The 275097-nt window shown below is 43.7% G+C and overlaps 4 protein-coding genes across 11 annotated transcripts; 2 read left to right on the top strand and 2 right to left on the bottom strand.

Annotated features, from left to right (window-relative positions):
* The first annotated feature begins 36794 nt into the window (after positions 1 to 36794).
* ADAM17 (ADAM metallopeptidase domain 17) lies at positions 36795 to 166997 on the top strand. 2 transcript variants are annotated; one of them, XM_077488764.1, is made up of 20 exons: positions 36795 to 36952; positions 45262 to 45564; positions 57240 to 57372; positions 59378 to 59511; positions 63741 to 63829; positions 66679 to 66841; positions 85139 to 85275; positions 90063 to 90149; positions 102279 to 102392; positions 103596 to 103740; positions 105362 to 105450; positions 110350 to 110502; positions 122945 to 123144; positions 130160 to 130263; positions 135015 to 135149; positions 135301 to 135431; positions 144250 to 144328; positions 147479 to 147567; positions 149594 to 149650; positions 160844 to 166997. In XM_077488764.1, exons 2-20 carry the CDS (start codon positions 45429 to 45431, stop codon positions 161117 to 161119), a joined length of 2451 nt encoding a protein of 816 aa, XP_077344890.1. In that variant the 5' UTR covers positions 36795 to 36952; positions 45262 to 45428; the 3' UTR covers positions 161120 to 166997. The 2 variants fall into 2 exon arrangements, with proteins under 2 accessions (XP_077344890.1, XP_077344889.1); XM_077488763.1 differs by having other exon boundaries at positions 160775 to 166997.
* Positions 166998 to 175997: 9000 nt separating this feature from the next.
* IAH1 (isoamyl acetate hydrolyzing esterase 1 (putative)) lies at positions 175998 to 197498 on the bottom strand. 3 transcript variants are annotated; one of them, XM_077488759.1, is made up of 7 exons: positions 197407 to 197498; positions 191607 to 191675; positions 188920 to 188972; positions 186598 to 186743; positions 182030 to 182191; positions 179935 to 180056; positions 175998 to 176637 (listed from the first exon to the last, which is right to left on the bottom strand). In XM_077488759.1, exons 1-7 carry the CDS (start codon positions 197470 to 197472, stop codon positions 176437 to 176439), a joined length of 819 nt encoding a protein of 272 aa, XP_077344885.1. In that variant the 5' UTR covers positions 197473 to 197498; the 3' UTR covers positions 175998 to 176436. The 3 variants fall into 3 exon arrangements, with proteins under 3 accessions (XP_077344885.1, XP_077344886.1, XP_077344887.1); XM_077488760.1 differs by having other exon boundaries at positions 197416 to 197434; XM_077488761.1 differs by lacking the exon at positions 197407 to 197498 and adding an exon at positions 193911 to 193929.
* A 9975-nt stretch (positions 197499 to 207473) lies between these two features.
* On the bottom strand, positions 207474 to 248652 carry CPSF3 (cleavage and polyadenylation specific factor 3). Its single transcript, XM_077488753.1, has 18 exons — positions 248491 to 248652; positions 241641 to 241704; positions 235789 to 235886; positions 234210 to 234338; positions 233204 to 233381; positions 232411 to 232500; positions 231931 to 232081; positions 229779 to 229954; positions 228748 to 228906; positions 225696 to 225842; positions 225210 to 225362; positions 222947 to 223055; positions 220118 to 220216; positions 214109 to 214203; positions 213686 to 213773; positions 212715 to 212784; positions 210763 to 210859; positions 207474 to 208826 (listed from the first exon to the last, which is right to left on the bottom strand). Exons 1-18 carry the CDS (start codon positions 248559 to 248561, stop codon positions 208722 to 208724), a joined length of 2079 nt encoding a protein of 692 aa, XP_077344879.1. The 5' UTR covers positions 248562 to 248652; the 3' UTR covers positions 207474 to 208721.
* Positions 248646 to 274753, top strand: ITGB1BP1 (integrin subunit beta 1 binding protein 1). Of its 5 annotated transcripts, none has more exons than XM_077488754.1 (7): positions 248646 to 248715; positions 251896 to 251995; positions 254450 to 254528; positions 262767 to 262903; positions 263649 to 263741; positions 264482 to 264631; positions 272612 to 274753. In XM_077488754.1, the coding sequence occupies exons 2-7, from the start codon at positions 251924 to 251926 to the stop codon at positions 272693 to 272695; spliced, it is 615 nt and encodes a 204-aa protein (XP_077344880.1). In that variant the 5' UTR covers positions 248646 to 248715; positions 251896 to 251923; the 3' UTR covers positions 272696 to 274753. The 5 variants fall into 5 exon arrangements, with proteins under 5 accessions (XP_077344880.1, XP_077344884.1, XP_077344881.1 ...); XM_077488758.1 differs by having other exon boundaries at positions 248646 to 248719; positions 251896 to 251990; XM_077488755.1 differs by having other exon boundaries at positions 248646 to 248719.
* Positions 274754 to 275097: the final 344 nt, after the last annotated feature.

The following is a 275097-nucleotide window of genomic DNA, read 5'->3' as shown; positions in this document are numbered from 1 at the left end:
CTCCTGAGCCGTACCAGGCCGCGTGCCCTCAACATGGGGGGTGCCTTGGGGAAGGGGGGGCCGCGCGGCCCCCCCACCCCAAAGCACCTTGTCCCCATGTTGATGAGGACAAGGGCCTCTTCCCGACAACCCTGGCCGTTGGTTGTCGGGGTCTGCGGGCGGGGGGCTTATCGGAATCCGGGAGCCCCCTTTAATAAGGGGGCCCCCGGATACCGGCCCCCCACCCTATGTGAATGAGTATGGGGTACAATGTACCCCTACCCATTCACCTGTAAAATAAAAGTACCCAAAAAAAAACACAACACACGAGATAAAATATTTTATTGCACAGCTCCGGGGGTCTTCCGTCTTCGGGGGTCTTCTCGCCGGACTCCTCCGCTATCTTCTTATAGCTCTTTTGCTAGCGGAGGAGCCCGGCTTTCTTCCTCCCCGCCGCCGGCCTCTTCTCCCGACTTCGGGGGTCTTGTCCCCCTCTTCGGTTCTTCTGCCGGGCCACCGCGCCTTCTTATAGCTCTTTTGCAGGCGGTGGCCCGGTCTTCTGTCGCCGCCGCCTTCCGTTCTTCTTCTTCTTCTTGTTCTTCTCCAGGAGATGTTGACACGTCGCTCTCTCCGGCCGGAATGCCAGAGCCGCGCTGTGCGGCCACTTATATAGTGACAATGGGGCGGTGTCACATGGTATATGTCACATGGGTTGGTCACATGGGTTGATGTCACATGGGGACTATGACATCGTAAGGGGGCGGGGTCACCATGTGACCTACCCATGTGACATATACCATGTGACACCGCCCCATTGTCACTATATAAGTGGCCGCTCAGCGCGGCTCTGGCATTCCGGCCGGAGAGAGCGACGTGTCAACATCTCCTGGAGAAGAACAAGAAGAAGAAGAACGGAAGGCGGCGGCGACAGAAGACCGGGCCACCGCCTGCAACACCTGAGTCCAGAAAATATCACATCATTACCACTAGATGGAGATGAAAATCATAGAAAAATAAACATACTAGGAAAAATACTGGATTTTTCTTGATAACTAAGCTAATACTCAAGAAATTTGCACAGCATTATAAAAACTGACATTGCAACAGATGTGGAAAGGTATTTTGTCTGCTACAAAAAAGGTATATTGAAGATAATTGACAGTCATATACAGAACAAACACATGGCAATGTATCAAGTGACACAGTCCCATCCAGAGAATGCACCCATACATGAAAACAACAAAAAGTAAGTCCATGGAAACCAGCAATAATAATATGAGGCATATGGGGCAGTATGGATGATCAACATCAGGGGTGTCCAACTTGCATCCCAAGATGGTTATGATTGTGGCCCAACACAAAATCGTAAACTTACTTAAAAATGTTTATTTTTAAAATATTTTTTGTAAAAATGTGTTAACACTTAGCGAACACGTACGCCTAAGGAAAAATTTGATGGTGTCTCTTTACTGGACTTTTATACCTTTTATCTTCCCAAAGAAAAATATCCTACTCTTCACAATCATGCTATCAGTTTTTGGCAGCACCTATATTTGTGAGCAACTATTTTTAACCACTTTCAGACCCGACCATTTTGCTGGTAAATGACCAGAGGTCTTTTTACACTTTAGCACTGCGCTGCTTTAACTGGTAATTGCGCGGTCATGCAATGTTGTACATAAACGAAATTTGCGTCCTTTTCTTCCCACAAATAGAGCTTTCTTTTAAAGGTATTTGACTGACTGCGATTTTTATTTTTTGCGATATAAATGTAAAAAGACCGCAAATTTTGAAAAAAAATGATATTTTCTACTTTTTGTTATTAGAAAAATCCAATAAACTCAATTTTAGTCATACATTTAGGCCAAAATGTATTCAGCCACATGTCTTTGGTAAAAAAAAAAGTAAATAACTGTATATTTATTGGTTTGCGCAAAAGTTGTCACATCTACAAACTAAGGTACGTTTTCTGGAATTTACGCAGCTTTTAGTTTACGACTACCTATCTCATTTCTTGAGGTGCTAAAATGGCAGGGCAGTACAAAACCCCCCCAAATGACCCCATTTTGGAAAGTAGACTCCCTAAGGAAATTGATAAGTGGCATGTTGAGCCCATTGAATATTTTATTTTTTTGCCTCAAGCGATTGAATAATGACAAAAACATTTTTTTTTTTTTTTTTTTTACACAAAGTTGTCATTAAATGATATATTGCTCACACATGCTATGGGCATATGTGAAATGACACCCCAAAATAAATTCTGCTGCTTCTCCTGAGTACGGGGATACCACATATGTGGTACTTTTTGGGAGCCTAGCCGCGTACGGGGCCCCGAAAACCAAGCACCGCCTTCAGGCTTTCTAAGGGCGTAAATTTTTGATTTCATTTCTCACTACCTATTACAGTTTTGAAGGCCATAAAATGCCAAGATGGCACAAAACCCCCACAAATGACCCCATTTTAGAAAGTAGACACCGCAAGCTATTTGCTGAGAGGCATGTTGAGTCCATGGAATATTTTATATTTTGCCACAAGTTGCGGGAAAATTACAAACTTTTTTTTTTTTTTTTTTTTTTTACACAAAGTTGTCACTAAATGATATATTGCTCACACATGCTATGGGCATATGTGAAATGACACCCCAAAATAAATTCTGCTGCTTCTCCTGAGTACGGGGATACCACATATGTGGGACTTTTTGGGAGCTTAGCCGCGTACGGGGCCCCGAAAACCAAGCACCGCCATCAGGCTTTCTAAGGGCGTAAATTTTTGATTTCACTTCTCACTACCTATTACAGTTTTGAAGGCCATAAAATGCCAAGATGGCACAAAACCCCCACAAATGACCCCATTTTAGAAAGTAGACACCCCAAGCTATTTGCTGAGAGGCATGTTGAGTCCATGGAATATTTTATATTTTGCCACAAGTTGCGGGAAAATTACAAACTTTTTTTTTTTTTTACACAAAGTTGTCACTAAATGATATATTGCTCACGCATGCCATGGGTATATGTGAAATGACACCCCAAAATAAATTCTGCTGCTTCTCCTGAGTATGGGGATACCACATATGTGGGACTTTTTGGGAGCCTAGCCGCGTACGGGGCCCCGAGAACCAAGCACCGCCTTCAGGCTTTCTAAGGGCGTTACAGTTTTGAAGGCCATAAAATGCCAAGATGGCACAAACCCCCCCCAAATGACCCCATTTTGGAAAGTAGACACCCCTAAATTTATGGGTACACTAGTGAGACTAGGTAATAAATGGCGGGTGCCCTGAAACTATAAAAAAATAACTAACCAACCAGCGTCACCTGTAACAGTTATATGGTGATCACTGGTGAAAGGGTTAACTAGGGGGCAATCGGGGCTTTATGCGGTAGTATATGGGGGTCCCTGGCGCTATAAAAAGCTGCGGCGAACCTAAATACCTACCTGCCTAACTAGCATCACCTGTGACACTAATACAGCGATCAGAAAAATGATCGCTTATTAGGCTGGGTTCACACTGGAGCGATGCGGGAACGCCACGAATCCGCGGCGGGTTCCCGCATCGCATGCCTCCCGGCGGCAGTTCACACTGCCCTATGCGAACTGCTGGGAGTGTCAGTGAAATGTTAATGACACCCCCAGATCAGTTCGCATATCGTAGTGCGATCTGCAAACTCGGATCGCATGGTGTGAACACCCATGCGATCCGATTCTGCTGCGGACCAAAAAAAGGGTCCCGTGCGAGTTTGCGGCGGGTGCAACGCGAATTCAGCCATACTATCTGTATGGCTGAACTCGAATCGCACAGAGATCGGATGTGATTTGCACTGCAGTGCGGTGCGAATCACATCCGTTCTCATAAACCGCTGCAATGTGAACCCAGCCTTAGTGACACTGGCGACAGGGGGTGATCACGGGGTTAAACCTTTATTGGGGGGGTTAGGGGGGTACCTTAGAACTAAAGGGGGCTAACCCTAACTGCCCTAAAAGTTATTACAGTCACAAATGACACCCGCCGTGTGATCAGGGGGTTAAACCTTTATTAGGTAATAAATGGCGGGTGCCCTGAAACTATAAAAAAATAACTAACCAACCAGCGTCACCTGTAACAGTTATATGGTGATCACTGGTGAAAGGGTTAACTAGGGGGCAATCAGGGGGCTTTATGCGGTAGTATATGGGGGTCCCTGGCGCTATAAAAAGCTGCGGCGAACCTAAATACCTACCTGCCTAACTAGCGTCACCTATGACACTAATACAGCGATCAGAAAAATGATCGCTTATTAGGCTGGGTTCACACTGGAGTGATGCGGGAACGGCACGAATCCGCGGCGGGTTCCCGCATCGCATGCCTCCCGGCGGCAGTTCACACTGCCCTATGCGAACTGCTAGGAGTGTCAGTGAAATGTTAATGACACCCCCAGATCAGTTCGCATATCGCAGTGCGATCTGCAAACTCGGATCGCATGGTTTGAACACCCATGCGATCCGATTCTGCTGGGGACCAAAAAAAGGGTCCCGTGCGAATTTGCGGCGGGTGAACTCGAATCGCAGAGATCGGATGTGATTTGCACTGCAGTGCGGTGCGAATCACATCCGTTCTCATAAACCGCTGCAATGTGAACCCAGCCTTAGTGACACTGGCGACGGGGGGTGATCACGGGGTTAAACCTTTATTGGGGGGGTTAGGGGGGTACATTAGAACTAAAGGGGGCTAACCCTAACTGCCCTAACAGTTATTACAGTCACAAATGACACCAATGCAAAAAAAAAAAATGCATTGGTGTCACTGTGACTGGGGGGGCAGGGGTAATTGGGGGGGTGATCGGGGGGTAAAGGGGGGGTGTGAGTGTGCCTGGCATGTTCTACTGTGTAGTGTAGTGCTTGTGCAACTCACCGATCCTCTCTCCTCGGTGCCGGAACGAAAAATACCAACACGGAGGAGAGATTACATCACTTCCTCTCCTGTGTTTACATTACAGGAGAGGAAGTGATGCAATGCTTCACTCCCATTCGTCAGGAGCGATTGCGAGGGGGTGGCCATGAATGAATGGCCGCCCCCTCATCACCGATCACTCCTGCACGGATACCGACCGCCGCTGGCACCGGGCGGGGGCCCGATCGGGCCCCCGACCCGCGGGAAGGCAGGGACGTACATGTACGCCCATATGCCTGCCCGTGCCATGCTGTTGACGTACATCGTCGTGCGGCGGTCGGGAAGTGGTTAAGGATGAAGCACGCGAACGGCAAAATTAGAACCAAAATATCTGATGAGCACCTTGAGACTTCATTAAGAATTGCTTCTACATCCATTGAACCAGATGCTGACGAGTTAGTATATTGCACTAGTTTTATGTTGTCCTCTTTTACTTTTATAATAAAAAAAATTACAAAAGATGATGTTTTATTACTCAGGTCCATTATATCAGTGATCGTTAACTTGTGATCTGCCAAACTTTTCATCAGCTATCCCTACTGTTAGTGTATTTTATGTGTGACCCAAGACAATTCCTCTTCTTTCAATGCGGCCCAGGAAGGTCAAAAGGTCAGACACTCCTGATCAAAGATATAGTGCTGCATACTGAAGTGATCATGTGATATTGCTTCATAAACTTATAGATGAAAGGCAGACTAAGCATGCCCTGCATAGATGCAGCCAGTATGTGAGTAAATCCAGAGTACAAAGATGGAAAAGAGAGAGAGAAGGGGGGAGGGGCAGTTGTGGGGTCATGCTCTTCTGGCAAAGATCTACCCTTGGCAGCGTTCTCCTCATCTGGTCCAGTTTTTGACCTTTGCAACTCAGGACCACCTGAAGAACAGACAGTCCCCTGCCCACCCTCTCAGTTAAGCCTCGTATACACGATCGGATTTTCCGCAGACAGAGCACCAGACTCTTGTCCGAAGGACGTGTGCCAGGAACTTCTCTTGCATACAAACGGTACACAATTTTCGGCCAAAAAAAACACGAGCGTAGTGACATACTACGTGGAATTTCAGCTCTTGAGCGCCACCCTTTGGGCACCTTCTGCTAATGTTATGTTTGGTGAGCATTGATTCCGAGCATGCGTGTTTGTACTTTGGACTTTTTTGTGACAGACTTTTGTACAGACGATAGGAAAATCTGACAACAGACCATTGTCCGCAGAAAATTCACTATCCTGCTATCCCAACATTTGTTGGCGGAAAGTTGGCCAACAATTGTCTGATGGAGCATACAAACGATTGGATTTTAGGCAAACTGTCTGTCATCGCACAATTCCCAGAAAAATCTATTTATTGGGGACTTTTGAGGGACGCAGCTCTCATCCATCTGTCAAAAAATCATCTAGGATATCCCCGCTAAAACATATAAATTACGAATTTATAGCAGCTGCTTAAAGAATTGTGATAAATATATGAAGCAGTGCTAAAAAAATTCAACTCAATATTGTGAAAACACAAAAATGAATCAATATAATGACATCAAATTTATTAGGTGAAAAACATGTACAATTTTTCTGTTTTTCAGTGTCCAAAACTCCCTCCAGTGTAACCAGATTAACCTGAATTCCTTTGTCCCCCAAGAAATACATTTCATTGTAAGTGCAAAAATCCTATTTTATCTTTTGCAAATATTTCCCAGTAAATGACAATTAGAGATCTATTTCCTATTTATTTTTTTGCTAAATTTTAGATGAGCATCTTTTTTTTTTAAATGTTTAGGTTAGTATAGGACGCAGGATCTATTTATAAAACATTTGTTGCCAAAATGTCATTAGCATTGACACACCCTGAACAAAATGTGACTGTAATTTTTGTAAGAGATTAATGCCTGTATCTTGAGCTCCATCTAGTGATCAAAATGTAGTAAAGTTTTCTCAGTGAGGTGTTTCAGAAAACTATACCACGCTTTGGTCACTAGATGGAGCTGAAGATACAAGTTTACTTTTTACAAAATATTAAATGCACATACTTTATTTTTGCAGATAAAGAAATGTGATTAAAAAAAAAAAAAAATTCTCAGGAGCCTGCAGAGCATAGGAACTGCATACCTCCCAACATTTTGAGATGGGAATGAGGGACACCCACTAGCAAATGTATGTAGGCATAGGACACGCCCCTGCCACACCCCCTTAACCACCTCAATACAGTGCACTTACACCCCCTTCCTGCCCAGACCAATTTTCAGCTTTCAGCGCTCTCACAGTTTGAATGACAATTACTCATGCAACACTGTACCCATATGAAACTTGAGTCCCTTTTTCACACAAATAGAGCTTTCTTTTGATGGTATTTAATCAGTAGTGTTTGTTTTTTATTTTTTGTGCTATAAATAAAAAAAATAACTTACATTTTGTGAAAAAAATGCCCTTTTTCTTTATTTCTGTCATAACATTTTGCTAATTAGTCATTTTTCTTCATAAATTTTGGCCAAAAATTACTGCTACATATCTTTGGTAAAAAATAACCCAGATTAGTGTATATTATTTGGTCTTTGTGAAAGTTATAGAGTCTACAAACTATGGTGCCAATCACTGAAAATTGATCAGGTGTATCCCATTTCTTGAGACACTAACAAGTCAGGAAAATACAAATACCCCCCAAATGACCCCTTTTTAGAATGTAGACATTCCAAGGTATTAAGTAAGTAGCATGGTGAGTTTTTTTTAAGTTGCCATTTTTTCCCACAATTTTTTGCAAAATTACAATTTTCATTTTTATTTTTACAAAATTGTCATTTTATCAGGTTTTCTCACACACAGCATATACATACAACAAATTACACCCCAAAATACATTCTGCTTCTCTTCCCAAGTATAGCGATACCACCTGTGTGAGACTTTTACACAGCCTGGCCACATACAGAGGATCTTCAGGCGTTCTACGAGCATAAATGACATATCTCATTTTTCAACCACCTTACACTTTTGAAGGCCCTGTAGCACCAGGACAATGGAATTGCCCTAAAAATGTGACAGGTACTCGGGTACTCAGGTGTACTGTGACAGGTACTCAGGTACTCTGATGGACTGTGACAGGTACTTGGGTACTCAGATGGTCTGTGACAGGTACTCAGGTTCTCAAATGGACTGTGACAGGTACTTGGGTACTTATATGGACTGTGACAGGTACTTGGGTACTTATATGGACTGTGACAGGTACTCAGGTTCTCAGATGAACTGTGACAGGTACTCATATTGACTGTGACAGGTACTAGGGTACTCAGGTGTACTGTGACAGGTACTCTGATGGACTGTGACAGGTACTCGGGTACTTATATGGAATGTGACAGGTACTCGGGTACTCAGATGGACTGTGATGCCCTGTACACATGGTCGGACATTCCGACGATAAAATACATCTGATTTTTTCTAACGGATTTTGACCCAAACTTGTCTTGCATACACACGGTCGCACAAAGTTGTCGGAAAATCCGATCATTCAGAACGTGGTGACGTAGAACGCGTACAACGGGACCATAAAGAAGGCAGTAGCCAATAGCTTTTGTCTCAAAATTAATTCTGAGCATGCATGGCACTTTGTCTGAATTGTCTACACACGATCGAAATTTAAACAATTGGATTTTGTTGTGGGAAAATTTTAGGTCCAGCTCTCAAACTTTGTGTGTCGGAAATTCAGACGGAAAAAGTCAGATGAAGCCCACACACAATCGGATTTTCCGACAGCAAGATCCAATCGCACATTTTCCGTCGGAAAGTCCGACCGTGCTCGGGTACTCAGATGGTCTGTGATAGGTACTCAGATGAACTGTGAGTGACAGGTACTTTGATGGGTGATGACAGTTCCTCTTCATTGGGGGGCAATCAGTGTGTGTTAGTGTGTACTGTGAGCTATGGAACTGTGATCAGTGTCAGTTTCCTGCAGACTCCCTCTAACTTTATGTGTTTACCTCCATATGGGCTTTCAGTTACAAAGCTGGTGGAAGAGTGAATGGACTCCAAGGGTGCTCATCAGCTTCCTCGCAGTCCATTGAGAACTACAAGCTGTCAGCCATGGTAACAGATGGGACTTGTAGCTTCTTCATTCACAGATTCTCAAAATGAGGCTGCATCTCATTTGATGCAGCCACTGTTTAGAAGACAATTTTCTGATTGAAGGATATTGGGCAGGGGGCTTCGACAGAGAACCGGATAATATTCACAGTTATTGGCAGCTTTAGGAGATGTGTATCTGGGGGCGTGTATATATCAGTAAGAATTAAAGTGGTTGTAAACCCTTCCATATACCCAGCGAAGTGACTTGTCTCAGGTGATACACAGAGATGAAACAAATCCTCCTGCATAAGTTGTACCAGTTTATCTGCATTTTTCTCCTCTACAGCTGTTAAAAGTCCGGAACTTATAAAGCTTGTCTGAGCTGTCAGAAAAAAGGTAGCGGTCAGCTGAAATCACACACTGCAGAGCTAAGTGAGAAGAGCTGATTGGAGGGAAGGGACATACCCCCCTTCACACAGCACATAGGAACAAAGCTGATGCTGTCAATCAGCTGGAGCTCTCTCCCCTATCACCATATTTCTCTTGGTGTCAGGAAAACTATCATGCTGATTGCAAAGGAACTAAGCAGCAGATAGAAATTACACTAATGCCGCGTACACACGGGCGGACTGTATGGCGTACTTAGTCCGTCGAAACACATTTCAGCGGACAGTCCGCTCGTGTGTGGGCTTCAGCGGACTTTTTCAGCGTGCAGTCTGGCGTACTAAGTATTTCGGAATTTTCGAAATTCTGTCCGTAGTACTTTGGTTTCAGCGGACAATCCGCTCGTCAGTAGGCTAGTTCGACGGACTAAGAATGGCGCATGCCCAGAAAGGATTTACACGGCAGAAGGGTGCTTTGCTGTGTATTGGACTTCCTATTTCTAGTCCCGTCGTACGTGCTGTACACATCATCGCGCAAGCTTTCGACGGACTGTTTGGGTATCCGTGTGTGGTCAAGTCCGTTCAGTCGAAAGTATGATGGACTGTCCGTCGGATTGTACGACGGACTAAGTACGCCATACAGTCCGCCCGTGTGTACGCAGCATTAGTGGTCTTAATTGAGACAAGTACACACTATAGAGGTGCATGTTTTGTTCATATTTCATGTCTGGGGTTTATAAGGGGCGGGGTCACCGTGTGACATCACCCGGGGACCACACAGCATACCTATAGAAGTCGCCTTGCATATCGCAAAAGCCATTGCAGCGGAAGAGAGCGTCGTGTCAACATCGGAAGAAGAGAGAAGGATGGAGGAGACCAGGCTCCTCCGCTAGGAGGAGTGGGGGTTCCCCTTAAAATCCATACCAGACCTAAGGGCCTGGTATGCTCCTGGAGGGGGAACCCATGCCGGTTTTTTATTTAAAATTTGGCGTGGAGTTCCCCCTCGAGAGCTGATTATTTTGCGAGAGAGGAGACATTGTCACTTCAATATAGATGGAGATCCGACTTGGAGGGGACTTCCATTGAAATCAATGGGTACAAGTATCCTAGAAGTCGGATTGAAGTAGTACAGGAACCTTTTTTTTAAGTCGGAGCGACTGCTGTAGTGTACATTACGATGGCTCCATTAACTAACATTGATTTCCTCAACAGTGCGACTTGGGGCAACCTGAAGTTGGATCCCGAGTTGCCCCTGTGTAAACGGGCTCTAAGGGATAAATTTGGGTAATGGATATACTGTAGCTTTTAGATATTGAATGCACATATTGCACCTGTAAGCTCGATCAATGTTGAAAAAAGTGGCTTGGCTTTTGGTTCTAACATTGGTTCTAAAGGCATAAAGTTTTTTTTACCTTAATGCATTCACTGCAGGTAAAAAAAACCTTCTGCATACACTTTCCACCCCCTCAAATACTTACCTGAACCTGATCTCGATCCCGCGAAGTACAGGGGAGTAGCCTCTTTTGGCTCCCTTTATTCCTCCTTGGCTGAAACATAGCGGTAGCCAATAGTTCCAGCTGCAGTCAATCACTGCCAGTGAGAAGGGAGCAGGAGGCAGGACCGAGCCCTGCTCTGGGTGTCTTATGGACACAGAGCGGGGCTCAGGAGCAATTTCGTTCAAGTGCCCCCATAGCAAGTGACTTGCTATGGTGGGTACTCGACAAAGGGAGGGCCACAAGCAGGGGACCCCAGAAGAGGAGGATCGGGCTGCTTTGTGCAAAACCATTGCACAGAGCACGTATGTATGACATGTTCACTTGTATAAAAATAGCAGTGAAAACCCAACAGGGATTCTAATTAGGGCTGCAACTAATGATTATTTTCATAATCGATTAGTTGACCAAATAACATTTTGATTAATTGGATAAAGAAACAAAAAAAAGTGTGGTGTATAATTAACTTCATATGTAAAGTTTAAAAAAAAAAAAAGACAATGTATCCTTGAATATCTCTATGCAGTGGTAAATATTAATAACCAGCTATATGGCTAGGTAACAAAATATCTAATCCATTCTGAGAATGATAGACAGAAGAGATATACATACTGTTAGCCCTTGTACACAAGGTCTGATCGGACCATGTTGTCGGATAATCCGACCGTGTGTGGGCTCCTTTAGTGTGTACAATAAAACACACATTTTGATTTACGCTGACTCAGAACTAATTAAGGAAATTCGTCTCACAATCATAAGTTTGTCTTATCAACGATATATATACATATATATATATATATATATATATATATATATATATATATATATATATACATATACACACACACACACACATATATATATAAAGACACTTTTTACATTGGCTCAGACAGTCAATCATACGTCGAAAGTTTTTTTTTCAACTTCCTTCCTTTGATCAGAGGGGAAAGAAGTGATGAACAGAAATTAACTCCACAAAGATTGAAAAGAACCTAGAGGAAATTATGATATTGATGATTGTGAAAGACCGGAGAATTTCAGATATACAGAAGTCTTGACAGACGTTTGAATTCGAGTCCAGCGGGAAAACTGAAAAGTTTTATATTTGGTGAGTGGAAAATTAATATGGAATTTGTAGATGTTTTAGCTGATGAAAGTACATTGGAATTTAAAGGTTTATCGAAAACAGATCTCTGATGCTGTTTTATGGAAATCAATGTATAATCAATGCTTTTAGGCAAATACTGACATTGAGAAGGACAGATTCTCATTAGTTAAAATAAAGAAAAAAGTACGTAATGTAATGAAGCTAGTTAAAGTTTTTAATACTATGGTGTTTGATGAGCCAGAAAAACAAATGATTTGTGTAGTGAATCAGGCAGCAATGCAAAGTGTAACAGAAATTGCACAAACGCAGGAGAAGTTATATATTGAACAATTATTGATTGAAAGTTGAATTGGAACATAAAATGAATGCATTATTGCAATCGTTTAAAGAAAAAGAAAGTCAAATAGTTTTTTTGACTCAGGAAAAGATTAAACATGAGAATAGTATAAGTTTAAAAAACAATTACTGCAAGCTCAGTCTCCTGCACATGCTCAGTGCTCAAAAATGGAGGCTCTTGAACATGTGACAAAGTCGGATGTGAGAGTTAATGATGTTGACTCAGGAATTGAAACAACGGAGTCTTCTGATGAGTCAATTGTTAGTAATTCATCAGACAATGAAAGTGGGAAGTCAATTGACTTCAATAATATTAAACAGAAATGTAAATTTCCATCGCCATATGCTCAGAGAAAAGTTTAAGTAAAAAGAGCAACTCTTAAATGTTTTGTTTGCAAACGAGAAGGTCACATAGCCAGGTTTTGTTTGTTGGCTAATAATAATAATAATGATATACAAAAGAGGTTGTATTATCTGAAAACCATGCCAAGGCATTATGAAGTATATTCTGTACGCTGGTGTAGTAATTTGAAGTATAGAGGTTATAATAATCAAACTTATATCCCTTCTAAGACCCAAATGCAAAGATTGCAAACTGAAAATAGTCCATTAAGACAGGAAAGGTATCATTATGTAGCATATAACACTGTAAAAAACAATGTTAGCAGTCCTTAACCACTTAAGGACCAGGCCTCTTTTTCAGACTTGGTGTTTACATGTTTAAAACATTTTTTTTTGCTAGAAAATAACTTAGAGCCCCCAAACATTTTATATTGTTTTTTTTCTAACACCCTAGAGAATAAAATGGCGGTCATTGAAATACTTTTTTTCACACCGTATTTGCGCAGCGGTCTTACAAGCGCACTTTTTTTGGAAAAAATTAACCTTTTTGAATAAAAAAATAAGACAACAGTAAAATTAGCCCAATTTTTTTATATTGTGAAAGATAATGGTATGCCGAGTAAATTGATACCCAACATGTCACACTTCAAAATTGCGCCCGCTCGTGGAATGGCGTCAAACTTTTAGCCTCAAAAATCTCCAAAAGCGACATTTAAAAAATTCTACAGGTTGCATTTTTTGCGTTACAGAGGAGGTCTAGGGCTAGAATTATTGCTCTCGCTCTACCGATCGAGGTGATACCTCACATGTGTGGTTTGACCACTGTTTTCATATGCGGGCGCTACTCACGTATGCGCTCGCTTTTGTGCGCAAGCTTGTCGTGACGGGGTGTTTTTAAAAAAAAAAAATTTTCTTATTTATTTTAATTGATTTTATTTATTTTTACATTGTTTTAAAAAAAAAAATGGATCACTTTTATTCCTATTACAAGGAATGTAAACATCCCTTGTAATAGAAAAAAGCATGACAGGTCCTCTTAAATATGAGACCTGGGGTCAAAAAGTCCTCAGATCTCATATTTGGGCTAAAATGCAAAAAAAAAAAAAAAAAAGAAAAAAAAAAAGAAAATCTGACATTTAAAAAAAATATACCTTTAAGAGGTATGGGCGGAAGTGACGTTTTGACGTCGCTTCCGCCCTCCTATGGTATAGAGACGAGTGAGGGCCATCTTAGCCTCACTTGTCTCTATGCCCAGCAGATGAAAGGACCCGATCGCCTCCGCCGCTACCGACGGCTCCGGTAAGTGGCGGAAGGTGCTGGAGGACGGCTGGAGGGGGGGGTGGCACCTCTCCCGCCGCCGATAGCGGTGATCTCGCGGCGAACCCGCCGCGGAGACCACCGTTATCGTACAGCCGACCGCCACCTGAAGAGATGGATATCCCGGTTGTGGCAGCAGCTGCTGCCGTTACCGAGATATCCCTCTTCAAAAATAGGACGTACATCGTCGTGCGGCGGTCGGCAAGTGGTTAAATGAACTGCATGGATGGTAAGAATTTTCTGGTTGATATTTACTTGCTATGAATAAGGTTATGATTTGAGCCTCAGAGATTTGGTTTTGACTTTTGGAATATTATTGAGGACTTTTATATATTTTTAATATTTTCAAGGATAATCCTTTGGATTATTATTTTTTATTAATTTTTCCTTGTTATGATTATTATGTTTTTTATTTTTTGTTTTGTTCAGGCTGAACATTGAAAGGTTTAGTTCACCTGAAAAGGAGGGTAAAGAACGGCTTTGTATTCAATTAGTAACTGAATAAATTTTCAGCTTGGTACTCAATTAGAAACTGAATACCTTATGTTTAAGACAACAGAGAGTTAGCTGTAGGCAGTAGAACTACAGACACATTCAATGAGCTAAGAAAACAGATTTGTATGGAGAATTAGTGATTTCATCCTGAATGGTTAAAATTCATGTTGTGAAGAAAATAGACACACAGATTTCTTAATTTGTAGAGAAACGTGAAGGGGTGATTTCTTTGCGTTTTTCTCTGGTTGGCACATCATCATTTTTTGGGTCAGTAGACCATGATCTTGTGTCATGACTAAAAGGGTTTTTGTGTTTCATATACCACAACACCTACAGGTGAGATTCACTAATGATGATGCTTTAACAATTGTTGAGATGTTGATTAATCATGTTTTTTGAGTTTGGGTATAACTGTTTCATTCAATTTAATGGGTGTAAGAAAGTATTCTCCTTTTGAGCTTAAAATAGGAAGGAAAATGGCGTTTGTGTTTCCCCGTGAATTTTTTTGTTTTCACCTCAAAGAGAGACAACAGAGAAGTCAAAATGGTTGCAGATGTTATGCGAAAAAAAATGGTCCCTCTACACATTTCCAGTTGAGAAAGGAAGTTAATTCATGATAAAAAGTGTCATTGTGTTAGCTAAAAATATAAGTCTTTTATATTACAATATTTCTTGATTAGGAGATTAAGAAATAATTTGTATATATACTGATATGTAGTATTTGTTTTTAAGGTAAAAAGGATTGTATATGTTTAAAATGTTTTTTATACATAGTATTCATAGGCCTACCCTTAGGAATTTTAGAATGAGTAACGCCCATTGTTTTAGAAAGGTGGGAGGGAAATTGCTCATTCTGTGGAACTGTATAGCCCAGAAGAACTTTTAAGCTAGTCTTAAAAAGGAAAAAGGTGGGGGCTGGTGTTTTAGGAGTAGAAACTTGTAACAGGAGAGGAGAGGTCAATTAATGGAGGGCACACATTCCAGAGAGATTTTCACTCTAGTACACATACAGCATGAATTGTTACATCCACATACATATCGGATTTAATCTTCATTGTAAGAATAATCTATTTTTGATATTCTACAATTGATATTGTTCTTGTAACATTTTGTTATTTTGTTATTAAACCAAAATTATCTTTTGTACAAGATAAGCGGTCTATCAAGTTGACCAGGAATGGAAAGGTTTATTTAAAACAAAATTAGATGTTGTTAGCACAAGTCTAAGACAGAAGGAAATGGTGATTAAAGAATTGTCACATGTAAGGTCACATCCAGATATGGTGAGATGCACGTCATAGGCGGAGCTAAAGTTTCAGGAGTTGGAACATGGAAAAGTAATAGGGAAGGTCCATTTGACATTTTGGATGTTCAAGGAGTACAAATACCTTCTCAGTTCAGTGAAAAATGTATGTAGAAATAAAAATGTGGGTATAACAAATTGTATATGCTGAGATAATGATGCTGCATTCCTTTTTTCAGGAATGAATTATAAAAATCTAATCTGGAGGAATCATGGATCCAAAAAAGATGAAAAGATGTCAGCTCAAGAAAAGAAAAGTTTTAAAGAGAGAAAATGTATCATCATCACAGGATTCATCTTTTCCCTAGTGACAATTTTATCTGTGGTAAAATATATCATGAACTGTTCCAATTATGCAGAGGTTAACAGGATTGAAGAATTACACGACAAAGATCACATATTATTCAGAAATAAGAGAGATGTAGACAGTGATATCAATGCAGATGAACTAAAAAATAAGAACATTGATATCATTACAAAGGACAAAAATGATAGAGTTATTGATATTAATGCATATGACAAAAATCATAATTTTAGAGATGTTGATATTAATACAGCAGAAGATTTGTATGGATTTGTATGTGTAGGACAGGGATATGATTTCTGTTTGCAATTGTATTTCATTCACAGCAATAATATTGAAATCAAAGTTAAAATAGAATCCAAAACAAATTTTGTTAAAATGCAGGGATATTATAGACTAAATAACAAAATCTGAACTTTTGAATGTAACATATTGTTGAGTTTCTGGTCTATATATTTAAAAGGTAATGATTCAACAATGTGGTCTGGAGATGTTACTTATACTATGTCAAGATCTGGGAAAATACTTTATCCCTTTTATCAATTTTATTACCTTTTTCAAAGTTTCGTGAAGATATTAAATCCAAAACATTTAAATATAATTGGAGATGAAAAGGGGACGTTGTAAGAGCATGGGATTTTAAAGTAACAAGAAAATTTACTTAAATAAGGGTCAAAATTGATATTATTATAGTTGATAGGATTGTTCCAGAAATTAATATTTTCCCACAATCTTTGAAAATTGTGGAAGATAAAGATAATTTGCATGTAATACAAAAACATCTTTACCTCAAAGTTCATTGTTAACTTGGAAAAGGAATGATGAATTTTTGGGTAGTTTTCTTTACAGTTCTACTATCATAATTCATAAAGGAATTTTTGGTAGTGTTGTTAAGGAATCTAATGTACATAATGATAATCAGAAAATGTCTATTCGCTTATGTGTATACATGTTCCTATGCTCCTTACTTATTATGTAATATACAGATTGACTTTCCGTTCGGAGTTAAGATGGCGTCTATACCCTACATCCCCCGCGTTAGAAGAATGCATTTGAGATAAGGGAACCAGCGTCAACCAAACTTCAAGCATCAAGTTTCTTCATTTCTCTTGTATTGTAACCAATGAGATGTACCTATTAGACTGACATAGCAATGACGTATCTTTCTGTATAAAATATTAACACCGCCCACCAATAAATCAGAAGTTAGAAGTAGCCTGAGCTGAACGTGTCTCAGAGAGTGTTTACTTCTAATGTGCATGCACATTTATACTTTTTAATTAGAAATAGCAGCAGATAACCAAGAACTAATTTGTAGTTCTTATTCATTTCAGTGTGAATTGGATCAATGATACATTTGTTTATCAACAAATGAGAGTATCTTTGAATGATACTGGTATATATGAAAGTTTCATATCAGTAGGAAATTATCCAGTGAAATGTGCTAAGGCAAGAGTTATTGTTATGTCTCCAAGGAAAACTCAATGTGTCAATAAGAAAAGTTTCTCTGCGAGTCCTTTTCAGATTAACCATTTCCAATCCAGGACTCTTTTGAGAGATGGAAAGTTTGTCATTATTTTGTGGAACTTTAATGTTTCAGAATGGAACATTTCTACAAGGTTTCACAATGTCAAGGACATTTGGTTAATATGGAATTGCGTATTGAGAGATGGTTTGGAATTAATAATAGGAATTATAACAGAAATAAGCGTGGTATTGTTGAAGGTATTTTAGGAGGGATTGGCACAATCGGGAGTATAACAAATAGTATGGATATTAATACTTTAAAGTCTGATCTAGAAACCGCTGGTTTAGTGGGAAGTAATGGTATTAAAATACAAAGACATTTAAATCAGATTTTAGAAAATATGGTTATTAAAACTGCTAATATAATGGGTCCATATTTTACATCTTCAAAATATTACTCTTGATTTGATGATAAGTGAACAACATTCTCATATAGCCAGAGCATGCTTAGAGATTCAAACTGAATATTCCACTAATTTTAAAATAATTGTGCAAGCATTTCAGAGTGGAATAACTCCTCTTGGCATTTTATAATAGTTACCCAAAGAATATGCATATGCTATAAATCATACAGATTTATGGGTAAATAAATGGATAGGATGCAAACAGGACATATGTTATAGTTCTTCTATGATTCCAATAGCCGTAAAAGAACAAATTTTGGTTCCAATCACTGTTTTGGGATTACCTGTGAGCAATACACAATTATTATACTATAAATTACAGTATACAGATTTTGTATTTAACAATGAAAATTTTGAATTAGAACAATTAGATCTGTCATCATGTTTACAATTCCAGTCTAAAGTTATCTGTATACCTAATCAAGATAAAATTATATTTCATTCTTGTTATCATAATCACACATTATGTTCAGCAAGAATAGAAAAAGTTAAAACAATTTCTGAATTAATTACTCGTGTAGATAAAAAGAAGGTTTGTTTTCAGATTATGTCAGATACAGAAAGGGTTAAAACTTTTTTCTCTTATTATGTTATTTCTTATATTCCAGTTATGTTTGATGTTTAGAATGAAAAAATTATATTATCGAATTAGAAGTGAAATTAACCACTTCCCACCCGGCCAATGTACATATACGGCCAGGTGGGAGCTCTCTACTTCTGAGAGGACGTTCAAGAACGTCCTTCAGAAGGAGGGGGATCGCATGCGCGCGTGTCCGCGCAGCGGCGCAATCCCGATGTGCTTGTGTCACCCGGACACGGCGCATCTCGGATCGGCAGGAGGGCTCTGTGATTGGCCCTCCTGATCACATGACGGCCGTGTCCAATCACGGCCGTCATGTGATGTAAACAGCCAGTTGCTAGGCAATCGGCTCCTCCTCTCCTCACACAGAAGTCATCGCTGAGGAGAGGAGAGCAGATTGCTGCAGCCGGCTGGTGATCAGTGAGTATGAGCTGTTTTTACAGCTTTTTACTAACTGATCACCAGTCTAGTGTAAACACACAACACCACACAGTGTAAACACACATGTCACCACAATACACAGGTCACCACACATGTCCCCAAAACACACATGTTCCCAAATAATAAAAAGACATGTCCCCAAATAAAAAAACACATGTCCCCCACATATGTCCCACTAAAATCACATGTTCCAATGATTATCTGCACACATATGTACGTGATCACCTGCACACATATGTACATGATCATTTGCGTACATATGTCCGTGATCACACAAACCAATTATTATACACTTCACTGAATTTTTTTTACCAATAACATGTAGCAGAATACATTTTGGCTTAAATTTATGACAAAATTAGATTTTATTGGATTTCTTTTAAAATAGAAAAAAGAAAATATTGTTTTTTTTCCAAATTTCCGCTTTTTTGCGCTTATATCGCAAAAAATAAAAAACGGAGTCGTGAATAAATACCACCAAAATAAAGCTCTATTTGTGCAAACAAAATGATAAAAATTTCATTTGGGTACAGTGTAGCATGACCACGCAATTGTCGTTGAAAGTGCAAGAGCGCTGAACGCTGAAAATTGGGCTGGGAAGGAAGGGGGCGAAAGTGCCCTGTATTGTAGTGGTTAAGAAAGGAGATGATTTACTGCAAAACAAGCTTAAAAGGAAAATGGATTTTGGAGTTACGGATTCAGTTACACATGACAGAACATTTGGAGTTATTGGATCAGAGTCTAGGTGATTGTGGCATGTATGTTTTGAATGGATTTATATCTGAAAAATATGATTAGTATTCATATTTCAGAGGGGAATGTTATATTCTTAATATCTAAAATTTAATTTGGCTTTATTATACTTTATTTAGAATATGAATTCTCCATAATTGTGTGTATGATAACTTCAGATTAATATCTCCAGATGATGACATGCTGAAACTGAAAAAGTAAACATTTAAAACTTGTCAGGATTTTGATGAATATTGTAAATCTTATATATGCTTTTAAAGACATATTCCTATGTAACTGATATTTTGTTTAAAGTCTAAGATTTTCCTTCCCCCCTCTACCTGTAATTAGGAGAAAGTCTATTTGTCTGAATGATACCAGATGTTGAAATAGCTACGGTAACCACTCCTTAGCCCACACCCTTGTGAGGGAGTGTTAATTAGAAGGAGGATTTATTCTTTTGGCGCGAATACATACATCTCAGCACACAGACTTTCTTCAGCTACTCTTCAGCATACAAAGGGTTATTCGGCCATTTTAGATTCCATGAGCACATGGTTTAATGTTAAGAATTCCTCTATCTTTGAAACGAATGAACAATACTAGAATTTTATCATTGTACTATTTTTGTAAGTATTATTTTTCTACTTTAGTGTGTACAATAAAACACACATTTTGATTTACGCTGACTCAGAACTAATTAAGGAAATTCGTCTCACAATCATAAGTTTGCCTTATCAACGATATATATATATATATATATAGACACTTTTTACAGTCCCGTTGCAACGACCGAACGTCATCACGTTCCGAACGATCAGAACTTTGTCCGGCCGTGTGTATGCAACACCACTTTCGGACAAAATGCGTCAGCAAAATCCGACGGATTTTGTTGTCGGAATGTCCGACCGTGTGTACACGGTCTTAGAGGTTGAATCTGGAACAGATCATCAGACTCAAAGATCCCATTTTTATTTAACCACTTCCATACCAGGCTTTTTCCCCCCTTCCTGCCCAGGACAATTTTTAGCTTTTAGCACTGTCACACTTTGAATGAAAATTGTGTGGTCATGCAACACTGTACCCAAACTAAATTTTATAATTTTCTTCCCACAAATAGAGCTTTCTTTTGGTGGTATTTGATCACCTCTATGGTTTAAAATTTTTGCGCTATAAACGAAAAAAGACCAACAATTAAAAAAAATAAATGATGGGCACTGTTGGCGGCACTGATGGGTACTAACAGGTGCCACTGGATAGGCAGCACTGATGTGGAGTTACTGACAGGCATTACTGATGGGGCACTGATCGGCACTGTTAGGGGGCACTGACAGGTATTTATTATGGGGACAGGCAGGCAGGTGTTGGGCACCTTTTGATAGGGGCTGCGCTGATAATCAATGTGCCGATTATCAGCACAGACCCCCCCCCCTGACAGGGAGACCCGCCGATCGGCTCTCCCTGTCATCGTGAAGCCATCTACCGGCACTTCCTGGTTCACGCGATAATCAGCTGTGATTGATCACAGCTGATCACGTGGTAAGAAGCTTTGATTGACAAACATCACCTCCAATCGCCACGCTGCGCGCCCAAGGGTGCGCGCGCTGGCTATGTTATCATGGGCACGTCAAATGACATCCGGTCAAAATATCACAACCACTTTGCCGCTGTTATTCTGCTATATGGCGGGCGGCAAGTGGTTAAGGAAATTTTTTTTTAAAAAGACCTAAAACGCTGCTTTGCAGATTTTCAGACCAGATTGTACACAATACATAAACAAATTTTTCCTTTTAAGAATGTTTGGTCGATTTTTTAATTGTTATCGGGGTCAAATCAACATTTGTTTTTAACTACGTTGACAAGAAAATTCAAGATGCAGAATAGAAAGGAGCAGCTCGTTATAAGTGAAATAAAATATAAAGGAAATAAATAAAATATTTCACTTTTATTTTATTTTATTTCACTTATAGCAAGCTGCTCCTATCTTGTTGTTTTTTTCATTAGTCTTAATTGACACCATTTGCGCAGGTCAAGTGTGTTTTCACTCTTAATTTTGCAGAATAGAAAGCTTTTCTCAATCAAACAAATTTTTCGGACAATATGTGATTTTCGTTCAGAAATTACATTCATTTTAAAATTTAATGTTAAAAGCAAGTGAAACTTTCGAACAAACTTTTATTCATGAAAAAAAGAAAAGAAAATAATTTTCGTACGAATATTCTTGCAAATATTCTCGTACAAAAATCTATGGCCAGCGTAAAACATTTTGTAGCAGCAGCCTGTTTTTTTATAATTACTTGTCATGATAGGATCAACAAAAAAATTAGCCCTTTACAGTACAAAAACAAAAAGATAATCAGTCCTATAAGGGGTTAACCAAGTTACACACCCACTGGGATTGTGTGTGAGCCTGCATTTACAGCTGAGTGTTTTCAGCTCATAAAATGCTTGTAAAACGCCCGAGAAAAAAAGCCTGAAAAACGCCAACAAGCAAAATCCCATTAATATCAATGGCACCTGTTCACATCTGAGTGTTTTGTCACCTGAAGCAAAACACCTGAAAAACGCCCTAAGCTCAAAAAAGAACATGAGCTTCTTTGGGGCAGATTACAGGCGTTTTTCTGCCCTTTATATCGGTGACCTGAACAAAAGAAAAGAATGCGGCCAAAATGCCATAAAAACACGCAACTTTGAAACGCTCAGGTGTAAATGCAGCCTAAATCTGTCAAGTAGACCAAACATGTGAAAATCTGAAAAGCAGCCCAGATGTAGTCCTGGGATGGTAACAGCCCCAGCCCAGGACTACATGTCCCATGAGGCATTGCTCCTCACATATTCACAAATTCTCAGGCACTTACTGACACGTATGGACACTGTGCTGACCTGTATGTGTGCTGCACTGTATTTTCTGATATGTAAAGAAGTAATTCATACTGTATGCATGCCAACTAATCGATTATGAAAATAGTTGACAATATGTTGATTAGTTGTTCTAATTCTAATCTTTCCCCACCAAGGGTAAGGCAACAAAGGCAGAGATAGAAAATGAAAGCAGAATAGTTGCTTACAGAGACAGTCTGTCAATCTTGGAGGTTTCAATATCACATGTGGGTTTACTTGGAGCCAAAAAAGGGGTTCATGGCCAAAAATTAAAATATCTTTTTAGCTTCATTTTATTTTGTAGCAGATAAAAATCAATTGATTTTATTATGAAAACTGTGTTGGGCACCAGTGTTACTAAACCCACAACAGTAAAATCTGTCTGTATATGCAGAATTGTTATACTCACTGTGGAACTTAAGGGGTTAAACCTCTGTATTATGTAAAAAATACTCTTTGATCCTGTATGCATAGAGCCTCACCCTCCTGCAGGGTCTCAGTTGGCAAGGCCAGATAAGACACAGTAAGGGTAGTACGGCTGCACATGCTCAGTTGGGTCTCTATTGCTGGAGAGAATATTTGCTGTTTGAGCTGAGCTTTTCAGGTCACATGGTATTGACATCACACATGTGGGTGTGTAAACAGATCCTAAATGACAGCCCAGTCACTCCCTCCCTCCTCTATGCCCAGTAACTAAAAAAAAAAAACACAGTGGGTGGGATGTCACATCTTGATTGATGGATGATCCACCTCCCATAACAGCATGAGGACACCCCAGGCTGTAGTGGAAATCTCCTATTGGAATACTCAGCACTCAGGCAGACCCTGTAGTTTATCACATGACCATGGTAAACAGATCAGCCAAAAAAGGTATATAGTGGCAGTATTTTATTGAAAAAGAAGATTTATAAGCAGTGGGGGGTGGGACGCAGATGAACTATTTTCATATTCCTGGGTTTATGTTCACACATCATGTAGCGGGAACAAGCATTCTCTCTACCTGATTTTCAAAGCATGATTATCACGAGATTCTGTGTGTTGCATAGGGCCAGTCCATTCATTTGAATGGGCTGCCCTTTGTGCAGTTCTCACCTGAAAAGAAGCTCCTGCTCTTTTTCGGGCATGACAATTCACGCTATTTTTAAAGTAGCAGTTCGCACGAAGTGCACTCGACAATTGCGGCAGAACTGCATCGTGTTTGTGGTGCCATTGAAGAATAATGGCACCCAAAAGCTGATTAAGGAGCCAGGAAGAAGTCTTTAGGCTAAAATAGACAGAGCAGGTAGATTCTGCTCCACCTACATTAAGGCAATGGAATTGGGGTGAAGCATATTTCCTTTCTTAAATTGGATGTAAACCCGAAATGTATTTATTTATTTTTTGTCTGGCACAATATAGAGTATGGGATTTCAGAACAGCTGTGCCCAGTCTTGCAACAAAGTGTTAATCTAGTTCTGAGCAATCCTCATATCATTTTTCAGTGAAAGTCATGCTGTGAGTGACAGGTGATTTACATATCTTGTGCACTAGCCTAAGGCCGCGTACACACGCGGGGACTGTTCGCTGAAACTGTCCGCTGAAACCAAGTTTCAGCGGACAGTCCGCTCGTGTGTGGGCTTTCAGCGGACAGTTTCAGCGAACAGTCCGCTGAACAAGGTTTTTCGGAAATTCCGAAAAACTGTCCGCTGAAACCTTGTTTCAGCGGACAGTCCCCGCGTGTGTAGGCTTGTTCGTCAAACAAAGTTGCGCGCATGCTCAGAAAGGATTTTCACGCCGAAAGTTATAATGCAGTGTATAGGACGTCGTATTTTTCGTCCCGTCGTACGTGCCGTTCACGTCATCACGCACGGTTTCAGCAAACTGTTTGTCCGTCGTGTGTGGCCATGTCCATCCATGCTAATTTTGAGCGGACTGTTTGCCGAAACTGTTTGACGGACAAAGTTGGGCGAACAGTCCCCGCGTGTGTACGCGGCCTAAGACTTACATTATTTTTTAATTCCCACCCCTTCTCCTTTCTTCAGCAGCTCTGCAAGGATTGGCTGTTCCACACCTCAGCATGATTGGGTATGCTGAAGTCATGTGGAAACTTTTCTGGATTTTCACTGGATATTAGTGATCATAGCAGAAGTTCAGTGTAAGAAATACACAGGAGAAAATGCATGTTGATAAGGGGAGTGTAGAGGTGGGTGGGGAGTCTACTGACATCACGACTCCACCCATTGAAACCTGGAAAACAGACACACCCACAAAATCTGCAGTTTTTTCGGGTCTCATAGCAGACAGAGGAGAGAGATTTGATAAATAAGTATACATGCAGAAGGCATCTATATCCTTCTAGATAACCAATATTGCAGTCGTTTAGAAAGGATGAGAGTGGGTTTATATCCACTTTAAGGCTAATTCACATCTGTGCGGTACAATTTTTGGTGCACTGCAATGTAGGCGTATTTTATATGCCGAGTTGAGTTGAGTTGAGTTACTATTGAACTGAATAAAACGTGTTTTGATGAAAGTGCATTAAAGTTGTACTATGCGGGCCTTTTTCAATGCACTGCACCAAAAATGCATATAAATTGCACAGGCGAGAACAGGGCAGAAAAGACACAAAATGTGTCAAGTTGAAGTCCAAGTTCAGCCTTTCAGACTTTCTTTGAGAACACTGAGGGCCAGTTCACACCACATGCAGTCCAGTGCATTTTTTTCTGCATCCAAAATGCATGGAAAGTAGGTTATATTGTTTTCAAAGGCATTGTTCACACCAGTGCTTGCAGTTCCAGTGTGTTCCAGTTCCAGAGAAAAAAGTAGAACATGCTGCATTTTCTCTGCACTGGACTGTACTGGAACACTGTAAAATGCATAAAAAATGCACTGGAACGCACCTAAATGCACCAAACATGCACTGCAACACACATGTCCTTATTAAGCACTTGTGAGATGCGAGAACCGGTGCGATTACATTGCCAGTTCCTGCATCGCATCTCTCCTGCTGGCAGTTCACACTGCCCTCTGCGAACCGCTGTGGGTGTCAATACATTGTTAATCGGTTCACAGATTGCAGTGTGGAAAAAGTCCCTGAACATTTTTTTCTGCAAATCTAATGCACATTCAGCCATACAACTGTATATGTGAACTCGCATCGCATGTGATCGGCACCTACAGTGCGGGTGCGAGTCACATGCAATGTCTGAGATTGCATGTGTGTGAACCTAGGCTTAAAGTTAAGAAAAAAGATGGGGTAAAAATGCACTGGACTGCATCAAAAACACACTGGAATGCGCCAAAAAACGCGCATTCAGAAAAGCATCTGGAATGCATCCGGACTGCGTTTTTATGTGAACTGGCCCTAATACTTTTAAGATTTGGTGCTGTCTGGAAAGGAAAACTGGCAAAACACTACTAGAGAAACTAGTACAGAAAATTGTCAAGTTGACCCATATACCTCTTGCATACACTCCAAAATGTAGGATGCATGCTAAAAGTTATCCAAATGGCAAAAGGCGCCAGACAAGCTAGCCAGCATGTACTCTTCGGCTACCATGGAATGCTGGAAAGGATGTGATCAGAGAGGTACTTTATAACATCTAATGTGGCATTGGCCAGACATAAAACCTCTCTGGATGGAAAGTATGGACTTAAAGTGGAGGGCCACCCTGAAAAAAAATATATATTAAAAATTAGAAAAAAATCTGAAAAAAAAAATGAAAATATATATATATTTTTTAACTTGCCAGAAATGCCTGTTGCTAGACACATCGTCCTAATCTGCCTCTTCCTCCTCCGCGGAGATCTTCTATCTTCTCTCCTCCGTGCGGCGTCTTCTGGGTAATGAATCACGCTGTGTTCTGGGAACTGTGTGTCCCAGAACACAGCGCGGCCCATTCACAAAGCGCTGCGCGACTCGCGCATGCGCAGTAGGAAAAGGGCAGTGAAGCCGCAAGGCTCCACTGCCTGTTTCCCTTAGCCAAAATGGCGGCGCCGAGTGACAGGTCAGCCTCGGGCGGCCGACATCGCGGGCGCCCTGGACAGGTAAGTCTGCTTATTAAAAGTCAGCAGCTACAGTGTTTGCAGCTGATGACTTTAAAATTATTTTTTTTTAAACCCTCCTCTTTAATTGAGAAAGCTACTCAACAAAAGCTATCAGACGATCCACTAATAGTCCATGTTACTACCACATCTCTTGGTGCTTAAAAGTCTTTACTTATACCACATTCACCAAATGCTGAGAAGGGCTTGATCCCCTGTTAGGAAGTCACAGCAGGGGAATGGATACTAAAATTATAGACGCAGAGGATTTACAAAATGAAAGGCAAGTATGATCACTTTTACAGAATTCTGATAAATTACATTGCCTTGGAACCATACAAGCAAAAAAAGTGTAAAGAAGAATTCCAAGTATAGATATTTTTTCATACAGTAGATACATTGGTCCAGCTTGAACCAATGTAACTAGGCATATACCATACCTGTGGGATCCCTGTAAAAGCTGAAAATCACTGTAGTACTCACTGTTCCTACCCTGTTTCCCCGAAAATAAGACCTAGCGTGACTGTCGGTAATGGATGCAATATAAGCCCTACCCCCCCAAATAAGCCCTAGTTAAAGTCCTTGTAGGTCTTATTTTTAGGGTAGGGATTCTTTTCGGGGAAACAGGGTAGGGCTTATATTGCAGCCATCACCGACAATCAGTCTAGGTCTTATTTTGGGGGAAACAGGGTAGCAGTGATCTCCACTAGGTTCCGGTTTCGTGTTAAATGGCTGTCCTCCTGCATTGTGAGCATAGGAGATCAGCGGCTGGGTGCAGGCTTCACTAAGAGAATGCTTTGCATTTCTCAATGAATGTAAAGCATTCTTTGATTGGACAAGGTGGATAGCTCATGTCGCCCCCTTGCCTATTCATCTCCTCCCAACTGACCTTCTGTGTTCAGAATGCAGAAGGGAAACCCAGGACCTGCAAGCAAGTGGAGATCACTGGAGTAGCAATGATTTCCAGCTTCTACAGGGATCCCATAGATATGGTACTGTCAGCGTTGGTCATCTTACTTTAAAAAAAGTAATTCGTTAAGTTACAAATTACTTCTCTCAAAAAGTAAATGTGTTAGTAACTCGGTTACTACATTGGAAAAGTAATTAGTTACTCAGCAAAGTAACTATGACTTTTTTTAAAATATTCTATAGACGGGACTAGCGAAGGAAGTCGATGTCGCTGCCTCCATCGGCGAGATTGATATCTCGCGAGCCCCGTCTCCTGGTATGGATTTAAAGGGGAACCCCTACGCCGGAAAAATGGCGTGGGGGTCCGCCCAAAGTCCATAGCAGACCCTTATCCAAGCACGCAGCCTGGCCAGTCAGAAAAGGGGGTGGGGACGATCAAGCACCCCCCCTGAACAGTACCAGGCCACGTGCCCTCAACATGAGGGGGTGCTTTGGGGAAGAGGGGGCCCTGCGGCCCCCCAGCCCAAAGCACCTTGTCCCCATGTTGAGGAGGACAAGGGCCTCTTCCCGACAACCCTGGCTGTTGGTTGTCAGGGTCTGCGGGCGGGGGGCTTATCAGAATCTGGGAGCCCCCTTATCTTCTGCTCTTTTGCTAGCTCTTTTACTAGCGGAGAAGCCCGGATTTCTCCTTGGTCGCCGCCGCCGCCATCCGGGGGTCTTCTTCCCACTTCGGGGGTCTTGTCCCGCTCTTCTGCCGGGCCTCCGCTATCTAATTACAGCTTTTACTAGCGGTGACCCGGTCCTGTCGCTGCCGCCTTCTTCTTCTTCTACTACTTGAGGACTGTGACATCATAAGGGAGAATAAATGGAAAGAGAAACAAGAGGAAGGAGAAGGAGCAGAGCCAAGGGGGATAGGGGCTGGGGCTCATCGGGTGCGTCGGTCATAGGCATCCCTCACTAGTTGGAGAGAGAGTAGGGAAGGCATACACCAACCAAGGTTCCCAAAATTTGACCGCTTGCTTTTGTTATCGTGGGTGGATGTTATATGACGTCCTCCCAAAACGGACCTCAGGGGCGATCTGTCACTGGCTGTGTCCATCGGATCAGTGTACTGGCACACTGCCAGTACCATGTGATCGCTGTGATCAATCACAGCAGATCACATGACAATTGTAAACAACGAATGGCTTTGATTCATGGCATTTATTGTTACAATTGTGTACAGCTGTGATTGGTCATAGTGATCACATGGTATAGACAGTGCCAATAACAGCCCATCTGTACCATGTGATTAGCTGTGGCCAATCACAGCTAATCACAACAAAACAAAATCGATGAATTAATTCATTCAGTAAAATGCTTGCTTATAGCAATGCAATTCATTGCTATAAGCAGTCAGTAAAAAATAAAAAAAAAATCCTGATCACTTCCCCAGAGTATTACAATGTTACTATCATAGAATTATATTGCTCTGGTCAAAGAGGAGTTTATTTACTAAAACGAAAGCAAAATCAGGCTCACTTCTGCATATAAATCAGATTCTAACCTCAGCTTGTACAATTAAAGCGGTTCTTCACCCTAAAGGGGAAGTTCCGCTAATCTGATCCCTCCCCCCCTCCGGTGCCACAATCGGCACCTTTCAGGGGGGAGGGGGGTGCAGTTACCTGGATAATCCAGGTATCTGCACCCACTTCCGGGCAGACCGCCGCAGACGCCCCGCCCCCCCCCCCCCATTGTGTTCTGGGAAACACACAGTTCCCAGGACACAGCAGGGGAACAGAAGAGACGCGCAGCGCGACTCGCGCATGCGCAGTAGGGAACCGAGCAGTGAAGCCGCAATGCTTCACTTCCCTGACAGAGGATGGCGGCGGGGGCAGCAGAGAGACGAGCGATCGCTCGTCATCTGCCGCCAACATCGCTGGACCCTGGGACAGGTAAGTGTGATTTTATTAAAAGTCAGCAGCTGCAATATTAGTAGCTGCTGGCTTTTAATATTTTTTTTTTTTTAGGTGCAGAACCACTTTAAGCTTTGGTAATAAAACCTGGAAGCTGATTGGTTTCTATGCAGAAGTGAGCCTGATTTTTCACTCTCCAGCTTTAGTAAATAATCTCCAGTGTGTTAAAAATAATTATGATTGGAATCGTCATCAAATAACTAAACTATGGCCAAGATTGGAACAAGCTCAAAGTAAAAATGTACTTACTAGAGCGCCTTGGTGTAATCTATCAAAGCTAGAGGACATAAAGAACCATCTGATAATTGGACTGACAGTGCGAATATGTGCATTGCTATTTAATAAGTACCCTCTTATATCAACATACTCCTCTTTGTTTCCGATATTAGGGAACCCTGCATTCCTACCAGGAACTCAGGATCTAGTATTTAAATCATTGAGGCAAAAGGGTTGTTTTCCGGCCGTCCAATTGACTTAATTTTTCCGCTCATTACCCCCACCAGACAGTTTCAGTCAAAGCCTTAGGGCCGGTTCACACAGGGGGCGACACGAGGCGACACGACTTGCCGTGCCGCGACCTGACAAGTCGCCCCCATTCTGTACTACGGAACCGTTCTAAGAGGAGCGACTCGAGTCGCTCCGACTTAGAAAAAAGGTTCCTGTACTACCTTTGGGCAACCTCGGGGCGACTTGCATTGACTTCTATACAGAAGTCATTTGCAAGTCGCCGCTGAGGTCGCGGCAGGTCGCGGCGCGGCAAGTCGTGTCGCCTCGCCTCGCATCGCCCCCTGTGTGAACCGAGCCTTACCAGGTACGAGACATATTGTACAGAGGAGGGCCCCTTCTCCCATGCCTTGTCAGCTACATATCAGTTACTGACTAAACCAGCTGAGGACTATCAGCTCCCATGCCTCTGTGCATTGGAGACAGATATAGGATATAAGTTTACAGCATGTCAATGGCAAAACATTCTTAAGTTTACACAGGGATCTTCTATATGCACAAAGACACAGGAGACAAATTATAAAGTGCTCACTAGATGGTATCAAACTCCAGTAAAACTGCAAAAAATATATCCCTCTTTATCGGATCGATGCTGGAGATGTCAAGAAGACAGGGGAACAATCCTCCATGTCTTCTTTTCAAAATTAGAAGACTATTGGAAGATGATCCATCAAATAACTCAAAAATTTGTGGAGAGCAGAATTCCTAAAGACCTGGCTTTTTTCCTGCTTCATGCATCTAATATCCCTAATAAAATCTATAAAAAATCAGTGCTTTGATATCTTCTCGAAAATTTGAGATATAGGAATATTGTTGGCAACCGGTTATAATATGACGGAACAGATACTGAAGTATAGAGAAATAATGCGGGAAGCTATGTTGTCCGTTAAGGCTGCTTTCACACTGGGGCGGTATTCAGGCGTTACAGCGCTAAAAATAGCGCCTGTGTAGCGACTGAAAAAAACCTGCCCCTTTAACTCCAGTGTGAAAGCCGGAGGGCTTTCACACTGGGGCGGTGCGCTGGCAGGACAGTGAAAAAAGTCCTGCTAGCCGCATCTTTGCAGCGGTGAAGGAGCGGTGTATTCACCGCTCCTAAACCGCTCCTACCCATTGAAATCAATGGGACACCGCGGCAATACCGCCGGCAAAGCGCCGCTGCAGCGGCGCTTTGCGGGCGGGTTTAACCCTTTTTCGCCCGCTAGCGGGGGTTAAAACCACCCCGCTAGCGCCCGCAGACCGCCGCTAAAACGACGGTAAAGCGCCGCTAAAAATAGCGGCACTTTACGGCCGACGCTGCTCCCGCCCCAGTGTGAAAGCAGCCTAAGAGGGGTAGAAATGGCAACTATGTAATATATATCATGATATTTCAAAGGTTATGATTAAGATGAATGATGTTACTTTGAAGTATCTGAATTGTTGTTAGAAGATGCGTGTGTGTTCTTTTTTTACCTTCTTTTTTCTTTTCTTTTTTTTCTGTGTTTCTTGAAATAAATAAAAGATTTAAAAAAAAAATAAAAAATCATGAAACCAGTCAGTGTCCCTTGATCACTGCCCCACCAGTTATATGATGACGCTGTACTGCACTGGTGACAGACAGTATGTAACAAAAAAAAAATGGTGAAACATTTTTTTTTAATTCTTCATTTTCTAAAAAAAATGACAACTTAAAAAAAAAAAACTCGCTGTGCCTCTTAATAAATACCTTGGACTGTCTGTAGGCTGTCAGTACATCAGGATTGATACATTTTCAGATATATACCATAGTTTGTGGATTCTATAACTTTCAGACTAAGACCCCTTTTACACTGAGGGCATTTTGCAGGCGCTATAGCGTTAAAAATAGCGCCTGCAAAACGCCCTAAAACAGCTGCTCCATGCACTCCAGTGTGAAAGCCAGAGGGGGAGCAGTGCGCTGGCAGGTCATCAGAAAAAGTCCTGCCAGTAGCTTCTTTGGAGTGGTGAAGGAGCGGTGAACTCACCGCTCCTCCCCATTGAAATCAATGGGGCAGCGCTGCGATACTGCAGGCAAAACACCGATACGGGTGCGTTTTACGGGTGGATTTAACCCCCTTTCGGCCACTAGCTGGGGATTAAAAACGTCCCGCTAGTGGCCGAATAGCGCTGCTAAAACGACGGTAAAGCGGCGCTAAAAATAGCGCTGATTTACCGCTGACGCGCTAGGTGGGCAGTGTGAAAGGGGCCTAAATAATATACACTTATTTGAGTAATATTCGCCAAAAAAAGTAACAGAATACATTTTGACCTAAATTTATGAAAAACAATCATTTATTTGCAAAATATTATAACAGAAACTAAGAGAAACTTTTTATTTCAACATTTCTTTTCTTTTTTTAACATTTTTGGTTTATTTTTTCAACATTTTTGTTTTTTTTCCCGTTTATTTAGCAAAACAAAAACCCAGTGGTGATAAAATACCATTAACCCCGGACCATTTTCCAGCTAAAGGACCAAGCCCCTTTTTGCGATTCAGCACTGCGTCGCTTTAACTGACAATTGCGCGGTGGTTCCAAAACAAAATTTACATCCTTTTTTCCCCACAAATAGAGCTTTCTTTTGGTGGTATTTGATCACCCCTGCGATTTTTATTTTTTGTGCTATAAACAAAAAAGAGCAACAATTTTTAAAAAAAAACATTTTGTTTACATTTTGCTATAATAAATAGTCGGACAATTTTGACACATTTTTGGGACCATTGACATTAATACAGCAATCAGTGCAATTAAAAATGCACTAATTACTGTAAAAATGTCACTGGCAGTGAAGGAGTTAACCACTAGGGGGTAGTGTAGGGGTTAAGTGTGTGTGTGTTTTTTTTAACTGTAGGGGGGTGTGGCTTGGCGTCTGACGTCACTGATCTTCTTTCCCTATAACAGGGAACAGACGATCAGTGGCAGCCTCAGTTGGAAGCACGAGGAGAGGTTTGTTTACACAGACCTCTCCTCGTTCTTCAGCTCTGTGACCCGATCACGGGACACCAGCGGCGATTGGGTCCGCGGGTCCCGCGGCCACGGTCACAGAGCTCAGGACCGGGTTGCGAGTGTGCCTCACAACCCACGTCTGGGCACTTAAAGGGCAATGTACCTGTATGTGCTTGTGCCCAGCCGTGCCATTCTGCCGACGTACATCGACGTGAGGAGGTCCTTAAAGCGGGAATCCGCGTTTTTTTTTTCTTTAAAAGCCAGCAGCTACAAATACTGCAGCTGCTGACTTTTAAAATAGTGACACTTACCTGTCCAGCGCGCCCGCGATGTCGGCACCCGAAGCCGATTTCTCGATCGTCTCTCGGGTGCCATCTTGGGTATGGGAATCAGGAAGTGGAGCCTTTCGGCTTCATTTCCCGGTTCCCTACTGCGCATGCGCGAGTCACGCTGCGCAATAAGGACGGTCCCCGCTGCCTCTGGGATCTGTGTGTTTCCCAGCAGGCAGCAGGGGACTTTCGGAAAGGGGCGTAATCTACGCCCCTTTCCGCAGAGAGCTATCCCGGAAGTGGGTGCAGATACCTGTACTGTACAGGTACCTGCACCCCCTCCCCCCTGAAAGGTGCCAATTGTGGCGCCGGAGGGGGGGAGGGTTCCGATGAGCAGAAGGTCCACTTTAGGGTGGACCTCCGCTTTAAGCGGTTAAAAGAAAGCTCTAGTTGTGTGAACAAAGATGCTGCTAGCAGGAGTTTTTTTAACTGTCCTGCTAGCGCACCGCTCCAGTGTGAAAGGCGCTTTTACATTGGAGTGAAAGGAGCCGCTTTTTACAGGCGCTATACAGGTGCTATTTTTAGAGCTGTATCGCCTGAAAAACGCAACTTCCTAAATCTCCAGTCAGGCCATGAGGTATATAAATGGCCTTCACCTATATCTTTGGTAAGAGCTGCACAGTTTGTTTCTCCCTATAGACGTCCCTTATGTGAACAGGCAGTTTTTTAGTAAATGTGAGCTAACCCTTTAACCACTTTAGGTCAGCCCTATAGCAATTTTCCTGCTAAAGGGCGCCAGCTGTGCGTCAGATCATATACTGTATGTATGTTATCCGGATAGGGATGTGCATGTTGGCGGGTGCATGCTACCCTATGTAATGTGGTACCCACCGATCGTCAGCCAGAGGGACAGAACTGCTGCATTTACGGCACAGGACTCTGAGCCTCCATTCACACCTTGGCGTTCCATTTTGCTGGCAGAATTGCCACAATTGAAAATGCCGCAAAACATGGGACGCCTTTGCAATCTCCACTGTTTTGAATGGCACCAAATCGTGGCACGATATTACCCCCAATGGATTGCGGTAAAGACGCGCAAGCAGATTCGTGGAACGCCCGACGCCCAAAAGAAGTACAAGAAGGATTCCTCCAGAAAAACGGAATGCCAAGGTGTGAATGGAGCTTGAAAGACCAGACTGGGGGGGTCATTCCTGTGATGTCACTGGCTGCATGTACAGTAAGATATTTGCACAACCTATAGGTAAGCCTTATTATAGACTTACCGATAGGTACGAGTCAGTGATGGAAGTTTACTCCCACTATAAGGCCCCTTTCACACTTGTGCGACCTGAGAGTCACGTGATTTTTTTGCCGTCATTTTGATGCGACTTGAAACAATGCCTGTGTAAACTTGAGGTCTATGGACACATCAAGCAGCATCAAAGTCGGACCAAAGTAGTGCAGGGACTAGAGCTGCACGATTAATCGTCAAAAATCGTTATCGCAATTTTTTTCCCCCGTTGCAATCTTGACAAAAGTGTTTCACAATTCTTTTTATGCAAAGAATTCTCTCTGCTCTTCTGAAGCCACAGCCTTCAAAAGAAAGGGAGAAAAAAAAAAAAAAACGGGCAGTCTGCCAACAATCATAACATTCTTTATCAGTGGAACTAAGTTTAAACATTGTACCAATTTGTCAAAGGAATAGACTTGTGTGTAAATGGGGAAAGTTTAACCATTTAAACACTAAACCTTTTTCTGACATTTGTTGGTTTTAAGTTAAAATCTTTTTTTTTTGCTAGAAAATTACTTAAAAAACCCAAACCTTATATATATATATATATATTTTTTTTTTTTTTTTTTTTTTTTTTAGTAGAGACCCTAGAGCAGTGATGGCGAACCTTGGCACTCCAGATGTTTTGGAACTACATTTCCCATGATGCTCTTGCACACTTTAGTGTGGTTGAGCATCATGGGAAATGTAGTTCCAAAACATCTGGGGTGCCAAGGTTCGCCATCACTGCCCTAGAGATGGTGGTTGTTGCAATATTTTGTCACACTGTATTTGTGCAGCGGTCTTTCAAATGCAGTTTTTTTGGAAAAAAATACTTTAATTAATAAAAATAAAAAAATAAAAAACGAACCAGTAAAGTTAGCCCAATTTTTTTTGTATAATGTGAAACATTTTACGTTGCGAGAATCGTGAGAGAATTGTGATCTCTTTATGCTAAGCAAAAAAATCGTGATTCATTCACTCATTTTGGCCAGAATCATGCAGATCTAGCAGGGACTACTTTGAAGTCACACAGATATGAATGGTACCCATTGGAAATCATGGGGTATGACTTGTTAATGCGACTTTGTCATGGCAGGACAAGTTGCACAAGTGTGAAAGGGGCCTTACTTGCCCCTGATGTTAACCCCTTCCCAGCCAGTGTCATTAATACAGTGACAGTGCATATCTTTTTATCACTTTATTGGTGTCATTGATTCCCACAAAGTGTCAGTTAGTGTCAGAATGTCTGCCACAATATCGCAGTCTCGTTATAAGTCGCTTATCACTGCCATTACTAGTAAAAAAATAAAATAAAAATAAATAAGTATATCCCATATTTTGTAGATGCTATATATATTGCGCAAAACAATCAATGTGCGCTTGGGCCCCTTTCACACCGAGGGAGTTTTCAGGCGCTTTAGCTCTAGAAATAGCACCTGAAAACTGCCTCTCACCACCCGAATGTGAAAGCCCGAGTGTTTTCACACTGGGGCGGTGTGCTTGCGGGATGTGAGGAAAAGTCTTGCAAGCAGCATCTTTGGGGCAGTTTGGGAGCGCCGTATACACCACTCCTGCCCATCTAAATGAATGGGCAGCGCTTCGGAAGCACCTGAAAATCGCTTTGGAAGTACTGCAAGACGGGCGCTTTTAACTCCTTCTTTGACTGCTAGTAGGGGTCAAAAGTACCCTGCTATCAGCTCGTTTTAGCAGCGCTTTAGTGCCAACGCTTGGGCGGCCCCCAGTGTGAAAGTAGCTTTATTGGGATTTTTTACCAAAAAAAGTAGCAGAATACATTTTCACCTATTGGATATGTTTTATAACAGGAAGTAAAATATATATATATATATTTTTTTTCTAAATTGTCGCTCTTTTTTTGTTTATAGCACAAAAAATAAAAAACGCAGAGGTGCTCAAATACCACCAAATGAAAGCTCTATTTGTGGGGAAAAAATGGATATCAATTTTATTTGGGTACAGTGTCGCACGTCCACGCAAGTAACAGTGTGCCATAACGCAAAAAATGGCCTGGTCAGGAAGGGGGGTAAATTTTGCAGAGGTGAAGGAGGTGGTTAAACGTGTAAAAAAAAAAAAGGTCTGGCAGCAACGGGGTTAGCAGTGGTTTATTTTTGTGTACTTGGTTGGGGGATACGTCGTGACATCCCTATGAGACACAGGCGGTGAGTGAGTTCCCTCCATTACATACAACAGCTGGACTCTCAGACACCGCCCGCCTAGCACCAGTGTGACTGGAGGAAGTTCAGGCGTCACAAGCATGTTCTGGTCACATGACTAGTCATCCCGCATGAGGCGGATCACCTGCTGTGCGGCGTGTTTCTATGAGCGGAAGGATCTGAGGAATGAATGTAGTCCCGGCACTGTGTGTAGGTAGAGACTTGTTGCATGCTCTTGTTTCATTGTAGCGGAGTTCGATGTGCCTCCGCCTGAGGCTTGCCTGAAACCAGCAGCAGGGACATCCGGGTACACGATGATCAGGTAAGTGTCCTGGTAGGTGAGTGTTGTCACCACCCTCCTGTGTGTCAGTAGGCTGCCTTCTATCATTCTTATTTATGTCAGGGAGATGTGTCCTGTGTTTACTGTCTGCTGTAAGGGGGGCGGGGGGATGATTCACAGCTCCAGTGGTCACCTATGGAGGAGGTATTGGCAGCACTCGGATTACTGGCCAGTAATGAGATTCCTGAACTGTGTTTAAAATGAGTCTTTTTCACTAAAGCTCTCCATACACTATACAATCTGATTGGACAATCTCATTTTAGATGTACATTGATTGGATTGTTTAACCCAAGTCCCTTTTAAAAGATTCTAAATGCTTGTTGGGGGGCGAAAAAAAAGAATTAGTGACCCCTGTGATTGGCTGTCACGGTGGTTTCGCGATCGGGAGTTGCTCCCGCTGGATATTGATCGTTAGTTCGGACCAATCGCTGGCTTTGACAGGTCAGTGTCTGCGTTGGGAGCGTGCAATGAGGGCGCACGCAGCACAGAAACATCAGTTGCCAAGCGACACCTATCTGTGTTGTGTGGGCATTAACCACTTCAATACCGGGCACTTTTACCCCCTTCCTGACCAGTCCAATTTTCAGAACTGTTGCACTTTGTCGAATGACAATTGCGCAGTTATGCAACACTGTGCCCAAATACTTTTTTTTTTTTATTTTTTTTACACAAATGGTTTTATTTTGGTGGTATCACCACTGCATTTACATTTTTTTGCTAAATTATTATATAATTTCCCAATTATATTATCTTTCTTCATAAATTGAGGCCAAACTGTATTCTCCTTATCTTATATATTATTAGGAAAGATATATACATTCCACAAACTATGGGATATATCTGAAAATTGATCAATACTGATGGAAATCTCATTTCTGGAGGCCTGGAAATGCCAGGACAAATACCCCTTCTTTTGTAAAAAAAGTGGACAGTCCAAGGTATTTGGTAAAAAGCGTGGTGAATTTTCTGAAGTTGAGAATTTTTTATTTTTTTGGAAAATGAAGATATTTGTAAAAACTGTTTTTTTATTTCGTTTTTTTCTTACGTACTGTCTCCTGTGTAGTACAGAGTCATCATATAACCAGTGTGGTGGTTATCAGGGACACTGACTGATGACAGTATGTAAAAATAATTTTTGTATGTGTGTGTATATATATATATATATATATATATATATATATATATATATATATATATATATATATATATATATATATATATATATATATATATAATAATTTTTTTTTTTTTTTTTTTTTTTTTACATTGTGGTGTTGGGTGTTTTTTTTTTTTTTTTTTTTTTTTTTTTTTTTTACAAACACAATGTACTAGAAAGGGAATATATATATATATATATATATATATATATATATATATATATATTTATTTCTAGTACATTGTGTTTGTTAAAAAAAAAAAAAAAAAAAAAAAAAATGTACTAGAAAGGGAATATATATATATATATATATATATATATATATATATATATATATATATTTATTTCTAGTACATTGTGTTTGTAAAAAAAAAAAAAAAACCCAACACCACAATGTAAAAAGAGGGAAAAAAAAAAATTATATATAATTATTTTTTATTTTTTTTTTCCAATGTTTCTTTTTAAACATACTGTGGCCAGAGCAATACGGTGTTACCATAGTTATTACACGTCATGATAGCTTATACCAGTGGATTTCACTGGTATAAGCAACCGTTTTTACTGAATGAAATTGATTCATTCTGTGTGTATTGTTGTGATTGGCCCTGTCTGTACAATGTGATCCCTGTGACCAATCACAGCTAGCCAACACAATTGTACACAATGAATGGCATTATTAACCACTTGCCGCCCGCCATATAGTAGAGTGACGGCGGCAAAGTGGTTGTGATATCCTGACCGGACGTCATATGATGTGATCTAGATAACACAGCTGGCGCGCAGTGCGGCAATTGAAGGTTGTGTGTGTCAGCCTGACACACCACATCTCTGGTCGTGGTGACAGAGGCTTCTTGCCACGTGATCGTCTGTGACCAATTTCAACTGATCATCGTGTGAACCAGGAAGTGCCGTAAACGACTTTCCTCGGTTCACGCTGACAGGGATAGCCGATCAGTGACTCTCCCTGTCAGTGGGGCCTGTGCTGATAATCAGCAAATTGATTATCAGCACAGGCCCAATCAAAAGGTGCCCATCAGCTGTCAATCGTTGCCAAACACCTGCCAACATTGCCAAACACCTGTCAACATTGCTGATCAGTGCCCAAAAAAGTGCCAATCAGTGCCCCATCAAAGTGCTAATCAGTGCCACTCCGTAATGCCTGTCAGAAGCTCCTCATTAGTGCCCATCAGTGTTTTTTTTTTTTTTTTAATGGTCTTTTTTTCATTTATAGAGCAAAAATTAAAAACCTGCAAAGATGATCAAATACCGCCATAAGAAAGCTCTATATGTGGAAAGAAAATAATAAAAATTTTAATTTGGGTACAGTGTTGCATGACTGCGCAATTGTCATTCAAAGTGCGACAGCCCTGAAAGCTAAAAATTGTCCTGGGCAGGAAGGGGGCAAAGTGCCTGGTATTGAAGTGGTTAAAGGTTCAGTTTAAAAAAAAAAAAAAAAAAAACTCATACTTAACTCCTCTATGCAGTTAGTTTTGCACAGAGTGGCCCCGATCCTCCTCCTGGGGTCCCTCAGTGGCGCTCTTGGCTCCTCCTCTTCTCGAGTCCCAGGTTGGAGAGCTTCACTCCCTCAGGGCACTCATGCGGGTGCGCTCCCATGTCGTCCTGCTGCTGCAGCATTCATTGACAAAGACAGCAGGACTCGGCCCCGCCCTGGCCCCCATGTCATTGGATTTGATTGACAGCACCGGGAGCCAATGGCTGCGCTACTGTCAATTTATCCAATCAGGACCGAGACACCGGCTGGAGCTGGTGTGCTCGCCCCTGTCCCTGGAAAGACTGGGTTCAGGTAAGTAAAAAAGGGGGGGGGCTAGAATGCATTAAGGTGAAAAAATCTTGGGTGTTTACAACCCTTTTAACCACTTCGCGCCCGCTCTATAGCCAAAAGACGGCTACAGAGCGGATGCTAACTACCGGGAGGGCGTCCCTGGACGTCCTCCTGTTTACTTCCCTAATGCGCGCCGCCGTGGGTGCGCATCGTGGAAGTTCTGTGTTGGCCGTATCCCTCAAACACAGCCAATCACAGATCGTGCTAAATGGCCAATCACAGCGGCCATTTAGCACTCGATCGGGCTATCCAATGAGAGGTGATCTCATATGTAAACATATGAGATCATCTCTCATCGCCGGCACCCCTCCTCACACAGAGACAGCATGCGAGGAGGGAGAGCTTCTGTGCTGCAGCGTCTGTGAGTACACACACACACATGCCCATCTGTCCCCTGTGCCACCTATCATTGCCATCTGTCCCTAGTGCCATGTATCCCCAGTGCCACCTGTCAGTGTCACATGTCATCGGTGCCACGTATCAGTGACAACTGTCAGTGCCACCTGTCATCGGTGCCACGTATTAGTGCCATCTGTCATAGTGCCACATCAGTGTCACGTGTCATCAGTGCCACAGATTAATTCCATCTGTCATCGGTGTCAAGTGTCATTAGTGCCATCTGTCGTCAGTGTCACATCAGTGTCACGTGCCATGTATCAGTGCCATCTGCCATCAGTGCCATGTCAGTGTCGCGTGTCATTGTCCTGGTGCTCCAGGGCCTTCAAAAGTGTAATAGGTAGTCAACAAGTTAGATGTGTAATTTATGCTCCTAGAACACGTGACGGCGCTCCCTGCATGTTGGGCCTCTCTATGTGGCCAGGCATGTGGTATCATAATACTCAGGAGGAGGAGCAGAATTTAATTTGGGGTGTCATTTATGGTATACACGTGCCATGTGAGAGAAATAACCTATTACAATGACAATTTTGTGGGAAAAAAATTAAAAACAAAAAAATCGTAATTTTGCAAAGAATTGTGGGAAAAAATGACAACACCAAAAACCTCACCATGCATCTTACTAAATACCTTGGAATGTCTACTTTCCAAAAAGAGGTCATTTGGGGGGTATTTGTACTTTCCTGACTTGTTCAGGTCATAAGAAATGAGATCGGCCACCAGTACATCAGATGTGATCAATTTTGTATGATTCGCACCACAGCTTGTAGACTCTCTAACTTTCACAAAGACCAAATAATATCCACTAATTTGGGTTATTTTTACCAAAGAGATGTAGCAGTATAAATTATGGCCAAAATTTATGAAGAAAAATTAATAATTTGCAAAATTTTATCACAGAAACAAAGAAAAATGTTTTTTTTTTTTTCAAAATTTTCAGTCTTTTTTCATTTATAGCGCAAAAAAAAAAAAAAAACCCCAGAGGTGATCAAATACCACCAAAAGAAAGCTCTATTTGTGGCAAAAAAAGGACAAAAAATTCATTTGGGTACAGTGCTGCATGACTGAGTAATTGTCATTCAAAGTGTTAGAGCACCGAAAGCTGAAAATTGGTCTGGGCAGGAAGGGTGTTTAAGTGCCCAGTGCCCAGTAGGCAAGTGGTTAGAAGCTATTCATTGTTTACAATTGCTGCTGTGATTGGTCACAGCGATCACATGGTGACTATACACTGATCAGTCATTGGCTGTGTCCGGGACACAGCTGGTGATCAGTCACCTGCAAGGTGCGTTCTGGGAGGATGTCATGTAATGCCCACCCGGATAGACGAATGTCTCACCCAGTCATCATTTGACAATAGGCTGGGTGGGAAGTGGTTAAGCTTTCTATCCTTTATTTTCTTTCACAATATTTTTGGTAAAGTTTTTGAGAGGAAATAGTTGGTAAAAGACAAAGTACAGTAATGGATCGCTGTGGTGAACAACAAGACCATAATGTCTGTCTATTTGGTAAAGTATAACTAGAAGTGGAACTCGGATACACAGGAACAGATCCCTCCGCTAGGAAAACAGTAGATGCTGCAATCCGGTGCCGTTCACACCTAGCCTATTGGAATTGCAGGATTCTGCCTACGATTTCTGAATCGCAACAAATAGCATGACAAACTAACAGGGCCATTATTTTTTATTTGCATTCCAAACACAATGTTATTTTAGTGTGACAAAATGCACAAAAATTGTGGCACCACACAAAAAACGTCTGGATCAGTGCCAAAAATTGATACATGAGCTTTTTTGGAGCAGAGGGAGGGAGGCCTATTCAGAATGGGGAAAAAAAATGACATTGGCAGTGTCACTCATGTGAACAGGGCCTTTGAGGTACATGGCAGTTTTTTTTTCCTTTTATGTTCACCTGGTGATCTCGTCGGTAAGTTTGTTGTTTTTTCAGAAGAATAAGCTCTCTTACAGTTGTAGCAGTTTGAGGGTTGAGATGAGCTGTTTACCACTGACAGGGGTGCTTACAGTAAGCATCTTTTATTTATGTAAAACCTATATCCCAAAAGGAAGTAAAACTGTTTACCATAGAAGTATGGGCAAAACTCTTATGGTCATACTTCTCTTGTGAGTCACACACAGGAATTCACCTACTTTTTACCCTCCTGTGACCCAGAATCAGCTGACAGCAGACTAAGGCTCCGTTCACACTTGCATGACTTATCATGCGACTTTGAACACATAGGGGTTGATTTACTGAAGCCGGAGCGTGCAAAATCTAACTTCAATTAAAGCAGGGCTCCACTGCCTCAGACGTTTTTAAATGTCACAAAAAAAATAAAATAAAAATAAATTAGCGTGAACATTTTTTTACTTGCATGTTCCGTTTTTTGAAGTTTTCCCATTGCTTTTTGTCAAGCAAAGAACGCTTTATAAAAATGATATCGATAATTGTCATCTTGCCTGTGGGCATGTGAGGCCCACAGGCATTCTCTTCCTGGATTCTGTGACGTGCATCTCCCAGAATGCAACACCCGTTCTATCGTAGATCTCACGCATGTGCAGTAATGTTTGTATAGGAGCGCCGTCAACAGCTTCGGTTCTAAATCGCACGATAACTCACGCCAGGCCGCCGCACAGACTCATGGGAACAAGAAAAAAGGATCCCAGGAGACGGTGCGACACAAAGGAAGCGTCGACCTAGCCGCAGCAACCCTGCCCATATCCGCGATCCCCGAACACGGAAATGGCCAGTAACTTAAGGATAACGTAGGTAAATGAAAATTAAATGTCCTCATTATATATAACAGAGAAAAATAATATTCGGGAGCTATTTTTTATAAATCGGGAGATCCGCTTTAATCTTTGACAATAAGCTCTGGTTCACACTGCAGTGTTTTGGCATGGGATTTGACATGTCAATTCGCATTCCAAATCGCCGACAATGGCACCGTCCAAATCGGTACTACTTATGGCGACTTCGGGGTGCAATTTCATTAGATGTCTGTGTAGAAACCTGAAGTTGGGAATGAAAGCATGCGAGTTGAGGTGAACTCCCACGATTTTATTCCCGCTGTCAATGTGAACCTAAGCTACAACCTGGAAGCTGATTGGTTTTTGTGCACGGCTGCACCAGATTTTGAACTCTCCAGTTTTGGTAAATCAACCCTATTAAGTCGCATGACAAGTCGTAGCCCATTGATTTCAAGGAACCTGTTCAAATCTATGTGACTTAACATTTCGGCGACTTTGAAAAGGTTCGTTCACTACTTTTGATGCGACTTGAGTGCCAGAGAGTGTAAAAGTTGCATCAAGTTGCACTTGAAATTGCAAATTTGGAGTTGCTCAAGTGGGAATGGAGCCTAAAGCCCACTGTCAGCTGACATCACAGACCCGATCCAGGCTCTGCAAGGATCCTGACCTAAAATTGTTGGACTCTATCCAGCTGACCAATCACCACTCTCTGCACGCTACTGAGAGCTTTAGCCTGCAGTGCCCACTCCCTCTTCTGCCCGGTGCTCCAGTGAGCACTGGAGGGGCAGAGTGGAGAGCGGTGACTGAACAGACAGAACTTTTAATTTGGGACACTTTGCAGCACACACGTTAAAATGCAACAGTGTAAATGGGCCCTAAGCACAGGCTTGTGGTTGTGGCATGGTAATTCAACACAAAATCTCACATGGGATCAGAAAAAAAAACATGCATTCATTTTTATTTTTTTTATTTTAGTTTTGGCTAGAGAATGAAGGAGTTAGAATCCCGTTCCAAGGTGACAACTTTGTGTGCAGACGTTTTGAAATGTATACATTGTTGTCACCCTTTGCTGAGCATTGCCTTCTCAGAACTAAAAGTGATTTAACAAGAGAATTTGACTTTGTGTTTTACTGAAAGGGGAAATAAAAAAAAAAAGACTAAACCTACAGTGTACAGAACATGGAAATTCAACTATTTTAGTAAATAAAAACTGCTAAATACATTTTCTCTTCAGCAGTATATAGCAGTCTTGTGACTTCTACCAGTGTCCGGTTAAAGATTGTAGGAAGAGTTTTCATTCTTCTCTGACTGTCCTATGAGGCTGCAGGACCCCTGACCTGCTGATTGGCCCTGTGCTGATCAAATGCACTCTCCCAAGAAAAGAAAAACTTTAGCAATACACACCAAACTGAGCATGTGCAGAATGACTCCAAGGCTCTGTTCTATCGGGAGTTTGATTGGGGTCTGTGGAAGAAGGGGAGGATCAGAGAAGACATGATCAAACAGTCATTTTACACAATGCAGATGATTAACCCCTTAGGTTCCACAGGGAGTATAACAAGCATGCTTTACTGCATATACAGACTGATTTTACTGTTGTGGGTTTAGTAACACTTTTAAAAGTAAAAAAAAATGCACTCATTAAATAATAAAAAATGTGCAGTTATTATTTGCTTACATTGCCGTTGCAATACTTTGCAGGCTTCAGTCAGTGGGTTGATGGCAGGTGCAGGACACTATTCCTCCAGCCCAGGTCTGTATAGCGTTATGGACCTTTTCAGTTATGGGGCTGGAGGAAATATCAGGGGACTACAGATGTGGGGACATGACCACACGTGTGCTCCATTGATCTCTACCAGTCCTTCTCACATAGATGACGGGAGGTCACATCCTGGGCTTCTCAGAACCGGGGTCTTTGAAGAGCTAGAAAGTCTTGACACATGTATGAGAGATCTGAGAGAAGTTGATCCAGTGTAAGTTGGGCACATACATGTCTGGCTTTCAGAAGCACTATACAGACATTAGTCCTAGGAACACTTTATATATACTTCTAACCTACAGTCTAAAAAATGTGTCTTCAGCCAATCACAAGGCCTTCCAGTTGTTTCCTGCATGCTGTGCTAACATCTTTTTTTTTTTTATGGTCTTACAGGTGACCTTTCCCTGGTGGATGCAACACATATTTACCGAGATGACTATAAACATCTGTAAAGGATTTCAGGCGTTATGTGGAATAAATGCACACCCCTGCTAACCGGAGTCTAATTCCAGCCTTAAGTTTACACAGAAGTCTAGATAATCTTCTTGTATAGCAACAAGATGACTCCTTGGTGGTCTTTCAATTGCATTGGTCTGAACTCGGTACTCATTCTGCAGCTTTTGTTGTTCCCGGAAATACTGACAGGAGAACGCGTGCCTGAAGGATATGCACGAGACGGTGCCGGAAAACATCATAGTAAGACCAGTTCTCCTATGTTTACCATACATAGTATGTAACGCACAGCTGCCATGGGCCCTCCTTGTCTGTGTGCATGAAAGTAGAACTTCAGTCACATACTATCAATGCTTAAACCTGCTCCCAACCAATTCTAGGCCCTACTCTAAATACCCTGTAAAGGAAGCATGTGTATACTTTAAAGTGGTTGTAAACCGCAGACATGAAATATATGAACAAAGCATATCCCTCTATAGCAGTGTTTCTCAACCTTTTTACCTGGGAGGAACCCCTGGCAAAAAGTTTGCGATCTCGAGGAACCCCTGAAATGTTCACTTCTACAGCTCACGGAACATTAGTATGATCAGCGAGCTGTTTATAACAAAAATTATTTGTAGAAATGGCATTAAATAAAAGAACACATATTAAAATGTACCTATTAATGTGAAACCTTGTGCTTTCTTTTCCTGCAGAGCTGATCCATTCAGATGACATTACATGGGGCAGAGCATGGGACGGGGCACATTAAATGGGACAGGGCACATTACATGGGGCAGAGCATGGGACAGGGGAAATTACATGGGACGGGGCACATTACATGGGGCAGAGCACATGACAGGACATTCCATGGGACAAGGGACATGGCACGTTACATGGAGTAGAGGACAGACTCTTGGGCACATTGTGTGAGGACACAGCGGGGCACACTTCAGTACTTGCTTCTGCTGGCTTCAGAGCTTGTTTGATATCTTCTCCAGTGGAGCACTGTTCCCCCTCGGCCCCTCCTCCTCCTATGCTGTCAACTCCAGATGATGTTACTAACAAGCACTCAGGAAGGACAGGAGAGAAGGAGGAGGGGCCGAGGGGGAACAGCGCACTAAAGCCATTAGGGTGTCAGCCGCTTCCCTGCCTATCTCTGCCTGTGTCTGCGATCCTTCTGTCAGCTGCCTGCAACTCCCCGGTTGAGAAACACTGCTCTATAGTGTGCACTTGTCCTAATCAAGAGCAATAAGCGTCACTTTTGTCTGCTGATTTATTCTTCTGCTATCAGCATGAGTCACTTCTGACAAGTTTTCCTGACGCCAAGAAAAAAAAGGTGATGGGATCTCCAGCTGATTGGCAGACTCGGCTCTCTTGCTGTGTGGAGGAGGAGGGGGGTGTCCCATCCTGTTCAGTCCCTCCAATCATCTCTCAGAGTTCTCCTCAGTGTGCTCTGCAGAGTGTAACTTTTTAGCTCTCCACCCTTTTTTTTTTTTTTTTTTCCTGAATGCTCAGACAGGTTGATAAATTCTGGACTTTGAACGGACCTAGAAAAGCTAAGACTGCAGATAAACAGGTATCATTTATGTAGGGGGATTTGTTTCATCTCTGTGTGTCGTCCGAGGATAGTCACTTCACTGGGTATACTTAATGCCGCGTACACACGATCGGACTATCCGGCGGACTTAGTCTGGCGGACAAACCGCCGGACTTTGAAGTGGAGGTCCACCGGACTTTCCGACTGAGTGTACCTGTCCACACACGACCGGCTTTTCCAAACCACCGGACTATGGCGGGAGTCCGACGGACTTTTGAAATCAACGGACTTGCCCACACACGGAGGAAAGTCCATTCATTTTGAACGCGGCTCCAGGTAGCCGGGACTAGCGAAGGAGGTCAATGTCGCCGCCTCCATCGGCGAGATTAACACCTCGCTGGCACCGTCACCTGGTATGGACTTAAGGGGAAGCCTTACGCCAAAAAAATGGTGTGGGGGTCCCCCCCAAAGTCCATTACAGATCCTTATCCGAGCACGCAATCTGGCCGGTCAGGAAAGGGGGTGGGGACGAGCGAACAACCCCCCCCCCCCTCCTGAGCCATACCAGGCTATGTGCCCTCAACATAGGGGGGTGCTTTGGGGAAAGGCACCCCAAAGCACCTTGTCCCCATGTTGATGAGGGCAAGGGCCTCTTCCCGACAACCCTGGCCGTTGGTTGTCAGGGTCTGCGGGCGGGGGGCTTATCGGAATCCGGGAACCCCTTTTAATAAGGGGGGGCCCCCAGATCCCGGCCCCCCACCCTATGTGAATGAGTATTGGGGTATGTACCCCTACCCATTCACCTGGTGAAAAAAAGTGTAAAGAAAAAAACATGTTTTTAAAATAATTTTATTCCACAGCTCCGGTGGTCTTCCGTCTTGGGGGGGGGGGGGGGGGGGGTCTTCTCGTCAGACTCCTCCGCTATCTATCTTCTCTCTACACGATAGTTGGAATAGGGCTTAGAATGGGAGTGGGAGCAGGTTTAAGCTTCTACTTTGTCAGAATTGTCTATTTTCATCATTCGTATACAACCCTTCCCTAAATGGATTTTGTTTATTTTTGCTTCAAAATAAAAGGAATAATCATGATTGGATAGTATACAGGCAGCGCAGTTATGTTGTGTATGCCAGAATAAATAAGGTCTTTGCTCTTCTTCCATGTGTTGTGTTGTGTTTGTGGTCATTTGGTTTTAATATTAAAGCTGAACTCCAGCCTTGCGTCTTGCACAGTTGTACAGGCTCCACTTCTGTACTGAAATTGCTTTGCGCACACTGTGAGCTTCTTTCAATGTGAATTAAAAGCTATTTCCTAGCTGGAGAAAGTCCATCATCATCATCTAGCCCTTTCCTCCCCAAGCTGACTGTCCTTGGCCCGTCCCTTTCATTCATTGGATTTCAGCTCTTTCACTGTGGGCTAAGCAACAAATGCGAGAAGACTGCATAAGGATGGCCACTTCTCCAGACTTGCATTTGCCTATCAAAATGTTTTGATATGTACATAACTCCCAGGAGCCAGCTTGATGCTTGCATCAGAGCTGGGGGCGCTTAAAGCGGAGTTCCACTCAAAAGTTGAACTTCGGTGCGGTGCGCTTGCAGGACAGGAAAAAAAGTCCTGCACGCAGCCCATTGAAATGAATAGGTAGCGCTGCCAAAGCGCTTCAGCAGCGCAGCAACACTGGCACTATTAACCCTTTCTTCGGCAACTATCGAAGGTTAAAAGCGCTGCTAAAACTAGCGCTGCTAAAATTAGCGGCGCTTTACCGCGAACGCCCGCACCACCCCAGTGTGAAAGGGATCTAAGAGGAGTACAGAGGCAGGGTGATGAGATGTTTTCAGAAAGATATGTACAGCACCCTGCTGGCCCCTCCCACCAACCACGATCTGCCTGCATTGCATAGGCGAGCACAGAAATCCAGTAATGACATTGCTGGGTCTAAAATAAAGTAGTTAATGTAAACGGAAACTTTTTACTGGGAAATGTCATAACCAGGTTGATGGCTGCAGGGACAGGGGGGAGAATAACATGTTAGATTATTTTCAAAAGTTCTTTTCATTTTAAAGCAGGACTCCACTCCAGACAACAATAAATAGCCTGTTAAATTCTAAAATGGCAAGACCAGCTTTTTTTTTTGCAATTAACCTTCAATCCAGAGATTTCCCATACAATATTTTTTTTATTGCCATTAGATGTACTCTGTGAAGGCCAGCTTTATTTGAACCCAGGTCCTGGACTGGCCCCAGCCTTTGACTGAACAGTGAAAGGAGAAGCAGCACAGTGATGAGAGTTGATCTTTGTCACTCTGCTTTCTCCTCCTTCCACTGGTATGCATTTTGTCAGCACATGTACTGCTTCTGTTTTAAAATGATTTCAGTATTGCTTTTTATATTGGGTATGTGGTAGGCTGACAGCTTATATTGTTGTTGTATATGATTGCTGTTTACATGCTGGCTAATGACTGTCTATATGCCCTGACTGTTTTGAGGGAGCCTTTTTTAGTGTCTGTACATGTTTGTTTACAGTGATGGGATCAGGAAATAAAAGCATGGCACCCTGAACAAGTAAATGATTTTATGTCGCGTACACACGACCGTTTTTTCTGTCAGAATAAACTCTGGCAGTTGTTCTGCTCAAATGGACTTTCCTGCACATGATCACAGCAAAGTCCGATCGTTTAGAATGCAGTGACGTACAACACGTATGACGGGACTAGAAAAAGGAAGTTCAATAACCAGTAGCCAATAGCTGCCCTTGTGTCGTTTTTGATCCAGTGGAACAGCATACAGATGAATGGTTTTCCCCGATAGGAATTGATTTCCGTCGGACAGATTTGAAACATGTTCTATTTCTAGGTTCGGCTGAAGCCCACACACGATCGGAATATCCAATGAAATTATTCAGTCTGACTTTTTCTGCCGGAAAGTCCGACCGTGTGTACACGGGATAAGTTTTGTTGCTTTATAATGTCAGATCAGCGAAAGAAGGCAGTTCTAAAGAAGATGGTACTTCTCTGACTAAGCCTGTGGATGGGTGAAATGCGTCAGTAGGGAGCAGTTTGGGAGGAGACACGCTGAAGACAATTTCTCATATATGACAATTAAGCTGATAGCTGGTTTGCGGCTCCTTATTCTTACAGCTAGTTCTGGTAGACTGGGCAAGCCTTGTTGGATGCTGGCACCCGGTATTATTGGAGTCACTGGAGGGTGGTTGCATGGCTGAACTTAGAATGGTGCTCTTCACTCTTTCTTGGGTCAAAGGCCGTTCCATTATTTAAATGGTGTTGTGATTAGCTTGGAGTGAGGGAAGTAATTCATCTGTCAGGGCCAGAAATGTTCTGAGGATTTGGCTTTGGAGAGGCCTTTTAGCGGGATGAGCGAGAGTCGTAATTCTCAGTTCAGGAAGTTCCAACGTCTTCCCGCTGACAGGCTGAATGGGAATGTTGGCACCCGTTCTGTGGCATGTGATACGATGGATTGGTCTCTGTATATTTACAAAGTATTGGCTCAGCATTAAAGAAAAATATTGTACGGTTATGCAAAGCAATGTACACAAACCGGGACAGCTTCTTACAATTTATGAGTCACTGACCATGAATGAAGATTTCCTTGTATAATGGGATCACTTACAGCATTTCACTATAGCTGCTTGTTTCCTAAAGTAAAGCTGTGTGTGTGTGTGTGTGTGTGTGTGTGTGTGTATGTGTATGTGTGTATCCATGTGTTTTTATGAGGAATTGTGTAACACGGGAATGTTATATGAAGGGACTTCACAACATTTAGCAAGAATATGATAAACCCCTTAGTCAACAAATACAATTCCTGGGTCCCCTGAGTTCTGCTTTGTGGATATCGGGACACTGGAGGGGTTGTAAACTTCTGACTGTGACTGGCTGCTCGCCCTCCTGGGATTGGTTCACCCCTACAAGAAGCAGCCTCCAGCCACTGTTTATCCTTTTGATATTGGGTAGATTGTCAGCTTATGTGCGTCAGTGGTTGTCAGGGGACTGCTGTTCCCCCTATATAGGGGATGTTAGGAAGACATGGGGTGAATCGGTAGAGGACGCTCCAGGAGAGGAGAAGAGATCTGTCTAATGACCTGTTCTAGTCTTGGGACAAGGTTTATCGCCTTATCTGGCAAAAGGTTGACTGCTGCTAGAACACTGTCTAGGTACCAGGACTGCCATGTGTTGGGGGGAACTGATTGTGGAGTTGGCCAGGGACTGACCTTTTAGGTTAGTGGTTTGGATGAGCAGATGTTTTACTTGTTTCAGTGCTCGTTCACAACAGATGCAGTCCAATGCGTTATTTGCTTGCATGAAAAATGCATGCACAGCGTTTTGCATGTATTCCTAATTCACACCAGTGCAGTCAGTTTCTGATGCAGGAAAAGAAAAGTAGAACATGCTGCATTTTGTCTGCACAGAATTGTATGGAACACAGCAAAATGTATCAAAAATGCACCGGAACTGCGTGTGGTGTGATCTGTAAGCAAAAACTCATCTGGAACGTATCCGGAGTGCATTTTTGTGGTGTGAACTGACCCTTATGCTATGGACTTGCTGTACAAAGTCCTCATGCATGGAACTGTTTTTCTATGTTGTTGAAAAAAGGTACAAAACAAACCTGCTTGGACTGTTCTGAGTGTTCCTGTCTCATGCGTGGTTTACTGCTGACAATACCAGTAAAGGAGTGCAGTGTCACCATGGGGCCACTGAATTACTTTGAAAGTATGTAAAAAATAAATAAATAAGTATGTAAATAATCCAGTCATATGATGTTGTGTACCCATTGCACTTTTTTGTGTGTGCATAATTTTTGGCACCAGGTGAAGTTTTTGAGTGCGTTTTCACACGCCATGGTCTTTCAAAATAAATAAACACTGTACTGGACTGGTGGTATGTAAAAAAATGAAACACAAAAAATATTTTTTTTATCTAATTTTTCTTTTTCAAAAAAATAAAACTTCAGAAAGCTTGCCATGCCTCTTGCTAAAAACCTCAGACTGCCTACCTTCCAAAAATAAGTAATTTGGGGGGAGGGTGGGGGGATAAAAAAAAAAACATGTAAGACAAAGGCATAATGAGCAAGTATGCATCTTGGGCTGCAACTAACAATTATTTTCATAATTGATCAGTTAGCCGATTATTGTTTCGATTAATCGGATAACCTTTCACACTGGGGTGCATGTAATGCGGCCTGCCCCCTATGTAATGTGGCTTGCCTCCATGTAAAAGTTTACTTTAAATGTTATTGTACTGCCTTCTATTACCTCCAGTCTATCAGCTTCCACCTTCTCTGGGTTCAGATGCTGATTTTCCCTGCACAGTCTTTTAACTAATTTTATACTTACCTGCTCTGTGCAATGATTTTGCACAGAGCAGTCCCAATTCTTCTCTTCTGGGGTCTCCCACCGATGCTTCTGGCTCCTCCTGCCTTCAGAGTGCCCCAATAGCAAGCTGCAAATGATAGTATAGTGTGTCCCTACAGCACGGTGTAAAAACTTTTATCTTTAGACCCACTCACTTCCTGCCCAGGACTACATGTCCCATGATGCATTGCTCCTCACACATTCACAAGTTCTCAGGCACTTACTGACATTTATGTATGGTGTACTGAGCTGTCTGTGTGCTGCACTGTATTTCCTGATATGTAAACAAATAATCCTGTATGCAGGCCAACTAATCAGCTGGCCCATTAATCGTTTATGAAAATAGTTGACAACTATTTTCATAATCGATTAGTTGTTTCAGCCCTATATGCATCCCATACTAACTCATTATGAAATGCTTACCTTAGAACGAAGCCCTTCAGTTTCACCTGCACACCGCTGAGACAGCTGACCTCTTCCTTCAGTGTTTCTTCCAGGTTTGCAGGCCCTGTCGCTGTGATTGGCCGGAGCCGCTACACATGGCCCTAAAGAAACGGCATGAGCGGCCATTTCTTCAGAGCGCATGCGCCAATGAGGTCAGTAAATCTATAGTAAATATCTCCTAAATGGTGCAAGTTTAGGATCTATTTACAGTACCTACAGGTAAGCCTTATTATAGGCTTACCTGTGGGTACAATTAAATAGGAAGATTTTACTTCCTCTTTTTAACCACTTGCCTACCAGGCCAATTCTGCCATTTCTCTCCTACATGCAAAAATCATCATCCTTTTCCCTTTTTTTTTTTTTTTTTTTTTTTTTTTAAGCAAAGACCCTAGAAAATACAGTGGCGGTCATTGCAACTTTTTATCTCGCACGGTATTTGCACAGCAATTTTACAAATGCATTTTTTTGGGGGAAAAAAAAAAACGTTTTGTGCTTTAAAAACAAAACCGTAAAGTTATCCCAATGTTTTTGCATAGTGTGGAAGTTGAAGTTACGCCAAGTAAATAGATACCTAATGTGTCACGCTTCAAAATTGCGCACGCTGGTGGAATGGCGCCAAACTTCGCTACTTAAAAATCCCCATAGGCGATGCTTTACATTTTTTTTTACTAGTTACATGTTTTGCATTACAGAGGAGCTCTAGGACCAAAATTATTGCTCTCGCTCTAATGTTCACGGCGATACCTCACATGTGTGGTTTGAACACCGTTTTCATATGTTGGCGGGACTTACGTATGCGCCTGCTTCTGCGTGTGAGCTCATGGGGATGGGGCTCTTAAATAAAATTACCAACAAATTTTTTTTTTTTTAAACACTCCCCCCACAAAAAAATTTTTTTGATCACTTTTATTCCTATTATAAGGAATGTAAACGTCCCTTGTAATAGGAATATGGCATTACAGGTCCTCTTTACAGTGAGATATGGGGGTCAATAAGACCCCACATCTCACCTCTAGGCTGGGAAGCCTGAAATAAATAAAAAAACAAAAAACGAACTCCGCTTCCCAGCTGAATCGGCACCATTTGTTTGAATGCTGAGGCCGGGCGTGACGTCATAACATTTCGCCCGACCTCCGACGATCATAGAGACTCCAGCGACTATCTGGTCCACCGGAAATCTCTATGATGAACATCCAGGGTCGGCGGAGCCTGTGTCAGACTCGCCGATCGTAGCGGTGAGTCGGTAGAAGCACCAGAGGACAGCAGGAGGGGGGACATCCCCTCTAGCCTCACGTAAGAACGATCAATCGGTGGGACAGCCACTTTGATCATTCTTATGGTGTACAGAATCGCCGGTTCTAAAAGACGACATCTGAATGATGCCTGTAGCTACAGGCATCATTCAGATTATCCCCCCTCAAAGCTGAGGACGTCATTTGGCGTACAGTGGGAGGGAATCGGTTAAAGAGTAACTGCAGTCTGCTCACATAATTTTGTAATAAAAACATCTTTGCCATTCTGAAGCTTCCCTCCAACCACTTTGCATATTATTATTATACAGGAGTTATATAGCGCCGACAGTTTGCGTAGTGCTTTACAACAGTAGGGCAGACCGTACAATTTCAATACAGGAGGAATCGGTGGGACCTGCTCATTAGAGCTTACAGTCTTATTTTATATATACTGTGATTCTGTACTTGCCAATTTATGCTGTAGAAATCTCCCTCCTACTAAATCCTGCTGCAAGCATTATAACTGTGGCAGAAAAAAAAAATGTTTTACTATCCAAAGTTAAAACAACAAGGGCAGACTATTTAACCACTTGAGACCCGCAATACGTCTATTGACGTCATGGGGTTTCGCTGGTTATATCTAAATGATGCCTGAGGCCACAGACATCATTCAGATATTGCCGTTTTCAGCCGGCGATTCCCTACATCATAAGAACGATCATAGTGGCTGTTCCGCCGCTTGATCGTTCTTACGGGGGGCGGGAGGGGACGCCCCCCCCTCCCACCGCCCTCCGGTGCTTCTACCGACTCAACGTTTCCATCGGTGAGTCGGTCACAGGATCTACCGGCCCCAGCATGTGATCATAGAGATTTCCGGCGGACTAGATTGTCCCCGGAGTCTCTATGATCGTTCGGAGGCCGGGCGCGATGTTATGACGTCACGCTCGGCCTCGGTATTCAAATTAACGGCGCCGATCTGGCTAGGAAGCCATGATCTTCTTCTTTTTTTTTTTTTTTTTATTCTTTCCAGCCTAGAGGTGAGATATGGGGTCTTATTGACCCCATATTTCACTGTAAATAGGTCCGATCGTGCCATATTCCTTTTACAAGGGATGTTTACATTCCTTGTAATAGGAATAAAAGTCATCAATTTTATTTATTTTTATATTTTTTTTTAAGTGTAAAACTAAAAAAATAAAAATAAAATTAACAATAAAAAAAAAATTTTTTTTTTTTTTTAAGCGCCCCTGTCCCCGTGAGCTCGCACACAGAAGCGAACGCATACGTAAGTCCCGCCCACATATGAAAACGGTGTTCAAACCACACATGTGAGGTATCGCCGCGAACGTTAGAGCGAGAGCAATAATTCTAGCCCTAGACCTCCTCTGTAACCCAAAACATGTAACCAGTAAAAAATTTTAAAGTGTCGCCTATGGGGATTTTTAAATACCAAAGTTTGGCGCCATTCCACGAGCGCATGCAATTTTGAAGCGTGACATGTTGGGTATCTATTTACTCGGCGTATCCTCCTCTTTCACATTATGCAAAAAAATTGGGCTAACTTTACTGTTTTTTTTTTTTTTTCTGAAAAAAACGCGTTCGAAAAATTGCTGCGCAAATACCGTGCGAGATAAAAAGTTGCAATGACCGCCATTGTATTCTCTATGGTCTTGGCTAAAAAAAACATATATAATGTTTGGGGGTTCTATGTAATTTTCTAGCAAAAAAATTAGGAATTTTACATGTAGGAGAGAAATGTCAGAATTGTCCTGGGTCTGAAGTGGTTAATAGATGGAATGATGAAAAAAAAATGAAGGTCCACTTTAAGAAATGAGCCAGGCTTTCAGTACATCATTGATCAAATATATGCACCACCATAGTTTGTAGATGCTATAGCTTTCACACAAACCATTTAATACACACTTATTGGGATTTATTTTTTCTATCTTTATCTCCCCTATGAAAGTAGATATTTTACAGTAGTGGCGCCCATTCCCGTTCCTCAGTGTATGTGCAGAAACCCCAGTCCTGTCCTTAGCCAATGTGCATCGTCTCCTCAGTGCTGAGTTCTCAGGCATGTATGGTAACCTCTCAGTACCCAGATTATTTAGGTCACTCCCTTAGCATCCAGTACCCAATGTATATGCTTTAATCTCTTGTGTGCATTCATCTCTCAGCTGCCAGTGCCCAAGGCATGTGTACTCATTCACTGAGCAGCAGGTCTTTGGCGCATATGTAATAACCCCCTTGTGGCTCGATGTCCCTCTGCATCCAGTCTCCAGTGCATGTGCAATAATCTTCACATTTTGTTCAGTGCACCACGCCAAATATTCGTCTCCCCTCCATTGGGAATCTCAGCTTTTCTGACCTGATTCCTATTTAAGCAATCCTGGACAACAGGCCTCCCCCATCTCCCACATCCCCTGCACCACCTCCAGTGTTCTGTGCTCCATGATACACTCCCTGTTTCCTCTCTGTCTAAGCTTTCTATGTCATTTTTTTTTTTGAAGGAAGACCTTTTGTATGGCCGGCATATGATACATTACAGTTCTGTCTGAAAATCAGCAAAACAGTCTTCAAATTTTTTTATTTAAAGGGGAAAAAAAATTAAATAAATATCAATATAAATTCAACCTCTGACAGTATATACAGTATATCTCTTCTGTCTGTTATTCTCAGAGTGGATTCGAGATTTTGCTATCTTACTATATAGTTGGTCATTTTATATTTACTACATCATTTACATATTTAGGAATAAATTGCCTTTTTTTTTTTTTTAAGGTTATTATCCAATTAATCTAAACAATAATAGGCCAACTAATCGATTATGAAAATAATCATTAGTTGCAGCCCTAATTGATACATGTTCATTCTTGTGTAATTAAAAAAAAAAATTCTTGTGAATTACATTAAAATTTGTTCTACGCTAAAAGCTGCCTCTGGACGTAGCAACACTCTGTGCTATGGCCAATAACTGTGACTAGTTTGTGTGCAGCTAGAAATGCCACCCCCGGACACACACTGTCTGCAAACCAGGGTCAATTGGAGATTTTGCATGGAACCTCTCAGATGAGTGATTGCATGCAAACTGCATTGACTTGTATGGAGTTCAAATGTGACAGCTGAGTGCATGTTGTGTTTAGATCCATTGGCAGTGATTTTCGCCAGCGTCCACCCCCGACTGCCTGTGTGACTGTAGCCTAACATCTCAAGCTGTTGCTATTGTTTTCTATGATTTCATATGGCTAATGGCTAGTTTATATTTGTATAGCGGAAACTCTTTCTATGCATCGCTCCAGATAAATTCTAAAATGCTATTTTGTGCAAGTCTAACTTTACCTTAATTTATTTTTTCACAGCAAACCTGGACTCCATACTGTCAGATTATGATGTCATCTCGCTGTCCAGCATCCAACAGCATTCTGTGCGAAAACGGGACTTGGAGACACAGTCTCAGGTGGAGAGGATGTTAGACTTCACAGCCCTACAACGGTAATGTCCCTCTAAGGCCCCCTGTACATACAAATTCTCCATCCTGATACTGAAGGAGCTGGTAAATCATCTGGCTGTTCTGACAGCATTCCCAACACAACCGTGCCCTGCAATTGAAAAAAAAATATATATATATTATTTATTGGGCAGCTTTACTCCTCCTTCTTCCTTCCCTCTCTTTGTGTGTGCTGTAAAAAAAAAAAAAAGAGGGGAGGAAGAAGGAGGAGTAAAGCTGCCCAATAAATAATATATATATATATTTTTTTTACAGCACACACAAACGCAGCGTGTTGGTGTAATCTGAAACAATTGCATGGTGGAACTGTATTGGGCAACATATTATGCAGTATTTTGATAATGATTATACTATATACATTTATTATTGGTGCAGTATTTTGATGCACTACCCACATATAATTAATGGGTAGTATATTGGTTTGCAATTCGACTATGCTGCTTCTATTTCAGGGATATTGAATTCAAATTCATGGAGGCCCAGTAAGTAAAATTTTCTTCTAGTAGGGGTCTCTGAATCAATAGTTGATTTCTTATTTGCGCCTGTGCGCGATGGCAAATACATGTTTTTGTGAGAGCCAAACCGCATTGTGCCACAGCAATTGCGGAACGGGCAATTTAAAAATACTTCTTTCTCTGCGCTTCTGCCTATAAGGCAGCCCATTGAAATGAATAGGCTGCAAGGAGTATCAATGTGAACCTAGCCTCAGATCCTTCACATAACAATCCTGTTATTACATCAGTATTCTCAGTCCCACCTGCACATCACAACCCCATTTCTTTATAGCACAGTCCCTAAATTCACATCAGTCCTCCTTCACAGCAGTGTCCTCACCCCCCCCCCCTTTCACAATACAGTTCTCAGCCCCCTTTTTATATCGTCCTCGCCCCTTTTTTAGCACCCCCCTTTACATTGCAGTTCCCAGCGCCCCTTCATATCACCCCCTCACTCGAACTCAGGTCTTCATCCCCTTTATAGCACTCCCTTAATATTTCAGTCCCCAGCCCCCGTTTTTTCATAGCATCGACACCCTACGTTACACAGGGCAGAGAGCACAGCAGGTTTAGAGCGGACATAGAGAAGCAGCCCACCTGTGTTTGTTCACTGTGGCTTGTTAATATATGAAGAATATTATTATTATTATTATTATTATTATTATTATTATTAATTTTTTTTTTTTTTTTTTTTTTTTTTTTTTTTAAAGAGCAACAAACGGAGTGCAGATTTTTTTATTTTTATTTATTTATTTATTTTTTTTGTTTATTTATTTTATTTTTATATTTATTTTTCCCTACTCTCCCCCTAGATCCTCTCTTCTAATGATGTCTGCTTAACTTAAAGGGTAACTCCATTTTTATGGGAAAAAATAGCAAATCGTAAAATAATAATATAGCAGATACAAATCATATTGTAATTGAATGTTATTAGGAATATGCAGCACTGTAATTTTCAGTAAAATGCTGAGTGATATGACACTATGGAGGCATTCTGTACACAGATGGTGTATGGAATGCCCACCAGATATGTAATTTCCTGCTTGTGTGATTGCCTTACTGATCTTCCCGAAAGTCTGCACTAAGATACAAATCCGGATTTTGAGCATTCCCTGCAAACAAAAATGTAATTTGTGATGAGATAAATCCCAAAGGTAAATCGCGTCTAAAAGGATGCAGCTCCTGCCACTTTCCTCATTTGAACCCTGCAAGTGCATCAGCTGATTGATAAATGATCAATTTATTATTCCCATTAGATTCCCTTAGCACATGAACGCAGAGAAGCACACAACTGTTTCTTCAGAGTAACAAAAAGTAGAAATCTGCAACAAAGTTGGTTAAAATCTGTACATAGATCACCCAGAGTGGATTTTTTTTTTTCTCAACAAAAGTGGAATTACACTTTAACTTTTTTGCTCTGTTTGTAATGTGAAATCCAGACTTTTGTTTCTGTCCACATTTGACCTTTCTGTTACACCTCTTGAATTCTTCACAGGCATTTTCAGCTCTACCTTACAGCTGATGCAGATCATCTCTCAGAAAACTTGAAAGCAGTGGTGCTGGATGGTAATGGCAAAGGGAAGGAATATCCTGTAAAGCGATCAGACTTCTTCACTGGCCATGTCATTGGTTAGTATCTTTCAGCCATCAGAACTGTAAAATAGACACTGAGTGCAGTCTAATAAGGGCTTCAGGTGACCCATATTGTAGTATTGTAAAGCTTTCCAGCTTGATGCATATCTAATGAAGTGATAGATGCTGCATCTCCACTCTTCAGCTGTGGCAGGAAGAAAATACAACCAACCATCACACTCCTATCTCTGAGAGGTAAAGCATACCTTTTATAAAAGTTTAAAGGTATGAAAAAAAACATTCCTACTTGCCTAGGTGTATGCAGCATCAATCCCATGCTGCATTTGTACCCCACTGCCCCTACACAGAGAACTGAGCGATCAAAGACTGCTGATAACTCAGTTGTCGGGTCTGCTCTGAGCACAGAGTGGTGACTGTCAGCCACCGGCTGTGTTCTCTAACCCTCCAGAGCTCGCTGGACTGTGGAGGGGCAGGAGCAGCTGGCTCAGGCTCTCAGCAGTGCGCTGAGAGGCTGAGCCAACTGCTGGTCCAGGCATCTGGGTGGATCTTGACGTTAAAGTCAGAGTCTGTACTGGCTAAGTGACGTCAGCCGACAACTGATATTAGCCCACTGCTCAGTTGAATAAGGGTCACAGGAATGCAGAACCAAGTGCACTTCTGTGATACCCAGGAAAAGTAGGGCCAAAAGAGCTTTAGGCCTAAATACTTACATGAGTCCTATATCGATCCAGTGCTGTGCCTGTCTGCAAGTCTTCTCTCCCCTCTCACAGGCTTTCACAAGCTTGGCTGAGATTAGCGGGAGCTATTGGCTCCTGCTGCTTTCAGTCAAATTCTGTGAGGAGGGGGCGGAGATGAGCTGTGCTCTGTGTTTATGGATGCACAAAGTTTGGCTCAGAAGTGCTTCCACATGTGCCCCCCCCCCCATACTAAGCTGCTTCCTATAGTGGCACACAGAAAAGAGCAGAGAACCCTGGGGGGGGGGGCCCAGAAAGTAAGGTTTAGGACTGCTCTCTGTGCAATACCATTGCACAGAGTAGGTAAATATTGTTGTTTTAATTAAAAAAAAATATGACTTTAAACCTCTTTAAGTATACCTTGACTCAATGTCAGGATTAATACAGAATACAGTGAATGCAACCACTTTGTCTGGTATTTACATCCAGTGCTATGCTTCTCTCTTATGCAAAGAGAGCTGCTGTGTCCAGGAGGAGATGCTGAACATTTTCCTTTTGCCATGCCAAGTATAGACACAGAAGTGACTGCAAAATACATTATGTATGTAAAACGCAGTCATCAGCCTACAAAGACACAGGACTCTTCTCTGTCTAAAAATGAAACCATGGCATGAAATGGAAATGAACAGGTGCATAAGTATTTTATGAGCCCCCCCCCCCCCCCCCCCCCTCCAACCATATCTGTTGCACTGGTTTTTAAGATGGCGTTCTGCAATATCCAGAAGGCTTATTGACATGAGAGTAGTGATCCAGAAATATCTGATATGGAAAATGTTGCTCCTGTGCTCCTGTTTGAGAAGGTGGGAGATAAAGCACTTCCGTGAAAGCAGATCAGAAGCCAAGGAGGGTTTTGTCTCTTCCATACATATGCCTGTTATGAGATCAAATACACCCATGATAATTTCTCTACTAACTACTGCCACCTCATCGTCTCTCTCTACCTATATCCTGTACAATATCTTTATATAGCTTAACCAGAGCCCCTTTTGTCAAGAGGAACATTACCAGCTTGAGGGATCTGTCAGGGCCTGTTCACATTGCGCGGGGCATTCCTACCTTACTATTTACCACGTATTGCAGAGAACCACAATGTACGACAACTGTGTGTCGGAGGTTTTAATGCACTGTTACAAAAAGTAGTATATGCCCCTTTTTTGGTGAGTTTGGCAGCCCATTCCAATGAATGGGCAGATTTATAAGTTGCAAATTATGCTTGTGCTAGAGCAGCGCAATGATGTTCACGCGGTAGTAAAGGCCATTAAAAAAAAAAAAAATCTTCCTCCTGCAAGTTTAGAGCATAATGTGCTAGTATGCCCCACATACTAGCACATTATGAAAGACTTGCCTTACACCCCTTTCACACCACACCGCCCATTGCGTCGGCGGTAAAACACCACTATTTTTATTATTTTTTTACCGCTGGATTTGTGGCCGATTTGCGGCGCATTTCGGATGCTATCGGGACGCTTTTACCCTCCCCGCTATTGCGGCGTTTTGCCGGCGGTATTACAGTGCCGCCCCATTGATTTCAATGGGGAGCAGCGGTGGAGGAGCGGTAAACACACAGCTCCTTTACCGCTCCAAAGAAGCTGCTGGCAGGACTTTTTTCTGACGTCCTGCCAGCGCACCACTGTAATGTGAAAGCCCTCGGGGCTTTCACACTACAGACAATGGTGCAGCTTCTTTAGGGCGGATTGCAGGCACTATTTCTAACGCTGTAGCGCCTGCAAAACGCCCTGGTGTGAAAGGGGTCTAAAAGTGGATGTAAACTCGAAAAAATTTTTTTAATTAACACTTGTACCTCGTAGAGTAGAGGCATTCATGTCATCTGTACCCAGTCTTGCCACAAATTTTTAATCCAGCTCTGGTCAAATCTTCTTATTTATTTTCAGTAAGATAAAAACAGGTAGACAGAGAAATAGGTGTCTGTTCTTCCCCCTTGCTGTGAGTAGCAGGTAATGTACGTATCTCACAAACAAGCATTCAGAGCTTCACATCTCCCCTCTCTCAGCGACTCAGAGCAGTGCTAGCTATACTGAAAACACCTCCCCGCTACAGCCTGTGTGGCACATGGGCAGGAGTCACAGGGGGGCTGTGAGCGCGCTCTGCTTCTGCCCAGAATGTGCTCTGTTTCCCCTGTGCATGCACTTCTAGTATAACAAGCATGAGATTCATACTCGCGCCACTGCCAGCAGAAGAGGAGTGTAGAGATGGGCGGGAGCCTAGTGACATCATGGCTCCGCCCACAGAGCACCACAGCATAGACCCGCGCATGGATTCTGGAGTTTTGTGGGGCTCAGTGTAGGAAAGATGGTGAGTTGTGGAAGGTAGGATTATAATTAGAAGCCATGTACAGCTACATACTTTATCATCCTGGCAACAGTGTTTATTCATGTGGTGTGAGTTTACATCCACTTTAAAACAAAGCCACCCAGCGGCGTGCTGTCACCGCTGACAAGGCTTCCATCTTCATCCAACTTTCCTTCCAGGTTCTTGTGTTCCAGCCCTTTGAATAGCAGAGCCGCGATGACGTCATTCCCATGCATCACTATGGCCATTTTTGAGCAGTGATGTCAGCCAGTATCGCTACCCCTTAATTTTATTTTCATCTGCTGGCCAGAAAATCTGGCTTGCAACTAAATGGGACTCAAGTTGTTAGGCAGTCTCAATCAGAAACTCTCACAGGTAGGATTTTCATGACAGAAGAACCCCTATTGACCTCTTCCATCATAAACTCTTCTCCCTGCCTGTCAGGGTTTATGTACACTGGAAAAAGCATTCACAGCTCAGCATACATTTACAGCAATCCCCTGTGCCATGTTGTTACTCCTGTGCCCATGCGTGGGAGTGATGTTATTGTGGCCTGGCCAAGCAGACAAATCTGAACCCACGAGGAAAACTGGTAGAAGATGGCAATGTGTGTGGCCTACAGGAGCACTGACAGCGCTCGCCAGGTAAGTTTGCCACAATGTGCTAATATGCTGTGCATACTAAAATTTACCAGGGACCAATTTAAACGTATTTTTTTTTTTTTTTTTTTAAGCGTTTGTAAAGTCAGAAGGTTTCTTTATCTTATCTTAATGCATTTTATTTATTCATTCTGTGTGCAGCAGCCCCTCTAATACTTACCTGAGCCACATCTAGCTCCAGCGATGTCCACGTGTGAATTGGCAGTCCGGGACTCTTCATCTTGATTGGCTGAGACACAGCAGCAAGGTCAATAGCAACCACTGTGGTCAATTAAACTCAGCCAATCAGGAGAGAAAGGGGGTGGGACCAAACCGCAGCTAGACGGACCTGCAGCTCTGCTCGGGTGCCCCCATAGCAAGCTGCTTGCTGCTCAAATATTCCTGCAGTTTTTTGTTTTGTTTTTCCTCTTTTTGCATCAAAGCCTTTTCTTGTGCTAAGCTGGTGATTGTATTTAGGCCCGTTTTTCTGTTTGAAAACAGTTTTCTGTACCTTGCACACATCTTCGTGCTCCTTGGGATAGTTGCGATAATCACTCAATCCCTTTTTATTTCTCCCCTGCAGGGGAACACAATTCAAAGGTTTTAGCACACATAGGAGATGGTGATTTTACAGCACGGATCACAGCAGATGGGGAAGAATATAATATAGAGGTAAGCTATGCATGTGTTTGTCCTTTTGTTGGAGAAGTTATGTCTTTCTTGACAGAGCTCTCCGGTTCATGTTATAGTTTAGGAACTTGCTCATGTCTAAGTATTTCTTCTGTGTGTTTTCCTACATAAAAATGTTTTTTAAAGTGTATGTTCAGCAGAGGGAAAAACAAACACACACACTCAAATCGAAAACCTGCATATATACAATCCTACACCACCATTTGATCCAGAAGAAGGATGGGAAAAAAAACCCCCAATAAACCATGATCCAATTTGCCCCAGCAGGGTAAATAAATTGCATCCTGAGCCCCCCAACAGGCATTTGAATATTCCCTGGATCAACTTTACCTATAACTTATATTATGTACATGTAGGAAAGAACCCAGGGCTTTTTTTTTTTAATCCAATGAGCTGGGGTGAACCACCACTGGAGGGAGTCTATTGCACATTATCGCAGCTCTTAGGCTGGGTTCACACTTGTGTGATCACAGACATTGCATGTGATTTGCACCGCATTGCTGGGCAGATCACATGCAATGTCTGTGCGATACAAATTCAGCCATACAAACTGTAGGGGTGAAATTGCATCGCATTCACACCAAAATTATGCAGGACTCCTCCTCCTTCTTTTTTTTTTTTTTTTTTTTTTTTTTTTTATGGTCTGCACTGGAATCTGATTGCATGGGTGTTCACACCTTTTGCGATCCAATTTCCTGCTCCATTTCACAGTTCGCACTGCGAAACAATCTGGGAGTGTCATTAACTTTGCATTGACACCTGTAGTGGTTCACAGTTGTCATTGTGAACCGCCGAGTGACATGCGATGTGGGAACCTGCATTGGAATCTCGCTGGTTCCTACATCGCATGTGTGTGAACTGGATTTGCTGTGAAGCCTTTCTGTGTTTGCAGATGAAATCTCTTTTCTTCCAGACATGAACAGTGCCCCATTGTCCTCCTGTGATTACCTAAAAGTGAATAACTCAACACCAAGTTCACTATATGGCCCTTATGTATTTATACACGATGATCAGATTCCCCCCCCCCCCCCCCCTTAGACTCCTTTCACACTGGGGCCACCTGTGCGTTAGCGGTAAAGCGCCGCTCATTTTAGCGGCACTTTACCACTGTGTTTTTTAGCGGTTCTTTTCGGCTGCTAGCTGGGAGCTTTTAACCCCAAAGAACGGGTTAAAACCACCCACGTTGCGGCGCTTCCTAATTGCTTTTCAGGTACTTTGGAAGCACTACCCATTCATTGCAATGGGCAGGGGTGTTTTGGGAGCGCTGTATACATGTGCTTGCAGGACTTTTTCTAACGTCCCACAAGTGCACCGTCCCAGTGTGAAAGCACTTGGGCTTTCACACTCGGGCGGCATGGGAGGCAGTTTTCAGGCGCTTTACAGGCACTATTTCTAGCACTAAAATGCCTAAAAACTGACTCGGTGGGAAAGGGGTCTTAATCTTTTTCCCTTTTTGTTTGTGTTTCTAGGACATAGTGAGGGGAATTCGACCTTAGCGCATAAAAGATAAACATTTTTGCTGTATCCTAAAAGTGATTGTAAGAGCTGGTTCACACAGGGGCAACACGACTTCCAACGCGACTTTTGGAGGCAACTTGAACACGACTTGTCAACACGACTTGGGGCGACTTACAACACGACCTCAGGTCGCCCCAGGCCAGGCGACTTTCACCGTGGCCAATCAGAGAATGAGCTCTCAAGGGGGACCTCCACACCAAATTGAAACAAAAACGGCGTGGAAGTAGTACAGGAACCTTTTCTGAAGTCGGAGCGACTTCAGTAGTGTGCCTTAAGACTGCTCTCATTCACTTACATTGATTTTTACATGTAACATGACTAGGGGCGACCTGAAGTCGGATCTGAGTTGCCCCTGTGTGAATCGGCTCTAAAGCCTTGTGTTGTTTATTTTTTATAGAAAAAAAAAAACATGTTATACTTGCCTTCTCTGCATTGGATTTGCACAGAGCAGCCTAAATCCTCCTCTTCGCAGGTCCCTATTCGGCTCTCCTAGCCACTCCCTCCTGTCAAGTGTACCCCCACAGCATGCTATGGGGGCATTCAAGCCGAGTCACAGCTACCTGTGTCCATTCAGACACAGAGCCGCAGCCCGCCCCACCTCCTCTCTCTTCTGATTGGCTAGTTCACTTTGACAGCAGTAGGAGCCAATGGCGCAACTGCTGTGTCTCAGCCAATCAGGAGGGAGCGTCTCAGACACTTATAGACATCGCATTAAGATAAAAATCCTTCTGACTTTACAGCCCCTATAACCTTTTTGCTGCTAGGCCTGGCATTCTAGTAATCCTCAGGAGGCCTGTTTTGCAGTATTACATTTTTTTTTTTTTTTTTTTTTCATATAAAGCTTTCAGAAATTGGGAAGAGATTCCCCACCCCAACCTATATTTTTTTCTGAATGCATAGTTTTAAAGAGATGAGATGTGTGGAGGGTGTTCTGTAGTCCTAACACATTTTCTGTCCTAGGTGACAATAATGCCCTTTCATAGATTCTGCATAGTGGCAATTATTCATCAAAACTAGAGCAGACAGAATCTGGAGCAGTTATGCATGCCAACCTGACTAAATAAAAGATGGAAGCTGATTGGTTGTCATGCACAGATTCTGGCTGATCCATTTTTTGATGAATTTCCCTCAGTCAGTTAGCACTGCCATACTAGGTCAGGAAGTGTGTTACTGGTGTGGTTATCAGGTGCAAATAAAGGCAAAAATACTGAGAAAAACGAATGCAGCCACCACATATACAGACTGTAAGCCTGAAAATATTACATTTTTTATACTATTAGAAGTAGTGCACTAGATTTTTTTTTTTCCATTAGCCCCTATGGAGGTATACAGAGAATACATCAAAGGATAACCTATTAGTGTACAGATCAGAAGACATCAGAGAAGTCTCTCGTCTACAGTCCTCTAAAGTGTGTGGTTACATTAAGCCAGAACAAGATCTTTTCAGGAATCAGCCTGACCCCTCGGATACTCATGGTAAGTGCTGCATGTTTACCAATGTTCAGACAAGCACAACTGATGTGAAAGACCTTTTAGAGATATTATTTAATACTATTGTGCATGGCAATGTAATGCATCAATTCCACCAGCCCCTTAATAGCAAATCGGAATCCGCTTTTCTTTTTTTGGAATTTTTGTTTTTTTTATTTTGCACAAGAAGAATAATCCATACAAAACATTGGATAGGTATTACATCCGCCAATATGAGCAGTAGATGCACATCAGTTCAAATAACAGTACAAATATCAAACTCCCCTAACTGAACCATTCAGATTTCCGTCCCTATCCTTTAGTGCAGTGTAGTAGTTTACTGTTGTTGTTTGTTTTTTTTTTTTGTTTTTTTTAAACAACCACCGATTTCAAAAAGATTAAAACCAACTAATAGGGGAGGATAAGACTTCCCTCCTGCCCCCCAGGAGAGAAAAGCAACCATGCCTCTCTACTCCAAAGGGGCGACATTCAAGTGCTTTTGAGCAATAGTACTGGGAAAACCGAACCAATCCTCATTTGAGTAGTGTGTTCATTACCTCCCCTCTTGGCTGGAAACCGTGCAGCCTAAAAAGAAAACACTCTTAGTCATATCCAATAGTCTATGACCCTTCTTCCTCCAGTCTGTTCTTAGTCTACCCACCTATACCATACCTTCCTAAACCTTTTGGGAGCCTCTCTAGCTTCCTAGGTCATCCTATACAACACGTCAGCATTTACTGTTTTTATCCACATCCCAAGTGTCAGCTGTTCGTCATTAATCCAGTGCCTAGCAGTGAGTTTCCTAACTCCGAAAAACAGGTTCCTAAGAAACAATTTATTGTATACGTTTATGTCCTGATCAAAAATCCCCAGGAGGCAACGTAGTGGAAACGGATAATAGGCAGGCCAAATTTATCCGAGATAGATTCAGTTACCTGCGACCATAATGGTCTCACCTTTTGGCATTCCCGCACATGTATAAAGGTGCCCTCTGCTCCCATACGTTTATGGCAGAATCCCTCCTGCACATTCGGTAAAGTCTACCTGGCATATTATACTGCTGGTGAGGTAACAAAATTGGATAATTTTATCTGTAGACGACCTAAAAGATACCAAATACGTGTCCAGAACCTCCTGCCATAATTCTTCCGACAACTCTGGGACAGTCGTCACCCACCGATCCCTGGCCCTAGAGGTTAAACCCATTACTCCGGGACCAACTACCCCATAGTATCTAGAGATTCTCTTAGATGGATCCAGATCAATCCGAACCTTCTCCATTTCCGTATTTTGTATGTCTTTTCTCCAGGTCCTAGATATTCTAAATTGGTCCCATAATTGGGAGAAAGTACAGAGACGATCATCCTGACAGATGTGGTGTTAAGTACTTTATGCCATATTTAGCCCACGTCTTCTGCCCGTCAGGTAGTTTAAAAAAACTCTCCCAAAGTTTTATTGCACCATAAGGGACTATTTGGAGATACCAACAAGGGCTCATCTCTCTGCCGTTGGGAGCAGAGATTAAATATTTTCCCAGGAAGCGCCATCACTGATCCCACCTTCCTCCCCGGAATCCCTTTCCTGTACACCATATTTTGCAGGGTTTTTTGTGAGGTGGCAACTTTTGTCTCCAACAAGGTTGTGGCATTGGGTGTCTGGGGAAAAGTCGCCAGTGCAAAAAGTGTAGTTGTGAGGCCAAAAAAGGAACGCAAATTGGGAAAGGCCACCCCCCCCATTGTAACCGGCAACTTTAAGACCGTTAGAGAGACCCTGGGGGCTCGTGAACCCCACAGAAATCCCACAATAATGGAGTCAACGTGCCTGAAGATCCGTAGTGTCACAAAAAATGGGGAATTCAAGAAGATATAGAGAAACTTAGGGAGAAAAAGCATCTTAAAGAGATTTATTTGTCCCATCAAAGTAATCGGTAAATTCTGCCATCTCTGCACCTTCTCCCAAAAATTCCCAATAATCTGTAAAAAATTGGTCTCCAGAAACCTTGAGATAGGAAGCTGACCCTCGATCCCTAAATATTTGAAAGAGGTGGACAAAGGAATGTGGCAGTCTGATGGAATTACCACTGCGTCGTCAATAGGGAAGAGGGACGATTTCGTCCAATTTATCCAAAATCCTGAGTAAAATCAGCTTTTCTTAAAGTGAACCTGAACTTTGCCTTTATGGAGCAAAGCAACAAATGTACTTTAACCATTGATACCATTATAAAGGATTCTACCAGTGGTAAGCACACCCGTCTTTCCCAGTAGAAGCCTAAGGCACAGACTGCAAAATCTTCTCCCTCTTTATTTGTTAGGAAACGTCTCTTTTGTTTCTCCACTCCTGTGCCTGCCATGTTGAGATTGGGCAGGTTTTTCTTCAGGTACAAAGATCCTTAAGAATAAGTAGTGGATGCTCTGGTGGCTCCACAGTACACAGTGCTGCTGAAAGGGGGGTAGCACTTGCTCTCCTGTATGGGGCCCAGGCCACATATGTTCAAGAGGGGGCCCCAGAGCAGCAGCAGTGGGCGCAATTACAGGAACCAATCCCCCTGTACCCTTCCCTGTGTTTCAGTTTGTGAATGAACAGGTTGCCTCTGTACAGATCGCTTCCTGTTCATTTACTCTGCAGCTGAGGTGGGCGCATTCTCATAGGAATTCTGGTTGAATGAATAAATGGTTTGTTCATTCAGCAGGAGCCACATGTTAGGCTTGGTTCACTGTTCCTGTCAGCTTGGCTGTATGGAGGTCCCATGATTTCTAACAGCAGCCCTGTCAATACCACCTAAGCTTTTTGAGATGATGGGCATTCTGATGTTTCCCATTGCTTTTCACTGGCCGAGGCAGATTTTGCACCCTGACTTTGTAGAGCTTCTGGTGGACACTCTGGGCTCTGCCAGATTGTCTGTATCTTCTGTGTGGAGGACTGATGTTCCATCCTGCTTTACGGCTGCTGGTTTTAACAGCAAGGTTGTTTGAAGACCATGATTTAAGAGAAGGGAGCATCTTTGAATTTGTGATTGCTACGATTCTAAAAGCAACAAAGTCTATTTTCCGCAACCTCTACCATCAGACATGGAAGGCATACTTCACTCAGTGTATGTCTCAGGGCCTTGACCGCAGAAGTTTCTCCAGGGGACAAATTCTCTCATCCTATAGCTGGATCTTGAGCAGTGTTTGGCTCTCAGCACTAGTAAAGGTCAGGTTTCAGCTCTGTCTATCTTGTTTAAGAAGGCTCTTCACCTCCTCACTTCTTAATTAGGCCACTCACAAAATTCTTACGCTCACATTTAGACCTGGAAGTGGCACCTTAGCTTTATGCTCCCATTTAGGGTCTAAATGCAAGCATAAGAATTTTTACATGTGAGTGTAATACAGGAACAATATTTTTTTAAATAACATTTACTACACTATGGCAGCCTTTTCCTCCTTATTGACCCTTCGTGGGTAGAGTGTGTGTGTGTGGCATGTCTTTCGTTCCCATGGTTGTACAACAAAAGAGCTGTTTTTACTCTTTGGAAGTGCCGCTATCTTCTTCTTTTCTACCTGCATATATGGGGTTTGCAGACCCAGGTAGGCACCCAGGGTTTTTGACAGCTGAAGATCTCATAGGAAATCCTTTGGAACAGTGCTTACCTCAATTGCTTTTTCCAGGCTTTTCCCCCTTCTTTTCTTATAATAAGAAAACAGGAGTGCGGTATCCTCATTAGCATAACAATAATTATTAAAAGAAAATAACACACTTGTAGTTAAAATTCTCGGAAATCGGCATAGGTGGTAAGTCTCCCCAAAGGTGGAGACAAAGCGAGGCTGTATACAGGAAACGGCAACTCCAGATCCCTTGTGCAGATCCCTGTGATGCAGGCCAGGGGATCTGGAGTTCCCGTTTCCTGCATACGGCCTTGCTATGTCTCCGCCTTTGGGGAGACTTACCACCTATGCTGATTTTCCAAGAATTTTAACTGTAAGCATGCTATTATTTTCTTTATTATTATGCTAATGTGGACCCCAAACTCCTGTTTTCTTGTTTGAGTTGCTTTGGATCATCCTGGATCTCTTCTGGAAGCTGCAGAACCTGTCGTATTTCCTGACTGGATTAGGATTCCAATTATCACATTGATATTTCTGCCATTCGACATTGGAAGCTGGGAGTGTAATGACTTGTAGTGAGCTTTGCTGGTTTGTGGATTTACTTTCATTCTTTGCTCTCCTTTTCTTATAATTGCCTGAGTGCTGAGTTTCAAATATACTGAGTGGTACTGATACATGTGGGAAGCAAGGAAGGGTCCAGGAGTCCAAAGGAGATCCTGGTAGGGAAAATATCCAAAAGCTTGGCTGCCTCTTATGCTGGTAGGTCACGGATTGCACTGGGGACAAGGTGGATTTATTTATTTTTGCACCTTATTGATGGATTTGTTTCGTGCACAGTTTATGCACTGAGAATGTGTATAATGAGGCACTGAGAGACTTTATTGTATCACATCCGATGATATAGTTACCTTTACCATTTTGTTATTTTATGGTTTAGCACATAAGTAGGTTTAAAAATTGAGCTAGCTCTGTGAAAGGGTGTTCTTCACCGGTTAAGGTTGCTTGCAATGTCTGTTTCTCTGTGTTTCACAGCAGTAATGATTATCTTAGTAGAAGGTGAAAAGCTAAATCTTGAAATTAACATTAATGATGCTTCCCTCCTTCTCCTTTCTTTGCTGCCCACTCACTTGTAATAAAGAACAGCCTCTGCGTGGGAGAATCTTGCACCAGACTTTCGGCTTGTGAACAGCAGGGGAGCCTCTTCGCTGTGTGGGATAATAGGCAATTATGTGTATTGCTGCACTACAAGCAGGCAGTATTAATGTCTCTACAGGGCAGGTCACTAGTGCAAGTCAGAAGATGATATAAGAGCTCTAGCCAATTAAGAGCGACATCATGTTGAGGCTTCAGGTGACATTTAGTACAGAGCTGTGACTTTTTTTTTATTTTATTTTTTTTAACGTAATCATTTTCTTTTTCAACGGCACTGGCCAAAAAATGTATTGGGACTTTAAAGGAGCACCCAGAGGTGTCTCCATCCTGGTTAATGAATATAGACTAAAAAGAAGTTGGGACTTTAGATGAAGCACTTGAATAGTGGAGGTGAGTTGCAATGTAAAATGTTTATTAAATAACATTGATCTAAAGACATTAAACCATTGCTGATTTCAGAAATAATTACACAGGGCCTGTACATGATGAATAGAAAGATACATCATAACACGTATTCCAAGAGGTAGATGTGTAGATAAATATGCCCTGCTAATGCCACTGGCAACATTTTTATATATATATTCCATAGAAAGGTCTGTTGCATTCGCTCCTGATGAATGGGAATTACCCATGAAACGCGTCAAGCTTTACTTGATGCCACAGCAACACTTTATACGGACCTATTTTTACTTTATTACCATTAGACTCTGACATCGTTTACATAGCATTTGGTGGATGCATATTTACCATTTGGGTGCATGTTCCAGCACCAGGCATGTTGCCAGTGGCATTAGTAGGCCATATTTATCTACCTCTTGGAACACGTGTTTTGCATGTATCTTTCTATTCATCATGTTCAGGCCCTGTGTACACTCTGTGTATATATAGGAATAATCAACAATGGTTTAATGTCTTTTTAGATCAATGTTATTTAATAAACATTTTATATTGTAACTCACCTCCACTATTCAGGTGCTTAATCTAAAGTCCCAACTTCCTTTTCGTTTGGCCAAAAAATTATACAACAGCACACTTTGCTTTGTACCCGCATACATGTGCAATGTGGTAAAATGTGTAATTGTAAGAAATTATGCTATGAACATTGATAACTACTGTTGGCCTCCACGTGAAACTTGTTTTCCTCCAGTCATCTCTCAAGACTGTATGTGAGACCGTGGCTCCTCCCACCAGAAAATGTGTCACCAGGTCAAAGATTGACAGGAAGTCCTTCAATCGTCCTCAGTTATTGTATTTTGTTCATCCAGGGGACACGTGTTGCTGGATCGTAGGTGGCAATGTCTGCTGGCCTGCCATTTCCTTCAACTGTAATGTTAAAGATGGTTATCAGTAGTTTTCCTACCTATTGTTTACCCCTCCCCAGATCCCTCCTTTGTACAGGTAAGAGAAGACCTGGTTCCCCTTCCTCCTCCTATGCCTGGTCAAAGCCATGAACTAATACCCCATACACACGATTGTACGGAAAATACCGCTTTCTAAGCGATCGTACGATAATCGGATTGTTAGTACAGAGCTTTTCGAGAGCTGATCATGACAGTTCATCCGATATTATTCTATCAGACGTACGATTCCAGTTCCTACGATTTTCATTTAATCAGTACAGCTATCGTTCGAAAATGCAATACAAATCACGACCTCACATCCGAATTTTTTTTTTCTGTTTATACAGGAATTTCCGTAACTTTAGTAAACTCATCAGATTCAATCTGAGATTAGCATGCAACAAAAAAAAGCGGATGATCATTCATCCGATAATCTCATCGTGTGTACAGGGCTTTACTGACTTGATGCCTGCCTCGTTTGACAGTTGTGGGTGGCTGTGGAGTCTGAGGGGACTATGCATAGCTAGGAATTCGTTTTTTTTTTTTTTTTAGCTTTCTCAATTAAAACTTTCACTTTGACACAGACATGCCTAGAGAACAGATTCTTTACTCTTTTTCGCCATGCTTTTTAGAGATGTAGGGTTTATTACTCTGTTGCACTAGTTAATTTTGTCCAGACATGCTTAATGTAGTTCTAAAGGCTCAGGGTTCTTCACCTTTATCACAGCAAACATGCACTCCTGTGCAATGGTGTGATAGTCAGTCACTCAAAGGATAGTTGCTATGGCCTTGCTGCCCTCCAGGATAGGGGATATCCTAGTAGTCACAGAACAAGAAAGAAAAGGGTAACAGTACAGTACCGATATGCCACATCATGCGGCTATTTTATCTTTATATGTTTATACCCTAAAATGTACAATGCGGACAGGATGATGGTTTTTATTAGTTATGATTGTGCTGATCTCTCTGGATGTTGAACCCTCCCCTCAGTGGGCGGGGAACCTAGGCTCCTGTCTAATTATTGCACATGCATCTGTAAAAATAAAAAAAATGAAGCTGAAGGGATCACTGTTGCTAGGCTTTGAAGAAGCTGTGACTTCAAAACGCGTCAACAAGCAGCAGCACTGATGTCTTTTCCATAGTTATCTGGAAACCAATGGTCCTGGACTGATCACCACGATCAGGTGGCTACACTAAGCACTTAAAGTGGTTGTAAACCCTTATAAAGGGTTTAAGATTAAGGCTTACCTGTAGGTCCAAGAAATATCTCCTAAACCTACACGGTTTAGACACGTAGACAGCGTTGCGCAGGTGCACTGAGCATGCTGCTGCTAACGGCGATATGCCGTTAGTGGCGGCTTCCATGCGCATGCGCGACCGAAGAAGGGCGCTTCATGCTACAGGGGACAGTGGTGACATCGCTGGCTCCTGTGTCAGGTTAGTGACACATAATGGGCTACTGTGCGATGCAGAGTAGCCCATTATGCTTTACCTTTGCAGGGAGACAAAGAGGAAGTAAACCCATCAAGGTTTACTTCCTCTTAATCACCATATGCTTGTGAGTGGTATTTTATTCTGGTTTTATTAATCCATTTGCTTGAGATTATGCACAAGGCTGGTGCGCTCGCCTTTTCTTTCTAGTTCTCCACCTTTATGCATTCCATGCATGAAGGTAAAAAACCTTCTCTGTGCAGCAGTGCCCCCGCTGCTGGCAATTAGACAGTGAGGCAATGAGAGGAGGCGGGGCCAAGCTGCGGCTCTGTCTGAATGGGCACGCAAAGCAGCGGTTGGGAGCAAGCCTTCTTGGGTGCCCCTGCAGGAAGCGTGGGGGCACTTGGTAAGAGGAAAGGGGCTGCTCTGTGCAAAACCACTGCCCAGAGCAAGTACAGTCATAGCCAAAAATATTGGCACCCCTGCATTTCTGTCTGATAATGCACTATTTCGCCAAGAAAATTGTTGCAATTACAAATGTTTAGGCTTTCTCGTGTTTATTTTCTTTGTATTGCAATGACACGAAAAATTGGAGAAACAAAAAGCCAAATCTGACACGGTCCATGCAAAACTCTACAAATGGATTGGTCAAAATTATTGGCACCTTTATAAAATTGTAAGAAATAATTGCATTCCAAGTTTTGCTTGTGTAATTTTGGAATTAAACTCAGCTGTATCAGTTCATAGGTGCTGACAATATAGAAAGCACATCAGCAACCAGTTAAAATGGTGAAAAATGTACTCAACTTTTCTGTTGTGTGTGTCTGTGTGCCTCACACAGCATGGAGAAGACAAAGAGCAGCAAAGCATTGACTGAGGGTTTGAGAACAAAAATTGTGGTAAAGCATGTGCAATCTTAAGGTTACAAGTCCATCTCCAGATATCTTGATCATGTGTCCACTGTGCACAACATTGTCAAGAAGTGTACAGGCCATGGCATTGTAGCTAATCTCCCTGGACATGGGCAAAGAGAAAAATTTATCAGAGTTTGCAAAAATCCTTTTGAGAGAATGTGCTGTGGACAGATGAAACAAAATTACTGCTTTTTGGTAAAGTCCATCATTCTGCTGTTTTCTTTAAAGGCCTCGGTTCTTTTTCTGAAACTAATACAGTCCCTACAATCAAACATTGTGTAGGTTCACTCATACTTTTGGGGTTGCTTTGCTGCTTCAGGCACTGGATGTCTTGACCGTGTGCATGGCATTATGAAATCTGAAGCCTACCAAAGAATTCGGGGGTACAATGTAGGGCCCAGTGTCGGAAAGTTGGGTCTCCATCAGAGGTCATGGGTCTTACAGTAGGACAATGACCCAAAGCACATGCCAAAAAGCACCTACAAATGGTATAAGACAAAGCACTGGAGGGTACTGAGCTGGCCAGCAATGAGTACAGATCTAAATCCCATAGAGCACCTGTGGAGGTATCTCAAAACGGCATTTTGGAAAAAAAGGAACCCTTTTAATCAGAGCGAGACCTGGAGCAGTTGGCAAGAGAAGAGTGGTCCAAAATTTCAGTGGAGAGTTGTAAGAACCTCATTGCTGGTTACAGGTAGCCATTGATTTCAGATATTTTTCTAAGGGGTGTGCTACCAAATATTAAAGTGAGGATGCCAAAAACTTTCTCCAGTCCATTTTTGGAGTTTTGCATGGAATTTGTCAGTTTTGGCTTTTTCTTTCTCCGCTTTTTTGTGTCGCAGTAATACAAACAAAAGGAATAAACATGAGAATGCCCAAACAATTGTAATTTTCTGGGCAAAGTGGTACATTCTCTGACAGATGCAGGATGCCAAGATTTTTGGCCATGACTGTATGATATGTTTGTTATTTTATTTTTTGTCTTTAATATCACTTTATGCTGGCCATACATGGATTGAAATTCAGCCAGTTGAGCAGGCACCATCCGAATTTCAGTCCACGTTTGTGCACCCTGGTTGTACACGCATCTATAGCCAGCAACACTAATCATTGTATTTGCACTGTTGGGATTTTCCCAGCAACACTGAATCAAGCTATTTTCTTTCCTTCCAACTGTGGTGGAAGAAACAAAAATTACATAATCTATGGCCTGCCTTAGACATGGGATCTGGCATCCAATCTGCAGCTGTTCAATCAGTCATCTTCCAATAATCTTCTCTTGGGCTCGGAGTTGGAGATAATGCTTGACCCTTGGTGGGAGAAAGGTTGAAGAATCTTTGCACAGTGGAAGAAGGAAACCTCCCAACTAATTAATTTTGGGGCCTGTAGAAAAGGATACCTGCTAGAGATTGCAAGCCCCCTTCCTCTAGGATTCCTAATTTCAACTGGGTGTACCTGGGAGTTAATGGGCTGTTTTCGGTTATAGAATGTGTTGCACAAACACTGAAAAAGAATTCAATAGAGTGGGAGGTCACAATAAACATTCTTCACACCTGGGGAACTGAAAATGTTTAAAAGATCGAACTCAACAGCCTGCCAACTGCTTACCGCATTCTACTCGTTCTGCTATGTTATCATGTTTATCTTCACATTGTCCAGCACATACCTCTCAAGGGGATTATCATCCCCGAGGCCAGATTCTTATCCTTGATTTACTCTGCTTCCCACATGTGCTACAGGAAGCCTTAGCTGTGCTTAACAGGAAACTATAATATTACATTTTCAGTGAGTAGGTATTTGAGCTATTATTATTGCAAAACGATTGCACAGAGCAGGTAAGTATAACACGTTTGTCAGTGCAGTGCCGGTGGGGGACAGATGCAGCATCAGTTCGATGATGCATCCACCTAGGGTAAGTATGATTATGGGAGGAAAAAAAATCCCATACTTCTCTTTTAACATGCATTAACCCATTCCTTTATCGGACAGGACACAGGGCATATTAAAGTGGTTGTAAACCCTTACAACACACTTTGACCTACAGGCAAGCCTAGATTAAGGCTTACCTGTAGGTCCAAGAAATATCTCCTAAACCTACACGGTTTAGGAGATATTTGCCGAAAGACAGGCACCGCTGTCTACGGCGCAGGCACACTGAGCGCGACGCGGTCAACGGCGATATGCCGCGAGTGGCGGCTCCCGTGATGTCATCGTGGCTTCTCCGAATGACAACGGTGGAGCAGCGAGACCCACCGAGAAGATGGATGCGCCGGACTACAGGGGACAACGGGGACTTCGCTGGCTCCTGTGTCAGGTAAGTGACACTTAATGGACTACTATGTGATGCATAGTAGTCCATTATGATTTACCTTTGCAGGGAATGAAAGAGGAACTAAACCCATCAGGGTTTACTTCCTCTTTAATGCTTACAAAACAGGGTTATGCTGTTGCCTACAGGTGATTGGACACTGGCAAAAAAAAGAGGAGGGTCCCTCCTGGGCATAACTCCTCCCTGGTAGACAGGACTTCAGTTTTCTTGCCAGTGACTGTCACTGCTGTGCAGCTCTCATGATTTCCATCTGTTTCAAAAGGGATCAGGAGACGGGTTCTCTCCAAATCCATTCCTACAGCTATCATAAAAAAAAAATGGTACCCAGAACCCACACCGGATGAGGAGGAGAACGGGGAATGGTCTATAATGTTTGCTGATTGGCACTGGACCCTGTGTTTACAGAACCCTGCATAATGATATATAGGTAAGGTGCTTTTCAGGTCCAGGGCAGTGAACCCCAGTCCCTGAAGGCCTTGTGGATGAAGCCCACTGTGATGGGTGAAGTTTGGACCCCTCCTAAAAAGGGGTTCTGCAGCTGGGCTGGTGAGTGCTCAATGGTAGCTCTGGTGGTATTACCATGTTTAGCCTTGTGTCCCCCTTAGGCCAGGTTCTAGTGCTTTGGAACACCCCTATTTTGTAAAGATTAAGAAGATGTTCTGTGTCCCTTGATGTATGATGAATAAAATGGGATTTTGTCTTACCTGCAAAAAATATTTCTTGGAGTACATCATGGTACACAGAGATCCCTTCCTCTCTGTCTTGTGGTTCATGTCTTGCTGCAAAGCTGAAGTCCTGCCTACCAGGGAGGGGGTATGTCTAGAAGAGGACTTCTTTTTTGCTAAAGCCGTCACCTGTAGGTGGGAACACAAGCGTGTTCATATAGATTAAGGTGATGTTTTGAGAAATGAATGTTAGAGATGTTAGAAATCAAAAAGCCAGTTTTTGCCACACACTACTGTGCATAGACGTGAATGGGCCATTAAAGGAAACTTGCGTGGAGAGAAATACGGGGATTGCCTGTGCTAACATGCTTATGAAAATGCTTTTCAGTACTTTGAGTTTACTTAAGTAGAACATGCATTCAGCAAGTGAAGTCAAAACGTGGTCGGGCCCTTTTTATTTTTTAAATACTTGTCCTTATTCAATGATATTTTTTTTTTAAACCAGTAAATCACATTGGCGGCCAGGGAACTAGCATTTTTTTATAGGTAGAGGGAAGCGAAGCCATCCTTCCTCCTATATTTTTATTTTAAAACATCATACACGTTTCTGCAGCTCTGCATGTAGAATATGTTGCTAGGAATTTTCTTGTGAATGGCATCATTTTATGTTGCGATATGAGAAAGGTGTTGATGCGTATTAGCGCTTTCTTCAGGTAAGACGCAGCAGGAGGCATTCTCAGAGGCATGTTCGTTTTAAATTTTTGATGCTTTTTTGCCTAGCGTTCCTTTGCACAGCATTTCAACAGAATACCTGTTTTTCCATAAAGACATTTTGTTCTATTGCTTTCTACAGCATCTCTCCAATCTCTCTCCCTTTTAACTCCCTTTTCTCATTTGTCTTTTTCAAAAAAAAAATAAATCTGTAGTAGTAATAAATGGGAGTGACAACCATGTGAACTAGCTTTTTTTTTTTTTTTTTTTTTTTTTTTTGTTCCCCTGCCATGCAGGATTGTTTGATTGTGTTCCAGATTCTCAAGAGGAAATGTAAAAGCAAATCAAAAATAACTTCAATACTTTTTGTTTATTTTTGAATGACTAACTTAGTTTTCCATTTCCTGTTATAGTAGAATATTTGTAATGCACTCTGAAAATAGCACTTCCCTTCTTATTTTAATGGAGAATTTATTTAAAAAAAAAAAAAAAAAGTGGACATTAAAGGGGTTGTAAAGGTTCAGGGTTTTTATAAAAAAAAAAAAAACATGTCATACTTACCTCTGCTGTGCAGTTGGTTTTGCACAGATTGGCCCTGATCCTCTTCTTCTAAGGCCCCTCAGTGGCACTCCTGGCTCCTCCTCTTCTCAAGTGCCCTATCGGACCAGCGCTCTCCTTCGGGACACAGAAAGCAGTACTCAGCCCCACCCCCCAATGCTCGCCACTTTACTTAGTTTACCTCTGTGAACAACAAAATGCTACCCATGAGATGAGGAGAGGGGGAAGTTGTTTGTTTTATAACCACTTGGAAGATATACCCTCCCTTCATGACCAGGCCCTATTTTGCCATACGTCACTGCATTACTTTAACTGAAAATTGCACGATCTGTGTCCTCTTCCTTCCTTTTTTTTTTTTTCTCCACAAATAGAGCTTTCTTTTGGTGGTATTTATTGACCTCTGCGTTTATTTTTTTGTTTTGTTTTTGTGCTATGAACAAAAAATAAATAAAAATACCAGTATATATCCCATAATTCATAGACGCTATAACTTTTGGTGCATCAATATATGCTTATTGTTTTGTTTTGTTTTTACCCGTGATATGTAGCTGAATACATATTGGCCTAAATTTTATAAAGAAGTTAGAATTTTTATTTTTTACATATTTTTTTTTTTTTTTTTTTTTTAAATTGGATGTGTTTTATAGCAAAAAGTAAAAAATCTAAAGTATATATTTTTTTTCACAATGGTCTGTGTTTTTTTTATTTATACAAGTAATGGCGGTGATAAGCGACTTTTATCGGGACATGCGATGTGGCAGTCATTCTGACACTTTTGACACTTTGTGGGAACCAGTGACACTAATACATTGATCAGTGTTAAAAATATGCACTGTCACTGTACTAATGACGCTGGCTTAGATTGGATTAAACAGCTATGGTGATCAAAGGGTTATCTGCGTGCCTAACAAGTGTTTTTGTGTACAGTGTGCTGCTTTCAATAAGGGATGTGATGGATTTTCTTTCCCTGCTTTGCATTGTTTACATATACAGAGCTCCATCCAGCCTCTCTCCCCGACTATCGGCGTCTGCTGGTGGACATCCATTCGCCAACACCTGGTGATCTGCTTCTGCTGTGACTAATCGCAGCAGAAGCGGTGCATGCGCACCCCCTATGCAGAAGTGCAGAATTGCGTATATATACATAATTCTGCACAGAACAGCCACCCTGTAGCAGTAAATCTGCTATGGGGCATTCAGCAAGTGGTTAAAGTGATTCTAAAGGGTTTTTCGTTTGTTTGTAAATAACAAACCTATTATATTTACCTGCTCTGTGCAATGGTTTTACAGGCAATGCTAGGAAAAGGCTAGCAAATGTGATTTAAACATTGCTATGAGCTGCAGAGGTGCACTCTTAGGCCCCTTTCACACATGCGGACCGTATGTCCGTATTTCATCCATCCGTTTGCGGAAGAAATGCGGACATACATGCATTCCTATGGGATAGCGGGTGTCTGCGGATAAACATCCACAGACACTCGCTATCGTCCGCCTCTGCTACTGTCCGATTCTGCAGACGGGGGAAAATCCTATTTTTCTATCCGTCTGCAGAGCGGATTGGATTAACACGGACAGACGGTCCGTGCTCGTCCGATTCCCCCATAGAGGAAAATGGAGAGCTGTCAGGGCAATCCCTGCACAGTGTGCAGAGACCGTCCTGTCCGCCGCCGGCTCAGCAGGGACAACAGAGCGATCCCCGCTGAGCAAGCGGATCATTACTGATCCGTCCTGTGTGAAAGGGGCCTTAAAAGCATGGGACTTTGAATGGGAGGGTGGGCTAGTTCTGTTCAAAGGGGCAACGCAAATGTGTGAAAAAACTGTCTGAAGGGTAAGAGGAAAAATAGTATATTATTGTTACTCTGTCTTCTATACAGCCAGCAGGTGCAGTCCTAGTGCCATTTTTCATGTTATTGGTATGATTACTTTTCAGCAGTTCTTAAAGAAGCCATCTCTTTCTGGGGTTCTCGACGTATCGACTCCTTTATTACGATTTAATTGAACAAATGGAGCCAGAAAGCAAACTACCCTGCTGTAGTGTCTTTTTAGATAACCCATAGTGCTCTTGAAACCTAATGTCATATGTTAAATTTTTTGTAAAAACAATTTAAATGTATATAACAAATGGGTAAAATGTTTTAGGACTTACAATATATTGGTTAGCTAATTTTGGTTTCTTCTCTAGTTGGCCCTGGCATAGTCTTCTTCACCTCTGCTAGTGTAGTGGACCAGTATATTTTAATACTATGGAGAGGAAATGGGAGGATGACTCAATTTTATATTTACATTGTGAATCACCAGTTCATAGGGGTACATTGTGAATCACCAGTTCATACGGGAGGATAGTATCACAGCAACAGTTATTAGGATTATTTCTTTTACTCTGCCAGCTCTTCCTGGTCCTCTGTGTATGAGGACTTGGCTCTTTCTGCACACTACAGGAGAGCTGTAAACTAATATCAGCTATCGGAGAAACATGCTTCAGTTGTCATAATGGTCTGTGCAATGTCTGGCTGACTCTTGTGTAACTCGGTGTTTTCTGATGAAAGCTCTTATGTATCTGCTTCCTGTGCTTCATATCGATGCATGTAGCTTGGCACTGATCGCTGTCTGTTGAGTTGTGCAACGATGTATACTGTGGTATACATTAGGTGGCACCATAATGGGTAAATGTATTTGTCTTATGTTGGCTAAGGCTGTGACTAGCCGTTTCATTCCTTCTTTTTACAATACAGTTTTGATGCAGCAAACATATCACCTGTGTTCTCCGCATACCCAGCAAAAATACGTTTTACTGCAAAAATGTTTGTGTTTAAGAGGGTTTTCAATCAGTTTCTAAGGAAACATCTTGGGTTAAAGCATTAGTTGGTCCCAAAAGAAAACGAAGTTAAAGTGGTTGTAAACCCTTACAAACCACTTTGACCTACAGGTAAGCCTAGATTAAGGCTTACCTGTAGGTCCAAGAAATATTTATTTGCCCGAAACAGGAAAAAACAGGCATGTGTCGTAGACAGCGGCGCGCAGGCGCACTGAGCGCGGCATTCTCAACGACGGAGCTGCCGCGCGTGTCGGCTCCCGTGCGCATGCGTGGGAGTGACGTCATCGCGGCTTCGCCGAATGACAGCGGCAGAGCTGCGAGACCCCACCAAGAAGATGGATGCGGTGGACTACAGGGGACAGCGGTGACTTTGCTGGCTCCTGTGTCAGGTAAGTGACACATAATGGACTACTATGCGATGCATAGTAGTCCATTATGCTTTGCAGGGAATGAAAGAGGAAGTAAACTCATCAGGGTTTACTTCCTCTTTAAGTAACGTAAATAATATTGAGTATCTTGTTAGAATGTTATTTTTGGGTTGTTCCTGACATCTATGTATTGAAAGCAGAAAAGCTGGGCATTGCAGTTTGTTGTGTATGGGGATGCGTAGCTGCAGACCGGTCAGGGTGCCTATGCCATTGTGCTATACCTGTGTCCACAGCCAAATTCGCCCATATTGGGCACATGAGAATTATAACTGAACCACAGAGCAATGGAAGAAAGTGGCCTGGTCTGGTTAACCACATTTTCTATTACATCATGTGGATGGCCGGGTGCATGTGCAGTGCTCTCCTGGGGAAGAAGTTGAAACCAGGTTGCAGTATGGGAAGAAGAAAAGGCAGTGGAGGCAGTGTGATGCTTTGGGCAATGTTCTGCTGGGAAACCTTGGGTCCTGCCATTTATTTGGATGTTACTTTGACATGTACCACCTACCTAAATATTGGTGACCAAGTACACCCCTTCATGGAAATGGTATTCCTTGATGGGAGTGGCCTCTTTCAGCAGGATAATGTGTCCTTCCCGACTGCAAAAATGGTTCAAGAAGGAACACAACAGTGAGTTTGAGGTGTTGACTTTGCAATTAAATGCTCCAGATCTCAATCTGATCGAGCAACTGTGAATGTGCTGGTAAAACAAGTCCGATCCATGGAGGGGCCCCCACCTTGCAACTTACAGGACTTAAAGGATCTGTTAGCCCGGGTTTACACTGGAGCATTCTGACATGCAATTTGACATGTCAAATCGACAGCAATTGCTGTCAATAGCACTGTCCTAATTGGTGCAACGCCACATCTTCAGAGCTGCGCCTATTTGAAAAAGTAGTTTCTGTACTACGTGTTTTTTTTTTTTTTTTTTTTTTCACAGATGTCTCTGAGATTGCGGCCAAAATAGAGACTGACATGCGGGAGTGAAATCATGCAAGTTCAAGTGAACTCACATGGCTTCATTCCCGCAGCTCAGTGTGAACCTAGGCTTACTGACGGTTTGATGCCAGATATCACAGCACTTTCAGAGGTCTAGTGACATCCATGCCTCAACAGGTCAGGGCTAAATAGGTTATATTCAGACAGTTTAGCTGCATTTAGAGAAAATAGAATTTTGTGCGTCCAGGATCCGATCGTATACTCTAAACGCAGATAAACCTGCTTTATAGTAGAAACATCTAAACAAAGGAAAAGTTAAATGCAGGAGTGCCCAAGAAGGTCGCTGAGATTATGGAGGCAGAGGACTGGATAGCGACTTGCAAGCGTACACATTCTGTACTATTTGGGCAGCTTGGTGGGACTATACTACTGACTCGCACTCTGTCCCATCAAGCCTAGCTGTCGCCCTATTGGCACTAGCAATAGAGGGGGCTTTTGGGACTTTGAATGAGAGGCACGGTAATTTGCATCTCCATCCCTATTCATGGATACATGATTTGTTATATTATGTGCCATTATTTCATGTATTGTCTGCCATGTAACTACTCAATCATGGCAAACAAATACTTGTTTGTTTTACTTTGACTCCTTTGATTAGCTACAATATAGACACCTCATTTAAAGTCCCGACCCTTTTTCTCTATGTATTATCACTAGCAAACCCCTCGATCAACTTACTCACGTAGCACCATAGAGGCCCAAAACTCACTAGAGTAGGCAGCTGTTTTACTCATTATTTGTCCAGTGGTTGGCGCTGGTGTGAGCTGTGTTGAAAGTGTCCAATCTGGTGGGGAATTATTTACTTGGTTGTATGCATTACTTAGTTGTGTGCATTCCTTACCTTCCTCCCTTTATTTATTTTTTCTGTCTGTGATGTATTTGTTCATGGGGTCCTACAATAGTTAACTGTATTCTATAAATTGTTTTGTTTTTTGGTAAACACCTGGCACTCAATGAGTTTGGCCAGGGGCCTTAGAGCCCACCTATCTACTGTCGTCTTGGCTCATAAGAAGCAGGTTACCTTTTCGACTGATGGGGCTTATTTTATACGGCTAGTCTAGACGTGTCTACCTCTGTTCATGATATATTGGATCCCTTATCAATACTTGCACATATTTTGTAGGTTATCTATGTGTCTTTCCTTTGTACAATCTAGTGGTTATACGCAGTGCCTGTTTCAGTTATTTGTTGTACTGTGCCGCAAATTGTCCATTGCATATGGTCACCTCATGTAGGCTATTTAGATGTTCAAATAAAGATTATATATAAAAACAATGCAGGCGTGCCGGTAGGAAGGGGGCTCAACGGAAGCAGAGTAAATTTGGCTATTTTTACTTGTACTTATTTATTAGTAAATAATGTATTTGTATTCTTTGATAGAGCATTTCCACCGAGAGAAGAGACAGAGGGCAGGTCCTGATCCAAATAAGAACACTTGCAAAATGCTGGTAGTGGCTGATCATCGATTCTTCAGCTTCATGGGACGGAATGAGGAGAGTACCACCATAAACTATCTGGTGAGAAAAAACTCTGATTTTGTTTAAACTTTGAGACCTACTATGGTATGGAATGGAAGAGCTATGGTAATGGCTGTATTGAGTTTATATACAACACTATTAGCTTTTTGTTTTTATTTTGTCCTCCATATAAGTCGGGAGTGTTTATAAGTAGACAGATCTATTGCAGAAACAAGGTAAACCACTGGTGCCTACACTTACGCAAGGAAAATAGTACTAAAGTCTTGAATGTATGGGCTTGAATATATTTATATATCAGCTTAGGAACATGAATCCTTTATTAAACAAAGGTCCAGAAACTCTCATGTTGTATGTTCACTACCGTAGTCTCTGGGGTCCTGTCCACCACCTCCTTGGCTGAGGGACTCTCCTAGCTGCCTATATATCAAGAATAATGTACAAGTGAATGAGAGAGATGACATCACTAAGGGAGCTAGGGAGGAGGTGGAATCCTTATGGGTAGAGCTCCAAAGGGATGAAGCTAAGGGAAAAATATTACTGGGGGTATGCTATAGGCCCCCTAACCTGATGGAGGAAGGGGAGACTGATCTGCTATCACAATTTGGATTAGCAGCAAGGATGGGAAGTGTTATCATAATGGGGGGATTTTAATTATCCGGACATAGACTGGGCAGAGGGAACAGCTCGCCAGTTCCTAAATGTCTTGCAGGACAATTTTATGGGTCAGATGGTAGACGCACCGACTAGAAATAAAGTGTTACTGGATCTACTGATTACCAACAACACAGACCTGATCACGGATGTGGAAATACGGGACAATTTAGGGAACAGCGACCACAGGTCAATTGGCTTCTGTATAAATCACACAAATATGAAACACAAAGGGAATACAAAGACGCTGAATTTCAAAAGAGCCAACTTCCTTAACCCCTTCCCGCCGAGCGTACGCAGATCTGTGTACTCGGCTTCCGGGGGGTATACCGGGATGATGCCCGCACCTGCAGGCATCATCCCGGTACCGTTTTTTACAGCGGGCGATTGGCTTTCCAGCCATAACAACCGATGCGGCTAAAAGCCGCTCGGCTGTTATGCCGGAGGAGCGGGAGGGGACGTCCCCCCCCTCCCGCCGCCTCTCGCCGCTGTTACCGGTGCTCCCGCTCGATCGGGAGCACCGATTAGCGATCCGTCAGCTCTGGCTGCTGGGGAGGAACTGGAACGAAGCCGTAATCGGCTTCGTTCCAGTCTCCTCATCGTAAACACGGAAGCGACGTCATGACGTCACTTCCCGTTTACTCGGCTGCCAATGGCGCCGGTTTTAAAAAAATATCCGGTATTCAGAATCGCCGTTTTCGGCGATCTGAATACATTGAAGTGTAAAGGAGGGGTGGGGGGTCTTTTAGACCCCCGATCCCTCCATAAAGAGTACCTGTCACCACCTATTACTGTCACAAGGGATGTTTACATTCCTTGTGACCGCAATAAAAGTGATCATTTTTTTTTTTTTTTTTTTTTTAAACAATTTAGTCATTTTAAAATAAATAAAAAAAATAAAAAAATAAAAAAAAATTTTTCAAAGCGCCCGCCGTCCCCGCGAGCTCGCGAAGCAAAGAAAACGCATACGGAAGTCGCGCCCGCGTATGTAAACGGTGTTCAAATCACACATGTGAGGTATCGCCGCGATCGTCAGAGTGAGAGCAATAATTCTAGCAGTAGACCTCCTCTGTAACGCTAACCTGGTAACCGTAAAAAATTTTTAAAGCGTCGCCTATTGAGATTTTTAGGTACCGTACTTTGTCGTCAATCTACAAGTGCGCGCAATTATAAAGTGTGACATGTTTGGTATCTATTTACTCGGCGTAACATTATCTTTCACATTACGCAAAAAAATTGGGCTAATTTTACTGTTTTGTTTTTTTTTTTAATTCATGAAAGTGTCCCTTTTCCCAAAAAGTTGCGTTTAAAACACCACTGCGCAAATACCGTGTGACATAAAATATTGCAACAATCGCCGTTTTATTCTCTAGAGCCTCTGCTAAAAAATATATATATATATAATGTTTGGGGGTTCCAAGTAATTTTCTAGCAAAAAATATGTATTTTAACTTGTAAACACCAAATTCCAAAAATAGGCTTAGTCATGAAAGGGTTAAACTACGAACCTTACTAGAAGGCATAAATTGGGATAGAATCTTAGGAACAAAGAATGCGGAGGAGAGATGGGTTTGCTTTAAGTGCATATTAAATAAGGGCATTAGCCAAAACTCCCATTGGGTAATAAATTTAAAAGAGCGAACAAAGGTCCTGAATGGCTTAACTCCAATATAAAAAGGAAAGGAGAAGGCCTTCAAAAAATACAAGGTTGAGGGATCATCATCAGCATTCAGACTTTATAAAGACTGCAACAAGAAATGTAAGGGTGTACATTTGTAAGGACATCTGGTTACAAAGGATGAGGAGATGGCGAAGGTATTGAATTTATTCTTCTCCTCAGTCTTCACGAGGGAATTGGGGGGGGCGTCAGTAACCAAAACTGCAGTGTTTATCCTCAAGGTATGTCACAGGAAGCACCTTCATGGTTAATAGAGGACAGAATTAAAATTAGACTTAGGAAACTTAAAGAGGAAGTAAACCTGGATGGGTTTTACTTCCTCTTTGTTTCCCTGCAAAGGTAAAACATAATGGGCTACTATGCATCGCATAGTAGCCCATTATGTGTCACTTACCTGACACAGGAGCCGGTGTCCCCTCTTCCACGAAGCGTACATCTTCCTTCCGGGTATCGTGGCTCTGGTGCTGTGATTGGCTGGAGCCGCGATGACGTCACTCTCGCGCATGCGAGCAGGAGCTGCCACTAATGGCATGGTCGCCGATAGCAGCGGCATGCTCAGTGCGCCTGCACGACGCTGTCTTTGGCAAATATCTAAATGTGTAGGTTTAGGAGCTATTTCTTGCACCTACAGGTAAGCCCTAATCTAGGCTTACCTGTAGGTAAAAGTGGTCTGTAAGAGTTTACAACCACTTTAACATTAATAAATCACTGGGACCGGATGGCTTGCACCTGAGGGTACTTGGGGAACTCAGTCAAGTAATTGCCAGACCATTGTTCCCAATTTTTACTGACAGTCTACTGACTGGAATGGTACCAGCTGATTGGAGAAAAACCAATGTAGCACCAATATTTAAAAATTGCCCAAAATGCATCCCTGGGAATTGCAGATCAGTTAGCCTAACATCAATAGTATGTAAACTCTTGGAGGGGATGATAAGGGACTATATACAGGATTTTAGTAATGAGAACGGTATCATTCGCAGTAATCGACATGCATTCATGAAGAATCATTCTTGCCAAACCAATCTTCTAACCTTCTATGAGGAGGTGAGTTGCCAGCTAGATGAAGGAAGGCCCGTAGACGTGTTGTATCTGGATTTTGCAAAAGCATTTGACACCGTTCCCCCCATAAACGTTTACTTTACAAAATAAGGTCCATTGGCATGGACCATAGGGCGAGTACATGGATTGAAAACTGGCTACAAGGGCGAGTACAGAGGGTGGTGACAAATGGGGAGTACTCAGAATGGTCAGGGGTGGGTAGTGGAGTCCCCCAGGGTTCTGTGCTGGGACCAAGCCTATTTAATTTGTTCATAAACGACCTGGAGGATGGGGTAAACTGTTCAATCTCTGTATTTGCGGACGATACTTGGCTAAGCGGGGCAATAACTTCTCCGCTGGATGTAGAAACCTTGCAAAAAGATCTGAACAAATTAATGGGGTGTGCAACTACATGGAAAATGAGGTTCAATGTAGAAAAATGTAAAATAATGCATTTGGGTGGCAAAAATAGTAATACAATCTATACACTGGGGGGAGAACCTCTGGGGGATTCTAGGATGGAAAAGGACCTGGGGGTCCTAGTAGATGATAGGTTCAGCAATGGCATGCAATGCCAAGCTACTGCTAACAAAGCAATCAGAATATTGGCATGCATTAAAAAGGGGATCAACTGCAGAGATAAAACGATAATTCTCCCGCTCTACAAGACTCTGGTCCGGCCTGGAATATGCTGTCCAGTTCTGGGCACCAGTCCTCAGGAAGGATGTACTGGAAATGGAGCGAGTACAAAAAAAGGGTAACAAAGCTGATAAAGGGTCTGGAGGATATTAGTTATGAGGAAAGGTTGCGAGCACTGAACTTATTCTTTCTGGAGAAGAGACGCTTCAGAGGGGATATGATTTCAATTTACAAATACCATACTGGTGACCCCACAATATGGATAAAACTTTTTTGCAGAAGGGCGTTTAACAAGACTCGTGGCCACGCATTAAAATTAGAAGAAAAGAAGTTTAACCTTAAACTACGTAGAGGGTTCATTACTGTAAGAGCGGCAAGGATGTGGAATTCCCTTCCACAGGCGGTGCTCTCAGCGAGGAACATTGATAGTTTCAAGAAAATTTTAGATAAGCACCTGAACGACCGCAAACTACAGGGATATACAATGTAATACTTCCATATCACACACATAGGTTGGACTTGTGTCTTTTTTCAACCTCACCTACTATGTAACTATATAATCTGATCTGTGAGAAAACTTTCCCATTTTTTACTTTGTACTTTTTGTTGGCCTTTGAAGAACTGAACCGATATGCAGCCCTATACATGTATCTCTTTTAGACCCGACACAGAGCAGAGAAACCATTTATTAAAATTGTGATTGATGACTTTAGCTGTCTTTCTTTCAGCATTTGAATAGCACTTAGAGTGGATTACGCATGACTACCTTTTTTGATCTAAATTTTATAGAAATATTAAGTGAAACTTGTTGTTTCAGATTGAGCTGATTGACAGAGTGGATGACATATACAGGAATACCTCGTGGGATGCCCAGTGGAAAGGATATGGAGTACAGATCGAACAGGTATAATTCTGCATTCTTTTTTGTACCTATGTATGTAGCATCTCTAGACATAATCATTAAGGTGGACCTCCTAAATAAAATACATTTTTCAGATGGATTCATTAAATATGCTTTAAAATCAATCTGAGATAATGCTGACCTTAAAGTGTTTGTGGAGGCTGAAGTTTTTGTACCTTTGTGTATTCTATTCATGAAGTTAAAGTAACCTTCTCTAATACTTACCTGAGCCCGATCTTCCTCCAGTGATTTGCACAAGAGCCTTGGCTCTCTGGGGACTCTCCTTCCTCATTGACTAAGACAACGGCAAGAGCCAGTGGCTCCCGCTGTTGTCATTCAAAGCCTGTGAGCCAATGAGGAGAGAGGGGGTGGGGCCGAGCCGCTGCTCTGTGTGTAAATAGACACGCAAAGCCGTGGCTCGGGAGCTCCTATTGCAAGCTGCTTTCTCTGGGGGCACTTAGCAGGAGGGGAGGGGCCAGGAGGGTCTGCGGGGGACCATAGAAGAGGAAGGTCAGGGCTGCTCCGTGCAAAACAGAGCATCAAAGTACGACATGTTTGTTATTTTTTTTTAAAAAAAGCATTACTTGATTATCACTTTAAAGCATTATAGTTTCTTTTTAATGATGTTTAAAAGAAAATGACTTTGGTTTATTGTTTTATGTGAGGTTTAACCAATGAATATAGAATGAAAGCAAGCTTTTATAGTTATATATACCTCTGAATGACAACCATGGGGTCTGATGTAAGAACAGTGGAATGGTAGTGAGGCTGTAGGGCATGGCAATGAAATTCCTTCTTTAATTTGAAAATTATAGGTTACAGCTACACTCCTTATCTGGTTTATAAATCAGCAGTTCATTTTTCAGCTCTAATTTTTCTGCTTTAGGCATTGTTAAAGCAGAACGAATCTGTATCTGAGCACCACAAACTTAAACTTAAAATGCTATTTCATTTCTTTTCATTATTCAAAGACAAATCACCAGTCCACCTATGGTGTCCATGCTTTATTTTGTTGAGAAATCACTTTGGAAAAAAAAAACCTCCAGCATTTCTAGCTGTGACGACCATCTTTACTTTTTTTACTTCCTAGAATTGTTATACAACAGTTTATGAAGCAAAATCCATCTTCCCTTAGCTCAGGCATACAGGTAGGAGGGTGTGCCCATGAAGACTCATGGGATGTATGACATAATTTTGGCCAGAAACCAGGATGTAACTGAAAAAATGTTAATTAAAAAAAAAGGTTAGAACAATAACGTGCAACATTCCTTCCTTTCTATTCACCAATGCCAGCAGCATAAGGATTAAAAATAGTTCATGAGAAATTAGAGAGTTTAGTTCCACTTTAACCACTTGCTGCCCGCCATATAGCAAAATGACTGTGGCAAAGTGGTTGTAATATCCTGACCAGAAGTCATATGACGTGATCAGGATATTAAGCCTCTGCGCACCCCCGGGGGCGCGCATCGAGGCGATCGTTGTTGTGGTGTGTCAGTCTGACACCCCGCAACTACGATCTCGGTAAAGAGTCTCTGACGGAGACTCTTTACCATGTGATCAGCCGTGTCCAATCACGGCTGATCACAGTGTAAATAGGAAGAGCCGGTGATCGGCTTTTCCTCACTCGCGTCTGTCAGACGCGAGTAGAGGAGAGCCGATCGGCTGCTCCTCTGATGGGGGGGGTCTGTGCTGATCGATTATCAGCACAGCCCCCCGAGGATGCCCTCACTGGACCACCAGGGACGCCACCATACCACCAGGGATGCCCAGCAACAGGTATGCCCCCCTAGACCACCAGGGATGCCAGTCAGTGCCCACAATGGATGCCAATCAGTTCCCACAATGGGCATCACTGATTGGCATGCGTTATTGTTTGGCACTGGCATCCATCCCTATACAATACTGTATACTACAATGCCCATCCGTGCCGCCTATCAGTGCCCATCCATGCCGCCTATCAGTGCCACTCCGTGCTGCCTATCAGTGCCACTCCGTGCCACCCAACCATGCCACTCCGTGCCACCCATCCATGCCATTCCGTGCCACCCATCCATGCCAATTTGTGCCACCTATCAGTGTCCATCTGTGTCGTATATCAGTGCCAACTATCAGTACCGCCTATCAGTGCCACTTCATTGATGCCACATCATTGGTGCCCATCAGTGCCGCCTTATCAGTGCCAGTCACTGTGGCCCCATCAGTGCCCATCAGTGAAGGAGAAAACGTACTTATTTGCAAAGTTTTGTAACTGAAACAAAAAAAGTTTTTTTCTAAATTTTCGGCCTTTTTTTATTTAGCAGAAAATAAAAATCCCAGAGGTGATCAAATACCACCAAAAGAAAGCTTTATTTGTGGGAACAAAATGATAAACATTTAGCTTGGGTACAGTGTAGCATGACCGCGCAATTGTCATTCAAAGTGTGACAGCGCTGAAAGCTCAAAATTCGTCTGGGCAGGACGGTGTATAAGTGCCCGGTATATAGTTTCATAGTTAGTAAGGTTGAATAAAGACACCAGTCCATCCAGTTCAACCTGAGTGAGTGTCTACTCCCATCCCTGTACACTCACATTGGTTCCTACCCTCAAGGAGCCCACAATCCAAAGTCCCCATTAATTTACTAGGGCCAATTTTGGACAGAAGCCAATTAACCTACCTGCATGTCTTTGGAGTGTGGGAGGAAACCGGAGTACCCGGAGGAAACCCACGCAGGCACAGGGAGAACATGCAAACTCCAAGCAGGTAGTGTCATGGTTGGGATTCGAACCAGTGACCCTTTTTACTGCTAGGTGAGAGTGCTAACCACTACACCACTGTGCCGCCACAATATTCCGGTATTGAAGTGGTTAAACCATAGATCAGGAGTCTCAAACTGGCGGCCCTCCAGCTGTTGCAAAACTACAAGTCCCATCATGCCTCTGCCTGTGGGAGCCATGCGTGTAACGGTCAGCCTTGCAATGCATCATGGGACTTGTAGTTTAGCAACAGTTGGAGGGCCGTCAGTTTGAGACCCCTGCCATAGAGAGTTATGTGGGTAATTTTATGACCATGATCTGCATGTTTTCAATGGGCAGCACGGTGGTTAGTACTTTTACCTAGCAGCACTAGGGTCATTGTTTTTGAATCTCAACCATGGCACTGTCTGCACGGAGTTTGCATGTTCTCCCTGTGCCTTCATGGGTTTCCTCCGGGTACTCTGGTTTCCTCCCACACTCCCAAGACATGCTGGTAGGTTAATTGGCTCCTGTCTAAATTGGCACTAGTATGTATATGAATGTGAGTTAGGGATCCTTAAAGTGAAAGGACTGATGTCAATGTTGAACATCCCTTGTGATAGCAAGTTCAATAAAAAACAAAAAACAAAACAAAAACAAATTCTGGAGTAAAAAAAAAATTCTTAAAAAAATGTTTAAAGTGACCCAGTGCTTATGTGCAAATGCGAACAAACACTTGTTCCACATTCATATATAAATGGTGATCGCATCACACATGAGGTATCCTTTCAACTTCGGCGTGAGCACAATGATGTGCCATGCCACAGGCATAAAGTGTGACATGTGACTCAGCATAACATCATCTTTAATATTTTACCAAAATTGGGTATTGTATTTTGTCTGTGTGCACTAAAATTAATTTAATGCTCCATGCACACTAGCTGAAAAAAGCGCTGCTAGCAGCGTTTAAAAAAAAATCTGGTTCTAGAAGCAAATGGTGTTATCCTTTGTGTCCATTTAAAAAATCGTTTTTTTTTTTTTTTTTTTTTTTTTTTTTAAAGCTTCGGCTTATAGAAGGAAAAACAAATAACTAACATCAGATAGTTGTTAGTACAGCGGCTCCTTCTGATCTCTTCACTTTTTTTTTTCATTCTGCCAGCTGGGTTGAACAAAAAAGTGTATATTTCTCTATCGTTCATTGATGGACACAGCAGCTCCTCTTGACCTTGGGGTTATATCGCCCCTTCAGGAGAGGACTAGGCAGAAAGTGTTAAAAACAGCAACACTTGCACAGTACCGCCCAGGGGGCAGTCCTACTGGCTATAACCCCTCACACTGCATCCAGCAGCTCAATTTTTTTCTGCCTAGTGTAGAAGGACCTGGCTCCCGGTGGAACCATTGGTCCTGGGAATTTTTTATTTTTTCTGCATTTTTGATTCCTGTGATCTACAATCAACAGCCGGGCTGGGTGATAGGCTGGATAATGGATCCTTGTAGTCTCCCCAGCCTGGCCATCGAGCGTGAGCAGGCCCTAGCTATGCGCTGGGTCGGCCACGACATGTCCCGTCTAATCCAGTTGCGACCGGTGAGCGATATGCTCCGGGGCACACATATGACCGGGCTACTGCTGTCTGTGTCACAGTGTGCTGTGGCCGGCAGCCACCCTGTACCTGCTCAGGTGATGGGTCTGTGTAATGCATCCAGCAGTCCCTGCAGGAGGAGTAAGTATGGTTCCATCTGTCTTGGCAGCATGCAGCAGCTGGGCATTCCCTGGGAGGTCGACTAGGGGTCTCTCGTGCTCCCTTTCTTCTCTCCCTGTCCCTTCCCTCCCCCCCATGCTATGGGCCACTGTTTGACTGGGCACATGGGGGGTGCGGTGCATGTACCGGGGGGGGGGAGGCTCTGGGTCCTGGCAGGGGGCTGTGTTGGGGGTCCGCTCGTCCCATTCCCTATTTCTGGGCCATGGTGGGTTGTATATGCTGTGTGAGCATATTCCATTTTCCTGGGGCCATGGCAATTTTTTGTAGCCAGAGGCAGTTTTTTTTCCTTTCAGCCATTTTCTAGTAGTTCAGCAGCCATTTTCTTTGTGCCCTCAGGCGGTTTTGCTGAGGTGGCCGGCGGCCATTTTCTAGTAGTCTCAGGTAGTTTTGCCTCTAGCATTGGGTGCTTCTTTCCTTCTAGAGCAGCGCGCTTTCCACACAGACACCTCGTGGATGACACGGGAGAGTGGACAGCAGCAGCACAGAGCATTACCTGGGTCAGGGTGGAGAGTCCTGCGGGGGGGCCCCTCAGTCTGTGGCAGCTAGGAGGGTGGACTTTTTGTGTGATTTGCCTTAGATCCCTAAGTGGGGACAGGCAAGTGTTGTTCAGCATGGCGTCAGAAGCTGGCGCTTCTTCCCCAGACATCCCTGTTATTGCAACTGGTTCCCCTGCACCTATGGATGCTCTGTCGGCGGTCCTGGAGGCCTTTGTTGCCAGGGTGGAAGCGGCATGCGGGCACAAGGGGGTGAAAAACGCCCCTCCATCGTCTTCTGGGGAAAGCTCTGGTTCAGACTCGGGGCCTCGCTGTGACAGGCGGCCCCTGTTCTGACGTGTCAGAAGATGCGGACCAGGACCGTTCGGACAGTGAGAATGACTCCATGTCTGTGTCAGCGCAGGAAAAGGCGCTTGTAGGAGCACTTATTACAGTGGTTCGGGATACCCTAAACATGGAGGATATGGCGGGGACATCTACAGAGGTGTCGGTCCCTTTCGGGTCCCACAAGGCGGCCCGCACAGCTAAGGTGTTTGCTTACCCAACTTATTTTTATAAGTTTACTTACAAGGAGTGGGAAAAACTGCAGTGGGCCTTTTCAGTCCCGGAACGCATGGCGATGCTTTACCCCTTTGAGGAGAGTTTCCTGAAGAAATGGACATCTCCGATTGTTGACCCACCGGTATCCAGGTTAAATAAGGTAACCACGATTCCAGTGGAAGGGACTCCTGCTTTCAAGGACCCTGCCGACAGAAAGGCAGAGGTGGTTGCCCTGGTGTCACACTTACTGAACGGGCAAGATTATTGCACCGTGAGTTGGAGAAGCAACAGGCTTCCCCGGTCTGTGTGGAGTTGGCAGACCAGTTGGTGCAGGGCCTTAAGTATGTCTGTGATGCGGCCTTAGATATGGCCCCCTTGCACTAGAGCCTCAGTATCAGCAGTAGTGCTATGTCGCCTGATTTGGCTGAAATGCTGGTCTGCGGACCCAGGCATCTAAGAAAGCACTGGCGGACTTGCCCTTCCAGGGAGAGAGGCTATTTGGAGCTTCGCTGGATGACATTATTAAGAATGTTACTGGGGGTAAGAGTACGTCGCTCCCACAGTCCAGAAAAGGTAAGGAGCCACGCCGTAGGCAAGGGCCCTCCTTTTCCTCTCAGAAGCGGCTTTTTTGTCCTCCTGGGTCGACAGGTAAGCATTCTCAGTCTGACAAGGTGCCTTCTGAGGGAAGCATCCTTGGTTTCACAAGCCTGCGAGCAAATCTGTTACCGCATGAAGATTTGCCCCCACCCGACTCTCGGGTAGGGGGTCGCCTTTGGGAGTTTGCAACCTAGTGGACCTCCCTGCTTTCCAACCAGTGGTTCTTGCGAACTGGTTTCATCGGGATACGGATTTCTTGTCCGCCAAACAGATTTTTTTCCCTCCAACCTTCATCATCTTCTGGCTCGTCAGGAAGCCCTGTTCGGGGCAGTACAGGACCTGCTGTAGTGCAGGGTGATAGTGCCTGTACCGACGCCGGAAAGATTTAAGGGATTCTACGCCAATCTGTAGTCCCAAAGAAGGAAGGGATCCGTCTGGTCCTGGACCTCAAGGTCCTCAACAGCTTTGTGAAAGTACAAAGGCTCAGGATGAAATCGGTTCGCTCAGTTGGTCACTGCACTCCATCATGGGGATTATCTGGCATCCCTGGACATCAAGGACGCATACTTGCATGTCCCCATATGCATTAAGCATCAGAAGTTTCTGCGATTTGCAGTCAGGGACGAGCACTACCAATTTGAAGCTCTCCCTTTTGGCCTGGCGTCAGCACCGAGGGTCTTCACCAAGGTGCTAGCCCCAATTTTGGCTTTGTTAAGGCAGCGAGGGTTACCTGGACAACCTCCTTCTGAGGGCAGCATGCACCTCAGAATTAAGGGAGGATGTGGCAATCGCCACGCAAACTCTTCGGGAGTTTGGTTGGGTACTGAACCTATAGAAGTCTGTGTTGGTGCCGACTCAACGCCTGGAGTACCTGGACCTGCTTCTGGACTTCCCGGAGGCGAGTGTCTTTCTCCCTACTGACAAGCTGCAGACTCTACCAGCTGCAGTGAAGTTTTTGGTGTCCTGCAGGTGGTGCGTTTTTTGCATGAGAGTCCTGGGTCTCATGGTAGCCAATTTCGGGGCGGTACCGTATGCTCAATTCCACACTCCAGTCTTGCAAAAGGAGATCCTGTCCCAATGGGACAAATCTTCGTTGTCCCTGGATTGTCAAATTGGGGTGAGCCAGCTAGTCATGGATTCCCTGCTCTGGTGGCGGAGGTCGCTGGCCCTTCGGTCCGGGAAGTCGTTCCTTCCTCTTCATTGGACGGTAATGACAACGGCGGACCCCAGCCTGACCGGTTGGGGGGGGGAGTCTGGGAGTCTTTCTAGTGGCCAGGAGGGTTTCGGAGTTGGCCGCCTTGTCTTGCAAGTCTCCCTACTTGATCCTCCACAATGATAAAGCGGTGCTGCGTCCACAGCCTTTGTTTGTGCCAAAGGTTGTTCCGGCCTTTTCATTTAAATTAGTATATTGTGCTTCCGTCCTTATGTCCTCGGCCGTCACACCCCAAAGAGGTGGCTTTGCATTCCTTGGACCTGGTCCGGGCTCTGTGGGTGTATCTGTCTGCTACAGTCTGACCTTTTCAGAGATCGGACTTTCTATTTGTATCGGTGGCTGGTCCGAAGAAGGGACTGGCGGTCTCGTCGGCCACCATTTCTCAGTGGATCAGACAGATTGTGGTTCAGGCTTATGCCATAAGGGGGCGGGCGCCTCCCTTTCCTGTCACGGCACATTCTACCAGGGCAATTGGTGCCTCTTGGGCTTTCTGACATCAAGCGTCTGTTTCTCAGGTGTGTAAGGCGGTAACCTGGTCGTCCGTTCACACTTTCACCAAGTTTTACAAGGTTGATGCGAGCGCATCTTCGGTTGCTTGCTTCAAAGTTTTGCTGTTTAAGGTTGCAACTCCTCCGTTGAGGAGCTCTGGTTGTTATTAGTGGAATTATTTTCTTGCTGTTCCCACCTCTTTTGTTTTTTTGGCACAGCTTGGGGACGTCCCTAAGGTCAAGATGAAGATGCTGTGTCCATCAATGAGCAAAAGAGAAAATAGGATTTTTGTACTGAAGTTCACTGTTTTTGTTCTCTGAAGTTCATTGACAAACACAGCACCCACCCCTCCTATTTATGAGTGTGCTGCTTTTGATGAACTGAGCTGCTGGATGTAGTGTCAGGGGTTATAGCCAGTAGGACCGCCCCCCCGGGCGGTCCTGTGCAAGTGTTGCTGGTTTTAACACGTTCTGCCTGTCTGCCTAGTCCTTTCCTAAAGGGTCGATATAACCCTAAGGTCAAGATGAAGATGCTGTGTCCGTCAATGAACTTCAGAGAAAAGGATTTTACGGTGGGTACAAAAATCCTATTTTTCTTCATCGCAGAAACGGGTAGGACTTTGCAACAAAGTGTGTTAAAATCCCTGCAATGTACATTGATTGCCCAGAGGGGATATTTATTTTTCAACAAAAGTGGAGATACTCTTAAGGCCCATACACACGATCAGACTTTTTGACAACAAACATGCAAATTAGCTGTTTTGGAGCAACATCCGACCGTGTGTACGCTCCATCGGACAAACTTTTTTGGTTTTCATCTGACTTTTGTTGGCTGTGCGAACGGACAAACTTTCTGGCAACAAAAGTCCGATGGAGCAAAGTCTGATCGTGTGTACAGAAAACCATAGGACTTTTGTACAAAGTATGAACAGGCATGCTCAGAACCAATGCAAAAGATCAGACAACAATACAGAAGTTGACCAAAGGTGGCGGTAAAGAGCAGAAAAACCACGTGATTTGGTGAAAGTTGGCTGAAAAAGTCCTGCTGTGTGTATGCAATACAAGTTCAGGGCCGACGCCCTTTGTACAAAAATCCAAGGGGAAAGTTTGTACAAAGTCCTATCGTGTGTATGAGGCTTTAGGCTGGATTCACACAGGCACGGTGCGAACTTCAGCTCCATTTTCTCTGTGAAGAGAAAAAGCAGCTGTTCAGCGATTTACTCTCCATTGCATCTGTGGATCAGCTGAGCAAAGGTGGGGGTGTAGTGAGGAGGGGGAGAGAATTCCTGTTCAGAACGTAACACATCTGAGAATCAGATGTGTTCCAATAGAGGATAATGTGCCTGCAATTCGAACCGCAATGCCTAGAAAACGCACACTGTTTTGGGCAGTGCGGATGCAACGCACATGTGTGAACCAGACACGTTGAAAAGAACAGATTATAAAATGTTCTGTGAATTGGATGTGGTGTAAGCCGCATCCAATTCGCATAGGTGTGAACCCAGCCTTAAGCTGAAATGGGTGAAATGGCTGGCAGAAAGAAATGAGATGGAGAACAGGAGGCTGCAGCATAAGGTGACTGAGCGACACTTCTCAAAGGAAGCAGACACTGAGATGGAGGAGGAAGAGAGCAGGAATACAAACAATCTGGCATATGCAGAGCCTTGAGATATCGTAGAAGCAACAGAAGTGTGCACAAATGGGAGTATGTACCTGTCTTGGAACTACAAGTGGCATCAAATGCTGCTTACAAAGGGTTGTAGGTTTCCTAAATAAAAATCACTTCCTAGTTCTTCTCCGACTGCTGAATTCTTCATCACATTACCCATGTTAAAATAATTTGATATGACAAGTTTTTGGCAGCTAGAAGCACACATACCGTATATACTCGAGTATAAGCCGAGATTTTCAGCCTCTTTTTTGAGGCTGAAAGTGCCCCCTCGGCTTATACTCGAGTCGCCGCTGTCTGACTGCTCGATCAGCGTATCGAGCAGACAGACGGCGGACATTAATTTTCAAAAGCCGCGCCTCCTTCTCCGCCTCCGCCTGTGATAGGCGGAACACTGAATTTCCCAGCAGTCAGTGTTCCGCCTATCACGGACATCCGCTCATTCTCATACTACGGACGAGTATGAGAGGATGTCTGTGATAGGCGGAACACAGGCTGCTGGGAAATTGAGTGTTCCGCCTATCACAGGCGGAGGCGGAATTTTGAATTGTAGAATGGCCGCCGAGAAGAGCGGCGATCCATCGGCACGGGACGGAGGAGGCACGGCACGGCACGGGACGGAGGAGACACGGGACGGAGGAGGCACGGCACGGGGGAGGCACGGCACGGGACGGAGGAGGCACGGCACGGGACGGAGGAGGCTCGGGACGACGGCGGCTCGGGACGGAGGCTTGGGACACAGGTAGGCTGGACACACACACAAGGCTGCACGGACACACACACACACACACACACACACACACACACACACACACACACACACACACACACACACACACACACACACACACACACACACACACACACACACATGGATACACACACACACACACATGGATACACACACACACACACACACAGGGATGGATGGATGGATGGATACACACACACACACACACACACAGGGATGGATGGATGGATGGATGGATACACACACACACACACACACACACACACACAGGGATGGATGGATGGATGGATACACACACAGGGATGGATGGATGGATGGACACACACACACAGGGATGGATGGACGGACACACACACAGGGATGGACGGACACACAGGGATGGACAGCCATGTCTCACCCTCGGCTTATACACGAGTCAATAAGTTTTCCAGTTTTTTGGGGGTAAATTGGGGGCCTCGGCTTAGACTCGGGTCGGCCTATACTCGAGTATATACGGTATGTATTAAATCGCCTGCAAAGTATCTGAAATCATGGTGACTTTATGACACATAGCAGCTAGCTATGACATTTCTTTTTTGCAGGTGCACTTTGGGCTGCTTTTAAAAACGACTGCTGTAGACTTTTGCGCAGGCCACAGAGCAAACGCACCTTTTTGGTTGCTTTTGGCAACGTTATTTTTTATTTTTTTCTCAGCTAGTATGACAAATCTGCTGATGTAAATATTGCAATTTAAAGATTTATTCACTTTAAACTGATTTTTTTTTTTTTTTTTTTTACATAATCACAGACCTTTAATCTTATAAAGAAACATTTGGGGGAATTCTTTATTTTTTTTTTATACTTGCCAGAAACGCCCTGTTGCTAGGGCTCCTAATCTGCCACTTCCTGGTCCGGGGCGCTCCTCATCACTTCCTCCCTCGCCTGTGCTCCTGGAAAATGTGAGTCATCACTTCCCAGGCGTCTGTGGGCAGTACTGTGATCAAAAATCCTGTTATTTCTCTAAAGGAAATTACACGATTTAAGGCGGTTGCCTTAACAGGGCAGGACCTTCCTCTGTCGTCGCTCCTTGTTATGGCAATTTTTGAAAAAAACGGCGCTACGGCCGCCGGTGAATCACAGATGCGCAATATCGAGAGGTGCTTGCTGGTTACCCAGCATACACCTTGCCATCGCTAATCCTAGAAGAGGTATCAATTGGGCTTCACATGCCCACAATCATCGTGGCAATGGCCAGAAGAGGATTTAATAAGTTGAGTATAAAATAAATATATTAGCAACATCCACTAGCAAACATGTAAAATGGTATTTATGCTAATAATGCATTTATGCTCAGATACCTGAAAAAAAAAATGTGGCTGGAACTCCGCTTTAACATTAATTTAGTTTTAAACCGTGACCGAAATGAAAGTGGGGGATCTCGGATCAAAGTATTATGTGGTGCATTTGAGAAAACGAGTTGCATGTGTGCATTACATGCATTTCAATGCCACTGCGCACAAAAAACAGCAAATTATATCCTGCACTCAACACACATATGAAAACCACTGGTTAAAAATGCAAGACTGACCCATATCACTGTTTGCCACTCATGCACATAATAAAAATGGTTTTGTAAATTGGAGCAGACGTGGGTGCTAAGAGCAATGTTTCCCGAGTTCATTTATTCCATATATTTCTTTTACCCTGCCAAGGATTTTCTTTCAGATAGTGTCATGCGTGTTTTCGGAATTCGAGCATGTCACATTGACTTTTATGAGTGAGATCATGAAATAAAGAAACCATCTTGGTGGACTACATTCTATAATATGTTGGTTACTTTTAATTATTAGACCAAGATGTTTATTACAGTGCAGTTAGAACAAAATTGTTACCTGTTACATGCTTACTATATATTACATTTGAATGCAGATCATTGTTCACAAGGAGCCAGAGAATGTGTCCAATTCCAGGATACACTACAACATGGCCAGAAATCATCCGTATCAGAACAAGGATGCCTGGGATGTAAAGCAGCTGCTGGAGGTGAGAGGGTATGCGTGTTACACCAGCTGCTAATATAGTTTTAACAGCCATATTGATGTTTATTTACTGCTTTAATTATTGGTGTTAATTTCATGGTCTGGTGATCTGATGACTGGAGGGTGGTAGTGATCAAGCAGCAGCAGGGGAGGTGAAGGAAGCATAGATGCAGAGAATATGTGAATTAGAAGCAGAGAGATACATGGATGTATTTCAGTTCTTTAGGTACAGCTTCCTCTTCAGCAAGGATATTGATGTCCCCAACTCTTGTGAAACTAGCAATCAGGCGCATAGTGCCTGAGATCAGGGCTCAAAATGTCAAATCCTGAGCTACTAGCCAGGCCTTGTTGCTCGCCACCAGTTTCCCCACTCAACCCCTACCCTGCCCCACCCCACCCTTAATTCCGTCCTTATACACATCCTTGTATATTATGTTATGAAATTACACTGTTAAATGTTTTATGCAGAATTAAAGTGTTTACCCTAAATAAATAAAAAAATAGGTTAAAGCATGTTATACATCAGTGCTTGTGATGTGTAATTTGGCCCCTTGTATAACCTAAAATATCTGTCTGATCCTGCCCAGTTCTGCCCTCCTCCCTGTAAACTGACCGCGGTTTATCATGGCTGCTGAGCCCTGACACCGTGGTCAGTTTACGTGCCTCTGTCATCCACTGTATCTCCTTTCTCCCCTCTCCTGCCTGCCTGTCGGCTCCAGACCCCCCCCCCCCCCCCTCATCTAGCTATTTGCCTACTCATGCTGTATGCCAGGCCCTGCTAGAATGACGGGGGTGGATTCTGTGAAGAGAATAGACTCCTGTTCAACCCCTCCATCAGCCGGTGGCACCCACCCACCTCCCCCCTACCTCCAATGTGGCTCCACACTCATCCTCCGCTTATTTCCACTCGCTTAATGCAAGCAGGTGAGTGGAAATTTTGAGGGCTCCCTTACACAGCACACTGCATGTATACACCTATGAGACTCATGGCAAAAAGAGTGCAAATGGCACAGGAAGTTCACTGCTGTTTTTTCAGGCAGTATTCAAGGAAAAGAGTGCATTTTTAAGAGTACAGCTTTTGCACAATTACTATCTTCGCTTTTTAAGTTTAGGTCCTCTTTGAATCACAGACCTTATCTGCAAATGTTTTTTCAGTCCCTTGAATTAATCTAATCATCACTCTTTTTTTTTCTTTTCTCTTCTACAGCAATTCAGCTATGATATATCAGAAAAGGCATCTGGGGTCTGTCTGGCCCATCTCTTCACCTATCAGGACTTTGACATGGGAACTCTAGGATTGGCTTACGTAGGATCCCACAAGCAAAACACCCATGGAGGGATCTGCCCTAAAGGTTGGTCTTTGTTTAATATCTTAGGGCCCATGCACACTGGCTTAAAAGAACGTTTATTCTAGAGGAGTTTAGTGTTTTACCTGCAGAAGTAGCTAATGTTATCCTATGTGTACATGCACATTAGGACATTAAGAGGCATATTTTTAAGTTTTTAGCTTTAGGCTGGGTTCACACTGAAGCGATGCGGGAACGCCGCGAATCCGCGGCGGGTTCCCACATCGCATGCCTCCCGCCGGCAGTTCACACTGCCCTATGCGGACTGCTGGGAGTGTCAGTGAAACCTTAATGACACCCCCAGATCAGTTTGCATATCGCAGTGCGATCTGTAAACTCGGACAGGAATCGGATCGCATGGTGTGAACACCCAAAAAAAGGGTCCTGTGCGAGTTTGGAGCGGGTGCGATGCGAATTCAGCCATACTATCTGTATGGCTCAACTCGCATCGCACAGAGATCGGATGTGATTTGCACTGCAGTGCGGTGCGAATCACATCCGGGTCTCCTAACCGCAGCAGTGTAAACCCAGCCTAAAGAGACAGAAAAAAACCCTTTTTATCTTGTGTTTTTGAGAGCAGATTTCTGGCAGAAAGAAAACACTAAATGCCTTTCCAGAAGCGCTCCTATATGAGACTGTTTGAATCTCGGCCAGTTCTGCTGCAAGAATTGGTGTTTTTAAGTCCAGTGTGCTTGGACCCTATATGTATTCTGGAAACCCATTAAGGCTAGGTATAGGCAATGCTTTAAATGGCATCTGCATCATGCTGCGCTTGTAAGTTTTGCTGAACAATGTGCAAAAGATCTAAACACTATACAGTTTTGTTAAGTTATTCTCGCACTATACTTGACAATATAACCAAGTTTAGACACACGGACACACTGTTTTAGGGTTAATGACCTAAAAACAGCAGGCAGGGGCACTCCAGCTTTAATCAGCACAACCAATGGAGGCTACGGCCACCTGCACCTTCCTTAAGCCTGTCCATAGACTGTTTGAATCTCAGCCAGTTCAGCAGGAACCATACGAGATTGGAACCATGTATAGGCCGGTTGAATGTACCAAGTTGATGGATTGATCAACTTTAGTTGACAGCCCCTCCCCCCGGGAGAAGACAATGGCTTGGCAGGGGGGATTTCTGCATCAACACTATCTTTTGCAGGAAACAAATTTGCTCTGTGTATGGCCTGCCTATAAGCCTACCTGGGGCCAGTAACAAAGAATAGCATGTAGCATCACTTGTCATAGTGTGCAAACGATCCCGTGGATTAGCCCCTCTGTGCCTTCATTTATTTTCACCAAGCTTGTAAAGGACTGTGGTAGTGGTGGTGGTAGTAGTAGTAGTAGATTTCCTAGTTCTAGATAAAGCTGTCATTGGGAGTGTTTTACATAGTGTGTGTCTCTTGAATTTTTTGTGCCTGTTTAAGGTGTCTTTGCCCTATTCATTGAATGTAGGTGTCTGTTTTGTCACTTCACTTTTACTGTGCAGTCCTGTTCCTCATTCTTTGCTGTCACAGGAGATTTTGTTTCATGGTTTCACAGTCTGAGGAGTAGTCTGTGACTTCTGTTTTTCCATTATTCTGAAATGTCACATTTGACATGACTTCATCTCTCTCTCTCCTGACAGCTTATAAAAGTGAATCATCCCAGAAGCCTATTTATTTAAACACCGGTTTAACAAGTACAAAAAATTATGGGAAAACCATTCTAACAAAGGTATGAGCAAGAAGGCCTGTACTCCCTTTTATTGTAGATGACCTGATTTTTGTGTATTCTGTGTGATTCCTAACAATGATGTATTTAATTATCTGCAAAATTGTAAAAGACTGTCAGTTGGAAGTCCTCCCTTGTAACACGGGGGAGGGGTCATTTACTCTTTGCTCTTACAGGTCATCTGTATCACCACCTAATGTTTAAAATATGGTATTGCAGTGCTGTCTTAAAATAACTGCTGTTTTGTGGTTCCTTCCACCAGCACTTGATTATTTGTTTCTAATGCTGAATGTCGTCATCTGGGGAGCTTTCTGCTCACTACCAACTGCGTGACACCAGTCAGACCGGAAGTAGGGAGATGTTTCTTCTATTCCTGTTTTGTCTAGTGGAACATAAACCTCCCAAATGGGGTACTAGGGATTTGACAGATGTTCTTACCCTTCCTCCCTATATTCATACTAATTCTAAGCTGGTTGGAGTTTAGCGTTTAATGTCTTTTTTTAATATTGAATATCGACAAAAAAAGTGACTTGACCAGGGTAATAAGTGATTAAAAGGTGAAAAGTGATATGTTAGTATATTGCTGCCAGTAAAGAGGAATTTTCACTTGCCTGTAACTTCCATATCTATGAGTGCAGTACAGGACACAGGCAAAGTATCCATAGACCTTGGGTTATAGGCTTGTGCTTTTCAGGTGATTGGACACTGGAAAAGCTTTTGAGGACATGCCCTCTAGGTGCCTCCCCTATAACCCTATATCACTCCGGGAGTCCTCAGTTTTTTTTCTACTGCCTAAGTTGATTGACCTCTTCTCCCTTGAAGAGAAATCACACTTAAGCCTCATACACACGATCAGACTTCCATCTGACTTTTCCGTGGATTTAGATCTGAAGGGTGTTGGCCGTGAACTTGTTCTGCATACACACGGCAGAACATTTTGAGCCAACTTTCACCGAATCGCCTGCTTTTTCAGCTCTTTACCGCCACCCTTTGGGCAACTTCTGTTATTGTTGTCTGATCTTTAGCATTGGTTTCCAGCATGCGTGTTTGTACTTTGGACTTTAGTCCACACCATCGGATTAGCCTCCATTGGACATTTGTTGCTGGAAAGTTTGAGAGCATGCACAGCGAACATTTGTCGGTTGAAAAACCGAAAACTATTGTCCAATGGAGCATAAACACTAGAGCCGCAAAATTAATCATTAAAAAATCGTGATCTCGATTCACCCCCTCTGACATCTCTCCTGCAGAGGTTGCTGATTCTTTCATATAAACAAGTGGAGAAACGATCTGCTCACTCAGCTGTCAACAGAAAACAAGGGCAGTCTGCAAAGTTTTTTTTTTTTTTTTTTTTTTAACTTGCAACATTGTAACTAAGCTTCATTCTTATATCAAAGGGATAGAACTTCTGTGTTAATAAATAATATGGGCAGAGTGTAAATGCAGGAAGTTTAACCACTTAAAGTCTAAATCTATTTCTGACATTTCTTTCTTAAGTTTAAAATCAATATTTTTTGCTAGAAAATTATTTGGAACCCCCATACATTATATATATTTTAGCAGAGACCCTAGGAAATAAAATGGCATTTGCTGCAATATTTTATGCCACACTGTATTTGCCCAGCGGTCTTTCAAATGCAATTTTTTTGTGAAAACATTCACTTCAATGAATAAAAAAGAAAAACAAAACAGTAAAGTTAGCCCAATTTTTTTTGTTTTAATGTGAAAGATGATGTTACACCACGAAAATCGTGAGAGAATCATGATCTATCTTCTAAGCAAAAAAAAATTGTGATTCTGATTTTAGCCAGAATCGTGCAGCTCTAATGCACACAGTCGGATTGTCCATTTAAAACAGGTCCATCGGACCGTTATCAAAAAGTCTGATCGTGTGTATGGGCCTTTAGCTTAACTAGTTTATCATTTTATCTTCTGACTCAGTCTTAAACTCCCAATTATATCCTTCTCGGCCTTCTAATTTCACAAATATAAGCAGCGCATCCTGAAATGGTGCAACCTCTGTAGAACATTCAGACTTGTACCTGGACCCCACTCTGTGGGAACAGCCTGTAATATTGCTTGGGGCACAGGATCCTATATGGTTGTTCACCTTGGTACTTGGTACAACACTTGTAGTCAGCCGCAGGGTGCTATACCAAGGCCACGGTCCATTACTGTGGAACCCAGACCCTGAAGACCCCTTAGAGGGTATGCCCACTGTGATGAGCAAAGCCTGGACACATGTATTAGCCATTTTCTCTCCCCTGTGTCATGTGACTCATTAGTATTTCATACTCTCATACTGGTCACAGGTAGTTCAACATGGCACCTCATGGCAAAGAACTCTCTGAGGATCTGAAAAAAGAATTGTTGCTCTACATAAAGGTGGCCTAGGCTATAAGAAGATTGCCAAGACCCTGAAACTGAGCTCCATGATGGTGGCCAAGACCATACAGCGGTTTAACAGGACAGGTTCCAATCAGAACAGGCCGCGCCATGGTCGACCAAAGAAGTTGAGTGCACGTGCTCACCGTCATATCCAGAGGTTGTCTTTGGGAAATAGACATATGAGTGCTGCCAGCATTGCTGCAGAGTTTGAAAAGGTGGAGGTCAGCCTGTCAGTGGTCAGACCATACGCTGCACTCTGCATCAAATTGGTCTGCATGACTGTCGTCCCAGAAGGAAGCCTCTTCTAAAGATGATGCACAAGAAAGGCAGCAAACAGTTTGCCAAGCAGACTTTTTTGACAAGCAGACTAAGGCACTGGGGAGCTACAAGTCATTGAGGGAACCAAGAATGCCAACATGTACTGTGACATACTGAAGCAGAATATGATCCCCTCCCTTCGGAGACTGGGCCGCAGGGCAGTATTCCAACATAACGACTCCAAACACACCTCCAAAATGACCACTGCCTTGCTAAAGAAGCTGAAGGTAAAGGTGATGGACTGGCCAAGTAAATCTCCAGACCTAAACCCTATTAAGCCTCTGGGGCATCCTCAAATGAAAAGCAGAGGAGCGCAAGGTCTCTAACATCCACCAGCTCCGTGATGTTGTCATGGAGGAGTGGAAGAGGACTCTAGTGGCAACTTGTGAAGCTCTAGTGACCTCCATGCCCAAGAGGGAAAAGGCAGTGCTGGAAAATAATGGTGGCCACACTTTGGGCCCAATTTGAAAATTTTCACTTAGGGGTGTACTCACTTTTGTTGCCAGCGGTTTCGCCATTAATGGCTGTGTTGAGTTATTTTGAGAGGACAGCAAATTTACACTGTTCTACAAGCTGTACACTCACTACTTTGTAGCAAAGTGTAATTTCTTCAATTTTGTCACCATGAAGATTTACCCAAATATGAGGGGTGTACTCCCTCTTGTGGGACACAGTGTGTGTGTGTGTGTGTGTGTGTGTGTGTATAATATATATATTATTATCACCAGGGTATGTAAACTTTTTGATCAGGGTCATTTGAGTAGTTTCTGTTGTGATTATGATTTAAAAAGAGTAAACACAGTTGATTGATAATAAATGGCTTCAGCCAAACACTAACCCATGAGTGAAAGAAAAGTGTTTGTGTTATCATTCATATTCTGTGAAAAATGCCCAAGAAACCATAAATTCTACTGGGGTATGTAAACTTATGAGCACAGCTGTGTGTGTCATATATATTATATTATATAATATAATATATATAATATTGCAGTGTTGTGGACAGATAAGAAAAGGTCACCTCTGACCATTACCACAAAAAGCAGGGCTTTGTTTGGAATGTGTTGACTTTACAGTGTAAACTTGGTGTTAAAATTAAATCACTTAGTTACATCACACCACTGGTTGCCTACTTTTACCACTACTTCCTCCTAGAGCCCTTATTAGGTACTCAGGCGCTTCCTCCCACCCTTTCGCCTCAAGGATTCGTTACAGGACAATCTACACCTAGGTTCCTGCATACTTCTTCTGGACATGCTTATCCTATATTCCACACCCTACTCTGTGAGTAACCCAATGGGGGAAACCAGACGAATATTCACCATGGTGAACATTTGCTCTGATTGCCCACACAGCACTTAAAGCAGAATGCTTTTGCTCCTCTTTTCTTCACAGGCCACCTTCCCATCTTTGCTTACGCTGCATTACTTACTACAAAACTGAGGCCTCATGGGGTTGGGTTATAGAGAATCTACTCAGAGAGCATGTCCTTGTGAAGATGCAGCTTATAACCCAGGGTCTCTGAATACTTTAGTAAACAGAAAAAAAGGGGGAAAAAAACTGCGCTACGGAAAGTTCAAGATAAAAAATGGTCGGAAGCTGCAATTCTAATGTATACCAAAAATACACAGATAAACATAAGAAAAAAAAGGGGGAACTGCGCTTATCCTCAAACTCCCAGAGTGAACAGGATGTGTGTATATGTGAAAAAAAATCTAAATATTGTACCTATAGAGTCACCTCCACGTATGACACGTATTTGTGCATCCATGTACAACACTACTCCCCTCAAGTGAAATACAGTAACATAGTATTAATGTAAAAAAGAAAGAAAAAACGCCAATAAAAAAGGCCCAATAAAACAAAAAACATAAGAATTTTTTTTTGAATTAAAAAAATAATCCAAAAATGAAATATGTGCCTAATATTATAAATACATAATAATAAAGCAATAATTTGAACACCAAGAATTTAAACAGTATTGACACTGGATAACGTCCATGTGATCATATATCCTACTACATATATCTGAATACTTTGCCTGTGTCCTGTACTGCACTATTAGATATTGAATTTACAGGTAAATCAAATTTTTTTGGCTGCAGTATTTGACTCAAACTATCAAAAATCACAGGTGTCCTTTAACTTGGACTGTGCATTTGTCTTTTTTGTGGTCTAACTTGTGTAATTTCCGGACAGGAAGCTGACCTGGTCACTACTCATGAGTTAGGCCATAACTTTGGGTCTGAACACGATCCAGACAGCATGGAGCTGTGTGCACCCAGTGAGGATCGAGGTGGGAAATATGTGATGTACCCTATAGCTGTGAGTGGAGACCACCAGAACAATAAGGTACCGTACACTGCTTTGTTTTACACAGCTTGTGTTTTTTGTTAATGTAGCCATGTGCAATAATTTTCATTATCGCCTACATAGGATTATTTATACCTTTTTGTCCAACTATTGTTTCAGCAAATGACTGTTCCTTTTCTGTGACACTAGAAAAGTACAGTGCTTATAGCTGCTGCCCTTCTCATACAACATTACACATACTGGGATATGTGTATTTTGGATGGTTTGAAAATGTTTTGTCAGATGAAGTGCTGCAGGCATCTAGTGCGGGTGAATGTATGAAGGCTGACTTAAGAAGCCTTGGGGAAGGCTCACAAATGTAGGGGCAGTAGTCTTATCTTCCACACGGCCAGGGAGAACTTTAGAGTCAATAGGAAAAAGTTTGAGTCAATAGCAAGGCAATGTCTGAGCTTCACACTCAGCCTCCTCATGATTCCCACAAGAATAGAAGTTGGATAAATTGTGTTTTTGTCCTGTCCCTTGAGGGGACATAGGAGGTTTTTAACCTTCAGGTTATACTGCCATGTACAGGAAGATTGGACAATGGTTAACTACCAGCATGCCTCCATTTTTTTCTAGTGTGCTGGAAGGAGGGTCTTTCTTAATTCTGTTGTGGTAAGATTAACCTATTTTTTTGCTAGTACTTTTTTTTTATTCAATTTTTTTTTTCTTCTTTCGCAGCTAAATCTTGTCTCTTCGATGGCAGCTATCCGACATGGTCATCCTTAGCCTGACCTCTGGATTACCATGTCCAAACCCTGCTAAACTGAATGTTGCAGGGCTAAGCTGATAGTGACCTTTGGGAACTATATTCCATGTAGAGCACTGAGCGTTTTCCAGGTCCAGAGCCACTGGCATTGCCTCAGTGCTTGCCCTATCTCTGAAGACCTACTTAGTAAATCTTAGTTAAAACCTACTTGGCAAGGCTCTGAGAGACAGTCAGGCCAAGCACTGGGAGCCTACCCCATTGAGGTAGGTCCTCGATGTGACTAAGCGCTGATTTCATCCACTGGGTGGAGTGTCACACATGCATACTCGGAGCTCTCTGTAAGCCCTTGTACACATGGTCGGACATCCCGACAACAAAATCCGTTGGATTTTGTCCGAAACTGGTGTTGCATACACACGGTCGGACAAAGTTGTCGGAAAATCCGATCGTACATAACGTGATGACGTTATTTCATTACTACGTTCAGGCTAGTAGCCAATAGCTTTGGTCTAGGAATTCAATCTGAGCATGCGTGGCACTTAGTCCGATCGTTTGTAGAGAATTCCGATCGGACAAAGTCCGATCAGATCATGTTGTTGGAAAATTTTATAGCCCAGCTCTAAAACTTTGTCGGTCGGATATTCCGACGGAAACAGTCCGATGGAGCCCACACACGGTCGTTTAATCCAACAACACGGTCCGATCGGACATTTTCCATCGGAATGTCCGACTGTGTGTACAAGGGCTAAGATTATATAAATTTACCCAGGGCTTTTTTTCTCAGGGAATAGGTGCAGCAACTCAACCATGCCCTCCCCTGCCGGACCACATTAAACAGTGTGGCCAAATTGCACAGTGGGAGGATAACAAAGGTAAATACCAGAAGTGCAGTATTTGCAGAGTTCAGGGGTGCCCTTTGCACAAAGTGTAGTGGTCAGGGGTGTGCTATGTACCAAGTTCAGGGTTCATGGTGCAGAGTGCAGTTTTAGGGGTGCCCTACAGTGGTGAAAATAATTATTTTATCCCCTGTGGATTTTGTAAATTTGCCCACTTATAAAGAAATGAAGGGTCTATAATTGTTATCATATGTGTGTTTTAAGTGATAGAGACAGAATATCAATCAAAAATGCAGAAAAAACACATGATACAAAAGTTATAAATTGAGTAAAGTATTTGATCCCCAAGCAAAACATGACTTAGTACTTGGTGGAGAAACCCTTGTTGACAAGCACAGAGGTAAGACGTTTCTTGTAGTTACCAGGTTTGCACACATCTCAGGGGGGATTTTGGTCAACTTCTTTACAGATCTTCTCTAAATCCTTATAGATTCTTGGCTGTTGCTTGGCCACTGGAAGTTTCAGCTCTCCCCATAAATTTTCTATAGGCTTAAGGTCTAGACTGGCTAGACCACTCCATAACCTTTAAAGTGGTTGTTAAGCCGCTAACATCTTTATACTATCAACACTGTCTCGTAATCCTCTGTCCCCGTGTGTGATTTATAAAAAAAAAAACACTATATACCTGATTTCATAACGTCGCTCACGTGTTCAGCTGGCTCTCTCCTCTCCCCATCTGACAGCTGCAGTGGGCGGGTCCGAGATTCCCCCGCTGACGTTAGTCGGGATGGAAGGAGGGAGAGGAGGAGTGGGCCGGCCGGTCACATGAGTGCTGAGCGGTGCTCTGAAATGAGGCATATACTGGGGGGGGGCAGGCACTGTCACTAGCTGACAGGGAGGGGAGGATGGAGAGGAGGACAGGATAGCTGTGGATGATGGAGGCACGTAAACTGAACAGTGTCAGGGCTCAGCAGCCATGATATACCATGGTCCGTTTACAGAGGGGAGGGCATAGCCAGACAGGATCAGCCAGCAATTTAAGGTGATAAGGGGGGCCAAATTACACAGCACAAGCATTGTGCTGTGCAACCTGCTTAAAAGAAGCAGGATACGTTTTTTTTTTTTTTGGGTTTCTTAGGTTAAGAAACGCTTTATTGTGCTTCTTTTTGAGCCACTCCATTTTTGTCCTAGCGGTATGTTTTGGGTCAATGTCATGCTGGAAGATTCATCCATGGCCCATCTTCAGTGTTCTGGCTGAGGGAAGAAGGTTCTCGTCCAAGATTTTACAATACATGGCCCTGTCCACTGGCCCCTCAATGCAGCAAAGTCGGCCTGTAACTTTAGCAGAGAAACCGCTTCAAAACATGATGTTTCCACGTCCGTGCTTGACTGTAGGAATGGTGCTCTTGGGGTCATAGTCAGTCAGCATTTTTCTTTGTCCAAACACGGCGAGTCGAGTTAGTGCCAAAGAGCTCAATTTTGGTCCCCTCTGACCACAGCACTTTCTCCCAATCCTTCTCTGAATCGTTTAGATCATGATCATAAACCCTGTCCGAGCCCACTAACAGGCCAGGTTTGCAAGATAGAGAAAGAGACGGCGCCCTCTAAGTGCAGCAATAAAGTTGCTAAAATTTATTAAAAATGGTTAAAAAACACTCACATTAAATTACCGTATATACTCGAGTATAAGCCGAGATTTTCAGCCTCTTTTTTGAGGCTGAAAGTGCCCCCCTCGGCTTATACTCGAGTCATCGCTGTCTGCCTGCTCGATCAGCGTGTCGAGCAGACAGACAGCGGCCATTCTATCCTTCAAACGCCGCGCCTCCGCCTCCGCCTTCGCCTGTGATAGGCGGAAAACTGAATTTCCCAGCAGCCTGTGTTCCGCCTATCACGGACATCGTCTCATCCTCGTACTACGGACGAGGATGAGACGATGTCCGTGATAGGCGGAACACAGGCTGCTGGGAAATTCAGTGTTCCGCCTATCACAGGCGAAGGCGGAGGCGCGGCGTTTGAAGGATAGAATGGCCGCCGAGGCGCCGACGAAGAGCGGCGATCCTGGCAAGGCACGGGACGGAGGCAAGGCACGACACGGGACGGAGGCAAGGCACGACACGGGACGGAGGCACGGCACGGCACGGGACGGAGGCAAGGAGGCAAGGCACGGGACGGAGGCAAGGAGGCAAGGCACGGGCTCGGGACACAGGTAGGCTGGACACACACACACACACACACACACACACACACACACGGACACACACACACACACACACACACACACACACACACACATGGACACACACACACAGGGATGGATGGATGGAGACACACACACACAGGGATGGATGGATGGAGACACACACAGGGATGGATGGATGGATGGAGACACACACAGGGATGGATGGATGGATGGACACACACACACACACACAGGGATGGATGGATGGATGGACACACACACACACAGGGATGGATGGATGGATGGACACACACACACACAGGGATGGATGGATGGATGGACACACACACACACACGCAGGGATGGATGGACGGACACACAGGGATGGACGGACACACAGGGATGGACGGACACACAGGGATGGACGGACACACACACAGGGATGGACAGGCATGTCTCACCCTCGGCTTATACACGAGTCAATAAGTTTGCCAGTTTTTTTGGGGGTAAATTGGGGGCCTCGGCTTATATTCGGGTCGGCCTATACTCGAGTATATACGGTAGTGGTGTACAGGCACATCAGGGATGTAATGTTTCATCCGTATGTCCATGGGGGCGACTCACAGGGCTGTAAGGCAGGGTTTCAGGCATCTGACTTTATGACCTGATGAAGGAGCATGCATGCTCCGAAGCGCCGCTTTGCCCAGCCCGTCTCCTGAGGACACCGACTCCTTGAACATCGGACTAAAGGCACTACAGCTACCAGCACTACCCTGTCTGCTCTGACCATTCCGAGGAACACAAGGAATAGACCAAAACACCAACCATCGGTCATAAAGTCAGATGCCTGAAACCCTGCCTTACAGCCCTGCGAGTCGCCCCCATGGACATACGGATGAAACATTACATCCCTGATGTGCCTGTACACCACTAATTTAATGTGAGTGTTTTTTAACCATTTTTAATAAAATTTTAGCAACTTTATTGCTGCACTTAGAGGGGGCCGTCTCTTTCTCTATTCCATTGTTTCCTAGAGCTACTTCTTGCTTTAAGACTGGCAGCCCTTTAAGGTACAGCCTATACTGCTGATCCTCCTTATGGACCACTTTGATGATCTACAAAGACCCTGAACTTCTCTTCGAGGATACTGGTGTGTGGATATACCCAAAACTCACACAAAAATCGATATACTTTGGCTATATAAAGACGACCAATACATACAATCTTTATATTAACATTTTGTGATCATATTACAATATATTTTTTGGGATCCCCAGCGAGCGCCATAATACCCTCCTCTGCCAGGTTTGCAAGATAACTGAGATGCATCACAGGTGATATAATTTGCTGCTCAGTGATTGCAGTATTCTAGTCTGCATCTCCCCAAGGTAATACATAAAATCTGGCCAGTTAGTGGGCCCCGAGGACGGGGTTGATAACCACGCTTTAGATCATTTAAACTTCAGTTGGGCCTTCTTGAGGAGGGGGACCTTGCAGGTGCTGCAGGATTTCAATTCATGGTGGCGTACAGTTACCAATGGCTTGTTTGGGGACTGTGGTGCCGAAAGCCTTTTTGAGATCATTCACAAGCTCCTCCCTTGTAGTTCTGGGCTGATGCCTTTTTGTTTCTTACGATCATCCTTACCCCATGAGGTGAAATCTGGCATAGAAACTCCAGACTGTTGGCGATTGATGGTTATTTTGTATTTCTTCCATTTGCAAATAATCGCTCCAACGGTTGTCTCCTTCTCACCAATCTTGTTACTTATGGTCTTGTAGCCCATTGCAGCCTGTGCAGGTCTGCAATCTTGTCCCTGACATCCTTTTACAGCTCTTTGGTTTTGCCCATGATGGTGAGGTTTGAATGCAAGACAGAATGTGGACAGGTGTCCTTTATACACATAACGAGTTGCCGTTAAGAGCACCCTCTTAAATTGACTAGACTGATCCGTGTACCGCACGAGCACATACTTTAGCCATTCTGTGGGAGCCAAAATTATTGTTGGTTGGTAGGGAATCAAATACTTATTTTACTCACTGAACTGCAGCTCAATTTATAACATTTGTATCATGTGTTGATATTCTGTCTCTATCATTTAAAATACACCTATGATAAAAATTATAGACTCTTCTTTTCATTGTAAGTGGGCAGACTTGCAAAATCTGCAGGGGATCAAATATTTTCGCCACTGTAAGGCACCCCTAAAAATGCACTTTGTATATACTGCACCCTGGTCCCTGCACTTGGTACATAGTGCACCCCTGACAACTGCACTTTGTGCAAAGGGCACCCCTGGACTCTGCACATAATGCACTCTTGGTATTCACCTTCGTTATCCTCCCGCTGTTAGTACAATTTGGCCACACTGTTTAATGTGGTTCAGCAGGGGAGGGCATGGTTGAGTTGCTGCACCTATTCTCTGAGAAAAAAGCCTGGGTAAATTTTATATAGTCTTACAGATCTAACCAGCCCTTTGAGGGCAACCATAATGCTGATGTGACCCGCAATGAAATTGAGTTAGACACCTCTGAGTAGAACTTTGATTTTCCAGCCATTCTACTACCCACCTGCGGTGACTGTGGTCACCTACAGTAATCTGGCCTGCACCTGCTACCAGTTGACAGGGTTTCAAGAGTGCTTGAGGCCTTGACTCTTACCCAGAGCCTTAGCACCACGCAAATGTGTTGACTTACCACCACGCAAGCGCAACATGTGATTCAAGCTCTTTTGAGTGCCCCCAGCTCATAATCTACTAACAGCTCTGGGGCTGCTTGTAGTATGCCCAATAATGGTGCCGATAAATCCAGTCATGTTGTCCTCTGCTTCCAGACTAACCAGTACTCCAGGTCCTCTTAAAGTGTTTGTAACCCTAAAATCCCTTTCATTGCCTGCCCCTCTCCCTTATCCCGCTATAACGGACAGTGTAAGTTTATTGAAATCGATGCCTGTAAATAAATACTTTTTAAAATTTTTTATTTATTTTTATAGATGTTCAGGCCGGTCACGTGACTCCCGATCACTCTCCCACTCCGATCCAGGGCTACAGCAGGAGGGACCGGGATATCCCCTCTGACATCAGCTTAGAGAGATCACGTGACTGCCATGCTGGCCGCTCAGCACCTCCTGCTGACCGGCCAAAATGCATTATCCATGCATTATCGCTGGATAAAGGAGAAGGGGCAGGCAGTGACATTTTTTAAGGTTTTATGAACTACCAATAGCAGCCGGGGGGATGGGGGTGGAGATAGCTCACACAGACACATGCAGCTGGCAGTGAGGGAGGGGGGAAAGGAGGACAGAAAAGAGCTGTGAATGACGGAGGCATGTAAACTGACCAGGGTGTCAGGGCCCAGCAGCCATGATACACCATGGTCAGTTTACAGTGGGGAGGGCAGAAACAGGCAGGATCAGCCAGGTGTTTTACAGCTTAGAGTCGGGCATGTTAGACAGCACAAGCACTGTGCTGCTTAACCTGCTATAAGGGAACAGGAGCACTTTTTTTTTTTTTTGGGTTACAACCACTTTAATCTTCATTGGGTGTGGTTGCATCCTCTGTACTTTTGGCCTAAGATTTTACCACAGTCATGCTAGACTTTATGGCCCAAATCACCCAGTTATATGCCGACTTTGACTGCAGATTCCACAAGCACCTTCTCCTGCACATTCTATCTGATTTGCCTGTGATTTTTACCTTCCTCTGAACCATCAGCCTTAGAGACTTTGATTTTGACTCACTCCCGTCTCTGACTAATGAGCTTACACCTAATGAGTTTCCGGCTTTCACTATTACGCCTAAATTAAAGGAGGAAGTTGGAGCTCTTTTTAATGCAGTGTGCATCATTCTGAAACTAGAGGTTCAGCTTGTTGCTTTCACCAGTGCTATTTTCAGTCTTGGGTCATTTAAAACTCCTAAGGCCACAAGGACATATGCTTTGCACACTTTTCCAACTTTCTCTAAGGAGAGTGAAAGCATCTTCAACAACTGTACCGCTAATCGCTTTTTAGCCCCTTACCCGTCTGGCACAGAAATGGTCTATTCCCGCTCTGGATCTGGCAATGTCCTCCGGCTTAACGAGGCCCTTAGTAGCAGACGTTCTTGTTTTTAAAGTGCTTCTAAAGTTCAGGTAAAAAAAATGTTTTATCATTTGCTGTGCTAATCCCCTCCCACCCTTCCAAACACTTCCTAGAGTCATGTATCAATGATTCAGTGCTGTGCCCAGCTACATCTCTTCTCTCCCTGCTCTTACAGGCTTTACTAAAAGCAGTGGAAGCCATTGGCTCCTGCTACTGTCAGTCAAACCCTGTGAGGGTGGAGTGGGGTGGGGCCAAGTTGCGCTGTCTGTCTATAGACTGACATGGGTTTTACTCTAGTCTGTTTACCACTCTCAAAACCCAAGTGGGCAGCTGCTTTGGATCTCAGAGCTGTGGATGTCTTAATTTGAGCTTAGGAATTCTTTCTGGATTCCACCAAATCGGTCCTCTTTTCCCTTCCCCAGGGAGACCACCTGGCTTCTGAGAATATCAAGGTTTGCATACCCATATGTCCCTATCTATACAGCACGTTGTTTCCTCCATTTTGCTGTGTGGTCGTTATGCTACCAATTTGTGGCCCTGCTCTTCAGCCTCTGGCATGCACATTGGGTGTTCACCAACTTTCTAGCCCAAGTATTAGCCATGCTGCGCTCTCATGGCTTTTTCATTATGGGATATTAGAATGGCCTCCTGTTGAGGGAACAGGGCTTGCTTGTTAATGTGGCCTTGACTTTCCAAATTTTACAGCCGTTTGGGTGGGTTTTGAACTTTCAGGAATCGTTGCTGGAACAGACTCATTGTTTAGTGTTGGGGTTTAGTCCTTTAAACAGCTCAGGTGAAACTTCACACTTTCTGGTTTCAGATTTAAGCTCTCCAGTTCAACAGGTGTAGGACTTTATGCATTTGTATGAGTGTCCAGGGGATTGAATTTAGCATGCTTTGAAGCAGTTCCATTTTCCAAGGTTTCTGGCTTTTATATCCTGTTTCAGAGTTTGCCTTTCACTCCTTGATTCAGGCCTTAGTACAGGGGGTCTCTCCCCATACGTTCCTCTGTGGGATCGGAATTTGGTTCTTGTGCTTCAGAAATCGCTGTTTAGCCATTAGAGACAGTCTTTTCTCTAGTCTTATCCACAAGGTGAAATTCCTTGTAGCCATCATCTCTGTGATGTGAGTGTCTAAATTGGTAGCTTTATTCTGGAAAGAACCCTTTATGGTTTTGCATAGCTAAAATGTGGTGTTCAGACCCCCTTTCTATGAGAAACTGTTGTCAACATCAAGAAACCCACCTTGAGACATTCAGTGTAGCCCTCCTCGAGTTAATGTATGACAAAGTGGCTGCATAAAGGCTACAGGAAATCAGCAGTACTATGATGCAACAAAATGGGGAAAAATATGAAAGCAAATATTTAACTAAATATGACAAATTTTTGATACACAGTGCTAAATCAATGTTGCTCAAAAAAGAAAAGTAATTTGGGCAATTTTGTTCATGTATATTTCACACCCACTGGAGCTTTAGATCCCTTTCACACTGAGGGCATTTTGCAGGCGCTATAGCGTTAAAAATAGCGCCTGCAGTCTGCCCTCAAACAGCTGCTCCATTGTCTCCAGTGTGAAAGCCAGAGGGCTTTCACACTGGAGCGTTGCGCTGGCAGGACATCTGGAAAAGACCTGTCGGCAGCTTCTTTAGTGCGGTGAAGGAGTGGTGTGTTTACCGCTCCTCCACCGCTCCTGCCTATTGAAATCAATGGGGCAGCATGGCTATACCGCCAGCAAAACGCCGCTATTGCAGTGCACTGCGGGCGGTTTTAACCCTTTCTCGGCTGCTAGCGGGGGTTAAAAGCTCCCCACCAGAGGCCGAAATGCACCACAAAGCCGACTGTAAAACGCAGCTAAAAATAGCAGCATTTTACCGCCGCTGCTATGGGTGGCACAGTGTGAAAGGGGTCTTATAGGGGTTGTGAACATCATTTAGAAAATGATTTGCCTGTTCTGTGCAATGGTTTTGCACAGAGCAGGTCCGATTCTCCTCTTCTGGGGTCCATTGCTGACGCTCCAGGCCCCTCCTCATCATCGGGTTCCCCCACAGAAGGCCACTTTCCATGGGTGCTTCCAAGTCCCGCTCCTGCATCCATTGACATGGACGGCGGAACACAGCCCTGCCTCCCACTCCCATGTGACAGCTTTTGATTGAGAGCAGCCAATGGGACAGCCTCTAATGAGGAGAGCGACAGCGGCTGGAGCCGATGCACACGTGCACATCGCTGGATCGGACTAAAGGTAAGAAAAAGAATGCATTAGGTGAAAAACCTTATTGTGTTGCTATTATTTTATTTATATATATATATATATATATATATATATATATATATATATATATATATATATATATATATATATATATATATATATATATACATATATATATATATACATATATATATATATACATATACATATACATATACATATACATATACATATACATATACATACACCTACACACACACAGTGCCTTGCGGAAGTATTCGGCCCCCTTGAACTTTTCAACCTTTTGCCACATTTCAGGCTTCAAACATAAAGATATAAAATTTTTATTTTTTGTGAAGAATCACCAATAAGTGGGACACAATTGTGAAGTGGAACGAAATCTATTGGATATTTTAAACTTTTTTTTAGCAAATAAAAAACTGAAAAGTGGTGCATGCAAAATTATTCGGCCCCTTTACTTTCAGTGCAGCAAACTCACTCCAGAAGTTCAGCGAGGATCTCTGAATGATCCAATGTTGTCCTAAATGACTGATGGTGATAAATAGAATCCACCTGTGTGTAATCAAGTCTCTGTATAAATGCACCTGCTCTGTGATAGTCTCAGGGTTCTGTTGAAGGAGCAGAGACCATCATGAAGACCAAGGAACACACCAGGCAGGTCCGTAATACTGTTGTGGAGAAGTTTAAAGCCGGATTTGGATACAAAAAGATTTCCCAAGCTTTAAACATCCCAAGGAGCACTGTGCAAGCGATCATTTTGAAATGGAAGGAGTATCAGACCACTGCAAATCTACCAAGACCTGGCCGTCCCTCTAAACTTTCAGCTCAGACAAGGAGAAGACTGATCAGAGATGCAGCCAAGAGGCCCATGATCACTCTGGATGAACTGCAGAGAACTACAGCTGAGGTGGGAGAGTCTGTCCATAGGACAACAATCAGTCGTACACTGCACAAATCTGGCCTTTATGGAAGAGTGGCAAGAAGAAAGCCATTTCTCAAAGATATCCATAAAAAGTCTCGTCTAAAGTTTGCCACAAGCCACCTGGGAGACACACCAAACATGTGGAAGATGGTGCTCTGGTCAGATGAAACCAAAATCGAACTTTTTTCCCACAATGAAAAACGATATGTTTGGCGTAAAAGCAACACAGCTCATCACCCTCAACACACCATCCCCACTGTCAAACATGGTGGTGGCAGCATCATGGTTTGGGCCTGCTTTTCTTCAGCAGGGACAGGGAAGATGGTTAAAATTGAGGGGAAGATGGATGCAGCCAAATACAGGACCATTCTGGATGAAAACCTGTTGGAGTCTGCAAAAGACCTGAAACTGGGACGGAGATTTATCTTCCAACAAGACAAGGATCCCAAACATACAGCAAAATCTACAAAGGAATGGTTCACAAATAAACGTATCCAGGTGTTAGAATGGCCAAGTCAAAGTCCAGACCTGAATCCAATCGAGAATCTGTGGAAAGAGCTGAAAACTGCTGTTCACAAACACTCTCCATCCAACCTCACTGAGCTCAAGCTGTTTTGCAAGGAAGAATGGGCAAGAATTTCAGTCTCTCGATGTGCAAAACTGATAGTGACATACTCCAAGCGACTTGCAGCTGTAATCGCAGCAAAAGGTGGCTCTACAAAGTATTGACGCAAGGGGGCCGAATAATTTTGCACGCCCCACTTTTCATTTTTTTTATTAGTTAAAAAAGTTTCAAAAATCCAATAGATTTCGTTCCACTTCACAATTGTGTCCCACTTGTTGGTGATTCTTCACAAAAAATAAAATTTTTATATCTTTGTTTGAAGCCTGAAATGTGGCAAAAGGTTGAAAAGTTCAAGGGGGCCGAATACTTTCGCAGGGCACTGTGTATATATACATATATATAATATAAACAAAAGAACACGTTATACTTGCTCTGTGCAGTGGTATTGCACAGAGTGGCCCTGATCCTCCTATTCTGGGGTCCCTGGCGTCGATTTTGGTTCGTTCCTTCTTTTTAGGACAACCATAGCCAGCCGCTTGCTGTGTGGAGAGCGTAGTCTTTGCGCTCCCAACCTGTGTGTCAATGGCGCTCTATAGACTTGCACAGTGGGACATAGGCCCTCCCCCCCATTTCATCTTCACTGCTTCTGATTGACAGCGTAAAGAGGAAAAGAGGGGAGAATAGATGCAGCCATACACAGCGCTGATCTCTTCTCCCCTCTTCCCCTTCACACAGGGAAGGGGGGCACAGAGAAACAGTAACACTTAAAGTGGTTGTAAAGCCTTAATCTTCTAGTTATCACAGGTGTTTTATATAGCTCTGACATATTACACAGCATTTTACATATATTGTAACTTCTAGTCTGTATTTCTTGGAGAGCGGCAGTGACATGCATACGGTGAATAAACTCATGTTTCCATCTCTCAGATGTTCTCTAGCTGCAGCAGAGAATCTATCCTGCGCACACTGATGAGCAAGGCATCCATCTGCTTTAAGGAACGCAACAACAAAGTGTGTGGAAACTCGAGAGTGGATGAGGGGGAGGACTGTGACCCAGGCCTGCTACGTCAGCACAACGATCTCTGTTGTACCTCCGACTGCAAATTCAGGGAGAACGCAATATGTAGGTCAGTATAGTGGCAAGGACAAATGAGATGTCAGCACTATTAGGAATGGGTGTCTGGCTGTGACCATTTCAAGGACTCTCTCCTTGGTAGCCTTGAGCTGTGCATTTTGTCCAATCAATACAAATCATGATACTGCTGGTAATGCTCTATTCACAATTTTGTCCTTGATAAAGGAATCCTTGTAGAAACTCAAAATTGCTAGCAAATGGTGTGGAAAATACCATGCATTTTGATGTTGGAACAGTAATTTAAATGCACATACCTGAGTGTGAAGACAAACGGTGGCGTTCTCATTTGTGAAGGTGAGTGGTTTGATTAAATGGCCTGGAAGAAGATGACAGATGATCAAAATAGCAACTTCAGAAGGAGACAGTTGTCATCATAAAACTGTCCCCATTTATGATTGGCTTTTATTTTTTGATGGCAGCTCAAAATTTTTGAGTTTTCCTTACCTTTGGTCCCGGTGACAGTGGTCACCAGGAGAAGGAGAGACTAAATCTCTCAGATGGAGACCTAGACAGCAGTAAAACCCTGATAAGGGTTCTAACTCCTCACCATTCACAACTTTGAATTCAATTTTTTAATGTGAAGATAAATGGATAAATTTAATGGAGTATCTGTTGGGGACAGCAGAAAAAGTAGTGTTGTAAAATAACCTTTCCTATGATAAACTAGGGCTTTCAGCAGTTAAAATTGCCATTTTTTGTAAGAAAATTATGATCGTGCTTCTGTGAAAGAAGAAAATAACCATGAGATAAAATAAATGACAATTGAATCTCTTTAATTAGCGAATTGCGCCTAATGAAACGGAGGATCCTGCGAGCAAAGCTTGTAATTGAATGCTTAAAATTAAACCTTAAAAACGTAAAATTCCTTTAAATAACATGTCGGGGGGATGCTCTCAACCTGCTTGTGAAGTGGTGCATCTGTACGATGTATACAACCTATCCAGGGCCGTCTTTAATATTGATTGGACCCTGGGCAAAGATTTTTATTGGCCCAACTCAGGGTTATACCTCTCAAGTCTTAATAAGCTTGTAATTGGTATCCACAAGGATGCGGCTGGTCACCATTCCAAAGCTGTCACAAATGCTTCACACAATGACGTCAGTGGAGTCTCAGGGGATGTGTAACGAGGTTTGAAGGGAAAAGGGGTGGTCATCAAATAGCCACGTGTTCATACGTTGAAAACCATTTTAAAGAGAACACTACATAGTATAATATTGTTAAGGGATATTTATTTACTCATAAACATAGATTAAAAACACTGTGTAGTTTGAAAAAGGCTTGTCAAGATCATTAAAAGTAGCGTAATGCTGTTTGTATAGTCCACCCGACGCGTGTCATCCTCATAGATGTCACATGGGGTATGACGCCCCAGAAAGGGGTATTAAGGGTTAAAAAGGAAGGCAGTCATCTTTCAGAGTGTCTGGAACTCTGCAAGACATGTAAGGAAAAAACGGGGAGGGGGAGGCACCGACCTGTGTAGTATTAAAATGATGACTTTAATAGGATGACATTAAAAAAAAACTACAAGATGATAGAAGATGCATGCTCGTCAAAGTAAAGTGCAGTCCTGGCTTTCCACATGGCTCTGTGGGTCCTACCACTGTTGCGGATATCTGGAAAGGATTGAGCAGCTGGCTGGAATGGATCACAGTCTTTCTTCAGGAGCAAAGAAACCAAGCAGCTCTACACTGACCAGCATGGACCGTGGAACAGGAAGTGATGTCACTGGTGTCTGGACCTATGCAGGGCTGGACTCTTGTCAATCAGGACTGCAGTGGTGAAAGGCTATGCGCTCGGAGTTGGCTGCTCCTTCCATTGGCCTGACATCTCTTCCTGTTCCACGTGCATGCTGGTCAGTGTGGAGCTGCTTGGTTCCTTTGCGCCTGGAGAAACACTGTGTTCCATTCCAGCCAACTGCTCAATCCTTTCCAGCTATCCGGAACAGCGGTGGGACCCACAGAGCCATGTGGAATGCCAGGACTGCACTTTACTTTAACCAGCATGCATCTTCTATCATCAAGTGTTTTTAATCTTATCCTATTAAAGTCATCATTTTAATACTACACTCAGGTTGGCGCCTCATCCTCCATTTTTTCCTTATAGATTTACTATGGGGCTTCCATTGTGGGATGCCTACCCAGTAAAGGGCCACTGACAGTATAGCATCGGACCAGACTGGAAGAGCTGCAGAACAGTTAAATATAGTGGTTTCGCTTTAGACTAGATAAATTAGGATTCAAATGTGGCAGAGAAAAGGTTTTGAGTTAGGTTTTGACTGAAATTCCACTTTAAATTGCCAGCAATTGCCAGCTTCAGTCACTTATCTCTGTTTGTAATCAAAGTGGCTGGAAATCAGACCCTTATCTGAGCAAGCAGGCTAGGAAATGGGGAAATGAGCATCAAGCCCCCTTCCTCCTGAACCATACCAGGCCACATCCCTCAACATACGGGATCGGACTGTTCATACCTACCCTACAGGGTGATAATGAGTGTTTCCAGGCATTGAAGCATCATTGCTTACATCAGGGGTGCCCAACCAGTGGCCCGGGGGCCACATGTGGCCCGCGGAGCCCTCTGATGTGGCCCGCAACCTCCTTCTATGGGATGACAGATTGACAAACCCAGATCATGAGTTGCCAACCCGCCATTCTAGAGCATCTGTGTTGTTAATGAAGCCGGCAAAGCAAGCAGCTTTGGAGCAGAGCTGTGATACCAAATGCACTCTGCACTCTGCCTGGGACAGTAACAGCAGGCAATACCTGAATGGAAGACTGTTATTAAAGGTCAGTTTATTACTAAAATTGCAGTGTATATATGGGCATATCTGCGCAGTGGTTACTGGGCTGCTTTCAAACTGATCCGCAGGTGCAGTGCACCTTCAGGTTACCTGTACCGAGGCATAGACTTCTGTTATTACCTGTGGGTTTGGTGAGCTTTCAGAAAGTGCACCACACCTGCAGGATATAATAGAAGTCTATGGCAAAGTGTAGCTAACCTGCAGGAAAGACACAGGTACACTGCACTGCATTAGTGTGAAAGGCTCCTTTCACACAATTGGTCCAACCCAATCGGACCCTCCGTTTCATAGAGGTGAATGGCAGATGTAAACAAATTTGTGTCCATTTACACCTGCCTACCACCAATCTGAAAAAAAAAACAGAAGGGATCAATCCCCTTCCGTCTGGGTGGGTCAGATCAGAGGACCCATAGAGTAGAGTGGACTGTGTCCATGCCCGCTCTGCACGGACCTATCATCCGCCTGCTCTTTCATTGTGGCCCGCGACCGGTTACCAAGTCGCTTAAGTGGCCCTCTCTCTTCAAAACGTTGGGCACCCCTGGCTTACATCTTCTTGCTTTTAAAATATGCACCTATGTTGATTAGGACAAGGGTCTCTTCCGCACAACCCTGGTCCAGTGGTTACATGGGTATGTGGGCGAGGGGCTTGTCCGAATCTGGAAGGCCCCTTTAATAACAAGGGAGCCCCAAAATATACCCCTGCCCCTATTGTGAGTATTCCAACTCATACATAAAAAAAGTAAATTGAAAATAAAAAGTTTTATGTTCTTTTATTAAAAAAAAAAAAAAAAGCCCAAGAATGTCCAGTAATATCCTGATGAACGAGAACCCATAGAGAGGAGAGAAAAAGTGATGGGGTCCCCTGGGTGATGTCATTGAAAAAATATAGACAATACCACATTTGGCCAATGACGTTATGGGGATTTCTGTGAAAGCATTGATCAAATATCCCTTTTGTAGGATTGCGCACAGTACTTTAGGAATCTGGAATCTAGGGATCACTGGTGCAATGCTTTGCAGGCTACTGTGGGAAAAATTCTAAATGCATAGGTTTTTCTGAAAAAAATATGTGCATTAATTTTTTTTCCAAAAGGTAAACTTTAAAAGAGAAGTATGGGTTTCTTCCTTTTTTTTTTTTTTATTAATTCATTCATTCATTCATTCATTCATTCATTTAATCTTCATCCTTACAAGCTGCTAGTACCTACACATCTTTCCAGCCCTCTGAGAAGTGCATCCTTTCTGTTAAAATAATTAATTACGTGTGGGAGGGGCTGCAGTCTTTTCTGGAGTGTAATGCCGACAATCTGCTCGGGATCCACCCTCTTCTTTCTCCTCTGTTTGATTGTGGGGTCTGGGCTCTCTGCTCACTCCTGAAAATTCCGACAACACACACATCTTGCACTCTTCCTACCTTATCCAGGCAGAACGATCTCACACACACAGCCTTCCGTTAAAGCAGCAGCTCTGCAATGTATTAAACATAGTAAATGCTCTCAATACAGTGTTCTATGTTCGTTTACAAAACAAACAGATGTTTACCATGTCTTCCCTTCTGAATGAACACAGTGCGATATGTAGAGAACATTTCCTGTGTTCGTCCAGGGGATCGCTGAGCATGGGTTGAAAAATAATAAATATAAATTTCAGTTCAAACTCAGACTAAAGAACATCAGTTAGGTGTTAAACTTTATATTCACTTTGATCAATCCTTTAAGTTTTTAGTCTCATTAGCTCAAGCAGAGGTCCACAGCTTTAGAACTTCCCAGACATGCCTTTTAGCGTGGCTATAAACAGTTCAGTCTTGATGTGATGTCTGATACAAGACCAAGACAGGGATCAGACTCTTCAGGCCTGCCCTAGAGGGTGATAATGAGTATTTCTAGGCATTATAATGTATCATTGCTTCCATATTCTTGCCTTTTAAAATCTGCATTTTTCCTCTTGCATTTTAATAAAGGAAAAGAAGTACTCAGTCCTATTCTGTTTGATTTAATTGCATGATTCACACAGAACATTTAGTAGGTCTGTTACGCAGGATAGGATAATTCTCTCTACCCCTTGTGCTAGATCTGTTTATCTAGGCATAGCTTTAAAGCATGGCTGATAATGCTGCATGCAAAATTGGTTTTCTTTTAGGCTGGGTTCACATATGTGTGGCTGTGGGTTCGTGCCTGGGGTCCGGTGCTTGTCTGTTCACCGATACAGGGCTGAATTTTTGTCTGAATTTGCACCCGAACCGGACCCAAACACACACCAGGCCCTTCTTCAATCTGGACCATGGCCATCCTGGACATGCATGAACCGGCTCCTTTGAGAGCCGGTCACACTTGCCTGTCATGCGAATTGGATGCAAAGAAACCCACATCCGATTCACATATGTGTGAACCCGGCCTTAGGTGGATGGGATCTTTATCTAGCCACATCCTTCCCCTAGCATATGCATATAATTAAATGCAGGATTTGACTTGTAGATGGACTTGGCACAGCATGCAGATTAGGAGCTTTTCCACTACCTGGTGCATCTTGAGAAAATCTACAGGAAAACATTATGGGGCTGATCCTTAACCATGTAAGGACCTTGGACATTTAGACTCCTTTCGGTCAGTTCCTTCTGGGTGCATTACTGTGGGTGTAAATGTTGAGTCCTGTCATTACTTTGAGAGCCAATGTCTTAGTGGCTAGTCTGTCATTGAACTGACAGCTCTTTCTGTGCTGATTACTGTAATTACACTGTCAAGGTTTTCTACATTTGATTATTCCTTTGTTGTCCTTAAAGGGGTTGTAAAGATTTGTTTTTTATTTTCTAAATAGGTTCCTGGAAGCTAGTGCGTTGTTGGTTCACTTACCTTTTCCTTTGATTTCCCTTCTAAATGTTTTTTTTCTTTGTCTGAATTTCTCACTTCCTGTTCCTCCTTAGTAAGCTGTTCTAGCTGACTAAACACCGCTCGGATGATGGTGTGAAGTTTACTGAGGAGAAACAGGAAGTGAGAAATTCAGACAAAGAAAAAAAAAACATTTAGAAGGGAAATCGAAGGAAAAGGTATGTGAACCAACAATGCACTAGCTTAAAGGAACCCATTTAGAAAATAAAAAAACAAAGCTTTACAACCCCTTTAACTAATGAATTCCATCCTCTCCCTTCTCTCTTTTTAGTCTTTTTTTTATTTTATGTTTTTCTTTAATTGGTTTGATTTTTATTATAAAGTAGTTAGTTGTAAACTGAAAAAAAGGCCCCTGCATGATAATGTCATAATGTGCTAGTGTGCATCACACTGAGAGCATAGTATGCATGTGCCGCTGACATCACCAGCTGCTACTAAAGTAAATATCCCTTTAAACGTTGCATGCTTAGGAGATATTTGCTGTACCTACAGGTAAGCCTTATTATAGGCTTACCTGTAGGTATAAGTCAAAAACTGGACTACCAATTTGTATCTATAGTAACACTAGTTGTTTTGAAGCTGGATACAAGGGTTTTTTTTTCCATTTTGTTTCTTATTTATATATTGTTTTAAGTTTTGCCTGTAAAGTATATTGAATATTAAACAGGAACCCACAAATATCAATGATTGTGTCATCTTGGTATCAGATATTGCAGAATTATAGGCCAATATCTGAAATTTAAAAATTGCTCTGTATCTTAGCTGGTTACATTGAAATAGTGTTTGGCTTAATAGAATTGTTTTCTAGAATACGACAGTGTCTATTTTAACACTGGGTGGAGTAAATATACCTTAAAGGAAGCCTATATTGGGAGGAGTATTAATGCTGCTGTTGCTGACCTAGAAGTGCCAGTTGCCACACTGTCATGCTGACCTAAGGTCTTCAATGCTTACCGTTACTGCCCAAAACATCAATACATTTCAGAAGTTCTGGCTTCATATCTCCTCCAAGTCAGTGACATCAAGGACTAAAACCAGAGACAGCCAGATAGATAGCATTTTCAGAAACTGGTAAGCACTTGAGAGTTTGCATATTTTTTCTAGCACAGGTTTCTTTTAACCAGTAACAAAAGATGGCAGCAGTGTACCTTTTTTGATGCTATGTAATACAGTTGAACTGTGGAAAGGTGAGATCAGATTTGCTGTTGTGTGTTTCATCAGCTTAGTGACACTGAATGAACCACAATTTTTTAGCTAGCCGTGTTATTGAACTCCAGTGTCTTTCTGATTGCCTTTATATAAATGTATATTTTACATATTTCAGTGATCGCAACAGTCCATGCTGTAAGAATTGCCAGTTTGAAACTGCTCAGAAGAAATGCCAAGAAGCCATTAATGCCACTTGTAAAGGAGAGTCCTTCTGTACAGGTAAATGGCAACAAAACATAGTTTCAGTACAGCAGGTGACAGTCATGGGGGTCTATTGGCATAAAGGGCAGTATACTGCCAGGCTACAAAATGTTTCACACAAGCAGCAATAGCATTTGTATGATATAATGTACAAAATGCTACATGATCTCTGGTTTATTCCTATGAAAGCAATCATTCTAATTCCATGACGGTTTCTGCTCCCCATAGAACAGACAGATAGAAGTCCCTATAATGATTTTTATTAACCACTTCCCACCCGGCCAATGCATATATACGGCCGGGTGGGAGCCGTCTACTTCTGATAGGACGTTCAGGAACGTCCTTCAGAAGTAGCGGGATCGCGCGTGTGCGTGCCCGCGCAGCGGCGCGATCCCGATGTGCTCGTGTCACCCGGACATGGCACATCTCAGATCGGCAGGAGGGCTCTGTGATTGGCCCTCCTGATCACATGACGGCTGTGTCTAATCACGGCCGTCATGTGATGTAAACAAACAGCCGGTTGCTAGGCAATCGGCTCTCCTCTCCTCACACGGAAGTCATTGCTGAGGAGAGGAGAGCAGAACACTGCAGCCGGCTGATGATCAGTGAGTATGAGCTGTTTTTTACAGCTTTTTACTCACTGATCATCAGTCTAGTGTAAACACACAACACAGTGTAAACACAGTCCCCACACATGTCCCCAAAACACACATGTCCCCAAAACATACATGTCCCCAAATAATAAAAACACATGTCCCTAATAATAAAACATGTCCCACTAAAATCACATGTCCCAATGATTATCTGCACACATATGTACGTGATCACCTGCACACATATGTACATGATCATTTGCGTACATATGTCTGCGATCACACAAACCAATTATTATACACTTAACGGAATTTTTTTTACCAAAAACATGTAGCAGAATACATTTTGGCTTAAATTTATGACAAAATTTGATTTTATTGGATTTCTTTTAAAATAGAAAAAAGAAAATATTGCTTTTTTTCCCAAATTTCCACTTTTTTTGCGCTTATATCGCAAAAAATTTATAACGAAGTCGTGAATAAATAACACCAAAATAAAGCTTTATTTGTGCGAACAAAATAACAATTTCATTTGGGTACAGTGTAGCATGACTGCGCAATTGTCACTGAAAGCGCTAGAGGGATGAAAGCTGAAAATTGGGCTGGGAAGGAAGGGGGCGAAAGTGCCCTGTATTGTAGTGGTTAAGGATCCTTGTCCTATATAATTACATACCTGTTTTTCTGCCTATAAAGGACCTATGGGGCTGTGTTTTTTTAATAAGCTAGCTATAGATATTACAGAGCAGCAGGCGTAATCCAGCCTTTGAATAAGCTCTCATCCCTCCCCCAACTAGTTGTTATATGTATTAATGCATATGTACATATTGATCAAGTATATTTATGGTAACTTCTTAAGCTAGAATTATAGTTGGTGAGTATTGTTTTAAACCTGCAGTTCCATAACTAGGTGTAACCCTAAGGTAAAACCTAATGTTTTTTTCCTACTAAGTGGGGAAAAAAAACTGGCACCATCTTATCAGAGGGGAAAACATAGACTTCTAACCTAATTGTTTCCATAGAAGGCAGTCAGCTGGTGGGTGTCTGCAGGTCTCCATAGACATGGGATATCCTAAGCTGATCCAGCTGAAGATGACCAAGTTTACCATGTAGATTGTGCCATTGCTGACTTTAAAGACACAAGATCCAGGGTTGTCATTCTCATCCTTAAGTCACTAAATTTAAAAATAATGACCTGGAAAACAAAATCTCATACTTTCTCTGAGTTTGTGCCTCACTAAATAGTAAAGCATTGATGAGGCCTAAAAGCCTGAACCATTAAAACGTGTCAGCATTGACAACTTCCATGCTTCTGTCATGGAAGATTATCATTCATCAATAAGATAACCTTATCGCAGCACTTGTTCTCTCTCAAAAAAAGATGTGCACAAGCTGTAATTCTTGATTGTTCATCACAGGACACAGGTTGTGTCCTTATTATGACTGCGTTGTGCTGCCACCTTACGTTGAAAGGACCCTGGCCAAAAAAAGGCAGTGATGGCTTTAGTTGGTGTTTGCCAATCTGTCAAGATTTGGAAAAGGGTTATGATTTGTTCCAGAGAATTTGATTCAGGGTATCCTGCCATTTGACAATACCTGGAGGATTTTCAGAGGGCTTTGAATTTCTCAGTTTGAGGACTCTGTATAGCAGCTTTCAGGGTTGGGCACCATATCCGTTCATATAAGGAGGATCCTGTGGCTCAAGTGCTGTGCAGAGGAACTTCCCTGGATGAAGCAATTTGAGAGGCTGCCTTTTAAGGGTGAGCCTTTGTTTAAGCTTTCCTTGGATGCTTGCCTTCAGAAGGAAATTGTGGGTAAAAGCACACTCTTACACCTGAAGAAGGCAAAAACGGGTCACAAACCATTCTAGCCTTGTGACTCCAAAAAGCATTCCCTTCATAAGCAATAGGCCTCTATCTCCAAGCAGAAGCTTACCACCAAATTCTGTAAGAAGAACTGGACCCCCAAGTACTCCAGGTCAGGAGACATGTTTACTTCTCGTTAAAGAGGCACCTCCACTCCTGCGGCGGGGGCATATTTATTGGACTCGCAGTAGTCTGAACTCACAAAGTTGCAGTCAAATGGGTTAGCAGCCTGTTGTCCAGCAGTTACAAACTGAAGTATCACTGCTTTCCCCTTCCACGCTTTATATGCTCAAAGGTCCCGTTGGAGCCTCCAAAAGAGAACAGTTTTCCTTGCAGGTCTGGAAAGACTGCTGTTTTGAGAAGTCAACATGCCAGTGTCAAATGCAAAGTGGTCTCTCCGCTTCTGTTCCAACTTGTTTACAGTTCTCAAGTCAAATGGAGACTTTTGGCCCTCCAGTATCTCAACAAATTTCAGCGGGCACAGAATTTCAGGATAGAGTCTACGCAATTGGTGATTTTGTTTTGTTTCATCAGGTGGACTTCCTGGCGGCAGTGGATATCAAAGATGCCTATCTGCACATCTCCATTTTCCTCCTCATCATCTGTTTCTGCAGTTTTCAGTAGAGGGCCGCATTTACCAGTTTTGTGCCATTGCTGTTTGAGCTTTTCATAGTTCCCAGAGTACTTACTAAGGTGTTGGCTCCTGGTTTCTGGGATTGTTGAGGACCGAGGGTATCCCCATAATTGGATATTTGGATGATGTGCTACTCCATTGTCCCAGAGCTCCCTGAGGTCTCTGAAGAGTCCCTTGATTTTTGTCTACTAAAGGAGGTTACTGGGAAAGATAGTAGCTGCCTTTGATGTGGTTCTGGATGCCAAGTTTAACTGCAGGACATTACAACTCTATATCCTGTCAGTGTGGGACAAACCTCGACAGTCTTTGAATGTACCCGACTCCCAAGACCAGGTCGACTCTGGAATGGTTCCACGCAGATGCTGAATGACAGAAAATCTTCCAATGATTTGGAAGCTTTTTTAATTACTGCTTGGTGCTATTCCTTAACATTTGCCAACTTGAAATCTGGGGAGGTGTTCTACCCTGTCTGTTTGGCCTGCCGATTTAAGGAACAGTGGTTGAAGCAACAGAAGAATTTCTTCAATGGCCTGGAACTTTGGGCAGTTTTGTTCCCTCTTCAACATTGGACTGCCTGGTTCCCCCATCAGGGTGCAGTCTGATAATTTCTCAGTTATGACATACAGCAACCATCAAGGAGGGACAAGAAGTTATGCCATTCAGGAGGAAGTGGACTTGATCTTGTCTTGGGTAGAACCTCATGTTTCTGCTCTCTCTGTAGTACACATTCCTGGTGTGGAAAACCGCTAAATCCAGGGAAGCCGACCCTTCATCCTGAGGTATTTTGAAGCAATTTTTATGGTGAGGGATGTGGGATGTCAATCTGTCTAGACTTAACAACAAGATGGACAGATTTATATACCAGACCAACCTCAAGTGTTTGTGGTGGATGCAGGGCCGATGCAAGGATTTTTGTCTACTCTGGCGAAGGCGACCCTTTGCAAAATTTCAGTAAAAAATGCAATAAAGTAAATTTCTGGGTGCGTAAATGCAATTTATTACCTTTTTTGGTAAAATATAGACGATGTGATTGTGCCAAGTAAATAGATACCCATGTCGAACCTTAAAATTGCTTGCGCCTGCATCACTTTAAAAGCTCCTACATGTCATCCAGTGTATAGTTATACAGGAACACTGGTGCTAAAATTATTGCTCTCACTCTGGCGTGCGCACTGATGTATAACTTGTAGGACAATCACCGTTTTCATACATAGATGTCCAGCGCGCACATTTTGTTTGGTGTGTGTGTGTGTGTGTGTGTGTGTAGACATTTTTTTTTTTTTTTATGTCTCCTCTATATGCTTAAAATATGTTTGGACCAGCAGCAGTGTCCTTTTCAGATATTACTTATTTGAATTTACGGTTTATCTTTAAAGTAATTTTCTGACACCTTGGCAAAATTAATTACACAAATGATTATATGAAAAATGAGAGGAGGTGTGTTGGTGGCAGAATATCAAAATTCCCAGCATAAAATTGTACACCTAAAGTCAAAAAAGCTTCACATAATTCAGTGTGTATTTCCCACATAACCCATGTACAAACTCTACATATAACCCTGTGATTTCTCATAGCACCCACAATGTGTTCATAATTGTGTGTATATTAAAATATAAATCCTACAGGTTTCCTTTCAGTGGTGCGTGTCTCACACTCCACTCTGTACTTTCCTCGTTGTAGGTAACAGCAGTGAGTGCCCTGCACCTGGCAGTGCAGCCAATGACACGGAGTGTGTGGATTCAGGGAAATGTATTGGTGGAGAGTGCCGGCCTTTCTGCGAGATTGAAAAGAATCTCAAGTCATGTGCCTGCAATGGTAAGAGTGATGCTGAAGAAATTGAGGAAAGTTTTTTTTTTTTTTTTTTTTTTTTTTTCCTGTTTTCATGAGAGCAATCCTAGAATATAACAATATGTGGCCTTTTTCATGTTGTGGTTGTTTGTAAGTAATCAGGTCTGTGTTTTTTCAGAAACTGAACAATCCTGTAAAGTGTGCTGCCGGGATCAAAATGGAATCTGCAGTCCGTACATGAGCGAAAAGAAGCAGTACCTTTTCCTGCGTAAAGGAAAGCCGTGCACCGTGGGCTTCTGTGATGGCAATGTAAGCTGCCTTTGAATTCCTAAATTTGTCAGAATGAGAACTGCCAAGGTTTCCACTGCCTTCACAAAGGGAAAGATGGTCTTTGTGGCTTCAAGTAATATCTATATAGGCCTTATGATTGGACAATGACAGTGAATGCATTCAGGCCCACTGCCTGTGTTGTCGCATCGGAACCCACAGCTTTTGTACAAATATTTGTTCGCATCAGATTGAGTACACATGCAACAATGTATGCAATCTGAAACATATCTAAATTGTAAGCCCAAAACATTATATAATATAGCATATTATTCTTCAGATGCGGGCACTGCATTTGTTTTTGTTTTTTAAGCTCCCCCCCCCCTTTTTTTTTTTTTTTTTTTTTTTTTTATTGGCACTAGTGATTCTGCTAGTAACACACCTGTCCCAGCAAGATGACATTTATTTACTGTACAACAGAAAAAAGACATGGCTGTGGAGTCCAACCCCCTCTCCTATTCTGCATAATATAGAGGGGCTTGGTTCTGTAGTCTGGCAAGATCAACCGGTATTTTTTTAAACTTCTCAAACAGATCTAACAAAACCCTTTCAATGGTATATTCAACAGACCAAAAGGTCCAAATATTAATATTATGTTTTTGGGTTTAGAAATACTTTAGCGCATGTTGTCCTAAATTTTCAAAGCATTCTGTTTTATATAATGTCCCCATTCAGTAAAAATAAAAATGTGCCATATTTTTCAAATGTAAGCTCCCTTAATGCTTTTGTAGGGGTCAGCCCCTAGGATTACTGAACTATATTGCACTGTGTTCCATCTATAATATATACAGCCTGCTATTTCCAGTTTAGCCACAAGATGTCACTGTTGCTGCCGACCCTTCAGAGGAGAGGAAACAGGAAGTGGCAGTGAGAGAGAACTGTGAGGAGTGTGTGGGCAGCTGAGGAATTCCTGTGCGGAGCTGAGGAAAAGTCAAGTCTGCCCTGAGGAGAGGGAGACTTTGTGTGGATAAAGAGTCGCAGTATCCAGCTAAAGATCGGGCACCTCGGGCAGAGAGAGAGAGCTGTGGTGATTTTGGGCCGCATCTGTGTTCATCCATCCGTCCCAGACGGGCAAGCTGCAGCACTAGGAACTGGACTTCACCTGCCTCATGAAGGAGGCCAAGACAAGGGACCCTCCAGCTGTCTAACGAACTGTGAGTGAGCACCGGTGCTGGATTGTGATAGGGAATAGTACAGTCCCTACTGAGATAGTACGTTGTAGAAACGTGTCCCGATAAGCGGGAATTAGGCAGGACATATTAGAAGAGGGTAGCCTGTATCACTGTGCATGTGTTGGCGGGAAAGCCAGTTTGTGTACCACATTCCAGTTAGCCTTACTGTAAACTACTGTGAATTGTTAATACTGTTATCCTCCTCCTCCGGCCATTATATCTTACTGTTTAATAAAGCCGGTTTTTGTTTCAGCCTCCTTGTCTGCTGTCCCGTACTTGAAACCTGCATTGCGGTCTCCTATACCTCTGACCGCTACAAGTGGCGCTGCGAGCAGGGTACGGTTACAGAGATGGAGGCGGCTGAAGGCAACGTACCTGATGTTGATGTGAATGCCTTAGGTAATGGTGGAACCCCTACAAGGACCCTCCCTATGGGCATGCTTTTTAACTTGTTGCCAAAATTTGATGGCCAGAACATGTCACTGTCAGACTGGGTGACGAGATTACAGAGCGTTGCTAGAATTTACAATGTCAGCCCAGAGCTACAGGTGGAAATTGCTTTGGCTGCCCTGGAGGGTGAAGCGCGGAAAACTGTTTGCTTACAACCGGAAGCTACGCGCAGTACCTTGAAAGAGATTGTGCGCTTTCTAGAAGAAATATACGGTGAAACAGCTAGTGCGGGCCACCTCCGGGCAAAGTTCTTCTACCGGGTACAGCAGGAAAATGAAGGGGTCTCACAATATGCAACGGCTCTACAGGAAGTACTGGCTGAGATACAGAAAAAAGAGGCAGACGGGATAACCGCCATGGGATCCGCAGACCGGATACTGAGGGAACAATTGATCCTGGGACTCTACAGCTCTCACCTGAGACAAGCCCTACGGGAACGAGTCAGAGTGGACCCTACACTGAATTTTCGGCAAATATTGGCTGAGGCCGTGGAGCGAAGTAAAGAAGAAATTTATGCCTCTGGAGTGATACGGACCCAGACCGCCTCCCTCGGGGTTGCGAAGAATGAAGAGGTCCTGGTTAGAGTGGTGCAGGACCTACAAAGCTCCCTGGGTCTCATGCATGAGAAGTTGACGCAAATAGAGAGACGGATGGATTTGAGCTACCCCCCTGAGGTTGCATATCTGGGGCAACAACAACCTTATCAGACTGCCTCGATGGTTCCTGCACCAGAGCATCCTTACCCACGTATTCCCACCTACCGAGTCCCTCAATATCCTCCAGTGAGCTCGGCCAGTCCAGGCCTACGGGCGCCTCCCGCACACAGACAGAGAGAACAACGCAGAGAGGCTCAGTGCTGGCGGTGTGGAGAAAAAGGACACTTCGCTAGAGAATGCCGGAGGGACCTGCCTAGACGCCCAGAGCCGGCGTTAAACTTCAGGCCCCCGCAGTAATGAGGCACACTGCGGGGGAAGTAGAGTGTCAGGCCACTCAGCACAGCTCCGAACACCTGGTTGCAGGATGTCCCACCATAAGAGCCGAGTTTGAAGGCATTCCAGTCAACTGTTTAGTGGACACCGGATCACAGGTAACGACCATGCCTGAGTCATATTTCAACCGTTACTTTCAAGCACTGGCCAAGCCAGAACAGGGGACATTGATCCGGGTCACAGCAGCTAACCAGCAACAAATCCCTGTCACAGGTGTCGTATGGATGAATGTACGTCTGTGTGGACAGGAAGTTGGAAAAAAAGGTATCCTGCTGGTCCCTGAAACCTTCAAAGAAGATGTACCGGTGATAATGGGCATGAATATCCTGCGAGAGTTGGATCAAATTATGTTCACTAAAAGGGGGCCGGGCTATTGGAAGAATGCCACTCCACACAAACCAACGCAAAAGGCATTTCAACGGTTAATCCGGTTTTGTGGGACACAGAAGAGTGTCCCAGTACATCAGTCTGTAGGAAATATTCGAGTGCCGGGAAGGGCTACCCTTACCCTCCCTCCTGATCGGGAGACTATACTGACTTTGCCCGTGGGAACCTCCCGCAACCTTGAAGGTATGGAGGTGATCATTGAGCCTGCAGGCCTGGGAGAGTTAGGTCAGGATGTCCTAGTGGCCCGGACACTGGCAGTAGTCCAAAATGGACGAGTACCCATAAGAGCTGTAAACGTTGGACAACGGGAAGTCTCTCTGGTGCCAGGAGTGGAACTGGCTCGCGTGTACCTACATCGGGGAGAAGTGCTGAGTCAGGGAGAAGTGACTCTAGCTCCGATAGGCAATTCTGCTTGGACCTTGGCAGTTACTGCAAAGCCTGCAGAGGCACCGACCCCAGAATGGAATGGGACAGTCATCTTGGAACAAATGGAGATAGATGTGAAAGCTCTAAGTCCGGATCATTTACGAGCAGTTGAAACCATGCTGTGGGAGAATCAAGCTGCGTTTGCCCGCAATGCCAATGACTTTGGTTGCACAGATGCTATCACACATGAGATACCGACGGGGGACACTCCCCCAAGCCGAGAGAGATATCGACAGATTCCACCCAAGTTGTATCAAGAGGTGAAGACATTGCTGAAACAGATGATCGATTCAGGAGTGGTTCGGGGTAGTCAAAGTCCCTGGGCAGCCCCAGTGGTGCTTGTCAAGAAGAAGGATGGCACCATTCGATTTTGTGTGGATTACCGGAGATTGAATGCGTGCACAGTGCGGGACTCATATCCTCTGCCTCGCATCGAAGAGTCCCTAACAGCCCTAGGGCGGGCTAAATACTTCTCCACCTTGGATTTAGCAAGTGGATACTGGCAGGTACCGGTGGCTGAACAAGACAAGGAAAAGACAGCATTCATACTTCCCATGGGTCTGTTTGAATTTAATAGGATGCCATTTGGGCTGTCTAATGCCCCAGGAACCTTTCAGAGGCTGATGGAAAAATGTCTGGGAGATCTAAATTTTGAAGCTACCCTGATATACTTGGATGATATTATAGTGTACTCTGCTACTTTTGAAGAACACTTGGCCCGATTAGGACAGGTACTTGAGCGACTGCGGGCCCATGGCCTGAAGATAAAGCCAAAGAAGTGTCATCTCTTCAAGAAGGAGATCGAGTACTTAGGCCATACGGTGTCCAAAGACGGGGTGCTGCCATCCCAAAATAAAGTGGCTGCCATTCAACAATGGCCGGAGCCTAGAACGCTGCGTGAGTTGAAGGCCTTCCTTGGTCTGACTGGTTACTACCGGCGGTTCATCAAAGACTATGCAAAGATAGCGGGCCCTCTGAATGAGATTTTGAGAGGAACTGCTGGGCAATCCAAGAGTCAAAGTGTTCCCTGGGGACAGAAGCAAGAGGAGGCCTTCCTGACCTTGAAAGAGGCTCTGACATCGGCCCCCATCTTGGCTTATGCTGATTTTGACAAACCATTCTTCTTATCTACTGACGGTAGTCTCTACGGACTCGGGGCAGTGTTGTCACAGATACAGGACGGACACGAAAGAGTGATTGCCTATGCCAGTAGGTCCCTGCGGGATACGGAGCGAAACCCTCATAACTATAGTTCCTTCCGGCTAGAGCTCCTTGCCCTGGTGTGGGCCATGACAGAGAAGTTTGCCGGTTACCTTACAGGGGCTAAAATCTTTGTACGGACTGATAACAATCCCCTGGCCCATCTGGATACTGCTAGACTGGGAGCCCTGGAGCAACGTTGGGCAGCTCGCCTTGCAAAGTATGACTTCTCAATTCGCTATCGCTCTGCTACAGAGAATACCAATGCTGATGGTCTGTCGAGGGTTACTTTTGAAACTCCATTGGGAGAGCTTGATGAACAAAAGGAAGAGGATGAAATTCCAGACTTCCGCAAGTTTACACCTCCAGCAGTCGCAGCACAGACAAGCGGGGAGGCCCGGTCCCTGCCTAAGGCATTAGCAAGAACTAATGAGGAATGGGGGCGAATACAAGATGAAGACATTGGACTGCGACAGATAAAAGGTTGGGTGGCTCGGCAAAGAAAACCAGACAGAGAGGAAAGGGCTGATCTTGATGCTGAGATGAAGTCAATTTTACATCAATGGGACAGACTAGAGGTTCATGGAGCTGTTCTATACCGCAAGTGGCAGCAGCCTGCCGATCTGGAGGCAAGATGGCAGGTTGTCATACCAAGGAGTCTGGCACTAGAGATAGCCAGGGAAGCTCATGAATTTGGAGCTCATTTCGGGCCAGTCAAAACTTACCAGTGGCTGCAGCGTTATGTGTATTGTCCACGACTGGAGGTCGTAGTTGAAGAAGTCTGCCGACAGTGTAGAGTGTGTGAGCTTACTAAAAGCACAGAGCAGAGGGCACCCATACAGCCCATACAGACCAAGGAACCGCTGGAGGTATTGCTGATAGATTATCTCCTCGTGGGACAGTCAGCCAGAGGCCCACAATACTGCCTGGTCATGATTGACCACTTCTCCAAGTTTGCAGTGGTCACTCCAACTCGGGACCAGACGGCTGAGTCTGCAGCTCGGGCCATCTGTCAAGATTTCATCCGGGTCTATGGATGCCCGAAACGGATTCACTCAGATCAAGGAGCATGCTTTCAAGGGAAAGTGATGGAGGAGTTACACCGACTGTATGGCATTGGAAAATCCAGGACAACTCCATATCATCCCCAAGGGAATGGGGCCTGTGAGCGCTTTAATCGGACTCTGCTTCAGATGCTGAGGACCTTAGAGGAGGACAAAAAGACACACTGGCCAGACTATCTGCCTGAATTAGTCTGGGCCTACAATAATCGTGTCCACACTACCACCGGCTATACCCCATACATGCTACTGTTCGGTAGAGCCGGACGAGAAATTGTCGAATTGAATTTGGAACAGCCAGAAGATGTGATAGAGCGATCAACCACCTCATGGGTGAAAGAACACCGCAAGCGACTCCAGACCATCTGCCGGTTAGTAGGCCAGAGATTGCAAGAAAAGACTTATACTGACCGTCCTCCCATCCAAGAGATTCCGTTGCAACCTGGAGACCGGGTGCTGGTTCGAGAGAAACGGCCCAGAGGCAAGTTGAGTGAGCGTTGGGAGGTACAGCCGTACAAAGTGATCAAGAGAGTGTATCCCAATGGTCCAGTTTACGAAGTTCGTGTTGAGAATGGGGAGTCGGCTTCAAGGGTTCTACATAGGAATATGCTACGGCCATGTCGGTCAGAAGATCGGATACCTGCACAGAGGACACCACTCCCTGCCCCTTCCTCAGAATTTGTCATTTCCGATGGGAATAATATTGAAGACTGGTGGATTGTTCCTGACTCTGCACGTGATGAAGCCCCTGTTATAGAACCAGTACCAGCTCCAAGGGAGGAAGGACAAGTCCTAACAGAAAGACAAGACCTTCGGAGATCTAGTAGGTCTACTGCAGGGGTTCCACCAAACAGGTACAATGCTGATCAGTTTATTTGGTCTAACTGTATGTATTATGAACAATGTTGTGCTGCCGTTAAAGATTGATTTAACCCTTTTCTTCCCCATGGACTATATAGCAAGGCCGAGGACGGCCACCTTTAAGCGGGGAGGCATGTAGGGGTCAGCCCCTAGGATTACTGAACTATATTGCACTGTGTTCCATCTATAATATATACAGCCTGCTATTTCCAGTTTAGCCACAAGATGTCACTGTTGCTGCCGACCCTTCAGAGGAGAGGAAACAGGAAGTGGCAGTGAGAGAGAACTGTGAGGAGTGTGTGGGCAGCTGAGGAATTCCTGTGCGGAGCTGAGGAAAAGTCAAGTCTGCCCTGAGGAGAGGGAGACTTTGTGTGGATAAAGAGTCGCAGTATCCAGCTAAAGATCGGGCACCTCGGGCAGAGAGAGAGAGCTGTGGTGATTTTGGGCCGCATCTGTGTTCATCCATCCGTCCCAGACGGGCAAGCTGCAGCACTAGGAACTGGACTTCACCTGCCTCATGAAGGAGGCCAAGACAAGGGACCCTCCAGCTGTCTAACGAACTGTGAGTGAGCACCGGTGCTGGATTGTGATAGGGAATAGTACAGTCCCTACTGAGATAGTACGTTGTAGAAACGTGTCCCGATAAGCGGGAATTAGGCAGGACATATTAGAAGAGGGTAGCCTGTATCACTGTGCATGTGTTGGCGGGAAAGCCAGTTTGTGTACCACATTCCAGTTAGCCTTACTGTAAACTACTGTGAATTGTTAATACTGTTATCCTCCTCCTCCGGCCATTATATCTTACTGTTTAATAAAGCCGGTTTTTGTTTCAGCCTCCTTGTCTGCTGTCCCGTACTTGAAACCTGCATTGCGGTCTCCTATACCTCTGACCGCTACACTTTCATGAAAACAAGACCCTCTGGCTACATGACTGGGACTTTTTCAGCCCCCTTCTCCTTCCAGACAGGGTGTTACCTTTACCATTAATCTATTAGTACTTTATTTTAAACTGCTAGTAGTAATAAAAAGCAATCCCATGACTAAGCTCTGGGGGGGGGGGGCAGAGCTAAACGCATTGGTGGCGTGGCCTGGTCAGAGTCCAGGCTGAGGTTGCCACTCCACTCATCTCTGTAGGACACCATAGATGTGTGGCATTCAGGGGTCACCCTTATTCCCTCTAATAATTAAAAAGCAAGCGCTTGTTTTGGCATTATATTTTGTGTACATGTCTTGTCGTGGGAACACTATGCCAAGTTTAAGGCTATTGCCCCCTGCATCCCAGGATAAAGAAGAACAAGGGAAAATCTTCCAATGGGAACACCTGTACTTTAATTTGAGAGATTTCCTGTAACTACCTTACTTTGCGAAATGAACTAAATAGCTCCCCAAATGTTACACAGAGAGAAAAAACACACCTACAATTTACAAACCCAGGTCAGTGGATGCAATAATAACTACCAGCATTGGTGTGGGATGCAATAGTAACCCCCAGCATTAGTGTCAATGGATCCAATAATAACCCTTAGCAATTAGTATCAGGGTAAGCAATAATAACCCCAAGCATTGGTATTGGTGTTCGCAGTAATAACCCCCAGCACTGGTATCCGTCTCTCTTTCAGTGCTGGCGCTGGAACATATAGTTTCAGTGCTCGGCACCCCACTGGCACTCAGGTTTTCTACATGATGCCCACAGGCTACATGATGGGCACCAGGGCTCTAAAGCATTGTCGCTTTGTTCTTATTTCATGTCATTTATATCCCAAACTATATCTGATTGTTATTTGAACCTGCTCACATTAAGGCCGCCTATGACTACCTAAAGGCACAGAGTACAAACAAGCTCATGCTCAAAACATTCTGAAAAATAAACCATCTGTATTGCAAATGGCATGTGTCTAAATTCAGTTGATGGAAAAACCTGATTTGAAGATGGACGGATTGTATGAACCAGGTAGTCAAAGCTGGCACACCTCTTCCACGAGTTCTGGCCCTTGTTAGTGGAAGTTCATGTCACTAGGCTATAAGATTGGACCTACCGTCTTTAAATAGAGACAATACTAATAGCGGGTTCTCTGTTGCTGTGAGTCATGAGATGCCGTGTGATTTAAGATGTGTTAAATAATATATTCTTAGTAATGCATCAGTATGCTATGTGGCTTGTTGTGTTACGTGTACGCAGATTGTACACCTTCATCCATAGCTATAAGTAACTAATCCTGTACAAATGTCTCTCTTCTGTGCTTCTCTCATACAGGGAAAGTGTGAGAAACAGGTCCAGGATGTGATTGAGAGGATCTGGGATTTTATTGACAAGCTTAGTATCAACATGTTGGGCAAGTCTTTTTATACTTTTTTTTTATTTATTTTTTTGTTATGTAAAAGCAAACCTGGGAAACGGGACGTGTGTGTATATACTAATCCAGGGTGATGCAGATTTTACCAAACAATTTTTATGTTTAAAATAGATATTTAACATGTAACTAAATTTAAAGCAGAGCTCCACCCTAAAGTGGAGCTTCCGCTCATTGGAACCCTCCCCCCCCCTCCGGCACCACAATTGGCACCTTTCAGGGGGGAGGGGGGTGCAGGTACCTGTACAGTACAGGTATCTGCACCCACTTCCGGCATAGATATCCGCAGAATCTACGGATATTTACGCCCCTTTCCGCAGGTCCCCCGCTGTCTGCTGGGAAACACACGGATCCCAGAGACAGCGGGGACCATCCTTATTGCGCAGCACGACTCGCGCATGCGCAGTAGGGAACCGGGAAATGAAGCCGCAAGGCTCCACTTCCTGATTCCCATACCCAAGATGGCGGCGGCAGCACCCGAGAGACGATGGAGAGATCGGCTTCGGGCGCCGACATCGCGGGCGCGCTGGACGGGTAAGTGTCCTTATTTTAAAAGTCAGCAGCTGCAGTATATGTAGCTGCTGGCTTTAAAAAAAAAAATAAAAAAATGGCAGAACTCCCGCTTTAAATAGTATTTCTTTCTTGTCCATTAAGGAAGGGAGTCTTTAACTTGCAGGGTTAAATTGATGGCTACTGAAAGATATAACACTGGCAAACAAATGACTGTAGGCCAGCTCAAGATAATGCTCCTACTGCCTCCCCCCCTCCCCACCTTGTCCAATCATAGAACACTTTGCATTCGTTCAGAGAATACAAAACATTCTCTAAATGAATAGCACATGTGCTGAGCCGCCAGCGTCTTCAGAATGCAACAGGACCTGAAAGTAAGAAAGTAAGTAAGTAAGAAAGTAAGATCACTGGAGTAGCGGTGTCTATTTCAGTGATTTCCAGCTTCCAGGGGCATAGGACAGATACAGTTAATACATAGTTACAGTGGTCCAAGCTGGACCAATCTAACTAGCTATAAATATCCATACCCCTACCTTACAGTGCCCCTCCCCTCCTAAAATTTCTGTGTCAACACACACTTTTAGGCCAAGATGTCATTGTTCTGGTTCCTGTGGCAGAATGGTTTCAAGTATTTTACTACAATATTATCATTCCCAAAGCGAAAGGAGGCTTGTGTCCCATCTTGGATCTCAAAGCTTTTTATAAAAAAAAAATATCCTGAGGCACTGAGATTTTAACATTTATTTGCTCAGAAAAATGAAGAGAACAAAGTTATTCAGAAAGTTTACTGACTGTGGTATGGCTGCTCACGTAAAGCAAGGTTCTCCTTTAAAGGGCACCTGGTATGCCACTGGAGCATAAAAATATAACAGGAGTGCCAAACTCAAAGATGCAACAACGCCTTTTTTCACCAGGGAGCCTTGTTGGCTTCTGTGAAAATCAAGGAAGTGTACCTGCATCTGCCAATCTTTCTAGCGCATCAATGCTTTATTTTGCTGTTAGACTGCTACATCACCAGTTCATGGTCCTGTCCTTCAGCCTCTCATTAGTACCTTTTTTGTTCACTAAGGTGAGGGCCCTAGTATTGGCCCTTTTGCACTTTCATGGCATCTCCATTGTTGGGTGGTTCAGTTGGATCCTAAACCTTCAGAAATCTTCTCTGGAACCAATTCATGGTTTGGAGTATCTGGGTCTAGCCCTGGATACAACTCAAGCCAGATTTTTTTTCTTCCACAAGAGAAACTTTAGCCTCTCTGATCTAAAATTTGAACTCTCCAGTCCAGGAGTCATTTGACACTCCACTTCTGCATGGGAGCCTTGGGTCTGAACTGCTTCAAAAAGGAGGCTACTATTTGCCAGTTTCACTCTATACCTCTACAACATAACATTCTGTCATCTAGGGACATTCATTTGACACTGAGGACCGTGCAGGGGACTTGGTTGTCTTCAGAATATTGTCTCCCAATCCACATTCTAGAGCATCAGGTGAATTGGCTGTCTCTGCAGTGGTGGACCATCCTGCTGAAAAGTCATCCGATCCAGATACAGTCAGACAAAGCCATGACAATTACATATATAAACCATCATTAAGGAACCAAAAGTCTCACAGCTACAATAGTTTTTTTTTTTCCAAAATATTTTTTTTATTGGTGACATATAGCAATCGAAATTGGCCTGTATGATTAGTGACCCGAATGGCAAGCGTCATGTCTGGAGGAAACCAGGCATCGCTCATTACCTGGCCAATAACAAACCCTACAGTCAAACATGGTGGTAGCAGCATCATGCTGTGGGGGAAGTTTTTCAGTGGCAGGAACTGGGAGACTAGTCAGGATTGAGGGAAAGATGCAGCAACGTACAGAGACATCCTTGATAAAAACCTGCCCCAGAGCGTTCTGGTCCTCAGACGGGGCGAAGTTTCATCTTACAAGAGGCTGACACTATGCACACAGCCAAGATAATAAAGGAGTGGTTATGGGACAACAATGTGCTTAAATGGCCCACCCAGAGCCTAGACCTGAACCTGATCTCCTGATGAAGCTTGAGAGGTCCTGCAAAGAAGAATGTGAGAAACTGCCCAAAAATAGATGTGCCAAGCTTGTAGCCGCATACTCAAACATACTTGAGGCTGTAATTGGTGCCAAAGGAGTATTGAGCAAAGGCTGTGAATACTTATGTACATGGGATTTTTTTTATTTTTAATAAATTAGCAGAGATTTCAAACAAACATCTTTCACTTTGTATTTATGGGGTATTGTTTGTAAAATTTTGAGGAAAATAATTAATTTAATCCATTTTGGAATAAGACTGTAACATAACGAAATGTGGAATGCACTGTACATTTCTGTGTTTGGTGACCCTGGTTTCCAAGTAGACCTACCTATAGCAGTCAGTGTGACTGCTGCTGGATTATTTTTTCATTATGGGGTATGCAAAAGCTATAGTATGCTTAAAACTTTGTGGGAGGTCTTGCTGCAGAAGCCCCTGAAGTAAAAAAAAAAAAAAAAAACTACATCCACCAATAACTAAAGTATACTTTTTTGAGTGGAATTATACTTTGGCTCATTTTAGCTAGATTTGTTATACTATTTCCTGACTGATTAGAGGTTTGTGTGCTTTTAGGCAAGTTCCTGGCTGATAACATTGTGGGGTCTGTCATCGTGTTCTCTTTGCTCTTCTGGATCCCTCTCAGTATCCTGGTCCACTGTGTGGTGAGTACACGTTTCATGCTGAACATTGTGACATGTCCCTACTAATCAATATGAAAGGAGGGCAAATAGGAGAGTAATCCACAGTAATTGAACACATTCTTTGTTCTGATGTAGAGGTCAGAGTTTTGTACACTGAACTTTAAAACTCCATTCCCAGCAGTAATAATTGTCAGATTTTGTACTTTGGAGTTTTACTAGGCCAACAATCTAATGTAGAATGTTCTATCCAAAAACAAAATGCAGGCACAAAGGAACAGCTATTCTTATACAGTGCCTCCTTAATTTAGATTTATATTTCCTATAGTTGAATTTATTCTTTCAGTATGTTTGCTACTAACGGGTGACAGGAGTGGTGTCATTTGGCTTATAGGTGGTTAATGATTTTGTTTCATTACATTATTTGCGGTGTGCATTGGCTATATAAATGGCCAAGTGCTGGGTTGCCTTTGCTAAAGGCCACTAAATTCTGAGGTGAATCCCCATACTTAAATGTTATTACTAATCAGTGGCAAAACTAGACATTCTTTCACCCGGGGCAAAGACCCAGGTCCACCAATCACGATTTGTCATGGGTAATCATGGGTGCATATTTCTCAGCACAGTAGCATCTGGGGCTGAGCCAGCATTACTCCTCCTTTCACGATACGTCACCGGCCAACAGGAGCATGCCTTCCTATATCCTAGAGGCGATTCAGTTCGCATTGTGCCCTATACAAGTATTTCATTCATTCATTCATTCATCTGCTACTATCGCCGGGTCCTAGTGCCCCCGGGCACCCCATAAAAGCTCAAAGGCACAGCAGGGATCATACAGATCACTACCTACCCCCCCATCCTGGCGCCCCTCTCAATACAGCGCACGGGGCACATGCGCCCCCCCCAGTTAATTTCGGCCCTGTACCTAATAACACGCTGAAGCCAGCTACTGACTGGAAAAGGCATTTGGAAGATCCAATAGATTTAACCTCTTGCTGTCCATGTGTAACACATGTGCGGTGACAAAAGGGTGGGCTTTAAAGCTCACATGCAACACATATCTGCTGGGTGGCCAATGTTTCTGTGCTAGGAGTGTGCTCACTGTATGCTTCCAGCACAGAGACCAAGCTGTTAAAGACAACGATCCAGACTAATCAGCAATCGTGGGATCGGCTCCCAATCATATGTCCACAGTATAAGCCAATCACAGTAGTCATGTGATTGCCAATTTTTCCCGCCCCCTGGGTGTTCAGAAGTTTTTAAAGGTAAGCTGCGGCGGAAGGGAAGGGATTACAAAAATGTAATATATTGCAGCTCACCAGTCCTTAGATGTAGTGGCTGCATTCGTTTTCCTTTTCTGGCCAAGAACGTTTTCTGCAAGTACAAAAATACCGGTTATAAAGGGAATGCAGCCACCCCACCTAAGGAATGGTAATCTGCAGTATATTACATTTTTGTTTTTGGGTTTAGATAAACTAGACCAATGGTCTTCAAACTACGGCCCTCCAGCTGTTCAGGAACTACAATTCCCATTATGCCTAGTCATGTCTGGGAATATCAGAATTTTACAATGCCTCGTGGGGTGTGTAGTTCTGCAACAGCTGCCAAGCCGTAGTTTTATGATCACTGCACAATGGGTGCTCAACCTGTGGCCCTCCAGCTGTTGCTAAACTACAAGTCCCATCAGGCCTTTTGGGAGCCATGATTGTAACTGTCAGCCTTACAATGCCTCATGGGATTTATAGTTCCCCATCAGTTGGAGGGCCAAAGGTTGAGCACTCATAAACTAGACAAATGTGGGATCCCACCCCAACGTGTGACCTTCTTGACTGAACTAGCGTGTTTATCTGATATCCCTGATGAGACTTAGGCGATCAATAATAACAGTCAAGGAACATTTCTTCCCATCCTATTTCCAGGCACACAGAACGATGAACTCTACTCCACACAGTTTCTGTATAGGCAGCCTTTATGTTTGCTGTTATAACAGTATATTTGCTACCTAGTATACGATGAATGGAAGTCATTATTTTTTCCCATGTTTTACCAGGATAAGAAAATGGACAAGCAGTATGAGGAAAATGCCAAATCCTTATTTTTGCCAAGTGTAAGTATTAATGTCTGCCAATGTGGTAAAAGATTGGGTATCTCAAAAAGGATGACTGCACATGCGTATGTGCTTTTTACTAGGCATAGGGTAATCCCATACTACATCTAAAATTGCAGAGAATCGCCCATAAACTTTACATCAGACCTTCATGCTAGACTTCTAAATATCCACTCTCCCCAAACCAGGCTACATTATGAAGAATGGCATCCATGCTTTGTACAAAAATTGGTTTGTTTTTATAATGACATGTTGATCTTTTTTTCTTTTGAGGATAGGAAGTGTATTGTAAAATCACCCCTCCTCACCCCAGTCCCCTGTTCGTCATAAATCTTCATATTAACCTTAAATGCTATTGAATGGTATTAAACACAAAACCAGAAATGTAATATATTGCAGTCTACCAATCTTTAGATGTGGTGGCTGTATTCGTTTTCTTTTCTTAGGCTTTCTGTTTTTATCTGGTGATTCGGCCAATAACATGCCACCTGTATTAGTGTGCCTCCACTCTAGATGAACAAGCGCAGAGGGGCATCTTTGGACAGCAGTATTGTTAGTCTCGGAGGAGAGGAATGTTAGATGAACTATCAGATTTAGAAATTGAAGCCAAACTTCAGCTCACACTTATAAACTGTTACAGCAGTTTTGTTTCCTTTTGGGATAAAGCTTTTACATAAATAAAAGCTGATCGTTGAAAGCACGCCTGTCAGTGTTATATTGATTTGTTTTCAACCCTCCAACTGCTACATCTGCAAGAGATCTGTTTCTTTTGAAAAACAGATTTACTGGCCAGATCACCCTGTGAAAATGAAAGTAAGTCTAAAAAATAAAACTATTGCAGCCATCACATCTAAGAATTGTAAAGCTGCAATATAATAAATGTTTGCTTTTGGATTTGATCCCACTTTAAATCTGAACTCCAAAAATAAGACAAAATGTACTCTTGCAATAGGCCCGCACCCCTTCCCCCTACCAAGCAAGGGTTATGTGCTCATTTAGTCTGACTGCAGAGCTAAGGAGTATTGCTTACCTTAGGCTGACCATACATGTTCAATTTGCTTGTACTATTTTCCAACATCCATATGTTATGAGGTCACAATTAACGTACTTTGAATTGTATCCAGTTAGTCAGGCCCTTGCACTAAATAGTTTGGTTTATAAAAGTAGAATTGAATATATATGGCTAGCCTTACTCCTGACTCCAGCGGTGTCCCTTAATCCACATGACCCATCCCCTGCAGACAAGGGACGTTTTGTAGACTTTAGTTACGTTTTAAGCTCTAAACTCTATTAAATACACTCTTTAACATTATGTAATATAAGTATAGTCATTCTTTCAGAAATATAATCTTTCAATCCCATGCGGAATTGTGTTCTGAGATTTGTATCTATTCTCATCTAAGGATGGGCTCAGGCGTGTTCGCAGCTCCACATACCCGATCCCGCCAAGAAGCTTACACTGTGCAGCGCTAATCACAGGCAATGAGACTTTTCTTTATCCTACATCATGGGGCACAGAGCCTTAATTAATGGGTTATAGGCTACCTTCAGGTGTTGACACTGGTAAACCCAATCAAGGACGTTTATTCCCTATGTAACCCCTCCTCCTTCCAGGAGAACATCTGTTTTTTTGCCAGTGTCTAAAGGTGTTGGTCACGAGTGAAGATGTGCTCTGAGGAGCTCCAGGAGGGATCCATGCTAGATTTAAATAGCCTCCATACACCAGATTCATCCAAAGTGCCACTGAGGCCTAAAAGTATGGTACCTGGGGCCTTGTATCCAAAGCACGAAGTTTTGCCTGTAACGCCTCTCTTTGTAGGGCTGGACCCCAGGAACCCAGGGCTTAGGTCTTGTTACGTTACCTAAACTGCCTGATTTACAAGTCCAGGGCAGTTGGAACCCTGTTTTAGGGACCCCGTCCCTGAAGGTTTGCTACGCAGCCTGCTGTGATGGGTGAAGGTTGGATTGTTTGTTAATTTAGCAAATCCTACGGCGAGGATAAGGTAAGGGAAGAAATTTGGGTATTAAAAATATCTATGTATTTCTTCCATTTGGGAAAAAATTTTGTCATGCCTAAATTCTCCACTTCTCCACTAAGTGGAGTCTATGCACATACCTTACTCTGTTGTCTTCACTGTAAGCTCAGTCCGTGTGTGGTTGCAGCAGTGTGTAGAGGGGTAGAGGGAGACTCTGCAAGGTAAGAGAGAGCTACAAAAGTTTTCTTCTCCCCATGACCATGATGGGATCAGAGGGTCAGGGGGACAGCAGCGCTGTACACCCCTTATATCAAACCCCCCCCTGTGCGCGGCAGGGGGGGTGCGGAGGTCCCGCTAATACCACTAAGGTTTTACTGTGGCTGTTTTTTTACTATGTTTGTGCCTACTGCTGGATGGGTCTTTGACCAATACCAAATGGAGACAAAATCTAAGAGATCTAAATCAGTTCCTAAAGATCCACTCCTTTTGCATGGAGACGATCAGGTCAGTAGTTTCTACCCTTCTAAGAGGAGAACTTTTGGCATCAATCGACATCAGGGATGCATATCTGTATGTCCCTATATTTCCCGCTCACCAAAAGTTTCTGTGGTTCCAGTTAGAACAGCATCATTTTCAGGCTAGCCACAGCACCCCGGGTGTTTACCAAAGTGCTGCCCCCCCCCCCCCCCCCCTTTAGCCAGGTTAAGGGCACGTTGCATAACAGTCATAGCGTACCTAAATGATCTATTGCAAATAGATCAGTTGGTGGCTCGTTTGGAGCAAAGCATACGCACCACAACCAACTATCTGAAAAGTTTGGGTTGGATTCTCAACCAATAGAAATCTTCCTTAATACTGCTAAAGAGACTGGAGTACTTTGGTCTGATCATAGACAGGAAATGGTGTTCTTGCCTCAGGCAAAGATCAACTCCATAAAGGAGCTGGTGCGGATGGTCAGGTCAAATGGTGACCCCTCTATTCGCCTTTGCATGAGGTTACTAGGAACCATGGTGGCTTCATTCAAAGCAGTTCCCTATGCCCAGTTTCATTCATGACTGTTGCAAAACAATATACTGTCTGCTTGGAACAGCTTTAGACTTGCCAATACAGCTGTCCCCAAGAGTGTCCCAAAGCCTCACTTGGTGGTTACTAGCCCAGAATCTACTGAAAGGAAGATCCTTCAGTCATCTGGAATGTGGTAACGTGAGAATGCCAGCCTTTCAGGACAGATTTTTTTTTTCTAGTCCAGGGACAGTGATCAAGAACCAAAAGAACCTTGCCCATCAATATCCTAGAGATTCGGGCAGTACGTGTGGCTCTAAAGGTCTGGACTTTCAGGTTACGGGATTGTCCTGTCAGGATTCAATCCGACAATGCCACAGCTGTTGCCTATTTCAATCACCAAGAGGGCACCAAAAGTCTCTCAGCACAGAGAGAGGTGTACCATATTCTAACTTGGGCAGAAAGGAATGTTCTGTGCCTTTCGGCAGTCTTCATCCCGGGAGTAGGGAATTTGCAGGCGGACTACTTAAGTCGCCAGCAGTTATTCCCAGGGGGATGGTTTCTTCACACTGACATATTTTGGACTGTTTGCCAAATATTGGGGACTCTGGATGTAGATCTTCTGGCATCCAGGTTCAACATGAAGTTAGTCAACTTTGTGGCCAGAAGAAGGGATCCACTCGCATGTGGAACAGATGCAGAAGGTCATGGTATGCAGAAATCATAAAGATGGCAGTGGAGGGCCCATGGTCCCTCCCACTACGGCCAGATCTGCTCTCTCAGGGACCGATATTCCATCCTCCTTTACAGTTTCTAAATTTAAAGGCTTGGCTATTGAAACCCACATTCTGAAGAAACGTGGGCTTTCTGGGTCAGTTATCTCTACCCTGATTAATGCAAGGAAGCCAGCTTCCAGAACTAAATATTATTGGGTCTGGAGGGCTTATGTTTCCTGGTGTGAATCCAAGGATTTGTACCCTCTGAGATATATCATAGACAGAATTCTTGCCTTTCTACAATTGGGGGTAGAAATTAAATTGGCCTTGAGTACTATTAAAGGCTAAGTCTCAGCTTTATCGGTCTTATTTCAAAGACTACTTGCTACTCATTCTTTAGTCTGTTTTTTTTCTACAAGGGGTAACATGGCTTAATCTGCCCATCAAACCTCCCTTGAACCCTTGGGAGTTAAACTTAGTTTTTCTTTCGTTCACTGACTGACACAGCTCCATTATTCTTGACCCTAGGGTTGTTACGCCATCTTCAGGAGAGGACTAGGCAGAACATGTTATACATGTGAAAAAACAGAACTTTACAGTTCCGCCCAGGGGGCGGTCCCCCGAGTAACAACCCCTCAGCCTGCTTCCTGCAGCTCGGATTTTTTTCTGCCTAGTGAAGGAGATGGACCTAGGAACCCTGTGGGACCATCGGTCCTGGGAATTTTTTGCGGAAGTTTTCCTTTTGCGCAAGATTTTTAGATCCTGTGATCTACTATCAACAGCCGGCTGGGTGACAGGGTGGATAACCTTATCTTTGTAGTCTCCCCAGCCTGGCCATCGAGCGTGTGCAGACCCTAGCTATGCGCTGGGTCGGCCACGACATGCCCCTCAGGCTGCGGGGGCGGCCAGGGAGTGCAGCGCTCCGGGGCACATATATGACCGGACTACTGATGTCTTTGTCACAGGGTGCCGTGGCCAGCAGCCAACCCGTACTGATCAGAGAGTGGGTCTGTGATGGGATGTCCCCAGCTCGTCCGGATGGTAAGTACAGCTCTCCCTACCTTGGCAGGATGGAGCAGCTGGGCATTCCCTGGGAAGTCGATTCGGGGATCCCTTCCCTCCCTCTCTTCTCTCCCTGTCCCTGTCTTCCCCCCTGTGGGATATGCTACATGATGAGCTGCTGAGCGGTGTGTGTACCTTGTAGCCAGGGGTCCCCTGGTGGGCTCTCACCTTGGATGAGGCTCTGCGATGGGTGGCTGTGTCCCTCAGTATCTGTGGTCTCCCCGCTGGGTGTCTGGAGGTCTGCATGTGCTGATCGCCATATCGCTGTTCTGCCGCCATTTTCACTGTCCTTTCACTGTGTACAGTTGTTTGTCAGCATGGTCAGGGGCCATTTTCCTGTAATTCGGTGGCCATTTTCTCTGTGATTATGTCCTTTATACAGGTGCGGCCAGCGACCATCTTATTGTAGTCCAGTGCATTTTTTATGCTCAGCTCTGGTCCCTGCTGCTCAGAACAGCGCGGTTTGTCACTCAGGACACCTGGGAGCTGACACAGGCACTTGTAGCTGAACGGTGCAGAAATCGCTCAGGGTGGTGAGTCCTGCGGTGGGGGCCCCTCAGTCTGCAGCAGCTAGGAGGGTGGGACCGTGCACCTGTCCTAAGTCCCCAAGGGTGGCAGACAGGGTGGGTCAGCAGGGCTTCAGAAACTGGTGTTTCTTCCCCAGACCTCCCTGCAATTGCAACCGGCTCATCTGCAAACAGTGCTGTGCCTTTGGAAGCTTTGTCGGCGGTCCTTGAAACGTTCGTTGCCAGGGTGGAGGCGGTGTGCGGGCGCAAAGGTGGTAAAAAGCGACTTACTGAATGGGCAAAACTTTTGCACTGTGAATTGGAGAAGCAGCAGGCTACTCCCGTTTGTGTGGCGCTAGCAGACTAGTTAGTGCATGGCATTAAGTACGTTTCTGACACAGCCCTGGAAACATTTCCTCTGCTATCCAGGGCTTCAGTGTCGGCAGTGGTGCTGAGGCACCTGATTTGGCTAAAATGCTGGTCTGCAGATCAAGCATCTAAAAAAAAGCCCTGACGGATCTAACCTTCCTTGGTGAGTGGCACTTTAGAGCCTCGTTGGATGACATCATTAAGAATGTCACAGGTGGGAAGAGTACCTTGCTCCCACAGGCCAGGAAGACTAAGGAGCCACGCCGCAGGCATAGGCCCTCATTTTCCGTTCAAAAAAAGGGTTTTTCGTCCGTCCGGGACTTCGGCTAAATTCTCCCAGTCTGACAGGATGACCTCTGAGGGACAAAAGTGCCCCTGGAACCGCAAGCCTGCGAGCAAAAGTGCTACCCCATGAAGGTTTGCCCCCCCCCCCCCCCCCCGTCTCTCTCGGGTGGAGGGTCTCCTTCAGGAGTTTGCAGCCCGATGGGCCTCTTAGCTATCCGACCAATGGGTCTGCTTTTCTCTGCCTACAAGATAGACTTCCTCTCTTGGCCATCAAACAGATTCTTCCCCTCCAGCATACCCTTATTCCCAGCTCACCGGGAGGCCCTAATGGGGGCGGTAAGGGACCTGCTAAGTCGCAGGGTGATAGTGCCTGTTCTGGAGTCGGAAAAGGTTCCAGGGATTCTACTCCAATCTGTTTGGATGTACCCCTTCCTTTTTGGGGACTACAATCTTGGACCTGGAAGCCCTCAATTACTTTGTAAACGTACAGAGGTTCAGAATGGAATCAGTTCGCTCAGTAGTCACTGCACTCCATTGAGGGGACTCCCTGGCGACCTTGGACATCCAGGATGCGTATCTGCACATACCCATATGTCTCTGGCATCAGAGGTTTCTGCGATTTTGCAGTTGGGGAAGCCCACTACCAGTTTGTGGCTCTCCCCTTTGGATTGGCATCCGCACCCAGAGTCTTTACCAAGGTATTGGCTCCAATTTTGGCGTTGTTGCAACAATGCAGGATCGCGATCGTAGGTTATCTAGACGATCTTCTCCTGAGAGCATCTTCCGCCTCATAATTATAGGAGGATGTTGCGATCACCATGCAAACACTGCAGGCATTTGGGTGGCTCTTGAACCTAAAGAAGTCGGCGCTCATACCGACTCAGCGCTTGAAGTACCTAAGCCTACTGCTGGACTCCATGGAAGCGAGAGTGTTTCTCCCTTCAGACAAGCTGCAGACTCTCAGAACCTCGGTAAAACTATTGATGAACCGCAGATGGCCGTCGCTACGCTTTTGCATGCAAGGCCTGGGGCTCATGGTGGCCTTTTCAAGGCATTACCGTACGCCCAGTTTCACACCAGTCTTGCAGAAGGAGATCTTGACAAAGTGGGACAAATCTCAGTTATCCCTGGATCGGCATATTCGGGTGAGCCAGTTAGTCAGGGACTCCCTGCTCTAGTGGCTGAGGTCCCTGGCACTTCAGTCTGGGAAGTGGTTCCTACCTCTACATTGGACAATGATCACAATGGATACCAGCCTTTCCGGCTGGGATGGAGTACTGGGAGTACAGTCAACCCAGGGCCTCTGGTCAGGGGAGGAATCCAAGTTGCCGATCAATGTGCTCGAGCTTCGAGCAATCAGGCTATGCCTCTCCACGTGATCGTTGAGACTACGAGGGCATCCGATCAGGATCCAGTCAGACAACGACACGGCGGTGGTATATGTCAACCATTAAGGAGGAACAAGAAGCTCAGCTGCAGCACGAAAGGTCGCTCACATCCTTCAGTGGGCAGAGCGACATGTACCGGCCCTGTCGGCCATTGTAACCCGGGAGTGGAAAACTGGCAGGGAGACTACCTAAGTCGCCAGATGCTGGACCCAGGAGAATGGGTGCTGCATCCGGAGGTATTCAGGCTACTGTGCCTGCGATGGGGCACACCAAACGTGGATCTCCTGGCTTCCCATCTCAATTGTAAGGTGCCAAGATTCATATCCAGGACAAGAGATCCTTCCGCAGATGCCTCAGACGCGCTGGTGTCTCCGTGGGGTCAGTACCGACTGATCTACACCTTTCCTCCGCTGAAGCTACTACCACGTCTGCTCCACGGGGTTGAGACCGAGGGGATTCCAGTAAAACTGATCTCCCCAGATTGGCCTCGGGAACCCCTGGTACACCGACCTAGTATGCCTGGTTGTGGACGCTCCCTGGCGACTACCGATGCGAGAAGACCTTCTGTCTCAAGGTCAGATTCTCCATCCTGCTTTACCATCGCTGGTTTTAATGACAAGGCTGTTGAGAGCCAGGTGCTAAGTAACTGAGGCCTGTCGGACTCTGTGATTTCAACTATGTTGAGGGCACGGCAATCTTCTTCTTGGAAGATATATCATCGTACCTGGAAGGCCTACATCTCCATGTGTGAGGAGAAAGGGTGGCGTCCGCGCACCTATTCCGTTTCCAGGATCCTGCTGTTTCTACAGCTAGGAGTAGACCAGAAATTGGCCTTAAGCACAATTAAAGGACAAATATCAGCCTTGGCTGTCTTTTTTTTTTCAACGACCCCTGGCGTCTCATTCTCTAGTGAGCACTTTTATTCAGGGGTCCGGCATGTAGTTCCTCCGGTGCGTCCACCTTTACCCCCGTGGGATCTGAACCTGGTGCTATCGGCGCTTCAGAAACCGCCGTTTGAGAACATCAGGGAAATTCCCTTGTTGACTCTTTCTAGTGACCATTACATCGGCCAGGAGGATTTCGGAACTGGCGGCCTTGTCTTGCAAGTTTCCCTATCTGGTTATCCATAAGGCTAATGTCGCGTTGCGTCCGCAAGCCTCTTCTTCCGAAGGTGGTTTCGGCATTTCACATCAATGAAGACATTGTGTTGCCATCTTTGTGTCATAAACCAACACACCCTAAGGAGGCCCTTCATTCCCTGGATGTGGTTCGGGCACTAAGGGTGTATTTGTTTGCCACGGCTCCCTTTCGGAAGTCGGACTCTGTTCGTTTCAGTAGCTGGTCCGAAAAAAGCTATGGCGGTCTAGTCAGCCACCATTTCTAGGTGGATCAGACAGATTGTGGTACAGGCCTATGCTTTGAAGGGGCAGGTTTCCCACTTTCCTGCCACAGCCCATTCTACCAGGGTTATTGGAACCTCTTGGGCTTTCCGACATCAAGCGTCAGTCGCTCAAGTGTAAGGTGGCGACTTGGTTGTCCGTTCACACTTTTAACAAATTCTACAAAATGGATGTAAGTGCATCGTCTGATGCCTGCTTTGGCTGCAAAGTTTTGAAGGCGGCCGTGTAATGTTGCAATTCTGCACTTTTTTCCTGTTTTTTAAAGAAAATACAGTTGCTTTTGAGTATAATGCATTGTTGACCGCAAGTTCAGATGCGGCTAGATAAAGTGGTGACTCCCCTGTTAGGGAGAACTTCTGGTTGTGGGTGAAGTTTTTTATGCTGTTCCCACCCCTCGTTATGACACTGCTTGGAGACATCCCTACAGTCAAGAATAATGGAGCTGTGTCAGTCAGTGAGCGAAAGAGAAAATAGCATTTTTGTACTCGCCGTAAAATCCTTTTCTCTGAAGTTCACTGACTGACACAGCACCCTCCCCTCCTATTGGTTTACATTATACTGCTTGTTGACATACTGAACTTCAGGAAGCAGGCTGAGGGGTCGTTACTGAAGGGACCGCCCCCTGGGCGGTACTGTAAAGTTCTGTTTTTTCACATGTACAACATGTTCTGCCTAGTCCTCTCCTGAAGGTGACGTAACAACCCTATGGTCAAGAATAATGGAGCTGTGTCAGTCAGTGAACTTCAGAGAAACGGATTTTACGGTGAGTACAAAAATCCTATGTTTGTGCTACAAAAACAGCAATTTGAACCGATACAGCATATTTCCTTAGTCCTATTGACAAGGAAGTTTGGTATTTTTGGTTGCTATATCCTCAGCAAGAAGGGTTTCGGAATTGGCTGCTTTCTTGTAAAGAGCCATATTTGATTTTTCATGAGGACAGACTGGTATTATGCCCTCGTCCAGGCTTTTTGCCAAAAGTGGTCTCAGGTCTTCCCCTGAACCAAGATATTGTCCTGCCATTGTTTGTTTTTTTTTCCAAAACCATGTTCCAGGGAAGAACAGTCACTACATTGCCTTGATGAGGTGAGAGCAGTGAAAATCTATTTAAAGGCAACTGCTCAGATTCGTAAGACTGATATCTTATTTATTCTGCCAGAGGGTCCTAAGAAGGGACAGGCAGCGTCAAAATCCACTGTCGCTAAGTGGATTCGGCAAGTGATAATTCAAACTTATGATTTAAGGGGTAAGATTCTCCCGTTTCAAGTTAAGGCACACTCTACCAGGTTAGTTAGTGCTTCTTGGGCAGTGCGTAACCAAGCCTCCATGGCTCAGATCTGCAAGGCCTCAACTTGGTCTTCACTGCATACATTCACAATATTTTATCAGGTGGATATAAGGAGGTATGAGGATATCTCCTTCGGGTGCAGTGTGCTGCAGGAAGCAGTATAGCTCCTCAAATCTCGGGGTACCCTGCGAGTTGTCTCCCTCCCCTCAAGTAGCATTGCTATGGGACGTCCCATTAAGTAATTACTTAAGGCTCTGGGTCCCTACGATAAAGAAAATAGACTTTAATAACAGCTTACCTGTAAAATCCTTTTCTTGGAATACATCATGGGACACAGAGGTCCCTCCCCTCTTTTTGGGGATTTAAGTATATTGCTTTGTTACAAAATCTGATGTGCTCCTGGAAGGAGGAGTGGGTATATAGGGAGTAAACTACCTTGATTGGGTTTACCAGTGTCAACACCTGAAGATTGCCTATAACCCATTAAGTAATTACTTAAGGATTTTACAGGTAAGCTGTTATAAAAACAATCCTATTTTTCTGATCTCTGCAGCTGCGGATCGGGAAATGTCTTACTGCCTGTGATTAGCACTGCGCGGCTTAAGCTTCCTGGTAGGCTCAGGCATGTGGAGCTGTGAATTCGCCTAAGCCCATCCTTATTCCCATCTCTGGAGTTTTGAGTGTTTTCACTCTTATATGTTGCATTATTCACTCATGTGGAATAAATAATAAGTCCATCAGAGACAGACTTGGGTTCCCCTAAAATAGCCACAGGTTGAACTGAAATCTTACCCATGGAGCTTCTGCAACAGCTCATGAAGCTGGCATCTCAGCCAGCAAAGGCACAGTCTGCTCATCCTTGGCCTGCTGTTGTCAGGCCATAGGCAAGCCATTTCACTGATGGCAAAGGAACTTGGGGGAAACCATTGCATTACCTTCCTAGATAAGAAGTAAGAGACTTACTGTAAACACTGAAACTTAGCTGTAGCTTTTTCTGCCCCATGTCAATAAACTTTTTCTGTATAATTTATAAAACAACAAATCCTCAAGCAGCATACATCATATAGCTTTTCAGTATTTGAATACAAATCTACACATAGATCGTTGACACATTTGTTTTTTTTCCTGACAGAATGTGGAAATGCTTAGCAGTTTGGATTCTGCTCCTGTACGAATTGTTAAGCCTTTCCCTTCTGCCCAGGCCGCTAGCCGATTCCAGTCCATACAGCAAACTCCGGCTGTGCCAACCTCTGCCTCTGCCAAAGGTGACCATCAAAGAATGGATACCATCCAGGAGGACCCCAGCACAGACTCTCATCTCGATGACCAGTTTGATGACGATCCCTTTCCTACCAGCGGCTCTCCTGCAAAGTCCTTTGAAGACCTCACTGACCACCCTGTCACCAGAAGTGAGAAGGCTTCATCTTTCAAACTGCAGCGACAGGGGCGTGTGGACAGCAAGGAGACAGCGTGCTGATATGTCAGAGTGCACTGAAACATTGACAATCATTTCATGATTAATTGTAGACAATCTGTGTTACCAGGAGCCACAACTTATGACAATCTAGTCCATAAAACTGCACTGATTCCTGATATTTTCAGATATTGTAAATACTTCATGTTTTTGAAAATAAGTGTTTTGTATGCTTTAACCATTAACTTAAAGGGAAGTCAATATAAGATGTTATACAATTCTATTTATGTTTAAACAGCCAAAAGTAGGAGATTTTATGTTAAGGCCATTGGTAATTATAAAAAGGTCTATATTTATAAGGTGTTATTCTTGGAATAAAGACCTTTATGATATGGATAACCAGCCCTCTCTGTCGTCACAGGCGGCACATGTTCTGCGTAGATAGTTCAGTTTCTATAACTAAATTTGAGCATTTTGTTAGGAGATTCAGATGTGCTGATCTTTTGCAAAACTGAATTACTTTTGGATTTGGCTATACAGGCTTGTAGAATTGGATTGTTGACATCCACCGGTGGTATCTGATTGATGTTGGTCAGATATTGATAAGGCCTGAGAATAGTTTTCCGTTATTATAAAAATAAAAAGATTTGAACCAAACACATCCAATTTTGCAACATAATGGCCCTGTTCAGAATACTTCACTTTGTGGATGTAATACACCAAACCTATTTTGAGTTACCCTTGCACTACATGACTAATATGCACTGTTTAACCTCTCTGAATAATGAAAGCCCAACTCCAGGCAAAAATCAGAATGTAACAGTGTATTGCCAACGTTGCACCTTTTCCTTTGTGCCTTCCGCCAAAGCATATTCCCAATACATACAGCACCAAAATCAAATTTTCTTAGTACTTTCAATGTAATTTCCTGTCCCAAAGACCTTACAAATTAGCTGCTAGGGGGACCAGTCCCCTCCCCAACCTTGTGTTCTCACCCAAGGGTAGGAAACAGTGGCCAGGAATCTTGGGAATACAGTGAGGGGAAAAAAGTATTTGATCCCCTGCTGATTTTGTACGTTTGCCCACTGACAAATGATAAGTCTATAATTTTTATTGGTAGGTTTATGTTAACAGTGAGAGACAGAATGACAACAAAAATATTCAGAGAAATGCAATTCAAAAAAGTTATAAATTGATTTGCATTTTAATGAGTGAAATAAGTATTTGACCCTTTCACAATATATGACTTAGTACTTGGTGGCAAAACTCTTGTCGACAGTCAGACGTTTCTTGTAGTTGGCCACCGGGTTTGCACACATCTCAGGAGGAACTTTTGTCCCACTCCTCTTTGCAGATCCTCTCCAAGTCCATTAAGGTTTTGAGACTGACGTTTGGTAATGCAAACCTTCAGCTTCCTGCACAGTTTCTATGGGATTAAGGTCTGGAGACTGGCTAGGCCACTTTATGATCTTAATGTGCTTCTTCCTGAGCCCCTTTTGTTGCCTTGGCCATGTGTTTGGGTCATTGTCATGCTGAAATAACCAGCCACGACCCATTTTCAATGCCCTGGCTTGTGGTTCTTACCCAAGATTTGACCGTGCACGGCCCCGTCCATCGTTCCTTTGATGTGGTGAAGTTGTCCTGTCCTCTTAGCAGAAAAACACCCCCAAAGCATAATGTTTCCACCTGTTTGGTGTTCTTGGGGTCATAGGCAGCATTCCTCCTCCCCCAAACTTGGCGCATTGAGTTAATGCCAAAGAGCTAAATTTTAGTCTCATCTGACCACAACACTTTCACCCAGTTCTCCTCTGAATCAGTCGGGTGTTCATTAGCAAGTTTCCGATGGGCCTGTACATGTGCTTTCTTGAGCAGGGGGACCTTGCAGACTGCAGGATTTCAGTTCTTCACAGTGTAGTGTGTTACCAATTGTTTTCTTGGTGACTATGGTCCCAGCTGCCTTGAGATCATTGACAAGATTATTCCATGTAGTTCTGGGCTGATTCCTCACCGTTCTCGTGATCATTGAAACTCCACAAGGTGAGATCTTGCATGGAGTCCCAGATTGAGGGAGATTGACAGTTATTTTGTGTTTCTTCCATTTGCGAATAATCACACAAACTGTTGTCACCCTCTCACAAAGCTGCTTGGGTATGTAGCCCATTCCAGCCTTGTGCAGGTCTACAATGTTGTCCCTGACATCCTTGGACAGCTCTTTGGTCTTGGCCATGGTGCAGAGATTGGAATCTGATTGCTTTTATGGACAGGTGTATTTTCTACAGGTAACAAGCTGAGATTCGGAGCACTCCCTTTAAGAGTGCTCAGTCTATCTGCTCGTTACCTGTGTAGAAGGCACCTGGGAGACAGAAATCTTGCTGATTGATAGGGGATCAACTACTTATTTCACTCACTATTTCAAAATGCAAATCAATTTATAACTTTTTTGAAAGGCGTTTTTCTGGATATTTTTTGTTTGTTCTGTCTCTCACTGTTAAAATAAACCTACCATTAAAATTATAGACTGGTCATTTCTTTGTCAGTGGGCAAATGTACAAAATCAGCAGGGGATCAAATACTTTTTTCCCCTCGCTGTATAGTTCAGTAATGGGAGGAAATTATGTGACACTGCTGCACAGACCTTCCTCCAGGCACCTGATCATAGCTTACAAAATGGGGGCTGAATGATGTCACAGGTAGTTAATATTTGTTTTATCGCCTCTGAAGCTGGTAATTACAGAAATGTATATGTAATAGATTTGTGGATGGGCATAAGTACGATAAATCACTAATTGCAGAGTTGGGTTTAAATAGTTTCAGACAGAATGACATACACCACAGCCAAACATGGATAGAAGTCTGTCATATTGCTACACCACAATAGTGCAATCACACAGCCTTATCAAGACCTGAGCAATATTTACACACCATGTATCTTTGCATTGCAAAATGTATGAATGTCCCTTTCCTTCACCCAGGCCTGTACTATTGTAATATGGAGCACCTACACCACCGTTCACTTTATGTACAGGGGTAAATTATGCGCTGTTTGCTGTCCCTTTGTATGGTGTGTATGTAGACATACATCTAAAGCCCCATACACACTATCAGATTTTCTGCTGATTTTTTTTTTCCTTCAGATTTACAAAAACCATGTAGTACAAGTCTCTGCCTGATTGCATACAAATTGAAACGCCTAAGGTTTGAGCTCCTATTATATGGTTTTGGTAAATCTGAAGGAAAAAATCAGCAGAAAATCTGATAATGTGTATGGGGCTTTGGAGGAAAAATTTCAGAAGTTCAGCCTGCTCTGTAATAGGATAACTGGTGTTCGGTTTACAATTATACAGAGTGGGAAGGGCTGGAACAGGCTCCTACCTACTTTTCTGAAGCCCCAGTTCTGGTGCCTCGCTTGCTCCACTGGTAAATTCACCTTTGCTGTACCAGTAGGGAAGGGCCCATACTTACCTGGTCCCAGTTTAGGTGCCTCCATTGCTCCAGTTTGTTTTACCTGTGCTGTATTCCTAGGAAAGAGCTGGGACAAGCCCCTACCTACCTGAAGCCCCAGTTCTGGTGCCTTTACTGCAGTGGTAGTTGAACTGTTTTTTTATTTTATGTAGGTTGTGCCTGTACCTTATGCACCATTGACATAATGGCCAAGTAGTTTACTCGCCCACTTGTGTGCCCTTCTCAAGTTTACAATTATAATTTAGTATTGTCTGTACTATAGTTAAACCTAAAAGGGACAATTCTTGTTCAGGCATGAACTGAAGTTTGGAAAGTTTAGAGACTGAGTGTGCCTAGGAACCATGCCTGAATACGGGACTTCTGGATGAGTTAGAGACTGGCACACAATCCATGGGTCATGGAAAATATGGATTCTGAGAGCTAATAAGGAGATATTGTGCCCTCTGCCTGTAAACTGGATCATCTTCACACAATTGTAAAAGGAGAGATTGAACAAAATGACCAAATGTGTCATTTTGTTCTCTGTGAAGTGGTTAATATTTTGTCCTGTAACATTGTTACGTTATAATATAGCTTTTGTAAGACATTTTGTTCTCTGTGAAGTGGATAATTTACTTTCATGTAACATTGTTATGTAATATGGCTTTTGTAAGTGCCAAATATCTGTCCTAATATTACATGTTGTGTTTGCCATCAGTGGCTTAGTTGGGTGTACTCACGACCCGCATTGTCCTGTGATTCATCCCCTGCTGGAAATAACGTGGTTTCTCATTTCCTTCTAGCATCAGCTGCAGTATCGACATGCTTTTTAATTTTCCGTTTATTATTTTATATATATATATATATATATATATATATATATATATATATATATATATATATATATATATTTTTTTTTTTATTACGTGTTTCATCTGTGACTTGGTTTGTGAGATATTTATCAATTAACACTGTTTTATGGCAGATTGTGAGCCACATACTTGAAGTTATACTTCACCTAACTGCATCCTCAGAAATTGTCATAAGCGGTACAGGATAGAGGAATTAAGTGCAATGTGTAAATTACTCAAAGGAGCAGAGACCACCTTCTTCCCTGTTTGTGTCAGAGATGCACTGAACTCCCATTGCATCTGTACGTATATTTAACTTTCCACTGTGCCAGGATAGTGGTTCTGCTGTAATAAAATCGGATTGATGGCCAATTACTATGAGGGCTCATTTACAGTTTAGTGACCAGGTTGTATGTTAAAACTCCTTTCTTCATGGGTTGCATTAAAGTAGCCTAGTCATAAATAAATTAGAAATGCACACAACTTTATTTTAACAAGACTGCACACCTCCATACACAGTATATAGCACTTCCTGCTGGAGGAATCCCCCCTGTGTGAGCTCCAGTATTGGAGCTTGCCCAGAGGAATGATCTCACTGCCCCCTCCACATGTCCAGGTGTCCAGGCCTTGTGATTTGCCACTCGGGCCCAAGCACTGTCACATGGGGGAAGTTATATGCTCTCCTGTACCCATAGGCCCTGCTCTGTTAGGACAATGGAACACAGATATGAAAATACATTACTGGAGGGTTGAGCTATTAGAAGTCAATGTCACATGGCATTGAATGGGCCACTTTCTTTAAAGTAACCTGTGCTGAAATACAGGGACTGCCATTGTTGACTCCTTGTAGAAATACAAGGTGTCTGGATATCTTTGTCAATACTTTAAGACACGGATATGGAACTAGCATGTATCACCCGATAAAAGCCACTGATTAAGCATAGCAGCCATGGAAAAAGGATTTGTGAATCTGGTTGGCAATGGCACCCTTAAATATTCCTATCAGGTTTATATTAAAGTGTATCTCTAGGCAAAACTCCCTTTTTTAAATTTTGGGTGGAGTAGAGACAGATTATGCACTCTGTAAAGTTTTTATTGCCATCTGTATCCCCATCCCTCCATCTGATGACCATTGTCACTGACAATGGAATAAAGGGAAAATTCTAAATTTTAGAGTTGTCTTTAGAACAAGCAAAGGGAAATCTTACAATACCTGTTTAGAGAGAAATTTCCCTTCAATGGAAGATTTCCTCTCATTCCGGTTGTTCCTCTGGAAAAGGAGGTTAAGAGAAATTTCCCCAATAGTGCACATACCACAAAAAGATATCCAACAGGAATGTAAACCTACTCCCTGCTCTATCCAAATAACCAACAGTGGCTATACACACAACTTAAGTTATTCTGGCTGTAGTTTCTCTTGTATTGTTAGGCAATTCTGTGCATGTGATAGGGACACAGACTTTGTAAACCTCATTGTATAAAAAAAGTGTGCTTAAGTTTGCAAGATGTGCAATTGCAGTATTTTTTACAGAAATAAATGGAATTTGTCAAAACCGACTCCTTTATATAGATCAATGTCCATCACCACAATTGCTTATTGTATTAGCAACCCTATAAAACCAATAAACTTGTACAGATCTTAAAGGGAACCAATACTCAGAACTCTTTTTATTAACTCCCCATTCACACTTTTATGACTTTGGACATCAGTTTTGCATGACAAGTCATACCCTATGTTTTCCAATGATAATCAGTCATATACAGTTTGTGTGACTCAGTCACAGCGACTTCAAAGTAGTTCATGCACTACTTTGGTCTGACTTCACAGACTTCAATGTTAATCCTCAAAAGTTGCATGGAAGTCCTACCTGCATGTTTTACATGCAACATTGGGTCTGAGTTTGCAGAGGGACAAGTCGTATCCAAGTTGCTCCCATCCAAACTTACACTCCAAAGTCATGCAACTAAGTGAGAATGGAGCCTAAATCTGGTGTGAGCTTTTTACTAGTTTAATCATATGCCAGTTTAACAGTCCTAGGACGAGATCTATTGGAGGCGACGCTGCGCTCAATATTGTCCAATATTCCTGGAAAATACAGATCCATCTACAAGCAAGAAATTGTTAACAGGAGAGAGGATGGAGTGCTTATCTAACCAGGTCCAGGAATGGCATTTTTACAACACTGCTGATCTGACACTATATCAGTGTTGCCATATGTTGCGGACATGGTACAAGAGATGATTAGAGGCTGTGGACATGGTACACCTTCACATACACCCCCCAGTAGTGTCCTCCTATTCTCCATTCATAGGAGCAGGTATGAGGTGACCACTGAGGCAACAAGGAGAAGTGATGTGTCCACAGAACCTTTCTGACTCCATGCAGTCAGCCCCCCCCCCCCAAGTTGATGTCAAAGTCCAACATTGGTCGCAGGCGGGCAGCCCAGTGTGGTGAGGCGGGGATGGTCACGTGGCAGACATTGAGATGAGAAGCTCCCCCATTACTAACCGGTGCCCCCCCCCCCCCCACTCTCTCACACAGACACTTACACACCCAAGTTGCAGTTAGTGTTGGACTGTCCCCTGACGGTGTCCCTTGATGATCCAGCACTCATCTCCCATATTTGAGCCTCCCGCCCTCGGCAGATGCCAAGTCCTGCTGGAAAATGAAATCAGCATCTCCATAAAGCTGATCAGCAGAGGAAAGCATGAAGTGCTCTAGAATTTCCTGGTAGAGGGCTGTGCTCACTTGGACTTGATAAAACACAATGGACCAACACCAGCAGTTGACATGGCTCACCAAATCATCACGGACTGTGGAAAACTTTGCATGTCATTTGTAAATTAAGGCCCTAGAGGAAGATTTAATCTTCCTAGAGGAAGATTTAAGAGGCATAGAATCCAAGTTGCTTGAGGTCCAGTGTGAAGTTTCTACAGTGAGTGATGATTTGGGGAGCCATGTCAAAGTAAGCACAGTCCTCTACCTCTACAGCCCTCTACCAGGAAATGCTTCCCTCTGCTGACCAGCTTTATGGAGATGCTATGCCGCATTGATACAGTAATTCATGCAAAAGGAGCCCGACCAAGTATTGGTACAGTGCATATTATACCGTCCATAGACATACTTTTCAGTAAGCCAACATTTCTGTATTAAAAATGCTTTTTTTTTTCTTTTTTTATTGTTCTTATGTAATAATCTAATTTTCTGAGATACTGAATTTTAGGTTTTTAAATTCTAGTTTTAATGATCATGGTATCACAGTGCTTGATTGGCCAGCAAACTCTCCTGACCTAAACCCCATAGAGAATCTATGGGGTATTGTCAAGAGAAAGATGAGAGACACCAGACTCAACAATGCAGATGAGCTGAAGGCTGCTATCAAAGCAACCTGGGTTTTCATAACACAGCAGCAGTGCCAAAGGCTGATTGTCCTCCATGCCATGCTGCATTGATGCAGTAATTCATGCAAAAGGAGCCCCTACCAAGTATTGCGTACATACTATACTGTACATACTTTTCAGTAAGCCAACATTTATGTATTAAAATCCTTTTCTTTTTTTTTTTATATTGGTCCCATGTAATATTCTAGTTTGCTGATATACTGAATTTTGGATTTTAACTAGCTGTAAGCTATAATCATCAAAATTAAAAGAAATATATCACTGTGTGTTACTCATCCATACAAAGCATACGAGTTTCATGTTTTAAATTACTAAAATAAATTAACTTTTTGATGATATTCAAATTTTTTAGGATGCACCTGTAAGACTTAATTTTAACATGCGGTTGGGGAAGGGGCAAAAATGTGCAGCTGAGTCGCATTTTTCTCCCTTAGTCTTTCAGGACAGCTCCACCCACTTTCCCAGGAAACACTGCAGATCACTTTAAAGACCGGACACCTCCACCATGGCCTCAGTTGTAGTGTTTCCTCTGGCCATGGTGGAAGCGCTGCAGGGAACCAAGGGGTGCTGCGCTCTCTCCAGGTGGGGAGAGTTGGAGGCATACCATTTTTTCTTCTAGACCGGCGGCTGGGTCTGAGACACGGCTGGGATTCATATCTCGCGCCGTTCGTTCAGGCTCATGCCTTCTGGGTCCGGATGACGAGCGCGTCATTCAGGCCAGGGGCGGGACTTCCGACGGTGCGACGCGGCTTCCGGTTCCGGCCGCTGGAACGCAGGGAGAGGGGGCGGTCTTTTCGGCTGACATCACTTCCGGGATTGGCGCGGAATTTAAACTGATAAAAGCGCCCAGACGCCATTGATCCTCGCTGAACGATGGAGGAGGATCAATCGGCGGTGGCAGGAGCAGGAGCCACGATTGTCAGCCAGGCTCAAGTGAGCAGGGGCAGTGGTCTCTGTCATTACTGTTTGAGCCATGTCGTTTCCTCCCTTCCTTGCATTGGGAAGCCTGCAGCATTGTTTTCCTATGATGCTATTTAGGAATAATGCTTTTCAATAGTTGTTTAGTGAGTCTGTGGGGGGATTCACTGGCTGAAGAGCAAATAGAATTTGAAAATTGTTAATCTGTTCTATTTTGCAGCATGTCTCCCCTCCTAGCAAGAGGAGGTACCCATCATGTAAAAACGTACTAAGAGATTCTTGGACTAAGGTGTTATGCAGGTCCTGCATAAGCGACTTGGTCAAAGAAGAAGCAGCTTCCACTACCCCTATGTCTCAGCAGGGAGAGCTGCTAAGTTCTTTCAGGAAAGAATTATCAGATACTTTTGAATCTTTCCGGTCTTATTTAGACAGACGCCCAGCTGCAGGTAGTAGCTCAGCGCCCCGTTCTCACTCCCCAGCATCTGCATCCGGGGGGGGGGGGCAGTGACTCTGAGGATGAGGAACATAGTAGGTCCTCTGCTTCTGAGGAGGAGGCTTCTGCTTCATCATCCCGGTATAAATTATCCCTAGAGGAGGTGGATGACCTGCTTAAAAATATCCACACTACTCGTAATATCACAGAGGATAAAGCCCAACTGTCACTACATGACAAAATGTTTCAGGGTTTGGGCGAGGTGAAACACAGAGTGTTCCCGGTGCATAAGTTTCTATCCGAAACTATCAAAAAGGAATGGAGAGACCCTGAGAGGGCTCCTTTCTTTTCCAGGTCCCTCAAACGCAGGTTTCCCTTTGAAGAGGATAGCTCTCAGGTATGGAACAAGAAACTTAAGCTCGACGCAGCCTTTTCTCAGGTCTCAAGGAATACGGATCTTGCGTTTGAGGACATGGGTATCCTCAAGGATCCCATGGACAAAAGGGCTGATTCTCTCCTAAGGAAGGCTTCGGACTCAACCTTGGCAAACCTCAAGCCAGCGATGGCTTCTACAGTAGTAGCCAGAAATCTGGAGCACTGGCTGGAACAGTTAAAAGACCATATCGAGGCAGGCCTAGAAAGGACCTGCTTGATACCTTGCCTGTCCTCTTAAAAGCAGTGGGGTACATGGCGGATGCCTCGGCAGAATCAATTAAGATGTCAGCCAGGTCCTCAGCCTTGATAATCTCAGCCCGTACGGCCTTATGGGTGAAGACATGGACAGGAGATACTGCCTCAAAAACCAAATTATGCGGTCTTCCGTTCGAGGGAGATTTGGTATTTGGCCCTGACCTTGAAGCCATTCTGGACAGAACGGCCGACAAGAAGAAGGGCTTTCCTGTTAAAAAGAAGGTGATTCCCTAGAGCACTAAAAATTTTCGTGCCTTTCGAAAAACCTCAGAAACCAAAGAGACAGGATATAGAAGGCCCTGGAAGCCGCAGAAGGGAAGGGGCAAGTCGGGAGTGTTATTCCGCCCCCCTACCCCGAACCCAAAGAGCCAGTGACGGTCTTCCAGCTGTGGGAGCAAGGTTACAGGCCTTTTTTCCGCAGTGGAAGTCAGTGACAAACAGTCTGTTCATCCTCAAAACAATAAAAGAGGGTTACAGGCTGGAATTCGCTCATTCCCCCCCCCCCCCCGCACGGTTTTATGTAACCCAGGATCCTCGGGACCAAGAAAAATCAGTAGCCATGATCTCTATTTTGCAAGAACTGATGCAGCAAAGGGTGATCATGTACGTTCCCCCCGAGGAGGTAGGGCTAGGCTGTTACTCACACATCTTCCTTGTAAAGAAACCATCGGGCAAATTCAGATTGATTCTGAATCTGAAGATTTTAAACAAATCGATCAGATACAAGAGATTCAAGATGGATACAATTTTCTCGGTGAAGAGTCTTCTGATGCCAAACTAACTGTTTTATGGCATCCATAGACCTAAAAGATGCATATCTCCATGTGCCTATGGTCATAGCTTCACAGAAATATCTGAGGTTTGCGGTCAGGACGGGAGGCTCGGTGCTACATCTCCAGTTCAGAGCTCTCCCGTTCGGTCGATCCTCATCTCCGAGGATATTTACAAAGATCGTAGCAGAGGCCCTAGCCCCCCTCAGAGTAGAAGGTATATCAATCGTTCCATACTTGGACGACCTTTTAATTTTTGCCAATACAAAACATCTATTGGAGAGGGACCTGGGAAGGACAGTAAGACACTTAGAGGGTCTCGGATGGCTGATAAACAGGGAGAAATCAAGCATGATTGCATCTCAGTCAATAAAGTTCCTGGGATACACCATCGACTCCAGGCAGGAAAAGATTTTTCTCCCAGTAGAGAAAATAGAAAAGGTTCAGAGTGCCGTGAAGAGGACCCAGACAAACCTGCCTATTTCTATCAGGGCAGCCATGTCAGTTTTGGGCCTCCTCACAGCATCCATCCCTGCAGTACAATGGGCACGCCTTCATGCAAGGGATCTCCAACAGGCAATATTGACGAATTGGTCCTACGGGGAGTCCCTGGAGAAGCAATTCAGGATGCCCCCTCAGGTCCAGAGAAAGCTCTGTTGGTGGAGGAGTCACTCAAATCTAGACAAGGGTCCACTTTGGTGTTTTCCGGTAGACCGGAGGTTGACTACAGATGCAAGCTCCTGGGGGTGTGGTGCCCACCTGGAAGGACAGATGGCCCAGGGGAGCTGGACAGTCAAAGAGGCCAGGAGATTCTCCAATTGGAGGGAACTCAGGGCCATCCTGCTCGGACTATGGGCCTTCAAAGAAGCGGTTCAAGGTCTCCATATTCAGGTCTTATCCGACAACGCCACAGCTGTATCCTATATAACAAGGCAGGGGGGCACAAGAAGCAGGGTGCTGCTATCCCTGGCCAGTCAGATTCTGTCATGGGCAGAAAGCAACCCGAGGTCCATATCAGCAGTACACCTAAAAGGAGACCTGAATGTTGTAGCGGATTTTCTGAGCAGGGGAAAAAATTTGGGAGTCAGAATGGAGTCTGAACCCCGAGGTTTTTCAAGATCTGACAGTGAGATGGGGGTCTGCCTAAGATAGATCTATTCCTGCATTCCTGAAATACACATGTGATTCAGTGCAGTGCGATTTGAGCCCATTCATTTTGAATGATCCCGACAAAGAACTGCATGCACCTTTTTTGAGCTGCGCCACAACTAGATCGCATGATACAGAATGGTGTTATGGTGCAGGCAAACGCACTGTGTTTGCAGTGTCCTTAACACTGACACATTGTTACATAGGTTCCAGAAAGACACAAGTCCATCTAGTTAAACCAAAAACGAGAAAAAAAATGCCAGTGCGTTTTGCATGCTATATACGGGAAATCTGAACTGATCGCAGTGTTTCCTGCACTGCATCAGACCTAGACTTAAAGTGATCGTAAATGTTCCTTTAAAAAAAAATATATATATATTTATATTTTATATTTATTAGGGATGCACCAGAATTTCAGCTGCCGAAACAGGCCTTTTCGGCAATTTACTGAAAGAGAAAAATGGCAGATAATGGAGCCAAAAATGGGACGGGGCTCCGTCCCCTGCCCCTGGTGCCGCCCATCATGGGGGTGTCCTATAGCGCAGGAGAGCAGCCTCCGTCGCCTAGTTGACGGTGAGTGGCAGGGAACACACAGCTATTGAAATGAAAGCTGTGATGTTCCCGGCGGTCTAATCGACCAGACGGCGGCTCCCCTCTCACTTCCCTTCACTGGCTGCGATGGGGACACTGGCTGGCTGCAATGGGGACCCTGGCTGCAATGGGGACACTGGCTGGCTGCAATGGGGATACAGGCTGCAATGGGGACACTGGCTGGCTGCTATGGGGACACTGGCTGGCTGCTACGGGGACACTGGCTGGCTGCTACGGGGACACTGGCTGGCTGCTACGGGGACACTGGCTGGCTGCTACGGGGAAACACTGGCTGGCTGCAATGGGGACACAGACAGGCTGCATCTGACGGGCACTGGTGAGGCTGCATTGATCTCTTGTATCATGTCCACAGTCTCTGACCATCTCCTGTACCATGTCCCCAGTCTTTGACCACCTCCTGTACCATGTCCCCAGTCTTTGACCACCTCCTGTACCATGTCCCCAGTCTCTGACCATCTCATGTATAAAAATATTTTTTTTTAAATAAATTTCAGACATTTTCGGTATTGGTTTTGATTTTCAACCTAGTGTATTTTTCATTTTTCGTTATCGGTTTCGGCACCAAAAAACCCATTCGGTGCACCCCTAATATAAATATATATATATATAAATATATATTATATATACGTATATATATATATACACATATACACACACACTTGCACGCTTAGTGAAATGGTTTTGCACAGAGCAGCCCTGATCCTCTTAGGTCCCTGTCGGTACTCCTGGCTCCTCCTCCCTGCTGATGCAAGCAGCTATGGGGGGGGGTTGGGGATCAGCCTCCTGCTAGGAGGGACCTTCAGGAGGAATGTGAACTAAACCCATTAAAATCTCAGCATCAGGTTAGTGAAATAAACCCACTGTGCTATTGTGTGTTGACAAGGGGGCTGTCTCACTGCCAGAACATATTGGTGAGCGCTCGCCATCATTGGCTGCAAGAACTGATCGGATGTCGATCAGCTCGTGGGTTTCCAGTATACTCGTTAGACAGAAGCCAGTTGTGAAAACAGCTTCTGTCAGACAGGGATGAGAGGATGAAAGTTGGCCGGTAACTGCCAAACTGACCGTTATTGGATGATTTTCAGCCCGTGATTACCTAGGTTAAGTGCTATGAGTCTCATAAACCCCAACACTGCGGTCGTGTCTCCGCCTTACTGTCCTCTTGGCCATTCTATAAACACACAGCCTCTGGCTTAGTTTTGTAAATTGCTATGAGGGGGGACAAGACTGTAGCACTGGGGTCTAGGAGATCTGAAAAGCATACACCTGAGCAACCAAGACATACAGCAATATCTGTACTTCTTCCGCTCCTCAACATGTAAATGAACATTTGCCTAATGTAGAAGAAAGCCTGCATGATGGAGGGGTTGCTTTTGAGGCAATGAAAAGTATAACTGCTTGAACACTAGTAAGTTTGTTATGCTTGGAGTTGGGTTTTTAATGAAAGCTGCAGCTTTAACCACTTGCCGCCCGCCCTATAGGGAATTGACGGCGGCAAAGTGGTTTCATAATCCTAACCGGACGTCATATGACGTGATTAGGATTATGAGCCGCTGCGCGCCCCCGGGGGCGCGCATCGCGGCGATCGTTGTTGCGGGGTGTCAGTCTGACACCTGGCAACTACGATCTCGGTAAAGAGTCTCCGACGGAGACTCTTTACCATGTGATCAGCCGTGTCCAATCACGGCTGATCACAGTGTAAATGGGAAGAGCCGGTGATCGGCTTTCCCTCACTCGCGTCTGTCAGACGCGAGTAGAGGAGAGCCGATCGGCTGCTCCTCTGACAGGGGGGGTCTGTGCTGATCGATTATCAGCACAGCCCCCCCGAGGATGCCCACACTGGACCACCAGGGACACCACTAGACCACCAGGGAAAAGGTAATAAAATCCATAATCCTCCCTAGACCACCAGGGATGCCAGTCAGCACAATGGGTGCCAATCAGTGCCCATAATGGATGCCAATCAGTGCCCACAATGGGCATCACTGATTGGCATGCATTATTGTTTGGCACTGATTGGCATCCATTACTATAACACCGATGCCGCCTATGAGTGCCCACCTGTGCCGCCTATGAGTGCCCACCTGTGCCGCCTATGAGTGCCCACCTGTGCCGCCTATCCATGCCCACCTGTGCCGCCTATCCATGCCCACCTGTGCCGCCTATCCATGCCCACCTGTGCCGCCCATCTGTGCCAGCTATCAGTGTCCGTCCGTGTTGCCCATCCGTGTCGCCCATCAGTGCCGCCTATCAGTGCCACTTCATTGGTGCCACATTGGTGCCACCTTATCAGTGCCCATCAGTGTAGCCCCATCAGTGCCCATCAGTGAAGGAGAAAACGTACTTATTTACAAAGTTTTGAAACTGAAACAAAAAAAAACATTTTTTTTTTCAAAATTTTCGGTATTTTTTTATTTGTAGCGCAAAAAATAAAAACCGTAGAGGTGATCAAATACCACCAAAAGAAAGCTCTATTTGTGGGAAAAAAATGATAAAAATTTCATTTGGGTATAGTGTAGCATGACCGCCCAATTGTCATTCAAAGTGCGACAGCGCTGAAAGCTCAAAATTGGTCTGGGCAGGAAGGTGTTTAAGTGCCCGGTATTGAAGTGGTTAAAGAGACTGAAAATATAACAATTTAAGTTAACACATAATAGACATTAACCCATTAAAACTCGATACTTAAGATCTTCTTTAATACTCTGATCAGAATAGGAAGTGAGGGAAGAACAGGACTGAGTACTGGATCCACATATTAGAAACGTTAGTCATATTAACAAAAAAGAAAATGGCTGGGGGCCCACTTTATTTTCTTGGAAACTATTTTAAAGTGCTAATTCTTTAATTCGCTTCAGTGCAACCCAACGCAGCAAGAGATGTTTGTAGGATTAATGCACAGAAATCCACCCTTTTCTTTGCAAAGTTCCAATGCTGACAGATTCTCTCCCATCACCTTACTGCAGGCCTGATACAACTGGCATGTTTTGGGTACCAAATTCAGTGGGAGTGAGAAAACAGCAAGGATTGGTAAGAGAGATGGTATCAGATCTGCAAGCAGGACACTGGGTGCAGAATTCCTCAGTCTACATTCACAGTGGTCGTATGACTATCTGGTTAGCTCTCCTCTTCCTTCTTCTCTGTGCAGTTGGGGAACAGGGAGGGCTCTGGGTTTTTATTGTCCACATCCATCCAATAGGGCAAAAGGAAGGGTAAAGCGCTCAGCTTCTGCTCCAAGATTGGCCACAATTTAGACTCCAGAAACTCATTACCTTTGTCAGATAAATGAAGCCCATCTGACAGATAAACTGTATAGTCCTGAGAATACATGAAGTAAAATATCAGTATACATGGCAATATTTTATTAAGTTATTTGCAAAAAGGTTAATTAAATCATATTTAAACCAAAGTGCAAAAACGTAAGATATTGTAGCTTACTGGCTCTTAGACGTGGTAGATGCATTAATGGTTTTATTTTACCTGGTGATTTTATGCTAGTATGACAATACTTACTGTACAGTGTCAATAGGCTGTTCATTACTTATCTTAACTACAGAAGGCCTCCCTCCATTTTCATCTCCCTGGGAGTCTGTACTTTAGTCTATGGATAAAGCTTGGGCAGGCATGATAACATCGCTTGAATTTCAGTGTAGCATTGTAAGCTCACTGCAGGAAGTTAAAAGTTTAATGGATTTCTGGTGGGATCAATACGTATTCCTGCACTTATTGAACCAACATAACAAAACTCTTTCAATTGTATACTTAGCGGGCCAAATGCGAGAAAAATTTAAAAAAAGTTCATTGCTAGGGATTACATACATACATATTACCTTATATATTATTACACTAAATTTTTGTTTCACAACAATATTTGTTTACTATGTTTTAACCAACCACTTATACAAAGTATTGAGATTATACCTTAAAACATAGTTTTATGATTTTGTTTATATACTTAGGTATAAGTACTGAGTACTGAGTATATGGTTGTTTGGTTGGGGTTCATCTCACTGATATCACCATAGCGCTGCACTTTATTATATACACAGGGTTCCACCATCCCCTGCCAATATAGTTTATGGGCTTTTCAGCATCATGCATTGGTTTTGCAAGGTTGCCACTTGGTCTTCTATTCTCGTTTGTTAGGTTCTACCAAGTGGGTGTTCAGACCTCATCTGATGTCAGTTTCTGTTGTAAGGTGCTTCAAGCCACGTCCTATTGAGCCCTTCTTTTGACATGTTGTTACCTTTGCCTGTTCGTGTTTGTTGCTGTGTTTGCCACCCCTCAGTTACAATGCTTTTGGTTGTTCCATGGTGTGATCCTGTGTCTGGTAATGATGGAAAGAAGGGGAAACGGGATTTCTGACGTACCTGTAAAATACTTTTATTGGAGTATACAGTGGTGTGAAAAAGTGTTTGCCCCCTTCCTCATTTCCTGTTCCTTTGCATGTTTGTCACACTTAAGTGTTTCGGAACATCAAACCAATTTAAACAATAGTCAAGGACAACACAAGTAAACACAAAATGCAATTTGTAAATGAAGGTGTGTATTATTAAAGGGGAAAAAAAATCCAAACCATCATGGCCCTGTGTGAAAAAGTGATTGCCCCCTTGTTAAAACATACTATAACTGTGGTTGTCCACACCTGAGTTCAATTTCTCTAGCCACACCCAGGCCTGATTATTGCCACACCTGTTCACAATCAAGGCATCACTTAAATAGGAGCTGCTTGACACAGTAAGGTCCACCAGAAGATCCTTAAAAGCTACACATCATGCCGAGACCCAAAGAAATTCAGGAACAATTGAGAAAGAAAGTAATTGAGATCTATCAGTCTGGAAAGGGTTATAAAGCCATTTCCAAAGCTTTGGGAATCCAGCGAACCACAGTGAGAGCCATTATCCACAAATGGCGAAGACATGGAACAGTGGTGAACCTTCCCAGGAGTGGCCGGCCGCCCAAAATTACCCCAAGAGCGCAGCGACGACTCATCCAAGAGGTCACAAAAGACCCCACAACAACGTCCAAGGAACTGCAGGCCTCACTTGCCTCAGTTAAGGTCAGCGTTCATGCCTCCACCATCAGGAAAAGACTGGGCAAAAATGGCCTGCATGGCAGAGTTCCAAGGAGAAAACCACTGCTGGACAAAAAGAACATCAAAGCTCGTCTCAATTTCTCCACAACACATCTTGATGATCCCCAAGACTTTTGGGACAACATTCTGTGGACCGATGAGACAAAAGTGGAACTCTTTGGAAGGTGTGTGTCCAAGTATATCTGGCATAGAAGGAAAACTGCATTTCATAAAAAGAACATTATACCAACAGTAAAATATGGTGGTGGTAGTGTGATGGTCTGGGGCTGTTTTGCTGCTTCAGGACCTGGAAGACTTGCCGTGATAAAAGGAACTATGAATTCTGCTGTCTACCAAGAGATCCTGAAGGAGAATGTCCGACCATCTGTTCGTGTACTCAAGCTGAAACGAACTTGGGTTCTGCAGCAGGACAATGATCCTAAACACACCAGCAAGTCCACCACCGAATGGCTGAAGAAAAACAAAATGAAGACTTTGGAGTGGCCTAGCCAAAGTCCTGACCTGAATCCTATTGAGATGTTGTGGTATGACCTTAAAAAGGCCGTTCATGCTCGAAAACCCTCTAATGTAACTGAATTAGGACAATTCTGCAAAGATGAGTGGGGCAAAATTCCTCCAGGACGCTGTAAAAGCCTCATTGCACGTTATCGCAAACGCTTGGTTGCAGTTGTTGCTGCTAAGGGTGGCCCAACCAGTTATCAGGTTTAGGGGGCAATCACTTTTTCACACAGGGCCATGATGGTTTGGATTTTTTTTCACCTTTAATAATAAACACCTTCATTTACAAATTGCATTTTGTGTTTACTTGTGTTGTCCTTGACTATTGTTTAAATTGGTTTGATGTTCCGAAACACTTAAGTGTGACAAACATGCAAAGGAACAGGAAATGAGGAAGGGGGCAAACACTTTTTCACACCACTGTATTACAAGACACAGGTCCCTTCCCTCTGCTTAATATGATGTCATCCTTATAGCTTGCTACAAAACAGAGGCTTATATTGGATTTATGAAAAGAACCCATCGCAGAAGGCATATGGAAGCTGCTTCTGCTAGAGTGCAAGCGCTGGGCCTGTCATTCTTATCCTTATCTTCACTAATTGCTAAGTCAATGGCCTGGGACATTGTGTGCACACCAGGTGCCAGGACACCATAACCTTCATCTTCCAGTCACTGACCTCTTCTGTAAGTGACAATGAACTGAATCAAAAGAACCAGCATGACAGGCAGGCAAGTAGCATTGTCCAAAATCGGTCACCTACAGCAGCCCCTGGTTTCTCTCATAACAGGTCCATATTTTAGTATAGTTCTGCCTAAAAGAAAAGTTCTACTTTCTGTATTGTGAAACATTTAGAACCTGCCAGTAGACGGTGATATTACAGATTATTTATAGCCAGTAAAAAATGTAAAGCTAGAAATATATTGAAATGAGGGTGCTTATCACCTTACACTGTACATGTATTCAAAATTGGTTATTCTCTACAGTCATGTAGCATTTATGTGAAAGATAATGAAATCCTCACCTGACCCCCCTCCTGCATTAATGTCCACAAGTCCAGAACCTCAGTGCCACAATCTTGGCCAACACGAACGCAGGCTTTGGCATATTCCCCGGCTATAGAGTTCAAACGATTCAGTTTATACCCTGGATAATGAAAGCAAAGATTAATAAGCACACACACACATATGTGATCACGCCATGTACACTAGATTCTTTGTGTCTCAGAGTTAGAAATATCCAGAGACAAAAGTTAGGTTGGTCACATGCAGGCAGATGTCTTCAAGAGCACAATGAAGAGGCCTATCTTAAAAGACTAACATCTGCCACAATGCCAACATGTCCTATTTTATTGTACAATTATCACATCCAAAAAGCAATAGTCACTAAACTGTGATAAGTAAAGAGACCATACCAAAGCAGAATTATAGTCACTAAGCCATAACCACGGCCTCACCTCCAAACCGAATAAGCTGAACCTAACAACTCAAGATTACATGTTTGTATTGTGTTTCTTTCATGGACAGTGTTTCAATCACTATAGAGAATGCTATACTATCACAATAATAAAAACTGCTACAACCATAGCCATGGTGATAATACAATTTAAAAAGCAAAGCAAATGTAAACCTATACTATAAAAGTTTGGTGCCGAATTACCAGCACCATATTTAACAGCTGGAAGTTGCTGTGTAAATATACAGCAGCTGCTGTCAAAAAACAGACCTTTTGATCAAATGGGAGAAAAAGAAATGCAATGTACCATTGTGCTTTCTATGCCTTCTCCCTAAAGCTTTTATTTTTGTTTTATTTCTACTTTATCTACACCTTTAATATTTAATTTTTTTAAAAGTATTTTGCTAGTTTACTAAATAAAAAATAAAAAAACTTTATTTATTTTAACAGGGAAATGGTCAGGGGGGCTTTTGCGACTTCAGCTCAGCTAGCCCTACTTACTAGGTCTTCAGAGATGGGGTCACAACTGTGGTTGTGCCACAGCTCCGGAAAGGAAAGATAGAGCTCTGTGGCTAACTAGAAAGCACCACAATGCAGAGTTCAATGTCTTATGGGCACATTCCAGGCTGGTTCCACACATCCAACACAGTAGGGTCCAGGTATGGGTGCCACAACTAATGCAGCAATCACATGTAAGGAGTGGTAAGCTGCAATATATTACATTTTTGTTAAGGTTTAAAAATGCTCTGGGTTTAGCTACTCTAATGACAACAGCTTATATACCGATTCCCTTAAATCAATGCTGTTTTGTTAATTTTTGTATGCTGTATGGTGATCATTTTACACCAGGGAGTTGCTAGCACCAGGCATCTGGGGCATGTGCCCTGCCTCTCCTCCTGGGTGCCCTGGTTCCCAAGGCTGCAGCGCCTGCCATTTTGTTTTTAAAATTTGCCACTGCATACCTGTGCAGAGTGGCAGGGATGATGTCTGGGCTGTCATTTACTTCACCCCCAGCATGTGTTCCTGACAGTGTTAACAGGAGTACTATAGAGCATAGGCTCTTCCTGTTCATGTTGTGAATCAACCATGCCAGGCCAGTGTCCACCTGCCACAACATCCTAGCTGCTGCCTCCTAAACTGCTCTGATGCATACACCAGGACCAGGTAGAGTTAGGACTGGTCTGAAGTGTTAGTAATTCACTGGGATAGAATAAATGCAACAGTGCAACCAATGTTCTCTGAGCCTTAGTGCTGCTGCTGTGGCTGAGAGTACTGCAGTCGACTCTGTGCTGCAGGTATGACAAGGGATGAGCGGGCATAAAAGCTGGCAGCTGGTTACAGCAGTAAAAAAAAATCATGGGTGTTCGTAGCTTTGAGACCTGGGGAACTGACCAGCAGCAGTACAATTCAGAAATATGGGGGGGGGGGGGGGGGGGGTGATAATTTGTGCTGGAGGTGGTTTTGTCATGGGGTGGGGGATACTAAATCTTGACTTCTGGACTCTGTGTGTTATGAACTTCTGAACTCTGCACTGGTTGCATTATGAACATCTGTGCATTTCACACACCTTACCCAGAACAGAGTAGGTTCAGGCTTTATTTAACAGCAATCCGTTAAGCCAGTCACATTATGGTCTTGATGTACAATATGAAGTAATGTATTACCTTTAGTAAAACATTGCTTTTCCCAGGACGGCTCATAGATGGGTGGTGGAGCAATCAGGATTAGTCTGTCTGGTGTGATGTCCAAAGACTGCAGATAGCGGATCATTGTCCTCAGATTGTCTGCATACTCGTCCAGAGGAACATGCTGCTGAGGGTTCTCCTCTGTGGAAGGATAGAGTGAGTAATGATAATTACATACGTATAATGTTCTGGCCCTCAGCTACCAAGCTTTTATCCCAGTGGGAATCCTCTCATTATCAGTGAATCACATTACAACTACAGAATATCTATAGATGGGGCAAACAATGCAACCAATCGTACCAACAGCTGGAACTGTTCTATAAAGGTGCCTATACATGGTTCCATTTTCATTAGACATAAAACCAGACTGCTACAATAATTTGTAGTCTATGGTTGCTAGGGTCACTCCACCCTGGGCCTCCAGGGGTGTGATCTTCTGACCAATAAGGACATTTGACTTATTTTCCTTGAAGGAGCAGAAAACTCCAGACTACAAAGTGCATCGAGCAGTGATTACCGCAGGTAATCACTGGCTGTGAAGATAACCATGGATAGCTGCAGCCGCTGGTGACCTGTCAGTGAAGTGTATGCTTATGTGTAAGTGTACTGTAAGGTTCAGTGGTCGCAGCTAGCTCCTGACAGGTGGCAAAATCAGCAACTACTGCACCAGGGCTGGTTGCCCATACAAATGTAGCCTTGGGCCGCAACACAAGATTTTCTTTGTTCAGTACACAAAAGAGCTTCCTACAGGATAAAGCCTCCAACTTAGAAACTTACCTTGCAGAGATGATGGCTATGAATAAGGCCACCTTGCAATTAAGCATAGAAAAAGCAAAGTCTTGGATAGGATAAAAGGGGTGATTTCTGAGGAACCGAGCAAGCTAAGCTCCCATGATGTCACTGAGGTACGTGTGGGGGAATGATATGAGCAATATCTTAAACAAAGGCCTTCACTAAGGCCCCTTTCATATGGGGCGAGTCCGCTAGTTCAGTGGGTGATCACTCCGTGGATGTCTGCTGAGCCAGTGGACGACAGGTCCGTCTCTGCTCACTGAGCAAGGAGGGACCTGTATGAGCCCAATTCCTATGGGGAGATCAGACGAAAATGGACAGCATGTCCGTTTTCATCAGATCTCATTCGATCCGATCTGGATGGCTGAACGTATTGCCATAAGTCTGTCTTGAGTAGGTCAGATGGCAGGCAGGTGTCAGCGGACACATCTCCGCTGACATCCACCCGCCCATAGAAGTCAATGGGCGAATGAAAAACGGATAGGCGGATCCGAGTGGGTCTATAGCGTGAAAAGGGTCTTAGAAGTGAGAGGAGACTGGTCTTTGAAAGAGAATCGTCAGGACCAAAAATTTGTCTCATGAGGGTAAATGGAGCCAGCAGTGATTCAGAAACATTTTCCAGGTGCAATAGTAGATTCTGAAGGAAGAGGATTTCCTAGCTTAAGATGTACAGGGGTAACAGAATTGAGTAGGTCCCTATCCTTCAGAATCTGGACTTCAACAGCCAGGCCATTAAAGCCAGTAACTGAAGCAGAATGGTAAGCTGGTCTTAGGAATAGAAGATCTGGATGATCTGGAAGGGCCCACGGAGAGTCTGAAGAGGTCCAAGCATCACGTTTGTCTGGACTAGTTTGGTTCAAAAGGAATAACGGGAGTACCCTTCACCTTGAAGGTGTGGAGCAGGTGAGGAAGAAGTTGCAAATTAGGAAAGACATACTGTAGGTCAGGATGAACTGACCCAACAGAGTCAGCAGAACATCCACTGAGAATGCTAGAGAATCACTGGCCCTGGAGACAAACTTGAACAGTTTGCTGTTGAAACTAGAGGCCAGAAGATCCACATCTGGTATCCCTCACCTGCAGGTATCCCTCACCTGCAGGAGAGCTGTGAGTTGTTCTCCACAGGGAGGTAAACGTTCACCCTTAAAGGGTCCTTAGCAAGTATATTCAAGTATATTCTGTATGGACTCTGCATAGCTTGTGATCCATTGCTCAAGCTGACATCACTTCCGACCCAAGGGGTCACAGAACTTCTCCTCCAGCGGCCCTGATTTGCTATCATCTGTGGACCGGGACACCTATGTAGATTGTTTTGTATGTGGCCATATATGCACGCAGTTCCAAGATTTTTTTTTTATACTGCCCACTAGATAGCACTTTTCTCCTTTACACACATGAGCAGTGGGGGTAATCGCATCAATATTTGTTGTATTGACGCAAATCGCACTACAAAGTATCTGTAGTCAGTATCGGTGAGTACTTACGAAAGTAACGGTACTTGCACTCGCTGACATAAAAATCATATACACACATACACACACATATATATATATATATATATACACATACACACACACACACACACACACACAGACACACACACAGTGCCTTGCAAAAGTATTCACCCCCCTTGGCATTATTTGTGTTTTGTTGCCTCACAACCTGGAATTAACATGGATTGTTCGAGGATTTGCATCATTTGATTTACAGAACATGTCCACAACTTTGAAGATTTTTTTTTTTTTGGGAAGCAAACAACAAATAGAACAAAATAACATAAAAAGTCAATCTGCAGAACTGTTCACCCCCCCAAAGACAATACTTTGTAGAGCCACCTTTTGCAGCTATCACAGCTCCAAGTCACTTTGCATAAGTCTCTATGAGCTTGCCACATCTTATCACTGGAATATTTTCCCATTCCTCCTTGCAAAACTGCTCCAGCTCCTTCAAGTTGGATGGTTTGCACTGGTGAACAACAATCTTTGTCTGACCACAGATTTTCTATTGGATTGAGGCCTTTCCAATACATTTACAAGTTTCCCCTGAACCACTCAAGTGTTGCTTTAGCAGTGTGTTTGGGATCATTGCCCTGCTGGAAGGTGAACCTCCGTCCTAGCCTCAAATCACACACAGAGTGGTACAGGTTTTGCTCAAGAATATCCCTGCATTTAGCACCATCTATCTTTCCCTCAACTCTGACCAGTTTTCCAGGCCAGACTGCTGGGGATGGTGTTCTTTGGGTGATGTGATGTGTTGTGTTGGGTTGGGTTTGCGCCAGACATAGCATTTTCTTTGATGGCCAAATAGTTCAATTTTAGTCTCATCAGACCAGAACACCTTCTTCCATACATTTTGAGAGTCTCCCACATGCCTTTTCGCAAACTCAAAGCATGCCATTTTGTTTTTTGCTGAAAGTAATGGCTTTCTTCTGGCCACTCTGCCATAAAGCCCAACTCTATGGAGCATGCGGCTTATTGTCGTCCTATGTACAGATACTCCAGTCTCTGCTGTGGAACTCTGTAGCTCCTCATGGGTTACCTTAGGTCTCTGTGCTGCCTCTCTGATTAATGCCCTCCTTGCCCAGTCCATGAGTTTTGGCATGCTGCCATCTCTTGGCAGATTTGCTGTTGTGCCATGTTCTTTCCATTTGGTTATGATAGATTTTATGGTGCTCTTAGGGATCAGCAAAGATTTGGATATTTTTTATAACCTAACCCTGACTTGTACTTCTCAACAACATTGTTCCTTACTTTTTTGGATAGTTCCTTGGTTTTCATGGCAGTGTTTGGTTAGTGGTGCCTCTTGCTTAGGTGTTGCAGCCTCTGGGGCCTTTCAAAAAGGTGTGTATATGTAATGAGAGTTCATGTGACACTTAGATTGCACACAGGTGGACATCATTTCACTAATTATTTGACTTCTGAAGGTAATTGGTTGCGCCAGAGCTTTTCATGGGCTTCATAATAAAGGTGGTGAATACGCACATGCCAATTATCAGTTTTTTATTTCTGAAAATTTGTTTTATGTATATGTTTTTCTAATTTTACCTCATCAACTTAGACTATTGTGTTCTGATCCATCACATATAATACAGATAAAAAAAATTGAACTACAGCCTGTATTGTAACAAAATATGTGAAAAGCCAAGGGTGGTGAATACTTTTGCAAGGCACTATTATATATATATATATATATATATATATATATATATATATATATATATATAGATAGATATAGAGATATATAAATCAGATTAAAGCTAAAATAGTAAAATAGACCTTTCTGACCTGACACAGCTGCAGTTTTTGTTGGATAGTGTGATCTGTTCACTGGCAATTGTTACCTGTGTTTAAGATAAACTTGTACTGATGATAAATGAAAACTGCCCTAACCAACTTGTTCTTCTATAGCTATTGTTTTACTGTTGGTCATGCTAATCCAGTGTCTTCGGTACTTTGTGAGTCACTGACTTGGATGCCACAAGGATGGAAATTAGGTGCTCTGACTTGATGATGGCTTTGCTTATTCCAGGTGTGTAACTGAAAGTACTGAAGACAGACAGCAAGGAAACTAGCATTTTCAGGAGGAGGTCCATATTGGCAACCTTCATATTTGTTTCAGTACAAGATTCCTTTAATCAAAATATTTAATATTTTTGTGTTCGAATAAACATCTATGTAACAATTTCAGAGTTTAAATAATGTATCACAAAAGTGACAAAACATGAATTAAACATCCACTGGGCCAGTTTAGTTTACCTTTCAGGGAGCTGTCATTAGCACCAAAGAAAATGGTGACCGCAGCAGTGGTTTCAGAATTGCTTTTGGCGATCAGCTTTGGAAGAATGTGCTTTGCCCATCTGGTGTTGTAGCCGGACAGACCACGGTTGAGGACGTCACACTTCCTGTTGGGGTAGGAGAATATGTCAGTATAAATAACAATCACTTCCACATCCAGAAATAGAGGACAAGTCCTGTTATTTAAAGCAAGCCAAGGACAGCCAGCATCTGATGACTATATGCAAATGATCTGATCTGCTAAACCAACCACTAAACCAGACTTTTCACTCCACGGGTAAAAACCCTTGAAATAATTTGCAGGTCCCCCGGTACCCTTACTAAAATTATTCAGGGTCAGTGGAAAGAATGCCCCTTACATTGGTGGTCAGTGGGAAAAATGTCTCCTTTACAGTGGAGGTCAGAAAGCCAGACTGTACAGCAAAAAAATATCCTTGGTGCTATGCTGCTGGCTCTGTGAAGTGTCTTTAGACCCCAAACTATGCAGGCACCATCAGATAGGCAGTCAATCAATCACAGCTTAAAGAACCACAAGCTACCTCTGCAGGGACCCTGGTTAAGATTGGCTGCACTAAACTAACAAGTCTGTGCTCCTCCCACAAGGAGCCAAGAGGAATCTATGCCATGTCTGTGCCCCCCCCCCCCCCCCCCCCCAACAGAAGGCAGAGCGACCACACAGCTTCTGTTCTTTTAAATTCTTCCATATCACTGGTAAACCTCATACTGTAAGGAGTGTTTATTTGAACAAAAACATGGCTTTACATTTTGGTTACATTAAGTAGAGTTTTCTATATATATTTTACAAATAACATAAATGAAATGTAACCATATTCTAGATACAATAGAAATGGATGTAAGAATTTTATGCCTTGAAGAGCATTTGATATAAATACATTTTGCATTGGAGAACGTGCCCTGTCGTTTTTTCTATTGGATATTGGTGGAATATTGGGAGTTCACCGTGACACTGATCTCTGCATTGACAACTGGAGGAACATTTGAAGTAACCCACCCAAAATTTTCATATCCTAGACACGGTATCACATGTATCTGAAGCATGCAATTCAACTAAAAGACCTGCCCATCAGCAGATACCGTAAGATACCATCCAAAACAAAGACGTTCTCCTCTCTGATTAAGTGGAACATCTAAAAATGTACAAACAGGTAGGTTATTTATTGCAGTAGACATGTACCATGTATTTGAGCAACTCAAAGCCTGGTCAATCAAATTGCCTGAAGATCCTGGACCCAGAAGATCAAGTGTAAATGTTGGCACCAGCAAGAGAGCTTGTGGAAGTCACATTGCTGAGGAGAAGGGAAGTATAGTTCTGCTTTAAAGCAGAACTAAATCCATGGATTTAACAGTTTCCCAAAAGGGGAATGATCAGAGTCGCTTGTTTTCTCATACTAAACTGTTAAGCCATCAAATGGCTGGGATCCTAATTGATGACAAGTACAGGGTCATGGCATCTGTGGATCAAACAGAGGCTAAGCTGGCAGCTTCCTTGGCTGTAAGGGATAGAAGAGTTTAGTTCTGCTTTAAAGTTTCACTTTGTTAGTAGTAGAAACCATAGTGAAAATAGATACAATTCAAGTAATAGGTCAGGTCCAAATTGTCTGTAGAAAGTTCTGCTGTATCCCTGATATATTTAAAGAAGAACTCCAGAATGGGGTTAAAATCTGTACAAAAGCCATACATAGGTAAGCAAAACCACAAATGTCATTTTCAGTATAAATGTAAACTTTGTAGAAAACTCACTGTTTAAGAAAGTGGTCATGCCATTTTTCCCCAGCTTCCTCTTGAATCCCTGGGCTCTGGGAGGAGGGATCTCAAAAGCGGCGACGTCACTTCCTGTTACTGTTCTTCGCCACTCACTGAGACTACAATTCCCATCATGCCCTGGGATTTAAAGTCTCAAGTGGGCGGGACTATGGGTGTATGTGCAGCAGATAAGTAATGTTCTATAACTAGGACACTGGCACTGCCCGCCCACATTGCTGCACACTCTTCTGTCATAGGAGGCAGGCCAGACCAGGCAGAGGCGGATCAGGCTGGGCAATTGGCAGAACAGACCAGGCAGTCTGAGACTTGCCTGAGGATCAATCGTTTTTTCTTTTTTTTTTTTGCACTTATCAGACATAACAAAACACAATAAATTGTATATTTAGCAGCTCATAAGAGACCAGATAACAGAAGATCATTGTTAGGGTTTAGATACCCCTGATATTGTGCCTTGCATGGAGGGAGAAAAGCATGCAATTCATGGATGTTCCAACTCACCTTACAAGTTTATTAGCCAGGGTCGCTCCCCATCCATTCGCTTCAAAAGCAAACTAAAGGAGAAAATGGTCAAATGATTAAATTTTACAGCTGCTGTCTGAAGCTACATGTAACAGAAGGTACATAGTGACAGGTACCTGCACAGGGAAGGGTCGCCTCTATGGGCCTGACCATCAAACAAGTCTGAAGAGCTGGCCAATGGATGGCAACACAACCAGTCACTCATAATTAACCATAACCTACTGTATACTGGGGGTGCAGTCCGATTTACAGCATGCTGCCAATTTCTAGAGAATTAAAGCGAAATGCCAGTTTTGGGGACACAAAACAATCCTCACCAGGTCAGTAGAAAGGGATTCTATAGAAAGGGCATTAGCAAACCATAAATCAAACTTTTTCCTGCTTCTGCTTCAGAGATATTAAAGCTGGCTATACATGTAACAACTGGGCTAAATGGTAGAATCCACATTCTCCCATCCAGGCCTCCAGCTATTTTGTAGTATTTTGACAGCAGTTACTGTTTGGCCAGTTTGATTCACCCACTTCCTTCAATTTCTCAGTCAAAGTTTGTTAAACTAGATGATGTCAGCAGAGCCATCCACAGCTTTAGTTTTGGCCCATTCACAGGAATCAGTCAAAATCTGAGCTGTACGTTCAGCATTAAACAAAGGCAGGCCATAGACGGCGCAAATTTCTTTCCTTGTCATGTCTAATGGCCCGTACACATGATTGGAAATTCCGTCAGCAAAAGTCGAATGTGAGCTTTTGGTCAGAAATTCCGACCGTGTGTATGCTCCATCGGACTTTTGCTGGCGGAATTTCGGCCAGCAAAAGATAGAGAGCAGGTTCTCTATTTTTCGGTCAGAAAAAGTTCTGATCATAAATTCCGGTCGTCTGTACAAATTCCGACGTGCAAAATTCCGATGCATGCTCGGAAGCATTGAATTTTTAATTTTCTCAGCTCATTGTAGTGTTATACGTCACCACGTTCTTGACGGTTGAAAGTTCAGAGAACTTTTATGTGACCGTGTGTATGCAAGCCAAGCTTAAGCGGAACTCCATCTGAAAAAACTTGGATGGTTTTTCCGACGGAATTCCGCTTGTGTGTACGGGGCATAAGAAATCCAGAAAAAAAATGGGCAGTTAAAGTTGTGTATATATATATATATCTCAATGTTTGAGCCTGATCCTTACTGATTCTTGATCTTCTGTACTGGACACCTGGAGTCTATTATAAAATATGTGCTGTCACAACGTCGAATGTGTTCATTTCCTATGATCATCAGCTCCATCTAGTGGCCTTAATTGAGTATTTCCTGATTAGGGATGAGCTCAGGCGTGTTCGCATGAAACACGTGCAGAGCCCACCAGGAAGTCGGTGCAGCGCTGTGCTAATCACAGGCAGTGAGACATTTCCCGATCTCTGCAGCCGCACATCAGGGCAATGTCTCACTGCCTGTGATTAGCGCAGCGCTGCGCTGACTTCCTGGCGGGCTCTGTACGTGTTCCATGCGAACACGCCTGAGCTCATCCCTATTCCTGATTGAGGTATTTCAAGAAAACACAGCATTATAGCCACTAGATGTAGCTGACAATGTTTGTAAATATATCTATTTCTAATTATTATCAGGATGGATGAGCAAATGCTACGCACGGCATTTTTTTTTTTTTTTATAAATTTACCCCTTAAAGTGTATGCTGGGATAAAAAAAAAAAACATATACAGTACATCCCTGCAATACAGGTGCAAGGGTTGTGCAAAGGTCCCTTTATAAATTCTGCAACTATAGAAAAGTACCCTGTGATCCTACCAGAAATCCACTTGGTTCCTAACTTCCTGTTATGTACTAACAATGCTGTTTCTGCTGCACTAAAATGTCAAGCAGTTTCCAGCTTTGCCTAAGGTTTTCATTGCTGGACTACAGAACTGCACGCCACTGCGGAGGAGCCTACTGCAAAGGTAGATTTTTCTAATCATGATATCCATTGAAGCCACTTTATATTTATAATTATTTTGATGGTTATCTACTAGGAGTGATTAACTAGGTTTACCTACCACAAGAGTTCACATAACCTATTGGTTAAATTGGGTTGAAAAGGAGAAAACACTGATGGGTTTACTTCCTCTTTGATTCTCTGCAAAGGTAAAGCATAATGGACTACTATGCATCGCCCATAGCCCATTATGTGTCACTTACCTGACACAGGAGCCAGCAAAGTCACCGCTGTCCCCTGTAGTCCGGAGCCTCCATCTTCTTGGTGGGTCTCGCTGCTCCGGCGCTGTCATTCGTCGGAAGCCGAGGTGACGTCACTCCCGCACATGCGCACGGGAGCCGCCACTCGCGGCATATCGGCGTTAACTGCGGCGCGCTGCGGTAAATATCTCTTAAACCGTGTAGGTTTAAGAGATATTTCTTAGACCTACAGGTAAGCCTTAATCTGGGCTTATCTGTAGGTCAAAGTGGTTTGTAAGGGTTTACAACCACTTTTACTGTCAGCGCCTCACTACTCTCTAACAATTTATTTATGATATCCACCTACCCTCAGCTGTCTGTATCTGGATCTCTTTGACATACACTTACCAATAAAGGTAACCTCTGTGTATGCATTTTACAATGACATGCATTGCCCAGGTATGTGTACTTCATGTGTGAACACTAATAGAGTAATAAGAAACATCAACTTACCTGAGTGATGGAATCTCCAAACAAAACCACGCGAGGCCAGGAAATCATAGCAGATTTTACAGTGGAGGTCTAAAAGACAGATTATATGCGATTACAGAAACTGCAGGACAAAATCACATGCATTTCTTAAAGAGTAACTCCACTTTTGTTTAGAAGAAAACCTCCCCCTCTGGGTGATCTATGCACATTACAAGGATTTTAACAAACTTTGTTGCAGACCCTTTGTTATTCTGAAGGAATAGCTCTTTGTTTGTCTGTGTCCATGTTCAAAGTGAATCTGTATGGGAGTGGTTTTATAATTATCAATCAGCTGCTGCACCTGCAGGGTCAGTGGCAGGGTCTGCATCTCTTTAGATGTGATTTCCCCTTGGAAGTATCTCACCAAAAATGACATTCCAGAAATCTGACTTGTATCTTAGGGCAGACTCCTGGGATAATCAGTAAGCCAATCACACAAGCAGGAAATTATGTTTTTGGTGGGCATTCTCTATACATTCTGTGTACAGAACAACTACAGGTAGCCATATTGCATTGTATTTTAGAGAAATATTACAGCAGCTGCAGATTAAAAAGGAATGGACATTTTTAATAACATTCAATTACAATATGACTTGTGTTGCAATACGCTATATTATTTTTTTTCTCCATGAAATCAGTTACCCTTTAAGCTGCCGATACCCTCTTCAGTTTTTTCTTTCAGCCAGCAGCCTAAATGATAAAAACTGGACTGATTCCCCAATCCACACACTCTATGTGGATGGAGGAATCCTTCCTGCTGTGCTATTGTATTCTGAGAGTGGGGGGGGGGGGGGAGGGCGGACGGACGGACTACAGATTAGATCTGAAGCCACTGATCGAATGGCTTTTATCTGACAGGACAGTTGGTAGATTGAATTCTGTTCAACTGCAGTGGCCGCAGATGGATCGCAATTCAGCCGATCACTGCTACACCAGCCGGAATTCAATCCATCTATACCCATCTTTACATGAATACACTTTCTCTTTAACTGGACATGGTTATCTGTGTGACAGGACCTTTAGATGTTCTAACCAACCAGAAAACTGTTAAGGTGGCCATACACATTACAATCTAACTGTACAATCTCTATACAATCAACTTCAGATCTCCAGCAACTTTGACCTATGTGGATGTAATCAATCTGTATTCAACCAGGTCACCCCTGTATCACTTAAGCCAGCCATAGACGGATTGAAGTTTTGAACCCTCTCTATGGGCAGGCTGGTTGTATGGAAGTTGATCTGTCGATCGACTTCAGGACAACCAGCCTGTTGTGGGTTTTTTTTTTCCCTTCTGATCGCTGCCAGCAGCAATGGGGAAGGCTCCCTACCAGCAGAACACAATAGCGCTGTATGAGGGATTCCCCATAAACACCGCCTGTGTTGATGAGGGAATCAACCCATGGTTGAAGGAAAGAAAATTGCATAATGTATGGCCTGCCTTACTTGTTGGTAGATTGTAATTTGTGGTGGGCTTAACCACTTCCCGACCACCTCACACAGATATACTGTGGCAAAAGGGCACGTACATGCAGATTAACGTACCTGTACGTTGCCCTCTAAGAGGCGGCTCACAGGCACACACGTGCCCGCCGGGAGATTCTTGGCCGCGATCGTGGATCGTCTCATGGTGAGGAAGCATCTAGCTAGCATCTCCTCGTTCTGCCTATTGACACTGTCACTGATCAGCTCTCCCTGTAATCGGGATCAGTGACATGTCACACACAGCTCCTCCCCCAGTTAGAATCACTCCCTAGGACACACTTAAACCCTACATCGGCACCTAATGGTTAACCCCTTCACTGCCAGTGACATTTTTACAGTAATCAATGCCATTATCAATAAAAATGCAATAAAACTATCCCCTATTTTGTAGACACTATAACTTTTATGCAAACCAATCAATATAGGCTTATTGTGATTTTTTTTTTACCAAAAATATGTAGAAGAATATATATCGGCCTAAACTGAGGAAAAAAATATATATAAAAGGATTTGGCTAGATGAGGTATGATCAAAGGGTAAACTGGTACCTACATCCCAAATTATGATTTTCTAAAGATACAGGGGAAATGTAAACAGGGGACTGGAGGGTAACCAACCCCCGGGACTTTTTTAAACGGTACTCAATATTATGACAAAGAATAAAATCAATATAATTTTATTGAAAATACAAATATATAAAACGTTTCCAGAAAGGAGAATTATATGAAAGTAAACAAGTCCTTCGATACAAAAGACTAGCATAAAGTTTATACAGAACTATACATGTTACCGAATTTGTACATTATATATGCTGCATTTTTTCTACATGTTTCGCTCTTCTGAGCTTCCTCAGGACATGGCAGCTTGTACAGTTGCACAGAAAAACTGAAAAGATATGTACAAAATAGTCATTTATTGTTGAGTACATCATAAGTTTGAAACACACTTGTTTCTATTTCAATAGAGTGTCTGCTTCAAACATCCACAGTTGATCAAAGCAGACACCCACTAAACTAGCTAGAGATTCAAATAAGGACATTGAAAAAAGTATAACAATAAGTATCGATCAATGTATCATAACGATTCTATATACCAAAACTATAACATAGAAACAACCTTGGACAGTTGCACAAATTGTCCAATTGAAGATTTACAAATGAAATAAAATACAACTAAACATTTAGCAAAATAGCCGCCTTACCCAGTGGGTCTTTTTTGTTCGTGCTTATTCAAAAAGTTATATAAAATCAGAATGTTGATGAATGGAGAAAATCACAGTATAAAAGAACTGTGTGTAAGTGGAAGCGCCCCTGAGGAGCCACAGTGTTCCCCGGCAGTCTGTAGAGGCACGAGAAAAAGGTAGACTAAATATACTTACACACAGTTCTTTTATATTCTGATTTTATATAACTTTTTGAATGAAAAAAATGCAGCATATATAATGTACAAATTCAGTAACATGTATAGTTCTGTATAAACTTTATGCTAGTCTTTTGTATCGAAGGACTTGTTTACTTTCATATAATTCTCCTTTCTGGAAACGTTTTATATATTTGTATTTTCAATAAAATTATATTGATTTTATTCTTTGTCATAATATTGGGTACCGTTTAAAAAAGTCCCGGGGGTTGGTTACCCTCCAGTCCCCTGTTTACATTTCCCCTGTATCTTGAGGAAAAAAAATGTTTTTTTAAATATTTTTTGGGGATATTTATTATAGTAAAAAATAATGTGTTTTTTTTCAAAATTGTTGCTATTTTTTTGTTAATAGCGCAAAAAATAAAAACCGCAGAGTTGATCAAATACCACCAAAAGAAAGCTCTATTTGTGGGAAAAGGGGGACGTCAATTTTGTCGCACGACCGCGCAATTGTTAGTTAAAGCGACGCAGTGCTGAATCGCAAAAAGTGCTCTGGTCAGGAGGGGGTAAATTCTTCCAGGACTGAAGTGGTTAAAGTGTTACTAAACCCAAAACAGTAAAATCAGTCTGTATATGCAGCATAGCATGCTTGTTATACTCACTGTGGAACTTAAGGGGATAGTCCTCTGCATTGTGTAAAAAGGTTGTTTTATCCTGTATGCACAGGTCCTTCCCTCCCTCCACTGTCTATCTGGGGAAGGCCAGCCAACCTGCACATGCTCAGTTGGGTCATTTATGCTGGAGAGAACATTTACTTGTTCTCGGAGATAGGCAGGTCACATGATATTTACATCACACATGTGGGTGTGTATACAGGCTGAAGTGGAAATCTCCTCCTACCTGAACTCTCAGCACTGGAGAAACTGTGCAGTTTATCACTGACTGTGGTATACAGATCAGCCAAAAAGATATATAGTGGCAATATTTTAATGTAAAAAGAAGGATTTATAAGCTGTGGGCAGGCAGATGAAATATTTTCATATTACTGGGTTTAGTAACACTTTAATATTCTATGGACAGTACAGTATACTGTACTTACCCTATCTGCAACCAGTACTAATGTACACAGCATACCCTGGGACAGGTCTTCCTTTGCCCCCTAACAAAGCACACACCCCCCCCCTGAGTTGTCTTGTCAGGCTGCATCACTACAATGGAGGCTCTCATACCTGGGTCACACTAGCGTTGCACCGATTCTGGTGCTTATACTAAGCACTTGCCCTCCTACAAATGTCCCAATACTAAAACCAATACTTTGAGGCTAGGTTCACATACGTGCCAGCCGATTTGTCACGCAATTTCATTCAGCGGTCCATGTGCTTTTCAAATGCGAATTGTAGTGTATGAAATTACACTGATGGACGAGAAGGCCTGGCTCGCAATCTCTGCTCTAATTCATCCCAAATATGTTCTATTGTGTTGAAGTCACGATAGAACATAGGGGAGTGTAGAGGTGGGCGGGGAGTCTCCTGACATCACGACTCCACCCACCGAGCTCCAGACAACAGACCCACCCACAGAACCTGCAGCTTTTCGTTCTCATAACAGACAGAGGGGAGACATTTGACAGGTAGGGATACATGCAGGAGGCATTTATATCCTTATAGATAACCCCTATGGCAGTAGTTTAGAAAGGATGACATTGGGTTTACATCCAATTTAAGGTGTCAGCATACCAAGACATTTTGCACAATTTCATGCTCCCAACTTTGTGGGAACAGTTTGGGGATGGCCCCTTCCTGTTCCAACATGACTGCACACCAATATTCAAAGCAGTCTATTAAAACATGGATGAGCAAGTTTGGGGTGGAGGTACTGGACTGGCCTGCACAGAGTCCTGACCTCAACCCAATAGAAAACCTTTGGGATGAATTAGAGTGGAAAATGTGAGCCAGGTCTTCTCATCCATTATCAGTGCCTGACCTCACAAATGTGCTTCTGTAAGAATGATCAAACAATATCATAGACGCACTCCTAACCGATTCCTATGCGAATTACATGCATTGTCTCTGGGGTGCTATTGCAGCCATGGATTTGTATGGGTCAAATCGCACCACATTCGCAACTCGTGCAGGAACCTTTTTTTTTTGTCCACACCAGAATCGGATCGCACCCATTATGTGAAACTCATGCGATCCGATTCTGCAAATTGCACTGCGTTTTGCAAACCAATTTAGGAATGTCTTTAAACATACACTCCACAATCGATTCGCATGACCAGGTTGTGGTTTCAATGCGGTGCGGATCAGCAGCAAATTCACACCGCATCTAGTGTGAACCTAGGGTTAAATTAGGAAGGGAGAGTTATAACCTCTGTCAGTTTTATTTTTTCCACCTGTGTCCTATTGTTGGGGGGGATTTTCCTTCACTTCCTGTTCTATAGCCAAAGCAGGAAGTGGGGGCAAATCTTTCCCAAGTGAGGGAATCCCATGGTGTCACCAGAACTAGTGGAAGATTTCTCCTCTATTCCTGTTCTGGTGACAACCAATCAATTGGGATTTTCTTTTACTTTCACTTTTGGCAACAAAGTTAACCAGGACAAATAGAGAGGGTGAATCTTCCTAACGGGGACACAGCCTGCAATAAAAACCTGACAGGTGTTCTAATCCCTCTCTACTCTATCCAAAACTAAAAAAAATAAAAGTTTTGCCTTTAGTTATACGTTAGTGAGCCATTTCTGAGTGTGACATGTGTATAGCTCTGGTCCCCCCCACCCTACAATACAAAGAGCTGGGAGGATTGCTATATAGATCAGCAGTGGAAGTGATCTGCTGACAGTGAGCTCCTGGACCTCTATGGCTCCTACACATATACAGCCCAATCACTGATATCAGAAAATATGCTTTCATTGGAAAGGCAGACAAACACACAGACTCACAGTACACACAGGGAAGCAGGCAGCCCGTCTATAACACCAGACAGGGGGAGGGGAGGAAGAAGTCATGAGATCAGATCCCTCTACAAACCACTCCTCCAAAGCAGTCCAGCAATCCATACATGCCAGGCAGCCAGGAACAGCGCCATCTGGGGGTGTTATTGGGGTATAGACAGGGCTATACGTTACATGTATGCATGTTTGTCATCCCTTTGTGTCCATTCTGACATTTCTCTCCTACATGTATTTTTTTGCTAGAAAATTACATAGAACCCCCAAACATTATATATGTTTTTTTTTTTAGCAAAGACCCTAGACTAGAGAATACAATGGCGGTCATTGCAACTTTTTATCTCGCACGGTATTTGCGCAGCAATTTTTTGAACACTTGTTCTTGGAAAAAAAAACAAAAAAACAGTTTCATGCTTTAAAAAACAAAACAAAAAAAAAACATTAAAGTTAGCCCAATTTTTTTGTATAATGTGAAAGATGAAGTTACGTTAGATACCTAACATGTCACGCTTCAAAATTGCACACACTCGTGCAATGGCGTCAAACTTCAGTACGTAAAAATCCCCATAGGCGACGCTTACATTTTTTTTACTGGTTACATATTTTGAGTTACAGCGGAGGCCTAGGTCTAGAATTATTGCTCTTACACGTGTGGTTTGAACACTGTTTTCATATGTGGGTGGGACTTACATATGCATTCGCTTCTGCGTGCGAGCACACGGGGACAGGGGCGCATTCAATTTTATTTTTATTTTTTTATTTTGACACTTAGGAATAAAAGTGATCAAATTTTTTTTTTTAATTACAACATTCCATGTAATAGGAATATGGCACGATCGGTCCTCTTTACAGTGAGATATGGGGTCAATAAGACTTCACATCTCACCTCTAGGCAGGGAAGCCTGAAATAAAAAAATAAAAAAATGTACGATCTCAGCTTCCCAATCAAGGCGGTGCCATTCATTTGAATGCAGAGGCCGGGTGTGACGTCATAACATTGTGCCGGCCACCAAATGATCATAGAGACTCCGGCGAACATCTGGTCCACCAGAAATTTCTATGATCACCATCCGGGGCTGGTGGATCCTGTTTCCGACTCACCGATGGAAGCGGTGGGTCGGTAGAAGCACCAGAGGGTGGCACATCCTCTCCCGCTGCCCGTGGGACATCTGAATGATGTCTGTAGCTGTAGGCATCATTCAGATATACCCCCGCAAAGTCAATGACGTCCCTGGATGTACCTTGGGCAGGAAGTGGTTAAACTGGATGTAAACTCTAACAGGACCAGTGTTGCCAACCTACCAGATTGTAATTTATTGGCACAGCCAAGTTTTTACTGGCGTTTTCAAAAGTTACAAAATTAAAGTTTTAAGTGCAAATTTCAGTATTCAGAAAACAAACAAGTACAATATGCAATTAGCAATGTGATTTAAGGTAGATATTATTGTTATTATGCACGATTTATATAGCGCCAACAGCTTGCACATCGCTTTACGGCGGGGGGGGGACAGTACAATTACAATACAGTTCAATACAGAAGGGACAGGAGGGCCCTGCTAGTGGATCTTACATTCTAAAGGGAGCGGGGGGATGATTTGATAGGGGGTGGCTTGGGGACAGTTGTTAGGTGGGTGTGGGATAGGCTTCCCTGAATAAACGAGTTTTCAGGGATCTCCTAAAGCTGGACAGGGTAGGGGTTGATTGGACATACCGGGGCAGGGAGTTCCAGAGGATGGGAGAAGCTCTAGTAGGGTTGCCACCTGTCCGGGATTCATCCAGAGAGTTTGGGTTTTGAATCATGTGTCCGGGTTTCAGCCCACCTGAAACCCAGACACTTGAGGAGAGCAACAAGGGTGGGACTTTACATGAAGTGCGTGAGTGCAATGAGACACAATATTCAGACAGGAATGTGGCTCGGAGCAGGACCTGACAGGAGGGCGAGGGGGCACTATGCATGCCACATTACTATTCTATTTGGAGTGCCCAAAGGTGACCCAGATCTGTTACAATCCTATAATGCATACTAAACAAAAAAAAAAGAATTGCACCACTAAATTGTTTGGGTTTGACTTGAAGAAAAAGTGTCAACCCTAGACTCTAGTGAAGTCCTGGAGGAGCACGTGGGAGGAGGTAACAAGGGAGATAGAGAGCAGGAGGTCCTGGGAGGAGCAGAGGGGACGATTTGGGAGATATCTGTAGATGAGATTGGTGATGTAGCTGGGGGCGATTTGGATGGCCTTGTGTGTTGTGGTTAGTATTTTTCATTTTATACGGTCAGGTAGGGGAAGCCAGTGAAGGGATTGGCAGAGAGGGGCAGCAGTCACAGATTGATTAGCGAGGTGTATGAGTCTAGCAGGAGCATTCATAATAGACTGAGGGGGGGATAGCCTGCGTAAGGGTAGGCCACTAAGGAGAGTTGCAGTAGTCAAGGCGTAGAGGTGGTATTGGAAGCCATGGGAGGTTATCAACTGGCCCAGATAAGAGGTATAGAGAGAGAATAGGAGGGGTCTAACGAACGGAGCCTTGGGGCACCCCAACAGAAAGAGGAAGAGGAGCGGAGGAGATGAAGTTGTATGTGACACTGAAAGTACTCTGAGATAAGTAGGAAGAGAACCAGGATAAAGCAGAATCACGGAGGCCAAGGGAGTGGAGTTTGCTGAGGAGGAGATATTAAGGTAGAAAACATATTTCTTATTTTATTGTAACTGTAGTAAGTAAGTAGCTCATGGACAGGACTCAGTAGGGCAAGAAATTACAATGGGCAGCCCACACATGAAAATGACCCTCACAGTGACACAGACAGCAGTGTGCAGCAGCACAGATGATGATGACACCTCACCAACACGTCCCCTCCTGAGTCACAGTGACAGTCTTTCTTCACGACAGATAGTCCCTTCAGTCCACTCGAGTCCAAACAGCACTGGCAGCCCCGCTCCCGGCTTTCCTTGCACCCGCGCATGAGGCTCTGGTAGCTCTACTCGGCTCTCTTGCACCATGACATCATACGACACGCCCAGGCACAGCCTCCGCCGGACACAAACATGCTGCGGCAGGTCTCGGCCTGCATGTGCAGTTTTGGGGCCAAGCCTCACAGCCATATTTTTGACTAGCAACCATATCCTGTCACTGGCATTTACTGGCAGGAGAAAAGTGCCAATTTTTTACTGGCTGCCAGTAAAAATACTGACAGTTGGCAACACTCAATTGGATGACATTAGGGAGGTGCAGGACAGAAGAGGTATCAGCATAAGTGACACATACCACTGACTCTAACTTATGTCCCTTGTGCTGATTTTTCTGTATTTGATTTTGGCTGTACGTAGGCTTTAAATTCTTGCAGTCTGTCCTGATTTGATAAATCCTTTAAGCCAGTGGTCATCAACCCTGTCCTCAGGGCCCACTAACAGGCCAGGTTTGCAAGAAAACTGAACTACATCACAGGTGATAGAATTTGCTGCTCAGTGATTGCAGTATTCTAGTCTGCATCTCCCCAAGGTAATACATAAAACCTGGCCTTTTAGTGGGTTCTGAGGACAGGGTTGATGACCACTGCTTTAAGCGGTCTATTAGGCTGCTTTCACACTGGGGCGGTATTCAGGCGTTACAGCGCTAAAAATAGCGCCTGTGTAACGCCTGAAAAAAACCGGCCCCTTTAACTCCAGTGTGAAAGCCGGAGGGCTTTCACACTGGAGCGATGCGCTGGCAGGACGGTGAAAAAAGTCCTGCCAGCCGCATCTTTGCAGCGGTGAAGGAGCGGTGTATTCACCGCTCCTATACCGCTGCTACCCATTGAAATCAATGGGACACCGCGGCAATACCGCCGGCAAAGCGCCGCTGCAGCGGCGCTTTGCGGGCGGGTTTAACCCCTTTTCGGCCGCTAGCGGGGGTTAAAACCACCCCGCTAGCGCCCGCGCACCGCCGCTAAAACGACGGTAAAGCGCCGCTAAAAATAGCGGCGCTTTACCGCCGACGCTGCTCTCGCCCCAGTGTGAAAGCAGCCTTAGAGATGGGCTCGGGTGTGTTCAAAATCCCACCTGGAAGCCAACACTGCACAGAATTAATCACAGGCAGAGACATTTCCCAATCTACAGCTGCACAGATCGGGAAATGTCTCACTGCCTGTGATTAGCCATGTGCAGTGTCAGCTTCCTGGCGGGATCAGGCAGGTGGGATCCCGAACGCACCCGAACCCATCTCTACTGTCTATACAAGGGTCAGTTTTTGTCATTGAAATTCGTTCAAACAGTGGGTTGAATGAAAAAAACAAATCTGATTCTCCCCTTACCCAAATTTAAGGTGCTGTGTCTTTGTATTTTTTGTATTATACATTTTTTGTATCTTCAAGCAGTGAAAATACAACAGGGCGGTTGAACAGGTCAATTGGTGCCCATACATCGATCGATATTCAACCAGAACCAGCTGAATTTTGATTCATGTATGGGCAGCATTAGGCCTCAAACTTCTCTGGAATCATAGTCTGCAGTCTCTGACCGTCTCCTATAGTATGTCTGCATTCTCTGACCATCTCCTGTAGTATGTCTGCATTCTCTGACCGTCTCCTGTAATATGTCTGCAGTCTCTGACCATCTCCTGTATTATATCTGCAGTCTCTCACCATCTCCTTTATTATATCTGCAGTTTCTGACCCTCTCCTGTAATATGTCATGCAGCCTCTGACCATCTCCTTATTATATCTGCAGTCTCAGGCCATCTCCTGCATTATATCTGCAGTCTCTGACCGTCCCCTCTTGTATTATATCTGCAGTCTCTTACCATCTCCTGTAGTATATCTGCAGTCTCTGACCGTCTCCTGTATCATGTCTGCAGTCTTTGACCATCTCCTGTATTATATCTGCAGTCTCTGACCGTCTCCTCTAGTATATCTGCATTCTCTGACCGTCTCCTGTATCATGTCTGCAGTCTCCGACCGTCTCCTGTATCATGTCTGCAGTCTCCAACCGTCTCCTGTATCATGTCTGCAGTCTCCAACCGTCTCCTGTATCATGTCTGCAGTCTCCGACCGTCTCCTGTAACATGTCTGCAGTCTCTGACCGTCTCCTGTAATATGTCATGCAGTCTCTGACCATCTCCTTATTATATCTGCAGTCTCAGGCCATCTCCTGTGTTATATCTGCAGTTTCTGACCGTCCCCTCTTGTATTATATCTGCAGTCTCTTACCATCTCCTGTAGTATGTCTGCATTCTCTGTCTCCTGTAATATTTCTGCGGTCTCTGACCATCTCCTGTATAATATCTGCAGTCTCTGACCATCTTCTGTATTATATCTGCAGTCTCTGACCGTCTCCTGTAGCATATCTGCAGTCTCTGACAGTCTCCTGTAGCATATCTGCAGTCTGACAGTCTCCTGTAGCATATCTGCAGTCTCTGACAGTCTCCTGTAGCATATCTGCAGTCTCTGACCATCTCCTGTAGCATATCTGCATTCTCTGACCATCTCCTATAGTATATCTGCATTCTCTGACCGTCTCCTGTATCATGTCTGCAGTCTCTGACCGTCTCCTGTATCATGTCTGCATTCTCTGACCGTCTCCTGTATCATATCTGCATTCTCTGACCATCTCCTTTAAAAGGTCTGCACTCTATGACCATCTCCTGTATTATATCTGCAGTCTCGGACCATCTCCTGTAATATGTCTGCAGTCTCTGACCGTCTCCTGTAATATATCTGGATTTTCTGACAGTCACCTGTATTATGTCTGCAGTCTCTGACCATTTTCCGCATTATATCTGCTGTTTCTGGCCAACTCTTTTAGTATGTCTGCATTCCCTGACCGTCTCCTGTAATATGTCTGCAGTCTCTGACCATCTCCTGTATTATATCTGCAGTCTCTGACCGTCTCCTGTACAACGTCTGGGGCTCTTTCTAAAAGAAGCCCCCTCTGTGTGCATCAGAGAGACTCCCCTCCAGGTCTCATTAGTGTACGCTCTTACTGTATTTTCTTTATTGTTAAAACATCATGGGAGGATCCCGGGGTAACAATGTCTTAGAAACATTTGTAAAGGGAAGGTGTTAGTAAGGTGACTACGCCCATGTGGGGGCACTAGAAATATTTTTGCACCAGGCCCCTGTGACCCTAGGATCGGCCCTGATGTTATCAATCTTTTGAGAATGAGGTCTTCGGAGCTGTTGCTGATCCCTTTAGTGATAACTAGAGATCTACACTTTATTAGGCACACCTGTTCAATTGCTTTCTAATACAAATTGCTAATCAGCCAATCACATGGCAGCAACTTAATGCATTTAGACATGGTGAAGACAACTTGCTATGGTTCAAACCAAGCATCAGAATGGGGAAGAAAGGGGATTGAAGTGACTGCCTGTACCATGGTTGTTGGTGCCCGACAGGCTTGTCTGGGCATTTAAAAAAATGTTGATCTGGAATTTTCACACAAAACTATCTATAGGGTTTACAGAGAATGGCCCAAAAAAGAGAAAATATCCAGCGAGCGGCAGTTGTGTGAATAGAAATGCCTTGATGTCAGAGGAGAATGGGCATCCTGGGTTGAGATGAAAGAAAGGCAAAGGCAACTCAAATAACCACTAGTTGCAACCAAGGTATGCAGAATACCATCTCAGAACGCACAAAACACATCAAACCTTAAAGCAGTTGGGCTACAGCAGCAGAAGACCACACTGGGTGCCACTCCTGTCAGCTAAGACCAAACTGAGACTAGAATTCGCACAGACTCAAAATTGGACAATAGAAGATCGGAAAAACGTTGCCTGGTCCGATGTCTCTCGCTTTCAGCTGAGACATTCAGATGGTAGGGCAAATTTATTTACAGATACCTGTGAATGAATAAACTACAGGTCCTGTTTGCTACTGCAGCAAATGGACTTGGAGTTCTCAATAAGTTCTCTATTGACGATCGCACACTTGTAGTTCATAGTCACTTCCTGTACCTCAGTAACTGAAAGTCTGTACAGTGGTAGGGGCAGAAAGCTGCATGAGTCTTATACTGCACCTGCCATCCACTGATCATAGGTGCAATACTTCACATGCTCCTGCGTGTAAAAGTAAATAAATAAATAATATTAACAAATTCACACTTTTTTTTTACCTGCAAAACACGTGCAGTTATTTTTTAAAGGAGAACTTATCCTTTAAAGCTGAACTCCAGTCATAGCACCCCATAAAAACAAAATAATTACCTAGATCAATGTTCATATGATATGCCAGGTCCTGACTCTTCATCAACTTCATTGTAGAGGATAAGTCCTTCTTTGGTTGTCCATGTCACTGTCTGGTGATAGTGACAACCAGATATAGCTTTCCAGGAGTGGGGTTCTTTTAAGATCCAGAAGACTGCAGCACTGTGATTGATGATGGCAGACACTGTAGTGTTTCATCCATCAGTTGCCAATCCTCAAAGCAGCATCAGTGATAAGCAAACGTAGACTGAAGAGATGGCACATATAAAAACAGCTTCACGAGGTATTTTTTTTTTTGTTTAATAACTGTTAAATGTGTAAGATGGGGGTGGAAGAGATTTGCCTTGGGATGAGGCTAAACTTTCTGAATCACTAAAGCTGGCCATACATTAGAAGAATTTCATAATGTTCATTCAATTTTCTAATCGTTAGTGGGGTCAAAAACATTTATTTAAAAAAAATAAAATAAAAAATATAGTGACAAGAAAATTTGAAGTTGCAGAATTGAAACATTTTCTCCAACAAATTAAATTTCTAACAGCAAGTTTTTTGTTAGGGAAATTACATTTCATTCTTAAAATGAATTTACAAGCAAAGGAAATTTTGACCTACTTTCAAACAACATTCATCAAGTCATTAAATGTATCAAGTATTTTTGCACTAATATTCATATGAACCTTCGTTGAAAAATCTACTTGTGCATTGCCAGCTTAACCCTGGAATGGCAATTTAATGACTCAAAGATGGCGGCCTTTTCCATCTTGGCTGATGACTAGCTCTGGTGGTGCGCGAGAGTGGCCATTCTGGGCGCCGTCGTATGACGTCCACCCAAAACAAGAGCGGCACCGCTCCGCCCCCATTTGATGGCAGGGCGGGCGGTAAGTGGTTAAAGAAGAGGCTTCAAGACGAAGATCACCCTATATTTTCAGCTAGTCCTAGGTAGTCTCATTAATAGAGATAGAAGAAAGGACTTCATGGTGTAGTAATATCCAAAGTGAATTTATTGTAAAAATATAGCAACACTTCCAAGAACATGGTAAGAAGATTTCAAAAACGGCTACGGCTCAAGCACAGTCATCACTGAATATTTGCGTGATGATGTCAAGGGCTAGTGCGCCACTTGACAGCCTCTGTTCCCAGTCGATGATTTGTATGAGGAAACACATTGGGTGGAGCACTAGCCCTTGACGTCATTGGCGCAGTCAAATGGCTTGAGCCGCAGCTGTTTTTGAAATATTCTTACCGTGTTCTTGGATGCAAGTGTTGCTACATTTTTACAATAAATTCACTTTAAATATACTACACCATGAAGTCCTAAGTGAATTTATTGTAAAAGTGTAGCAACACTTACATATGCAGGGACACGGTAAGAAGATTTCCAAAACAGCCTTGGCTCAAGCCAGCTGACTGCGCAATGATGTCAAGGGCTAGTGCTCCACCCGATGCATTTCCCCATACAAGGCATCAACTGGGAACAGAGGCTGTCAAGTGGAGGACTAGCCCTTGACGTCACCATGCAAACAGTCAGTGATGACTGTGCTTGAGCCGTGGCCATGTTCTTGGATGTAAGCATTGCTACAGTTTCACAAATTCACTTTGGATATAGTACACCATGAAGTCCTTTCTTCTATCCTCTATTAATGAGACCACCCAGGACTATCAAAAATATTGGATGATTTTCATCTTGAAGCCTCTTCTTTAAAATTGGATATCCCGCTGCAACAGAAGGGGTATTTTCCCCTGAAAAAAGCCACAGGAGGATCGTATTCCTGCCAGCAGGCTTGTGCACAGGTGTCTTTGATCTCTATAATTTGAGATCCTATGAACCTGGTAAGCGGCACTGATATTTCCTGACTTCATATAATTGGAAAATATATGGTGTCTCATATCGCGGTCACTACACTTATATGGACTATTATTTTTGAACATATGCAAAATTTTCTTTGCTCGCTTTACTAATCTTGTTATATGAATTTTCTTGTTCATTGGCATTTTATATGAATGTCTTTGAGATATAACACTTCTAACACCTTTTTGGTATCACTTTATTTTTTCATTTATTCACTTTTCTTAATTGAATAGTAGTGGATGCGCGCTTGTTTTTTTTATTTTATTTATACAATCTAGACCATAAGGTTCTTTCTAGATTTTTTTAATAGATATTTTTAGTATCCACGCCTGAGTCAGATTTAATTCACAAAATGCGTCAAGCTTTATAGGATGCAGCCCTCATTCCATACATGGCTATGATTACATTATATCAAAAGTTCCATCTCATTATATGGTTTTACTATATTATACTCATGTACATTGTAGAATTGATTTTATGATATGATACATGTCTTACATTATGGTCCAATGTAATGTTTTATTTTGTTTTTAGGTAATGTTCATGTGTTTTGTAAGTAAAGTATTACCAGCATATATTTACTCATTGCTATGGGTCTTCATTGCCTATGCCAATATTCTTTTTTCTTTTCTGTTATTACTTGCCTCATTTAAAGTCCCAGACGTCTGATTTTATCTTTAAGATTAGGGGTGGAAGTACATTCTCCCCCCTTGTGTACCTCTTTTAAATTCCCGATATATATAGGCCCCCCCCCTTTGTATTCATGACCCCAAGCCAGAGAGGCAAATGGACAGAGTATTAAAACTGCAGACATTTCCTAGAACAACTCAGATTTCACATTTCAAATGCAAGATAAACCATTATTTGTTATAGTAAAATAACATTGAGGACTTCCAAACAACATGATGTTTTAGAGCACACATCTATGAGTGCATCCATTTGACACTCCTCATATATCTTTTTTTTAAATTAATAATATATCAGGATAATAAAATATAAAACAGCAGAATTCAGAAAACACAAAATGACAGACTCTTACTGTATAAAATATTTAATGTTTTGCTGATAATTATTCACAGATCAGGCATTCATAAGAAGAAATTTACAGCATGGAAGATTTTTTTTTTTAAGGAATCCCATGTGGGTTTGATGGTGTGTTTTCAGTGAGCAGAGCAGTAATTATCTGAATGCATACCAAGTTGGAAGAAACAGGACTTGTCTTTAACAAACATTTCAGTAACAAAAATGAAAACCACTTGGTTGTCTTATGGAAATAGAGAAAATTCGTCCCACAGACACCACAAATCAGGGGTCTCAAATTGGTGGCCCTCCAGCTGTTGCAAAACTACAAGTCCCATCATGCCTCTGCCTGTGGGAGTCATGCTTGTAACTGTCAGCCTTGCAATGCCTCATGGAACTTGCAGTTTCGCAACAGTTGGAGGGCTGCCAGTTTGAGACCCCTGCCATAAAGTCATCCCCTGACACCAGTCTCTACACTTCCTTTTCAGGGGCCCCTTTCTTACCGTTTTGTGTCTGGCTATTTCTTTCTAGTCAGTAAGCATACCTGGTAGACAGTTGAGACAGCCAGTCTAAAACTGGTAAGGCAGAAATCAGTTTACATTTTTTTGCTTAAATAATACAATAATCAAACTACCCTTCCAACAACCCTCCCACCCCCCCCCCTTTTTTTTTCTGAGCGAATAGGCTTACAATCCCATTATATGTAAAGCCAAATATAACATATTCAGTCTGAAATACTACAAGACACTGTATTGTATATTTGTAACTACTTTATTAATGTACGTTGTGCTTATGCCCTAAGCGCTGCATTTTGAAAGCACACAGCGTGTACTGTTCTCCCCCAAAATCAGATCTACCAGTATTTTTCTGAGTGGTGGTTGGGATCAGAGTGGAGGTAGAGTGAAGTATAAGCACCACAAGGTACCTAGGGTGTTTTTTTTCCCCACATGTGCTGTAAACTCAATGTAAATGGGCTCAAGGACAAATAGTATATACACTAGGAATAGGTAGCCTTTGCAGACTGAAGAACTATAAAATCCAGTATACCATTCCATTCCAAGGAGATAGACTCTTTGTGGGTGGAACAACTATTCATTAGGGTTCAGCCTACGTAGAAGTTTCTGACATCCCTAAAACATTTGATATCATTTGTTTTGACGATTTACAAGATGGTTCATAAACGCACATATATACAAAAATATGCAAGAAAAGCAACTTTAGTTAATTTAAAAAAATTCAAAATCAAACATAGATCACGTGACATTAAAGGTTTGCTGGGCTAAGGGCATCATATAATCTCTGTGCTGCCAACTGTACCAATTCCCGCAGTGTCTCATCTTCATCCAGTCCTTCCTCACATTCCACAGTCTATGGGAAGAAACAGCAGTGACATTTACATTTTTCATTAATAAGCACTTTGTTGCACAAAATCATGCAATGACTCAAATGTATAACATTTGCTTTTCCTGTCCTCTGATCTCTTCCAAGTGCCTATAAACCTACTTTTTTTTTTTAAATGTGTATATAGTCTATTGGCCCAGATCTTACATGACAATTGGGGTGAGATACTGCAGTTGTCCATTGTTTCCTATGGCTTTCCTGGCAGGCCCCCCCCACCCAAGAAATGGACAGAGAGCTGTCTGAGTAATACAGTGCACTGGAAGATCATTGGCATCCACAGTGGGAATGACATAGAATTTATTAATAAAATTTCATAAAAGCATACAAATAATTCCAAAAATATATCAACTGAGAACGTTTAATGAAACATTATACTCTTAATCCACATCAGTCGAGGTGTCCTGGGTTGTTTGGGTGCAATCACAAAATCATATACAATTGCTGTTTGGAAATGATCACGCAACCGATATATTTCAACACCTGCTCCCCACAGCCCCATTGTTACTGAATGGTCTGCTACAGTGGAAGCATAATGAAATCCGATTGGCTGCTATGAGTTTCTGAACACTGGTGACTATTTATAATACACAAACTCTTTATTTTTTGTTTGGACCAGTTGAGGAATAAGCCCATACATGTATTTTACTACCTTAGTAAAATCACAGCCTCCCAACCCTGACCATTTCTTATTCCTTAAATTTACAATCAGTAAAAGAGGCCAGAACACCAGCTTTTGCTAAAAGTATTTCAGCGATTGTTTCAACATTTATATGTTTAACCACTTCCCGACCAGCGCACGACGATGTACGTCGACAGAATGGCACGGGCAGGCATATTGGCGTACATGTACGTCCAATATTCGTTGCCGCCGTGCCATCGGGAGCGCGCCGCCGGCGGCGCGCTCCCGCGCTGGTCGGGACCCCCGTGAGTCCGGTCGCGGGACCCGCGGACTCGATCGCCGCGGGCATCCCCGCGATCGTCTCACGGAGCGGCCGAATGGAGGAAATGCTGTATAAACAACATTTTTCCATTCTGCCTAGCAACTAGTGACGCTGATCTCTGCTCCATGTGATTGGAGCAGAGATCAGTGTACACTAAATGAAAGCCCAACCCCCCCACAGTTAGTAACACACCCCTAGGAACACTTAACCCCTACACTGCCACCCACTGGTTAACCCTTTCACTGCCAGTGTCATTTACACAGGAATCACTGCATTTATATAGCAGTGATTACTGTATAAATGACAATGGTCCCAAAAATGTGTCAAAAATGTCCGATGGGTCCCCCACAATGTCGCAGTCACAATAAAAATCGCAGATCGCCGCCATTACTAGTAAAAAAAAAAAAATAATAAAAAATTATTAATAAAAATGCTATAAAACGATCCCTATTTTGTAAACGCTATAACTTTTGCGCAAACCAATCAATAATCGCTTATTGCGTTTTTTTTTTTACCAAAAATATGTAGAAGAATACGTATCGGCCTAAACTGAGGGAAAAAAATGTTTTTTTATATATTTTTGGGGGATATTTATTATTACAAAAATAATTTTATTTTTGTTTATAGCGCAAAAAATAAAAACCGCAGGGGTGATCAAATACCACCAAAAGAAAGCTATTTGTGGGAAAAAAAGGACGTTAATTTTGTTTGGGAGCCACGTCGCACGACCGCGCAATTGTCAGTTAAAGCGACGCAGTGCCGAATCGCAAAAAGTGGTCTGGTCTTTGACCAGCAAATTGGTCCGGTCTGAAAGTGGTTAAGGGAGCAACATGAGTAAGGTATTGGGGGGTCTGCAATTTTAGTTAAATCCACCTTAACAGAAATGGCACTGAAGAAGTACAATCCCAGAGGAGTAATGTTTTATGAGTGAAGATATATTATTGGTTATAAAAGTCACCTACCCTTGTTTCCAGAGACAAGACGGCTGTCTTACCATCCACAGTCACGGTGATGGTGGAGTCATTGGTATTACTCACACACTCCTCACCAAACATATCCCTGATAGCAAGAGCAGAAGAAAGATACTTTTAAAATGAGGTCTATGGAAGTGCAAACTATGAATCTTATAAAATAAAAGATAAAACAGCAGATGTTATTAGAGATTAAATTAAACTACAACAGAAGTACAAAAATAGCCGTATACTGATTTCCAAACTACTTCCAATATGGTTGTTAAACCCCAATTGTGGTATAATGTATCACTTATCAAGAATTCAAACGCCAGTTAGAATTTCAGAGCCCCAAGACAGAGTACAATTCTACTGATGGAAATATGAAAAGTAAAAGTAGTACTTCTTTAAGCACAGTCTGAATCCTGACCTTCCCTATAAAACAGACCAATAATGTTTCAGAAAGAAAACATTTCTACCCACTGTTTATGGGCAGTCCCCCAGAAATAATACAGCAACCAATAGCAGCTTTTCTTTGAATGTTTTATGTGTCAGTAAACTTATTATACTTAAACTGGTCATACATGTTTTACATTTCAGCAGGAATTGGCTGAAGTTTGAGCGTTCCTGTCGACACCACCTGGCTTGGCAAAAGTTAATTTTTCAATCAACTTTTGTTGAAAGAGCCGGGTGGAACAATGGCAGCCAAATAATGATTGCATCTAGTCAGATGCAGTCACTGTTCACATATTCAGCAGCCGCAAGTCCCACTGACTGTTAAATAGGTACAGGAAATTCCATCAACCATGCTGTTTAACATGGTCGGAGGAATCTATTAGATTTCTATTGTTTAGTCTGTGAAAGCGATTCTATACGGTATGGCTAACCTTAAGGCAGACACAGCTTGGCTTCCACAAATCTTAACGAAAAGCCAGGCATGAAACAAAACACTCTGTACATCTGGTTTAGCGGATCGACTCATCTAAATATCAGCAACCCTTTCGGCTTCCAAAAGGAAATTGTTGATCTTAAGAGTTCTTCCCAAAACTAGTGAAAAACTGTTATAAACTTGATTATTTTTAAAGACCTAAAACAAAAAATACAATTGTGTATTCACTCTCTCACTGATCCCTAACTCAGTCTAGTAGCAAAGGGTCTTCTATAATTACCTTTAGGTATGTTAAAGGTTTCATCCAGGGCAACCATTTTTTTCCCAGAATGGAGCAATGTAGGCAGTGGGATCTATGTGCAAGTAGGGGCAGCCAATTAGAGCTTTTGCCTGTACACTGATCCCACACCTGACATGTTGCAAGTTGAAGAAGCATGAACCTGCTGAAATAAGCATAGCAGCAGCTTTGACACAGTCTAGGTAAGAGAGGATGAAGTAGGGTTAGTGTACAAACCTATATTTTGTTTGGATTCGGTCTGATTTAAGCCTCTACCCAATTTATGAGGCTGCTCAGTGCTGCGTTACATACAGTAGGCTTCTCTTTGGGAATTATACACCTATATCTATTCTCAGCAGTAATAAACGAAATCCAAGGACACAGGTTGATACAAGTTGTCTTTAGGGTGAAAGTCAACCATATAAATATGAAATGTCTGTATTTGAAGTGATTATACCGGTAAAGCTGGTTTGCAGTTGCAGTCCACTATACTAGCCAGCTTTGTGTTGCACATACTTCTGTCACACTGCATAGCTAGAAAACACACTTTAGTGTTTCCTGTTCTAGATTTCTCTTCCTTGGTGAAATGCAGAAATGATTCCGCCAAACAGAACCAAGAATCGGGTTTGTTACCCGTCTGGCTATGCAGTGTGGCAAGAGTGTGTGAATCATAAGACTGATTGCACAGACTAACAAATCCTTCGGCAGGCAAAAAGAGTTGCCATGCCATGCATTTAGTGGTTTGCTTGACATTGTTCTTTAAAACGAAAAATTAAGCTAGCTTTTATTCATACTCACTGCAGCATGATCTCCAGTCTTTTGTAGTAAGCTTCCTTGTCAACTTCTTTACAAGATCTGTGTGATACAGCTGTAACAACAATCATCTTTCAGAAACACAGCCCATTTCAGTTTTAACTCATATTTAATTTCCATAGATAAATGACCAATTGCCTAATCAAATATGCAGAGCCTGCCATCCTGATCACTTGAGGTACATTCTGCCAGAGAACCATTCCGGGAGATGGCATTCATATGCCAAGCAGCTTTTCACCACTATACTAGCACAAAGTTGATTGGCTTAACCTGAAGCAGTACACTTGTTACAAAGCCACATGCAGTTCAAAATCAGGATAGTTTTCTTCTATCTCTGTTTGAGTAACATAAAAATCACAGTGTAACTAAACCCAGAACAAAAAATAGGGGGTATCGCCTGGGCACCTTGCACTCACAGTATAATGATGCAGAGAGCAGTGCTAATGTCATTACATCAGCACAGTTCTCTGTATTACTGAGGACCTCCCAGCCTAAGGAAGAGGACCCAGAAGCAGCCCACGAGTGAGCTGAAGATTTCTGAAAAAGGGAAGCGTTAAAGATAAATAACGTATCATAAAGGTTTAATGTGCCAGTCTCTCTTATGGAACGATAGGCATACTCTTTATCCCTGCACTCTTCCAAAACTTGTTAAATGTATGGATCCTCGACCCTCAATTTCATCTAGGCTGGTGCAAACATTTCAGGGATCTCAAAGTTGCATTGTCCTAATAATTGAACTTTTCCATAATATCACCCCCCCCCCCCCCCCATCTCATCCCACCCAAACCTTTTTTTTTGTCAACTACTCCCTCACCTTCTAATTTCAAATATGTCTCTATTCACATTGTTTGTCATAAAAAAAACAAAAAAAAACAAACAAACTGCCTGGGGGCAAGCACAGTAAAAGAGAAGGTGTAAGAAACAACAAAAAAAAAAAAAGAAGACAACAGTAATACCTTTATGTGTCCGGGGGTTAGACTGCAGTTCCAGGATGACACTGGCAACAGTGTCGGCATACATGTCATTTGCTGGATTGGCCACCCACTAACAGGAAGAAGTGTAAAACAGATTATGGAATATTGTTTTTAGAATGTGATTGTGCAATTGTTTTAATGTAAACTTGGGCTGAGAGAATTTTTTTTCTGAAAATGACAGTTGGCTGGCTATTATTTTAATGTATCACTAAAATGCAACAGAAGCTGCAGAAAGTGAAGTCAGAACTACTGACCTACAAACTTATTTGGAGTAGTGACTTGAACTCCATGGATCTGCATGTCTGTAATGCAACCAGCATTTTCAGGAGAGGTGAGAAATGGCAGCCTCTAATTATTCTCAGCACAGGTTCTTTAAGTAAGACTGAGTAGATAGATGGTCCTTACCTCCAGCATCACCATGCTGTGTTCCTTTATCACAGTGATTGCTTTAAAGACTCTTAAACAGTCCTTCTCATTACCTTCCATCTCATCCACTTCTCCTGAATAGAGCAAAACAAGAACATTTTTGTATATCAACAAAAAAATTGCAAAAATAAAATTGGAGTCTCTATAATGGGGTTAATAAATAGATAAATTAGGAGAAACGTTGGAGAACACAAACATAGACCACAAATACATTTTTGGTTAACTTTAAAACTACACTGTCAGTTCATACAAGCTTAAATTACAGACAACCAACTTTTGGATAAATATAGCTACTTCTACCACGTATTAAACTCACACACCATTGTAGAAATAGGATTTTTGTATTCACCATAAAATCCTTTTCTCTGAAGTTCAGTGACAGACACAGCACCTTTAATCTTGACCTTAAGGTTATATCGCCACCTTCAAGAGAGGACTAGGCAGAACATGTAAACACAGCAAAGCTGCACAGTACAGCCCAGGGGGCGGTCCTACTGGCTATAACCCCTCACTCTGCTTCCAGCAGCTCAGTCTGTCAAAAAGCAGTACAAACAGAAATGGGAGGGGTGGGTGCTGTGTCCATCAATGAACTTCAGAGAAAAGGATTTTACGGTGAGTACAAAAATCCTATTTTCTCTTTCGTTCATTGACGGACACAGCACCTTTAATCTTGACCTTAGGCCTTACACACCTGGGAAAACGGATGCTTGATGTCGGAAAGCCCAAGAGGCACCAACTGCCCTGGTCGAATGTGCTGTGACCCCCCCTTATGGCATAAGCCTGAACCACGATCTGTCTGATCCACCGAGAAATGGTGCCTGACAAGACCGCCAGGCCCCACTTCGGACCAGCCACCGATACAAACAACGTGTCTGACCTCCGGAAAGGAGCTGTAGCAGACAGATACACCCGCAGAGCCCAGACCAGAGAATGCAAAACAACCTCTTTGGGATGTGACGGCCCAAGGACATAAGCACAATGTCCTCATTTAGATGAAAGGCCGAAACAACCTTTAGAAGAAACGAAGGCTGCAGACGCAGCACCGCCTTATCCTTGTGGAGGAACAAGTAGGGAGACTTGTATGACAAGGCCGCCAACTCAGAAACCCTCCTGGCAGATGTAAAAGCCACTAGTAAGACTACTTTCTGAGAGAGTATCAATAAGGGAATCTCCCTAATGTTCTCAAATGGTGGTTTCTGAAGCACTGAGCACCAGAGTCAAATCCCACGGAGGCAGCGGTGTCCGAACCGGAGTGGACACATGTCGAACCCCCTGAACAAATGTACTCACCAATGAATGAGTCGCCAAAGGTCGGTGAAAAAAAAATAATGCGGCTTAATGCAAGTTTCTGATCCACTCCTCGCTGAAAAAACAGCAGGATCCCGGAAACTGAAAACGGACGCCACCCCATTTCCTCACACATGGAGATGTAAGCCTTCCACGTACGATGATAAATCTTACGAGAAGAGGAGTTTTTGTGCTTTCAGCATAGTAGAGATCACAGAATCCAACAGTCCTCAGTCCCTTAGCACCTGGCTTTCAACAGCCATGCCATTAAAACCAGCAACGGGAAAGCAGGATGAAGTATTGGACCTTGCGACAGAAGGTCCTCCCGCATCGGTAGCTGCCAAGGAACATCCGCAACCATTTGTACTATGTCGGCGTACCAAGGACGTCAAGGCCAAGCTGGGGCAATCAGAATTACTGTAATACATTCGGCCTCCACTCTGTATAGCAAACGGGGTAGGAGTTTGAGCGGGGGGGGGGAAGGGATTGGAGGCATAAAACAGCCAATAATGCCCACATTGAGCCAACACGTCTGACACGTCCGGTCTCTTGTCCTGGCCACAAACCTCTGTACCTTTCGACTGAGCCGGGAGGCCAAGAGATCCGCATCTGGTGTGCCCCACCTTAGGCAAATGAGCAGAAATACATCTGGATGCAGCTACCATTCCCCTTGGTCCAGCATCTGACGACTTAGGTAGTCCGCCTGACAGTTTTCTACTCCCAGAATGTATACGGCCAACGGAGGCGACGCGGCGTGCCCCGCTCTGCCCACTGCAGGATGTGAGCGACCTCCAGTGCTGCAGACAAGCTCCTTGTTACTCTTGGATGGTTGACATATGCCGCCGCCATGGCATTGTCTGACTGGATCCTGACAGGACGCCCCTGCAGCCTCTTTGACCATGTGGAGAGGCACGGCTTGATCGCCCGAAGCTCCAGCACACTGATCGGCAGGCAGGATTCTTCCTGTGTCCAGCGACCCTGGGCCGACTGTATGCCCCAAACTCCCCCTCCAGCCGGCTAGGCTGGCGTCCATTGTGATGACCGTCCAATGGAGAGGAAGGAACGACTTACCGGACTGAAGGGCCAGAGACCTCAGCCACCAGAGAAGGGAATCTCTGACTAGCTGGCTCACTCGAATTTGACAATCCAGGGATGTAGGAGGAGATTTGTCCCATCTGGACAGGATCTCTTTCTGCAAGACTTGAGCATGGAATTGAGCATGGAATTGAGCATACTATACCGCCTCGAAAGTGGCTACCATGAGACCCAGAACTCGCATGCAAAAAACGCAGCAACGACCACCTGCGGGACACCAACAACTTCTCCACAGCTTGAAGAGCCTGCAGCTTGTCTGAAGGGAGAAAGACTCTCGCCTCTGAGGAGTTTCAACACCCAACCAAACTCCCGGAGAGCCTATGTGGTGGTAACCACATCTTCCCTTAATTCTGAGGCGGAAGCTGCTCTCAGGAGGTCATCCAGGTAACCTACAATTGCGATCCCTTGTTATCTTAGCAATGCCAAAATTGGGGCTAGTACCTTAGTGAAGACCCTTGACGCCGTCGCTAGGCCAAAAGGCAGAGCTACAATCTGATAGTGCTCATCCCTGACCGCAAATCGTAGGAACCTCTGATGCCTGACGCATATGGGGACATGCAAGTATGCGTCCCTGATGTCCAAAAACACCAAGAAATCCCCATGGTGGAGTGCAGAGACCACGGAGCGAACTGATTCCATCCTGAACCTTTGAACTTTAACAAAGCAAGTTGAGGGCCTTAAGATCCAGGACCGGACAGACCCCTTCCTTCTTTGGGATTACAAAAAGATTGGAGTAGAATCCCTGAAACCTTTCCGGTGTCGGTATGGGTACTATCACCCCGCGCAGCAGCAATGAGTCGGAAGAAGATGAAGGTTGGAGGGAAAAAAATAATCTGTTTGGCAGACAAGAAAGAAACGATCTTGTAACCTGATGAAACCAGTTTGCAGACCCACTGGTCGCAAAGAAGGGAGTTCCACCGAGCTGCAAACTCCCGAAGGCGACCCCCCACCTGAGAGTCAAGCGGGGGCAAACCTTCATGCGGCAACAGATTGGTTTCGCAAGCAAGGGACGCCTTTGTCCCTCAGCGGGCACCTTGTCAGACTGGGAACACTTACCTGCCGACCCAGGCGGACGAAAAATCCGCTTCTGAGCAGAAAAGGAGGGCCCCTGCCTACGGCGTGGATTCTTACCCTTTCTGGACTGTGGGAGCAAAGTACTCTTCCCCCCAGTAACATTCTTAATAATGTCATCCAGCGAAACTCCAAATAGCCTTTCCCCCTGGAAGGGCAAATCCACCAGCACTTTCTTAGAAGTCTGGTCCGCAGACCAGCATTTAAGCCAAATGAGGCGACGTAGCACCACCGCTGATACTGAGGCTCTAGAAAGCAAAGGGGCCGTATCTAGGGCCACATCACAGAAATATTTTAAGCCCTGTATCAACTGGTCTACCAGTTCCACACAGACTGGGGAAACCTGTTTCTCCAACTCGCGGTGGAATAACTAAAGCATCTGTGACACCAGGGCCGTGGCCAACACTGGCTGCAATGCTGACCCCACGACCGTAAACATGGACCGGGCAACCGCCTCGGCCCTTCTGTCGGCCGGGTCCTTGAAGGCAGGAGTCCCTTCCACCGGAATCGCGGTTACCTTATTTAACCTGGATACCGGGGGTGGTGGGGGTCAACGACCGGAGATGTCCATTTTTTCAGGAAACTCTCCTTAAAAGGGGTAACGCACCGCCAACCGTCTCGGGACTGAAAAGGCCCGCTGTGGGCTTCCCCACTCCTTGTAAATAAACGTATCAAAATAAGTTAGGTAGGGAAACACCTTAGCAGTGTAGGCCGGCTTGTGGGACCCAAAAGGAACCGACACCTCTGCAGATGCCTCTGCCGTATCCTCTATCTTTAGGGTATCCCGCACCGATGTGATAAGCGCTCCTACTATCACTTTTTCCTGCATTGACCCAGACACGGAGTCATCCTCTCTATCCGAACGGTCCTGATCCACATCCTCCGACATGTCAGAACAGGTGCCACCTGTCACAGTGGGGCCCAAGTCTGAATCAGAGCTTTCTCCAGAAGACGGTGGGGGTGTTTTTTTACCCCCCTTGAGCCCCCGCCCTGGCAACAATGGACTCCAGGACCGCTGACAGAGCGTCCCATAGGCACCGCAGGTTCAGTCGAGCTGGTTGCAATAACAGGGATGTCTAGGTAAGAAGCGCCAGCTTCTGATGCCATGCTGACCCACCCTTGCCTGTTGCCACTTAGGGACCTAAGGCAAGCCACAACAAAAGCCCACCCTCCTAGCTGCAACAGACTGAGGGGCCCCCCCGCTGGACTCACCACCCTGACTCAGGTAATGCGCTGTGATGCCGCTGTTTGATCTCCCCTGTGCCAGCCACAAGGTGTTCTGTGTCAGATTCGCATGGCTCCAGACTGAAACAGCCACCCAGCGCTAGAGTGAAACAAAACTGAGGCAACTAGAAAATAGCCCCCAGCTGCCTCAAACAACAAATGAGAGCACTGGGAAAATGGCTGCTGGACTTCAAGAAAATGGCCGTGGTTAAGAAAACTGGCTGCGGCTACAAGAAAACGGCCAGACCCCACATGGCAACACACAGATATGCAGAAAAACGGCCTAAAAACCAGGGAGAAAATGAGCGGACCACAAACCACCCAGCGCAGCCCCCTGCCAGGACTCAGAGACCCCCCCAGAGGAACCCCCCGGCAAGATACGTGCACCGCACCCCATATGCCCAGTCACAGAGTGGTACATAGCATGGGGAGGAGGGGGAAGGGACAGGGAGATAAGAAAGGTAGAGTGAGAGACCCCCTAGTCGACCTCCCAGGGAATGCCCAGCTGCTCCATCCTGCCGAAACAGGTGGAACCATACTCACCCCTCCTGCAGGGACTGTTGGACAGATCCATCACCCGAGCAGGACGGGGTGGCTGTCGGCCACAGCACACTGACAGCAGTAGCCTGGTCATATGTGTGCCCCAGAGCATATAGCTCACCGGCCACCCCTGGACCAGACAGGGCATGTCGTGGCCAACCCAGCATGTAGCTAAGATCTCTACACGCTTGATGGCCAGGCTGGGGAGACTACCAGGATCTATATTATCCAGCCTGTCACCCAGACTGGCTGTTGATTGTAGATCGCAGGAATCAAACAGAAGAAAAAAAGAAAAAATCCCAAGAACCAATGGTCCCCATAGGGAGCCAGGTCCTTCTACACTAGGCAGAAAAAAAACTGAGCTGCTGGAAGCAGAGTGAGGTGTTATAGCCAGTAGGACCACCCCCTGGGTGGTCCTGTGCAGTTTTTACATGTTCTGCCTAGTCCTCTCCCGAAGGTGGCGATATAACCCTGAGGTCAAGATTAAAGTGCTGTGTCCATCAATGAACGAAAGAGAAATACTTATTCGTATCTGCAATCTTTTTTTTTTTTTTTCAGAAGGAAACATTTTAAACAAATTCAGAGATTAGAATATTTTACCTCCTAAGAACTAAACTAAAACTGATCTCTCTTCCTATAGAGGGGGAGAAGTAATATCCTTTCTGCTTTTGCACATGCCATCTATCCTCCTAGGTGCAGGGCTTATAGCCTAGAGGACCGCTCTGTACCCCTAAGAACATTCAGAGAAATATAGCTGCATACTGAACTCACCTGTGAGCTGTTGTAGCTGGTAAGATAACAGATTAAAGGGGCCAGTATATGGAATGGCTTGCGTTTGGGTGACAGTGCTCATGGCCAAGTCAGTATAACCTGTAGGGAAAAAAGGAGGCTATTTAAATACATAACATACGTTAAGCAGATATACATTTTCATCCAGCGCTCACAGTGTGCTACATCAAGTATGGGAAACATCACTCAACACTGGCTAGTGGGCATGTAATTGTGAATGCGAACTAAGAGGAGTTAATTAAATAACAGTTTTAGTCAAGAGTAATTATTTTTTTTTCCTTGCTGAAGGCCGTTGGGTTGCATTTTTTATTTACACCTCCCAAACATGAAATTAGTGTCAGTCTTGAATGACATAAAACCCAGATAAAGTTCAGCTGTCATCCCGACAGCTGAACATGGGCAGAGCTAGGTCAGGTATCAGGATTTCCCTACTGGGGTCCACACGACAAATTAATGACTTATATTTTAGACCGATACGGCTTTCTTTTGGTAATATTTAATAAGCACTGGGCTTTTTATTTTTTTATTATACAAAAGGGGGGGTGGAGAAGATCAAAAATGTTGGGGGGAAAAAAAAAAAATGAAGGTTTTCCTTACTGTCTGTTATAACTGCTTTAAAATACAGCAAATAAAATGCCAGGACAGTACAAAACACCCCCCCAAATCCAAATTAGCCCTTTTTGGACAGTAGACATGACATTTCTTGCCCAAATTTTTTGTAAGTGAAAAAAAACATGCTGTTAGTGAGGTGATTAAATGTTGGTAATGGTGCAGCATCATTGGTCATACAGAAAGGAGATGTGATTGTTTATGTACTGGTCACTTACAGTGGGATGATAAAGATAAACGGGTTAATGTTTGAATTTGCAAGATAATGGAGATATGGGGTAATACAGAAAAACAGAGTGAGATCAAATATAATGGAGGAGAAAAGTAAAAAAAAAAAAAAAAAAAAAAACAGTCCCACAATAAAAACACTCTCCGATCCTGAATCTACATTTTATTTTGCTCCAGAACCATTATATGATCTTTCATTCATTAATACCCCCCCATTTGTAAACAGATGTGGTGTGCTCACTTGGTCATCACAGCACTACAGATCTGCTTGGATTAGCCCTGTACACCTTGTCTGTGAACCATGCTGCCCAGTTCACAGACATTAATATGCATACTGGCTGACCGAGGGCCAAGTTCTCCTTTGGAACAGGTTACATATTCCAGTTGTGTTTGGGATGGAGCATGTAAAATGCTCTAGCGTCTCCCCCCTCTCCCTGCGATTGTGGGCAGGGGATTCTTTTCTCCACACCCACTGTCACTTTTAAAAAAACAGCTTGGCTGTGCAGGGCTCAGCCCACACAGCCGCATCTTATATTTACATATTCCTGTGAATAAATAAAACCGCAAGTTCCGCCTGCCACCGCAGACGATGGATTTATAGTTTTAAATGGGCTACGGGGGGGGGGCTGATGGGGAAAGCTCTTGTAGTCCACTGACATGTCCTCTGGCTTTCAAACAGAAAAAGGTCTTTAAAAGGAGCAACAAAAAAATTTCAAGACAGCAGCTAAAAATAATGTACCTGCTGACTTTTAATATAAGGTCACTTACCTGTCCAGGGATCTTACCTGAACTGATTCTTTAATCGGCTTGGGGTCCAGGTGCCAGCACCCTTAAGTAAGGGAAACCAGCAGTGAAGCCTAGCGGCTTCACAGGCCAGTTTCATAGTGTGCATGCACGAGCCGCGCTGTGCTTTGTGAATTGTCCTGCGGTCTTCTAGGACTTGGGATGTGTCCCAGAAGGTGTTGGGTGAAGGAGGGGGTGGCCGAAATTCCAGTTCAGAACGCTGCGGCGCATCTAACCAGAAGTGGGAACCTGGCAAAACCAGAGACCTACTCTCTCCCCCCCCCCCCCCCAAAAAAGTCCCATATGTGACAGTAGGGGGGGGATGCAAACAAGTGGAGCTTCCCCTTTTGGGTAAGGTTTTTCTTTAAGTGTAATTTAGAAATGGCATGCCAGAAAAGGACAATCACAGTTCGTTTACAATATGGCAGTACTGAAGTGGTTAACCACTTCAGCCCCAGAAGAATTTACCCCCTTGCTGATCCGAACACTTTTTGCGATTCGGCACTGCGTCGCTTTAACAGACAATTGCCCGGTCATGGGACGTGGCTCCCAAACAAAATTGACGTCCTTTTTTCCCACAAATAGAGCTTTGTTTTGGTGGTATTTGATCACCTCTTTACTTTTTGCACTAAAATAGCGACAATTTTGAAAAAAATAAAAAATATATATATATAAAGATCCCCAAAAATATATATATAAAAAATAAAGTTTTCCTGAATTTAGGCCGATACGTATTCTACATATTTTTGGTAAAAAAAAAAAAAAAAAAAGAATTTTAACACATTTTTGGGACCATTGGCATGAATACAACGATCATTGCTGCTAGAAAAATTGCATTGATTACTGTAAAAATGTCACTGGCAGTGAAGGGGTTAACCACTAGGCCCTGCGGACATCGGGGTTCGTGTTCACGGTCACAGAGCTCCCGGCACACGCAAGCCACCTCTTAAAGGGTCACGTACAGGTATGTTAATCTGCCTGTACGTGCCCTTCTGCCGCATGCTATCTGCGTGAGGCGGTCGGGAAGCGGTTAAAAGTTAATATGTAACTTTGCATTGTACAATAGAAAAATATTATCTGCAAACTGAATGTCTGATATATTAGAAACTTCAGAATATAACCTATGATGGAGAACACAGGTATTCATATATTCAGGAATACTACAAGGCAGAATTCTGCATATATACTTACTGGAAAGATCATTTGGAGAAAGGATGTGATAGTTAAAGTTTCTTTTAACAAGGATTCCCGAAATTCTTTGACACTGTTCTGGTTTCTTATCTGCGAGAGAGCCCATCACCTTTTAAAAAAATAAAAAATTTGGTAAAGGAAAAAAAAAAAGAAAAAGTACAGTACATCTTTGCAATACATGCATGTGTTCCCATGTTATATATCTTTATAGGCTCTGCAAACAAAGTACAAAACGACCATTGCCCTCACATGGAAGGATGAGGCATGTCAAACAAAACCAAAGAAAATTCTCAGCTCAACTTAACGACCAGCCTGCAACCAACCGAATTGTTCTGTTCAACAGTATGATTAAAAAAATAGTGGTTCACACATTTGCAAATACATGCATAAGCTGCAGAGCCACTTCACAACACCCCAGTATTTTCTGCAGCCCTAAAGCTAAATTTTGAGAGCCTCCACAGTGGAAGCACATGCATTGTAATGGATAGAAAGCAGGTAAGCCTGGAGAAAGCCCACCCCTCCTTACAGGCACAATGGCAGAAAAGGTGTCCAGTGCATCTCCTCACCAGTATTCCACTGCCCCCACTTATAACTGGCCTTTGCAGCAAAGAGCACATGGAAGGGTGACATGCTGCAAGTCAAAATCCAGGGTTCTGCCCACAACATTCTTATGTGGATGAAAACCGAAAGATTTACACTGAGCAAACTAAGCCCTTGTACACATGATCGTAGATTCTGACGGAATGTGTCCGATCGGAGCATTTTGTTGGATATTCCGACTGTGTGTGGTCTGCATCGGACTGTTTCCGTCAGACCAAATTTTCCAACTTGCCGGAAATATTTTCTGACAAAATGCTCCGATCAGACATACTCCGATCACGTGTAGAGAATTCCGATCGGACAAAGTGCCACGCATGCTCAGATCAAATTCCTACATCAAAGCTATTGGCTACTAGCCTGAACGTAGTCCCATCGTAACGAAATTACGTCATCACGTTCTGAAAGTTCGGATTTTCCGGTCAACTTTGTCCGACCGTGTGTATGCAACAGTGTCGGACAAGATCCGTCGGACAAAATCCAACGGATTTGGTTGTCGGAATCTCCGACCGTGGTAAATTTTCCTTGAAATCGCCTTCCTAGCTCTCAGCAGGGTAGGAATGACTGAAAAAAAAAAAAAAAAAAAAAAAAAAAAAAAAGAGACTGCCCCGTCTCTCAGGACCCTGGTTTCGACAACCAAGGCATTAAAGCAGAATGCAAAGAAGGATCGGAGATCAGCCCTTGCAACCGGAAGTTAGGTTGAAACGGAAGGGTCAAAAGGGTTGTCCGCTACATGATCATAATGCCAGAGTACCATGTTCTCCTGGGCCAGGCGATCAGAATCAACAGAATTCCTTCCATTTGAATTCAGCAAAGCAGACGAGGTAGATGATGTAATGGCGGGAAGTCAAATTAGGGAGACCTGGCCCCACGGTTTTAGAGCTGCCACCCTGAACACGCAAGGATCCCTGGTCCTGGAGACAAACCTGTCGATCTTCTGATTGAACCTAAATGCCAGAAAATACCTCTGAGTGAAGAGTCCACAGCCTGTAAGGCAGTTGTTGTTGGCTGAGGAAATCCTCCTGCAAATTTTTTACCCCTGAATTGTGGACATGGAAAGTGCAGGAGCACAATATTCCACCCAAGGTTGAAGGAGATGCACTTCCTCTTTAGCAGCCCAACTTTTGGTGCTTCCTAACAATTTATGTATGTCACTGCTGTGGCGTTGCCTCACTGAAACATTTCAGGAAGGTCTTCCAAGCTGCAATGACCAATGCAGCAGAGCAAAACCAATCACCCTCACTTCCAGAATATTGATGGACAATGACCTTTCCTGTGGGAACCACTTACCATGGATCTAGGGAATGTCCATAATTTCATTTCAGCCTGCCAGGCTAGCATCTGTTGTCAGGTCCCTCAAGAACAGAGGTGTTCTGGAGGGACCTCCCCATCTCCAGCTTCTGTGAGGAGATACACCCCAGCATATGAGACCCCGGATTGGTGTAACAGCATCCGAGAAACCAATGACTGTGCCCCTCTGTCCCCATGCCACTAAATTATTCTGTTGGAAGGGCCCGAAATAAAACTGGGCAAAGGGCACTGCCTCAAAAGAGGCTAGCAAGTTTTCCAGAATGAAACAAACCATGTCAGTTAATTAGCTCTACTGGACACCATTACCATCACTTATAGTGTGTGGTGCTTTAGATCACCATGTATCATAGCTTACCTTAGCTAGCTTCTCTCCTCTGAAGTTTAGAGACACTGCCTCTGTATTTCTGGGGTTGTGAACCTCAATATCAACTTCCTCATTGTCCTCATATTCCCGGATAATTGCAGCTTTAAGACGGGCCATTTCATTCTGTTCCCCATGTACCAAGATCTGCAAAACAAGGGATTCCATTGGATGCTACATATTATGTGCCACCAATAAAATAAATTTTACTAAGGGGAATCGGTCATTGAAGTAAAGTCCTGTTTGAAAAGCGTTATACTCATTATGGGGTAATGAAAATCTAGTTCAGAGATACCAGGTCAGGTGATTGTCCTGGAAATGGTGTATAGCTTGCAAGTCACAAAACTGCAGCTTCCAGTAGAAAAGTATTGATGACCGATTCCCCTTGTATGGGTTTTACATCATTTTTACTTGTTTAAAAAGAAGAAGAGTATGCTGCCAAGGCACAGGATGTATACACTAGCATGGGGATTCACTTACAACATGGGGAGGTTTGAGGGCCCTGATGAATTCACTGGTCTGCTGGTAGTCTGTATGTGCTGAGAATGAGATGTAATCTACAGACATCTTTAGAGGCAGTTTCTGTCCAGACATGGTGGTGACTTCCTCAGGTTCAGACATGATATGCTGAGGAAAGATATTACAATAACAATGTTTATATATTTAATATTTCACACACCTGCTTAACCACTTCAGCCCCAGACCATTTTGCTGGTCAAAGACCAGACCACTTTTTGTGATTTGGCACTGCATCGCTTTAACTGACAATTGCGCGGTCGTGCGACATGGCTCCCAAACAAAATTGACATCCTTTTTTTCCCAGAAATATAGCTTTCTTTTGGTGGTATTTGATCACCCCTGCGGTTTTTATTTTTTGTGCTACAAAAATAGAGTGACAATTTTGAAAAAAAAAAAAAAAAAAAACGCATTATTTTTTACTTTTTGTTATAATAAATATCCCCCAAAAATATATATAAAAAAACATTTTTTCCCTAAGTTTAGGCCGATACATATTCTTCTACATATTTTTGGTAAAAATAAATAAAATAAATCGCAATAAGCGATTGATTGGTTTGCGCAAAAGTTATAGTGTTTACAAAATAGGGGATAGTTTTTTGGCCTTTTTATTATTATTTTTTTTTTTTTTTACAAGTAATGACGGCGACCAGCGACTTTTATTGTGACTGCGACATTATGGCGGACACATCGGACATTTTTGGGACCATTGTCATTTATACAGCAATCACTGCTATATAAATGCAGTGATTCCTGTGTAAATGACACTGGCAGCGAAGGGGTTAACCAGTGGGTGGCAGTTTAGGGGGTTAAGTGTTCCTAGGGGTGTGTTACTAACTGTTGGGGGCTGGGCTTTAATTTAGTGAACACTGATCTCTGCTCCAATCACATGGAGCAGAGATCAGCGTCACTAGTTGCTAGGCAGAACGGGGAAATGCTGTTTACAACGACATTTCCTCGTTCAGCCGCTCCGTGAGACGATCGCGGGTATGCCCGAGGCAATCGAGTCCGCGGGACCCGCGACCAGACTCACGGGGGTCCCGACCAGCACACGAGCGCGCCGCCGCCAGCCACTCGTGATGGCAGGGCAGCATTGAAGGTTGGACGTACCTGTACGCCAATATGCCTGCCCGTGCCATTCTGCCGACGTACATTGGTTTTCGCTGGTCGGGAACCGGTTAAATGCGCAAATACAGACTAAAAATTGAATGGGTGGTATCCACAAGTGCATAATTATATATATTTTATAACACACACACACACACACACACACACACACACGCGCTTTTTAACATTTCTTCAATTACTTCCTACTTTCTATGCCCAGACAAATTATGTCATGCAACCCAGGAGGCTTCAGGGGAGGGGAGGGGTTTTCCCAGCTGAGCACACCCTCCTATCTTTATGCTTTAGCTAAGGGCAGATGGATTCCAGGAAGTAAATGCAACATGAATCATCTGCCCTTACTTAATATGGCCACAGAAATGCTGGGGGGGGGGGGGTGTTTTTCAAAGTGATTTCTTAGCAAAATAAAGCATGGAGGCATAACCCTTTCTTAGCAAAATAAAGCATGGAGAAACGCACACACACTGGATGGACCCGTGTCTTTATTCAGCCTTACCAACTATGAAGATATACTTTAAAGTCCCACAAGCCTGGGAAGCAGCATACAATGTATACTGTACATACCCAGTACAGTATATGCACAAAATTGAAATTAGCTAATACATTAAAAATCTTTACAGCTCTTCAGCATATGTTATATGGCCCGCTCTTATCAGTCAAAAGATTATTAAAAAATATCCCCATCAGGCAACGGGGCTGATTTACTAAAGAAAGAGGTGTACCTGTGATCTATGTATTCTTATTTACTAATATAATATTATATACAATGGTAAAGGCACCTCAGTGTCTCTTTATAAAGACAGGCAATGCTCTTAAAATGACAGAAAGGGATTACTTAAGCAATATGTTCTTCAAAGGGGATCTATTTCAAACTTCAATTAATTAGGAAATATGAAGTTCCAGTACAAGTCTGATATCAACATCCTCTAGCTGGATTACCGTATATACTCGAGTATAAGCCGAGATTTTCAGCCTCTTTTTTGAGGCTGAAAGTGCCCCCCTCGGCTTATACTCGAGTCATCGCTGTCTGCCCGCTCGATCAGCGTGTCGAGCAGACAGACAGCGGCCATTCTATGATTCAAAAGCCGCGCCTCCGGCTCCGCCTTCGCCTGTGATAGGCGGAACACTGAATTTCCCAGCAGCCTGTGTTCCGCCTATCACGGACGTCGTATCATCCTCGTACTACGGACGAGGATGATACGACGTCCGTGATAGGCGGAACACAGGCTGCTGGGAAATTCAGTGTTCCGCCTATCACAGGCGAAGGAGGAGGCGCGGCTTTTGAATTTTACAATGGCCGCCGACGAAGAGGGCACGGGACGGAGGCAAGGCAAGGCAAGGCACGGCACGGGACGGGACGGGACGGGACGAAGGCAAGGCACGACACGGGACGGAGGCTCGGGACAAAGGCTCGGGACACAGGTAGGCTGGACACACACACACACACACACACACACACACACACACACACACACACGGATGGAGACACACACACACACAGGGATGGATGGATACACACACACACAGGGATGGATGGATGGATGGAGACACACACACACAGGGATGGATGGATGGATGGATGGAGACACACACACACAGGGATGGATGGATGGATGGATGGAGACACACACACACAGGGATGGATGGATGGATGGACACACACACACACAGGGATGGATGGACGGACACACAGGGATGGACGGACACACACACAGGGATGGACAGGCATGTCTCACCCTCGGCTTATACACGAGTCAATAAGTTTGCCAGTTTTTTTGGGGGTAAATTGGGGGCCTCGGCTTATATTCGGGTCGGCCTATACTCGAGTATATACGGTAATAAAAACTAAACATAATGGCAGGCATGCTGAGTGCATGGTTCATGTACTCACTTTTGCCAGGGTGCCTTCAACACAGTATCCGGCGATAATGACTCCATTTCTCTTGTCTGTACACCAACTCTCAAACAGCTCGCGAGACAAACCACTCTGCATCATACCAGGGGAGGCCATGACCACACTGGGCCCAATGTCATCAAAATGATCCATGCTCTATAAAAAAAAAAAGAAAAAAAAAAAAAAAAAAAGGAAATGCAACATACCACATTAATAGACTGAAATACAAATGTTGATGATTTCTAACAAACTAGTAATTTTCAAAGGATCTCATGTAGCAACAAATTTTGTATTTTACAGGTTCTCTCAGATAACAAATATTGTTCAGCACAATTAGTGCCTGCCCCAAAGGCCCATGTGTTTTTTTTTTTTGAGGGAACAACACATTTTCCATATTGCCACCACAGTCCTTAAACCGTTTGAGCAAAGTTAATGGAATCGGATTGGCTGCTTTGTGTAACACTTCTAGTCTTTTTTCAAGCATATGTAGGCCAAATTATGCCTGACTATATGCTGACAGCATAAACCCTAGGCAGTGTGATGAATTGGGCAATGTTCAGCTGGGAAACCTTGGGTCCTACCATTTATGTGGATGCTACTTTGACTCATATCACCTACCTAAACATTGTTGCTGACCAAGTATAAACTATAATGGAAACTTACAAAACTTAAAAAGATCTGCTACTGACAGCTTGGCACCAGATATCACAGAATAAAGAGGTCTAGTGGCATCCATGGCTCAATGGGTCAGGACCGTTAGTGTGGCATACAGGGAGACCTACTCAAGGTTAGGTGGGTGGTCATAAAGTTATGGCTGATTGGGATAATACATATTTGTTTTGGGGTTTAATTACACTTCAAAATAGTATATTTCTGTACTTGCAGCATTTTTAAAGAGATAAATAAAAGGCAATGTGCATTACTTAGGAGATCTTTTGAATGTTTTTTTCTTAGACACCAAGATATACACTTTAAGCCACTTGAAGAAAAAAAACAAAAACAAATATGCATGGCTATAAATATGAAACCTTGAGATTGCTGATGTGTTTAAAGACGAAGGGGTTGTTGATGTTGATCTGTTTGCGGATTTTGTCATTCATGGCATTGACATAGGTCTGGTAGACAGCCATACATTTCTTTGCCAGAGAAGAGGCGTAGTAGATAGGGATGTCATGGAGCTCGGGATGGTTTTGCCAGTATTCATCTAAAAAGGAAGAACATACAAAAATATAAAACCGTGATTACAGAAATACAGTACAGAACATTTATAGTACTAACACTTTAAAGTGGTTGTAAATGTTCAATTCATTTTTATTTTTTTTTAACAAACAAACATGCCTATTCTTACCTGCTCTGTGCAAACATTTTTCAAGATTGATGCTGTTGATAGCATTTGAGAGACTAATGACAGCTTTTTGTAAAACAACAACACTTAACAATGTTACATGAGTGTCAATACAAATGCTCCAATGCAGGATTTCTGTCACTTGACCCTCTAAGGCAGGGGGTCTCCAAACTTTCTAAACAAAGGGCCAGTTTAAGATCCTTCAGATTTTAGGGGGGGGTCAGACTGTGGCTACTGGGAGTAGAAATGTTCCCAACATCAGTGGGAAAAAAATAACACCCCCATCATTGGTGTCATTGGGAGGAATTGTGCCCCATCATTGGTGTCATTGGAAGGAATTGTGCCCCATTGTTTGTGCCATTGGGCCCATTGTTGGTGTCATTGGGAGAAATTGCGCTCCAATGTGTGTCATTCAGAGGCATTGTGCCCAGTCATTGGTGTCAGCATGGGGGATGATGTCCCATTGTTGGGTTCAATGGATAAAACAGTGTCCTAAGGGCAAGCAAAGGGCTGCCATCTGCCCCCCCCCCCCCCCCCAAGCAGATTCCCCTTTTTTAGTTTCTGTTGGAGAACACAGAAAACAACATATACATACTTGTTCTCGGTCAGTGAGAAATAATAAATTGAACCTTGAGTGTCAGTATAACAGTCAAACAACTGGCATTTTCAGAAGGCCAACAAAGGCAGCCCCCGTAATTTTCCTCAGGCAGAGTTTTAGGACCATTTTTGTTATTTGATATTGCCTCTTTATAAAATTTTATATAAAAGCAAGATGGAGGAATCAAATCAAACATCAAAATCACGCTACTCTCTACGAACTGGTGAGTCTTGACCTTTGGTTTGTTTGATTATTAGCTCTTGCTTTATTCAATAGATCATACAAGTAGTGCATATATCTATTTTTATAGGCTCACCTTGGAAGTTTCAGCTGGTTAACCATTTTGGTTTGTTCCAAGTTCTTCTTTGTGATGCCCTACTAATGAGTTTGTGTTGGATTTAAATTCCTTTGAATCATTACAACTGTGCTGACCAGTTATCCTTATCAGCATTATACATCAAGTTTTCAAATTAATTAAATTTATCTTATTCTTAGTAAAGGTAATTATTCCCTCTTCTATTCTTGTCAGGAGACTTTCAGAATGAAACAGTCTACAGATTTGCTATTATAATAATTTTTCCTATGGGAAAAAAAAAATATATATATATATATATATATATATATATATATATATATATATTTACTTTCTGCAAGTACTAAAAGGAGTATAATCAGAATAATGGGATGTTTCGTGCACATATGGAATCCATATCCTTCCATTCATATCATTTATTGATTTAAAGCAGTTTTGGGGTTGGGGAGGCTCAGTCTCCTTCTTGCATCCATGTATTTCTATGTCCTATGTTTTGATTGATTGACTTCTTTCAAATATTTGCAAATCCCCAAATATATATACCAACGTGCATGTTTTTACATGTTATTGTATTAATGTACCATTAACATGAGATACTTATTTCAATCTGTTACCCTTAGCATATAAAGTGCCACACCAGAATCTCCTGAGGAAGCTCTGTCAAGTGAAACATGTTGAGGGTGGTAGTGTTTTGCCTACATATGCCTGTACTGTTTTGAGTGATTTCAGATATGGATGAATTCTTGTTCTCATGTTTTTTATATCTTTCAAATAAAATGTATTGATTTTATATTTCGATTAGCGAGTTTCAATTTTCACATCTAGCACCTTTTAAGTCCCGAGGTTTGTTACATCTCTTCCCCTTTTAGTTTGGTTGAATTAATTTACTCTTTTATATAAAACATTATCGAATATTTGCCATACCTAATATCAACAGAAGCTCCTGTGCTCTCCCCAGAGCAAACACAGGGATGAGGGCTCTTCCTCCTCGGTTTACAATATCATGCACAGTGTTACAGAAACGTGCTTCCCTCTCCTCGCGCTTTTCATGTATGTGTGTGCCATATGTGGACTCCTGCAAACAGACACAAAAGGGTCTTAGCATCCTTATATAGTAATGACAAAGTCAAAAATTGTAAACTCCCCAATCAAAAGTACAAGGCCCATAAAGTAATGAAAGATGCACAGTAATTATGCCATTAGTAACTAATGTCACTGTGACACTCAAATCTGGCTGACCACTTTGTTTTGAAAAATGAATAATTATCTAGGACTAGGTTCCAGCAGAAATTCTCCTAATCATATTTCCAATAACCATGGTCTAACACACTTATTTGTTTACAGAAAAACACGTCAGACAAGTTATGATTAGCCCGCAAATAATTAAAGTAAAGCAATACATACAATAATGAGAATATCTGGCTTAATATTTGGGATTTCAGCTGCCATTAGATGTCTGTCCTCTTGTCTGGAGAAATCACCAGTGTATAGCAACTAGAAAATAAGAGGAATTCAAACTTTAAAAACAATTTTATTTTACTAGAACATAGAAGACACTGTTGTGATTATATTCCTTTACATCCGAATGAGAGACTGAAGGATGAGTAAAACATGCACAAGAATATAGTTTACTTTTGGGAGACAGGATAGCTGGGCACATTATAAACTTAAGACTGTGGGCTGTACAATTTGAAAGTTTAAAATAAAATGGAAAATCAGGACCTGATACATTCCTACCAGATAATTTGCCATCTGAATTAAGAACGCACTTTAGTATCTACAAATGATAGCTGCAAATAAGGAGTTCTAGTCTGATATTATTGTCTTGTGTGGGGCACAGTCTGGCCTGGTCAGAAAAGCATTTTTTTTTAACCAGTAAGGAAAACCAAAGCTATATTGACAAGTCTTCAAAGTAACTATTTTCAGAGACACGATTTTGTCATCCACTACCTTTGCAGGTGCAGACTAATGCCCCAAACTGTGGATTTAATCCCTCATTGAAACAGCATGCATATGCAAATTTTAGCAGGGATGCAGGAAGATAAGAAATACCAAAACCCTGTATAGTCCTGCTACTCCAAACAAAGAATATTTGAAGGAAAAACATCCACTAATACTCCAATAGGTAAATAGCGGTTACAGCTGCAAGATGGCCTAGGGTTCCAAACACATAGCTTTCATGCAAGAAATTACTCACTTTGACGCCTGCAATTTCTATCATAAACATGGCAGCTCCCAAAACATGGCCAGCATGGTAACACCAGAATTTGATTCCAGCTACTTCTTTCACTTCATGGAAATTAATGGTCTCAATTTTGTCCATGCTTTCCTCCAAGTCAGTCTCTGTATATAGCATGTCATCTGCAGAAATATTACTGAAAGACAAGAAAAAAAAAAAATGCAAATTGTGCAAATGGACCTTTCCATTGATAAAATGATGACATCACATTATAAATCAGAAGTATAACATTTCATTAAAAAAAAAAAAAAAAAATATTGTTTAGATGCCATCAGTCTGCCACAGGAAAGAGAGTCTCCTCTCCTCTAATAATCAACTGCAACAATGTTACTTTATAGTAGGTCACAAGTGAGAGGATACATTTGTATATGTAGAATACACAAGAAGCAATGTAATTATATATATAATTCTTACCTTTAAAAGGGTTAGTTTACCTTTTCAGAAGAAAAATTATGAATTAACACTATACACCATCCTACTTGCCCCCGCCCGGTCCTCGCTATACTTATTCCCCACTCTTCTCCACTCCTCTCTGCAGTGCTTCTGGGACAAATCAGAGCAATGCTCTGTGGCAGTGCTGATCAATAAAAATTGTTCTGATTGTTTCTGTAAACACTGCAGAGAGAAGATGCAGACGAGTGGGAATTTCAAATCCCAAGACTGCTGCAGCGGCTGTGTGGGCACTGACAGTTCATTACCCACAGAGGTAAGTACAGGGCAGGGCGGGGCAGGGCAGGGAGGGTGTATGGCGTTAGTTCACCTTTTCATTAAATTTTTTGTTCGGTCAAGATAGTAAGCAATTTTAAATCTTAAAAAGTCAGTGCTACCCAATCATGATATTTCAGTTGTCGATAATTCTGTTTTAGCTGGCATCTACAAACAAAGCTGTAACCTACCTTGTAATGCTACAAAAACACTTGACAAAAAAAAAAAAAAAACAGTATATAGTAATGACGTAAATTACCTGACTTTTACGTAATCTGAAAGAAGCCATCGGTATATAGCTTTAGTAGCATGCGTCATAAAAGTTCTGCCTTTAAAGCTGGTCTTCTGGAGGAACCAAGGTAGAGCACCACAGTGATCCAAATGGAAACTAGCAAGGGACAGAAATAAACATTACTATTATTTGAAGGATTTTCTTGACCTAACAAAACACTAACATCATGTATACAAACAAATTAAATATTAAAAAGGATAACTACTTTAAGTTCACCTGTTTGAATCAGGACCCAAAACCCTCTCCCAGCACCACTTCCAAGTCTCAAACTTACCTGTCTGTACTTCAACGATATTCGCTGTATTGCACACTTGGTGCTGCACAGCATCGTCTTTGACATGAAACACAATAGAAATTTCTTTAGAGGGAGACATAAACCAGTGCCAAGAGAATTTGCTCCAGGAAATCCCACTGGGTTGGCACTCTGCAGAATGCAGCATAGGTTTTGCTGCTCATTTGTTCCAATTCTTATATTTAATTTAATGCCAAAAGAATATACTTCCAGTGTACTCACAGCATACAACTCCATTTCATTTTAAAAGTGGCAAAAGGAAACTCATTTAAAAGCTGTCTAACCTTAAGACCATTCCATGTGTAACATAAAGGAAAATGACTTTCAGAAAGGGTGTATGTTACACGTGGAACAGAAAAATAGTCAGATAGCATTTAAAGTGATTGTAAAGGCAGAAGTTTTTTTTATCTTAATGTATTCTACACATCAAGATAAAAAAAAAAAAAAAAAAAAAAAAAACTTGTGTGCCTCCCTAATACTTACCTGAGCCCATCTCGATGTAGCGATGTTGCATGAGAGACTCGGCTGTTCGGGACTCTCCCTCGTCATTGACAGACAGCAGCAAAACGCCATTGCCTCCACTGCTGTCAATCAAAATCAGTGAGCCAATGAGGAGAGAGAAGGTGCGGGGTCGGGCCAACAGCTCTGTGTCCAAATGGACATGGGGAGCTACGGCTCGGCTTGGGTGCCCCCATAGCAAGCTGGAGGGAGGGAAGAGGAGGATCTGGGCTGCTCTGTGCAAATCAAGTGCACAGAACAGGCAAGTATGGCTATATACACAGATAAATTATATAATAAATTAGAGTTGTTTGCTGTATGTACACTGGAAGTATCTTCTTATGGAGTACTCTTTAATATTCTCACAGCTGGGCTCTGCCGCTTCCACACATGCATGCCATCATATCCATTCATGCCACTTGAAAGCCTGTACATACATACTTCTGGCATGGAAGTTCCATAAGAATGAGCAATGTAGTGTAAAAACACTAACTTATGACAACAACATACTTGTATATTGATAGCTAGGTGCACAGAACTTCAACTTTCTAATTCTTTAGTGCTCGTGCATTAGGCCCTCAATGTCTACTAATCTATGAATCTCCTAACTTAGAAATATGGTGGTTGACCTTTGTTTGGTTCCTGAGGAGAAAAGTGTTCATGAGAACAAAAAACAAAAACAAAATACCCACAAACTTAAATGTATGTTTTATTTATATCCCAACCTGGTGGGCTTACCAGTAATATTTTACTTACTGACTAATTAGAAGTAAATCAATCTCTGCAGGATCAATCAAATCAATATATGGGAGGGCATCCATTCCTTCTAAGCCAGGGTGAATCCCACAGTCCAGCTAAAGGAAACAAAATAATAATTTGCAGCTTAAAACGAAGAGCACTATATAGTTGAAATTATGGCGTATTTTCTCAGGAATCTTTTTGCAACATAGCATTGTTATAACTAAATTATTATTAAAGTGTAACTCCACTTTTATTGAGAAAAAAAAAAACATGCCCCTTTGCAGGGATACTTTTTTTTTTTTTAACAAACTTTGCTGCAGTTTCCTACCTTTTGTTATTCTGAAGAAAAGCTGAGTCAGACTTACCGGTAACGCCTTTTCTGAGAGTCTTCCAGGAGAGCCCATGAGACCTAGGGCTCCTCCTACCAGGACACGTTACCCACACCAGATAAAAAGGCAGTCCTCCAGGCCCCATGTCAGTATTCTTGAGAACTGTAGGACGTCCCTGTAAAACATATCCATAATACACATAACTTCAAGACAAAACCGGGTGGGAATCCAGCTGTCCTGGAAGAGTCTCAGAAAAGGAGTTCCCAGTATGTCTAACTCAGCTTTTCTCTAAGCGTCTTCCAGGACAGCCCATGAGATGATGAGCCAGAACTTACCAGTCTAGGGAGGGACAACTGCCTGAAGGACCTTATGACCAAACGCCTACTCCTCAGCAGATAGGAGATACAGGCAATAATGTTTAATGTAGGTCGAAAAACTGGACCATGTAGTAGCCCTGCAAATTTTATCCGGTGAGGCTGCAGCCCTCTCAGCCCAAGACACAGACAAGGCTCTTGTTGAGTGCGCAGTGACAAAAGGTGGAGGAACTTCCCTAATAGTGTAAGTTTCAGAAATGGCTTGCTTTATCCATCTAGACAAGGTGGCTTTGGATGCACTATTTCCCTTGTGTGCTCCTGAAAAGAGGACAAGCAAGGCGTCTGTTTTTCTAAATGTCTTGGTGACCTCAACTTAGACAAGAATTCTTCTTCTCGCGTTTAAAAAACAAATTTTCTTCCTTGGTAACCCTGTGGTGAACTACAAAAGATTGGCAGCACAATGTCCTGGGATTTGGGGAATGTACTGACCACTTTAGGCAGCAATCCTGGATCAGTTTTCAATACAACCCGATCCTCCAAAATTGTGAGGAAAGGCTCCCTTAGAGCCTGTAACTCACTTAGCCTATGAGGTAATTGGCACAAGAACAATTGTTTTTATTGTAAGTAACTTAACTGAAATATCCTCTAGGGGCTCAAAAGGGGAATTCTACCAGAGTTTGAAGCACCTGGGACAGGTGCCAGGTTGGACAATTTCTAACCACTATTGGCCTGGAACTAGAAATTGATTTGAAGAATCTATGTATAGTGGGATTTTCCAAGAGAGAAAAAAAACGATAGCTAATGCCTGTACTTTTAAGGTACTAACTGAAAAGACCTTTGTAGACACCCTCTTGAAAAAATTCCAAAATTGAAGGAACATCATGAGTTAATGTTTGATTTTCAGATAACCTCCAAACCTTGGAATATATGGCTGTAGTGACTGCTTTTCTGCAATTTACCAGGGTCTTGACTACTTTGTCAGAGAACTCCTGGGCATTTAGTATCTTTTCTTCAGATACCAGGCCGTCAAGCTTAAGGAAACTACCTGTGGGTGAGACACTGGACCCTGCGATAATAAGTCTTCTCTCTTCAGAAGACTCAGTGGAGGCTCTGAGACCAGAGTCTGTAACAGGGAAAACCATTGCCTCTTGGGTCAGAAAGGGGCTATTAGGATAAGATCTGTTTATTCAAGAAGAAACTTCTGGAATTAGCCTGATCGGTGGGAAGGTGTAACAGAGGCTGAATGGCAATGGATTCGTCAGAGCATTGATCCCCAATGATTGATCTGCTGGGTTCAGAGAAAAGAACTTCTGTCTTGCGATTAGGGCTGAAACAACGAATCGATTAATTTCATAATCGATTACTATTTTCATAATCGATTAATCAGCCAGTAACATAATGGGGTTAAAAAAAACAAAAAAAAAACTAAAATGAGCCCTTTATAGTACAACAATATAATCACTACTGTAAATATTACTTTCATTGTTCTACAGTAAAAAACAAAAAAAAAAAAAAAATAATAAAAAAAAAAAAACACAAAAAAAAAAAAAAAACGAACCCCTTCCAGTAGTGATTATCTGCTTTTTTGTACTATAAAAGGGCTAATTTTTGTCTTTTTAACCCCATTATGTTACTAAACATCTTAGGCCTGGTTCACATCTATATGTTTATTGGTGATTTTTGCAGAAACGCACTACAGTTCATTCACATGGTTTCTTATGGGACACGTTCATATCTGTGCTTTTTTCAGCCGCTGCATATTTGGAAAGGGTCAGGGACTTTTAACGCAAAACGCTTTTTTGGTTCAATATACTTCAATGGAGAAGCTGCAGAAAAGAATGTAATGCGTTTTTGCAGCAATCTGTGTCGAGTCAAAACACAAATTGCAGTAAAATCACGTGCGCAAAAAAATCAAAAATACACAGCAAAAAGCACTGCAGAAACAGATCAAAATTAACAACTGCATAGGTGTGTACCGAGCCTTATGCTGGCCTCACCGATCAATTTTCACGTGAGAATATGCAGATGAAAAATCTTTGTACATTCGCTGAATGAAAGAATTTTGTTTGAAATTTTCACTTCATTTCTAAACAAAAAACACATACATTGTCTAGAAATTCCTTTGACCAAGAAGTTTTCTATTATTTCCAAATTTCCCCATCAATGTGGTTGAAAATGAACGTCAATTTGACCCACTTTTTATTTTTTTTTAAGGTTATTAACCGATTAATCGAAACAATAAATCGGCCAACTAATCGATTATGAAAATAATCGTTAGTTGCAGCCCTACTTGCGATTGTTCTGATCTGTGAACAGGTCCACATCAGGACATCCCCATCTGTCGTGAGACCCACAAAGATTTCAGGATGAAGGGACAAATTGTCTCGACATGCCCGGTAGAGGCTGAGATAATCTGCCAGACAGTTGTGTCCCCTTCAAGTGCATTTCTGTAATTGAGGCTAGATTCCCTTCTGCCCATGAGAAAATCTACTGGGCGATAGAATGAAGTATCTGACTCCTCGTACCTCCCCCTTTGTTGAGGTATGCAACCGTATCAATATTGTCGGATGGAATCTGGAGATTGTGACCCCCGATTTCAGTCTGAAATGCCTGCAAGGCTCTCTGAACCGTTAGAATCTCGCCAATTCGATGAACCTCTTGCTTCCCCCTGAGGCTCCATAACACCCCGTACAGGAGGAAAGGAAAAATGTGCCCCCTTCACCTAGTCCCTACTGGTAACAGAGGGGAAAACACTCACAGGATGTGCAAGTATGTAAAATACACTTCAGGCTTACCCGCGAGGTGCTAGTGTTAGGGCCTGCTTCCGCTGCCTATGCAGGTATCGCAGAAGAATCCATTCAGCCCCTGTAGTGGTCTGCAGCCTCTGCCGGGTTTCACCCTTTTAAACACCAGCTTCCCAGCATCCCTGTACACACCGTTTAGAGACAGGAACTAGCGTCTCCGGCGCCCGCTGATGACGTTGCATGCCCCCCGGAAACGTCCCCGCCAGGTACTTCCTGTGGGCTAGCTTGGAACACATAAGTTCCGCCCCTTCACACACGCAGCTGCCTCTCTTCCCCTGCACACTCCAGCCATGCTGTTTAACAGGGAGAGAACGGCTCGCGGACTGGAGCTCCGACGTACACCACGAAGCTGACATTCCCTATGTACTGAGAAGTAGGGACAGCAGCCACAAGTCTACTCCCCTGGTGGATGTGACGCTCTGGGACCTAAGAAGAAGGTAGGAATACCACCCCAAAAAGATCCTCACACTCAAGAGACCTAGGGGAACCAGTTCCAGGAAACATGTTAGCCCCCCACCCCCCGCTTGGAGGAAACACTAATACTGACATGGGGTCTGGAGGAGCGCCCTTTTATCTGGTGTGGGTTAACGCGTTTCCTGTCCTGGCATGGGGAGCCCTAGGTCCCATGGGCTGTCCTGGAAGATGCTTAGAGAAATAGCAGTTTGTCTGTGTCCATGTGTGAATCTTTATGGAAGTGATTTTATCATTTTCAATCAGCTGTTACACCTGCAGGACTCCAATGAGGAAATTGACAGGTTCTGCATCCCTTTAGATGCGATTTCCCTTTGGGTGTATCTCATCGAAAATTACATTTTTGTTTCAGGGGATGCCAAAATCCGACTTGCATCACACTGCAGACTTCTGAGAAGATCAGTGAGCCAGTCACACAAGCAGGAAATTTCATATCTGGGGAGCATTCTGTACACCATCTGTGTACAGAACGCCTCCAGGTAGCCATATTGCATTCCCAGCTCAAGCGGGTTTTGTTTAACATGCATCGTCCTTCCATGTGTTCCTTGCTGCAAAGGCCAGTTATAGGTGCGGGCAGTGGTCATTTGTTTGTAGCCATATTTCATTTTACAGAAAATTACAGTGTTGCAGATTGAAAAGTAAAGGACATTTTTAATAACATTTAATTCGAATATCAATCACAATTGTATACGCTATATTATTATTTTCTTCTATTTTTGCTTTCCAATGAAAGTGGAGTTGCAATTTATATAATAATTACTACATATACATACAAAAACAGAACATAAAAAGAGTTAATGTAAGACATAAACATTCTAAATCTGTGTTCTTGTGTGGAAGAAATTATTTAAATATGGGTTTGGTGACAAGCTTCTGCTGCTACAAAATCCCAGTAATTTGTGCTACACACTAGCTAAGCATATGCAAAAACTGGATACCAAGGATATGCAGTCCTTATGAACCTTCAATTTAAAACTACTAAATACATTCCAGGTTTTGCTAAATGCATTCCAGCTAAATACGTACCAGATTTTTAACCACTTCAATATCGGGCACTTAAACACCTTCCTGCCCAGACCAATTTTGAGCTTTCAGCGCTGTCGCACTTTGAATGACAATTGCGCGGTCATCCTACACTGTACCCAAATGAAATTTGTATAATTTTTTTCCCACAAATTTTTTTTTTGTTTCAGTATCAAAACTTTGGAAATAAGTAAGTTTTCTCCTTCACTGATGGGCACTGATGGGGCTACACTGACGGGCACCGATGAGGTGGCACCAATGAAGTGGCACTGATGAGGTGGCATTGATAGGTGGCACTGATAGCCAGCACGGATTAGCATGGATAGGTGGCATGAATGGGCATGGATAGGTGGCGCCAAACAATAATGCATGCCAATCAGTGATGCCCATTGTGGGCACTGATTTGCATCCATTGTGGGCACTGACTGGAATCCCTGGTGGTCTAGGGTGGCATACCTTGTGCTGGGCATCCCTGGTGGTCTGGTGGCGTCCCTGGTGGTCCAGTGTGGGCAGGGGGGGGGGGGGGGAAGGGGCTGCGCTGATAATCGATCAGCATAGACCCCCCCCTGTCAGAGGAGCAGCCGATCAGCTATCCTCTACTCGCGTCTGACAGGCACGAGTGAGGAAAAGCCGATCACCGACTCTTCCTATTTACACTGTGATCAGCCGTGATTGGACACGGCTGATCACGTGGTAAAGAGTCTCCGTCGGAGACTACTGAGATCATACTTGCGGGGTGTCAGACTGACACCCCGCAACAACGATCGCCGCAATGTGCGCCCTCGGGGGCGCGCAGCGGCTCAAAATCCTGATCACGTCATATGACGTCTGGTCAGGATTTTGAAACCACTATGCCGCTGTGTTTCTGTTATAGGGCGGGCGGCAAGTGGATAAACACACACAACCCCCCCAATAATTTCACTTACCATAATTTTTCTTCCTTTGAATTCTAAAATAATACATGATCTTCCAACTTCTTGTCCAGCTCCCCTGTGCAAAAAACAATTAAACAGAAAATATTTGATAAAATAGTGGACAATGACTTCTTTATATAAATATGTACTTAGACAGACTAGATCACATTCTAGGGTTGCTTGATCTAAGGCCCCTTTCACACCGTGGTGGTGCAGGAGCCGGCTGTAAAACGGCAATATTTTTAGCGCTGCTTTACCTTCGTTTTAGCTGCAATATTCAGATGATAATGGGGCGGCTTTAACACCCTGCTAGCAGCCGAAAAAGGGTTAAAACCGTCCACAAAGCGCCACTTTGCTGGCGGTATAGTTGCGCTGCCCCAATGATTTCAATGGGCAGGAGCAGTTTAGGAGCGGTGTATAAACTGCTCCAAAGATGCTGCTTGCAGGAGTTTTTTTTTTTAAACGTCCTACAAGCGCATCGCTCCAGTCTGAAAGCCTGAGGGGCACTTTACAGGCGCTATGCAGGTGCTATTTTTAGCGCTGTAGTGCCTGCAAAGCACCCCAGTGTGAAAGGGGTCTAAGGCAGTGTTCTCCAAACTGTGGGCTGGGGGCCAGATGCAGCCCTTTGCTTGCTTTTATCTGGCCCTTCACCCACCGATATCAACAATGGGGCTAAATTCTTCCCCACTGAGACCAGTGAAGGGGCACTATTCTTCCCACTAACACCAACAATTGGGCCCAATGAAAATCAAATGATGGGGCACAATTCCTCCCAATGATGGGGCACGATTCTTCTCAATAATGAGACAATTCCTCCCACAGTATGGGGGGGGTGTAGAGTGAGCACACAGAGCACAGTAAGGGGGGGTGTAGAGTGAGCACACAGAGCACAGTATGGGGGGGGGGGTAGAGTGAGCACACAGAGCACAGTATGGGGGGGGGGGTAGAGTGAACACACAGAGCACAGTATGGGGGGGGTAGAGTGAGCACACAGAGCACAGTATGGGGGGGGGGGGATAGAGTGAGCACACAGAGCACAGTATGGGGGGGGGGGGGTAGAGTGAGCACACAGAGCACAGTATGGGGGGGGGGGTAGAGTGAGCACACAGAGCACAGTATGGGGGGGGGGGGTAGAGTGAGCACACAGAGCACAGTATGGGGGGGGGGGTAGAGTGAGCACACAGAGCACAGTATGGGGGGGGTGTAGAGTGAGCACACAAAGCACAGTATGGGGGGGGGGGTGTAGAGTGAGCACACAAAGCACAGTATGGGGGGGGGTGTAGAGTGAGCACACAGAGCACAGTATGGGGGGGGGTGTAGAGTGAGCACACAGAGCACAGTATGGGGGGGGGGGGTGTAGAGTGAGCACACAGAGCACAGTATGGGGGGGGGGGGGTGTAGAGTGAGCACACAGAGCACAGTATGGGGGGGGGGTGTAGAGTGAGCACACAGAGCACAGTATGGGGGGGGGGTGTAGAGTGAGCACACAGAGCACAGTATGGGGGGGGGGTGTAGAGTGAGCACACAGAGCACAGTATGGGGGGGGGGGGGTAGAGTGAGCACACAGAGCACAGTATGGGGGGGGGGGTAGAGTGAGCACACAGAGCACAGTATGGGGGGGGGGGTGTAGAGTGAGCACACAGAGCACAGTAAGGGGGGGTGTAGAGTGAGCACACAGAGCACAGTAAGGGGGGGTGTAGAGTGAGCACACAGAGCACAGTAAGGGGGGGGTGTAGAGTGAGCACACAGAGCACAGTAAGGGGGGGGTGTAGAGTGAGCACACAGAGCACAGTAAGGGGGGGGTGTAGAGTGAGCACACAGAGCACAGTAAGGGGGGGTGTAGAGTGAGCACACAGAGCACAGTAAGGGGGGGTGTAGAGTGAGCACACAGAGCACAGTAAGGGGGGGTGTAGAGTGAGCACACAGAGCACAGTATAGGGGGGGTAGAGTGAGCACACAGAGCACAGTATAGGGGGGGGGGGTAGAGTGAGCACACAGAGCACAGTATGGGGGGGGGTAGAGTGAGCACACAGAGCACAGTATGGGGGGGGGGGGGGTAGAGTGAGCACACAGAGCACAGTATGGGGGGGGGGGGTAGAGTGAGCACACAGAGCACAGTATGGGGGGGGGGGTAGAGTGAGCACACAGAGCACAGTATGGGGGGGGGTAGAGTGAGCACACAGAGCACAGTATGGGGGGGGGGGGGGGTAGAGTGAGCACACAGAGCACAGTATGGGGGGGGGGTAGAGTGAGCACACAGAGCACAGTATGGGGGGGGGGTAGAGTGAGCACACAGAGCACAGTATGGGGGGGGGGGTAGAGTGAGCACACAGAGCACAGTATGGGGGGGGGTAGAGTGAGCACACAGAGCACAGTATGGGGGGGGGGGGGTAGAGTGAGCACACAGAGCACAGTATGGGGGGGGGGTAGAGTGAGCACACAGAGCACAGTATGGGGGGGGGGGGGTAGAGTGAGCACACAGAGCACAGTATGGGGGGGGGGTAGGGTGAGCACACAGAGCACAGTATGGGGGGGGGGGTAGAGTGAGCACACAGAGCACAGTATGGGGGGGGGGGTGTAGAGTGAGCACACAGAGAACAGTATGGGGGGGGGGGGTGTAGAGTGAGCACACAGAGAACAGTATGGGGGGGGTGTAGAGTGAGCACACAGAGAACAGTATGGGGGGGGGGGTGTAGAGTGAGCACACAGAGAACAGTATGGGGGGGGGGGTGTAGAGTGAGCACACAGAGAACAGTATGGGGGGGGGGGTGTAGAGTGAGCACACAGAGAACAGTATGGGGGGGGTGTAGAGTGAGCACACAGAGAACAGTATGGGGGGGGGGTGTAGAGTGAGCACACAGAGAACAGTATGGGGGGGGGGTGTAGAGTGAGCACACAGAGAACAGTATGGGGGGGGGGTGTAGAGTGAGCACACAGAGAACAGTATGGGGGGGGTGTAGAGTGAGCACACAGAGAACAGTATGGGGGGGGTGTAGAGTGAGCACACAGAGAACAGTATGGGGTGGGTGTAGAGTGAGCACACAGAGAACAGTATGGGGGGGGGGGGGGTGTAGAGTGAGCACACAGAGAACAGTATGGGGGGGGGTGTAGAGTGAGCACACAGAGCACAGTATGGGGGGGGGGTGTAGAGTGAGCACACAGAGCACAGTATGGGGGGGGGGTGTAGAGTGAGCACACAGAGCACAGTATGGGGGGGGGTAGAGTGAGCACACAGAGCACAGTATGGGGGGGTAGAGTGAGCACACAGAGCACAGTATGGGGGGGTAGAGTGAGCACAGAGCACAGTATGGGGGGGGGTAGAGTGAGCGTACAGAGCACGGTATAGGGGGGTCCAGTCAGCGTACAGAGCACGGTATAGGGGGGGGGGTCCAGTCAGCGTACAGAGCACGGTATGGGGGGGGTCCAGTCAGCGTACAGAGCACGGTATAGGGGGGGGTCCAGTCAGCGTACAGAGCACGGTATAGGGGGGGGGGTCCAGTCAGCGTACAGAGCACGGTATGGGGGGGGGTCCAGTCAGCGTACAGAGCACGGTATGGGGGGGGGGGTCCAGTCAGCGTACAGAGCACGGTATGGGGGGGGGTCCAGTCAGCGTACAGAGCACGGTATAGGGGGGTCCAGTCAGCGTACAGAGCACGGTATAGGGGGGGTCCAGTCAGCGTACAGAGCACGGTATAGGGGGGTCCAGTCAGCGTACAGAGCACGGTATAGGGGGGTCCAGTCAGCGTACAGAGCACGGTATAGGGGGGTCCAGTCAGCGTACAGAGCACGGTATAGGGGGGTCCAGTCAGCGTACAGAGCACGGTATATGGGGGGTACAGTCAGCGTACAGAGCACGGTATAGGGGGGGTACAGTCAGCGTACAGAGCACGGTATAGGGGGGGTACAGTCAGCGTACAGAGCACGGTATAGGGGGGTACAGTCAGCGTACAGAGCACGTTATAGGGTGGTGCAGTCAGCGTACAGAGCACGGTATAGGGGGGTACAGTCAGCGTACAGAGCACGGTATAGGAGGGTACAGTCAGCGTACAGAGCACGGTATAGGAGGGTACAGTCAGCGTACAGAGCACGGTATAGGAGGGTACAGTCAGCGTACAGAGCACGGTATAGGAGGGTCCAGTCAGCGTACAGAGCACGGTATGGGGGGGGGGGATCCAGTCAGCGTACAGAGCACGGTATGGGGGGGGGGATCCAGTCAGCGTACAGAGCACGGTATGGGGGGGGGGGTCCAGTCAGCGTACAGAGCACGGTATAGGGGGGGGGGTCCAGTCAGCGTACAGAGCACGGTATGGGGGGGTCCAGTCAGCGTACAGAGCACGGTATGGGGGGGGGGGGGGGTCCAGTCAGCGTACAGAGCACGGTATGGGGGGGGGGGGGTCCAGTCAGCGTACAGAGCAAGGTATAGGGGGGGGGTCCAGTCAGCGTACAGAGCACGGTATAGGGGGGGGTCCAGTCAGCGTACAGAGCACGGTATAGGGGGGGGGTCCAGTCAGCGTACAGAGCACGGTATAGGGGGGTCCAGTCAGCGTACAGAGCACGGTATAGGGGGGTCCAGTCAGCGTACAGAGCACGGTATAGGGGGGTCCAGTCAGCTTACAGAGCACGGTATAGGGGGTCCAGTCAGCTTACAGAGCACGGTATAGGGGGGTCCAGTCAGCTTACAGAGCACGGTATAGGGGGGTCCAGTCAGCTTACAGAGCACGGTATAGGGGGGGGGGTCCAGTCAGCGTACAGAGCACGGTATAGGGGGGGGGTCCAGTCAGCGTACAGAGCGCGGTATGGGGGGGGGTACAGTCAGCGTACAGAGCACGAGATGGGGAGGGGGTACAGTCAGCGTACAGAGCACGAGATGGGGAGGGGGTACAGTCAGCGTACAGAGCACGAGATGGGGAGGGGGTACAGTCAGCGTACAGAGCACGAGATGGGGGGGGGGGTACAGTCAGCGTACAGAGCACGGTATGGGGGGGGGGGTACAGTCAGCGTACAGAGCACGGTATGGGGGGGGGTCCAGTCAGCGTACAGAGCACGGTATGGGGGGGGGGTACAGTCAGCGTACAGAGCACGGTATGGGGGGGGGTACAGTCAGCGTACAGAGCACGGTATGGGGGGGGGTACAGTCAGCGTACAGAGCACGGTATGGGGGGGTCCAGTCAGCGCACAGAGCACGGTATAGGGGGGTCCAGTCAACGTACAGAGCACGGTATAGGGGGGTCCAGTCAGCGTACAGAGCACGGTATAGGGGGGTCCAGTCAGCGTACAGAGCACGGTATAGGGGGGTCCAGTCAGCGTACAGAGCACGGTATAGGGGGGTCCAGTCAGCGTACAGAGCACGGTATAGGGGGGTCCAGTCAGCGTACAGAGCACGGTATAGGGGGGTCCAGTCAGCGTACAGAGCACGGTATAGGGGGGTCCAGTCAGCGTACAGAGCACGGTATAGGGGGGTCCAGTCAGCGTACAGAGCACGGTATAGGGGGGGTACAGTCAGCGTACAGAGCACGGTATAGGGGGGGTACAGTCAGCGTACAGAGCACGGTATAGGGGGGGTACAGTCAGCGTACAGAGCACGGTATAGGGGGGGTACAGTCAGCGTACAGAGCACGGTATAGGGGGGGTACAGTCAGCGTACAGAGCACGGTATAGGGGGGGGTACAGTCAGCGTACAGAGCACGGTATAGGGGGGTACAGTCAGCGTACAGAGCACGTTATAGGGTGGTGCAGTCAGCGTACAGAGCACGGTATAGGAGGGTACAGTCAGCGTACAGAGCACGGTATAGGAGGGTACAGTCAGCGTACAGAGCACGGTATAGGAGGGTACAGTCAGCGTACAGAGCACGGTATAGGAGGGTACAGTCAGCGTACAGAGCACGGTATAGGAGGGTACAGTCAGCGTACAGAGCACGGTATAGGGGGGGTCCAGTCAGCGTACAGAGCACGGTATGGGGGGGGGGGGGGATCCAGTCAGCGTACAGAGCACGGTATGGGGGGGGGGGGGTCCAGTCAGCGTACAGAGCACGGTATGGGGGGGGGTCCAGTCAGCGTACAGAGCACGGTATGGGGGGGGGGGGGTCCAGTCAGCGTACAGAGCACGGTATAGGAGGGTCCAGTCAGCGTACAGAGCACGGTATAGGGGGGGTCCAGTCAGCGTACAGAGCACGGTATAGGGGGGGGTCCAGTCAGCGTACAGAGCACGGTATGGGGGGGTCCAGTCAGCGTACAGAGCACGGTATGGGGGGGGTCCAGTCAGCGTACAGAGCACGGTATGGGGGGGGTCCAGTCAGCGTACAGAGCACGGTATGGGGGGGGTCCAGTCAGCGTACAGAGCACGGTATGGGGGGGGGGGGGGGTCCAGTCAGCGTACAGAGCACGGTATGGGGGGGGGGTCCAGTCAGCGTACAGAGCACAGTATAGGGGGGGGGTCCAGTCAGCGTACAGAGCACGAGATGGGGAGGGGGTACAGTCAGCGTACAGAGCACGGTATGGGGGGGGGGTACAGTCAGCGTACAGAGCACGGTATGGGGGGGGTACAGTCAGCGTACAGAGCACGGTATGGGGGGGGTACAGTCAGCGTACAGAGCACGGTATAGGAGGGTACAGTCAGCGTACAGAGCACGGTATAGGGGGGTACAGTCAGCGTACAGAGCACGGTATAGGAGGGTACAGTCAGCGTACAGAGCACGGTATAGGAGGGTACAGTCAGCGTACAGAGCACGGTATAGGGGGGTACAGTCAGCGTACAGAGCACGGTATAGGGGGGGTACAGTCAGCGTACAGAGCACGGTATAGGAGGGTACAGTCAGTGTACAGTATTGGGGGGTACAGGCAGTACACGGTATATCGGACATACAGGGGTCTGATAAGAAGCTGGTCGCTCTCCTCCGCCGGAACCGCTCCGTCTGCTTTCCTCTTCACAGACATCTTTTCATTCAGTCACATTACCACTCAGTGAACCTGTCTTCCGCCTGTGTGCGTCTCCTATCTGCCACTTCCGGCGCACAGTACAGGTTCCGCTGTGTCCCTGTATAGAAGGTTCCGCTGTGTCCCTGTACAGAAGGTTCCGCTGTCGTGAATGGTAGGTATGTGATGTCCGGATGGGGTGTGTATTGGAGGGTGATAGTAGTGTTGAGGGGTCACACTCTCCCGTGTCCTGGGATTACTCTATTCCCTGTATTATATGATGTGTGTAGTGTATATAGACCCCTCCTCCAGGTTCTGGTGGTGTGATCTCTCTGTATACATCATGATAACATACCTCCCATCTGTCCCTGATTTGGAGCAATGTCCCTCTGTCAATCTTTCCTCCTCATGTGTCCCTCATTTTGGTCTGATCTATATAGTTGTATATAAAATGCACTTTTTATCTATGAAAAAGTGTTGTATATAAAATGCACTTTTTATCTATCAAAAAGTGTTTTCCAGCGCTAAACCTTTCATCTTATTTCTAAATTGTCGCATTTGTAAATTCCAAAAGCCAATATAAAGGAATAGTAGTGGTTAAAAAAGCATTTGTGGGTTTAAAGTGGTTGTAAACCCTTACAACCAAATTTGACCTACAGGTAAGCCTAGATTAAGGCTTACCTGTAGGTCCAAGAAATATCTCCTAAACCTATACGTGATTCGCCGGAGCAGCGAGACCCGGAAGTCACTCCGGGATCCATGGCATCAGCGGACATGAAGACGGAGGACCGCTTCAGGGGTTTCGTTCTCAGGTAAGTTATTCATAAGGAGATAGTATGCTATGCATACTGGATTGGATTGTGGTATATTTGTGGCTGTATGGGGGGGGGGGGTGATTGTAATATTATCATTGGCGGTATATTTGTGGCTGTGTGGGGGGGGGGGGTGTGATTGGATTGTAGTATCGTCATTGGTGGTATATTTGTGGCTGTATTAGAGTGGGGGTGATTGTAGTATTATCATTGGCAGTATATTTGTGGCTGTATAAGGGGGGGGGGTGATTGTAGTATTATTATTGGTGGTATATTTATGGCTGTATGGGGGGGGGGGGGTGATTGGATTGTAGTATTGTCGTTTGGTGGTATATTTGTGGCTGTATTAGGGTGGGGGGTGATTGTAGTATTATCATTGGCGGTATATTTGTGGCAGTATGGGGGGGATTGGGGTGATTGTAGTATTTTCATTGGTGGTATATTTGTGGCTGTATGGGGGGGGGGGGTTATTAGATTGTGGTATATTTGTGGCTGTATGGGGGGGGTGATTGTAGTATTATCATTAGTGGTATATTTGTGGCTTTATGGCTGTATTGGGGGCTTATTGGATTGTAGTATTGTCATTGGTGGTATATTTGTGGTTGTATGGCAGGGTGATTGTAGTATTGTCATTGCCGGTATATTTGTGGCTGTATGGCGGGGTGATTGTAGTATTGTCATTGCCGGTATATTTGTGGCTGTATTGGGGGGGGGTATTGGATTATAGTATTGTCATTGATGGTATATTTGTGGCTGTATGGGGGGGGTATTGGATTGTAGTATCGTCATTGGCGGTATATTTGTGGCCGTATGGCGGGGTGATTGTAGTATTGTCATTGGCGGTATGTTCGTGCCTGTATGGCGGCGTGATTGTAATATTGTCATTGCCAGTATATTTGTGGCTGTATTGGGGGGGGGGGGGGGGTATTGGATTGTAGTATTGTCATTGATGGTATATTTGTGGCTGTGCAGTATTATGTAGCAGAATACATCTTTGTGTCCTCTAGCCCTACCTCCCAACTATAGGACGATATAGCATGACGTACATGGACGAATGACACTCCCCTACCATGCCTCCAGGAACACCAACCATGAGGATTAATGCCAGAAAATGATTGGTCTAACCCAAAATGAATTTTTTTCATCCCCTTCCTTTTATATGGCTTTTTAATATTAAAATTACAGAGCATTTGCAGGGGTAAATGCAAATGCTCTAATACAGTGCAATTTGAGCCCATACAAAAAGAATGGGGTCAAATCGCACTGCAATGAATCACATGTGGTTCCCCCACTGCTCCTATGTGAACCCAGGTTTGTCATCATGATTTCAGCCTGGGGTCACACGAGCGGTGCAGGAAACCTCATGTGATTGAGACAGGAATCGCACTGCATTCCTTTTAAAAATAAAATGCGATTCATTGCAGTGCAGTTTGCGCCCATTCTTTTTGTATGGGTTCAATTTTCACCAATCAGTGAAATGCTTTGCATTAATTCAGAAAATGGTGCCCATGCTGAGCAGCCAACCTATTGTGTTCACAATACAGCAGGGCAGCTGCCTATCACGAGACCCGGAAGCAAGTAGAGACCACTGGAGTAGTTGTGTTTCTTTCAGTGATTTCCAGCTTCCAGGGGCATCAGCCAGATATGGTATATACAGTGGCTTCATTAAGGGTTGGCTATTGAGGCTGGAGCCCCGAATCTGGGGCCCATCGCCCCGAGTCCAGGGCCAGCCTGCAGTGAAAGAGTCCCGGGCTGCCGGACACAGCGCTTCCCGCACAGCCCCGGCACTCTCACTGAGTACCTTGCACTCGGTGGTTCACTGACAGCCAGAGAAGGGAGATCAGTGTGAGAGAGTCTCCTCCATTTCTCCGCCCATATCATGGAGTCAGGAGGAACTTTCTCACACACAGCTCCTCCTGAGCAGGTGAGTGAAGACTGAGGGGGAGGGGGAAACGCTGTATACTCCTGTCTCTGTATACCCAGCCTCTCCCATCTCTGTATACTCCTGTCTCTGTATACCCAGCCTCTCCCATCTCTGTATACTCCCTTCTCTGTATACCCAGCCTCTCCCATCTCTGTATACTCCCTTCTCTGTATACCCAGCCTCTCCCATCTCTGTATACTCCCTTCTCTGTATACCCAGCCTCTCCCGTCTCTGTATACTCCCCTCTCTGTATACCCAGCCTCTCCCCTCTCTGTATACCCAGCCTCTCCCCTCTCTGTATGCGGGCGTGACTTACATATGTGTTCGCTTCTACACGCGAGCATGGAGGGATAGGGGTGCTTTAATTTTTTTTCCTATTTTATTTTACTTTTACACTATCTCTTTTTATAGCTTTTTGATCACTTTTATACCTATTGCAAGGAATGTAAACTCAATATTGAACCCTACGGACGGCATTAAAGTTCGTGTGTGTGTGTGTGTAAAGGCAAGCGTCCCAGTCCTTTTGACAATATAGTGTATATAGGACATCTCTCGTGTACTGTAGACAATGGTGAGCTAGACAGTTTTCATGAAACCTCACCCTGTTCTTCCCCCTCAGGACGTCCGGATGGAATTGAGATAAGAGAATGTTCCGCAAGGGAAAAAAACGTCACAGCAGCAGCAGTTCTCAGAGCAGTGAGATCAGTACGAAGAGTAAGGTGTGTACCCTTCATATGCCACGTCATCTGTGTAAAGAGGTCTGCTACTAGGTCACATCTATTGATGTATGTAGGTTTACCTTTGCCAGTCAGGTCTTCTGATATGTGCAAAACATGCCTACAAATTGGAAGCTGCTGACTCAGCAGAGGTTATTGGTTGTAGATATGTTTGACATATTTCTATTGATATCTTAACCACTTGAGTACCAGTCTGCTGTACATACCCCTTCAATACCAGCCTTTTTTTTATTTTTTATTTCAGTGCTGTGATTGTTTGACTGACCATTACTCCATCCTTAAACTCTGTACCCAAATTAATTTTATATCACTTTTTTTTAGTAGTACCAGTCTGTATTTATCCCTTCAATGACAGGCCTTTTTTTGATTTCAGTGCTGTGATAGTTTTCCTGACAATTTCTCCATCTTTTAACTCTGTACCCAAATACATTTTACATAATTTTTTTTTAAGACAGATCTTTCCTTTGATGTTTTCTCTGTTTCTAACTTTTTTAGGGAACAAGATCAAACATTTTGAAAAAAAAAATAGGTTAATGTGCAGGATAATAAAGGTGAAGGTGATACAGAGACAGGATGGGGGGTTTAAAGGTTTAAAATATGATTCCTCAATAAAATTGAATAAACCCCCATCTTGAATCTGCTGCTGCCTACCTCCCTAGGTGTAAACAGAAAAGCCAGTGCTACTACCCATACAACACATAGATAGCAAAGCTCCTGGGTGCTCGATCCACAGTCGCTGGCTGAGTAAAGTAATGTAGGAAAAATGATCCGCACTCCGGTTGTTGCTTTTTAAAAAAAAATCTTAATTTTTATTAATAAGCCACAGTGAACAAACGTGGCAACAGTTGATGCGTTTACGCCTATAATGCCGCTTACACATGACCGGACTTTCCATCAGAAAAGGTCTGACGGTCTTCCCAACGGAGTTCCGACCAAATGGACTTGCCCACACATGAATGGACCAAAGTCTGTTTGTTTTGAACATGATGACGTACGACTGGACTAGAAAAGGAAGTTCAATAGCCAGTAGCCAATAGCTGCCCTTGCGTCGTGTTTGGGCCATCGGAAAAACAGCATACAGACAAACGGTTTTCCCGATAGAAATTGATTCCGTCAGACAGATTTGAAACATCTTCTATTTCTATGTCCATCGGAATTTTTGAAGAAAAAAGTCCAATGAAGCCCACACACGATTGTAATATGCGACGGAATGATTCCGTCTGACCTTTTCTGCCTGAAAGTCCGGCCGTGTGTAAGCGGCATTAGGCCTTAGTCACTACCTCCCTAGGAACCTCCGTTCATACATTTCTCCTTCACCCATTGTGATTAAAGGGAAAAGGATGGCTTTCAAATGTAAACAATAGTGCTGTTTACATTTGTGATCACTGGGATTAGCCATCACAGCCATCACAAGGTACAGAGCCACTCTGTGCATTTTGCCTATGATCTGTGCTGCTTATTCACAGTGTGATCATAGGTATGTTGCATATGTGGGTTGCGCCGACCACTGGTAAAAGGAGTACCGTTTAAAATGCAATGCAACAGATGAAACCATTCATTCATTGAGCTACTAATGTAAAACTGTCAATTGTAAAGGGACAGTCAAAATAAAAAATGTAACTTTAAAATGCAGATAGTTAGCAGCCTCCCAGCTTGGTACTTCAGTTTTTGTCCATTCTTTGCTGTACTGCTCCAGGCTAATCCTGGCTTTCGCATGCTTGTTATGGTAGAACACACACTACAGGCTCCCTGCTGCCTGCCACATACAACCTAATATAACAGAAACCAACCAATCGGAAACAAAGCTGCCTTGGAAACGTGAGCATGTGTAAAGCAAAGCAAGCATTGGGCATGTGTAAAGCAAAGCAAGGGGGTATCAAACAGCACAGACCTCAGGAAGTACTCAGATCACTTTGTTTTGCTGAAGTTAATCACAGAGATTGAGGCTGATTTACTAAAGGGGGTTGACATGCTAAAGGAGTAGAGAATCTTCATGCAATAAACTGTAGCCTGTGTTCGCTTTGAATACCCAAACATGTGCAGATGAAATAAACAAGAATTTGCTTCTCACAAGATTGGATAATTGAGGTGAAACTACTGAGTTTATTGTGTGAAGATTTGAACTCTTTTAGTAAATCTGCATTTGCTCTTTAATACAGTTCCCTTCAGTTAGGATCCATAGAGCACCACACAGGGTCACTAATGGTGCCCTTTCTGTATGTTGTACTGTGTGACCTTGTGTGTCTCTCTGTGGCCTGTATCGCCTATAACACACAAACCTCCAAGGTTCCATCTGGTTGTTGGTGAGAATCTTCTTAGTTCTGACATCAGGCTTGGGTTTTTCCAAAGCTTATTTCTAAAGTTATGGGTTGCCATTTAATTGGCAGTTGGAATGTACACAGTGACTGTTGTGATGGTGAATGTTATGTCTCCTAGTCTGTAGATTCCAGTCTTGGTGGCCTTTCCAGATCCAGCACAGTGGCTAGCCTGGACACAGATTCTACCAAGAGCTATGGTGAGTTCCTTTCTGAATACTTTTATGTCTATTTTTTATCATTTTCCTGAAAGTTAGATGCGGTCTTCAGCACCATGCAGGGCCTCCTCGGTTTTAGTTCCCTGTTGGTCTATATGAATAAACATAAGTGTCGCACTTGCATTTTTTTTCTCTGTTTTAAAAACACAATGCAGCATGCAACAGTGTTTCTCTCGCTTGCTCATTTTTTGTTTTTATGATGTGCTCAATAACCAGTGAAAAGGGATTTGAAACAGGTTGTAAAAGGACTGAATAAAAATGAAATAATTAGAGGATAAGTGTTCAAATTTTTTAGGTTACTTTCACATTGAAAGCACCCTGCGTTAGCGGTAAAACAATGCTAGTTTTAGCGGCGCTTTACCGTCGTTTTACCAGCGCTTTTTGACTGCTAGCTGGGCGATTTGAACCCCCGCTGGAGGTCAAAGAAAGGGTTAAAAGCACCTGTGTTCCAGTGCTGCCAAAGCTCTTTGCAGGCGATTCGGCAGCGCTGCCCATTCAGTTCAATGGCAGGGCGTTTTGGGAGCAGTGTATACACTGCTCCTAAACTGCCTCAAAGAGGCTGCTTGCAGGGCTTTTCTTTCCTGTTCTGAAAGCACACTGCCCCAGTGTGAAAGCATTAGCCCCCGTTCACACCTGTGCGAATTAGATGCGTTTTACACCGCATCCAATTAGCAGGACATTTTAAAATACATTAATTTGAATGCATCGGGTTCACATATGTGCGTTGCATTCGCACTGCGCATTGCAAAAAAAACGCGTACAACCCATTTATCTTCTATGGAAACGCATCTGATTCGCAGATGCATTCCGTTCTGAACACAAATTCTCTTCTTCTCCTCACTACTCCTCCCCCTCTGCTCACTGATCCTCAGCTAAAACGCAGAGGAACCTCTGAACAACTGATTTTTATCTTTGCAGTGAAACCGGAGCTTCAATTCGCAATGCACATGTGTGAACCCGGGCTTAGGGCTTTTACACTGGGGAGACATGAGAAGCAGTTTTTAGGTGCAGTATTTAGCACTAAAACGCATTCAGTGTGGAATGGGGGTGGAACATGTAACATGTTCCTGCTCTCCCCCTCCCACACTTCCCTGTCATAGCAGGCCGGGAATCTGCTCCCTGCACCCATGGTCACTATTTGAAAAGAGCACAGCCACGTCATTCATTGACAGGGTTCTCTGAATGAATGAACTACAAGTACCGACGGCCTTTGCAGCTGACATGTTGTAGTTGTCAATGCGCTACCATGGCGCTGTTGAGCGCTCTGATAGTTCATTGATTCTTCTTGTCATTGTGTAACTGCCTGCCCATACAAGGTACGAGCAGACAGATTCACTGACAGTCTGCAGAAGTCCTGCATTGCACCTGTGCTCTGCTGATCATGGGTGCAATGCTTCCCAGGCTTATACAAAAAACTAAAAAATAAATGCCCATTTTTTTTTTTTACCTGCAATAAAAAGTGTATTTATTGTGTGTTTTTTTTTTTTTTTTTTTTTTTTTTAAAGGTGAACTTCTCTTTTAAAGAGTAAATATAGATTAAAGATTAACAATGATTTACGCCTGCAGTTTTTATCCCCATGTATAATTTAAAAAATAATAACAGCCTCACTCATATGTTCCAGTCTGCATTTAAATGGTCCACTACAAAGAAAGCTGACACAATTTCACATTGAATATGAGAACATCTTCTGTGGTCCTAAGCTGGCCATAGACAACATAAGACAGTCAGACATGCAGGTGATCCAACCATCTGAAAGTGTTTTAGGTCTAGCGTCAGGCGTATAGCTGAACATTGATGCCATCTCTTTGCTTATGGATATACCGTGGAGCCAAGTGGACAAAGATGTATGTGGACTACCTTAGAACTGGCTTAACCCTATGAATACACTAGCCAGAAAACAAAATGTTTTGACCTGTCAGACTGCTTATTTCTTTGAGGTTTCTCAGCTGCCAGTGTTTGCTGCATCCATGAGACAGTTTTCACAATCCATTTGAGTGGTGCCAAACTGGGCATTGATTACCTTGTGTCTGGGAGCACCTTATGGTGTAGGATTCATGGATAGCTTTAGATTTACAGTTGAAGAAAAAATACCATTATTGACTTACTTGTGGGTACAGGACTCCTTTTATTCATTAAAGCTGGATTCTCACTCATGTGTGAGGTATTCTCACCCACTAAGGCAAGGTAAATGTATTTTAGTGCACACCACTCTGTATGGTTTCCAAATGGCATCCCAACACACAAATCCAGTAGGTGATAATGGACCATTTCTGCAGAACACATACTGTGTTATGTTACAGATTTGCTTCAGAACCAGTTTTTGGTGCACTGATAGCCCGTTCAAACTGAATGAGCTTCATTAACACGTGGCACAGCACATGTAAATGCACTACAACAGTACGGTGTGAAGGGGGCCTAAATAAACTGGTGAAATAGACTTTGAGGGACATATTTATAAAGCAGTGACGGTGACTTTCACCAAACATTCACTCATGATGAAACTTTCACTGTCATTTAACGCACATGCAGCCTTTAAGATTCACCTGAGGTAGATATTTAGTGATTGCCCATATTCAGTGTTCTGTAAATAGGCTCCTAAAACTTTCTGGGTCAGTTGATAGCCGCCCATGGCTTCCACAACCATCCATGCTCTGACAACGACCAAATCGACTCCCCAGCTCACCGCTTCAGTTTCCCCAAAAAAATCACTAGTTTACTAACTGATATCAGTATGGATGTCACACAATTTTCTAAAACAATTGAACTCCTATTCCTGTTTCCCAGACATTTCCTTCCAGACCAATAGCACAAGATTAGTCCCTCCCCTTGTGTAAGGGTGCTAGGTGTCATCCTAGACTCGACTCGGACCTCTCATTCTGGCCCCACGTGCAATTATTGCCAAATATTTCCACCTTAAGCTCCATAACCTCCCCAAAATTTGTCCCAATCCACCCCAAAATTAAATTTGGGGTGGAGTGAATTAACAAACCACAGGTCAAACTAAAGCTTCTGATTCACTCCCTTATTATCTCTCACCTCAACTATTGCAACTCCCCCCTCATTGCCTTACCTCTAGACAAACTTTCCCCCCGTTCAGTCTTTCAGAAATGCTGTTGTCAGTATAAATCATATATAAAAACCATGGCTATTTATAATACTGACATACACACTGATAAGTTTATTTTTTATAAAGAGGATCCTTTTTCACAGGTATGGCTAAAAAAAATACTACAAATACTTTCCTTTTAGTAAATGAACAAATTGCACTGTATATTGAGGGAAAAAAAGTATTTGTTCCCCTGCTGATTTTGTACGTTTGCCCTCTGACAAAGAAATGACCAGTCTATCATTTTAATGGTAAGTTTATTTTAACAGTGAGAGACAGAATAACAAAAACAGAAACGCTTTTCAAAAAAGTTATAAATTGATTTGCATTTTAATGAGTGAAATAAGTATTTGAACCCGTATCGGCAAAATTTCAGGCTCCCAGGTTTCTTCTATACAGGTAACAAGCTGCGATTAGGAGCACTCTCAAAGGGAGTGCTCCTAATCTCAGCTTGTTACATATATAAAAGACACCTGTCCACAGAAGCAATCAATCAGTCCGATTCCAATCTCTTCACCCTGACCAAGACCAAAGAGCTAAGATTATAGACCTACACAAGGCTGGAATGGGCTACAAGACCACGTCAAGCAGCTTGGTGAGAGGGTGACAACAGTTGGTACGATTATTTGCAAATGGAAGAAACACAATAACTGTCAATCTCGCTCAGTCTGGGGCTCCATGCAAGATCTCACCTCCGCGGAGTTTCAGTGATCACGAGAACGGTGAGGAATCAGCCCAGAACTACACAAGAGGATCTTGTTAATGATATCAAGGCAGCTGGGACCATAATCACCAAGAAAATAATTGGTAACGCACTATACTGTGAAGGACTGAAATCCTCAAGGGCCCGCAAGGTACCCCTGCTCAAAAAATCACATGTACAAGCCCATCTGAAGTTTTGCTAATGAACACCTGAATAATTCAGAGGAGAACTGTGTGAAAGTGCTGTGGTCAGATGAGACCAAAATCAAGCTCTTTGGCATCAACTCAACTCGCTGTGTTTGGAGGAGGAGGAGGAATGCTGCCTAAGCCCTTGTACACACGGTCGGACATTCCGACAACAAAATCTGTCAGATTTTGTCTGACGGATTTTGTCCGAAACTTGTGTTGCATGCACACGGTCGGACAAAGTTGTCGGAAAATCTGATCGTACGTAACATGACAATGTTATTTCGTTACGATGGGACTACGTTCAGGCTAGTAGCCAATAGCTTTGGTCTAGGAATTTGATCTGAGCATGCGTGGCACTTTGTCCAATCGTAATTCTCTACACGCAATCGGACAAAGTTCCGATCGGATCATGTTGTCGGAAAGTTTTATAGGCCAGCTCTAAAACTTTGTCCGTCGGAATATCCGACGGACAAAGTTTTAGAGCTGGCCTATAAAACAGTCCGATGGAGCCCACACACAGTCGGATTTATCCGACAACACTGTCCGATCGGACATTTTCCGTCGGAATGTCCGACCGTGTGTACAAGGGCTAAGACTCCAAGAACACCACCCCCACTGTCAAACATAGATGTGGAAACATTGTGTTTTGGGGGGGGTTTCTGCTCAGGGGACAGGACAACTTCACCACATCAAAGGGACAATGGACGGGGCTATGTACCATCAAATCTTGGATGAGAACCTTCTTCCCTTAGCCAGGACATTGAAAATGGTTTGTCTATGGGTATTCCAGCATGACAATGACCCAAAACACACAGCCAAGGCAACAAAAGAGTGACTCAAGAAGAAGCACATTAAGGTCCTGGAGTGTCCTAGCCAATCTCTAGACCTTAAACCCATAGAAAATATGTGGAGGGAGCTGAAAGTTTGAGTTAACAAACGCCAGCCTCAAAACCTTAATGACTTGGAGAGGATCTGCAAAGAGGAGTGGGACAAAATCCCTCCTGAGATGTGTGCAGTGCAAACCTGGTGGCCAACTTCAAGAAATGTCTGACTGTAATTGCCAACAAGGGTTTTACCACCAAGTACTATGTCATGTTTTGCAAAGAGGTCAAATACTTTTTACTCATTTAAAATGCAAATCAATTTATAACTTTTTTGAAATGAAGCAAGGATGAAATACTTCCCTTTTTCCCTCACTGTATATGGTTGATTCCACCAGAAAGCAATGTAAGTATAGATCACTTTGTAGATGTGTGTCACTTTACCTGTAGTACCAATTGACAAATATTTATCAAAAGGATATTATTTAATGTGTATAAATGATTTCATACTGTTCCTAGAGAACTAAAAATGTTTCTTCCTGTTCATAGTATATGTGGAATATTACTTCAAAATCACAAGAAAATACATTGATATATTCCATGTACTTTTACTATTTAATGAACTATCAGAAGTGTCCCTAATACACATAGGGGGAAATTTAGGAAGGCCTGGTTCACACCTATACAGGTTGCAGTTTGCATATTCCAGGTGCATTTTGCATTTTTCAATACACACTTTTGTCCACTTTTCATCCATTGAAGTCTATGGAACCAAAACCCAGATTTTACACTCTCCAGTTTTAGTAAATCACCCCTATAGCATTGTGAATGAGGGTGTGTAGTTTTATAAAATTTTGATAACAGGGAACAGGTTCTATATACCCCATCATAGTCTACTGTCTTTGTAAATTAATATCATGAATATAAATGATCACTGTTGGGAGAATTTCAGGCCTGCATTTGCTCTGCTTTGATATATACACAATATCATATTATTCTCTCTTTTCATGTGACAACATTGAAGAAATGACACTTTGCTACAATGTAAAGTAGTGAGTGTACAGCTTGTATAACAGTGTAAATTTGTTGTCCCCTCAAAAGAACTCAACACCCAGCCATTAATGTCTAAACCGCTGGCAACAAAAGTGAGTACGCCCCTAAGTGAAAATGTCCAAATTGGGCCCAAAGTGTCAATATTTTGTGTGGCCACCATTATTTTGCATCACTACCTTAACCCTCTGGCAGAGTTCACCAGACCTTCACAGGTTGCCACTGAAGTCCTCTTCCACTCCTCCATGACGACATCACGGAGCTGGTGGATGTTAGAGACCTTGCGCTCCTCCACCTTCTGTTTGAGGATGCCCCACAGGTGCTCAATAGGGTTTAGGTCTGGAGACATGCTTGGCCAGTCCATCATCTTTACTTTCAGCTTCTTTAGAAAGGCAGTGGTCATCTTGGAGGTGTGTTTGGGGTCATTATCATGTTGGAATACTGCCCTGTGGCCCAGTCTCCAAAGGGAGGGGATCATGCTTTGCTTCAGTATGTCACAGTACATGTTGGCATTCATGGTTCCCTCAATGAACAGTAGCTCCCCTGTGCCAGCAGCTCTCATGCAGCCCCAGACCATGACACTCCCACCACCATGCTTGATGTAGGCAAGACGCACTTGTCTTTGTACTCCTCACCTGTTTGACGCCACACACGCTTGACACCATCTGAACCAAATGAGTTTATCTTGGTCTCATCAGACCACCGGACATGGTTCTAGTAATCCATGTCCTTAGTCTGCTCGTCTTCAGCAAACAGTTTTTGGGCTTTCTTGTGCATCATCTTTAGAAGAGGCTTCTTTCTGGGACGACAGCAATGCAGACCAATTTGCTGCAGTGTGCGGCGTATGGTCTGAGCACTGACAGGCTTACCCCCCACCCCCCCCCCCCCCACCTCTTCAACTTCTGTAGCAATGCTGGCAGCACTCCTGTGTCTATTTCCCAAAGACAACCTCTGGATATGACGCTGAGCATGTGCACTCAGCTTCTTTGGTCGATCATGGTGAGGCCTGTTCTGAGTGGAATCTGTCCTGTTAAACCACTGTATGGTCTTGGCCTTCGTGCTGCAGCTCAGTTTCAGGGTATTGCAATCTTATATAATCTTCTTCTTCTAGGCCAGTGATGGCAAACCTTGGCACCCTTTGGCACTCTGCAGTGTAGTTGAGCATCATGGGAAATGTAGTCCCAAAACATCTGGGGTGCCAAGGTTCACCATCACTGGCCTAGGCCATCTTTATGTAGAGCAACGATCCCTTTTTTCAGATCCTCAGTTCTTTGCCATGAGGTGCCATGTTGAACTTCCAGTGACCAGTATGAGAGCAATAACACCCAAATTTAACACAGCTGCTCCCCGGCGTGTGTGTACATACATGTGCATATTGTGACTACAAAGTGTGTGAAAATTAGTGGCATACACATAGATCACCCTATATGTATTGCAGCTGATTCTCTTTTTTGGATAATTGCCTGCGGTCAATTAAGACAATCAATGGGTGGAGCCTGTGATCTTTAGAGCTACTATTTATTTCAAAGTTCTATGTCTGTAATGTGGTTATGACTAAGGCCTTATAGGCTGAAACACGTCAACTGACTAAATCTGCGTTTGTTCACTGTAGCTATTCAATAAAATGAAGACATTTTAAGAGCTACAACCCTAGTGCAGATCATTTTTTCTACATTGCTCCCCATTCACATCTGAGACCTTGTAACACTAACGAGTCACATGAGGGAAAATGTTTAGACATTAATGGCTGTGTGTTGAGTTATTTTGAGGGGACAGAGAATTTACACTGTTTATACAAGCTGTCCACTCACTACTTTACATTGTAGCAAAGTGTCAGTTCTTCAGTGTTATCACATGAAAAGATATATAATAAAATATTTACAAAAAAATGTGAGATACTGTATATATCAAAGAAGACCAAATACAGGCCTGAATTTCTCCCAACAGTGATCATTTTATATTCATGATATTAATTTGCACAGCCAGTAGAATAGGATGGAGGCATATAGAACCTGTTCCCAAATTTATAAATAAAAAACGTTTACAAAAATGTGAGGGGTGTACTCACTTTTGTGAGTTACTGTATGTTTAATCATTTCCTGTCTAAGCTTTGCTTCACGCCCCTAACATTGATGAGTATAGATGTACATATCTTACAAAACAAGCAGACGGGAAGTGTACTTCCTCTTATCTCTGCAGAGGTTTTTCTGTAACCCACAATGCACAATAGAAGCAACGCAGACCATGCAAGACAAGACAGCATCACACAATAAAAGTAACTGAGAATTATTACAGAGTATTGTACTAGTGATCTTTCCACCCTTCATCTCTTTCCTGTCTGCTGCCCACAGGACAAGCCACCGGGAATTCTGATCCGTGTGCCGAGTTCAGAGTGAAGTATGTGGGATCCATTGAAAGAGTGCAGCCCGAGGAGAACAAACCTCTACAGGGGCCTTTGGATTTGATCAATTACATTGATGTTGCACAGGTAATGAAATGACCAATTGAAGGAGAAGGGAAGCAAGAAAAATGAGGTGCCAGAGAGGGGATGGTATGCGTGCGGATATGATGAAACTTAGGCTGGATTCACACCTATGCATTTTTAGTGCTTTTTGCATTTTGCAAATTTTCTCTGCAGAATGTGCTCCATAGGAAACCATGTTAAATGGGCTGTAATGCAAATCTGCAAAATGCAAAAAGCACTAAAAAATGCGTAGGTGTGAATCAAGCCTTAAAGAGCACCTGTATTAACAAGGAAAAGGTGTATAGGGAAAAATGTATTATTAATAGTACCCAAGTTTTAAATAGCGCCAACAGTTTGCGCAGTGCTTTTTTTTTTTTTTTTTTGTCTGTCTGACTTCAAGTGTCTGTAAACGGGGTTTTGTTAGACCTGTCCGATAAGTGCCAAAAATACACGTTGCCAGAAATCTGTAAAACCTCCTGTGCTCTCTACCTGTGTGCACAAGGAGGAGTTATTGAGGTGATCTGGCTGGGGGGGGGGGGTAAGGAAAGGTCTGTGTTCTTTGTAATCCATCAGAAATGATGCAGGCGCAAAGTTAGCAATATAGGACAGTTATAACCACCTGCAAATACAATTCATTTTGAAACTGAAAGATTTTAATTTGGATAGGTCATAAAATTATAGCATATTTGTGAAAATAAGAATTCATCACTTACCTGCTCCATTTAGAGAAATTAAATCTGCAGTCATCTGTTTCTATTATCCTTTGCAGCAAGATGGAAAACTTCCCTTTGTACCCTCAGATGAAGACTTCATCATGGTTGTCTCAAAATATGGTATTAAAGTAACTACCTCTGATCTGTATGTAAGTTATCTTTATTGTCTTTTTTTTTTTATTTTTTTTTTTTTAACAGTCACATTTAGTAGTTATACTGTAAGGCCCATATAGCATGGGAGATCTCCATTGGTGCATGTAGTAATCAGTAAATAAACATATGATTAGGTGTAACTGTATTCTTACTATACTCGTACTATAAAGCAGGTATATGTTAGCCAGGTCTCCACTTCATCCAAAAAAAGGAAAATACGTTTTAGTTGGAGTACAGCTATCAAAGATTATAGAGCGAGGAAAACCCCAGAGTAAGGGAGCATGGGCATTTTTTTTTTTTTTTTTTTTATTGAAAACTTTCAGCATTATATACACAGAAAAAAGAACAAAAAAAGGGCATATTTTTTCATTAGAATGTACTGTAGATGTGTATTACTAGCTGCATAATAGCGGAAAAAAAAATGGGGAACATGACTATTGTGAAATGGTGAACACAGAAAAGTGATAAAAAGGAGGGTCAAGACTTCTGTTTTCCACTGGGAATAGATGAAGAGTAGTTTACAATGTCTGAAAACATCTAGCCCATCATATTACAACGCTGAGTCTCTTAACAATCTATTGAAGTTTGACTGAAGAGTACCTGTCAGAACAAACCTCACTGGAACTGGCAAATCCAATTAGCAACCAATTCAATTCCAGCAGACCTTTTCTAGTGCAGTTTAGAAATGGATAACTGCTATCTATCTGATGTTTTTTGTTATATTGCCCCTTTTCAGGATGTGTTACACAGGCACCCTCTCTATCTCATTGTGTCCATGGTGTGCTATGACGATGGACTGGTGGCAGGAAAGAGCTTGCTAGCCCTGAAGACCAAAGATGCCAGCGATGAGCAGTATAGCCTGTGGGTGTATCAGTGCAGCACTCTGGTAAGTAATTTTATACAAATAAAGTCTGAAGCACTTTTTTAGTCGTAGGATTAGCTACACGAATTGCCATACCAGTCCGTGAGCACCGTCCAGTTAATCACAGTTCTATAGTGCTTATTTTTCACCTAAATCTTCCCCCAAGATTAAAAGATAAGCATAGTACCTGTATTAAAAATAAGTCCAACCAGCCTCCATCCATACTGTATATCACAGAGTTTTGTGACACATGGGAGTTATTTACTAAAACTGGAGATTGCAAAATCTAATGCAGCTCTTCATAGAAACCAATCAACTTTTAGGTTTTTATTGTCAAAGCTTAATTGAACAAGTTGAAATTAGAAGCTGTGTTTGGCTATCATTCACAATTACACCAGTTTTTGCACTCTACAGTTTTAGTAAATTAACCCCAATGGTATCCATGGACCATTTTGTCTTGTTCATCTGCAGATAAGGAGCTTCTCTGTCCCACTGCTTCTGGACACCCACCGAGCATGTCCTGGATTTCCCCCATGGTTCTTCATAACTGGCTAGATGATGGAGTGCTATTTCTGGCCCATTATTCCCCTCCTTCTTTCTTTCTTTCTTTCCTCTCCTTGTAAATCTTTTAATTTGTAACATTTTGAAGGCATCGGGAAACAAACTTGGGGCAGTTATAGGTCTTGGATGTTAATTGGTAATGTTTATTTGTAATTGGCTCACTCAACTACACCTTGGATGGCTTTTTGAGAGATGGTGTTTGGTAACTACTGCCTTTCTTTAACCACTTGCTTACTGGGCACTTAAACCCCCCTCCTAGCCAGACCAATTTTTAGCTTTTAGCGCTGTCACTCTTTGAATGGCAATTGCGCGGTCGTAAAACACTGTACCCAAATGAAAATTTTATACATTTTCATATGATGTCCTCCCGGGAATTCACATCCGTGCTGTGGCCATCATTCGGCCATAGTGCGGATGTCAGGTGGTCATATAAGAAATTTAAATAAGCCCATTTCCATTAATAAAGCCTCGTACACACTCGTTTTTGAGTTGAGCGAAAAACAGCTCAGGTTGGAGCTGCTGTATTAACGATCTGATGTTAGTACAGCGATCTCCCCTGCTGTACTATTGTGTTCTTACAGGGAGATTACCCCCTGCCAGAAGACTCCGGTCAGCTCTCTCCGGCATTGGCTGAGTGCTGAACGGGAGGCAAACGACAGGCCTTTTTTTGGTCACAAGCCTTTGTCAGACCAGCTGCCATACACACAGGCCAAATGTCAGCCAGTTTCTAATAAACTAGCTGATGCCAGGTGACATTTGGCCCCTATGTACTAGGCTTAAAATCCTCATTGCTTTGTATACCCCTCCAGAAACCAGACTTAATTTCCAGCTTCCAGGGATCAAGCCTTGCTTTCAGCTCTGATTGTTAAATCGCTGTTCTTCTTGCTCGGCCCCACCGCAAAAGTATGCAGCCGGGCTAGTGTAGGAGTGTGCTAAGGTGTAGTGGTTGCAAGTAAGGCCTCATGCACACGAGACGCAGATGAAACCTCTGTTAAAAAAAAGCTGAAACGCGCGTTTAGAAACGCGCGTTTTGCCGCGTTTGCATGTCGCGTTTAGACGCGTTTGCGTTTAGACGCGTTTATAAAGATAACATCATGTAGACCCTCCCCAAGCTCTCAAAGCATTTTTTTTAACTATTTCTGCTATTTTGATCAGAGTGAGCAGCAGCAGCATAGAGAGCAGTTGTACACTTGCATTTGCCGTGTCACTTGCCACGGCACCTGCCACAAGTTGTGGATTGTCCACTTGCCACGTCACTTGCCACAAGTTGGGGATTGTCCACTTGCCACATCACCTGCCACGTCACCTGCCACAAATTGTGGATTGTCCACTTGCCACGTCACTTGCCACATCACCTGCCACGTCACTTGCCACGAGATGTGGATTGTCCACTTTCCACGTCATCTGCCATGCCACCTGCCACAAGCTGTGGATTGTCCACTTGCCACGTCACCAGCCACATCACCTGCCACAAGTTGTGGATTGTCTACTTGCCGCGTCACTTGCCACATCACCTGCCACGTCACTTGCCACGTCACCTGCCACAAGTTGTGGATTGTTCACTTGCCACGTCACCTGCCACAAGTTGTGGATTGTCCACTTGCCACGTCACTTGCCACAAGCTGTGGATTGTCCACTTGCCACATCACTTGCCACGTCACCTGCCACATCACTTGCCACGTCACCTGCCACAAGTTTTGGATTGTCCACTTGCCACGTCACTTGCCACGTCAGCTGCCACGTCACTTGCCACGAGATGTGGATTGTCCACTTTCCACGTCATCTGCCATGCCACCTGCCACAAGCTGTGGATTGTCCACTTGACACGTCACCAGCCACATCACCTGCCACAAGTTGTGGATTGTCCACTTGCCACGTGACTTGCCACATCACCTGCCACGTCACTTGCCACATCACCTGCCACAAGTTGTGGATTGTCTACTTGCCGCGTCACTTGCCACTTCACCTGCCACGTCACTTGCCACGTCACCTGCCACAAGTTGTGGATTGTTCACTTGCCACGCCACCTGCCACAAGTTGTGGATTGTCCACTTGCCACGTCACTTGCCACATGCTGTGGATTGTCCACTTGCCACATCACTTGCCACGTCACCTGCCACGTCACTTGCCACAAGTTTTGGATTGTCCACTTGCCACGTCAGCTGCCACGTCACTTGCCACATCACCTGCCACGTCACCTGCCACAAGTTGTGGATTGTCCACTTGCCACGTCACTTGCCACATCACCTGCCACGTCACTTGCCACGAGATGTGGATTGTCCACTTGCCATGTCACTTGCCACGTCACCTGCCACGTCACTTGCCACAAGATGTGGATTGTCCACTTGTCACATCACCTGCCACATCACTTGCCACATCACCTGCCACAAGTTGTGGATTGTCCACTTGCCACATCACCTGCCACGTCACCTGCCACAAATTGTGGATTGTCCACTTGCCACGTCACTTGCCACATCACCTGCCACGAGATGTGGATTGTCCACTTTCCACGTCATCTGCCATGCCACCTGCCACAAGCTGTGGATTGTCCACTTGCCACGTCACCAGCCACATCACCTGCCACAAGTTGTGGATTGTCTACTTGCCGCGTCACTTGCCACATCACCTGCCACGTCACTTGCCACGTCACCTGCCACAAGTTGTGGATTGTTCACTTGCCACGTCACCTGCCACGTCACCTGCCACAAGTTGTGGATTGTCTACTTGCCGCGTCACTTGCCACATCACCTGCCACGTCACTTGCCACGTCACCTGCCACAAGTTGTGGATTGTTCACTTGCCACGTCACCTGCCACGTCACCTGCCACAAGTTGTGGATTGTCCACTTGCCACGTCACTTGCCACATCACTTGCCACATCACTTGCCACGTCACCTGCCACGTCACCTGCCACAAGTTTTGGATTGTCCACTTGCCACGAGATGTGGATTGTCCACTTTCCACGCCATCTGCCATGCCACCTGCCACAAGCTGTGGATTGTCCACTTGACACGTCACCAGCCACATCACCTGCCACAAGTTGTGGATTGTCCACTTGCCACGTGACTTGCCACATCACCTGCCACGTCACTTGCCACATCACCTGCCACAAGTTGTGGATTGTCTACTTGCCGCGTCACTTGCCACTTCACCTGCCACGTCACCTGCCACAAGTTGTGGATTGTCCACTTGCCACGTCACTTGCCACAAGCTGTGGATTGTCCACTTGCCACATCACTTGCCACGTCACCTGCCACGTCACCTGCCACAAGTTTTGGATTGTCCACTTGCCACGTCAGCTGCCACGTCACTTGCCACATCACCTGCCACGTCACCTGCCACAAGTTGTGGATTGTCCACTTGCCACGTCACTTGCCACATCACCTGCCACGTCACTTGCCACGAGATGTGGATTGTCCACTTGCCATGTCACTTGCCACGTCACCTGCCACGTCACTTGCCACGTCAGCTGCCACGTCACTTGCCACAAGATGTGGATTGTCCACTTGTCACATCACCTGCCACATCACCTGCCACAAGTTGTGGATTGTCCACTTGCCACATCACCTGCCACGTCACTTGCCACAAGATGTGGATTGTCCACTTTCCACGTCACCTGCCATGCCATCTGCCACAAGTTGTGGATTGTCCACTTACCACGTCACCAGCCACATCACCTGCCACAAGTTGTGGATTGTCCACTTGCCACACCACTTTCCACGTCACCTGCCACGTCACCTGCCACAAGATGTGGATTGTCCACTTGCCACGTCACCAGCCACATCACCTGCCACAAGTTGTGGATTGTCCACTTGCCACGTCCCTTGCCACGTCCCCTGCCACAAGTGGATTGTCCACTTGCCACATCACTTGCCACATCACCTGCCACAAGTTGTGGATTGTCCACTTGCCACGTCACCTGACACAAGTTGTGGATTGTCCACTTGCCACGTCACTTGCCACATCCCCTGCCACAAGTGGATTGTCCACTTGCCCCATCACCTGCCACAAGTTGTGGATTGTCCACTTGCCACGTCACCTGACACAAGTTGTGGATTGTCCACTCGCCACGTCACTTGCCACATCACCTTCCACAAGTGGATTGTCCACTTGCCACGTCACTTGCCACGTCCCCTGCCACAAGTGGATTGTCCACTTGCCACGTCACTTGCCACGTCACCTGCCACAAGTTATGGATTGTCCACTTGCCACGTCACATGCCAGTCACCTGCCACAAGTTGTTGATTTTCCACTTGCCACGTCACCTGCCAAGTCACTTGCCGCGTCACCTGCCAGGTCACTTGCCACGTCACCTGCCACAAGTTGTCTATTGTCCACTTGCCACGTCACATGCCAGTCACCTGCCACAAGTTGTTGATTTTCCACTTGCCACGTCACCTGCCAAGTCACTTGCCGCGTCACCTGCCAGGTCACTTGCCACGTCACCTGCCACAAGTTGTCTATTGTCCACTTTCCACGTCACTTGCCACTTCACCTGCCACGTCACTTGCCACAAGTTGTGGATTGTCCACTTGCCACATCACTTGCCACCTGCCATGTCACTTGCCACAAGTTGTGGATTGTCCACTTGCCACGTCACTTGCCACAAGTTGTGGATTGTCCACTTGCAATTGCAATTGTTTAAAATATTTTTCTAATGGTTTTTCATCATTTGCAATCATTTTTGAGATTTTTAATGTAAAAAAAAAAGGTCACCTTTAAAAACGCATATAAACGCAAACGCGGCTAAACGCGGTAGCGGCGTTTTGCAGCGTTTTGCCGCGTTTTGCGTCTGAAACGCAGAAATTTTTGTTTCTGAACGCATTTTTTTGCTTCTGGAAAAACGAGATTAAACGCAACTGCATATAAACAGAAAAAAACGAGACTGTGTGCATGGACACATAGGATAACATTGAATGAGTTCAGGTGCAGTTGAAAAAACTGTCCAACTGCATCTGAACGCGCGTTTAACTGCGTCTCGTGTGCATGAGGCTTAAGTGTTTTCCTGTTGGGTGTGGTGGGGATGAGAGAAATCTAGTCAAAAGGTGTAAATAAAGCCAAACGGCTCAATGTCTAGAATAAAATGTGTATTGAGCCAGTTGGCTAGATGCATACTGTGAAGTCCTAATCCAGTTTTCCCCCCTGAACCTGGCATAATCCACTATAATCAATGCAAGAACACCAGAGAATTTGCTTTCGGGTGGGGTATTTTGGATCGTTTTTGCTGTGAAGTCAAGCAAGCCAAAAAGCAATTTTTAGCCAATGTTTATTTGGTGCCTTTGCTTATCCTGTACACTTGTGATCCAAGTTCATCTGCCATCATAGAAATACATGGCTGGCCTTAACGGAGATCCTTCTGAAAATGCTAGCTGCTATTGTGTCAGTCTATTAGCTTTGGTACCTTCACGCTGACTGTATGTATAAAGATTTTTTTTTTTTATTCATTTACATTTTTCACTATTATTCTAGTCTGCCCTGTCCTGTCTCCTTTTTCTCCTGAGCGAGACTGGTGTGTCCCTATTCTTACTGCCCCTTGGGATATCCTTGTCACATATCCTAGGAGGCTGCAGGGGCAGGAACACACAGCAGCTGGAGGGCAGACCTGGTTGTGCATCACTGGGGCTGACTGCAAGAACCTAATGGACACAACCAGCTGGCTGGTGATGAGAGAGGGTGGCAGCTCGCAGCAGATATCAATCACTGGAGAGGTAGGTTTAGTTAGGATGCCACAACAAAATAGGCAGGGAACAAAAATAAAAAAATCCATACAGGGAGGTATAGTGGATATAAAAAGTCTACACTCCCCTCTTAAAATGTCATGTTTCTGTGATGTAAAAAAAATTAGACAAAGATAAATCATTTCAGAACTTTTTCTGCCTTTTAATGTGACCTATAAACTATATAACTCAGTTGAAAAACAATATATAATATGGTTGCATAAGTGTGCACACCCTCTTATAACTGGGGATGTAGCTGTGTTCAGAATTAAGCAATCATATTCAGGAGTCACTACACATCTGCCTTCATTTAAAGTGTCTCTGATTAACCCAAAGTAAAGTTCAGCTGTTCTAGTAGGTCTTTCCTGACATTTTCTTAGTCACATCCTAAAGCAAAAGCCATGGTCCTCCAAAACATCAGAGGGCTCTCATTGTTAAAAGGTATCAGTCAGAAGAAGGGTACAAAATAATTTTGAAGGCATTAGATATACCATGGAACACAGTGAATACAGTCCTCATCAAGTGGATAAAATAGGGCACAACAGTGACAGTTAAGAGTTGGTGAAAAAAATGAGAAGAGAACTGGTCAGGGAGGCTGGCAAAAGTCCTACAGCAACATTAAAGGAGCTGCAGGAATATCTGGCAAGTGCTGGCTGTGTGGTACATGTGACAACAATCTCCCGTATTCCCAATATGTCTAAGCTATGGGGTAGAGTGGCAAGACGGAAGCCTTTTCTTAAGAAGAAAAACATCCAAGCCTGGCTAAATTTTGCAAAAACACAAAGGAAGTCTCCCAAAAACATGTAGGAAAATGTGTTCTGGTCTGATGAAACCAAGGTTGAACTTTTTGGCCATAATTCCAAAATATATGTTTGGCGCAAAAACAACTCTGCACATCACTAAAAGAGCACCATACCCGCAGTGAAGCATGGTGGTGGTAGCATCATGCTTTGGGCCGGTTTTTCTTCAGCTGGAACCAGGGGCCTTAGTCACAGTAGAGGGATTTAGGAACAGTTCCAAATACCAGTCAATATTGGCATAAAACCTTCAAGCTTCTGCTAGGAAATTGAACATGAAGAGGAACTTCATCTTTTAGCATGACAACAACCCAAAGCATAGATCCAAATCGACAAAGGAATGGCTTCACCAGAAGAAGATGAAAGATTTGGAATGGCCCAGCCAGAGCCTGGACTTGTATCCGAAATCTGTGGGGTGATCTGAAGAGGGCTGTGCACAGGAGATGCCCTCACAATCTGACATATTTGGAGTGGTTTTGCAAAGAAGAGTGGGCAGATATTGACAAGTCAAGATGTGCCATGCTGATAGACTCATATCCAAAAAGACTGAGTGCTGTAATAAAATCAAAAGGTGCTTCATCAAAGTATTAGTTTAAGGGTGTGCACACTTATGCAACCATATTATTTTATTTTAATTTTCCTCCACACCTAAAAGATTTCAGTTTGTTGTTCAACTGAATTATACAGTTTATAAGTCACATTAAAGGAGGAAAAAGTTTTGAAATGATTTATCTTTGTGTAATTTTTTTTTTTTTACATCACAGAAACGGGTGTGTAGAATTTTTATATCTAGTATGTATATGTATTTAGTATAAACTCATATTTATATATAATATTTGTGTCCTTTAGATGTCAGATCTGTTTAATATGCCATAAGTATAGGAGAGTATGTTAATGACACTAATGTGCTCCATTGTTTCCTCTATACAGGAACACGCACAGGCCATCTGTAAGATTCTCTCCACAGCCTTTGACTCTGTTCTCACCGAAAAGACTCGCGTTCCAGCAGAATAATCATCCTCTGCTCACACCAAATGTGCCTTCTCTCCAGCGACGCCTTCCCACCCTTCATCAAGGCAGATCCCTACTGAGAATATCAGACACGTGCACTGTATATAAGACAAAGCTATATTTTTTATCTTAGTCTGTTACTATAATCCAGTAACACTAATGGACTAATAACATGGGAGTAAAATTCCCAATAGACACATTGACAAAGGTACACTCGCTGTATGTACAAATGAAATCACACAGGTACGAAGGAAGATATTTATCCTGGGATCAGATCTTCATTTTATATACGGTCATATACACAGGGAATGGACTATATAATCATTTTGGGATGCCTTAGACTTTCATGATATTACATTTGTATAGATTTATAGGTAAATTTTTGCTGCTCTGATTATGTATTCTAGTGGATACAGTGTATTTATTTATATTATACTGGTAGAGTTGGAAGGATTCATCCAGCAGCAACACATATTTCAGTTGATGGTGAGCTACATCATCATCTACATTTATTCTATGTCATAGGTTGCAGTTGTGAGTTGCCATTGCCTCACTTACTTTGTAGCCTTAAGGGAGGGTAAGGGATTTGTAATAGATGTTTAATTAACCAATCACATCCAGTAAGAGGAGGTAATAGATGGAAATCTTTATATATACATATACACACTATATTACCAAAAGTATTGGGAAACCTACCTTTAATGGCATCCCAGTCTCTTAGTCCGTAGGGTTCAATATTGTGTTTGACCACCTTTCATGCAGCTATAACAGCTTCACCTCTTCTGGGAAGGCTGTTCACAAGGTTTAGGAGTGAGTCTATGGGAATGTTTGACCATTCTTCCAGAAGTGCATTTGTGAGGTCAGGCACTGATGGACAAGAAGGCCTGGCTCACAGTTTCCACTCAAATTCATCCCAAAGGTGTTCTATTAGGTTGAAGTCAAGTTCCGCCACCCCAAATTTGCTCATCCATGTGTTTATGGACCTTGTTTTCGTCCACATCAGTGCCTGACTTCACAAGTGCGCTTCTGGAAGAATGGTCACACATTCCCACAGACATGTTTAATGGCAAACTGTAGTCCTACTTCTTTTTGGACAGCAAAGGCTTTTTCTTGCCAAAACTCTGATGTAGGTTGAATTGGTAGAGTCTTCTTCTCATTGTAAATGCATGCACTTTCACTTCAGCTATTGCTAGCGGTACCTGCATGTACCACAATAACATTTTAGGGTTCATTGGGACTTTTTTTTTTTTTTTTTTGCATCCGCCAGTCATCTCTTGGCTTAAGTTTGGCCAGTCCTAAACAAATTGGCCATGGTTTAAAAATGTACAGCCCTTGTAGATTAGTTTCATTACAGTGGAATGATTAATTTCAAATAGTTTGACAATCTTTGTAAATTTCTTTCCAAGCTCACTCATCCAAAACTTTTTCTGAGGGCCCTCAAGAGCTTTATTGATCTTAGCATGATGACAACATGCACATTAGTATTAGGCTGAATTCACACTTATGCAAATTTCTCCACATCCAATTCGCATGATGGGAGAGTGTGCCCGGCTCTCAATATAGCCGGTTCACACACCTCCGGGGTGGCCACGGTCCGCAGTGCAGGGTCCTGTGTCTTTAGCTCTGTTTCAGGTCTGAAATCTGAATGGGGACGCACCTGATCCCCTGCTGCGAGCTCCGCCACAGAGTGTGAACCCAGCCTTAGAGAGATCTTGAGATCTGAGGTTTAAATGAGACAGGTTCCACCTGCATACTCAGAGAGACAGTGAAGATTAGAGGGTTATTATAATCACTGATAACTAATTTAAAACACCACATTCTAATTTTATGGATTTGAAATAGTGATAAATGTAGGGATTATTTACCTTTTCACTGTAACTAATCTGTATTTTCATTAGAGTATTAGAATGAATAGACTATGCCATTTGTTCACATATTTAACCTTCATCTTTGGGCATAGTGTGATCTAATGTTTTCCTGTTTTAACTATATTGACAATGTCACCAATTTCCATATATTTCTTTCTGCAATTTTTATAAATCTTCAAAAAATTTTTTTTAACCCTATGCTACTTCCTATGGTAATAGACATTTAATCCATATTACTAATGCATTGCTATGGAATTAATTGGAAAACACTATATTAGTGGTGCACCGAAATTTCGGCTGCCGAAACATGTCGGCCAAAAATGGTGGCAAAAGAAAAAAAAAGTGCCAATAATGTAGCCAAAAAAGGGACGGGGCTGCATGTTGTCATCCTGGCGTACACCTGTCAGAGTCCCCTTTCCCTTCTCCTCTTCTCACGAGTGTCATGAGATGCAGCCTCCCCAGTGCCTTGTAGTGTGATCTCACGCTGTGTGTCAGAGGTCTGAATCGCTGTAACAATGTCCTGCCTCTTGTGAGACG

The sequence above is a fragment of the Lithobates pipiens genome, unplaced genomic scaffold, assembly GCF_037356315.1.
Source record: "Lithobates pipiens isolate NorthernLeopardFrog02 unplaced genomic scaffold, aLitPip1_a1.2 Scaffold_18, whole genome shotgun sequence".
NCBI classification, from domain to species: Eukaryota; Metazoa; Chordata; class Amphibia; order Anura; family Ranidae; genus Lithobates; species Lithobates pipiens.
This window is presented reverse-complemented; position numbering and strand designations above follow the sequence as displayed.

What these genes read in the sequence shown, in the direction of transcription:
- ADAM17 (XM_077488763.1), top strand. Translation starts at nt 45,429, where the DNA reads ATGACTCCTTGGTGGTCTTTCAATTGCATTGGTCTGAACTCGGTACTC. An exon ending in GGGAAGAATATAATATAGAG is followed by an intron (nt 63,830 to 66,678) that starts GTAAGCTATGCA and finishes TTTTTCCATTAG; the next exon opens with CCCCTATGGAGGTATACAGA. An exon ending in AGGAGAGTCCTTCTGTACAG is followed by an intron (nt 130,264 to 135,014) that starts GTAAATGGCAAC and finishes TCCTCGTTGTAG; the next exon opens with GTAACAGCAGTGAGTGCCCT.
- ITGB1BP1 (XM_077488758.1), top strand. An exon ending in ATTACATTGATGTTGCACAG is followed by an intron (nt 262,904 to 263,648) that starts GTAATGAAATGA and finishes TATCCTTTGCAG; the next exon opens with CAAGATGGAAAACTTCCCTT. An exon ending in TGTATCAGTGCAGCACTCTG is followed by an intron (nt 264,632 to 272,611) that starts GTAAGTAATTTT and finishes TCCTCTATACAG; the next exon opens with GAACACGCACAGGCCATCTG.
- IAH1 (XM_077488759.1), bottom strand. Translation starts at nt 197,472, where the DNA reads ATGACTTCTTCCTCCCCTCCCCCTGTCTGGTGTTATAGACGGGCTGCC. An exon ending in CTGGCTAATAAACTTGTAAG is followed by an intron (nt 186,744 to 188,919) that starts GTGAGTTGGAAC and finishes CTACCCCAACAG; the next exon opens with GAAGTGTGACGTCCTCAACC. An exon ending in TAATGACAGCTCCCTGAAAG is followed by an intron (nt 182,192 to 186,597) that starts GTAAACTAAACT and finishes ATCCTTCCACAG; the next exon opens with AGGAGAACCCTCAGCAGCAT.
- CPSF3 (XM_077488753.1), bottom strand. Translation starts at nt 248,561, where the DNA reads ATGTCTGTGAAGAGGAAAGCAGACGGAGCGGTTCCGGCGGAGGAGAGC. An exon ending in CAGCTTCTTATCAGACCCCT is followed by an intron (nt 241,705 to 248,490) that starts GTATGTCCGATA and finishes TTTTTTGCACAG; the next exon opens with GGGAGCTGGACAAGAAGTTG. An exon ending in TTCTCCAAATGATCTTTCCA is followed by an intron (nt 220,217 to 222,946) that starts GTAAGTATATAT and finishes TTTTCCCTACAG; the next exon opens with GTTATACTGACTTGGCCATG.